Below are 288358 nucleotides of genomic sequence, written 5' to 3' on the forward strand. Positions count from 1 at the left end.
TTTTGTGTGTGTTTGTTCTTTGTTTTGGTTTTTGTTGTTGCTTTGTTTTGTTATTTTCTTGGGGGGGGGTTTTGTTTGTTTGTTTTGTTTACACACTGGCAATCTGCATGTTTTTAACCTGGAGAGGAAAAATGTATTTGTGATTTATCTTGTAACAGTACAGAGCCTGTACAAGCTGTTATCTTCACAAACATTTAAATTTGTTATGAAAAATTTAGTATGTCTCACGTTACAGTTGTAATAGCTGCTGAGAAAGATCATGGACCTAAAAACAATGTCACGGTGTGACTCAGGATTGGCAATTAAACCAGGGACAACAATATTCTGGATCCCCTCTCCCTCCCACCCAGGTAGGGAAGGAGAGAGAAAATGAAGGAGAGAGACCTTCTGGATTGAAAACTAAACTAGACAGCTTTAATTAAACACTAATGATAAAAGAAAATATGTAAAATTATATACAAATGTGTTCAGAAATGTGCAAAACCTTATTACCTCCTCTCATCCCCAGCAACTCCCAGGGCATCTCCTGAGCTGTGAGCAGTTCTGAAATGTCTGGGAGCTGCTGGAGAGAGCTGCAGAGCAGACAGGAGCTGAGGGGAGAGTTGTGAGGGTCAGGAATGCATGGGTCTGGGGATCAGTGGTGATGGATAGACAGAATCCTCCCTGGATGCTGGCAATGGATGGAAGAGAAGGGAAGAAGAAGCAAGAAGGAAGTTGACTTCCATGATCTCTGACCTCACATCGAGCTTACATAGATATATGGAATGGAATATCTCTGGCCAATTTTGCTGTCTGTCAAGTCTGCTCCTGCCTACAGGGGCGTTACAAATACAATTCTTCTGCTTCTGTAGCATCTGAGACTGCAGTTTCAACAAGTAGAGCAAAGTGACCTTGAAGTCCTGGAAGTAACATAAACATTCCAGCACTATCAGTCCACTAGCTGGAAAACTTGATGCTAGTTAAAAGAGCTTACTGAAGGAAAAAAAAAATTAAAAAGAAAATTGACTTCTTCCTGTCTCAAACCAAGACAAACTGTATGAAAGGTGGAAGGGCAAAGCATGTACATATGCTGACATAAAATACACGAGGATTTTCATTGGCACCTCAGCTATGTTTTCCGCCACTTATTTCTGTTGAAGCAAACTGTCTCAAGCCATGAAGTGTTGTTTTTCCTGCACCATCATTTTTATTATTGTATGAAAAAGAATTTTTGAGAGAAGCAAAATATCAGTTCTTGGAGTCTCCCAAGGTCAGATCTTGAGCTCCCTACCAGTTTTGTTATTTTTAGGAAGATTTTTCTTTTGCTAGCTACCACCAGAATAGGAGCTGATGATTCTGTAGATTGTGCCATATACCACATGTACAACTTACTAGCAAAAAGAACTTTCCACATTTTACCAGATAAAATGCTATTCCTATCCATGTTATTGTACAAAGACACAAAGCCAGAAGAAAGATGGGGAAGAGGGGGGATGCGGAAAACATTGAAGAAAAACAGTTCAAGGAAAATATTCAACTCTATGTAGTCCTGAATTCCCCACAAAAATATAAAGTCAAATGTTAAGATTGTTAGCTAGGATCTTCCTATTTTTAAAGATACGGTTGGTTACAGCTTGCCCAGGCATGGACCCACGTATTGTAAACCTGGGCTCTGCCATCCACAGGGAGCAACAGCACAAAAGCTGCTGTTCTGCATGGCAGAGTTGAGAGGTGAGCAGCACCGAAGGGGAGATTTGCTGGCAAAAAAATATACTTTGCAAAGTAAGCTAAAGCAGCAGGCAGCAGCCTGTCTCCAAGACCTCCGGTTTCACAGAATCACAGAATATTAGGGATTGGAAGGGATCTCCGAAGATCATTGAGACAACCCCCCTGCTGGAGCAGGACCAAAAAACCACACACAACTAGGGCAGATCACTCAGAAAGGCATCCAGACAGGTCTTGAAAGTCTACAGAGAAGGAGACTCCACAACTTCTCTGGGAAGCCTGTTCCAGTGCTCCGTAACCCTCACAGTAAAGAAGTTCTTGCTCATGCTGAGGTGGAATTCCTGTGTTCAAGTTTGAGTCTGTTGCCCCTCATCCTGTCACAGGGCACACGTGAAAAGAGGTTATCCCTGCCTTCTTGATGCCCTCATGTATTTATAGACATTAATTAGATCCTCCCTCAGTCTTCTCCTTTCTAGACTGAAAGCCCCAGGTCTCTCAGCCTCTCCTCATAAGATAGGTACACCAGTCCCTTAATCATCCTCGTAGCCTCCATTGGACTCTCTCACGTAGATCCCTGTCCCTCTTGAACTGGGGAGCTCAGAGCTGGACAAAATGCTCCAAGTGAGGTCTCACCAAGGCTGAGTAGAAGGGGAGCATGACCTCTCTCGACTTATTGGTAACACACTTCCTTATGCAACCCAGGATTTCATTGGCCTTCTTGGCCACAAGGACACATTGTTGTCTCATGGATCACTTGTTGTCTACCAGGACTCTAAGGTCCTTCTCCATCGAGCAGCTCTCTAACAGATCACCTCCTAGCCTGTACTGGTGCATTTTGTTGTTCCTTCCAAGGTGCAGGACTCTGCATTTGCTCTTTTTGAACCCCATTAAGTTCCTCTTTGCCCAGCTCTCCAGCCTGTCCAAATCTTGCTGAATGGCTGCACAACCTTCAGGTGAATCAGCCAAACCTCCCAGTGAGGGAGGTTTATCCTGTAGCCTTCAGTAGACAGAGTATATTTTCAAGTCAGAGCAAGGAACATTGAATTTTTCCACCAGAAAAATGTTGTCCTCGTTGCTTGATGGCAAAATGCTTTTTTTTTTTTTTCATCAGCTTTGAGGTTGGGCAAAGGCTTTTTACACCAATTTTGCCATGTAAAATTTTACATCACCATTGCATTTTCATATATAGGAAGCAAAATATTTTGTGCCCATCTACAAAAGTCAATGCAGCTGCTTTTCTTAAATCACCTTAAGACAAAGAAAAAAAAAAAAAAGTGAAAAGTGTCTGAATATCTTTACTTTTTGAAATTCCCTTCCTTATCTTTACCAAAGTAAGAGAAAAACTTATTCAAGCCCAAAGTGCATTTTTGATGACCAGACACCACACAAGATAGTGGGAAGTCATTCATCAAAAGGAGTCAGATGGTAGGGTGAGGAGTGTCATATAAGTCGTATTGACAGGTATTTAAGAGAGACACTATCATCTAATATTTGAAGCAGAGCTTCAGTCACTGAGTAACATGATCAAATCTGTCTTTTCCCAGCATCTTTGTACCAATAAACAGCTGACTTCCACCAAATGGTGTAGTGTTCCTTCAAGTGTTGCTCAATTCTAACATAAAGGATTCACTGTTGATATTTTGGGAGGAGGGGACAAGAGTTAGTGTTGTTCTGGGTATCATGAGGTAAGAACACTAGCCAGGTGGGACTTGGGAACAGTGATAAAGTCTTTTATTAGACAAACTGTTACAGATGAGAAATGTAAAAACGTTTTCTGACACACACTGTTTTTTTCTGAAAAGAAAATGGCCAGTTTCAAAGTTAAACACAAACTTAGAACAGTTGTTCTGAGTTTAACTCACTGTATTGATGGTTAGGCTGTTTGATAGAGAGGTAAGAAGTTAAGAGTGAAGAAAGATTTTACTACCAGGAAAGGTGGCTAAGGAAGGACGAGAAGGGAGGAGTTCTCACTTGTAGAGAGTTGAGGGATTAAGGATTGACTGTGCTGAGCTGTGATATTCTCTGAAATTACAGGGGTACAGTTGCCTCTAAAGGAACCAAATTATTTTGTCTTGCAAGAAACCTTGGAGTTTCATAGTTACTTAGTTTGTTTTTTAAAAACAGGCTTGGAATTATTTTTTTCTTCTATTTTTTCTCTTCCCTCATCTTGCCCTTCACCTCTATTATACCTTTCAACTACAGCAAGATGAACAATACCTGCACATTTTCCTCAGTTTTTAGGAAAGTTGTCTTCCCCTCCCACATCTTTCCTATCTGCACTTCCTAAAACATTCTCCATCCTCAGAAAAGGTGTTGTCAGAAGGGAGAAAACTGGAAGAAAGAAAAAAAGAACATTAAAAAATGAAATTTATTGGAAAATTAACTTTTTTTTTAGCTGCTGAAAAAATGTGTAATGGAAAAGTTAGTTTTAAGAGCTAAGCTAATGCTGCTACAGTATTAGGAGTAGGGGCTGAAAGAGAAGCATGTGCATGTTTAGAGTTAAATATGTGCATAGTCTGCTTGCATCTCATGGCTGACTCGTTGCCATGTTCCAGCACAGACCATGCAAATTTGGGGGTAGTATCGTAACTCACCATTCCTCTGGGTGCTGTTCTTTTACTAGTAGGTAAAATAACAACTACATTACATAAAGCACACATGAAATCTCTCCCTCAAACTCACTAGCTTGTTCAAATGTCTGTAGTCTCCCATAGTCCCTCACTGCTGCAGAGCAGACTCTGGCAGGCAGGGACCTCAGGCCACCCCTGTTGCAGAGCAAAGTCCCAGGGCTGCTGAAAGAGCAGCGTTGTGGGGGCATGTCTGTGTGCTGCACGTGTACACACACATATGTATGTAGGAATGTGTGCTGCCATTGTTCATCTGTCTCCTTGGCATGGGAAGTGGATTCATGCATGAGGCTCATCGCTCCGTGAGCATCCTCGCTCTAGTCTCATCAAATGGGTACTTTGTTATTTTAGGTAAGAAGGTCAGCTAACAGGTACAATGCTCTTTAGGAGGGATGCATGTACTTCATCACTCCTGAGGAAGAGTACTGCTTAGTGTCAATAAGAGTGACAATGTATGTTTTTTCAGGCTTGTTCTGCTCATCTAATTGTTTAAAGAAGCATCAATCTAAACTAGAAGACTTCATCGGTGGATGTAGCAGAACTATGCCTGTCTGTATGATAAAAAGCCTATTTGGCACAGCCTTCAGTATGCATCTATTATCTTTTGGGCAAGTTAGTTATGCTTTTGTCCTTATTATTTAAGGATTTAAATGAGGAAAAGAGAAACAAGTTTGCAAATTCCTATGAGACTGAGATTCTTAACTTTGATTCTTGAATTTGACACAGATCTCTTGTGTGACCTTGATCAGATTGCTTAACACCTCTGAAATGGGCCACTCCATGTAAATTAGGGGCAATAGATTTCTCTCTGCTTTCACTTGTAGTTTCTATTTTAAGTGGATGGGAAGTGTCATCTGCTTATTTTGGTTCTATATTTTACTCATTAGCAGTGCTTAGCCCACATAATGTGACCTGACTTCAGATGGAAACTTTTGTAGTCCTGTACTATCATTACATCTAGGGACTGGGCAGTTCTGTCTAAATGATGTAGTAAATGATGAGTGCTTGAAAACCTGATATGAGTGACAACCACATTTTAATATTCTTTGAAAAAAAAAATAAATCTGCATAAAGTTGTAAATTCATGCTTCTATCTAAACCAGAGCAGCCTGCAAGTTTGAAGTGCCAGATTTCTAAGAGGCTTTTATCAGTCATGGCCTTTCTTATCTAGCCAAAATAAGACAGAAAATATCAGAAGGAACATCTCTCTCATGAAATTTGTAGACCAGTTTTTCAGCCTTGGATTGTTTATAGGAAATTACATGCTTACCAATAATTATTACCTCTGAGACTTTTGGGTAACTGTAGAAATCCGCAGTGTCCAACTGGCTATTTTAGGGTCTTTGTTGGGTTATTTGTTGAGTTCTGAAACAAAGTTTTGTCTCACCTGTTTATATTAGTGGAAAAACCTTATTTGAATTCTCCACTTTTGTTTCTGCATGATAGCAGTGCAGACCTGTTTGACTCCTCTGTTGCTCAATAGTGAAGATCTCAAAGATCAAGTTGGTACGTGGAGCTTTATATGGAAAGGGCAGGATTTGAGCAAAGATGAAGAATTCTTGGCTTGTAAAAGTAAAAAAAATGTACTGCATGCATCTGGCCTTGTAGCTGTGATGTATTTTGCAATCAAAATTAAGGCTGAAATGCCTTCCTTGGAAAAATTGAGATAGTTGCTTCCGTATACTGTTTTCATAAGCAGATGGAGGTTGATGTTATCGTCCTTCCTTAGTTTATGGGATTAGATTTCTGACCCAGGCACCCTATCTCTTTTCCTTCACTTGCTATTGATCTAATGAACAGCAACAAAAAAGTCACAATTTCTTCTTTTTATAGGCTCAGGAAAACCCTTGGGAAACCACTGATGTCCCTACTTCACCCACAGAAAGGGACCACCCTGAGGCATTTAGGATCCTCGTAGACTGCAAGAATTAAAGATCAACATCAGTCAGGAATACGTGAATATCTGCAGCTGTGCTTTCCTGCATAACTAAGTGACCCCTCAAGACTCCTTCCAGTTCAATTTTCTGGTCTCTCCCTATGCAATATGTCTAGAAAGGGCAGAAAAGATCCTGCATATATATATCTCATTATTGTGCTCTTTTTTCAATAACACTGGAAATGTTGAATTTTAAGGGAAAATCCCCATATGACCTTAACTACTATGTTGCTGTTGATACATTAATCTTCTATGTATTTTTAAGATCACAATAAAGCAAAATGCAGCAGAATAAAAGCAAATGTATGACAGTTGCATGAGGAAACTTGGACAGATGTTTTACCAAGAGCAGAAATTTGAGCTCTTGCAGAGAAACAGTCTTACCGTGCAGAAATGCTCCATAGATAGGAAATGTGTATTTCTGCTTGGGATCATCTGGAAGCACATGGAACCACTGAAGTAGGGATAACAGTCTTGGGTCAATAAACATAAAACTAAGCATACAGAAGAAAAAACTTATAGAACATTTTTTATGCATACAAAGCAAAAGTTGTTTCTTCTTTCCAGTAGTGCTAGATATTATATTTCTTCAGATGTTATAGCTGGGAGTTAGTCTGGCAGGCACTTCAAAATAGATTGTCTCCATTTATTTTTTCACCTTAAGGGCTAAATCTATCTTCAGAAATCCTCAATTTTCATCATCTAGTTTCAAACAAAAAATAATATTTTACATTAAAGATCATGGTAAGTTTCTATCTGCAGTCAATGGATTTCTCAAATAAAGGTAGGAGTCCAGTAATTTATTATAAAAAACCCCCAAACATACTGGCTAAATTGAATAAACATTGCTCATCTATTAAGAATGACACCTCTTGCTGCTGCTTTGGCTCTGGTTCTGCATCATTGTTTATTAGCATTTTGAAACAGCACTACAGAACAGAGGGTGCTCAAATCTGTACCTGAAAAATCCATCAAAATCCTCCTGCAGAGAACCTCAGAAGTAAAAAAAGCAGAAACACGAAGGATGCAATAGCTATCAGACAAGACTTATGCAGTAAGCTCACCACCTCATTTTACCCAGTTTAGATGCATTTCCTATAAACAGGTCACATTTTAAGTCTACATTAAATCACCAAATAGCTTGTTTCACAATGTCAGCAATTCATTGCACAAATAGTCTGCCAGATGATGGTTAATGAATCGTAAATGGCATGCAGATTCTCATGTAAACTTTGGGAAAATTGTTAACCTCAGCTAGATGTAGATAATACTTTTCATGGAAAGTCACTTCATACACTTGCCTTGACTGATTTAAATTAGGCAAAGCTTTGATATAAATAATTTCAGAAATGTGGTTTATACTGAAAAGTCACATTTGATCTCATTAGCATAACTGTATTCTTTGTTGCTCTACCCAATAGTTCGTCACGGCATAAAGTCAGGCTCTTTGCTGCTCCGTGTCACTGGCTTAGGCTCTGGTTTAACATGGGGTCAAACCTTGAAAAATAAAACATTTGTGTACTTACCATAACCCAAGTTTTTTTCACCTTTTTTTTTTTTTTTTTGTCTGGTGGAGGATGGCAAGTAAGGAGTTACGTGGTTTCTGTGATTCTGTCAAAATATAACCCTTGAGCTCTTAGCAAGACCAGCTTTTCTCTCATTTGCACTGAGATCTGGGGTTTTGTGAATCACCCCTTTCCTTCTTCTCTTGTCATTCTGGCTTGTCAGCTCCCTTCTCCTTCATTTTCCCTCCATATCTGCTTTGTCTCAGTTGGTTTCTTTTCACTCAGAGTCAATTTTTTTCACAGCTCATTCCCCACATGTGCAAGCATAGGATTTTCTCTTCCTATACAACATCTTAGTCACCAGCAGGAGCACCTTTATTTCAGTCTATTAGCCTGTGATGTAAGTAGTTGGGATCAAAGTATTTACTGACATATGTTATCCATGTTACCTAGCACTTGAAATACTTATCATTTCTTCCTGTGGATTATGGGAATTTACAGCCCGCTACAAGCACTGCAGTACTGTGTACAAGTAAATAAAGAGAGTATGTTCTGGCTCAGCTCTGGCTGGTTGTGTTACATGCCCCTTCCCTCTTCCTGGTTCCCTATGCCCTTAGGTTGGACCTTGTTCCCCTCTGTAGAGCCCTGGGAAGGGGTAAGTGGTGGGGTCAGGGATGGTACTGAGACGAGCCCTTCCCTTTGGTCCCTGTGAGTGCTGGAAGCACCAACAGCACAGCTGTGGGTATTCAGGTGACTATGTTTGAGGTACATGCCTTGCAGAGGAGATTGCTTTACTTCTAAAAGGGTATTTTGGAGTGGCAGCATTTTGGAATGGCAGACATTAGCAAAAGTAGAAGCCCAGTAGGTTGCTGGGTGTGGCAATGCTCCAACAGGGCTGCGTTCCACTTGTTCCAGGCCACCATGAGACAGACAGAAAGTTTGTCTTAGTTGTGTGACAGACAGTGCTGCCAACTCAGAAAACCTTAATTATGAGAATGCTTTGTTTAGAGTCTTTTTATCTTCCCCCAGAGAGGTTCCCATTGACCAAGGCAGTCCTAAGGGACGTCTGGCCTGTTCAGCTTCAAGCCTTTTACAACATCTCCAGGCAACCTGCTCCCATGTCTCTGTGTCATTAATGTCCTTCTTCTTGCTAAAGTCTGAATCTGTTCCTCCTTGTCCCCATGCTGCAGACAGGGGCTAGTGTTTTCTCTCTGGAGGAACCTTTTGTATGTTTGGAAATCATCATGTTTCCCCTCAGCCATTACTGGAATAAACAACCTCAGATCTCACACCTGCCCACAGCGATGATGCTTTTGGACCTCTGCCTGTGGTCACTTCTATCCTTTATCTTCTGTCCCTTTAATCTCAAAGACCTGGGCACAGTACTCCAGCTGGACTCTTGCCAAAGCAGAGCACACGAGTTAGAGAAGTGTCAGCGTGTCCATTGCAGGTGCACTGCCATATATCAGCCTGGCACGTTTGCTGTCTCACACAGCAGTATGGACAGTCATTTATAATCCTTTTATCCTCTTCTGAAGGACTGCTGCACACTTGTTTGCTCTTTGTCTCACAGGTAGGCAGCTGGCTACTCATGTTAGGATGGTGCTTTACACTTGTCCTTCCTGAATTTAATCCTACCTGTGTCAGAGGAGCTTTCAGTTCTGGCAAGATCTCTTTGCATTATCATCCTGCCCTTCAGAGTGACTGTTGGTACTCTATGTTTGTTTTCCACCATTCAAAGTATTTATGGAAACAGTGAATTGATACTGAAGTACTAAGTGTCTGTTTTGACACTTCGGTCAGTGTGTTACATTTCCAGTGAACTAGTTCCTAGGTTTTATGAAGGTGATACAAGCAGTATTGTATCAGACATGTAAAGCATTGAGTGTATGACAGAGTTGGTTCTTCAATAACTAAAGATAAATTGTCCATAAGCTTTCTGCCTGCTGTGCTACTGTGGCATAAAAAAAAAGTGGTCCAGTAAAGCCTGTCATCTTGCTAGAATAGTGCTGAAGAGCTTAAAAATTAGTTTATTTATTTAAGTCAACCGTCTTTCTTACAGTCGCTGCTTGTTATTGTACATGAAATCCCACCTGTAGTACTGTGTCCAGTTCTGGAGCCCTCAACACAGCAAGGACATGGAGCTGTTGGAGAGAATCCAGAGAAGGGTGACAAAGATGATCAGAGAGTTGGAGCACCTCTCATATGAAGATAGGCTGAAAGAGTTGGGGTTGCTCAGCCTGTAGAAGAGAAGGCTCTGGGGAGAGCTTATAGCAGCCTTTCAGTACCTGAAGGGGCTACAGGAAAGCTGGGGAGGGACTTTTTACAAGGGCATGTAGAGATAGAACAAGGGGGTAATGGCTTTAAACTGGAAGAGGAAACATTTAGGTTAGAGATTAGGAAGAAATTCTTCCCTGTGAGGGTGGTAAAACACTGGAACAGGTTGTTCAGGGAAGTTGTGGATGCCCCCTTGTTGCATTACAAAAGGCCTAAAATAATTTGGTGAAAAGTAAACCCCTCGGATTCCAGAAAATCCTCAGATATTAGGGGGACTGGGGGCAGCTGGGCTTAGTTTCTGAGTGATGCCCAAATCAGAATTAGTAGTCTGGTCACACCCAACACCTGTGTTGGACTATCACAGGTCCAGATGCACTAGTAACATCACATCACCTGCCTAGCCGCCCACCACCTGAACTAGCACGGCCACACTCAAAGGTTTGGTCCATGTTCAGGGCCAACACTGTCAGCTAAGTCAAACAGTAGCTCAATTTGCTGAAGGAACAGATACACAAGTTCTTCGGATTGCCAGTGATAAATTAGCTAACTGCAAAGCAGGTGCAAATACCAAGGATGTGAGTAATACACATCCTTGGCAACTAATGCATAAAGTAGCAAGAAAGAAAGAGAAAAGAAAAAGAAAAAGAAAAAACAAAAAGGAAAAATAAAGGGAAAAGGGAGTTCTAGGGAGCTTTCTAAGTTTCCTGGGGTGCACCCAGCATAACCAAGTGTTTGAATCTTACCCAAAGGCATCCCTATGGGAGGGGAGAGGCTCAGCCCATTGGCTGATCCCAGAAGTTGGGGGTAGTCCTAGCAAAGGCCTGGAAATGGTATCTTCCCTAAAATCCTTTGCCTCCTAGGCCATTTTCATAGGATTGTTATCTTACAGGTGGAGTTGGAGGGACTCTAGTCATACATACCATTGCAATGATTGGCATAAAATTTTCTCACTTCTCTTTTAAAGGTATAGACTAGAGAAAATTGAGGACTTGTGCTCACTGGGGGGTGGTGTCCACTCAGGAAGTGGGTAGCCACGGATATCAAATATGAGACTTGTCAGTTCTAGGGGACCTTTGTATCCCCATGTCATTAGAAAGTCCAGCCAATGTCTCCAAATGAGCAGCTTATCAGCTCCATAGTACCTTCATGCCCCCATGTTTACCACAGAGCCTGGCCATGGTGTCTCTCCACTCCATCCTCCCTGCTGGTGTCCTTAGAGTCAGCACATCAGGCTCCCTTGATGTTGTTAACAATTAGGGTTGCCTGGGGAATTGCAGCGGTACAGACTCTTTGCATTTTAGCTGTATTCCACTTTAAAGGTTCTGTTAATTTTTACCTTTCCTCAAAAGGTGAATATAGATTTGATTTGTAAATTACCTTGTCATGGGTTAATGCTGGGTGGGTGACAAAACAAATAGCATAAAATGTTTTCTCAGATCCAAGCAGTGGCCTTGGTTCTGCATTGCATTCTCTAGCTGTAACTGAAACAGTGTTGTCAGTCCTAGAAGCAGACAGTGACTGAAAATACGCTATTAATTTCAGCAAGTGCAGCTACTTTAGAAGAGACTTAACTGAAAGTGAAATTAACGGAAAGAAAAATTGGTTCTATCCTGGCTTAAACCAGGACTCACTTTCACCAGTCATCCCATACCCCTCCCAGGAAGTGTTCAAGGCCACGTTGAAGGGGGATTTGAGCAACCTGGTCTAGTGGGAGGTGTCCTGGCCCATGCAGAGGAGTTCAACTAGATGATCTTTAAGGTTCCTTCCAACCCAAACCGTTCTATAATACTATGAAATTCACTTACCAGAATTAACCATCCGTCTGCCTGAAATCTACTACATTTAAATACTATGGATGAGTTTCAAGTGATTAAAGTTGCTTAATCCTTGGTAGAAATTGGTATTAGGCACATGTCTATCCTGCAAATAGAGTCAAATGCAGAAACAAAAAAGTTAAGCTGGTGCCTCTGCATAATGTGGTACAGTTTAGATATATTAGATCAGGAATTGCCTCCAGTTGTGGTGCTAGTATATTCTCTAGCAGTGTGGGAATTCCCATCCAGTGTTCCTGTTGGAGACTGTAACCTTGTCTTAGTGGATCCATGCCTCCACAGGTAACCCAAAGAGCAAAAACACCTCCAGCCTCACTACTTTCTGTTGGTAGGGAAATACCCTGAAGTGCTGTTATGAATATTTGCTCTCACTGAGGCATTTGCTAAATTTGTAGTCCACTGTGGACATTTTTTTCCAGCCTTTAATTTAATTTTATTTTTTTTTTAAATCATGCATGATGGAATATCACCAGGTGCATTGGTGATACATTGGTAACTATCTGCAGAAATAAATCTAAAAGCAATATAAATAATGTTTTCCTCCTGTGGAATGTCCCTCACTTAGCATTAGGTCTCATTAAAAGCAATAGAAGGAATACAGGAAAAAAACCCTTATATTTACTGAATTTATTCCTTAGAAAATTAAGGGTCACATAGGTTATGATAGTTAGGAATTGATTTAAAACAATTATATTTTGATAATGCCAGCTGTCTCTAAGTGCTGCTGCCACAGAATGTAGTCTGGTTTGCTCTTCTTTGTGGGTGAGCAGGTCTCGACCCTTAAAATACCATTGTGTGAACTCTGGGTTGTATAGCCAAGCTTTGTGCAGGTTGGTGGAGACGCTGGTGTTCTGCATGTTAAGAACAGAAACTGAAAAAGATAATTTAGCCATCAATAGTTGGACAAGTTTGCTGTCTTTAATTAAAAAGTCAGATAAATCTTTATATCTGACTTTATACCACCACATTGTCTGAGGGCCTTCTAAATTGATTGCAGTTATCAAGCTCCAGATAAGAAGAGAAATGAGTAGATAATTTATATGTTCATTGTCTAGCAAAGATTATTTTTGCAGGTTCAATCTCTGACTGTGAGAGAACCTCTGACTTCCTATTTTATACAAAGGTAGGTAACAATTTGGGAAATGTAGGGACAGTGGCAGCATGCTGAAAAAGCTTTCCTCGAGATTCAGATTATCCCCTAGGGATGCACAGACTGATTTAGTAATCACAGAAAGATTGTTTAATCTATAATTAACCTGGTGTTATTTTCTTTGAAAGATACGTGATTTTTTACTTATTTTGAAAGGGAAGCTGGGGAAGCAGAAAACAAGTGCGTCTGTAAAGAAAGCTGTCAGTTCCAGGGACTTACTGTGGTGTCAGCTTTTTGACAAGAGAAGCACCTGTCAGATGCATGTGACACTTGCTCCTTGTGCTTTTTCTTCCCTCTCAAAAGAGGCAGAATGGCTTAATTGTGTTATTCTGGTGGAGATGCATATTAATGACTGTGCAAATTATTTATTAAAAATAAACGGCAGCCTACTCAACACTTCCAAGTGTGAAATCCTCTGGAAGGATTTGCAGGATGCAGATGTTCTCTCCAACCCTCAGCTCTGGTCTGTGTGGGACCGATACCCAGCCTCTGCCTTCTGAGCAGGCCATTAATCCGACATGCAATCTGATTGAATGGAACAGGGTAAATCCCTGTTGGATAACAAAATGCTAGATTAGCAGTTAGGAAACCTTGTGATTAGAGAGATTAACTGCTAAAGACATCATTCTTTCAGATGTAAAGCCTCCATTTTCATTTAGAGCTAGTAGTTCGTGAAAAACTACTGCACTAGCAATTAGGAAACTGTAAACGTGCTGACCTGCAGAAGGGTGATTGGAGTTTAAGATAACTTTGGTAGCAGTATTTTTTTGCTGTTTGGTTGGTAGGCAACCCATTTTTCTTCTCTGGGCATTTAAGACTTTACCTCCTCAAAAGGTATTGTTTTCTTTGAAGAAAAGGGGATTCGGTGCTGGCCATTACAAGGAGCAAAAGTCTCTCTCTTTGGCTTTATCATTTCATTAAGTATAGGGCAATAGCTTTTAAAGAAGGATATGGCTGTAAAGATCAGAGAGTTCCTCAGCATTTTCTGAGCTGCCTGCTGGAAATCTACCACTGGATGTTAAAGGTTACAGTAGTCTCCTCTAGTGCCACTTGCAAAAGCTGTAATTTAAAAAATGACAGCTGAAATATGATACATGCTTTAACAGGCACCATTAAAATAGGTGGCTAGTTTAATCCTGCATAGACATGATACTTAGTTTTTGCTTTGAGGTGGCAAGCAGGGACTTTAGAAAACATACTAGCCAGGTGAGAATTCAGCACTCTACTGATCTAAAGCACATGTGCATAAAACCCAAAAATGCAAACTACTAAATGTCAGGAAAGATACTAATATTTTATAGAAAGCTGAACTGCAAGTGTTTGGGGATACCTGTGTTTATACAAACTTCTCTTTCTCTACAGAATAAAGATGTTTAAAAAATAGAGCCAGGGAATGAAGAACAGGAAAAAAGCATTCATAGAGGATGTATTAAGCATAAATTTAACTGGCAGAATTAAAAATAGTTTCTCATGTTTCTCCCTTTCCAGAGACATGGCAGGCAAGTAATTAGAATTTAGTTAAATCACATTAACAGATGTCATTTTGGGGCAACTCTCCTCCCACCCCCCAATACCCTTGATTTAAGCAACTGCTTTTTAATATTCTGCTAGGATTTACCTGTATCTTTGGGCTTCTAATTTCTTTAAACAACACAGCTTATACTTGATTTAACAAAAAGACTATTGCTAGGTAGCCTTCCATGGCTCACTCTCACTGAAACCAAAACATCTTTTTCCCTACACAGACAGGAAGAGCTAAGGGTTCATTTAGTGTGACTCGAGCACACTGGACATCTCTCAGAGCTGTTTCTCTAGTCACTATTTTCATCAGCATGGTGCTGTGTGGATGAGTAAAAGCCTGTAGGGAGAAGTTTCAACTCCATCTGTGGATAATCTGTTAAAAATTTTCCACTGTCACTCCTTGGGAACCAGCTGTCAGAGCAAAGCTTTACAAGTCTGTATCATCTCCATTGCCACCCTACAACAAACAGGAACAAGTCTCCCCATACACGTCTCTTCTCCCTCTGGTCTTGCTAATTTGCTACACCCGTTCACACAGTTAAAAGATCATCCACAGTGCTCTCATCTGGTCCTACCTCACTGGTTTTTGAGGTCAGAATATTGCCTTACTATTGTTTCCAGGAAGAGATGGTAGGCTGCTCAGGGTTTGAAGTCTACATTTGTTCTTAGGGTATCCTTAGAAATAATTTGAAAAATCTTTATGCTTTTGCAGCAGAGTTGATTTTTTTCTCACGATATTGAGAAACCATGGAATATTTTTGCTGCTTTTCAGCAGAGAACTAAGTACCAAAGCCACAATATAAACTCTAGACGTGGCAGCTTTTTATACTCTTGCTCTGTAGAAATTGCAATGCTGGGGGGAGGAAAATCTAGACCTCTTACCATGTCTCCTTTCCTATGTATTTTATAACTAGCAGAGTCTGATGTCAGTTGTAAGAAGAACCCAAAGGAGATAAAATGGGTCAATTGATGAGTAATTGGGTTACTTGAACCAATTACTACTCTGAATGATGACTCATCAGCCTGGAGCTCCTTCGGAAGGTGAGGTAGTGCAGAGCCAGTAACCTTGTAAATGTTCCTTACTCTATCCATCTGCAAACTTCAGTAGCATCCCAGATTTTAGCACTTCACCTATTCCTCTAATTCTCCTTGCAGTTTTTAAGAGTCTTCCCTGTCGTGAAGTGTTCTGGGACTATGAGTAACAAAATCCCCATTTCTGTAACAGGTGCTCAAGTGCACTTGTGGGTAGAGGTGTTACAGATGCAGAGCTGTCGTGGCAGCTTCCCCCCACAATTCTGGCTGCCAAGTGTTGCGTGGCTGCAGCTTCTGGCATCACATTACTCTAAAATATGATAAACTGCCACAATCAGACCAATCCTTGTTCCTCTCTGTTGAATTTTGTCACCTGTCCATCAATCTGGATTGTGCTGAGGATACACAAAGCTGCACAGAGAGAGGTGAAGCTGCTCTGCTCTGGCAGGGAGGGAAACATGTCCTGAGATTCCTGGTGATGCTTCTTCTATGCCCAAAGTCAGCTCAGCCCTTCCCTGGAGCCCCAGGGAACACACCTGGGACAGCTGGCACTCAGACTTTCCCCATGGGTGACACTTGCTTTTTGATGGTCTGCTCAGTAAGGCACTCAAGGAGGTACAACATGCACCTTCAACAATGCAAAGCCCTGTAAAACCTGCCTTTTTATGGTGGTGGGGTGACACATTGTGCACTAAATTGCACTAATGCTCACAAACTCCTCTCTGAGGATGTCCTTGTGGGCAAGGCCAGCCCTCTTCTCACACCTGGAAAGGAAGGTAGAAAAGGAGTTGAGGGGTTACTCAAAAGCAAATTGCAGACATATAGCTTTTCCCCAAATCCCAACAGCACCACAATCCAGAGGAGAGGAGAGCTGGGCAGCTGGCCACACTTGCTTGGAGATGAACATGTTGCCCTCTCAGAGGTCTTAGGACTGGAGAGCCAGCAAGGACACCAGCAATCACTTACTTTCTAGGTGCCCTTTGTATAAAGCTGGTTTGCTGATGCATTTCCCCAGTCAGTCAGGTTTCTGGTTATCATCCCCTTGGAGGACCTTTGTCCTGAGTAGTGCTGAGAGGGAGAATTCCAGGATTCAGCAGAGTCCAGCTCCCAAAAACATACCCAAGCTACCCTTTGCATTGGAAGCTTTGTCTAGAGGTATATACCCCATCATCAAAGGCAAGTCTGTCTGAAGCAGAAAACCTAGCAGCTTCCGAACAGCACCTTATCCAAAACCACTGGGGAGTTGAGCAGCATTATGGGCTGCTGCACATCTTTATGCATTGCAGAGCGAATGAGCTCAGCATGATCTGGTTCAGGTGTTGCTGTAATTGGGATTCATTAGGATAATGAATCATGGTGTTGGTGGCTAGCACCTGTGTGCTCCTGCTGCACAGTGTCAGCACTCTCAGCTGTGATAGGAAACATATGGCTGTCCTGGCTGGTTTAAGATTTTTATCTCCTTCTCTAGTCTCTTTGTGATGCATTTGTTGGCCTGTGCAGGTTACAAGCAAACTTTCAATGACCTGGAGGCATAACCAGTGTGAGGAGTTTTATCTGTTGTCCCTAAGTAGCATTGCCCACATTCTTCCAGTGGTGCATGGCTGCTATAGGACTCCAGAAAACCAAGGGGTTTGCTGACAGAGCCTCTCTTAACCAGGGAAACATTCCTCCACCACTGAGAGGCAAGGGGAGGACTAAGGATATTTAATCCTTACTGAGGATATCTGTGGGTTTTACATTATTCAGAACCAGGCTGGAAATCTGGCTTTCCCCGAGACTTTGGTTTGTGGGACACTGCTTTGTGCCACTGCCCCTGAGCCCACACGTGGCTCTGGACCATACATAAACACCATAAATAGGTTGTCTGATTGTGGGTCTCATCTTCTGGGCTGAGCAACTGCTATCGAAATCTAGAAATGCAAAGGAGAGATCCTGTATAATGTTTGTGCTAATGTTAACAAAGTTTGGATTGGGGGGAGGTAACAAGAGGTGAAGAGGAGCATGACTTAAGTCAGAATTCATCAGCAGGCAAAATCATATGCATCTTTATCAATCAATGGAGCTAAAATAAAATTGCAGTCATTTGACAGCTGTAAGTGATGGAGCTCTAAATAGTGGCAGTTTTGACCACTGAGAAATCCTGGCTCCTGCAAGTTTGACAGAGTAATTAAGGGACAAGCTCTGCAGTCAATACATGCCCCATGGGATTACAAGCTTGCAGCAGACCCATCAGGTGCAGTCCTGTGACAATGGCACTGAAAGGTAGCAAGCTGATGCTGTTTGTTCTGCAGCAGCTTATCAGCCTTGCTTTTGGGCTGGGCCCTGAGCACACAGCTTAAACTGTCCCTAATGTATTTCCAATATTCCCTCTTTTTCACTGAGCCTGTCTTCTCACTTGTCAAGAAAGTTAAGGGATGTTAAATAATCCTTACTAAGCCCACAGACTGGTGGTGGGTAGCTGTATGGGAAAGATCAACTGGCACTAAAACACAGCTGTTTGGGGAATGAAACACAGTAAAGCCATGTAACAGCATCCATCAATATTGTATTTCTCTTCTATAAACAGTAAGGATGCATGCCTGCTGCTGCCAAGATAGAGATCTAACGAGGACATTTGCTTTCCTAATGGGCAATCTCTAATCAGGCTTCTCTGCTACCACATGCTGCTGCACAGGAAAAAAGGCAGGAAAAGAATATTTGTTGAGATACAGCAGAAAGGTCACAGTAATCATATCTGCTGCTATGTTGATATGTAGGACTGTCCCGTGCTTGTCCCTCGTCCCTCAGGACAAAGTTGCTTTCTTGGTCATGAAGTGAATTAACAAGTAGCATCAGAAGCTGAGGAAAACATTTCTAGTGACACAGCTTGGTCTCCAGAATGGAAGGTGCTTGACAAAAGGATTCGGGTCTGCTTTGAGCACATCTACATACAGAAAACATGAAGAGTAGCATGGCTGTGACTATAAAACACACAGTGGACTGTATATGCACAGATGTGTGGAGCTGAGACCTGTCTGAGTGGCATATGAGCAGCCTAGATGGTGACCTAAGCATGTTTGGAGGAGGGTAGAAAAGGTCACAGCTCTGAATCAGGGCAGCACTCGGTTGAATACTTAAATACCAGTGGGATTTAACTGCATCCCTAAGCATTTTCCATAGCTACAGTTTTAGCTAACTGAAATATAAAATATTCTGTTGAATCAAGGTGGGAGACATGATGGTTTTAAGCTCTCCTCAGGTCTATAGATCCTGCAAACTGTGCTCATGGGGGCATGAGGAAACCTCAGGAGCGTGGGAAATGGCTTCTGCATGGCAGAGAGTCACTTCTGGCCTGGGGCTGGAGCAAGCACCAGGAGCAAGTGCATTTTGAACTCCTGCATAGTCTCATATTTATCCTTTCCATAGTTTCTCAAAAGGAGGCCAATTAGTGTGAGAGTCAGAGGCCACCAAAATGGTGTCATACTGCTGATTTTATACATACATACATACATATATATATATATATAGAGAGAGAGAGAGAGAGAGAGAGTTGCATGTTGAGAACACGTCAGGCTGATAGGATAACGTATCTCTGGGTTTGGGAGAAGGCAGAGCAATGGCTTAGGCTAGTGGTCTGTGGCTGCTTGGAGGTTTTAGGGAGCTTACATTTCATGGGTAAGTCGCACCTCAAATCCACCCAGTCTTTAGGGAAAATTTATTTTGAGAAGGACAGTGGTTGGGGGGTTTTTAACCAGTTACCAAGCTGCATTCTCAAAGCTGACAGGGAAGGGCAAAGCCACACATCATGATGTGCTGCTTCATGAAATCATAGCAGGTTAGTCGGCTCCTTTGCAGCTAGTACAGCTTGTTAAGCTGCCATCCGAGTTTAACTCAGAAACTTCCTGATATGCCGTGACTCTTTCAAGCTACAAAAATAAGGAAAGAAAGGAAATCAAAGAAGAACCAAATATCCTTTATTTATTGTTTTGCAACGGTCACGTATTTCTCTCCAGACAGCAAAGAGAGCTTAATTTTTTTCCCCCAGCATCTTTTTATAATTGGTAGACCACTAATAGTGATGGGAAAGTTGACATGTAAAAAGTAACCAAACAAAGTACCGACTCTTAGTTTCGGGAAAATACTAGTACATTTTTTAAAAATTGAACTTGTAATCCTTTAACCTCAAGGTCTAAGCCACAAAAGAGTGTTCTTTTAAAAAATAATAATGAAAATGTCCAGATCATTACTCTTTTATTACTTTTAACCTAGTAATTTAAAAGTATCTTAGCTGAAAGCTGTGGATGATAGAGCAATAGAGTTAAGCAGACTGATAGATAATAACCTGCTCCTCAATCATAATATTAGAAAGTTGCTAGGGGTCTGAATGGCTTCTTTGTAACCCGATGATGACATAAATGCAAGTACTTTTGGACATAGGAAAGCATCTATAATAAGACCCTCTATGAGCATTCAGGGCCAGGGGCTGTTCTTCTTAATTACTGCTTATCAGCTCAGTGCCTCACTGCAGCATGCAGGAAACTTCTCAAAAGCAAGCACTGATGTTAAAGCTTCCTACTGTGGTAATTTTAAAAGAGACCCTTCTTCCTTTCCTAGATCATGACTGCTCCGAATCTCCTGAGAGAAACTCATGGAGGATTGATACATAGGATCATAGAATGCCAGATTAGAAGGGACCTCAAGGATCATCTGGTCCAACCTTTCAATTAATACTATAATTTATATGAGATGGCCCAGCACCTTGTCCAGCTGAGTCTTAAAATGTCCAGTGTAGGGGAATCCACCACTTCCCTTGGGAGATTATTTCAGTGTCTGATTGTTCTCATGGTGAAACATTTTCTTCTGGAGTCCAATCAGAATCTCTCCAGGAGTAACTTGTACCCATTACTCCTTATCTTTTCCATGTGACTCCTTGTAAAAAGGGAGTGTCAATCTTCCTGGTAGCCACCCTTTAAGGACTGAAACATGGTAATAAGATCTCCCCTAAGCCTTGTCTTCTCAAGGCTGAACAAACACAGCTCTCTCAGCCTTCCCTCATGACAGGTTCTCCAGTCCTCTGATCTTCCTTGTGGCCCTTCTCTGGACCCTCTACAATCTGTCCACATGTTTTTTGTGTAGCAGGGACCAGAACTGAACATAGTGTTCCAGGTGTGGTCTGACAAGCACTGAGCAGAGCCAGGTGATGACTTCTTTTATCTCTGCTGGTGATGCCCAGCATCCTGTTGGCTTTCTTTGCTGCTGCAGCACACTGTTCAATCCTGTTGAACCTGTTATCCACCAAGACCCTCAGGACACTTTCCACAGGGCTCCAGCCAAGTGGATCCTAGTCTGTGCTATACTCCTGGGTTATGTGTTCTCAGGTGGAAGACCATACACGTCCCTACTGAACTTCATAAGGTTCTTGCTAGCCCACTCCTCTAGCCTGTCCAGGTCTTCCTGGAGGGTGGCTCTCCCTTCTCCCTCCCACTCATTTTGGTGCCATCTGTAAACTTTATCAGGGTGGTTTTGATCCAAACATCCAAATCACTTATTAAGGTATTAAACAGTGTTTGGCCCAATATCGACCCCTGGGGTACCCACTTGAGACTGGTTACCAGTTTGAGAAAAAAGTACTTACCACCACATCCTGGGTATGGCCTGTCAGCCAGTTCTCCGTGACCTCTCAAAGACTGGGGAGGGTGGCCTCACAACAACACCAGCCAGCTCTCTCAGTACCGTCAGGTGGCTAGCATCCAGGCTTGTTGATTTGTACACGTCAAGGTCCTGTACTAGTTGGCACACCAACTCTTCCTTCACTGGTGGGTCTGTGCCTGCATCAATCTGGAATTTTGTTCTCATGACCTGGGGACCCAACAGCACTGGTAAAGACGGAGGTGAAGAAGGTGTTGAGGACCTCTGCCTTTTCAGCATTGTTGGTGACCAGCCCACCTCTCATGTTTAATAGTGGGCCAATATTCTCCTTCTGTTCGTGCTTGTTGTTAAGGTATCTGAAGAACCCTTTCTTGAAGTTTCTGACATCTACAGCCAATTTCAGCTTTTGCTTTCCTAACTGCATCTCTACATACCCTGATTCTACCCTTGTACTTTTCAATGAGTAATGTTCCACTTTTCCATCTCTGGTACATTTTTGGTTCTGAGCAGAGCCAGAAGCTTGCAGTTAAGCATACAGTAGAGATGTTGGAAAGCAGCAATAAAACTTTCTATCTTCAAAGGAAGGAAAAGGAGAATCTAGGGAGTTTTGGGCCAGACAGCTTAAATTCAGTTGCCTGGCAAACACTTGCATGAAATAACTATTTTGCAAGTAATTGGTAGGAAATGAGTACGAGTTAATATGAATCTGTCAAAACCAGACCTTGTTAATCTGATTAATTTCCTTCTTTAACAGTTTCATGGGTCCCATGGGTGAGGGAAGGGGTCCTTAATATGGCTTTGATCCTATCCTGCATGACATTTTCATAAACAAATAGGGCAATAGGCCAGATGACATATGCCGTATGGTAGCTGAAAGTGCTATTAACTGTCCTATTAACTCTCAGAGCTTCACTTTAAACTTGGGTTGGGGGAGGCCTACAGAAGTCTTTCCAACAACTGGATCTCCTTTATTGATAGTTTTTGGTAAATATGTATGCTAAATTTATGGGCACTGCTAAGTGGGTTCAAGCAACAAGTATGGCTAGGGACAAGCTGATCTTGACAAACTGGAGAAACAGTCTAGTAAAAAACAAAAAAAGGTATCACAAAAATGAGCAGTTCCATACAGCCATGGCCCTACACTCAGATTGGAATGGTCATTGCTGATATCATGGAGGGGTCACCCAGCTTGCCTACTTAAGGCAAGGAGACCTTTTCACAAGATGTGTGCAGCAGCAGTATGGCCTTTGAGAAACAAGAAGTAATTTTTATGCCCAACTCAACATGGGTGGACAAGCAGATCTAATTTTGGGCATCTCTTTTTGAGACAGATATGGGGTAATTGCAGAGAGTCTTGGGGAAAGTGGTAATAATGGCAAGACCTTTAGGAATTTTGACTCCTGTTGAAAGGCTGAAGGAACAGAATTGTCTCCTTGTCTATGAGAACATCAAAATAGACCACTTCTGAAGCTGGGATTTGCTAAGCAATACCATTCTCTTCAGATTGACCTTGCCATGGAACATAGCATAAAAGCTCAGAGGGAGCTGCAGGGACTGGTGATGTGAGGTTTTCACATTACTTTCTCCTTTTGCAGAGGAAATGACCATGGATAAATGGCAAGGTAATCCATGGAAAGCAGTAAATCCCCTGAGGGAATATAAGGAAGACAGTAAAACTTAACACTTTGTTGAAGCACCTGGGTAATGAATGTTGCCAGAAGCTGAAGCAAATACTGTTGATAAGACTCGGGCTTGCCTGGCTCCATGTGCTGAGCACAAAAGTAATTGGTGGCTCTGGTCCTCTGGTTCCATTTTTTCAGCCTTGCCTTAGGATTAGAGGTAGTCACAGTGGTGGGATAGCCCTGGACAGACCAGGCTTGTGTATATATCATGGAGTGTAGGAAGGCTGGCATACAGTTCCCAGCTGCAGACACAAGGGGCACTCATCTCCTGCACCCACTCTCCTCCCCAGAAATGTGGACGTGCCTGCATTTCACCCATTTCCTTTTGTAGGCATTCTCAGAGCTAGCCAGCTGGCAATATAGAAGTCCCAGAAACAACACAATTAATCACAGAGGCATCACACAGCAATAAACAAATGTGCTTCACCTCACTGCAATACAAAGGAAAATTTTCTAGGGGAGGGATGGCAGGGATCTGCTGCTATAATGCTGTTCTTCAGAAAGAAGTTTATTCACAAAAAAAACACCTCATTTTTCCTTCACTGTTAAAACATTTTGTTGGTGCCTCTAGCCATTGCAAGAAAAGGTTTCAATTCCACAGAGCTGGCTGTATTCCTGGTCAGTTGTTGTTATCTTTATGGTTGAGCTTTGTTCAAAATGGAATATTCTTGTCTATTTCTAAGATATTTTCATTTTGAAGTCAATAATTGTTTAATTTGTATCAGGAGCTAGCAGCAGTGTGATGGTGCCAGTATTGCCTTCCCTTTCTTCAGTGATCATTACTTTTGTGATTTTGGGTTTTCTTTTTGAACATTTAGCACCTGGAACCATGGCATTACCTAATAAATGTGTTTTAAAAGAAATGAAAAAGATAAAAGATAAGGAAAAACAAGTTTCTCACAGAAAAGAGCCATTGTTGGATACCTCTGTATTTAAGATATTTCTGTATTGTTTAAATTAATTGTCATTGTTTAGTAGCTAATTGTATAAATCTTTACTTTGGTTTTCTGGGTTGTGGTTTCTAAAGAACTGTGCTCATCAGAACTGCATTCATTTCTTCAGAAGGAAAAAAAAAAGTTCCACTCCCAGATTATTGGAAAAAAGAACCCTGTCTCTTGTTTATTTATTTATTTAGAAAGCACATACAGCGATGCACAGGGAGGGGAAGAAAGATGCAAAACAGGTGAGCATACAAATCCATCTCAAAAGAAATTGTGAGACACTTCCCAGATGATTAGTAGTACATCAGTCTATGTGAGCATTTAAACTGTTGTACCTCTAGATTAAAAAAAAAGAAACCACAGAGAATTTCTGAAGAACAAGGTAAATGTCTATATTTCAGAAATCCCACCACAACCGACTTGTAGGCAGCAATGTTTCTGGTTTGTTTGTTTTGTTCCTGATATTTCCTCAAAGGGGTCTCTCTTGCTCATGCTATGGTTTCCTTCCTCAGTGTCCGCCTCTGGTGACAAGTAAGGATACTTGTGAATGAAGATTTCCCCTTCGTTCTTGACCTTTTCTTTAGCTTCTTCTGATGCTTGAGTGAAATTCCAAGCTCCTCCATTATCGCGTTGAAAGAAAGACACTGGCGGAAGACAGAAAGGGCATTAAACACTTCTCACCAGCGGTAGAGTTTGACCATCATCCCCTTTGCACAAATGGTGGGTTTTAGAAGCAAGGGCCTGAACTCTTACTGACAGGCTCAGAAACCTTCTCTGCTGAGTTCTGCCAGCTTTGAATAAACCCTTAAACTACAATAGGTGAGTTTGTGTAACTTGGTTTTTTTGCCTGACTTACCTTCCATTGAATTTAATTTAATTCTGGCTTAACAAAAGCTGATTATGAATGTTTCTGAAATTGAACACTGGTGCATTTGTGATGTTTTGATGGCTTCCTATCACAAAACTTACCCTTTTTCAGTTGGTACATTTTCTCCTGGCCTCACCTCAAAAGAAAGAATAAAAAGGTCTTCTTTTTTAAAATCACATGTACCTTTGTGAAAAAAACCTGGGAATACTAGAGAAAACAAGCCACAACATCTTTCAAGATTTCTTTGTGGTTTTGTCATTTCCCCCTAATGAAATTAACAGACATTTCTAAAACATAGCGTAGTCCTCAATCCTCTTCTTTCTTTGGATAGAATCTTTTTCAAATATTGTGTGTTGAAGAAAAGATAAAATTACCACAAGAATAAAGCAGCTGAATAGTTTAAAAAGAAAGCAGAAATCTTTTTGCTTCCTACCATCACAATATTAAATAAGACATTTCAGGTAAGTGGAAACATCCTTTAAAATCTACAGTTGGAATAATTACATGTGACACAAAAGAAAACCCACAAAGAGGCTTTAGATGTAAGCATCTAGGAATGCAAAAAATTTGTTCTTTGCAAATATGTATGAATAGATCATTTATATATAAAATGGAGTGATGGTAGCAGTGTGAAATGAAGCTTTAACTGCCTTACCTTCATTTAGTTGAATAAATCCTTCCTATCAAACCCTTCTTAGAACTGCAGAACTGACCAGCTTTAAATCAACTGGTTAAAACTGCAGTTCTTGTAAAATGACAGCAACAGCACAGAGACATGGCTCTCTGTATCAAAAATTATTTTCTAGAGTGATACCAATGCAATGTTAGCAGTGTTCAGTTCTTAACCATTAATAATCCAATAGTGACCTCAGTGATATGGGGCTAAAAAAAGTGAAAACAGCTATATCATTTGAAAAGGAGAAAACCCAAGCTTTCCTAGTACCCAGCTATTCTAGAGGAATACTTTCAAATGCAAAAGAGAGTACGAAAGTGGCCTGGATCAAGGTTAAATAATTTAAGGTGGGAAAGGAATCCCAGAAAAGTGAATCCCACACACTGTGCTTCTTCCAGTATAAACCCTCCCTATAATGTGTGTAACCCTGGTTCTGCAAGTGAGGTCAAGACATGAGTGCAACAGAGGGTGAGTATATTTTAAATGTGTATAACTTTGTGTATATCATTGTGTCCATTAGTGGGATGGGTTGCACTCAGACTAAGATCCTATAGTATGTTCAGTCTATAGTTCGATATGCTCTTTCTTTGAGATATTATTTTTTTTTTAATCTAAAATTCTTAAGTATGCATAAATTAAACTACTATTAATTCATGCCAGTTGCAAAATGTACTAGACATAGGCTAGGGCAGTGTGCTGCTTTTTTTTTTTTTTTTTTTTTTCCAAATTACTCTCTGGTAATAGCCAGGAATTTGCTGGTGCAATTATCACTTAGATGTCCCCTTTGACAATGTAATATAGGGATTCCAGAGTTACTGGAGTTAGAGTCAAAGGTTTCTGCTGCAGCCTCATGCCCTTTGGGTGCAGCAGGTGAAGCAGCTATCATTCTAATACAGACATTATTTCTGTGTTGCTTCAGGGTTTTTTAGAAAGTAGCACCACTTACATCTAAACTACTACAACTGTATGTTTTAAGCGGCTGACTTAGAATGGATATTTTCTCTCTACTGCCTTAGTTTTAACTGAGCGTTAAAAGACTAGATTACAGAGTGATTCCAGAACTCCATGTTAAATAAGGAAAGGATCATAACCTCTTTCAAGATAGATCAGATTTCTTTTTATTTTCTTTTCCAGTTTTTCTTTATAACCTACTTGTGTGTATATTTAGCAGAAGCGATTAGTCTCTGCAATGTGCATATAGAAATAATTTTTGTGGATGAAATGAACACATTTTACTGCCTTCCTTATAGGCTTGTATTTTAATTGTCCCAACTGATTCACATTATTCAGTCTATGCAAAGATCACAATGCCTTTCAATTCATATCAACAAAATAGTCCCAAGAAGATAATTTTACATCTGCAAATAGAAATTTAAAATATATTGCTGACATTAAGTATGTGAGGTTTTTAATATCTGACTACATCATTTGTGAAGTGCCTAACTGGTTTCACTTCCAACTCTGTTTTGAATTTTAAAGTAAATATTATCAGAAAGACTTCAGGATATTCTTAGGAATGGCTTTGATGTTTAGATCTTATCTAAGAATTAAACTTCTGCCTAATTGTTCATCAACAGCAGTGACATCTAAAATGGAATATAAAAACATTATTGTTCTTGTCGATGACCTTTTCTGTAAATTGCTCATGTTTATCCACCCAAGAAAGTATAGAAGTAGGCCACTCAAAATCTGGAAGATTAAATGAATATTTAAGACCCTGGACCGATTCTTCAAAGGTTAGGGATTATGTTGTTAGGAATATAAGTATAACTCCAATAAATTTTATGCATATTCCCGTGTTTGAGATGCTGCCATCTTTAAGAAGACCACCTCAAGGTGGCAAAGAACATTAAAAACCTGGGAGACACAGGACTTTCTCTGCCCCTCTGCTTTCATTCAGAGCTTCAGATGGTCTAAAAGAGCAAATTGAGATCATACTTTAAAATTTCAGGGGTTTCATTGTTCAAAAGAGTGGTTACATGTGAACTCTCTTAGGAGCCACAGCAAGTATAGATTAATAGCTATTTATGTCCAAGCTTGTGCATGCAATCAGGAAACTGAACAGTTGTCTGAACTGGAATTGCCTGAACTTTTCAAGGAACAGAAAACTGTGGTACTGAGTACAAGCTCAGCCAGAGTGCTGTGGGATTTACAGGAAAATCACAGACAAGGAACACATTCAGTGGGGACACCCAAGATGTCCCTCTGAACAGCCGCATGTCTGCAGCATAATTACAGTAGCCTTTAAAAAGGGGATGGTGACATTAACGTTCTATGTAGAAGGGTAATATAGTGTTCTTTTTTGTATCACGTTCGGTTAGCCAGACAGAAAGGGTTTCTTTAAAAAGCTATTTTTTTACACACTGTTAAGACCACTTTTGAAGTCTCGCCCAGAATGAGAGCGGAATAGGCACAGAGCAATACATTTAACAAGAGAGTAATAAGTTTCACATTTTGCTTTTAGTCAGCTTGACTTTCTCATTCTAGCAGTGTAAAAATGTGGCAGGACATGGCATGTGAGGCTAAGAGGAAATATCATCCTTAAAAACAGAATAGATTTTGGTCTCCATGTGATGTGAGACTGTTCCTATTTGCCCTTTGGTCGTTTCAACAGGCTATGAAAGCTCGGTCATGAAGCATCCAAATCCTTAATACACTCTCACACAGAAAACTGTGTTAAGCTTTAGGATATATATTCAGAATTTTAAAAATAACATAAAATAAAATGGAAACAAGACTGACAAAAAAGAATCTATGGTCAGGCTTTATTGATCTGCTGCTTAGGCTGCTGGACTACCACTGGGAACAAGACTTTGCCATTGTATTTTATGAACACCTTGCAAAAATAACTAAAAAAACCCCCACACAAAACAAACAAAAGCAACCCAGTGCACTGTGTTGGAGAACTGAGAAGTATGAAGGATGTGGGCCAGATTTTATTCTGCAAGAATACCTGACTAGCTAGGTCACAGAGAAGGAAGTGCAGAAGCCAGGATTTTTCTTCTGCAGTGCCCTCATCACTGTGAAGGACCCATAGCTGGGACACTTATATATGTCTTCTGCTGAAAGAAAAGTGACTTGTTTGCACTTGTGTGCACCAAAGGAAAAAGATCCAAAATAGTTTCTCCTAGTGAGCTAATGGCTGTTGTGGCACATTAAGAATCTGTTTGAGTAGTCTGTCACTGAAGGCTAATTGCATGAGGAGATCACTAAATTAAGTCTTTTAAACTGTCAGAGCCTATTGAACAGTGACTGACAAGACAGCATGACAATAATCCGTGGATTATTTTAACTCTTCCACCGTTATATAAACCGCTCCTCTCTTCCCTGTTTACAAAAACAAAAAAAAGTGAAGCTACTTGCTGGTTGCCCAAACCATCTAAACACAAATGCGACTGTTCAGTGAAGGCACAGATGGCCACAGTCATGGTTGGAGGTTGGATTTTGGACTGGAAATGGAGGGTCTCAAGCTGATGTTCACTGAAGAGAGAGAATTTGCAGACCTGACAATTTAACCAAGAAATTGTATTTTGCAAGAACCTCACTGAGAGAGGGGATTTATTCCTTCTCCCTCTCCTCCTCCTCCTTTGTTTCCGAAGCGCTGAAAATGTGAAACTTCAAGGCTTTGATCTGAGAGTGATGACACAAACACACAATGCTATGGCAGTACTTTGAGGAAATATCCATCTAGCTGGGGAAAGCGTTGTTGCTGTGCTTGGTCTAGTTCTGAGGTGCAGGCCTGTGTTGTTAATCCACCTGGCTTTCTGAAACAGTGATCGTATTGCCTTTGTCCCCCTTGTTCTACTCTTGTTTTATCCTTTCTCCGTCCTTCCCCCTGCACCTTTGCCTAGCTGGGCTGTAGACTGCTTGACGAGGGAAGGGACTGCCACTAAATAAAGATAGGCACACTGACCCCAGCCAAATGCAACTTGGCAGTGGCTTGGAGCTAGTTTATTCACAGCCTCTTTGCTTTCAATGGTAGGTGGTTTCTGTGTGTCAAAACAGATGCCGATTTTTTTCAAACATTTATTAATTTTAATATTTTGGGAGTTCTGACTAAACTGCAGCAACAGCAAAACAAAAATTAATATAAACTAACATAAGGGTATTTTTATATCCACTTTTCTCCCCAGATAGCTGTAGCTATGCTTTACAGCTAGGGCAGTGCCAGAAGTGATGGAGTCTGTTGTGGCTCATCTAACACAGGCAGAGTTGTTGGCTCTGTGCTGTTTGCACACCAAGGTCCCCGTGCTAATCGACACCTGAGAAAGGATCCAGTTTAATTATTGGGTCCTGGATGCAGCTGCAAGGCTGCAAGTTAGGAAAAGGCAATGGTGACCATCTGCACTTGTGAACAGAGTAATTTTTTGTGGCCAAATTTCAAAGTGTTGTGGTCTTAGAAGTTTAAAGTGTTGATGAGCAGAGAATCTTTGAATGCTTTAACACCTCTTGAAGCTTGTTATATCTATGCAGGAGTCCTCCTGTGTCCCATGCACTTCATGGGAAATGCTGCCAAAGGCAAATGGGCTGTGCCTTCCTTGAGGTTCACTGTTACCCTGAAGGCACCTGCCTTTTCCCAGAGCCATGGCAAACCTTGCAAAAACTCTTTACAAGCACAAATTTATTAGTATATTCACTGCCCCAGCTGCAGGTGTAGCTGCTAAGGAGCAAGTAAGGCTTTTCTTAAAAAAAATAACTTTTTTGTAGCTAGGTATGGAGCTGTCTTAGGGAAAGAAGGAGCTGCTTTGTAATTCCCAAAGGCAAATCAAAGTCTGTGAGTTTGTCTGTGGGGACAGCTAGACATGGGGAAGCTATGACTGCTACTAACAATGTGACTATTTCCTTGACAGATGTGAAAATGTTTACCCAAAAAGCAACAGAAAATTCCTGGATTCTGCACTAATCGAAAAAGAGATTAGAAAACTGCTTGAAACTGCAACCCAGAGGATTTCTTGTGCAGGGCAATGATGGAGATAAACACATTAGGAATTTTCCTTCTCTTTTGAGAGCTGAGGGAAGCTGAATGTAATTAGTTTTAAGTCTCTTCTATGGGGAAACTACAAACAAAAGGGCTTCCTTAAATCAGGGATACTGAAGATCTAATTCAGGTCTTTGCTGGTAAGAAGGCTCATTTTATGAAGAACCAGAGCTTTCATGGTGCTATTCAAACAAGTTAAAATGCCATTTCAAGCAAGACAGTTTCTTGCAGCCTCTGGAGTGGAGTGTAAACACTCACAGTCATGGATGAGCCCTGGCAAAGAATTGATATAGCCTAGCTATGAGCAGTACCTCTTTGTCTCAAAAATACTTAAGACTACTGCCAGCATAAATAATTCTAATTAAAAATTGTAACATAAATAGAAGGAAAACACAGGTCATTGTATGCACCAGGTTTTCTCAGAAGCCAGATATGAGAGAAACAATTCAATAGGAGAGCAGAGCACTTGCTGCAGCACTTCAGCGACTGAATGTGAAGGCATCCACTCAAATAAGTTTTCTAATTGCTGTAGAGTTCAGAAATGGCCCCTCAATAAAACAGATCATTAACTTGCTTGATGAGGAGGAGCTGCAGCAGGTAGGAAAATATAGAGTAGGTGTGATGGGTGGGAAATGAATTGGTGAGTGTGGCGGTAAGGTGAGATATAATGAAATACAGATAATTGTATGATTCTATGATTCTGTGACATACAGATAAAAGGTACTCAGGTCTTGAAAAACTGATTGTTTGCCACAGCTCATGACATCCTACAAACTGGTATTTCTATGTGTTTTGTGTATCTCAAATTGTTGTCACATGTTTTTGAATGACAACTGCCCTTGCAGTCTGCAGACCAGATGAGGACTAGAGGAAATCAAACTGTTATCCTTCCAGGATATTAAAAACATCCAGTACTTACCTCCTACACAAAAGTTTCCTTGTGCATTTAATTATGCAAAGCAATGCCAAGGCTTTGCTACTTGATATAAATTGATATCTTGATTTTGCTGTAAAGGAGTTTTGTATGTTACAAAGCTTTACAAGAGTGAATAGCATTAAGTGCTTAAGCCAAGTCAGTGGAGTTATTCCATGAAGGTATATACTGGGGGTGCCTGAGGGTGCTTTTGTTGAATATGTTCGTAAATGTTAATGGTTACATGGCATAAAATTTAACTGATAGATATGATTTTGTGCTATGATAGTTACTTGGAGGCTTTGGTTAATGAATTTTAAATGGATGAATCAAAATTCATTAAATATTGACACTGGGAATACGATATGCCAGCTAAAAATTTCTGTCTGCTTATAACAGGGTTCAGAAAGTTAATGGAGCCCTGCAGGGTGTTTTCTGAGTTTTATAAAGAGCATCCTGGCCCATTTGCTGAATGCTTCAGCAGAGAACAAGCAAAATGTTTCTCTGTGCTTTTAGTAATGAGACTGTCACTGGTTTACTCAAGTTTGGTAGAAGATTAAAAGGAGACAAATAATTTTTCTTACCTGAAAGAGGTGAATTACCCCATGAAATGAAAAGATAACAATTGTACATAGAGACTGCGATAATTCTTAAAATCTGCTACAGTCTATTGCACTCACTCTTCACTGTAGGTGTAATTATTTTCTGTGATATGCATTTAAACTGCCCAAATTTCCAGGACTCTGACAATTTGCATTAGATAAGCTTATCTCCTGCTGAAGTAAGAGGCACTTTGAAGTCATTAACTGTGTGTTGGTGAGTACAACCTTCGCCATTATGTGCACTGTTTAAGTTTAATGCTTTCCATCAGACACACCTTCTTCTTTCCTGACTACACCGTGTGAACTGAGGGCTGTGTTCGAATCCCTCGCTCCTCTCGGATTAACTTGCCACAGTCTAACTCCGTAGACAAGGTGGTGCCAGAGGTGGAGTTGGACGGATGGGTTTGCTTACACTGTAGTCCATAAAAGAAACAAAAGGCCTTGCATGCAAGAAAAGAAAAATGGAGAAAATAAATAAATGAAAGCAGTAAAATTAAAAACAAGGATGAGAATGAGATTAAAAAGCTATTTAAATCCAAAGAGATTCTACTTATGGAAACAGAAAAGTCATAGGTTGTATTCAACTCCTGCTTTGGATTAGCTTAGTGATAATATACACCCTATAGCATTTTTCCATCTAAGGTTCTCATTTCACCAGAATAAAAATAAAACAAACTGAGAGAAATCAGAAAGGAACAGTGGAATTGCTGGTATTTTCATTTCTGTAAAGTTACTTCTGGAAAAGAAGCATGATGTAAGATTTTAATTATTCAGAGACTCCCTATAATAAACAACATATTGCTGTGAAACAGTAGTGCAGTTTCAGAAACACTATATGTATATATGTATGCGTGTATCCCTGAATACTGTTATTCACCCAACATATTGCTCAGTAAATTAACACTCCTTCATGAAGTGAAGCTTTGGGTCTACTTTAATTATGACTTCAGGAATATATTGCATTTCTCAGACTCCTGAAAATTTTCTGGGATTTTCTGCACCATATTGACATTTATACTAAACATTTTAAGTAGCTGCAACTGTTCTCCAAAATATATTTGATTGAAAGATCTCCTGAGACATATGAATGAAACAGATATCTATACCTTCTTCATACATTTTGTCTTAAAACTGTTTTACAGGGTTAAAGTGCTAATTATAAAGCTGCAATATATACAAAATACTTTAATCTCTGACTTATTCCGAAACAGGAACACTTTTATTAATGTGGCCTGAAAAATTGCTCCACATGAACTGCATCTGTTGTTCATAGACAATGCCTTTAAGGAGAGCCTGCTCAGACACATGTGGAGATGTCTGCATGGTCAGGAGCTGCCCTGTCCTGCAGGATGCTGTGAGGAGCAATTCTGCTGATATAGTCATTAGGTGTCATGGACATAAAATAACACCAAATGCCATTTGGAAAATTAAGATGCATGGTAGGATTCAGTTCACCTCCTTTCAGCTGTATGAACAGCAGGCATGCAGCCTTAGCTTACTGTGACCCCTTATCGGCAGCAAGAAGATACAGGTAATTTATCCTATCCAAAATCAGACATTGTTCTCTTGAGGCCCTCAGTCCTGACTGCTTGTTTTTACTCAGGTGTCAATCCCTCTCACATCCCAGCACCACTGCCATATGCAGCATAAACTGCACCTCTGAGACTGAGTTCAAGATGTTCTCCTTCTCCTTCCACTCATCCCTGCTGGCTTCATTAAGGTTATTTTGCTCAACAGTAATTTCTGGCATTTATATCATCAGTCTTGCAGGGTTACACCTTGAATGAAGAGGATAAACTGCCTACAGAAAAGCTCCTGCCTTTCTCATCTAAAAGTGTAAAGTGAGCTTAAACACCTTGCTAAGAAGTAGATGCCTCATGTCTGAAAAACCTGAAGTCAGGTGATGTAAATCCACATGTTGGTGATTGCCTCAGTGGCCACTCATCCTGCAGAGCAGTGTGACCTTGTCCCTACAGTAAGTCCTGCTGAAGTGAACACTATGAGAGCAGCCACAGCAGTTAAGCCAAACAGGGCCACGCCAGGGTCTAGGTGGTGGCCAGAACCAAACCAGCACCAGGGAGGGCAGGCAGAATAAGAGGGCTGGCAGACTACTTCACAAGTGTACTCTGAGTTGCTGCTCATGCCTTTTTTCTTTTACAGTGGCTGGTGGTTTGGTAAATGGATGATTACACTCTATTTTAATGATTGATTCTATTTCACAAACTGCTGTAATACTCAAGGCATGATTTATATACACCATTTCCTTTGTTTTTCCTCTGCCCTTTTAAATTACTGATTATGCTTCAGTAGAGCTATAACCAGAATTTCTTTGGCTCCATAATCTGAGTTTACTGTGGCATCCATCACCTTTCAGTAGGTCTCCCTGCTTTGAAGTGCATGCTTCAGCACAGTGTGTAAACCCCTGGCTGTGACAAAAATGCCTTCTACAGCATTATACTTTGGGATTTGGAAGTATATTCCTGTTGTTACTGAAACAGCTTATGCTAATGCCATATGCAAAAAAAAATAATCCAGTTGTTTTTTACTCCTTTCCAACATAATTTATACTCAAATTCTTAAACATCAAGAAGAAACTGTTTGAAAAATTCATTGATCTTATTCTGCACTGCCATACTAAACAGCACTAATTGGGCTGTGGGTGAGGTACCTCCCTGTTCTTATTAATCAATTATTTGTCTTTAGTGCCAGAAATGCGTGGTGAGAGTTCAGCAATACAAAATCCACACTCCAGCAGAGACTTCTAATGCAGTCACCTCCACAAACCTCAGCCTCCCAGAAACAAAAGCAAGGTGGAAATGGATGACTCACCTGCTCAATATCGCTGTTTTTCCTTGATTTGTATATAAATTCACCAATGGCTACAAACACTGAAAGAACAAGCCCTGCAGCGAGAACTATGAAGATGCCCCCAATATTTTCCACCCCGAGAGCACTGGCTTCTTTGCTGTCCTCCTCGGGGCAGCCGTTGCCTCGCCACCATTTCTCCTTCATCATGTGCAGCTTTCCCTCCTCCTGGAGCTGGAGGATGGCAATGGTGATCTTGTCTCTGTAAGGGGACCCTGCAAGGTGAGAGCAAGACCTGTTAATGCTGGTCACAGCAAAGTGAGGGCAGAAAGGGAGTAAGCTGCTGCTATCTGAAGCAAAAGTGTTCCCTTATCACAAGATTCATTATTCCAGCTAGAGATAGTTGGTTTCTCTATGGCTGGAAGGGGGAAGAGAACTGTCTGTTGGTGTCTGGCCTGGGGACGGGAGAGCAGAAGGCTCCTTTGGTGCAGTAATTTGTTTGAGAATTCATTAGAATTTCTAGGGTCTCCTACTAAGGTTTATTTAAGCCCTGGCAGTGGGTTTTCTTGTTAAGTAATTCCTCCATATCATGTTCGAATATTGCTTTGAGCATCCTCTGAGACTTCCTGCTTCGCATCTCTTCTATTTGCTTCAACATCTGTTTATTTTTCTTACTGCATGTAAAATGAGAAGCTAAGAAAAGCTCATAGTCAGTCAGATATATTCTCTTCTCATTTACATCTGCATAAGCCCACCACTCCACTTCAGCTACTTCACATCTTATAAGAACACAAGATGGCCCAGTCTTTTTTCCGTAACTTGCAAAAATATTTGCACTGCAGGCTGAAAATAGCAACTATTTCCATGCTTATTATTTTCAGGGCAACAGCTTGCTAAATGATGTGTCTTCAGGCTCAGCAGTGTTAATGGGCCTGTACAGTATCTGGCAAATAATGGGGTCACACAGGGCAGTTCAATCTGCTCAGGCTGGCCTCTCACACGATCTGCTCTGGCTCTCCATCTTCCAAAATCGCTGCCGCCTGTTAGGTCCCTCCTGCCAGCTTGTGCTCTTGCAGAAGCACAAGTCCATAGCCCAAAAAGCAGGCAAGGGAGGGGCTTGCCCCTCTCCCTGCTTCTGGAGCAGCACCTAGTTAAAGGACATTGCTACCAATCAGCTTTTCCCATATTGCCAGAAGCTGAAGTTACCAACAACAATAGCAGCAAGACTGTTATTAACTCTGACTGACAAGTGGGAGTTGGTTTGCGCAAGGATTTTGTGAGAGGGCTACAAGAAAGGCTGTTCGGCTCTGAAGGTAGATGTGTGCCCTCAAACCCTGCCATGTTGGGCTTCCTACAGGTGGAAGCATTTTTGTCTCAGCTGAAACACAGTCAGTGTTGCCAGTCCTTTGTCCATGTAGCTGACTACCATCCATCCTTTCCTTTCCTTTAGCACATTAGTAAGACTATTTTCCTAAGCTGAACTTAGTTCACCACGTAGATGCATGTAGATACAGACACTTGAGAAAATCTCTCTAGTCACCACTTTCGTGTCTTTATGCATCTAAATAGCCTTGGAAACTTGACCTCACAGCTTCAGTTTTCTTTCTTACATTGCCATGCAGGACACTATTAAAAATAATTGTACCATGAATACAAGTTCCCTGCTTGGCTTTCCATTTCCTTTAGCCCACAGCATTGTCTGAGGAGAACCAGTGTGAAAAACATTGCAGTTCTTAATTTGTTGTGCCAACACTCAGTTGTTTTTCAGTGTATCTTACTGCCAGTGCTAGGACATGCTGTGACCACAGATGCCAGGAGATGTGTCAGACTACACAAAGTCCATCTGGGAAGCCAGCAACCAGCAGCCACTGTTTGAGGTAGCCAGCTTTGAAAGGAAAGTATGCCTGCTGCAAGAATATATTATTTCTATGGATGCTATTAAAGAAGCAAAAATAAGCAAAACAGAAAAGAAAAAACCTTAAACACTGTCTTTACACAGAGAAGTAAATTATTGCCACTGAAAACAGCAATGTCTCTTAGAAGCAAGAGCAGAATAATTTCTACCACAGAAGAGGTTTGTCGCCCTGATAGCTGGAGTCTGTTAGATTGTAGGACTCATCTATTTTCCCTTGTCTGAAAGGACACAGCTGTTAGGCAAAGCAAAGCAGCCTGAGCAACAATACAGGATTTGTGGGGATGTTAATTTTTTCTTGTGACGTTTATCTTGCTAGCAGGATTATCCCAATTCATCTTGAGGGTAACAGGCACATCTCTATTTCTGTGCATGCTTTTAAAGTTTGCCAAGTGTGTCTGAAGTGTTGAACTGGTGTTGTTTTATTGGTGAGCATTAAAACCACACACAAATCCATCTTAACACCTCTTTGAATATACAGCATAACATTTATGGCCTCTGAGCTATTAACAACCTACCTCTTAGGCCAAGAAATGCATCCATGTACTTTGCAGTCTCTCAAGTAACTGGTAATAACTTTAGTGTTAGAATTACTAGCATCAGCACTGGCAGTGACACTGGAATTAATACCTGTCCTGACACCTGTAAAATGTTGCTTTCTTCAACCAGATTCCTCCCAAGGTGACATTTTGCACAGGTTTTGCTTAGAGGTGCTTTTGCTACAGCAGTACTTTCAGAGTGCATCAAGTTCACCACCAATCATCGCTGCTGATTTTTCCTTAGTAAGGTCTTTGCCAAGAATCTGATGTGAAAACCCCCCGCTTTGTGACCCATTGGCTCCATAATAAACATAAATGGAGATGTTTCCTGATATGCCTAAATATCCTTTAATCTAACTCAGCACAAAGTCATAGGAAGACAGCTATATCTGCAGTTTTTTACTTGCAGAAGCTGCTCTGATAAATAAAATAGTATGTTTCCTGGATTCATAGAACTTTGAAAATTTCTCCTTCTGTTTCTTTGGGAGCCAAATGGTGATGGTATTTAGCTTATTCATTGAAATGAAATGTTTGAGTGTAAGGCATGTTTTTTGCTGCTGCAAACCCTAGCCCTGTGATTGTGCATTCTCCTGAAGATGCACGCAGACCAGTTAAGACTTGCTGAAACTTTGGTGTTAAGGGTCACAGACAAGTTGTTTGGTTTTTTTTTCATACAGTTTCTGCAATCAATAGTCTTGAATAGTATGAGAAAAATAACAGAGCCTTTGGAGTCCATCTGAATAGGGGAAGGATCTCCATGACTTGTCTGTTTATGGAATCAATCTTTTAAAAATTTTAGATGTCTGATTGTACTGAATTATTCCACAGTGCTTGGAGTTACCTATTCCCCTCAATCTTGGTGGTTCTCCGTAAGAAAAAAATTAAGGCACATTTATCATACAAGAAACATGTTATAAATATATTTCACAGCTGTATTTCCACTGGATGCACCCTCTCTGAAGACTACCATCTGTTCCAATTATTCCTTGATTGTTCTTGGTTTAAAGTGTGACAGCTTTATAGCTGTAATGAAACTCTTGCCATACATTTGTTTTTATTTGGGATTTTAGCTTTTGTATCCTCATCCTTAGGGTAAGGTGGCTATTCTTACATAGCCAGTGGAAAAATATACTTAAAACATTACCTACATGACAATCTGTCTGAGATACTCAGTAGCATGGATAAACACAGTTCAAAGTGGTGTTTCTCCCTTACTTATATCTGGTCTACCAAGCAACAGAGGGACCAAATACTTCACCTGTTATACCTGTGTAAACCTATATTGCCTTGAATGTCCCTGAAGACAATAAAATTGCATTGTTATTAACTGAGCATGGCTTGGTAAATACATATGTGAGCAGTATGAAGAAGTATGTTATACAGGAAAAAGATGTGGCTGCTCAGTGCTGATTATTCACAAGAAACCAGCATAAAAAAAAAAATAAAAAAAAAATGATGCTTTTTCTAATTCTCTACAATTAGTAAATCTTTGAAAAGGACAGTGGGTATGCTAAAAAAGCCTGGGAAAGAGTTCACAGAGTCTTAAGACTCTGCTTAGGTCTCAACAAGGAAGTTCATGATGCAGTTGCAGAATCTTGCAATTGCTTCTCATTTTCTTATGTGTCTCTCCCGACAGTTTTGAAGAGCAAGGTTTCTAAACATGATTCACATGGCCTTCTACATTTCCAAAGAGAAGATTGCTGGGTGTGCTCCACAGCGCCTGTGCTGGAAAGCATCTTACCAATAGGGGTTCCCACGCCGTAGCCTTTGGAATCGATGAGCCCCCCAATCTGGGTGAGGTTGCAGTTCCTCTGAGTCACGTACTCGATGCTGGTCGACTCCATCAGCAGTGCATAGTCCGTCGTGAGCACGCGCTGGATTCCCTCATCGTTGTTCTTCATCAGTGCTGTCTGCCTGCTGCTCATGAACGCCCACATCTTCTCATATGTTGATATTTTGGATTTCTAAGGAGGGGAAAGGATGGCACAGAATCACACTAGTGCACAAATTACACTTGTAAAATATACCTCAGGCTTTTGTTGTGAGTGGTGCCAATGGCAGCTCTTGAATGAGACCTGGTAGCAGGGTTTTCCTTCCCACAGCCTTTCTCTCTCACTGTACTTTATGCTGTGGAATCTTTTTTTGTTTTGCTTCATTTGCAGTGCCAAGGACTTAATTGCTGGCACGACTGTGAAGTGCTTTGAAGTTTTTTTGGGCTAATGCTGGTACAGGATTACTGCATATAACCCAGCTAAGTTAGTGCATCTGGATACTGTTGCACTCAAAAGCTCTGATTGTACCTGTCAGGGCAAACGCTCTGTTCCAAAAGCCTGATGATAAATTAAATACTGGATCTTTAGTATTGATAACACTTGCCTAGAAGTCATGTACTTCAAGGATAAAGCTTGAGAAATAAACCCAAACCAGCTTCTAAGCACACTTCTACTTTCTGATTTCCGTTGTAGCCAGACTTAAGGGCTTCATATTTCTCACACTGAAGTTAGGGAAAGTTTGCCAGCAGGCAAAAGTGTGTGTGTCCTGTATCGATGTCCAGCTGCACATGGAAGAGGGATGCCAGAAGCCTCAACAACCTCCATACAGTTTTGAACATCCTTTCCTCCCCACTCCTTTCCCAGTGCTGGAGGAGCCCTGAGGCATCCAGGCACTGTGCAGAGAACAGCAACGCCGGTGTCCCCTTGTTCACACTTCTGCCATTCTTGGAGGATTTTCAAAGAATAACTGAACCTGCTCAGCAATGTGCCGGAGCCTGCTACTCTAAAGATATATCACCTACAAACCAAAAACCTTCAAGTGCTCTCACAGTACTGATATGATTAAACTTTTCTATTCCTTGTATGTTCTCAAACAGCTTTAAGCACACAATGTCACTCTTGGATTAAATATCAATGTGGAACCACAGACTGTGGTTCTAGCTGGACCATTAGAAACTGCCAATAGAAATTATTTAATTTCAAGATAGCAAAGCCTACCATTGCTGCTGCTGCAGCTTAGCATGGGCAAGGCACACACAAACTGACTTTTTAATATAAACATGAGTTGAAGGTACTCCATGCACTTATGTTTCCCCAGTTCTGGGGCAGTATATCCTCAGTTCCTTCATGGATCCTATCTTTGGTTGATAGCTATCATAGCTGTTTTTAAGCTCTCTGTGTGGAGATCATAGAGGCTATTTAAACACCAGTGTCTGGGGAATTCCTGTGAGAAGGTGATTTTCTGGTTCTTTGAGTTTAAATGTTTAATATGCTTCACCTGTAAATTCAATACCTGTGAATGTCACTTAAATTCCACCTAAGTTTGGTAAGCCACAGGACGCCACTAAACTTTGAAGACAGTTAAATGGCTCTTTATTAGTAGAAACAATTTTTTTGCTCAGCTGGGAACAGCTTTTAAAATTAATGTTAAGTTTATGCAGTAAATTGAGTCTGATATTGAATTTACTGGAAGGATGTATTCCTTACTCGGATGAGTTTCAAAGAAAGACCTTCTTGACTTGCCAACTCCCATTTTTTTTCAGGATAGGTGATATGTCAAATTCTGGCCTTTGAATTCTCATTGATTTCAGTGGAAACATCTGCACGTAAGAAGGTAGGAGCTGACAAGAGTTGCAACATGAGATTAAGATATATTATCAAAGGGGCAAGAAAGCAGCAGATTTATAGACATGTTGGAAACAGAGCAGGACAGCAGTCTGGAGAAATATATTTGTGACACGATTTGTGGATGTGAAACATCCTACTTTCAGTTGGACTTTCCTCAAGTTTCGACACGCAGACAGATGGTGGTTGCTGCTAGAAGTCTTGCAAACTCCCTTGCTTAGAACCCTGTGCCCTCTCTGGAGCACTCCTTAACTGTCCAGGCACTATTTTCTCGGTATTTTCAACTGGTATGGCCAGAATAGGGATGTGTGTACAGGGAGAAGGCTGACTCTGAGGTTCCTTCAAAGTCAGAACTCTGTTTTTTCCCCCAAATTATTTCAATTGCTTTTGTTTTCATTCCCCCCACTGCCCAACTTGAGGCATAGTCACTGCAGAAACTTTCTTGGAAATACTGCCTCTAGCAATAGTTTTTTGAGGGACACTATTGCAGCAGGGATACTAGCGTAAGGTATTAGTGGAAAACCACAACTGTTAGTATAGGCATTATGAACAAGACTAAATAAAAAGTGATGCAAGTTCGGATAGATACAAATAAAGTTTTCAGAAAAGCAATGGAAATACTTTGCTTTTCTCATGTGGTTCCCAACCTGCATCCCATCCAGTAGGTACACTGTGTAATACCATCTTTCAGGAGCTTCCTCCTGCTACTTTTAAGCACAGAATCTTAAACCAAAGCTCTTCAGTGTTTGCTTCATGCCAGGCTCTTTTTCTGCACATTATGTCTTCAGTAATTCTTTTGCCATGTGTGTCTCTTGCCAGACTTATCTGGTCTTTGCATCTCATGGCCTACATGACAGGCATTCTCTTGTTCCTCTCTCCTCCATAGCAAGGAACACCCAGAGTGTCATGGTTTTACTTTAAAAAATTGTTGGTCTGAAAAAGTCTGCTGTTTCTCTTGGCACTTTTTGGTTTAAGTACTGGGCGTAGCCCTAAGAGAAATCAAATCTTGCAGCATAGAAAGCACTTGAAACTATGGCCCTTCCTTAGTGCAACCCAGCCCTGAGCTCACCGGTGTGTGTGTATGTGTGCTTACTTTGCTCATGAAGTATATGCAGTATTTTACAGTCCAAGAGAGGCAAAGCCATGTCCTCACAGAGCACACAGTCTTCCTTTTGCATGAATGAGTATCTATTGTTTTTATTGTACAGAGACCTTCTCCATGATTTATTTTTAAGTTTTGGACACCATAAATAAATCCTAATCTTGTGAGGATCTTGGAGGGTTTTTATAATAAAAATAACAACACCTTTTATATAAGACTGTATCTGTCTCACTGGTTTACAAGTGTGATAAATTGTATTTTTCATGCACCTTTCACTATGTCACCTTCACTCTGCCAGAAAATCCATCTCCATTCTGTACAAAAGCTAGTGTCTTTTCACTAGTGTTTGTTTGAGTACATGTGTATTTCAGGCTCCAGTAAGTCAGCAGGCATAGCATATAAATATTTAATCACCTTGTCTGAAAGATTTTTTAAAGGCTTACATTTGTTTATGCCTATGAATTTTAAACTCATGGATTAACAGTGCAAAAAACCCAACAAACCAACCCAGTGTAAAACTAGAAATTTGTTCTGACTTCTCATGCTGAAATAAAAAAAGCTACTTCCTCTGAAAAACCATGGAAGCAACAGGTTTTGAAGATTTCTTTCTGACACTGAATATGACCTCAGAATAGCAATGAGAGTGATGGGGCAGTGAAGAGCTCTTAGACCCAGAGAGTTTCCCAGAGCCCTTCAGAAGGTGGCACAGGCTGTGTCCTACTGCCTGATATTCCTGATGAGAGTCTGGTACTTGCCTCATGCAATTTCCAGGAATATCTCCAGATTGGTTTCCCAGCATATCTTAATGGAAATGTCTGATCATGATTTCAAGAACTGCCTATAACCAGGCTCTGAAAAAGGCTGTAGCTTGTGCATTTCTTTCAGTACAGAAACATTTGTATTCAGCCACGGGAGAACTGTTACAAGGACATTTCACCCTTGTCAGCTCCATCAGGACTAGCCTACTATCAGATCTACTACATGACTTAAACATCCTTTTATATAAGACTTTATATAAGACTTCCATTTTGAAAGATGGTCCAAATACTTTACCACAATCCTTTTTGTCTCTGTGTGTGGAAGCACTTTGTCTCACATGGAAGCCGAAGGGTTTGTGGTTAAAGCTCAGGCTCTCAGAAACAGAGGCTGAAGCTGCTCACTTCTGCACAACTGTGTGGCATGAGTGTTACTTTGTCCCACATCCTGCTTTCCCTTGGTGCCTCATCCTCTTCAAAGGCATGTGTGACTATCTATAAACACCATTCCCAGATGCTCCATTGAAAAGCATAATACCAGTTCATTCAGTGCTTAACTTCCCTGCTGAGACTACCTATGAAGCTGCTAATTAAGAATAATTGTCACAGGATTTTTGTGCATATATCCTATATTTATAGCCTGTTGGCTTTTACACTGACATTTAATGAGATTAACCCATTTTTATGTAAGTAATATTAACAGTAAAAATAAAAGAATCCAGTTATCTACAAAGCAATTAGCCACAGAAAATGTTCTTTTACTTACAGATGTGTTCATGTCTGTATGTGGCCTATATATTATGAGTCTGTGTAATACCGGCCATGGACCATTTTAAAAAAAAGGGACAAGCAACCTTGCATGTTCACTGCCTGCAGTATTTTTGTGGTGCAAATGAGACCTTCAGAAGTGATCTTTGCCAAATGGCTGTAAGAAGCTAAGACCCCATCCCCAGAAACAAGCTGGAGTTTCATCACACCTGTGCCGTGGTTCCCTCCAGATTCCCCCAGCAAAGACATGGGCTTGCCCCTCACAGCAGTACAGCATCAGATTGTTTCTCCATACATCTTGGGGGAAAATCACCCATCTTTTATATTAATAGTGCTGAAGAATCCTCTATGGAATTGGGCAAATTATGTATTTACCTATTACGCTAATCTTTCCAAGTGCTGTGATTCCGCCACACCATTTATCACCGGAGTCCGATCGTATAGGGCTGGCTGATGCCGTCTTACCTTGAAGAATGTCATTGTGGATCCATCTCTTACAGCCCCGTACTCTATCCTGGTTTGTTTTGCCAAATCATCTGCTGAATCGATGGGAGATTCCATCCTCTCCACAGTCAGGAAGGCAGCCAGGTTGGCAGTATAGGATGAGATTATGATTAAGGTGAAAAACCACCATATTCCTCCAACTATTCTGGTAGAAAGAGCTTTGGGCATCAGCTCTGATCCTGTTACAATATCATCAAAACAATCATGTTAAAATGATGCTGAAAGTTGCCTTTTCTGATACCACAGACTGTTCTTAGGCACAGAATGCTTTTATGAGCTGTAGTATGATAAAATGATTTAAACAATAATCTCACAGATGCATAGCTAACATTTATAATGGTAACACACTGTGAAAGGGATGTATGCCATGATACATGACAAATGGAATTATCCTTGGGTCTAAGCCCCTTTGCATCTCTGAGCTAATGCTCATTGTGTTATTAACCTCTTACATCCCCAGCAAGGTATACGAGTATTTTTCTCCATTTCCTGAATCCCTTTCTGCCAGTACACTGCAATCAATTTCTTTATCAGAAATCTTTAGCAGAATGCTATTCTGCTTACAAGCTGCCTGGCAGAAATACTTTACACAGGAAACCTGCCCTGTGCATCCTATCGATGTGCCTAAGCAGAAACAGGGCAATCAATATGCTTCCAATGAACTCATTGGCTGTGGGAACCTGAGCTCAAAACCCAGCACGCATCTTATTACACACGTGGTTGACATTTGAAAATTCAGAGGGCAAATGGACATATCCTTTGGATCTACAAGGCAATGCAAAGTTTTAGATAGTGTATGTAACACTCCAACTGGTGTATGTAACTGCTGCAAAGGTTTCAGCAGATCTGCCTGCATATCGAACCAACAAGTATCAAAGTGGTCTGCCATTGTCAGAAACCCCCACAAAACAGAGGGGTGTTAAGTGCTCTGAAATGGCATCTAAACAGCCCAAACAAACTATCTAAGCCACACAGGTACTCATATTTCTAAGCATTGCAATATAAGATTTGTGCACTTTTTTCTAAAGGCTTCCTCACTGAACTTAGCTGATTATGTGGGATTCAAGGACCTGGTTCAGCAAAGCATTTAGACAGCCACTTGAATACTTCTATCTTTGAAGTTAAGCACAATAATTTTGTTGTTGAAGGATGGACTTAAGAAAGTACTTAAGTGACTATGAATGGAGATCTCAGCACTTAAAGCTTTTGTTGTGACAAATATTTCTCTATTACTGGAAAAATGTGTTGACATATTATCTCTCACCAGCTATTTAACGGTTTATGTAAGAAACTGAAACATGTTACTGAGAATATTTTCAGGCTTTGCAAAAACTCTGAATTTGACTTTTGGGGTAAAGACCAAAAGGTCAAAAACTTTCCAAACAACAACTAAACAGATTTAACTTAGCTTTGTAAACATGTAGACATGTCTCTTAAAGGTCAAAGCTAAGCATAGCCCAAGGGTTTGAGTAGGTTGACAGAACTGCCAAACTGCAAGAGCAGATGCTCTCCCTGTGCAGCCCTGTGCAGCCCTGGTGCTGTATGGATTTAAAATCAAGCCAGCAGTCTAAAAGCAAAAACTGTCACTTGACATTTTCAAAATCTAAAGGTACCCATTTCAAGAGTGGTAGCTCTACCTAGATTTATGTTTGTGCTTAGTTGTGCTTTCTTGCTTTTCAGATTAGATTTTTGTTTTTTTAGTACAATGAAATATCTTCCTTTTTTATTGTTGCAGTCAGGAAAAGCACATGTTTATTTCTAAGTTGGGGTTTACCTGCAAAAGCTGACTTCTAGGAGTGCTGATTCAGGTCATTCTGAAGGTATTATTTTTTTAAGCTTAGACAGCTAGACAAATATAATTTCCACACTTGGATCCCAATGTACACCCCAGTAATGCGTAACAGCCAGACACCTTGCAGATATCTTAACAGGCAACCATGAAATCTGCCAGCCCAGCCTTACAGAGGAGTAAGAGAGTAGTCAGAGAAGACCTGCGAGCTGAATCTGGGGGGTGAGATGCCAGACCTCCTGTGATTTCCTCTAGCAAAGTTTGCAAAAAAGCAGCAGAAAACATTCAGCTCAATTAAGCTCAAGCCAGAGTCTATCAATTATGCAGTGAGCTACAGTTTTGCTTTTGTGAAGTGCTGAGAACACTCTGCTCCCAGCTGGACCAAGCAGGCCCAGCATCTCTTTTGATCACTTTCACAATTATTTCCATTTTCACCTTTTCGAGGGCCTCAGTTCCAGCAAAATGCACTGATACATGCTCCATGCTCACCTACTGCTCCCTAAGCACTCTCCTTAATGAGGTAGTCCTGGTCTGACCCATCGCCTGGCTGAACTGGGGCTCTGATGTATAGCTTGCCTTTCTGAAAGCGACAGTTTCTCTGAATGGATTGGATGAAATGTGCCCTGTTTGGATACTTTCAGAGTAGGCATAACACATTCAAGACTTTCAGGGGAAAAACAGGGGAAGTAACGTCTACAGAAAAGCATTGCTAGCAAGACTCGGGGTCAGAGACAATACTTGCTGAGGTCTCTCTAGTGCCTTTTTATGGCAGACATGACAGCCAATCCTGATCCAGACTTTGCTCACGCTCTGTAGAAAAGAGAAAGTCTGATCATCACATTTTAAAATTTAATAACAAGTGGCTTCCAATCAAGCATAACAAGCAGCTGCTGCCAAGAAGAAAGAGTGTAATGCTAGACGCAGAGGTTCACAACCACTCACATCATGTTCAAACTCTTCACATTAACGATGATGCACTTACAAACACACGCACCACAAGTTTGTACATGGAAACATTTGTGTTGCCTTACAAATGTTTTTTCTTTCTTTCTTTCTTTCTTTCTGTCTGTCTGTCTGTCTTTCTTTCTTTTGCTCTGTTTTTAATCTTCTTGAAAGACAAGCAGAGTCTGGTTGGGGCTGACTGTCATGTACCCAAGGTAGTGGTAACAAGCAGACACTGCATCCCACAGTTTGCTGTGGATGATGGTAAACTCCAAAAAAGGCAGTACACCAAAACACAAAATCCTGGGGCACTTTCACACACAGGGCAATCACAGTTATATACACACACCTGCCTGATACTGTAAAACCTCAGTCTGTGCTTTACTGATAAATTGGAAGAAAAACAAAACCAAGAAAAAGCAAAACAGAGTGGGTCTTCCTTTATCCAACCTCCTTCAAAGTAATTTCCAAGAGGAAGGTCTATATTCTGTCAATATATTAGTGCACCAATAAAAAAATAGTGCACCTTAAGTACAATACAGACTTTCTTCTCAACCATATCTAGGAAAAAAATCCTCATTTTTATTTTTTTTTTTACTGCTGCTCATGTCTGTTAAAGAGGGAAGAATAAACTGTACCTGGATAAATGCAGAGATGTTTTTATATTCCTTACTTAAATGTTTAGGGATTTAATACCAAAGCACTTCTGGGCTTTCTTCTGGATTGCCTTTTTGGTTGTTGTCATGGGGTGCTGTTTTTTGGGTTGTTTTTTTTTTCAGTTTTGATTCAACTTGAAATGTATGTTAGAAAATACTTTTATTCTTTTCAGTGGACCCCAGTTTTGGTAGAAACCTTAGAATGTACACACCATAAACAAATGTGTTTAGTACAAATATCTGTTTGACTTTCCAAATGGAGTAAGCTTCACTGCCCTTCCTTGGCAACTGAGCAAAATGTCAGCTGTTTCCCAAATCATCAGCAACAGGCACTTGTGTCTGGGTTAAGTTACTGCTTCTAGGGTTGGATGCATTTACAGAAGGATGGGACTCATACCTGCAGAAAAGCCATTAAAAAAAAAAAAAAAAGGTTTGGTTTTGATTTTAAACAAAGTGTTTGATGAGTGCCAACAAACTTAACAAGCCTTCTGAAGAAAGAGCATATTTATTCATTTATTTTGTTTGGCAGATAAAAGTTTTTCTAGGGTAGCTAAGGCTGCTACTGTTTCCGCTGGGATGGAGTCCAACATTTTCCTGTTGCTAAACCTCCATACCAATAAACTCAACTTCAGCATGAACCACTTCATATTTCTCTTGCAATTATTTTCCATTTCAGCTCCAGAAACTCCCATGTGTCCCTGTCCCCTTCCCTTTCTCTCAGGTGGCTCGCCTCCTTTCTCCTGCAGCCCTATGCTGGGTTTCACATTTCCCCTCCTCTGCCTGGTCCAGGTTGCAGTGGGACGTAGTTTTCTTCCTTTCTTCTATTGCTCAGTGTCTGAGGTCAGGTTTTACAGTATATGCTGTATTTACAGAGGGTGGAGTTTACCAGCACAGAAGCCCTTGAGCAGACTGTGGGACGTGTGCGATAACGAAGTGTAACCGGTGTACCTTGCTGCATGAGAGCTCCAACTCCAAACCAGAAACTATTTAGTAAAGTAAAATTGTTTTCCACCACATCTGAGTCTGGGTTGCACGGGTGGGGGTTATACCACTCATATGGTGTAAACCTGTGGCAGTTAACAGAAACAATCTGTAAACATCAAATAGAGAACACACAGTGGCAGCAAACCTGCTGAACAATGCACAAAGTGAGGAGGTTAATGAAGCAAATGAGAAAAGAAAACCTCAGCTGAAAGGCTGGCTGTGGGATGTCTTGCAGCTGCCTCGTGCAAGCAGTGGAGCAGTGCTGCAAAGCCAGGAGCCATTTTCACAGTCCGGATCTAGTACAGAGATACTACCTCATTCCTTTTGCTCTCAGGTCAGAGCCCTCCAGGCTGAGGCCGCTGCAATGCCCCCTGGCTTGCCTGTCCACACGGCCGACAGACAGACAGACATTTGCAGGGGTGGTGGGACGAATGGAAGCCATGTAGCTGCTCCTTGGTAAAGGGTTTAGGAAACAAAGAAGGAGTAGCAGCCCTCTAAAGGCAACCATTGTTTGCTGTTTGCAGTCCAGATGCTCGATGCCAAACGTGCTCTCCCTGCGCGAGGCTGCTGCGGCAGCAGAAGAAAAGGCTGCAGGTCCTTGGAAGGCATTCGGGAGCAAATTGCAGGGCCTGAAAGGGCCAATTTATTGGCATTTCAGGGAGAGAATTAGGCAGGGCATTGCCTTTAATGGAAGAACTTTGCTCTGTTCCCCACACACCATCCTGCAACCACAAACCGTGCCCCTTCTGCTCTGCGTGGTGCTCGGCAGAGCTCCTTTAAGAACTGATTCTTCCCACGGTACCTCGCCTGCTGTTGCTTCCCACTGCTGCGTGGTGTGCTGCATACTTTCTCAGGAAGTTTATGAATATAGCTTTAATTTTCATTGTAATGGCAATACATTTTAATTACTGTTTCAACAATATAATTAAGCATTGAATTTATGCACGGTTGCAAGCAGAGTGCCTTGCTTAGCTTGAGTAATGAGCTCTGATAATAATGAGCCCACTAACTGAAACAGTATGTAGCTTAGGATGCCATTAGCTGCACAGTCTTACCATTACTAGTAGGATAGCATTAAGCATCACAACAAAAGTTGTAGATTTCAGGTTCATGATACAACAGTTCTGCATATAGCAGTTAAAATAAAAGCAATCCCCAAGTATATGTTTCAAAATTGTGCTAGGATAATGGAAGCAAGTGTTATGTAGTAACAAAATTGTTCCCAACTTAGTTTTGTTCATCCTTAGGGAAACGCATCCTTAACAAGAGTCCCAGAATTAGGACCTGTAGGTTGCCAGAGTTGCAAAATATCATACAGGTGAAGAGGTCCTGTGCTGTTTCCACACAGGGAAAGAGTGTGCTAGAGTGTTGATACAGGACAGTAATAAGACATACAAATAACTCTACCTGACCTGGCTGGGAAGCCTAAGGCTGGAGTTCTGCATTGCTTAAGACAACAACCATGTCCAGTAGGTTGGACACAAATGTGCCCATCAAAAGAGTGAAACAGCAGTTTATAGAAAACAGCAATGATATTCTGGCAGCAAAATTCTTTCTGCCAGACTGGAGAGATTTTTATAGCACTGAGGATATATTTTAATGTGTTACTAGAATGTCTATTTCTTTTACTCCTTGAAACAAAAGCTAATTTTCTTGTGTTTCTGTTGCTGTGCTGAGCTCTAAGAAGAGGCTGGCTTACAATTCTGTTCTGTTTCACTGTTCAGGCCTTCTGTTTTCCTGGCCATTCTCCCCTGGTTTTCTTCCTCTGTAGATGTGCTGAGTTTTCTAATATGAGATGCTCAAGGTCACTTAAGGACCTTTTTACATAAGTTTTGTGTGACATTATTCACTACTGCTTGTCACCTCATCTACCTAGCTCTACCATCAACATCAACAGCACAGCTGATGCCATTAGCAGTAAGGGAAATTTTGGCAGAAAATGCCTTGTTTGTTCACTGCTCTTCTACTTAGGAAAAGAGCTTTGTCAGTCTATAACCCTTTGCTCTGATAAAAACTTCAGTGTTTGAGTTCAAAAATTAATATAACAATGACAGGGTTACTTAAGGCTAAAAACCAAATTATTCACTTGCTGAAAACTCTGAAGAAATAACAGAAATATTATCCCAGTCTATGAGGGTTATTTCTAAGTATTCCTCTTCCATGAACTGATGTCAAAATGCCATTAACTATTTAATTTACTACAGCAGTGTTAAAAAAGTGGATGCTTCCTGAGGTTCTTAAAATCACTGTAACCTTTATTTTCTGGAATACTTGGCAAATCTTACAGAAACCTTGACATAATTGGGGGATGAGAATAGGTATAGATACAGACTAAGAACGGCTTAGCTTCCTGTAGTAAAATAAAATTTATAAAGTCTAAAGTATATGAGGATGACACATGAACACAGTTTGTTTACTTCAGCCTATAAAGCTGTGATCTAATCAGGCAATGGTTTTAAGTATGAGTTTAGAAAAATAGTGTTTATATCAGAAAAAAAAAAAAAAAAAAGCATTCAGAAAATTATGTTAACTATTTTGCTGAAGTAGGGGGATCTTTTCCTCTTTTTCCAAGATAGGTGGGTTATGAGAATGATATGCAAACTTGATATATTTAAGTTATGTCAAGTTGGGTTTTGTGCTGTGTATTATGAATGTTTGTGCGTCTATACCTTCCATCACATGTAAAGCTTTTAGATAATTTTAGCCACATTTGACAAACAGGTAAAGGCCTTAGAGGTTATTATGGTCCTGCAAGTGTTGTGAAACATTGCAGTGGTAGCCCCACTAGGAGAGAAGCTGCAGGATGAGCTCACAACTTGTTACATATCAGTTAATCCTCATGGGAAAGATTGCCTATAAATCCTTCAGCTGCAGGGGAAGCAAACACACAGACAAACAAACCTCAGTAGGTGATCACAATCCACCATGAGACACAAACCTACAGGGAAATCAGGCTTCATTAGTTATGCTGCTCCTGGACCTACTGCTTTTTAGAAATATTTAAGAAACAAAATCCAACACAGTTACACAGAGTGAACGTATGGATTTATCCAAAGGCTACACTGTGATCCGCAACAATATTAGCCAAGAGAAAAGCAAACAGGTTTCACAGCTGATGATTTGTGAGCGCTGTGCTTTCCCTTTGGTTTTCTGCTGGTCATTCATCTGTGTGTGGGCAGCTCTGTGAGCAGACAGAGGACCCTGATGCTTATTTATTCTTGCAAACTTGATGCTGCTATTTAAAAAATAGAAGTGGTGAGGATAACTCGGGCTTTGTTTTCCCTTCTGCCTGTTCTGAGGTGGAGAGGACTATGGGATGTTTTTAGTCTTGGCACACAACGGTAGAAAAGTCAATCTATCACAGTTGAGCAGATTTAATATTAGTCATGAATGAGATCATGATTTGCATACAGTAAGAGTTATTATTTATGGCACAGTGAGCCACTGCAAGAGCTTGTGGGAAGTTATGACTAATTGTATACAGTCCCATAGCTGCCAGGAATGGATGAACTCTCCCTTTTACCTAGGGCCAACACTAATAAGTTAACCCCTGACCTCTCCTCCTCTAATTCCCTCCTCCTTTTTCACATTCTTAGCAATTTAAAGGAAAAAGCAAAACCCACAGATTTCTCTACTTTTGTACCAGTACAGAGACATGCAAACAAACAAAGCATTCACAGAGGTTTTCCACCTGGAACAAGGGTTGTGCAGTGAACCACAGAGAAATCTATGTCCGAGGCCGTTCCCCCATGAGCAGAACTGCTTGTGTGAGTAAAGGTTTTGCAGGTCTGTGTCTTTTGATTAAAAGAAAACAGTGAATTGGAGAAAAAAAAAAAGCAAGAGCTTCATTTGACCTGGATTACACAGAAGTGGATGTCAGGTAGAACATGCTACAGTAATAGAATTAGTAAGTATTATTACAATTATTTTATGACATTGAATACCTGTGTTTACATGGAGATATATACATTATTGCTGAATTCTTAAGGTTAAATGACATAATTCGCAAAAGAAATCACACCATTTCTATGTTACCTATGTTGTGATGCGAATGTGTGGAATTCCAACGATACATTGCTTCACTTCTTATGTTTCACAGTATAAATGTTTTCTTGGCCTATTTTTCCATGTACTTTTTGAATGTGGAATATGTTGTTGCTGCATAAGCAAAACAACCCATAATACAAGTGAGGAAAAGACTAGTTAGGAATCCTGACTAAAAAGAACCAAAATTAGAATCTCTGTGAAGCACTAATACAAGTATTTATATTCTAAATTATGAAAAGGAAAAATTAAGGATAGGATGAGATCAAACGAAACAGGATTGGAAACTGAAGCTCCTGTTTGCAGAGAAGGACAATAACGATGATCGTTTGGAGTCCAGGTTTATTAAGGAATATATAAAAAGGTAGGCTTCAAATGACCCATTTCCCCTACAAAGTTCTAAGCTAATTTTCTTGCATGTTCGGTTGGCTCTTGTTTAAAGCGCCAAAGCAAGTAATTCCAAAACTGTGGTCCATGGTCTCTGGGGCCATGGTAAGTAACTTGTATTCAGTTTGTGAAACCATATCAGCTGTCTACAGTTTTTAAGGTAAAGTTCAGTGACAAGGGTATTGGGTCCTCTGCTGGCCCTCTGGAAATGTGACTGTGCTCCATTGGTCCACAAACCTTGTGGTGCACCTGCCTTTGAGAACATTATGAGCTTTGGCCTCATTTGGAAAAGCTTGTATACTTATTTGCTGCTAGTTTTGAACAGGGACTTCCCTGGGAGCTTGCCACTGACAGGCAGGGTGCATCTCAGGACAACGCTTGGAGAGAGCCTTGCGGATACATCACCTTGCAGATTGTCCTCTCAGGTTCCCAGGCATGTCATCTTGTATTTTCAAGGGGAAATGAGTGCAGCTAATTAACATCCTTCAGCAAAAATATGTTCACATCCTCTTTTAACCGCATGCACTGTTAGGGGAACAGTGAAGTGCTACATGCAAGTAATATAAACTGCTTTTCAACATGTAGTTGGCTGAAGTCTTGTGTACTGACAAAGAAAGGCCAACACATTTCATTGGTTATTTCTCTCTGTTAAGCCCTTAAGGAAAGTAAAATCTCATCACATTGCAATACAAAAAAAGTGATAGCACTGTAGATGTGAAAATACCAAAAGACCTTCTAGAATGTTATGGTTTAGGACTGGATAAAACCCCTAGGATAGTATTATATTTATCTACTTCACAGAGGCCATGGGAGGACTTATGGCAGAAGAGGCAACTAATGTGGATGCATATAAAACTACATCTTTAACTTACCTTGCAATGACAAAGAGGACACAACTGACTCCAAGGCAGGCTAGGAGAACATACATCCAAATATCAGGAGAAAGAGGGTTTAAAAAGGAGAAAACACCAGGGTTTGTCCCATTGGGCTTCCGGTACAAGATACTGATTCCCAGCGTCATGAAGGGCTTGGAAAAATCAATTACTTTCTCTCTTACATAGGTAATAGTGAGAGGAGCAACTGCCAGATCAGCTTTCTGAAAACACAAATGGGAAAATACTCATGGTTCTTCATGTTCAGCAAATGCACTACTGTTCCTTCCATTTTTTCCCCCAAGTGTTAAAAACTAAACCAAATTTGACTATAAATTTGAAGTGCGTGACAAAATTTAACACTGCTAGGGTATGATTTGGTACATGGCACTCTGTCTGCTCTTTTTGCAGGCAGAGGGATATTTGTGACTTTCCTGGCAGTAGGAGAGGTATGACCAGGGACACAAGGCTGTGTCCTGTGCAACTGGACAGACTGCAAAGGAGGACTGCCAGAGTGTCTGGGCAGGGACTATGTCCACAGCTCAGAGGCTGCTGCAGGGCAGCGGTGAGCTGGAAGCTCAGCATTTGCCCTTGGAGTTTGTAGCCAAGGAGTGGGCAGAACCAATTGCCCCTTTAAAGGTGGAGGTTCCCCCCAGCACCCGCAAACTGTTGGTTCAGACATACTGACTTGGCTTCCTACTTTGACAAATGCCAATAAAAGACCGGTGGCTTTAAAAAAATGAAAACCGAAGCAAACATTTAATTTAGACTGGCTTCATATAAAATATCACAGGTAAAAGGAGAATAAAGAGATAATTGAATCTTACATGATCTATGAGTTCTTTGACCATCCCATTCCACTCTCCTTTGTCATTCTGGGCTCCATATTTACCATCAGAAACTAGTCTGACCTCATAGATGAAACCTAAAATACTTGACAGCTCCTTCAATAAGTCCAGGCAATAACCTTCAAATCTGTCATTTCCATACAAGGGCTTGTCAGACTTCTTGTACATAACATAGGGATCTTCCTACAGAAAAATACAGTAGACAGGTAACAATAGAAATGAGGTTGGTTTCAGATTATATCCGTTTCTCTAAATTATGTGAATATTTTATAAATGGATTGCAATTAGATGGAAAGGAATAATTTACTGTGTCCATTTGAAGCTGTTTTAGGTGTGTTAACAGATTAACTGAATCAATTAGTGATAAGCATAAGAGCCCTCATTTTCAGTGAAACAGACCAGTCATAGCTCCCAGGGGCTTTAATTAAAGCAGTGCTTAGCAGTCCAAAATCAGTACTTTACATTGTCCCACCCTATGGGATAGTAAGGGATGTTGAAGGTGAGAGAAGCCTAAATGACAGAAAAAGGATAACCTAAAACTGGATATTCTGTGAGAATTAAATCTTTACTGAAAAAAATCTCCAAATTTATAAAATAGCTGTGAATTGAGCAGGCATTCATATGCGAGAATGGAGAACAGGACAGGTCAATTGCAAATTACCCTGTTGCTTTTCTTTTTAAAGGATTTTGGATAGAAGATCAGGACAAGAAGGTTTCTGAATTTTAATGTGGCAAAAGAGTTCTGGCAATAGGAGTGTAGAGGGAGCCTTTGAACTCCTTCCCTCCTCCTGAGGAATTAGGCTGAATAATTGAAAAAAGTGGGATTACTAGCTAGGGAGAAAGCATGAGGTTGAACAACCTGTGAATACCCAGTTGCAGGTTTTCCATTTATCATTGCAAGGACTCACCTCAATCTGTATCCACTGTTTACTACTTTCTTTCATTCCTCGTCATCTCATTTTCAGTAAAAAGGAAGGATGTATGAGCACTGCTTACACAGCTGAGTATTTGTATGTGTAAATTCTTGGGAAAAAAGTACACAGCATTTGTTTGTGAAATACTGAAGTAAAATAAACAATTTTGGAGGCAAATGATCCTGACAGTCTTTGACAGTAGGATATTTTTTAATCAGTCTTATGGATAGATGAATGTGTATGTGGATTCTGAGTGTAAATTAAAAAAATATTCCTTCAAAACAGCCTAGTTTAACAAAACATTGTATACTATGGTGGAAAACAGTGGTGAAGTGCAGGGCAGAGGTGGCAAAGGCATCTGCACAGAGCCCTGTAACCCACCATCATCAATGCTGGTGTCCTACAGTGCGGTGGGTGGCATCACCTCCAGCCAGCAAGACTCACCAAGATGGTGGTGACAATCAGCGTCCGGTTAGCCAAGGAATCGGTGATGTTGGTTGATCGGTCCTTGTTGCTGTCTGTCATGTTAAGGCCACTGTATGAGTTCCAAACCCCAATCTGCACGGAAGAGAAGGGGTGAGCGGCTGCCTGGCTGCAGTGAGCTGAAACATTTCGCTAAACGTTGACCACCTCAGCAGGGTGCATTGGCTCTAGTCATCACAGAAAGGGACACCAGCAGTACGAAATGCTAGAGAAGGGAAACGGCTGTTGACCTGAATAAGGCAGCAACATCAAGTGGCTGATTTAGAAAACACAGGGAACATACCGCCCTTTCAAAAGCAGGTGTAAATGCATAAACTGTAAGAGTATAACGCATGTCAATATAGTGATGTCTATTAGCCAATTTGCTACAAAAGTGGGACATGTTGACTATGTTTTCCATTCTAAAAAATGTCAAATGTCCATTTGTATGATTTTAATTTTATTCTTTTTTGTAAATGCTAGAGTTGAAACACATGGCAAGACCTCTCCCACTACAACAGATTAAAAGCTTGAATAAATATGTTGAAGGAGACTGATGGAGGCACTGGCCTTTTGTTTCCACTGTGCCTTCAGCAGGTTTAGCAAAGATTATTCTGACATTTCTTGACTACTATATATGACAGAGCTAGCAAGGTGATACCATTTTACCCACTGATCAGTATTTGCTGAGTAAATGTAAGTGGCCAAAGTCAAGTTCCTTTCTAGCCCCAGAGACAGTGAAGAATTTCAATATTTAATCCCCATTTCAAAGCCTCAAGAGAAAGATCTTCATGATTTCACTGGATTTAGATGTAGACTTTGTGGCAGCATAAATTATAACCATGTTGATTTAGTCAGGTAAATATTTAATTAACATAAATGCAGTCTGAAAGTACCTTCAGGGATTTTTTTTTTTTACCTTTGGATTTACATACACAGCATGGCTGAGGGCTGATGTGAGAAAACTCCAGGCAAGGGCCTGGCTCAGGAAGTTTGGTTTGTATTCTGGGTTTGTGGAGACCAACAGAGGGATGGCCTGGGGGACTGACATCGGCCATCCACAGGGCCATTGGCATCACTGAGCTGCTCTGCCAGCATGTTTCAGCTGTACCTGGGAAGGATCTGCTTTCAGATCCTCCCTGCTGGAATTGCCAGTGAAACTGTTGAGTCTAAGACAAAACCTGCTGGCTTCTCCTGTGTACTGAAGGTCTCAATCTGTCATCAGATGCTCAGCCATTTCAGATGCAGGCTGGAATCTTTTTCTTTGGTTGTTAGCTGAGGCAGAGATGGTGTTGCCTTTGTACCAAAGCCAGCGGATTAGTTTGTGCCTGCTGAGTGTGGATTTGGGGTAATAACTGTATAATTTCAAATAAATATTTGGGTTGTGTCCCTGGGTGCCATTGTTTTCACCTTTGACAAACTTTTTTTCCAAGTTATGCTTAATGGGGATAGTCATGCCATTTTTAAAAATTTTTTTCTTTTTCCCCAAGTATTTACCGGTCATTCCCTTTGTTTCCAAAACTAGATCAGGTTGGGAAGCTGATCTGGAAAAAACACACACAAAATAAAATATTGGCTATTATGACAACCCATGCCAGGAATATAGTAAATAACCAGTGTCCCTGAATTCGCACCAAGGTGGCTGAGTTAATAAAAAAGCCGTTCTGCTCATTGTTACTGACTTGATAGGCTTTATCGGCTGGTAGCAGGAAGAGGAGAGCAACCATGGAGAACATGGAGTGACACAGTCACACTGCATACAAAATACACCAGGAGACCACTCTACATCTGGATAAAAGAATGACACCACAGGTCAACCTTGATTAGAGTGATGGAGGAGATCAGAGGGACACTGGAAGAATGAGGTACAGGTAGTACATCACTATGGTGAATCTGGGGGATTTATTGCAGTTTAGTGACAAGTTTGAGAGGTGTCATATGCCTTTCTCAGCATGCCTGCACTGTGAACCAATTGTAATTTGGTTTAAATCTATTCAGCATAGTACGAAATGCCTAGAGTCAAAAGCAAGATCGGTTCAATAGCATTCTGCGTGTCAGGTAGGATGATCTATTCACCAGTAATGAGGGAAATGGGCCTTCTGTGCCTTAGCCTGATTCACTGAAGATTAAAACAAGGTCATTAAGTATAAGAACACGAAGAATGCTTTAGGATGCTTTGCACTGGTCCACTCTATAGCATTAATATGCCTCCCAAAACAACATAAAATCTAGGTCTTTTTAGCTGTGTATTTGAGAGTGGTGAGAAATAATATCCATGTGAAATATGTACAAAATAGAATTATAAGTGCTTCAAGAAATTTTTATCTTCTGACTCCAGAACACTTTAAATAGGGTGAATGCTGTTGTTAACTTTTCCTTACAGAATAGCATCCATGGGTTCTACCTCCAGCGGGGAACAGTGCACAGAGCTGGTCTCCCACTTTGGTGCCTTTTCACCTCATGTGAATATGGGGGCTGAGATTCCTAGGAAAATTTAGTTCTTTCATAAACAAGCTTAGTTCCAATTTCTGTATGTTAGTGAATGACAGCACTGACTTAATAATCTACATTATTTTCTGTAAGGAGCTAATAACATACTCGTCAAAATTTTGAGTCAACAGTGCTCAAACATTGCCTGCACAGTACATGTTTTGTGGGAGGCAAAAAAATCCTCAGCTCTGTATGTTAAAGTAGTCCCTGCTCATGATGCTAATACACATTCAAAAAGGTATAATTTACCACACTTGGTGAATCAGGAAGGATAACAGCTGAGAAAAGGACTGCTTTTGCTGCAGCCAGGAGCCTCTACTCAGAAAGGGGAAAGGATCCCAAGAAATAAAATTATAATTAAAAAAAGGATTCTGGTGAAAAAGTTGAATCCTGCCAAGGTCCTTATAATATTTGGGATGAACAGTTTATCAAGTTGGGATGAAGCTTATTCTACCAGAAAAATTCATATGCTCAGATAGACTGTTGTCTCTAAACTGCAAATGAGAGTCACTGTCAAAACCCAAAGGATGAGCCTGAAGACTCAGCCCAAAGGTTTTTTGCATCACCTGTCTGTGTACAAACCTTCTTCCACACTTTATATAAATGATTAGAAACCTCGCCAGCAGCCTTGGTACAGAGAAAAATAAAGAGTGCTTCATTAAAAATGAAGAGAACCAGTCTGAAGAGCTATGTGGGAGCAATTACTTTTAAAGTCTCAATTAGCCTATCAGCAGTTATCATTTGGAATCAAGCCAGCATACACAGAGTGAGTGACAATGCTGTCTTCAGCTGACATGATCTGTGTTAGAAATTTTTTGACACCCTCAGCAGCCACCTCCTAGGCAGTAGTGGAGGAAGGCCAGCAGTGCTCATCAGGAGCCCGTGTTAACTGGCTGAGAGCCAGGATGAGGCCATCCTGCTTCCCCTCAGGGTTCCCCAAATCCCCCTGTTTCCAGCACAGGCCCTGGTTGGTGACAGTGGGGTTTGGATGCCAGCAGTGCCATCCAGCTAGTGTGAACCATGGCCAAGAGCATCCCTGGCTTTGAGCTCCTTCCTATGGTCTCTGCAAGTCAATAAGCTCTCCCCACCTTATACCTCTGCATCTTCAGGAGAATTCTTAAGCAATAAAGTAAGAAAAATAAGATCTTTTGACATCAACTATTTTCTTTTCAGAGGCATGCTTCCCCAAGTGTCCTGAATGAATATTTTTGAATGCAGAACCAATTTCTAAAATTGCATCACACTGGAATTTCTCTTTTCAAACAAAGATGCTATTCACTTAGTCCTCTGTAGCCTCACAATTTCAGCACAATTAGGAATGTGAGGGAAAAAGAACTAAGGTAATCTCAAGTATGTGAGAAATTTTTAACACCTCAACTCTTGCTGAGGCTATTGCTCCAGCACCTGCTTTCCTCTCTTCCTCATGTCACATTTTTACAAGCAGTACAAGAATGATAAGTCTAGGGTTTACCCATGTATATGAATTTACCACACCAAGTTGCAGTGGCAAGAACTGAAGAGAACATGCACTTAAAATAATTATTTCCATTCACATAATTATTTCCAGTCCCACATTCCTATCCCATACCTTGAAATGCAAGATACACATTGTAAACGAATAAATCAATTTGAGTAGCTTTGTTTTGATTTAAATAATCCTGAGAACAGGTGGTTTTACCACAAGCACAGGAGATTCAAGCTGAGGAGAATGCTCCTGTCATTTTAGCTTTTTGTCACTGTTTTACAAAAGATATGGTTACCTTTTCTGTTCCTTCCTCCTTGAGGCTAATCACGTCCAAATCAAAATCCTTCCGTAAGCCGTCGGATTTGTTGAAGGTTATGCGCCCTGTCAGGCCATCCCATCGTGCCTGTGTGAACACAAAAACAGTCTTCCTTCTAACAATCCACAGGGACTATTCTGAAGCCATAACAAATACTGCATTTTAAATTCACTGTAGCATTGAATCACTTCCAAACAGATTTTGAACATATGTGGCTTCGTTACATGCATAAAAACCAATTTCTTCAACTTTTTTTGTTATCTAGTTTCTCATCAATATTTTTTTTATTTTACAATCAGGCACAAGTTTGTGAGAGTTTATATATTGATTTCCATATGTCTAGTACTGCATATAAAAAGATATACTGAAGGGATGTAACAAATGGCAACTAGTGCTGAATGGGAGTCCCCAGAAGGCCCCCAATGAAGGAAGGCAGCTAACCATCCCAAATCACCAAAGCTTCCTCAACGCTTGTGCGTCTTCTAGTTTCATATGATAGATACTCTCTGCTACTCAAGGCCCCAGAAACAAAGATTCTTCCAGGAAGACATAAATGAAAGAAGGGCTTTTGTCATTCATGATTGATTTCTTGTACACGGTGTGGTTAAATATCTCCCACCAGCATTGGGCTCCTAATATCCTGGGCTTTGCTGAATTGTTTTAATAATCCCTACTCAGTTTGCATCCCCAGGGAAGAAAACATGATTTCCCAAGCAAGCAAATGAGGTGTATTATTCTGTTGGGAGCACTGCAACTGCCTGTGCTCACACGTGTTGATAGCATCATGATGATGGCTCTAAAAGCAGGCTTTCAGGAAAAATCAGCCAGTCACAGACTGGCTTTGTAGTGTAAGGTACATGCAAGTCTTACATACATGTAAGATTTCATATGATCAGTTTTGGTCAGGCAGTATTTTACTGTTCATAATTCAGTCAACTCACATTTTCCTTGCTTTAAATATTAGCATCAGTAGTAAGTGGAAGTGGTGGGCTTTGTACACCAGTCTGTACAGCTACAATGATTCACTGTGCTGCAGAATACTTCTTCTGTGTAGCAGAATCAAAGTCCAGAACTAACTTCTGCAATTAAAGTTTTCTGTATCTTGCAAGCTTCCCAGCAAACTCTCTTTTAAATGAGATCTGTCTTTCATGTAGCCCCCATTTTGTCCCCAAAGCGAAATCTTACCTACAAAATAAAGAATTTCATGGATTTCAAAGTGCAGATGATTGTTATAATCTATTTTTAGGAACACCCACATTAGATTAAATTCTTCCAAGATACAAGAAAGACTGATGAAAAATGATGGCATACTTTCTTCATGTGTGTCAACCATATAATTCTTAAGTGGAAAGCTTTTCTACAGTACTTCTACAGTACTGGTTATTTGATTAATTTAATTTGTTGTAGACAAATGACATAAGGAAAGCTACATTAAAAACCAGTAAATACAAAGATGTCTCCTGTACTTCTTAAATTTAAATTCTAGCTCTGAATCTGCAGGATTCAATCTTTGGTGCTGGGGTGTTATCACGACATGTCTCAGACAAATCTGGTGCATCTAGAATTCTATGGAAATATAGTAGGATTTTGAAGCATGTTTAAGTAAAATAAGAAGGGAAAAGCACAAATGCAACAAAATAGCTGAGATTTTCCATCTTAATCACATGGGAACATATGAAAATCTCAGCTCTAAGTGGTGAAGCACTTGTAGTTTGCTGATATAATTAAGATAGCAAGAGGGGACACATGAATGCATTTGATTACATAATATCTCTTCTCCAGGCTGTCCTTTTACTACTCTGACATGACCCTCATCTCTTATTCATAAAGATGAAACACTTTAAAAAGTATGATCTTTAGAGATCAATTCCTTCTCAAAGGGCAATTTGCTTCTGTGAAACACTCACATTTATTGATTACATATCAGATGCTCAGCTTCTCTGCTAACATGATATGATCTTGAATAAAGAAACCAGTATGCTATTTTTGCGAATGGTATCAGTTGCCTACATCTTCATTCTTTTAAAAAAACATTCACATGGTGAAACGCTAACTCACTTCTGAAAAGAGGCACTAGTGCTTCTACCTCCACACAAAAAATATGAAAGGAAAAGATGTTACAATCTGTGCAGGTGTATGCTTATATTTCAAAGTAGCATAAAGCCTTTGTCTAACTTAAGTCCCACGGAGACCATCAAATAATGACCCAAATGTGACTTAAATATAAACAGGAGTCAGGGAGTGTTTCTCAGAAGAGTTACACTTCAATGCTGAAGGGGTTTTTCAGACCCTAATTGTAGGGCACACACTTCAAATACAATTTGAATTCTAAATTTAATTTGTCATTTTTATTGTATTTATTTTATTTATTCTAAATAAAAAGAAAACATTCATGTTTGAGTCCAGTGAGCAAAATTTTATTTCTCATTTCAAGACGGTTGTGCCTGTGAGTGCAGCATGTTTAGACAGACAGGTGATGTTTCTTTCCTGACAGAAACACAAGTTTTCCTGAGGAAACAAATGGAGGAATGAGCTAGGAACCTGCAGTCCAACCCAGACATTCTGAAGCCTATGGTAAAACTTCCAGGCTTTTAATATTATTTGAGTCCTAACGCACAACAGCCTGCTGCATGCAAAGACAGTGAAATGTATAATTGCTCTGAAATCAGCTGTATACTATGACTTCTAGATACCTCTCAGGTAAATCAAGGATGCAAATGCCTACTGGGCACTGTGTTCAGGCAAACAGAACAGGCAGAAGTTGCAGTTCTCCAATGTAATTAAAGAACAGAAATGAAGCAGAACTTTCTGAATAGTCAAACACAGGAATGAGATTTCATGCCTTTATATGTGAGATTTATAGCAATTTTAATGTTTCTAGTGACACTGTGTTAAATGTTACAGGATATAATAATAGTTGAATTGAAACATAATAATGTAATTCATCAAAATAAATTGCTTTTTTGCACTCTGTCCTTACCTTAATATTAGAAGAACTCAGGGCACAATTTGAAACTCTTAGGAAGAGGATGTATTTTCGATTTTGTTTGTAGAATTTTGAGTAGAGCTTGCAGCTTAATTAAAAATGTGATTTTGGCATCTGTTTGTAAAATCATGTGCTTGTTTGCCTTAGATCTCATTTATGCAAGGTTGCAATCTGCCTCTGACAACAGAGCCATGAGGAAATGCTGCTCTTTGGGGAGTTTGGTTTACAGCAGTAGGGCAATGCAATGTTCATGTAAGGTTCAGAATAAGTGTTTGTGTAAGGTTCAAAATAAGGTCTCACAATCTTCAATATGTGTATTTTATCAGGTAAATATTATTGCTATTTCTAAATGGTAAACATTTGATGACTTTCTCCTCTTTATTAAACAAAATGGGAAATTAAACCAATATATTCACTTCAACCCGTACTTGAGAAGCAAATCATCCAGGACCAGCACTACTCAGATTCTTTCTTACAAGCATTGAGAAGGTAGTAAATAGAACATATTACAGGTAAGTCTTCAGTAATTTCTGAAGACTGTCAGATACCTGACATGGCAAAAAATATCAAAAGCAACCTAATTAAAACTGTTAAACTTTCTATTTTTACTACTTAAAAAAAGAAGATTGCAGGTATGATACAAACTGAACTCTGGGGTTAAATATTGAGATTACAATAAAGATTTCCATATCAATATATTGATAGAATAACAACTGGAAAATGGAGCTGACTCAGCTTCTAAGAGGAAACACTCCAGAAGCTTGCTATCAATTCAAACCACCATGATACCATTTTTATACCAATTTCCACTTCATCATCTTGAATCAATTACTATTGCAGCCTTAGTTTCAGCCAAACTCTGTCGACAATTCAATCAGAGAATCAACTAGTTCAGCTGCTACCAGACTTACTAAGGTAAAACAACAGGTACTTTTAATATTCTGCTTCTTTTGTCTCTACCAGACCTCACTTCTATTTCCAGATGTTATTAGCAAGATATAACTAGATCAATACATTATCATTCACAGTGTATAAATACATTGACTGAGTAAATATTCAGCCTCAATGGGATACAGCCAATTTTGTAGATTCTGTATTACACTACCGCACATAGAAGTGTCAGTCTTTCTCAGATAATCAATTGTATTTTTATTATGTGTTTGTTTGTTCTTACTCAATATGAAACTATGAGTTTATCCAAATGTTTTAGTTAACCATTTATCTGCCTATGGCATATTTTCTCTTTCCAAGCACAGTGTCCCATTGACAGTTGTGTTTCAGATTAGAAAACTTAAATTTTTCAAATTTTAAAAAGTTCAGAGTTCTCCGGCCACTAAAAAAATCAAAAGGCTTAATCTTATTTTTACTTTTTAAGCTATTTTTTAAATGGTGTTTCAAAATGTGCAAATATTTCCACTGTTCTACTAATATTCTACATATTCCAAAAACCTGTGAGCAGTTTTTCTGAACCTGTTCTTTAGATCTCCACTTGCAATTAATCTCTGTAGAACTTCAAATGCAAGTTTTGACTTTTAATTGTTCTTACTGTTCAAAAAAGAAGACCCCTCATTTTGGACATATGCCCAGAACTAATGTTAGGGAAAAACATCTGAGACACAAATATGTACCCCCAAATGCATATAAAGCTATGACCACATAATTTACAAAATACATGTGCATATTGAATCTCATTTAAATGGTATGCTTTAACTGTTATAACTCTTAACATATTTTAAAAAAAATATAGACAAAAAGAGCTGGTGAAACAACTGAGTGAAAAGCCAGGAATAAAAGCTATTTTAGCACAGTATTGTGGCAGAAAAAGAACAGTTCTGTTGTTCAGCTCCAAAACCCTACACAATACCAGGTTCAAGCCTGACCTTGTGCAAGATATTCACACTTTGAATTTGACACTGAAGCCCGAATTACTGTTTAATATTAAAGTATCATAAATTGATGAATAAACAACACTCCATTAAGACTATTTTTTTACATAAGTACAATGTTAAACTGAATATCACTTATTGATTTGATGTACATTTCTAATTAATAACACTGTAAGTAAAAGGTATTATCTTACACCACTATGATGCCATTGGTTTTTTTTCTTTTTATAATGATGAATGAATCATTAGGAAAAAAATTATTGGCCATCATCTGACCTGGAATTCAGGAAGCTATTAGTATATAGTACTCAAATTATATTCGCCCATTCACCATTGCATATTGGCAGAGACCTGCTAACATCATAGTCTTTTTGGACCTGTATATCTTTTAAAATAAAGGCACTAGGTGTTTGGACTGAGATAGGAAATTCATTCTCATTCTCTGGTGGTCTACCAAAATAAACACCTGGAAAGGAAATCAATCTTGTTCTGACAAGGGACTTTACATCATAATTTCCTTTGGTCACCAGCTCACTAGAACATTTTACTGCAGCTAAACATCTACAGCCTAGAGTGAATAACAATAAAGCAACCACTGCAATTGCTAGTGTCTCCATGCCACTTCATGTATAGCACAGCTTTTAGGAAAAGGTCACAGATGAGTACATATGGGGATCTCAAACAGCAGATCAGGTGTACCAGAGTGACAGACTTGTTCTGTTTAGTCAGCACTACCTGCTTATAAAGAAGGTGAACATATATTTTAGTTTTGAACTGAAAACCAAACATTTCTGATGAGGGCTGTGGTGCTAACTGACATCCAAATGCAGAGGTGGGCCATGATATCTCCTCCATTGGGTCTTAGACTTATTAACAGAGGATAACTCTGATGGCTACAGAATTATTGACAATTATTAATGCTCAGAGGACACTGATTGTGTTGCTTGATGGCAAAGGATAAGACAGTGACCGAGCTCTTTTTCTCATGGTTTTGGTTTTGTTTTTTTCTTTTTTCCCAGTGCAAAATTTTGCTTTTTGACTACAAAACCAGATATCTGAAAAATTTACAAAATATAGTCATACCAAAACCTACTGTGGACACACACTCAGAATATCATAGATCACTTTCCTACAACAACATCTTTCAGCACTCTAAATAACAATACCACTGTACACTAATCAAAAGTGTACGAGCAAGGAAAAGTTTACTCTTAATTTTCCTTTGGTTTTCTTTCCTTTAGGAAGAGAAAGCTCCTACTTTATTAGAATTGCAGAGACAGTTGATAGATTTAAGTGATAGTGATATTGCTTCTAGTTACAGTGGAAATCATCACGTGCTCTGACCCACACATCGATTTATCAACTCTTACAATTAATCCTCTTATTAAGAGAGATCCTCAAGGATTATGGAATACAGCAAGTCAGTGCATGACTTTTCCATAATTCTGGTCCACATCTAGCAAAACAGATGTGAAGAAAAAGATTTCAGCATTCACCTTTATTGGGTTTTATCTACCCCACTGAAAATCATGATGCTTCATAGTCTCTTTACTCAGAAGATGTCCAGGACTGTAACAGTCCTCAGTTTTCACTAAGCAGCATGGGAATGGAAGAAGGAAGGTGTGGGGGCAGCGTGTTCTTAGGCAGGGGTTTAGGCAGCTGCTGTAAGACTGAGCACACTCCCGCCTTGACACAAGAGAGAAATGGTGGGTAAACAGAGAAGACAGATTTCTTAGGAAAGCCACAGGCTGTTCTGTGAGCCATTGAAGAGCACTCCTTTCCAGAGCAGTGACTGATGTTAGTGATGTTCAGGGGTAGTCACCTGGAAGATTTTTGGTCTGAAATATTTAACGAATGAACCCTGACTACTTGAGGATGACGGATTAGGCAGATTCATTTCATAGCATATGTTTGAAAAGCCTTTGAGTTCTTGAAAGGCTTATACCTACCAGATTGCTTATAACAATACCAGAGAGGAGCAGTGGGTGTGAAGAATCAGAAAAGAAGGTCAAACTTTGGCAGTTATTCTTCCTAGTAAGCAGAGTTTGTCTTACCATGCACAAGCAAGACTGTTACTAAAGTGTCTGGATGACTATGAACTTGCAAACCCTAACTTTATACTACTGTGTTAATTGGGATTGGGACATTGCAACAGATACCACTTGCATAGGCAAGACAATGTGTAGAGAAATCCTGTTCCATACAGCTAACAGACTAAATACACTAACTAGACAAAACCCATCATCCATGTTTTACAGAAGGGAATCCCAGCATTTTCAGCTAAAGTACTTCTTCACTGAGATTTTTAGATCCTGCTGCTTTTGTTTTAGAGTGATGCAGCTACAAGTACAGTTGGTGAACAGCCTTAACATGTAAGCATGTTGAAAGTGCCTACGAATCAATGATCAGTTTTGCCTTATCAGGTAACCCACAACACAAGTTTCAGAGGGGTCCTGAAGTGATTTGTTCATGGATGCACAGACTCCATGGTAGAGCTGGGAGCCAAAACCAAAGCTCTGGTATTCACACCCATCATCTTGAGTGGGAAAAGTCCTCCTCGAGTGAACTGTTGTCCTATCACTGTGATATCAAGCCATTGGAACTACAGGGATGACAAGGAGTGTGTGGGGGCTTCATGTGGTGGAAAGCCGTGCGTCATTTCCACCTGAGATAAGGGGATGTAAGTGCTGGCAATCTGTGAATGAGTGAGTAGGAGGTTGTGTGGTTGAGTAGCAGACTGTTTCAATCAGAGTACACTGCTCCAAAACCTAAATCATCTGCATTGAACGGATATCTTTTGACCACAGACTGTGCTCAGCAAATGGCTCAATGATGATGTGACCAGGGCTTCTGGCAGCTTTTAAGTATCACTCATTTTAGGCCATGCACTAGCACTTAAATCAAAGTATCAGTGTGAAGTACATGATGAGCTCTTTTAGTAGGCCAGAACATATAAAATATGTTCTAAAAAAAGGTTTTGTGCAGCAAATATGACAATATCTTCTATATATTCAGATAAAATCACTCTGTAGTAATTCCTGTTCATTTTTAGAAATAAATCTACTTTCTAGGTATTATTTAAGAAAATAAAACCAGAATGGAACAAAAATACATAAGCTTTTTGTCAGATTTCTTGGTTGGTTAGATTTTATATATCACACTATCCAAACCTCACAGATTGTTCTTTATCACTGCAATATTTACTTATTCTTAGTATGCAAGTTCTAGGACCATTTGGCAATCTGTGAGTAGATCATTCCATCAGTTATTTCCACTTGAAATTTGATTTCAGTGTAAGAATCCCTATTGGTATTAACCTCAGCCATACCTTATCTTCTTGGAAAGCTGATTTTTATTTCTTAATAAATCCTCATGGGATGCAAGTCTAACAGTTGTTTTGTTTATGTTCTTTTAATTAAGAGTTGTCAGTTCAATGTAACAGAAGTAACAGGCTTATATCATAAACGTATCCATCACTTCACAGACAAGAAGTAAGTTTTTTAAAAAAATGTTTGTGTTAATGAGAATGCACCAAATCCTAATATCAGATTACCTGGTGAGAGAAGTCCTACCAAAGTAAATAACTGCTTGTCTTTGAATTACGTAAATATTGCAGCATCAGAGCCCAGAGAATAACTGCAAACAGTATCAACAGATTCTGTAATGGACTCTACACTAAAACACAATGACAAAGATGCACCTGAAGAAATGTAATTTATATTTTGGAGCTCAAATATTGTCATCTTTGCCCAGTCACATGAATAGCACCTTCTGTGCAACAGAAAGATTGAGTGACAGACACATAGATCCATCCTCAGACAGCAGGGGAGATGGTGAGTTCTTGGGTCTTCTGACATCCAGAGTCTTGTATTGCTCACTTCTAGTTTTGTTCCACTCTGTGGATTTTTAGTCCCGTAAAAACACTCTTATATGTTGACTTTGGAAGTAATAAAAGACCATAGAATCATAGAATCATGCAGGTCAGAAAAGACCTGTAAGATTGTCCATTCCAATCTTTAACCTAACTCCACTAACTTAACCCTACCAGCCCACTGCTAAATCATGTCCCTAAGCACCATACCTGTACTGTTGTAAAACACATTTAGGGATGGTGATTCAACCACTTCACAGGGCAACTTATTCCAGTGTTTAATAACACCTTCAAGGAAGAAGTTTTTCCTAACATCCAGTCTAAACCTCCTCAGTATAACTCTATGCCATTTCGTCTCATTTCTCGTTACTACTGAGAAGAGACTGACCTCCCCTCGATGCAACCTCCTTTCAGGTAGTTATAGAGAGCAAGAAGGTCTCCCCTCAGCCTCCTTTTCTCCAGGCTAAACAACACCAATTCCCTCAGCTGCTCCTTATAAGGTTTGTTTTCTAGACCCTTCACCAGCTTCATTACTCTCCTTTGGACATGCTCCAGCACCTCAATGTCCTTCTTGCAGTGAGGGGCCCAAAACTTAACACAGTAAACGAGGTGCGACCTCACCAGTGCCAAGCACAGGGGGATGATCCCTTCCCTGGTCCTGCTGGTCACACTAGGACTGATACCTTCCTTTCATGAACCCATGTTGACTGGGCCTGATCGCTCGGTTGTCCTGTAATTGATGCATAATTGCACTCAAGATTATTTGCTCCATAACCTTCCCTGGCACCAAGGTCATACTGACAGGTCTGTAGTTCCCTGCATCCTTCTTCCAGCCCTTCTTGAAGATGGCTGTCACATTTGCCAACCTCTAGTTCACTGGGACTTCCCTGGTTAGCCAGGACTGTTGAAAAATGATGGTGAGCAGCTTGGTGAGCACATGTGCCAACTTCCTCAGCACTGTAGGGAGTAATCCATCCATAGACTTGTTTGTGTCTAAGTGATGTAGCAGGTCACTAACCATATCCTCTTGGATTATGGAGGTCATAGTCTCTTCCCTATCTGTCTTCCAGCTCAAGGGGTGACCATGAAACAAACAAACAAAAATGTTCTGTTCTCTTACAAGATGTTTTATGCTCCTTTGTTTGGAGATGCTGCCAATTTGAACAAAATTTGATTAGCATCTCCCCAGATGGATTGCTTTGCCTTCTCATTTATTTTAAATTCATACGTTTCCTGTAATGGAAAATCTTCAGTTCCTTCTTCTTCCAATGATGTTCTATGTTTGCTTTAGATTTAGTTATTATCAAGATCCCTCTGAAAATGGAATCCTGTGAATCAAGACTGTGCATTCCTGTCCCTTTTTAAAAATGTTAGTTAGCTCACCAAATGTGGACAAAATCAATCTGGTTGTGGTCATGGCATTGTCAACTCATCAGTTCTGTCTTCTGTTCCCTGCACCAGAGCCTCCCTGGAAATCTAGCCATCCTGAGGATGGTTGCTTGCTTCCTCTGTGCCAAGAGAAAAACAAACCGGCAGGATCTCACCTGCACTGGTGGATCAGAATGAGAGAGTATGAACTTTCCACCCACATAAAGTGCTATGCAAACGTAAAACAGATTGAAAGGATATAAACTTGTCAACATTTATTTGCTAAAAAACCCACAAAATTCGAGAGCTGCAAAACAGCTCTAAAAATATGTGAAAACAGAGAAATCTACTGATTTCCTTTTGGAGAACAACCAGGCCTAGAAAAAGCATGTATATAGCAGATACCTCAGGACAGATGGGAGTTTCTAAGTAATTTGTACACTCTCAGCACAGGGGAGGTAGACGCATTTTGGAGGACAGTATGGGCCAACAAGTGACTAGTGTACTGAATCATCTTCACTCAGAAGTTGAGCCAGAGGCTTCAAAGATATATAATCATGATAGTCCTGATATGACCAAGTCCACCAACCTTGTTGATTCTATGGTCATTAGTCTGTATGAAGAACTGGTTCAGCTCAGAGGATTCTCAGGTCTTTTTTTCTGTGGTGCAGGTCTTTCCACTCTTTTTATGGTGACCGAAAATTATAGTTCTTCCCTGTTTCCCAGTCTCCCTAATTAAGCTGATGGAAAGGCTTCTTCCTCTACAGAGCAATGTTATAATTTGCTTAAATGCCTTGAGTTTGGAAGGAAAGATTCCATGAATAACACTTTGAATTATTATCACAATTTCAAAAAGCAGGTAAAATAACCGCCTAAGATCATAAAGATGTCCTTGTTGCATAATTAGATTTTTTAATATTGAGCCAGTTTCTGTCCTTTTGTACAGGAAGGACTGGATAATTCTTTTTCTTTATTAATTTTACTCTTGAAGCAGAGTGTCATTCACAGACCAGAGCCTCACAATGCTAGACGCTTTAAAAACTGTAGAATGTGTTCAACATTTACAGTGTTCTTCTTGTGTACAAATAAGCTAAATTAAGGTTGTTGACAATTAAAGTATTTTTTTTAGTCTGTAAAAATGAAAAATAGTGATATAATTATAGCAGGCTTTTTCAGGGACTTAATTTTACTCACCCTTATCTCTGTCACAGGCTGGAGACATTCTAAGAGATGTACTACTTACTAATTGTAAAAAGAGAATTGGAAAACCTTTATATGTTTTAAAGAGATATTTTCTCAAGTTTTAAGGCATTTGGTGAGGATGGCTTTCCAGGCTAGATGGGACATTTTTACTTAGAAGAATTGTAACAAATAAGTTGAGACAGAAGCTTGGAAGTTTTACAGTCCTGGTAGTGCCTGTATGTTCACTTATCTTGTTGCTGTCTGTGGTCAGTACATTAGCCTACACGAAGAATTGGTTCAGCTCAGAGGATTCTTGAGAGCTTTTAACGTCATACCACCAAAGAAAGGCTGTATTTAAATAATGCAGAATCTAGACGGATTGCTTTCACTACTGGTCTCTACAAACCAGGCGTGCCTGAAATGTATCTTGTCAAAAACACAACAGAAACTGAAATGTAGAAGTAAATGCTTCAGATTTGAGGTCTGTGTGTGTGATTCTGTTTGAGGGGATTTAACAATGTCACTAAAGGTAAAGTCTGCACCTCTAGTCTCCATCTCTGTCTTCTGCTTTACTTCTCTACAGTAGTTCTCATTGTTACTCGATTTGAGTGAGGGGAGCTCACATTGGTTTAGGTGGTAAGTGAATAAGAGACAATGATTATTTGGGGCTTATCTCATGCTTCAAAGGGCACACAGCCAGGGAATGTGATCATTCAAATATAAACAGCTATTTCATGCTTACACACACTTTTCTTTTAGGAAAAGTAGAATCCTGTTTTCTCTCCTTATTCCCTCTGTGAAGAAAGAGAATGACCTCTTTCTTCTTTCTAGGCATGGGTAAGATGTATTGCCAGCAAATGCTTCCACAAGGACTAAAAGATTAAACTATCATTTCAATATCATTTGGTCACTGAGAAAGACAAGCTTCTGACAAGGATTTACTTTTCATTAAAAAGTTCTGCAGTAGAAGAGTCTTGATCCCACACAGTGCATTTTATGTAATATGCTCCTTTGCAGGAACTAGCTGATGACCTCTCTGACCTCAAAGCCATCCTCAGCTCTGGGGGGCTTTGGTCAGGCTTGCTTTAGTATGCAAATTTCCAAATGCTTCCTACAGTCGGCATTACCTCCTGAGGTCTTTAGACCATAGAAGATCACTCTTTTTGTTTCTGTAATTGATTATTGTGTAGCCTCAAACATTTTTTGCTAGTTTTTTTTTCTCCTATAGTCTCTCTGGTAGCATTTCAAGTCTTGGTCATTAAAAAAAAAGGCAGTGTATCATAGAATCACAGAATCATTTAGGTTGGAAAAGACCGTCAAGATCATTGAGTCCAACCACTAACCCTACTCTACCAAGCCCTGCACTAGGCCAGATCCCCAATGCCACATCTATACGACTCTTAAACACATCCAGAGATGGTGACTCAACCACATCCCTGGGCAGCCTGTTCCAGTGTCTGACAACCCTTTCAGTGAAAAAGTTCTTCCTAATATCTAGTCTAAACCTCCCCTGGTGCAGCGTGAGGCCATTTCCTCTTGTTCTATCACCAGTTACTTGTGAGAAGAGACCAGCATCTGCTCTTTACAACCTCCTGTCAGGTAGTTGTGGAGAGCAATGAGGTCTCCTCTCAGCCTCCTTTTTGTCTGCTACTGCTGTTACCTGGCACACTTACCTGAAGTCCAAAGGACAAGGGGGGAGTACTCTTACATTAAACTAGCCATCTTTTGTTTTCGCACACTCTGAAAATTCAGAAACAAACTCCAACGTACATGTATTCAGACCAGCATAAAACAACAGGCAGTATTTGCCCTAGGATCTTCACTTTCCAGTTGCTTCCAGGAAGAAGCTAATTTCTGTGTACCTAATGACTAGATATGACTGGAACCTTGACTTCCCAACAGGACAGTTACAGGCTGAAAAAAAATTAATTTGTCATCTGTTGAATGAAGAAAGAAGCAGCCTGTCAGCTGCTATACAAGTCAGGGGCTTTCCACCTTAGTCTTTCCTCATGTCAAGGCAAGTTCTGAAGTCCTTTCTATTACCATCAGTCTGACATTTTTTAGTATTTGCCCACAAAGCAAATGAGATGACTGCAGTTCTTATCACCACTCAAACAAAGCACAAAAAACCACCACAGAGCCATTGAAGTACTTGCTAAGCTCCAGCACCTGCAGGGCTCATTGCAGGCAACTTCTTTGTCTGAAAGTTGTTTGTTTAGACTACAGTACAGAATATTTGTCTTCAGACCAGTCTGTAAAATGCCTTCATAGACTTCCAGTACCAGATCACAAAATAGTAAAATTAAATTTCATTTATGTGAGGCCAAACTATCATTCTGCCTGCCTGACTTTTTTTCTCCATACCTTTTCACTTGATTGCTAATTTGTACTGTTCACTTATCCTTGTTGACCAAACCGGATCCTAACATGAACTGGGGAGGTCCAAATATATTTGCTGTTTATTTTCCAACACCTGTGATAGCCTTTATGGGAAATGAATACTCTCTTATTAAACTGTATCTTATGCCATCGTTTTTTGGCTAAAACAGGAACTGGAAGACAAGGAGTATTTGAATCAGTATTTTACTGACCATGAATGACACTATCTGCAAAACAATCAGTAATTAGCTGACATATCTCCCTACATTCAAAAGAAGCTTGCTGTACATGATAAATGTGAACTGTATAATTGCTTAAGCTTTGAATTGGATCTGTTGAGATATGTCTGGTCCTCTTGGCCAAAGTACTTCTTCTGGCTTAGGATTCAGGACCCTCATGCTATATACTTAGCAGTAACGAAAATAAGTAGGTCACCACTGCAGAGTTATGCAGGTGCATTCACTCAAACAAATCCTTTTGTTAACTTTCAATTTCATTATAGTTATTTTTAAAATGCACCAGAAATTGTGTGAGCAGCATGCTACCTCATTTAGTTTGAGGTTGAGAAGTACAAGAGCAAAGTTTCCCATTGAGATCAACTCAGAAGGGAGGGAGGAAGAAGTTCATCTTCATTACAGACACCTGTGAGATAATTTTCTTTTGTCTCTTACTGTTCCTGCTACAGTTTTCCCACCTCCTCCACAGCAGGGGAGCTTCATGCAGCATGGCTGATGTCAGTGCAATAAAAATCATCTTTACTGATGCTGCTTCCCTGTCTCTTCTGGGGTTCCCATGTTTGTGTCGCAGTGAAGGAAGTATGTCAAAGCTTCCTTAATTCTTAAGCCAGGTCCCTGAGTACTGGGGGAAATCTTGTCTTTTCTTTATACTTTCAAGGAGAGAAGCTTGTAAGGAAACCTTAACATTCAGAAAACACCTGGTGTGGAGAGTACTGATTCAGTAACTTTGGAGGCTTTCTATGTAGGTGAATCTCCATGATGTATACTGTCTACGGCAATTCTAAAAAAAAAATTTAAAAATTACTTTAAAAGGTTTGGAGAAGGTGATGACAGCTCTTCTACATGTTCTGAAACCACCACGTCTTGTCTTTCAGCTTGCTACTAATATATTCCTGGATTCAGGTGTGTGCCCCAATGTGCTGCTAACACTTACCTTGTACCTCAGCCTACAGGTCCTGTTCCACCTACAGAAGTGTTAATGAGTGTGACTTTGATAGAAGCCACACTGTCATGGAGAAGAACTGAGGGAAAAGATGAAATATATGTAGGAAACTGCACATAATTTCCAATTTGCATTTCTGTATACTTCCCTAAAGGAAAAGTTTCCATCTGAAATTGATAATAAAGACTGAATTTTTAGAAGAGTGAAAGCATTTCAGCTAAAATGTGTATGTTTTAGAATATCTGTGGATCAAGGAAGCTCAGTGATACATTCGTATGAGATGAAGCAATTTACTTCCTTAGAAATACTGGCTGCAATATTTTCTGGATATTGATTACTGATCAAACAATCTGAAAAACAACTGGAATGAAGTGGTGAAACAAAGACAGGGCTAGAGGCTAACTTTTATTTCAATTTCTAGAATGGCTGTTATTGGTTATCTCATGTTTTTATAAACCATAAACGCCCATGATAAACATTAACCAAGCAAAAAACCTGGGAAGTCCTACAGTGTATTAATCCAAGATTTTATCATAACCAGGGTTTAGTTCTTACTTTTTTGGAAAGATTGGATAAAGTCTCTATCAGAATGCAAACCACTGCCTTGTGTCTCTAAATCAACATGTTTTTGCTAGTAAGGTGAGTAAGAACTGGATAACCAAGTGCCAAAAACCAGAGCATAGCATATGACAAGGAGCAGGGAGCAACAACACAAGCCAGTGAGGTAAAGAAGAAGGGAAGGATTATGCTGACCATAAGCAGATGGTGTACACTTGCCTCTTTTATCAGGTTCATAAATCTGGGTCCAAAACGCCACGGCTTGTGTCTGTGGCACTGCAGGGAGCTGACAGTCATTTGGGAGGCACGCTGGGAGGCCACTGCTACCATGTAAACAGCATCATACATCAGAGCTGCTTCAGTCTGCATGAAAAAACACAAAGACTTTCTTTAATATACATCTTTGTGCCCAGTCCTCGCCTTTATACACTGAGAACCATTTCCCTGGGCTGCTGTTATGGAAAAGGCCATTACTGATCTCTGCATGGAAATATGAGGCCTAACAAAATCACTCTTGACACAGTAGTCAGGATGTGCCCATAACAATGGTCCCACAACCAGAGCTAATTGAAAACATTATAAATGGTGAGGCAAGCAGGAGGAGACAGGAATAGCTCTTCTCAGTGTTAAGTGTCTTAAAACAGACAGTTGTTCCAAGTGGACCCAGAGTCTGGTGCTAAATCCCTCAAAGTCAATGGAAAGATTCCCATCAATGTCAAAGGACTTCAGATTGGTATTTACATTAGAGCAGGGACATGTCCATTCAGGACTGAATTTCATGTGATGACTGGGAACCTGATCAGACTGATCAGATTGCCTGTGTCCCAGACTCCAGAGAAACTTGGGGAAAATGCTCCAGAGCATCTCACTTTGCATTCTTATCTGAGACCACCAATGCTTTAACTTGATAACATGGTGCAACCCACAGTGTTCATATGTTGGCAGCATTGCCAGACTTGGCTGTTTGAATCTTGTCCTTGTGTAACTTGTTACTCATCTGTCCTGCCACGTGGCAACCAGATTATATTACCTCTCTTAGCCTTTTATTTCTCCCTTCACTATTGTTCTGTTTTAGGGCTTGTGGTTGCACGGAGAAACAAAAGGTCACTTCTTTTTCTGAAGCAAACCACCTTATATTGATGTCCATTCCAAAGAATGGAATTAATACATAGTTCTGGAACTCTTCTGATTTTCCTATCCTATTATTGTGAAGAAAGGCAAAGATCCCATTACAACAACTACGTGTGCCTCTGTGAGCAATTTGAGCATACAGCGGGATGCAAACTCAAAACTATCATGGTCATGCCCTGCTGACTTCCCACAAGCTCACTTCAGGGCAAATAATATAGGATATTCTAGCATATATATACATATACAGAGAGAGCATACACAGAGCACATAATATAGCATAGGCAAAATCCTGAGTTAACAATAAGGCAGGTAATCCTGATCCCCTTATACCGTACAGCTTGTCATAGCCTTATTGTCTAATGAAATACAGCAGTATGGCAGCTCTCCATTAAACTGAATAAACAGAATTTGCTATGAATACTTAAATGATCACAGCCAACTAGGAATATACTTTCCTTGGTGCTCACGCTGTTTCAGAGCATCAAAGACATTAAGAGGTTATAGAGATGCAAAGGAGAGGATAAGAGTTTGAGATACTAAGGAAAGCATGAAGTCTAGTACGAACTTTTTTTCCTAATTTTACAGTGAAGTGAATGTAGGTGAACAGCTATGCGTGAATAGCAACCCTTGCAGGTCTTGCGTATCCACATCAGAATTTCCCAGGGACAGCTTTCTCCCCTGCTGTGCATATCAGTGAGCACAATGGCAGTGCCCAAACAAGCAATATTTTTTGAAGTGCCAGAGATAGCACACATAATGTATTTCTCTTCAGGATATTAGGATGGTTCAGAATTTCCCCTGAAATCATCTGCAATAAGGTCTATTTCATATTACTTTCACTCCAATCTGTATATAAGATACATTATCTTACATTTCAAAAAGATGACAACCCTTCACCTGGCAAAACTGAATGGAATCACACTGCCCATATAACTGTTCCTATTTTTTCCTTTACTTCTTGGAGGAGTGGTAGGGAGGAAATCCTAATTTCCTGGCTTGATGATACACTTCATTTATCTTTAAATTATATTTTAAAAGCTGAAGTTGCAGTAGCTGATGGAAGTGAAGAGAAAGGGCACTTTTCCAATTAAAAAATGCTATTACCTGTCCACATCGACAATATCTTCCTCTGCAGGTTATAAATCACACACTTTCTCTGAAAGGTTTTATACTCTGCTATGTTCTTCACTCCATGCAGAACATAATTAGAGAAACAAGGCAGCAGTATATACGTTTGACAACAACAAGATGAAGGATGTTAGCTGCACATTATCATGATGGAGAATCACCATTCATCTCTGAGCTGCCCAGGAACAGTTTCTGACACAGATGAGCCCAACATTGGTTCAACGGGCAAGCATGTTTCTGTGTAGAAGCGCATAAGAGGAAATTTATTTTGGGGATGCTGCTTCAGCATTTGCATCGTGAAATAAAGCACTAATGGGATCTGTTCAGATCTCCTAGAACAGCATTGCAAAAGCACAGTGTAGATGCCCCTGCACCATTAGGGTTGTTCACTTACTGTCATCATGCCATCAAGGAGGCCAGTCTCCGGTTTTGGTGGCGCCTGCAGACGCTCCATTGACCATTTCTCAATGACTGACGAAACATGCGGGTTATCGATGTTGAGCAGGCGAAACCCTGTCATATTTACTCCGCTGTATCTGTAGGGTTCCAGGTCTAATGCAAATAGATCCTAAATCACCATTAAGAAAACAAACAAAACTAGTTGTAGTATTTTTAAACAAAATGATCAGAAGGTACAATCAGGCTGAAACTGTATTTGATTTTCGATCCAAACTTCAAGTACTGTTTGTTTTTTTCTCCCCTTCGAATGTCCCACTTGTCCTCAAAGCCTAGTCATGACCCCTTCAGATACAAATCTGAAGAAACTAAAGCTTTGTGAAATTTAGGACAAACCTAATTAACTGCTTTTTGGAACATGAAAATCAGTTCCCCATAACAAGACTATTTTGCAACAAGCCTGCACAGCAGTATCTAATTTAAATTTATAGCAGTCCTTTAACAGTGTTACAGCTCTGACAAACCAACATGAGGAATTGACCAGCCAATGTCAAGCTTATTTCTCAGCTTGGGGAGGGAAAATTCCAAGAGGTGTCGAAAGCAATACACTTTTACTACTTATGAATCCCATTTTTCTCCTGCCTTGCCTCCTTCAGGTGACTTGCTGCCAGTATATCTAATGGACATGCCAGGCCAGTGCACAGTAAGTGCACTGTAATGCTTCAGGGCTCTGCATTTACAGGACAGGAAAATAATGGGTATTCCAAGTGATATAATTGTGTGGCACACTCCACAACTGTATTTATCAGGCTGTGGAAATACAATAGCTGCTCCTCAAAGCCTGAAGACTGTTATTCAAAACAACTTACTGCTGATCCCAGCAGGCCAGTAAAATGACAAATGTGTTGGTCATGGCTTAATACCACAGTAACCATCAAAATGTCAACATTTACAATACCACAATGCTGAGATACCACCAGTACTGCTTGCTGCTTGTTTTAATATGTGCTCTATACTATCTCTTGCCTACTCTTGGTGGTGGTTTCCATTTTATGTTAGACTGCTTATTGGATAAAACTGTAAGTTCCACAGTAAATCTGAAATCTTCCCACTTCTCTTGATGTTAAAATGGCCTTGAAGAAGACTATTTCAAGAAACTACTTAAGGGTCCAAACAGCTAGAGAGTCTGTTCTGACTAATGAATTGACTATTAGATTCAAAATGATTTTTCACTTCTACACAAAATTTTATATGGAAAGCAAATAAAGAATAAACTGATGTATATGACATAATCCAGCCCTCCAGGACTGTCCTAGCAATATTGGTTTTTTGCTCTCTTTCTAGACCACAATGCAAATGGACATTAAGGATGGATTGAGTTATATTTATATATAGCATATAACTTAAAATATGGCAAAAATGTGTTGAAATAAGCATTTACAGATATGCACTATAGAAGAAAATTTAGGAGTTGTATTTTATTATGAAATTTCCCAAGTGATTTTATAAATACGTGGGTTTGAGTTGTTATAAAGAAATTAAACATTTTAGCAATGAACCACACTGCCTCTAGTTCTTGTCCTCAGCTTCACTGCAAAACCATTCATTAATTTGATTATTTTGTTTCACTCTGATCCACCTGTACCAATAGCTCCCCTTTAAACACCATACTGCAATTCATTTTCATTGTATTAAAGTATTAGCCAGCCTCCTAGATACTGCAGACAGCTTCCTTACAAAATTGTGAGTCCTGATATTACTAAGGAGTGTTAGGACTCATTCTTCAGAGTTATCCTCAAATAACAGCAATAAAGAACAAGAAGAAGTGGAACATTTTAGTTGTCTTTTCTGTAACAGGGAAAATTAATTCCCAAATCATTAGTGTTCCTTACCAGTGTTGTAAAAAAGTAGTGGTAGTATTCGGTCATCATTCCCATGGAGAGAATCTGTTGAAAGAGATTGAAAGGTGAATGGACTTTACTCTGGATACTTTCAGTGTTCTGCACTGGTTTTTAAAAAGCATGGGTTACTATGGAACAACACGTTACCAGTCATTACTTAAAACAAAACCTTCATTATCTTCAGGGGCAAAAAAAATTCCTATTTTATTTAAATTATGTTTTTATCACCTCTGCTCATGAAAGAGATTAAAGATTTCAAAACTTCTAGGACAAGAAAAATTACTAGTGATAATGAGAAGCTGATTTTTTTTGAAAGTGAAATTCTTTAGTCTGCAGTTTAGAAGTTTTAAAAAAGAATTTACTAGCAGACAACAGAATTTGTAGGGAAAAGTGCTTAGGTGCCGAGTTTTATTCTGCAATACCATGTGACAACAGGACACTTAGTGAGTGTTCACTGAACAAGAAAAACAAAAAGAAGACAGCTTCTATAAATGCCTTTTGTTCCACTTGCAGAATGCAGGTCAACAGGAGGCTGTCAAAACAACCAGTACTAAAGGATTTCTGGTCTGGAACAATTTTCCAGACTTGGACTTTTGAAGGTCTGCAAGGTAAGGATGGAATTTAAATGCATACTGACTGGCCACCTTGAGTAGAAGCGGATGAAGTTTTTCTTCCCAGCCCTTATGTTGCAGAAAACTTTGAGAAGAATGTGCTTTGTTCCCTCAGCCCCTCTACAAAAAGCACTGTGAACATTTATGCCAAACACCTCTGATCAGGGTGTAGAACAGGATGCTCAATAGTTTCAGCCCAGCATCATCTACACTTGTCATCGCATCCACTCACACTATCACCATGATACCAGCATTTTGCCCCTTCTGGGGTCTTGTGAAGAGGAGGAGGAATTATGAGCTAGGAAGCTACTGAAGAATTCATTATCATGACAGTAACAAAGGTCAGACGTTATTCAGTCTTGATAACAGTAACATAAGCATCTGCTATTATTAGTATTTTAGTATGCTTTTAGCAGTGCCTGTATTGCTGTTTGAAAGACAGCAAATAGCTGTTTCATTTGGCTTGCCAAGATTCTCTCTCATGGCAAAAGCCTCTGCAAATCAGTTGTGTGATTGTGTGTGCCAATTCCTCACATAAAAAAGGAGAAAACCTGCACTTTCTAAGCTTCAGTAGATAATAAAAACAGCTCAGTGTTAATCACAAATAAGAAAATCATTTCCAGCCACTAAAAATCAAGCCAGAAGGCAAGTATTTTATTGAAATGTGCCACTGAATTTATATGTCAAAATTGCCTTTTTTATTTCCTATTTTATTAATCATCTTCTATTCAATTTCTTAGAGTGATTTTATTACCTGTAGAAATGAGCAACTTAGCAATCCTGGGGACTGATCTTCATTTCCTGTTTATGCACAGAAAATTATATATAGTAGCATCAGTGGAAACTTTTGCATGCTTAGTTTCCCAGCTGACCTGGTTGGACTCAGTTCTGCTCCCCAGAGCTGCTGGATTTCTGTGTCTAAGGTCCCTGCCATGGGAAGGAGGTGCTGGTCAGGATTATGATGATGCAGGTCTCTTGAGCTGGGATTGTATTGAAGTAACCAAATTATTTCATATAGGACACAGAGCTGCTGTTATATTATACAAATGTAGTTTGAGACCAGGTAAACCTCTGTATACTTAAATTTATTTGGTCCTCTACAGGAAGTCTGCAGTTGGTCCTCAGAGTTACATTAGTATGAACATAAGATCATACTAATAAATGTAAATAGGAGGATACAAATGCCCAGGTTAAAATTATCGATTAATAACAGTTTCAATTCTGTCTTGAGACAGAAGAGCTGACATCAAGTCACTGTATTTCTGTTATCAGAAGATATAAACTGCAATCTGCCTGTGTAGAAATAGTAAAGCAATGGAGAGCCAGAACAGAGCAAAGCCATATAATGCCTTAAAATACACCTTCATGTTAAATAGACAGATATATTATACAGAACAATTATAAAGCATGTAGCCTGGGTGTTTGGAAAGCACTACCTAGCTGTGCTGCCGTAGCTACACTGCTAGTGGATATCCAGCTAGCTAATCCAGGTAACCCTGTTATTGCTTTCCTTACCAATCCAAGGGCAGTAGCTTGAGAGGAGTGTTTACCTTCTGAACACACTTTTGATGAAAACCTTTTATGAAAATATTGATTCCCAAGCAATGTGCTATAAACAGAGCTGGCATGACATACACATTCCTGTGAATGATAATGATTTCAAACGTCATGCTACAGGACTGTCTTCAAAAATCAAACCAAACTGCTCAAAACCCCAAGGCAAAACAAGGAAACCCCAAGTAAAAAACAAGGCTCAGCCAGCAATTTTATCTGCCGTAAGAAAGACACAGGTTCACAATGGCAACTGCTGGAAGGGTGTCAAGGATTTGCCAAGAACCCTGCACCCGAGGACTCCATGAGAGATACTTGCTGAAATTCTTCCAAATAAAGTATTGCAACAGCCCAGGAAGGCTTGATTACATGTTGCTTTTTTTATTTTCTCTATTACTAATGACTCAATTAAGATATGAAGCTATTGACAGCTGGAAGAGAGCATCTAAGTGTCACGCATACATTACTAATGTCCTTGTCTGGTTAATGAATAAGACATGATGCTGGATCTGTCCCAGGCTGAGCTTTGGTCTGCCTCTGCCCTCTCACTTAACATTGGTCACAAGACCAGCCTTAACTGGTTCTTCTCACCTTTAACAGTCATCAAGGCAATTGGCTAACAGTTACATAGACATTGCAGTGACATGTTAGATATGTAGATTGACCTAAATAGGGTGCTTTTTATTCATGGATTGTAAAGACTTTGAAATAATAATTTATGTTTCAGAGTAACATGGTCACAAAATACAATTCCCAATTAAGAAATACTTGATTAAAGTACCAAAGGCCCATTCTGGAGAATGGTATTAGGAAAATAGGATATGAAGTTAAAGCAAAAGCAAGAAGCATGTGGAATTTCATGCTGGAGACCCCAAAGTGTTAATGACTCAGATGCTTCTATTAGTGTAAACAGGAGAGTTGCACTTGCGTGCTCTCAGCAGCAAGGACTTGTCTTCTGCTTTGTGTTTGGAACACAGCAGATACAGGGGAAAAAAGCTTCTAGGAGCTATCAGGAGAGAGACAATAATGAATGTTAGGAGAAAAGACTCCTTGCAGGTTGGGATGCCTCTGAAGTAGCTGGCAAAGCAGCTGCACAGGCTGTTCCCACAGAGCAAGAGTCCTCCCCACTAAACAAAATTAGCAGGGCAGCCCAGGAGAGAGAAGGGAAGGCAACAAGATTGGTTTATGTGTGTATAGCTGCTCATGAGAAACCAGAATGAGATTTCATTACACATTCCCATTTAAATAATTTTGCATGTAATTATTTAAATAGTTATACATCTGATATAAATTTCCTATTTAAATAATAACAGCTTTTATTTACTGTGGAACTTCAATGAATGTAAACTAGTGAAACCATGCTAAAATATTCTGCATTCTCCTTGCAGATCCCCTACCCTTCCTGGCCTGCACAAAATCTGTTCTTCAGCCAAACTCAAATACAGGTTGATTATGTCTTTCACAGACCTGTATTTTTATGGTCATGAACTGCAATGTGAATCTGAACAAGATCAGTGGTCAAAACACATGTTGCAAGTGGATAGAGAGACTGGATAAAAATACTATCTCTTATGTCTACAAATCTTTTTGGGTGCCCTATTCCTGTCTTGCATCGTATTCCGACTCTTTGTTCATCTTGTAAAAAAATCATTAGCTCATTTCGAGCTAATGTCAGTCCTCCTTCAAGACAGCTTGAAACCAAAATGATGGTGAAACATTAGCAGGAACTGCATCAAATACTTTGCTTGCTTTCCCTTCGCATTTTCCTTACTCATTCTATTATTTAATTTCACGACCATTAAGAGAATGCATTTCATTATTCAATCAGTTCATACCACCACTGTTTTCTAAGGTAAGCAAGATACACCATAATGAACAAAAGCTCCTCTACCTCCTTGCATCTCTCAAATGTTTGATATAAAACTTTTATATTATGCTTACAGTGGTTCCCTAGACTCTGAGTAGGCAGCTTTACTTGGACATGGCTTAACTCACTGGAAATCTGCATCCCAGTCAGTCATAGCAGCAGTATAGCTGGAGTGGTATAGAGTTCCTCCAACACGGACATGAGCAGGACTTTGGAGATAACAATTTTACCTTAAGAAGCCACAACTGTACTTAGTTTCTGCTTTTAGCATATAATTCTCTGATAGATCTTTCTCTTTGTCAGATGATCTGCCTGTCTTCCTGGGTTTTAAAGTTCCAGCAGCCACGATTTTCAAGTAGACTATGGGAGTGTCAGACCAGCTGCATCATTTTCCAGCAGCTCTGGTGGTGCAGTACATTTTGTTTGAAAACACTGCTGGCATAGCCACCTGATCCAAGTAATTTCAGGATATCCTAATCCCTGTGGATTGAGTCACTTTGGGCTGGTTTGGGTGATCACCTGGTAAAGACAACAGCACTGGAATACTCTCTTAGCCACCATGCACCAGTTGCATGAGATTACCAACCCTTCTGAGGGAATATGGAGAGAAAACTCAAAGCAACTACTGGAAAAGGCAGGGATTAGTGATCACAATTTCCTGTTGCTCCTTCCATATCTGGGTGATGAGAGGGCCAGGCCTCATTCAGCTGACTGGGGCCTGGGGCTGTGAAAGGTTGTGCTCTTGGCCACGTTTCAGAGAAAAGGGGGAATGCGTGAGTTTAGGTAATAGGTTACTCAACTGTGTGCAGGCTTTGTGTTTTGTTTAAATTAGGTTATTGATTCGCCTGTTCGCGTGCACAAGGAAGAAGTGTGGCTCAGTGGTATTTTAGTTGAAGCTATAAATAAGGAAAAGATAGCCTCATTTAGGAGAAGAAATCTGTCTTTTGTGCTGTTTTGTAAACAAGAAGTTGAAAGAGGCAAGTGAAATGGTCACCTCCCCTAGTGTCACAGCTCAGTGATATGGCAGGGGCAGGTAGGTCCACACTCCCAAAACCAGCTCCATATGCTGACTCTCAGGACATAATTTCAGATGTGCTAATACTCTTGCTCCCAAAAAAAAGCTTTTAGGCATTACTTGCCCTCCCTTCCTGTGAAACAAGCCATGCCACAACCAGTGTTCCCTGAGCACTGGCACAAGGAGTCCCTGCTTGCAGAGCCACTGCTGTGGCCACTAATCCCGGCAGCATGGGCACTGTTGGAAGAAGAAGGGCAGCAGCTTTTCTGCTCTGTCTGTGCCTTCAGCTTGGAAGCAGCAAAAATGCTGCTGGCAGGATGCCTCACTGCCCCACAGCATGGAAACGTGGCAGGAGCAGGCGAGAGGTGGCTTCTTGCTTCTTTCCCAGAGGTTTGGGGGAGGTGAGGGATGCTGCCCAACTTGGCTGGGAATTGTGCAAAGGAGATGGAGCAGGGGCGCCCTTGCACTTGGAAGGTGGGAAGTGCAAACCCTTGTGTGAAGCTTTTACGAGGGAGCCTGTGCAGGCTCAGAGGGTGAGTAGGACACAGGAACCGAGTATAAGCAGTGGTTAGTATGTGCCTATGTAGCCCTACTGTGGTTTTAATCTGTAAAATACCCTCCACCACCTAAGCCACCACATATCTCCACTTCATTGTTTTGTATCTTCTCCTGCATGGGCTATTAAACATCTGCTACATTATTGAAAATACAGTAGGCAGACAAGAAATTTTTGCTTTGGGGTCAGGTTTAGGTGACTGTTGCCTCTGATTCTTACTGCTATTAAAAATCTTATAGAATTTAACAATTATATGTATTTTTTCTGCAATATCTATTAGATCATTTGCAAATATTTCCTAATAACATCTCAGGGTTTTCATAAAGTATTTTCTACAGTATTATCTTCAATATCTTGTTCCCATTTGGTATAAAATTGTACAGAGGTTTCTGTGTGCAGTGATGAGAACGCGAACCAGAATACTTCATGTAGCTATCCCACCATCAGATGAGTCACACGTGACTTCAAACCTTCCCATTTCACGGCTGCCTTTGACAGTGAGGAAGTTCAACACCTCAGTTACTGCTGCCAGCATCTAGATTCAGGCACAGAACTATCTCACATAAAAGCCATTTTCCCTTTCTTTCTAGCCTATATTTATGTTGCTTCCTTTCCCACAGCTCTGACCCACAGGTGTACCTCTCTTAATTTTCCCGTTCTCTCCCACATGGCCATTCACCATCTTTCTCTGAGTTCCTGAGGCACTGGAGGGCATTATCTGGATCTGCAGCCTGTCAGTGTTCTCCCTGATCCATAGCCTACAGAAACTGTTCTGCCACTTTGCCCTGTGTTAGTGCATCTTTTAGCACTTCCTCTTTTTTTGACATTAAGGTTATTATTTTTTTTGTCCTCTCCCCTCCCCTCCCATATTCAGCCTGATATTTTTGAAGATTTGTGCCTCCTGCAGCATGCCAGACATCTGCACTTTCTTCTTGCAGATTCTTGAAAATTCATGTTGTCAGTTTAACTCTTCCCCCATAAATCTCATTTTGGAGCAGTTTGTTCCTGCTGTCCTGTTTTAATGCTTTTGGACAGCCCTACAGGAAGCAGGGTGAGGGGACAGCAGATCTCCTGTCTACCCTCCTTCCTGATTACAGTCATTTGCTACAGCGTTCTCCCCATCACATGAGAGAGGGGCTGCATGATTGCACACCCTCCTCTTGCTCTTTCCTCACATTCCTAATATCATGCCTGCATCTGGCCCTGCTGTAGCTTAAATACATAACTCACAACCAGAAAATAACAAAAATTTAGTACAGGCCATCTTCCCCACCAGCAATAAATCTAATTGTACCAGCTTATAGGAACTTCTGTGCTGTTCTCAGCTCTGCTGCATCTGATTTAGGACACCATCCTGCATATCTATATTCAATGGACAAAGATTCTCAAGTCTGGAGAGGGCAGTTTCAGGCTCTGCAGACTAATGCAACCAGTAAGTTGTCTTACTGTGATACAGAATGCTGCAATGTGTAACTTAAATATTTCAGCATAATTTACTGGGATGGAAACACAGGTTTTACCCTTTGTGGGACAGCCTGTATCTGTACATTTAGATCAGTGGAACCTCTCTGATGGTCTTCTGGGATCACTGTTTCCCGTTAGAATGATGGACAGTAAAATTAAAAACCCCTCCTACTTACAATTGCAACAAAAAGGAAATGCCATTCACAGTGTATTACTTGCTTGGTATTATTTTCTATAGATCAATGAATTGCAGGAGCCAGTGTTTTAGACTTTGATTGTCTAGAAACATATAGTAGGTGACAACAGTAAATTCTAATTAACACCACTCTCTGTGTGCCCCTGATAAAGTCCCAGCGCATTAACATCAGGCTTTGTGGTGTTTGTCATTGTCTGTGTGACTGTCCAGTTCTCACACTGAGGTCAGGGATATGTCAACTCCTGCACAATAGCTTCTCTCCCTGTTTTAAGGTGTTTGTTTTTCTTCTGATACTTACTCCATTCCATCTTCTTGCTGTAGAGTTTAAAATGTAATGAGGCAGTGCCAGCCAACTGGGACATGAATGCAGAGTTATGCTCTTGTCTGCAGTGGATTAATGCCTGGTTGTTCTGTAGTCAGTGCTGAACCTGATGTGCAGCCTCTGTGGAGGCAATGGCTCAATGTGAGCTGCTCCCTAAGCACTCCAAAATGGGCTCAACCCTTTTTTTCTTTCCACAGGTGAAGATATATAAACTGTACTGATTAAACCAGGAAAAGCTAAAATAGATGCAAAAAATATTGCTAATCAAGCAGAACCTAAAATATTAAAAAATGCTGATTTCCATCTGCAGGATATCTATGGGCTTCTCTGCAGATGTCAGTACTGCTGCTGGTCTTTATGGCTCTGTGAAGCCCTGGAGTCCTGTTGAATGTTCAGATGCTGTTGCATGCTCTGTAACAACTTTTGTCCCTGCCATTAACAAGTCTATGGCCTAAACAGGTAAACCAGAGAGGCTGACAACTTTCAGGATCTAAAATTAATGTAATGCTTTTTCATCACCTTCCTCTTACCTGCTTGAGGATTTCTGCTGCTGTTTCATGTGAGCAATCAAATATCACATAGAACTCCTTGCTCTTCTTCATCTCCTTAAGCAAAGGCCTGGCATCTTTATTTCCGGAGGGCAGCTGGCGGATTTTGATTTTAATGTTGTATCTAGAAGGGGCTTTGATGAGCTCTTGCAGGCGAATTAGACCTGGAAAATGATATGCAATTATAAACCTAACCATTCTGTACACTTAGTATTTATTGTCACTTAAACAGCATCTCTTATCAGTCCCAACATATTTCACATACCCAAAGGGTGGTTGTTGGCTTCATATTTGCCAGCCTCCTAACTAATATTATTGTAGATTTTCCTTTTCATGGTTATGCTTGCCTTCAATGTATAAATATTCTGAAACATATTTTTAATTAGTTGACTATAGGATATATTTTATTGATCCTATATTGCTACTGCTGCAAAAAAGGATATAATGCTTCTCTCCTGGAAGCAAATTATTTTTTCAATATTAAACACAACATAGATTTGAAGAAAATTCCTTACTGACTTTCATACCTAATGACAAGCGTGAGCAGATGAGAGTAGATAGAGGGAAAAACATGTTCAATGGCCAGAACCTCCACTGTGGCTCACTTATAAGCCAGTGGTTAGCTTGAGTGACACCAACAATTATTATTAATAGGCATCCATATGGCTCTAATTCTCTTCATTCCAGAATACACTGCAATGTGCTGGAAGAGGAGCCTTAATTTTTTTAAATTTATTTTATTATCAGTTTAGAGACAAAAAGCCTGAAAGCATAGTAAAATTAAATAACTTCCCTAAGGTCACTCAACAAGTCTGAGATCTTATGAAGAACCAAAATATTTTGGGACGCAGCTCTATGTCAGTAAGCACAACAACATGATTTCTAAGACCGTAACTTCAGCTGGTACAAACCTCCACAGCTTATTTGAAGCCAGTGGAGCTCAACCAGTTGAAGATTTGTCTAAGTATTTAAACACGGTGCAATTCTGCAAGCTAATTCAGCACTCCTATGTAATTTGTAATGCCTCCAAAAACTAAGTAAGACAGTTAAGAGTTCTTTGAGGTGTGTCATTACAGTCTCTTTCTCATTATCCATGATTGTAATTTACCCACAAAAAACTCGCTATCTCCTGCAAGGCTGCCTTAGAAATATGCATAAAGAGAGTGAGAATACAGGAGAGAAGCACTTCTTAAACAAAAATCCTACAAATTATTAATATGAAAAAAATCATTGCTCTCCTGCTGGCAGTGGGTATATATTTGTCTTGTGCGTGAACATCCTTGGTTGAATGGTTCAATGGTGTATATATAAGAGAAGATGAAGCATCCCTATTCCTTCTGAGGTTTGCAAGTCATTGCTATGTTGAGGGCTGTTGGCTTCACTAAAGGACTAGCATTGCGTTTTGAAAAAAAATATCTTTGCCTTTGCCTGCAATGCTGGGTCTGTTCTTTGCAGGTTTTCACGTATCAACAATCAATATAGAATATTAAGCATTTTGATTATTCAAATGCAAATTACTGCATGCACTGTGGGATTGGAGCCTGGCTGGAAGCCAGCCTGTGTAAATATGAAACAATTTGAGCTCATTATTTTGAGAATGGGACACACGCTTCCAACACTGACTAACAAGTAGGGGAGTTTATAGAGATTTAAAGCTCTGGCTTGGTTGTACCATGCACTGAAGTGTTCAGCCCTTGACTGCAGTGCCTTGGTCACTATAACAAATAGCAACTCTAGGAAGGAAAACTGAGATTTGGGAGGAGGAGTCCAGCATGAGGGGAATCTTGTGTATTATCCACAGCCTGAAACTGAGTATTGTTGTTTTTCTTTTCAGCAACAAAAAATACTTCAGTGCAAGCATGGTGAACTGCAGGAGCAAAATAACAGGATTTGCATGCACATACTCATCTCCTTTTCAGAAGAAGGAAAATGTTGTTGGCCTTCAAACAGCTACTTCAGTTAAGTGAGACTTGGACCTTGCATTTCCCATCACTTCCTACTGCCACATGAAATGAAGGCCAAGCCTGGCTATAGTTTACTGAAGAAATCAAAAAAGAATTTCTGAAGAAATCAAAGAAGCATTTGGGTGTGAAAAGAGCTGCAGTTATTTTTTTGGAGGACCAAGCAAAAGCCTGAATCTACTACCTGCCGTCATAATTAATAGCACAGGGGAATAACCACCAATACTCTCCTTCCTCTTCCCCCTGGTCGACAAATCCAGACCCTTGGACATGGTACCATCAAATATTGATTTGGGACAATTCTTAAATGTGAAGGGCTTAGTCTGCTTCCTGGGGGAAGCAGGGAAGGCCTGGGCAAGTGCAGTGTTTATAAAGGTTGCTTTTCTTTCACGTGGTGTGACCGCCTGGAGCTCAGCCTGCACCAGGCAGGAGGCATCACTGGCTGTCCACCAGGTCAGGAAGGAAGCAGTCATTCAAGCTGGGAAGTGCTCATAAGTGACATATCCTGGGCACCAACCCGCCTCTGTCAAGTGGGTGATGTGACTTGAACAGTGACACAGGACTGCACTGGAGCAGTTCTTGGGCAAGAAAGATGCTGTAGAGTCCAGCCAGGTGGCAGCCGTGGTGTATGAGCCTGAACTGTAAAGGCCCTCAAGAGAGTATTAGCCAGACCTGCTGAGAGAAAAGGCTATTTTAGAGATTTGAAACAAGACCTGTAAGGGTGGAAACCAGACTTGCATCACTGACTGCCTTGGCCTACTGACTGTATTCTGCCGCCTTTTATCACAACACCTAAACACTTTCCCCTTTTCCTTCAGAAACAGGGTTGGGAATTTTCTGTTTTGTTGAGAAAGTATCTTGTGGTGTCTAACCTTGATGGATTCAGTAAGTTTTGGAGTCAGCTCTCCAACTACAAGTAGTGGTTTGATCAAGATAAATTATTTGCTCCACCACTTGAGCAAAAATGTTTAAATATATGAAAGATTTTGAATATTTAATATCCCTTCAAGATGTCTAGAACCACAGCAAATTATGTGTAATGTATTCACAAATTCAAACATGCCTAACACAAACATAATGTTACAATAGGCAGATAATCATACACATTGGCAGTAAGTGTGGTGGTGTGCATCACTAAAAGCATTCACCTCCCCATTTCCATATTTTTTTAAATGAAGGGAGGAAACAGTAAAGTCGTTTAACATGGTGCATTTAGTATCATTTAACATAATACTTAATAAGAAGCAGGATGAGTAAGTATTCCAAAAGTAATTTTTAGCACTATTGGTTGCAGGTTTTCTAAACCTGCTTATTTAACACTTCTTTATCATTGACAGTCCATTCAGTAGGTTATTAGCACTTAACGACTAATGTAATAAATATTGAAACCTTGAATGAATTCTAGAAGATTGGAAAAAAGTGCTAACATTTTGTCAATATCAGAAAGGGTATATGACATTGAACTGCTTACCCCAGTGTATGCACTGGACAAGCTAAGAGTAAAGCTGCTATGGTGGTAAAATGCTGAAACTTGTCCCAAAATTAAAACTTGGGACTATAATTGAGAGACACAGAGTGCCTTTGGTGCTACAAGTTCTGTAAACATGGGTAGCTTGGTAGATATAGAGCACTTGCCCCCTGGAGGTGTCCATCTTCATATATCATACAACCTGCTCATGAAAAATGTGGGACTGAAATATAACCATTTGCCAGATTTCAAAAAGCAGATGTTAATTAGAAAGCCTTGTGAAACACCAGAAGTCTGTGAAGGCTGGTGCTAAGCTGTTCAAATATTTGTAGTGCTCTAGTCTCCATATGCACTCCAAAATCGACTGGAAAAAAGTTACAGCTGAAAAACTTTTAGATTGCAAAAACTGGCAGCTTGGTGAATAATGGTTGAGATAAGGAGGGCAGGCACAAGTGATTTGGATAATTTGGAAACATAAGCTCACTTTAGATGAACTGATTTTTTTAACATTGCACAGTCCGGAGTCATAGCTGCATTTCTGTTGTTGGATATGTCCATGCAGCAGTGAAAACCCTAACTTCAGGAGGTGGGGAGGAAGTTCATCTTGGCAAACAGGCATAGTATGTGGCCTCTGTGGTGGAGCTGGCTGTGAGTGCATGTGGGCTTGGAGCAGTGTGTAGTATGAAGGATAAAACCAGGATTTCTCACACACTCCTCAAATTAGACTCTTAATCAGGAGAAGAGCTAATCTCAACCTGAAAAATCTGAGCATGGATCACTGAAAGTTCACTGTTACAGCTCTGAGTTTATAGTTTGTTTAGGAATGAAGTCACTCTTCACAGAAAAGCAGCCCCTAAGAAAATAATAGGTTAATACATTGTCTTCTTCTTGTAGTGTAACAATGTAAAACATGAGAGATCAGAAATAAAAAGAGCTTGAGCTAAATGTCATCACTCTAACCCAAAATCCAATTCCCAGTGAGGGAAATGACACTGCCTGGAATGTTTTGGGTGTTAGTACAGTATATTATTTCAGCCACAGGAGTAGTAAACCGTAGATTTGTGAAGACATGCAACAGTGGCTTGGACTTCCTTTTACCAGCAACACCCCTTCACAGCCTCTGTGTATTAAAAACAAAACAAAAAAAAGGCCTAGTCTCTGATAAGCTTTTAAATCACTTGTTCCAACGAATGAGTTTATTCTTCTCCTCTTTTTTTGTTGTTCTGTGAAAAAAAAGGGATTTGTTATGCATATTGGTTGTCCACAGTATGTTACTGGACAGCTATGACTACTGTGTGCCCCAGGAGAAGGTTCTCACAAGAAGTTACTGATCCCTGAGTTAAGAGTCCCAGCCTGGAAACATATACAGAAATTGCAACTTTCAGATTCAGTCTTAGGTGCCCAGTTAAGAAATGCATTGACTGTTTCTGAGACAGTTTCAAGGAACAAAGTAGTTTCTACATTAAAAATTATGCCACTTGAACTTTCATGTTGCAGATGTGTTTCCTTTTAAGATCAATCCCGAGCTGAGAGAGGGAATCCCTAGTCAACCCCACACTAGCATATTTATCAGTTTGAAGCTGTGGTGTTGGTTCCACAAATAGGAAGCAAAACATGGTTTAGTATTCAGGATCTGAGAGCTACCTCCTGGTGACTTCTTAAGGTCTGATGAAATGAACCACTTTTCAAAAGCTATAGCAGCAGAAGGATAGCTGCAACTTAAGAGACCTTTTTCTTCCACATTCTGGGGAAAATTGCTGTAAGTATGCCAAACTGAACTATCACAGGCACTCTCACAATTTATTTTTGTATGTATGTTAATAGAAGTGCATGACGTGCAGTGCACCAGTGCTCTACTTACCTGTGCTGTCTTCATAGACTACTGTTATTATTTTCCACTTGTAGTATAGTACAAGATCCAAAACTGCTCTGCTGATGGCTGCATAGTCTGGATAGAGGTTGATGTAAAACGCATCTTTGTTATCCACTGTAGGGTGCTTCCAGCGGGTCTGAATGTGGGGGACTTCAAGTGCATTGCAAATGGACTGCACTGCACTGACAGAAGAGCTGTGGGAGGGTCCAAACAGAGCAGCTACACCAAGGGCAAGCTGGTCACATGCTGGTGGGGAGAAGTAAAGAGAGGAAGAAGCTGTCAGTCACCCAAAGCAAGTGATTTGTCTGATGTTTACCAAGATAGTTTATTCTTCATCCATGCCTATAATTTCAAAGTGAGAATGGGTAATCATGTTGCTCCCAAACCTATTGGGATTGCCAGTTGTTCCTGAAAATGGCTTTACTGATAAGCATTATATCCTAGAACCTGCTTACTACAAATAAAACCAAAACAATTTTTCTGCTCATTACCTTCAAATCATGTTCATTCCTAAATTACCTTTATCTGAATAGCATTTTCCTGGAGAAACCAGGAGCTTTCTGGCTATGGGCTTGCCAAAGGGACATCACATTAATTAGACATCATGGCAGCATGTCAGAAAATATGTTAATGGTGCCACAACAGATACTATATGTATTCCTTCCATGACTGGCAAGCTTCTACCAAAGCGAGTTGCTTTAATTTCAGGCTACTGAAGTAATAAACAGTAAAGGGCACTATGATTCATGGTGCTCCATAATCTGTATTTACCAAACAGGCAGTAAAGCCTAAAGCCCTCAGTAACAACACAGGGAAATAAAGAACCAAAATGCACTGACATTTTTATGTGTCTTAAAATCAGTCAAATGCTCTTATCAACAAAGGTTTCTTTCTCCTTATGCCTATATCTCAGCCAAGAGAATACCACCTGTAGGTGTTTTTTCATTTTTCTTTCCCTCCTATGTCTTTTCAGGCTAACAGATGGAAGATGAAGTAATATTAATTATTTTTGTCCATTAGTAAAATTTACTGCAATTTTTTTTTAATAAGATCTTTATCAACTGGGACAAAGGCCTGCAGGGAGTTGCAATCCTGTACTCTCCTAAGGTCATTTGTTGCAGAAATATAGTAATTTCTGTGATTGGATGGAATACTAAGTACACAAACATCCACAATGAGCTGAGATTTTTTAAATTAATATTTAGCTCTCTGATAGCAACAGAATAGGACAGAAAATAATGTTTTCAGTCTACAAAGGAATGTTTTACAGATAGAGCAAAATACAAAGGATTTCAAGGTTTAATTCAGAAGCCTTCTTAAAGGATGACAGGTTTTAATGTACAAATTGCATAAATAATATAAATAATTCATGGTGGGAAGAAATTACTATTCTCTACAAGGATTCCTTGCATGTAGATTTACAAAAATATTTCTAATTAATGCCTTCCTATAGATTCAATGGAGAAGGTACTTTCACAATAGTCACAGGAGAGATTCTCTCTCTACAGGGAATCTAAAATCCTGTTTCGGTCTGGATTATATGGGTTATAAATTCAGTATACCTGATTTTTTATAGCATATAGTTTCAGCATATACCTGATACTTGGAAAATAATGCAATCAAAATAATTTAAAGCTATTTTTTATGCTCTTCAAAAGCATTCTCATTTTTCCCAGTCCTTAGTAAGAAACTAGAATACTACAAGGAGTATTTAGTAATTTAGAAGTTTGGAAGGTCTCACCAGCATTCCTGCACAATTCATGACAAGAAGCATCTTTATTTTCCAGCTTTCATTTGCCTTGCAGCAGACAAATCTTTTGCCTTATAGCAAGCATATTGTGCACCATTTGCAGTGATAAATGTTATCATGAACTACAAAGCAAATCTGCAAAGTCTTAGCAACTTATGGGTCCTTCTTCAGATTTCTGCATGAGATTGTGTTCATGCCATGTAATTCCAGGAACTAGATTGCTGTATATAAATTTTTTGCAAACATGAAGGTTGCCTCCTAGAGGTGAAGAAATACACTGTGCTTAAGGAGAGGTGATATTTTTTCCCTTTCTGTTTTGGTGTGCAAGTAAATCAGATGCAAGTAAATTGGGCCATAATTTTCCCTCTGAGAGAAATAAAAGAATAGTCCAAAACATTCCAAACTTGTCCACTCCAGTTCTTATAGTTGTTTGTACCAGAGGGATTTACTTCTGCCTCTAAGCCACTGAAGCATTAGTATTTCAGGAGAGGAAGACTACTGGCTTCTGTTCATTAAAGTGCAATAGAAATATTTTGTTATTAATAATGGACTTCCATGTGTGTGCACTAGTTACGGGTTATGACATCCCACTGTGCTCCCTGTTAGTTCACGATCATATTCTGCAAAGTTCCAGGTGGCAATTTTTGAAAGAAATTTTTTTGAAAGAAAAATGAGTTGGACTTGCCCCTTTCCATCTGTGGCTCTTAGCATGCAGACAGTATGTAGGTGTTCTATCAGAAACTAGATGACAAGTCCAAGTCCAGCATCATTCTTAATTTCAGCATCCATGAAAGATGTTACTGTTCATATAAACATTAAAATCAGAACAAAAAAACTAGACGAGGCTGGGAAAAGTAGTATAGAACACATATGTTTCTGACACAATAATTGAGATTATTACCTCTTCTTGAGGCTTCAAAGCTATCAAAAAGGTTAATTCTCTGGATGTCATAGGTTAATGTGGTATTAGGCATCAGTGTTCTGTTTCTATTAATGTTGGTGACTGCAAACTTGAAAGCAAGTTCTTCAATATTAACAGGTTCATTTTCCACAGTTTCGAATATCCCTCCTGTTGAAACAGAGATAAATGAGAAGCATTATTCACCTTTTCATCACTGTTCATAAAAAGAGAAAAATAAATTATAGCAATAATAAACTGAGTGTTCATAAAGGAAAACAGTTAAAAGCACTTCAGCAAAAGCAGATTGGATCATTGGTTTTTATCTACAATGTCACTGTAGGTTAACTCAATATTATGAATGTTGCTTAGACAAACATCTGTGAAAGGTGAAGCATATTTGTTATTCAGGCTTTTCAAAATAAAATTTTAAATGGTTGTGAAAACTTCTATCAAGTTCTAAACTAATGAAAGCAGTGATATTCATAGGTCTTGTTCTCCTTGCCCCAGTCTAATCTGTTTAGAGATAAAACTTGAATGTGTTGGAGATGTTTTCTGAAGTGTTTCTGCAGATCTTGACAGTACAAGATCCACATTCAGAAGTGACTTAGGAGTTTGAGTAGAAATGGGCTGAAAGTTTCTAATTGAGATCTGTGTCTTAGTAGAGCTTTGTTTTTTTATAAGCCTTAGGCATTGTTGTCGGCCATTTCTCAGTTTGCTTAGGGAGAGGTGAGTATCTTTACTTCTTAAAGCTCATTGCTGAATGAACTGAATTTGTTGACACAGAACACAACTGATCCACACACTGCTCCCACAGAAGATTTCACCTCTGTGGCAGTGTTAAGTGATGTCTCCAGTGGTGTAGTGTCTACCAGCACCATCATGGCACTGGTTTAAAAGTCTCCTTACAAGGACAGTGCTGGATCTAGCACAATTGCTCTAAACTCACTATCATTCCTCTAGACTATTCTCCCAACATCCGTTTTGAACTATTTGAACAAAGAGGTGTCCCAACCCATTCCATTGTCAGAACTTATTTTCTACCTTTCGAACCATAATTGTAAATACTTCTTGCTCCTTTTTAAAACAAATGAGGCTAATCTGAAATTTGCTTTTCCAGAAGATGACCTGTAAATAACCACTCTGAATTTGGGAAGCATTCTGAACTGCTTTGGCACACACTCTGTGATGGGGAAGGTGGCTATGTTTCAAGTCAACAAGCTGTCCCACTTATCCTGGGATGTCTACTCCCTCTAGCCTCTAGAGATTTTATTATGCCAACAAGACATTCAGGCTGTCTAGGAGCACTGGGATTTGATGAATACATAACAAACACAGCTAATTTGAAAAAAATTTGCTCCTTTAAAAGGCAATCTCCAGCTTCACTGCTTGATTTTGCAAGTATAATTTCCTCATTTAGTGCAAGTCACTAGAGAATACTTTGGATTTCTTGGTTACATATTTTTGCATTTCCTCATGTGAAATTTGAGCCCTAGATATTGCTTTATATTTTCTGAGCACGAGAATGCATTCAGCTAATGTGCTGCAATCTCTTGCAATTTTGATGTCACTGTTGCAGGAATAGTGCAGTCATTAGCTGACAATCAGGAAAAAGGAACTCTATGGAATTAAAACCTGTTTTGAATTTTAACTCAGCAATGAAAACACTGGAGGCTATCAAACCCAAATTGGCAATATAATGGCGAGCTACTCTTGAATATCTTGCATTACATTATCTCTCAAAACCATATATAACAATACCTGAACATGACTTAAACAATTTTGTCAACTTGAGTAATTTTCTCCACTACATGTATTTCTCATTTACTATATGCATGTATCAGAACCTTAAGGACTTTATTATATTTTTTCCCCTCCATAATAAAAAAGAAAAGTGATTACAGGAGACTATGACACACAGAAATAGCTGGAAAAAATGTTCAAGTGCTGGTTTTGAAATAAAATGGAAAACCTTAAGTGGAATGCTGTGAGTCAGCAGGATTTTCCAGATTTGAGAGCTATAGCATTACCGGAAGGAAAAAAGTCGGATGTATGTTCTTTAAGGTCTGGTAATTCCTCATCCCAATGATGATAACAAGTTTGTTACTTTTGAGGTTAAATAAAGTTTGCTTTCCCTCTTTCACCTGAGGAAGACAAGTATTTTCAGTTAGCTATAATTCCAGCTTGTGTTTGGGTCAACATGATAAAACTGGTGTGTTTTGCTTGGATCCCTAGTATAATGAGCAGACTGTTGTTTCATAAGGCAAGACGGATGTCACTGGGTATAATGCATAGCCTGAGATCACTTTCTAATAAGACAGGGTGGCCACCACCTCTCTTCACCTCCAATAAGATGGGTTTCTTATCTTTTATCTTGGTAAAAAAATCATCTCTTTCTTGGAAACCATTATTGTACTTTGCTTGGATTGTCTTTTTTTTTTTTCAACTTCATTCAAAAATCCTTGAGGTAACCTTCATACCTATGCATACACAAGCACTTTCTCATTTTAGGACTAGAATTTTGTCCAGACCTCTAATCAGTTGCCTGTTAAATAAAGATTAATTTTAATTGATGTATTTGCATGAACTGTTTATACTTCATTAATAGAATTTTGCAGAATTTTTTCTTGGTCCCTTTTAAAAAAGAGTATTAGCTCACTGGGCAGAGAAAAGGAAGTGGAAGGAAAGGAATAGTGACAGAAAGACTGAAAGTTTTTATGGATGCATTTGATAAGCAACTAATCAAAACTGCAAATGCACTACCACGTGCACTTCAAATGTATTCAGATGGGTCTCTTGGAAAGTCAACTGTATAATCGATATGTTGGTAGCCCTTCAACACAATTTCCAGTTTTCTTTTGTACACATTCACATAGCAGTAAAGCAGCTAGAGAGAGCTTACATTACATGCTTTAATTTGCTGGTGAAATACTCTTGATATGTATAGTGTAAGAACTGGACAGATAGTCATTCCTGTTTTCTCCCCTGTGCCTCCACTAGAATGGGAAAGCATTCAGACCACAAGCCTTTCTTCCAAGTCAGTAAATATTTACTTGACTGAATGTTCTCTTGATTAAACCCTAAAGTAAGCACAAAGAGTGGTGCCCTGCTGCCCATGAACAAAGAACAAGAGAGTTTATTTAAGAAATTGTTGCTTACTGTGAGTGATGTTTGGGATAGTTGAATCAGTCTATAAATCTGCATCACAAACAAGCCAGCAGAAAAAACTCCTGGCTGTCCTATGCTGTTGTGTTTTCACCCATGTATTCTTAATGAAATCTAGCAATTTAGTAAATAGTTTCTCTTCTCTCATGTTCTGTTGATGAGTTACTGTCAAGCTTAGAATTTATTGTCAGGTCCAGGTTAAAAAAGAAACAGCAGATTAAGTGACAAGTTTGATGAAGAACCAGCTTATCAAACGATTCATTTAAATAAAGCAATTACTGTAAAACATTTTAAAAACAAATTAACCACAGGTCTTTACAAGGGAAGGAAAAAATGTTAACTCAAGATACAAATGATGCTCCAGAAATGAGGCTCTAATAGCTAAGCACAAAAACAAGCACTGGCTTTCAAAGTAGGTTGCTGGTAGCAGATACATGGGACAACACTTACATTTTTGTGTCCTCCCTTTCACCTCCCTCCCCTCCTCCCCAGTTATTCAGTTAGATTGTGAATCTGCTCCAGCAGCTTTGGCTGACAAAAGGCTGCTTAGTCCTGGTCAGTGGCAGACCTGCCTTTTCTTCTATACAGATCTTTGATTAATGGGATTTTACAAATGCCTATGAGTGGGATTGCCCACCTGAGTTAGCAGGAAGCTACCTACCCAAAACCAAGTGAGTGCCAGAGTTATTAGAGGTTGTTCTGCTTTGTATGGATGTCAACACGTCCCAGAGGCTGTCTGAGCAAATGCACAGAGAAGCAATGTCAGATGTGGGTTACCTGATCCTATTGATGTCAGGGAGTAACTCTCCACCAGCCACATGTGGGCACATCAGTGGGAGAACCCAGCATTCACATTCACTTAACAGGTAGTCCTGCTTCAGTGCATATGTGTGAGGAAACCTTTCACTTTCAGCATTTAATTTAAAAAAATGATGTCTGTGAGAATGAAGGAAAAAAGCTGTATCTGCCCCTACTTTGAATGTAGCTGTGGAAAGTAAGAAGAAGTGGACTACCTGGCTTATGTTGCTCTGTCAGAAACGAGGGCTGAGCCATAAGAGTAACTGCTCTGCAGAGACCAGCGAGGAATGCAAGTCAAACTGACAGCTACGACAAAGCATCAGCTCCATTCATCCCCTGAAGATAAAAAATTTCTGCAAGTAAAATGTCAAAAATATAAAAGCACACCTCAGTAGGCACACCTGAAAAAGCATCTCCAGTCCTTCTGAGCAAGCAAATGCTTCCATTTAAAGGTGCCATCACAGACTGAGAGAGTTTTAGAAAAGGTCACAGCTGAATCAATTTCCATCTATCTCAATAGGTCTCAACGTCTCGCTTCAAGACAAGGCAGAGCTCAAAAGCTTGTTATTGGAAAAATTCTCTGTCCATGTTTTAAAACCAGTCATAAACAGCAACAGCTAAAAATTGTTGACCTTTCTGATGGCAGTTATCAACCTGTCTCCCTAGGTTTCTTTGGTCAGGTTACCTCAATGCAAAATATCTCACTAACATATTTCAGTCCCAATACAGCAGGTGTAGTTTAAGTTTTTAGTCATGTATATGTAGAATTGCCTGAGAAACCTTGAAGGAATTTCTGTGATTTCAGTCAGTAGTATCACTTCAGTGGTTTCAAGGTAAAATGTTAACTTTAAAAAATATTTTAAAAAGCTATACCCTGCTTGCAGTGAGATTCTCCTTACCCACTTCACAGCAAACATAAAAATAGCATCTTAATGCTTTGTTGTTAGTTGGTTTTTTTTTGTTGTTATTTGCTACTTCCTCTTGAAATACTACAGAAAGCCAGGTGAAATGGAGGATGGTTTACAGATAACAAAGGTACTGACAGCTTGCAAAACAGAGGTATGAAAATGCCATGCTTTTTGCGGGTGGTCTCTATTTCCTTCTGACACCTAAAGGACACTGACAGAGAAAAAACATGTTCTGCTCTTAAGCCAGCCTAAGACTTAGTGCTCAGCAAAGATATGCCAAAAAAAGCAGTTATCCAGTAGATGTAGATCTTTCTCTAGGACATTCTTGTGTTCATTATCTTTGTGGATAAATTTCATATTTCCAAATTAAGTTTGTTAAAACTCACTCCACCCCACTGGTGGCTGTGTGAGGCAGCCCTGTGGCAGGTCCGTGGCCTACACACCAGACAAGCAGCCAACCTCCCTTTCACACCAGGAGTCACTGTGTATCAGCTACTCAAGTGTTCTCCAGACATTTTTTAATAATATTCTCTATCACTAACATAATTCTCTCTACTTTTTCACAGTGGAAAATGCTGGCAATGTAAGGAGCTCATTTGCTTGCACCATTAAAACAGAGAAAAGTGTTGCTGAGTACTAGATACAGTATTCAAGGACCGTAAGTCAAGCGACCTGATAGAATGAGATTTAAAAGATATATTGCTCAGATTTTTATTTGCTGCCCGATTTTCATCCCCCAGCATACTAACTCTCTCCTATAGCAGCACTCCCAGCAACTTAAAGACAAGAGCTCAGCTACTCATACATGCACATGACTATAGGAGCATCCCATTAGTATTTACACAGCGTGTTTTAATACTGTGACAGAAATTAGAGTGAGAAACAAGAGGCATTACAAAACCTGAAAGCATGTTGTTTGTGTTCTTTTTCAGGTTCTGTACTTCAGAAGAACGCTGTTTGAAAACAAACATGCTGACCATGCAGTAAAAACATTTGAAATATTAAAACAGAGAGACTAGGAAGAATGGTAAAGGAAAAATATAGTCAAGATTAACAACTACAATTTATTCTCATAAAAACCCAAGTATTTTTCCCTTTACTAGGGAAAAAGGGGACATTCAATGGTTTGCAGCTCTTTCTAGTTAAAGGTGAAACTTCAGTTCTACAAAGCTGATGTTAGGTTTCCTTTCCTTGTTCAAAGGGTACCCTAGTTTCATAGTCTTATCCTCCTGAGAAAGTGTTTGTTGCACAGGATGACACACTGAGTAGGTATTGTGGAAGCACAGGTCTCACTGGATGTCACTGCTCCATCTCTGAAGCTCTGAGCTACAGATGGCTTTCAAAGGCAATCCAGTGCCACAACGTGCAAGTAATTTGTCAGCACAATTTCCAAAAACATCTGAACATCTATCTCCTGGAGGGGTATATGCTTTGAGAAACCTCCCCCCCTTTTCACAGCACCATCTGAACATCAGGAGGTCCACGAGACCTCATTAAAGCCCACCTGCCAGTCATAGAAGAGAAATGAGAGTTAAAATACTAATGACTGTGCCTCTATGTGCCACTGGTTTCCCAAAAGACAAGCTGTTGCAGATGCCAAGTTAGTGTAGAAGAGTCATAAAACTAAATTAGAATGCAGTTTACCCTTGCTCTCTGTCAATATTGATATGGACTTACACCACTCTGCTGCCAGGATGGCTATAGATTCACAAGCACCTCTGAAGATCAGTGGGGCTAACAGAGTGGTAACAGTAGACCTGCTGGCTTGAAAAGGAACAGGGTAGAGCAAAACAATGCTTATGAAGATTTTTTTCCTCCAGATGATGTCCTCTTACAGAGTTGAAGTGCATGCCACTTGGAGTGAAAGCACTGGAAACCCTCTCCAAGCATTTCTTTCCATCCTTGCGTCTCACCAGAGGACACTGCAAGTGCACTCACTACAGAGCTAAGTCTGGGCATTCACCTTGCTGGAAAAAAAATAACCAAATGAGTTACTACTTAGAGGCTTACCTTTAGCAGACAGTTTAAGAGTATGTTTCTTTTTAAAATTAGCTCACTGACTATAAGATTAGTCTAGAAATTGACTATTAACTCTAATTTATACATGACCTATTAATTACCCTGTTATATGTGGGTGATAAATATCCAGAAGAATCATTAATGAACACAATTCTATAAAAAACAGTAATTGCATTTTACATTTACATAACCAGATTGAAGTGGGTTTACTCCCCTAGGTTTTTGTGGAATTAGATGCATGGGTTCTGCATTTGGTGGCAATTCAGCAAGATTTGGACTGGAGAGCTGAGCAAAGGGGAACCTAATGAGGTTCAACAAGAGTAAGTGTAGAGTCCTGCACCTGGGAAGGAATAACAACATGCATCAGTACAGATTACAACCTGACCTGCTAGAAAGCAGCTCTGTGGAAAAGGACCTTGAAGTCCTGGTGGACAACAAGTTATCCATGGGACAGCAACGTGCCCTTGTGGCCAGGAAGGCCAATGGTATCTTGTGGTGTAATAAGAAAGAGTGTGTCCAGCAGGTCGAGGGAGGTTGTCCTCCCTCTCTACTCTGCCCTAGTAAGACCACATCTGGAGTATTGTGTCCAGTTCTGGGTTCGCCTGTCCAAGAGGGACAGGGATTTACTTGACAGAGTCCAACAGAGGGCTACAAGGATAATTAAGGGACTGGAACACCTGCTTTATGAGGAAGGCTGAGAGACCTGGGGCTGTTTAGTCTGGAGAAGAGATGACTGAGAGGGGATCTTATTAATGTTTATGAATATCTGAACGGTGGGTTTCAAGAAGGAGGGGCCAATCCCTTTTCAGACATGCCCTGTGATAGGACAAGGTGCAATGGACACAAACTGGAACAGAGGAAGTTCCACCTCAACATGACAAGAAACTTCTTTACTGTGAGGGTTATGGAGCACTGGAACAGGTTGCCCAGAGAGGCTGTGGAGTCTCCTTCTCTGGAGACTTTCAAGACCCGTCTGGATGCATTCCTGTGTGACCTGCCTGAGGCGGTCCTGTTTTGGGAGGGGGTGTTGTACTCAATGATCTCCAGAAGTCCCTTCCAACCCCTAATATTCTATGATTCTGTGAATGCAAGCTGAACACATTAGCATTCTTTGCACTGGTAGATTCAGCTTTACAACACAACAAGGACCTCTGAGTTAGGCAGCTATTATCATCTTAATTTCATAGGCACTGAAAATCGAGCTTGAGCGACTTTCCTACCATCACTCCCTCTTCAATCTGTTCAATAGCTGTTTTGGAAACCTTCCATGTGTTGTGCTGTTTCAGTCTATTCCCGCCCTTTTTCAAGCCTCTGTCCTTATCTCGACATTCACCATCTTTGCATTCACTCAGCCTGGCTCCTGTCCAGCGTGCCTTCGATTTTATTTCTCATTGCTATACCCTGCCAGATGTCACTGCCATTTCATTGCCTATGCCAGATCCTGGGTCTGGAGCACTTTGTAACTCATCATCTGTCTGTGGGCTCCTCCTTTTAGGAGACACTTCAAACGAAACTTTAAGCCCATATCCTTGCCTGTTTTCACTCTAACCTCACTGGATTTAGTAATCTGAATTTAAAAGAAAAAACAGTGGGCACAGAAAGGCAAATATCTAGCTGTGGTGATCAGCTGGATTCCTGCCTCCCTTATCCCTATCTCTGCACTTCTTTGCTCTGCTGCCTCTGCAGATGGCAAGCCTCTCCAGACTACAAAAAACTGGAAACCAAATAGAAAAATTTGGAGATGTGCTGGCTTTGGGGAGGTCACTGAATATTTGGCAAATTTAGTGTCTCCTAGGTTCAAAACTGCGCATCTGAAACCTACCTCTAGGCATGTGCTTAGGATGTGATTGCATCCCAGTGACTTCTGTGCAGATTTTTCTCTCAGCTTTAACAAGGAACGGCTTGTCAGGCTTTGCAGTTTGTTTCAAAATTTGCTTGATTTAGACTGAACCTTCACGGGCACTCAGCCTTTCTGTTATTTTCATGCAGCATGGTTAGTGCTTAATTACACAGTGATGAAACTGGTAGATGTAACATTTTGGTTTCAGCCCTCGTGCAGACAACTGTGACTTCTGTGACTGCCAAAGAGCTGCAAGTTCTTGTGTCGGGTCTGAATACATAACTCACAGCAAAAAAAGCCTCATTAAAGACTGAGGTGAAGAATACAAAAGAGGGAAAGGATCCTACACACAAAATGTTAAAGCACTTCTCTACCCAAAGCCCTCTTTATGAGAGCCAGGGTTGGGGTTTTATAATTATCTGCACTCTAGCAAGGTACTGCATTCAGCAATGCCTTTATCCTGTGGAAAGCATAGGGATAAAAATATGTATGTGTGCATATACATACATATGTTGAGCTTATTAAGATATAATTATCATCTTCTTCCAATGGGATTTATTTGAGTTCAGCTTGTGAGTTTGGAAATATTTCCCAAAGGCTCAAGAGGCATGATTCATGTTATAGAATTTCAAAGTAATGAAAAACTTCTTTTTTTAACAGGGAAAAAAATGGTTGACCTGATTTAGATATCTCTTGCAATACAGAGGCAGTACTAGCCATAAACTAAAGGATCATTTTAGATATACGAGTTCTCTATTTTATAGAAATAAAACAAGAGAAAAACAGGAGGAGAGAATCAGCTTTAATTACCCAGTTACATGTGCAACATTGGGTCCCATCCGATGCTATTTTTGGACATGCAGCAAGGGGAAGGGAACAAGAATTGTTTTCCTTCTCTTATTTGAGTTAGAATTATGCAGATGAGCCTTGCAGAGACCAGCCTCAGATTTTGTGTGAGATGTTTTCCACAGGAGCAGGGAACTGGCTCAAGCAGCATACATGGAGTTTTGGCACCCTGCTTTCCCTCCACCTGCACATACTATCTGGTCTGCTTGGAAAAGAATGGTTTGCATGTCATCTTTTGTGAAAGCATGTGGCAAATCAAGCTTCCATCTTCAACAGAACCACATTTTAATGAGGATATGTGGCATGAAAGGAGCTGCTCTTGTCAGAGTTCCCCAGTAACCTTACTGAAAGAAGTAAACATTTCTACTGATTTCAGTAGGTTTTAATCAAACTCTCTCATGGCTGAGAATCTCTCCCACCATGCCAAAACAACTTCAGTAGTCCCACTGGAAGAGAAACTTACTTTCTGTCATCCTTTTAAATCTTTCAGAGCACCACTTCACAGTTAGGTTTTTCCTACATATGTGTGTGTGTCAGAGAAATTCCCTCTGAGACACCCAGGCATCTGAATTAATTGGTGATCATGTGCTGGACTACAAGGCATTTCTGAAAACGGAAAGGGATGGAAAGGCAACAAGAAAATAGAGAGGAAAGAACAATCGTAGGGAAAAAAAAGTTTATTGTAAGGAACAAAGGAAGTAAGGGAAAAAGAATTTCACAGAAATAAAAAGGAGATGCAAAATGGAAAAAAAGCTGGTTGAAGGCTGAAAGACTGATGGCATCGAGCTGCAGAACATGCAGGAGGATTTTTTTAAACTGATTTTACCTGTTTGCATCTCAGAAGAATTATAATGTTTAAAAAATATAGTAAAATTTGTTGCAGATACAAAGTAACTGTACCTTACACTTGAGGAAACCTTAAATCAAATAGACCAATAGAGACTCTATCTAAAGCAATAGCAAGGAAAATCGAATTCAGAGGGGTTTCATCACCTGCTTTTATGTAAGCACCTGGTTAAAGCAGGAGGTATATCTGTGCAAAAAGCACTTTACCACCCTCCTTTGCAGTGGCTACAAGATTTTACACCTTCCAGAAAGTAGCAATTAGTACTGACTGTGCAGTTATATTATTTTTTTTTTATGCACTATGACAGCAGATGACCCAGAGAAAGATATATAGATTCCTACAACTGTAAGTCCTGAAAAGGTTAATCTAGCTGTAGAGCAGTCCTGAGACGTGAGAATATAGTTTTGCTATAAAGCAGTTGTGAGTTTGCATATGCAATGAAACTACTTCAGGATTAGCCATTTTTCTGAAGCTGTTAGAAGAAATAGAAAGACATTTCAAAATCCTAGACTGTACTTGGAATGTACGTTGTTCAGTAAACAGCATTTTTATGCATAAACATGAGAGTTACATCTATAAAAATCATATACTCTCTTTTCATGAGAGCCCATTAAGCACTATTATATGTAAGATGCTTAGGAACATAAGGTCTTTATTAAAGCTGAAGAAATCTGAGTTTATCCTAGAAAAGCATGGATAAACTCAGATCACAGAATATCCAAAAGTACATCCTTCCAGAAAGGAGGCGGTGGCAGAGGGAGGTTAAAGTTGGTAGGGAGGGCATTTTAAATTCTAACTTTAGTCAATTGCTCTTTTCTTTCTAAAATCCAGCTCTTACAATTTCCCTTAAGGCAGGGCTACCTATTGATCCAGAGATGACTGACATGGGGAATGTCAAGAAGCCCACAGCTTGCAAGCCACAGCATAGATCTCCTTTTGTAGATTATTATGGACAATTTGCACTTCTGAGCATGCAAATACAGTATTCTAATCAAGAGTTTAAACATTAAGGAATCAAAGATTACATTAGCTTTTGCTGTCACACACTGTGCATGAAGTAATGCTGAATTTTTACTTCTCTTTCCTTCCAATACACAACAACTGTTTATGGTAGACTCCTTTGGGTCTGAAGTTGGCCCTCTCACTCTGGAGGAAAGGCTTAAAATCATTTCTCTAAAATGGAGAGGGCTTTACCAGAGACAGTCACCACCCTTTCCTCCTCCCATGGTGGCTGGAGGTCCCCTGGGACCCTTAACTAACCCTGATGAAGTCCTGACTGACGGAGCTTACTGGCCCCACTGGTACAGAGAGCAAATGCAGTCAGTGCGGTAGGCCTAGCCAGAAAACAAGAAACATGATTCAGTTCTAGTGTCCTTATTCTTCTCATAGAAGAGGAAAAAATCCTCTCATACCATTTTTTTGTTTGTTATGGCAATTATAAGAGACTTGTGTAGCACAGAGCGGCCAATAAACCAGGGCTAGGACAGTGGCCTGAGATAAGTGCTCCCTCTATCCAGCCTCACTCGCAAATCACAGTCTATACCCCATAAAACTTTGTCAACAAAATGACAGTATAGATCTATTTCTGTGAAAAGTGTAATAAAAGTTGTCATGGCAAATTCAAGCCCAGGACCTCTGTGGTCTTCCAATGCCTCTCTCCTGCATGAGGCAACATGACCTGGAGTCTTAACACTGAGCAATTCAATCAGAAATCTTCCTGACTCAGCTTCAAAAGTACGTCAGAAGCAACACTTGGGAAGTTCTTGGCACCTTCCTCTGCTGTCCACACCTCTAACCCTGGAGGACACAGGCCCCCAGCAGAGCATGAAGAGTAAGACGATCAGTGCAGGAAAGCTACACCCTGCCACCTCCAGCACTGTCTCTCACTTGCACCTTCCCAATGTGAGGCTCCAGCCTCACTGCCTTTTTTTTCCTCAGGTCTGCTCAGCTTCATTTACATGCAAACTGGGCTTGGCCCAACAGACAGTCAAATACAGCTGTTACTGAAACACACCATTGAGCCAAGAGTGCTTCAGTCCTCATCAGGCTGAAATGATGGCATTTCTTGTAATGTCTCAGCAAAGGGGAGCATCAGCTATGTTTTATAGCCATTAGATAAAGGTGGATGCTCAGAATCCAGAAGATGTGCATTAATAAAACATGGCCAGCTTGATGTATTTCTTGCTGAGCTTGTCTTGGCTTACAGAGGAACTATGTAACATGTCTATTAGGAAAGGATTATTCTGTGGCTCAGCCCCTTTGTGAATAGAATATAGTCATGTTGGGGCTTAACTAGTGCAAGATTTTCCCAAGCCTCTTTCACTGCTCTTGTGCACAGCTGAGCCTGTTGCAATGTGACAGCAAGATTCACAGACTTCTAGAAAGAGTGACAAAATACAGGTCATTGTGTAAAAAGCCACTCAGATTATATCAAGTATGTAATTAAGGAAGTAGAAACCTGAAGTTTAAAAATAGAAACTTAAAAAAGACATAAATGTTTTCATTTATTTTCATTAAAATTAATAAATCCTGCTCTCTCATTAATCTTTTATGGTACAAATAGAGAAGACAGTGATAGGACAAGGGGTAAAGGTTTTAAACTGAGAGAGGGGAGATTTAGGTTAAATATTAGGAAGAAATTCTTCACTCTAAGGGTGGTGAGGAACTGGAAGGGGTTGCCCAGGGAGGTTGTTGATGCCCCATCCCTGGAGGTTTTTCAGGCCAGGCTGGACTAGGTTTAGTGCAACCTGGTCTAGTGCTGGGGTTCCCTGATCATGGCAGGGGGGTTGGAACTTGATGATCTTTAAGGTCCCTTCCAACCTTAATGATTCTATGATTCTATAGAGGAAGGATATAAACCAAAATTTTACCAGGTTTCCCACTGGATTAACTGTTTTGGTTCTCCAGAAACTTCAAGAACACCATCAGGATGAGGTGCTTCAGTGAAAATTCCCCACAGTTTGTGAGATGCAAGATCAGCACATTTTGGTCAGGATTTACCTACTAATCTTTACACTTTATATAAATATATTTTCTTCCATCCTCCTGGATTATTCTATGCCTCTCTTACTAGCATTAATATAGGTTATTCCTTAAATACTCAAATATAAAAAAATAACACATAGAAAATGAGCTGACATTTTTCTGAACAAGGTATTATTTATATTGCAGCAACAAATACCAGGTGCTTAAAGAAAAATACCAGAATACATTTTCAATCTTGGAAAGTATAATGCCTAAGTAGACCATTAAGTATTATGTTTTTAAAGGAGAGGTTGCCCATTTTGAAACCAATCTATTCTTACAAGTAATTCTTAATCAGCACTTGCACTTTCAGTTGCCATATGTCTTTATATAATGATGGTTGGCTCTTGAAAATACACTTATTTGAGGTACCTGCAATTTAAAGCTTTATTGGTAATTATCAATCTGGAACATTTCTATTCTTCAATCTACTGAGAGCCATTTATGTCTGAAAAATACCTTATTCATGTCTACATTTGCAAATGTTAAAGTAAAATGTGTAAACAGATTGCATCTGCAACTAACCATAACTTTACATTAAGTGTTAAATCATATAATAAAACAACAAAAGAAAGACCAGGGAGACCCCCCATCTCCTATTAGATGCAGGAGGAAACATGTTGACAAAGGATGAGGAAAAAGCTGAGGTGCTTAATGACTTTTTTGCCTCGGTCTTTAGTAACAGGGCCAGTTATACAGAGGGAATTCGATTCCCTAAGTGAGGGGACAGGGAATGGGAGCAGAATGGCCCCCCCGACAATCAAGGAGGAGGTGGTCAGTGACCTGCTCCACTGTACAGATGTGCACAAATCTATGGGCCTGGATGTGATGCACCCTAAAGTGCTGAAAGAGCTGTCAGGGGTGCTCACCAAGCCACTTTCCATCATTTATCAGTGGTCCTGGCTGACTGGGGAGGTGCCAGCAGATTGGAAATCAGCCAACGTAACCCCCATATATAAGAAGGGACGGAAGGATGATCCGGGAAATTACAGGCCTGATAGTCTGACTTCAGTACCAGGGAAGCTGATGGAGCAGATCCCCCTGAGTACTGTTATGCATGCAAACATGTACATGCAGGACAACCAGGTGATCAGGCCCAGTCAGCTTGAGTTCATGATGGGCAGGTCCTGTTTGACTAACCTGATCTCCTTCTATGACAGGCTGACCCACTTACTGGATGAGGAAAGGTCTGTGGATGTTGTTTACCTTGACTTTAGCAAGGCCTTTGACAAGGTTTCCCACAACATTCTGGCTCCTTGTGGCTTGGACATGCACACGCTTTGCTGGATAAAAAACTGGTTGGATGGCTGGGTCCAGAGAGTTGTGCTGAATGGAGTTAAATCCAGCTGGTGGCCGGTCACGAGTGGTGTTCCCCAGGGCTCAGTGCTGGGGCCACTCCTGTTTCACATCTTTATTGATGACTTGGATGAGGGGATGGAGTGCACCCTCAGTAAGTTTGCAGGTGATACTAAGTTAGGTGGGAGTGTTGATCTGCTTGAGGGCAGGGAGGTTCTGCAGAGGGATCTGGACAGGCTGGATCAATGGGCCGAGGCAAATGGTATGAGTTTCAATAAGGCCAAATTTCGGGTCCTGCGCTTTGGCCACAACAACCCCTAGTAGTGCTACAGACGTGGGGAGGAGAGGCTGGAGAGCTTCCCCAACAGAGAGGGACCTAGGGGTACTGATTGACACCTGGCTGAACATGAGCCAGCAGTGCGCCCAGGTGGCCAAAAAGGCCAACAGCATCCTGGCCTGCATCAGGAGTAGTGTGAACAACAGGACCAAGGTGGTAATCCTGCCCCTCTACTCAGCCTTGGTGAGGCTGCACCTCGAGCACTGTGTGCAGTTTTGGGAGCTGCAGTATGGGAAGGACATTCTGGTGCTGGAGAGGGCACAGAGAAGGGCAACTAGGCTGACTAGGGGTCTGGAGAACAGGTCTTATGAGGAGAGGCTGAGGTATCTGGGGCTATTTAGCCCGGAGAAGAGGACACTGAGGGGAGACCTCCTTGCTCTCTACAACTACCTGAAAGGAGTTCGTAGGGAGGTGGGTGTTGGCCTCTTCTTCCCAGTGACTAGCGATAGGACAAGAAGAAATGGGGTCATGCTTCATCAAGGGAGGTTCAGATTGGGTATTAAGAAAAGCTTCTTCACTGAAAGAGTGGTGAGGCATTGAAATGGGTTGCCCAAGGAGTTAATGGAGGCACTGTCCCTGGAGGTGTTAAAAAATGGCTAGACATGGTGCTTTGAGGGTCACGGGGGTGTAGGGCGGATGGCTGGACTTGATGATCTTGAAGGTCTTTTCCAACCTTAATGATTCTATGTTTCAAAAATACAACTTAAATAGAAATTTGGATTGCGAACACAAACAAGGATAAGTACACAACGTTTTTGTGTAATGTTTCTTCTGGTTGGGATTTTTTCCCCAAAAAATGAACATATATTCTTCAAAAACCCATATTCTAGCAAGAGTGATTTGAACATACTTGGAATGCTCAGAGGAAATCAAGACTTCCAGCAGTGTTAAACAGACTGATGGAGAAGCATATGGTGTTGAATTCTTATGCATAATAGGGTCTAAATTAGAGGGGATGTAACAGCTTTAACTGCAGAAATTCTTGCTTTGGGGTGAACTTTTCAGGCTGTATCACCACTTTTCTTAATGGAGGTTATTTGAAACCAAACTTTTTATTTGTACATAAATCTGGGGACTTCAGATGCTCCTACTCAAATCACTCAGGAAACCTGTAAAAGTGGTATCTCTTAGAAAAGCCATCTTCATGCCATGTAGGCAAATTTAAGGATACGTGGGCCAGCAATGATATAACCAGATAAAACTCACTCATTAATTGTTTAACATCCATACCTGGTGCATACATAGAAATGTTTTTCACCAGCAATCATGCTCAAATTGATGCATTCCTGTTCTGGGACTTACTACCCAATTCTCAGGGATGAATTCAGTATCAAACTGAGTTAAAAAGCCTATAATAACTACATCAATTTTTCTTCTTTGTTTCTTCTCCAGAGTGTTTTTGCAGATAGCACTTTTTATGTGGACCAAGAGCAACATGCAACAGATGTGATTTGTCTGAATGGAGTTTGTGAAAGGCTCCTAAAATTCTTAAAAACAAACAAATCCCTTCAAATGTGCATACATCCCTGCTTATCAGCAAGATTTAAATGAAAATTCAGAATGTATCCTAGTTTATATTCAGTTGCAAATGAAATTATGGTAGCCTTACTGTGCACAGTGATCCTCACATTTTGACCACAAAGCCTATTCTTCCATTAGAAAATATTTCAGTAGCAGTGATTTGGCTGAAAAAACATGAAGAAGGGCAAAGTGCATTGGCTGTTATCTGTTCCCGGTACAAAGATGTCATATATATGCAAATTTCACACTCTTGAAAAGATTTGCTTGTTTTGCACTGGCCATGTTAGCAGTTGTGCATACTTAGACAATGTATGCTTAAAATTGTGCTGCACTGAAAATATACTTCTAGATCTCTCTGTTGTTTCATCCAACATTCTGTCTCTGCGGGAGTATTTTCTTCCTTTTTTTTTTTTTAGTTTTTATTTCCTGATCTAATCTTAACTGTTATAGGCAATAAGAGCAATTGAAGACCAAGTCTTCCTATCCACTTATCTGAGCCATGGATCAAGCCCAGATTTTGCAAGAAAAAATCTTATAGGATGTGGTAGGGCATTAGATACTCCATCTCCTCATGGCTAACCCCTCAAACAGCTCCAGTGGGAACAACTTCATCAGGAATAATTGACACTATCTGGAGATGCTAGTTATTATAGATATTAAAGTTATTTATTGTGTTATAGTTATACTTACTTGTAATTATCATAGCTATTGATAGGAAAGTTAGATATTTCCTTGTTTAAAAAAAAAAAGGCAGGAATATTTGATAGTGGAAAATTTTACAAGTGGGTTACAACTGTTGCATAATATTGATGTGGGAAAAAAAAAAAAAAGATAATTCTGAAAAAAACTGAATACAGCAGCTCTGGAGTTCAGGAGGTGAATGTCTGAGTTACAAAACCTTGTTCAGATTTTTAAAATATATTTTAAAATATAATAGCTGATCTGACTAGGTCTAGCCATTATATGGGGGTTTTTAGCTTCATTGTCAGAAATTTCAGTCAAAAGTCCATAAAATAATCTTGCTAAGAGAAGGAAACTAAAATTACTTATAATTAGTACAGTGCATCAAGTATGGCTTGAAATTCATTATACACAGCCATAATTTCAATGTGTTAACCATGAATCAGGAGAGAAAAACTGCAGTTTCAAATTCAAATTAAAACCGACTCAGGAGAGACTAGAATTATTTTCCTTCCTCAGTGATTCAGTTTTCCTTTCTGTGTCTAAAATATCCTGTACATTGTGTTACTTTGAATTTTCTTCATATTTTCTACATTTGAACAGGCTTATATTTTTGGAAGCTCTACCTAAACTCTGTTTCAAAGTGACACCAAAGCTAGTTTTCCCCTGAAAATCAAACAGAGCTTGAATTGAGCTCCTCATGTTGACACATTCGAAAACCTCAGGGAGGATTACAGTAACAAGAAAATTATAGAATGCCAGGTTGGAAGGGACTTCAAGGATCACCTGGTCCAACCTTTTTAGGTACTACTATGGTTTCTATGAAATGGCTCAGCACCCTGTCCAGCTGAGCCTTAAAATGTCCAATGTAGGGGAATCCACCACTTCCCTTGGGAGATTATTCTAACTGTTCTTGTGGGGAAAAATTTTCTTCTGGAGTCTAACCAGAATCTTTCCAGGAGTAACTTGTACCTATTACTCCTTTTTTTTTCTATGTGAGTCCTTGTAAAAAGGGATGAAGTAATTTTCTGCTTACAAAATGCTGGTTACCTGCTGGGCATGACTCTGATCTCAGTAACAATGAAGTTTCTCAGGTTACCTCTAGTCATCGTCCCAGATTACTTACTTCAAGAAAGTGAGCAAGGATGTTGATTATTGCATTAAAAGTTCCAAAAGTGAACATAGAGATATCTCTAGTTATTATTTTCCCTAACATGCAAACCTGGAAGGCCACCAATGCATGTGCCACCTGGGGATGGACAAGCCTCCAAAGACCTGGGTGCCCATAGATTGGTGAAAGTTTCATATGGCATGAGACACATAGACAGAGGGAGGGTTTTTTTTCCCAAGGATGTGACACTTGACAGAGTGCTGTATGATTTTAAAAAACAGAGGCAATTTTAAAGACCATAAGCCAGAATGCTACTCCTTGATGGGTTGTCATTTATTTAAATCAACCCTGAGTGCCTCTCTGAAAGATGTGCCACAGTCACATAAAAGTTCTTGGTCTCAGTTTTGAGGCAAGGGAATGAAATTCTGCTGCTTGTTTATGATTGAAGATAGGTGTGGATCCTCTAATGATCCTTCCTGGTCCAAAACTTTATGAAATTCTAAAGGTAGTAAAAAATCATATTGGAGATCTCAAACAAGAGAGGGGATGCTCCTATGTGGCAGGAAAGCTTTCTTTCACAGTTCTATGTGTCACAACAAACTGGGTAACAGAATTATGAGCACATGTGGTTTTTGCTTGGTGACAAAACAAGCATTGTTTCTAACTATGTATGTTTTCTGTGAGATACTGAACATTGAAAAATGGCCAAATTAACAACTGCAAAACGTTTTCTATGTAAATTAAATGCCACGTAGATGACACTTCTAGTGATTATAGCTCTCTACATGACACATGTTTAATGATTTAGATTGGCTCCTGTTGAGAAGGATTTAATTTAAGGTACTTACGGCATTGGGCTCAAATTATTTGCAAGAGTTGATTGAAGCTTATGTTTTACACTGCAGCTTGTGTTCAGCTAAGGATCATCTGCTGAGTACATTTAATTTATCTCTTACAGGATCTGAGCTGGTGGGCTTTTTGCCACCGTTTTCTTTCTCTACACATACTATTTAACCAGTTTCAATCACAATCAGCTATTGTTGTAAAAGCAGATGTGAGAGCAAAATTGCTGAATTCTTGTATCTGATACTTTTATTTATTTAAATGTTAGGTCTGAAATTCTTAAGGCTTCTCCATCTATTTCCCTTGACAACAGGTTTTGGATATCAAATTCCAATTAAAATTAGCAAGAACTGGTCATCTAGCTCCTTATGAAGCTTTTAAAGGCTCCACTCTTCTGTCTATCTGTATCACCATCAATGAACTGCTAACTTTAGGAACCTGTGGATTCAGAAATGTCACCATAAAATTTAGTAGTAACTTACACTTAATCTGAGGTATGCAGCTACCGCTAACCTACCCTGTGCATTGTCATATATCTCCCCATGTTGATAAACTCCACTAAGTAGTGTTTTGCAGCCATACAGTCTCCCTAAAACATCTGCAGGTGCATGTGCACATCTCCTGTTGGAATGACATGGGATCTGAGGGCACAGTTTTCAATGAAGTTGTCTGAGTGTGAAAGTGTGCTTTCGATTAAAAATGTAGGTGTTCCGTTAACTGTTTTGGCCTTTAGATTGGCCTCTCGGCACTCACTGGGCTGGCCCTTATTAACAGTAATGACTTTCAAATCCAGATGGAGGGTGGGGCATACAGATGAGGGAAAAAAATCAAAACAAATGTGTATTTTCACTGTAGCACAATGCCAGCTGTCTTGGAAAAGACAGACGGTAACCAAAGCAATGGTGATTTCAGTATTGTTTGAAAACTGGGTGGCCAATAGTGTTAATTAGTCCCTTAATGCATGGGGAGAAAGAAAATCCACATGTTGGCTGCTTGGATTCAAAGAACCTGGCAGCAGCTGTGGTAGGGTGATGGCACTGGGGAAGAGTGCAACACAGAAACTTGGGCTGCTGCACTGCATAGACTTGAACAAATAACGACCAGATCACTTGGAGAACTTTGCATCTAAATCACATTGTTTGTGCCAGTGAAAATTTTTCTTACAAAAAACCAGCCATACAGAAAAGACTTGCACTCCTTATTAGCCTAGAAACATTCTGAAAACACCCTTTTTTCTCAAGGAGAAGTGACCTAGCTTAAGCCCCATGCATCATATAAACCCTCTACAGGTAGCACACAGGACTGGCACTAGCCCATTGCAGAGGGCTCCGATTCCTCCTGCTAGAGCCATCACTGCAGTGGGTCCATGTGCCAATAAATGATCAGAGATTCCACAGGTTCTGAACTAGGATGTTCCCTCTGCTGACTTAACACTAATTATACGTGTCTCCTGGGTATATTACATTTCTTGCAGGAGGTGAAAGTACGTCTAGCTAAAGCAGATGTAAAACATAGGTTGAATGCTCAGTGAAACACTGAAAGCAAGCCTGTAATTTAAGAACATTAAATAGAAATTAGCTAAATGAGTTTGAGAGGACAGTGAACACTAAGCACTTTTAAGCAAGAGTCAGAACAGTTTGCACACATTGCATGGGAAATTTCATGCATTTTAGTGTGTGGTTATATTGTAAACCTTATTTTTCATTTTTATTAGCTCCTTAATGATTATTACATTTCCCTTTCACAAAATCTAGAATATTTCCTCAGACACACTTTTGACTTTATATTCACTGTAGCAGATACAATCTTTGAAATATTATGTTTCAGACAGTTACAACTACAGCTTATAGTTTTATGGTATTAACTATCAATTAAGAAGAAATAGCAGTTATTATATTACTGCACCTCCTGCACAGTGGCTGGCAGAAGTGTTCCTTCTGAAGACTTTGGAGGCACCTTTTTAGATGATTCACTGCTCAGTTCTGGTCCTGGAAAATGAACTTGTTATTCTGGGGATAGTCAGAATGTGCATAAAGAAAATGGGAGTCTCAGGAAATAATACTGAGAATTGGTATAGCAGAAGTGTTAATAGAGAGTGTACAATAAATTGCTCCACTAAAATGTAAAGACATCTTTCTCACATCATTTTGCTAATTACATAAACCATAATCATACTAGCCTCTAGAATATTATTAAAAATTAATGCAAGTCAGTATTGCTGGATCCAAAATCCAGCTCCCTAAAATCAACCAAACTCTGACTAGAGACAAGAGGTTGTAGTGGGATGTGAACATGAAATACTGAATCTTATTGTTCCTATCCATATTGGAGTTCTGAGTTTTGACTTGTCCACAGGTAGAGTTCTGCACAAACTGGGATCTGAGCATAGATGTGGAATGAAAAGAAAATATTAAGTCATGGTTATAACTCTGCTTTTATAAGTATATTTTTATTATTATTTCTCCTCCTTAGATTGTTTACTATATGAAGGATGCAATGCACAAAATTGCTATGTCAGGAATTCAGTCGCATTGCTTGTTCTTTCAGACAGCACACACATCGTCCATAATCATGGGATACTCCACTTTTTAATCTCTGTCTTCATATGGTTAATCCTGCCAAAAATAATACCAGTTGATCTTGACAGGATTTCAACATGAAGTATTAGCGTGCCAAGAAATGATTTCTTAAATGTGTCCTTCGTGAACTCTGACAGATGGTTTTTCTCTATTGTAGCTGAATATTTGTCATATACATTATTTCTTGAGTGGAGGCAGACAGAAGGTTTGAATTTTATAAAAGGCAGTAAAAATGTATTATTAGGCATTTAGAATTAATTTTCATTCTATAAAGTTTCAGCAGTAAACTGAATAAGCTTATTAATATAAGAAATTGTTGGTCCTTGCTACATTTCATTCAGTGTGTGAGAATTTGAAAAAATGGAAGTCAGGAGAAAACAGAAGTAAATGAGAATGGAAAAGATCATTTTAAAAAATTCTGACTGAGAAATTCCTGTTTCCTTAATATTTTTTTTTCAGGTGTTATCTTATTAGAGTATAGCTTATTAGAGTATAGCTTGGATGTTTTTAAAGGTGTGTATATTTTTAAGTTCTTCTCTGGTAACCAGACACTTTTTAAATAGTAAATGAGCCCAGATGGGATATATTCAAGCAGTCTTGGGATAAAAAACAGCAGAAAAGTGAAGTAGCCGAGCTGCTAACAAAATATGCAGCTTCTCATTAGTGTAGGAATCATTACCAGAGGACTCAGCAAACATTGTTATACTAGTTTTTAGAAAAAGGGGCTTGGGACAGATGTTGAGAATTACTAGCAAATTCGCTACCTGGAAGATCAACTGAAAGAATAAATTACATTATGAAATGTATAAAGTGGCTGATGAAAATACCCTGAATCACATATTCAATTTAAAAATTGTACTAATTACCTTAACTCTTGCTATTCAGAAATGGCACCTCAAAGCTACTGTGGATACCTTCTTGAATATACTGGAGTAGCATGCAGCACAAGCCACAAAGACAAATAACAAGTCAGAGTTTTAGAGGAGCAATACAGACCAGAACAGACAACACCCTTATATTTTCCCATGGCTCCTGTCTATATAGATCAAGAAAGGTATCTGAAGCCCAAATTTGTGTGCAATTACCAGAGGGCAAACTCATTTAGTCTCAGAGCAGCAGAGACCAGCCCTGCAGCCTGCCGGGCGCCCAGCACTGCCCTCCCACAGACACCCGCTCCAGTGCCTGGGGCAGACCCAGACCTAGAGCAGCAGCACTTCTGCTTGTCAATGGGGACACTCACTTCCCTTAGCAGGGAGTTTTGCACCTTCATGTTTCAAGAAACCAACTCCAACATAACAACTTTACTGTCATCCATATGCCAAAGACAGACTAAGTGCTTGGTGTCACTACGCTTGCTGGTGCACGTGTCTTGCCATGGTGTACTGCATGCTTGGCTGCCATCCCATGAACCCTGCTCTAGGCAGCAAGTAATCAAAGAATCATAGAATGGTTTGGGTTGACAGGGACTTTAAAGATAATCTAGTTCCATCTCCCCTGCATGGGCAGGGACACCTCCCAGTAGACCAGGTTGCTCAAAGCCCCATCCATCCTGGCCTTGAACACTCCCATGGAGGGGCCATCCACAGTTTCCCTAGGCAAACTGTTCCAGTGTCTCACCACCCTCACATTAAAGAATTTCTTACTCATGTCTAAACTAAATCTGCCCTCTTCAAGTTTAAAGCCATTATCCCTTGCCCTACTGCTAATTGTAAAAAGTCCCTCCCCAGCTTTCCTGTAGGCCTCCTTCAGGTACTGGAAAGCTGCCCTAGTATATCCCAGGAGCCTTCTCTTCTCCAGGTTAAACAAACCAAATTCTCTCAGACTGTCTTGCTAGGAGAGGTGCTCCAGCCCTCTCATAACCTTCTTGGCCCTCCTCTGAACCCGCACTCAAGCAGATCCATGTCTTATGTTGAGGGCTCCAGAACTGGACACAACACTCCAGGTAGATTCTAAAGAGAGTGGAGTAGAAGGAGAGAATCACCTCCCTCAACCTCCTAGCCACATTTCTTTTGATGCAGCCCAGGATACAATTGACTTTCTGGGCTTCCAGTATGCATTGATGGCTCATGCCCAGCTTTTCATCCACCAATTTGACCAAATGAAAGTTTCTACTTATTTGACAGAGTCCCTCCACATGTTTGTCAAAAAACCTGGGTCTTATGTTGGAGGTTGCTTTTATTCTGCCCCTTGTCCCTGCTGCTGGAGGAAGATGCAGACACGGGCAACCAAGGAAAGACACGTGGCTGTGCCTAGCGTGGCACCATCTCCTGCTCTGTATCATCTGCCAGCCTCTCAGAGAGCTGCAGTAATTTCAGCCAGCTGGTGACAGTCAGGAGCAGGTTGTCTGCCAGCTGCAGATGTACTGCAGCCTCACCTCCTACTGCCATGCCCTCTGCCAAAGGCAGTGGGAAAGGGAAAGGGAAAAAAGGGAAAGAGGAAGAAGGGAAAAGGAAAAATAAAAGGGAGGCAGAGGATGGTAAAAAGGTTTACAATGAGGGTGTTGAAACAATGAACAAGTGTACCAGAGAGGTGGTAGAAGCCCCATCTCTGGAAACATTCAAGATCAGGTTGAATGGGACTCTGAGCAACCAGATCTAGCTGAGAATATCCCTGCTCATTGCAGGGGGTGCTAGAGAAATGACCTTTAAAGGTGCCTTCTAACCGAAACCAGTCTATGATTATTCTAGGAAAAAGTAAAAAGGTGAAAAGGAAAAAAGTTAAAACGGAAAGAAGCAAAATAAAAATGGAAAAGGAGCAGCATTGCCACTCACCACATTAACTATAGGCCAGCAGGACTACCTAGCTGAGTCACTTGGATGGCTTTCCCTCTAGAGCACTGAACAAGGAGGAGGTAGAATGTCAAGGAAGGACAAAGCTGAGCAATCCCTCTTTTCCATTTCTGGGTGTAAAAGATTCATACTTGTGCTACCTAAGAGGAGTTCTTATTATTTCAAATGCCTCCTCTTGAAAGCTGTAAGTGGAGCCTGCACGTTTAACCATGTCCATTTTATCAGTATGTAAGAAAACTTATTTCTCCTTGCCTAAAGTGGTAAATGGTTTATTTCAGCAATGTTTTATTCAACTCCTCTGTGTGTATCCTATGAATAAAAATCTTCCTTATTTAAGGCACTTTCTGGCAATTAAAAAAAAAAAAAAATTATTAATCTCTTTCTCTGAAGCCTTATGTAATGTTTGTAAACATATTAGTTTGGAGGTTGTGCATTTTTTACAAAAACAAGTAAAATTTAATTTCATTATGTTTTTGTCTTGAAAGGAATCTTGCCATATGCCTTATATAAAGTCAAATGAGTTTAAGAAATGGTGACATCAATTTTCCCTAAATTTCTCCATGATGATCATCAAATTCAAAATTAAAAATCAGGTTTTTGCACAAAAGCAATGCCAACAGAAGTTAAGGGTTTTTTTTCCTCTTTTTTCACTGAAAATGGAGAGATGTGAGAACTATCTGAAAAACAGTGGGGTACTCTTTTCATGTTATCAGATTTAATTCTTAGTAAGACAAGACAGGTGACATATTTATCAATTACCTGCAGAATAAGCCTGAATAACACTTTACACTGCTGTCATGGTTGAAGTTCTGTCTCATGGAGGCTTTGTTATTGATGTCCAAATGAGTAAAATTTTCATATATGGCTTCTTAAGAAATGTTTTCTTTGTCTCTTAATATGCAAAAACTTGTATGTCTAAACTTTTGCACAACTGCTCTTACTGAGCCGAATGGGACTAAAGTTAAAACTAAGCCAGTGCACACTTCTTTACCTGGTAGGTGTTAACAAAGCTAAAATATTATCATCTTGGTACATTTCTGTGCAGATGGATGCACAGTGTGGCTCTCCAAATCTCAGAAGTTATATGTGTATGTAAAAATAGCTACTTTTTTTGTAGATAGAAGAAGGAAATTTTTCTTTTTTTTTCCAGGTCTTTATAAAGTGCTATTACAAGAGTCTGATGAGGCTCCCAGTTCAATGGAAATAACAATCTACCTTAAAAACTGAGCATTCAGAACGTTAGACCTGACTGCAGTGTCACTGCAGGAGATTATACTTTCCAGAGCACTGACTGCAGACTTGAGACTAGGAAAGAAGCTGATAAAGAAAACAATTACTTTATTATAAATACAAAAAGAGACTGGAAAAGAGACAAGAAGAAGTCTGGAGTCATTTTACTACAGAAAACTCAAATAATGACAATAACTGGGCAAGAAGGGTTGCAAATACTTCTGTAAACACAGTGACAGGTTTGCTTGGTGACAGTCATGCATGTGAAATTCAGTTTTCTCTCAACACTTGGCCTAGAATCTCAGTTTTGGGTCACTGCTGTCTGGAAGAAAATGCACAGATGCTGGACATTTGGTTGGTTGGGAGTTGTTTTGTTTTGGGTTTAATTTATAAATTATAGCAGAGCTTTTAGCATTACAAGCTTTTTTTGCCTTTTTTTTTTTTTTTCTGACTGCATATTCTCTTGATGTCTCAATGATCAAAGTGTCCTTCCACAAAATAGGAACCCATTTCACTCAAGAAGGCAGCTACTCTGACAGAAATTTACAATCACCATTAAGATATTTAAAAAGCAAACCCAAGTAGAGCAAGCACTAAGGAAGTAGGATTACACCAAGGTAAACCATAGGGAGCTTTTAAGACATGTGGCACCGTTCTATGGATTTGCTGTATTTCATGCCGGGAATGCAGGCTAACATTGCTGGAAATGCAGGCAGGGGCTCAATCTCCTTGATGGTCTCATTTTCCAGATGCATAATTTAACATTACGGGAGCATTATGGTTATTTGCCAATAAAGGCTTTTCCAGGTTTCCCACCTTTTGAATATTGCTGATGCAGATTCACAGCAAAGAAGAAAATTATATGGAGAAACTACTGTTTTGTCTTTTTATTCAAAACACAGCATGTCCTGGGTTTGCTTTGATGTCCTATTAGCAACACTGTTTTATCCCCTTAGCACATGAAATGATATTATCTGTGCTAGAAAAAAAATCCCGCAACAAAACCAAGACAGAAAGTGCAGACAGGCCCATTTATGGAGGTATGAAACTGAGAGACACAGTAAAGGCCTGCTTCGTCAGCTCTGTCAGATTTTTTTCTCTGTTTGCTTCCATACAGAGGTGGCTGCTGGGCAGCATACCAGCTCTGACTTGTGGCCACAGCAGACACAGCCCAGCACGCAGGGCAGCACCCACTGACACTGCTCTGCCACACCCCGTCCCAGAGCCCTTTGCACACTGTACTGTGCTATGGGGCACAAAAATATCTTTGATGATCCAAAGTCATGCAGGTGGATTTCCCTGACCCCTTGTTTTGAGTTTTTAATTAAAATGTCTTTCCAAGCCTCCTTCTCTGGCTTCTCATGCTTCCCTCTCCCAGCGCATGCACATTTGCTCGACTCAGAGGGCGGCTGGTGCATCCCACACAGGGTACTCTTCTCAAGCAGAGCATGCTCATCTTCAGGCTTCCTAGCCAATTAGCCAAGGAAGGTCACTCAGCTGTCTGGAAAAGCAACTTAATAGCATTTCTGCCAGCTGACTTCCTCTGTGCCTGATTTCCCACTCGTCAAATAGTCTTAACAACCAGAGAGGTCATTGCAGTAGGAAGTGCCCCTGGGAGCTTCCCCTGCAAGGACTGTAGGGCAGGAGTGAGCAAAGCACAGGAAGGCTCTGCCAGCTCCCCACAAGGGCAATGGCCGCTACGCATTCCGGGGACGTATCAACCTCCGGGAGTCTTCTGAGCCTAAGCTTCCTTTGTAGGATGCAAACCTGCAGCTGGGGCAGCAAGTGACAGGGCACTGCCTGCTCTTTCAGTGCCCAGGGACTCTCTCCTTCCCAGAGGGATTTGTAAAGCTCCCGGTCTGCTGGCAGCCTAAGGGGCTGAAATGCTCTTCAGCCTGTGTGGTGAAAATGTGCTGTCCTGACAGGCAGGGGAGTTTGCTGGGGTTTGAAGTGATACATGAAAACCTTTACAAATTGAGATGCAACTCTATTCAAGTTACTACAACTTCAAGCAAACAAACAAATAAACCTAATTTCTTGGTGATGGGGCAACTGCAGAGCACTCACAGTTGTGAAAAAGGGAGAAACCAATCTGTGAGGCTGACTGCCAAACTGTACTGCCTTGCCTATACGTTGCACTGCATCCATTTTTCCTGCCCCTTCACCTGTTTTTGCTGCTGCTAGTGTAACCTGAAGTCTTTCAGAAATGCACAGGGCACAGAATAATGCAAGTGTTCATACTGGGTGGAGAATGTAGAAGAGTAGTCTTCTTCAGCTTTACCTGGGGAGAGCTCTGCTGGTGCTGCTTTAACCCCCTCTGCCCAGAGCCTACTTCAATACTGACCTGAATGCTGCAACCAGCTACAGTAAATAGATGTGAGCAATATATATGCCCTCCCTGAATAAATTCCCACAACTGTGCCAGTTCCAGCAGCACACAGTTTGCTGTTAAGATTCCTTGCACATGCCACAAGCAACTAAGAATTTTTAGCTTCTCTCCAAGGACAAGAAGACTTCAACAAGCCCTCTCTCTATCTGTAGCCATTTCCATCTGTCCTCACAAATAAACAGCAGCTTTCTCAACAATAATTTCTCTCCTGTGAACTTTGTCATGAGCAGCAGGGGGGAATACAAGAGCAGAGGCCCTGAGCCAGGCAGAGCCAAGCAAGGCAGGCAGGGGCAAGCAGGGCAGGCAGGGAACACAGACCTGAGTCCCAGGTGCATGGGCAGGAAAACCTGGCAGGCTAGGTGCTGCCTGTCCTGGCTGAAGATGGCCATCCATCTCCTGGCCTGGCTTAGCCACTGCCAGAGTGGACGTTATTGAAGTGGGGAGTGAGGGAAAGGAGGGCTTTGAGAGAAACAGGCTGTGCATATACAGATAGCCAAGTTTCATTAGATAAGTGGGTTTTAGAATGCTGCAGGAACCTGCAGATGGCCAGGTTTCTGCTCACAGGAGAATGCCTGGGAGGAAACCTACAAAAAGTACTTAGTGATTCACCACTGTGCCTGTGCGATGCTTTTTGCTCCTGTGAGCTGGTGGCAAAGCTCGTCTCCATTCACACTGATGAACACATTTTTGGTGTATTCATTTTCTCTTTTAAGGGCCATTTTGTGCTGTTTTTTCTTCATAACTCTTAGACATCACTATTTTATTAAAATAATCTCACATTCTGAGATATTTGGATCTCAAACTGAGTATAGAGCTGTCAGCGCTCTGCTCCTCAGCTGACCAGCTGTCACACCAAGGACTGTCTTTTGCAATTGGCAGACATTGGTTTTGATGTTTAATTCCCTTATTTCATCAAAAGACTTTCTTTGAAAAGGGTATTTGAATCATACATGTGTTGGAGATGGTTGCTTGTATCTAGATCATCTGCTAGAGGCAACTGGGGTTTCTTGATTAAAGATGGTTTTTTTTAAAGAAACCAAGTTTTTCTTCTTTTGGGGATTTTTATTGTAAAAACGACTCTTTGCATTGTTCAGACCATGGTGATAATTAACTGCAAATGTGTTACATCCAGAATAGTGCACCAAAAAAAATTTCCAAAACAAATTTCTCAAAAAAAATGTCCCTTGTGCCAAAATGGCTTAGAGACAAAGTGCACCACATACCAAGGTCCCCTTGCCCCTTCCTGTGAGGATCTATGGGGGGGATCAGGGCAGCAGGAGGCCTTTCCTGTGTAGCAGATTTTAATAGGCAACAACAGCTGATTGCCACTCATGTCCTATGATAACTGTCCTAGAGTATTTATTCCACAAAAAAGCTAAAATTATTTAAAGCTTATAGGTGAGAGGTCAGAGGACTTTTTAAAAAGGCACAGAAAAAGGCTTTAGGCTGTATGAAGTTAACAGCATGCAGGAATCTGGCAAGTCTTCAACAGGCTTTGCTAAGATAGACACAAAGTTAGATACTTCTCTTTTACTATTTTTAAAAGTTAGAAAGTCACACTTGAGTTCCAGTAAGTTCGGGGACATGCAAAATGACAAGTCATGCTCTATGGGAGGACATTCACAGCAGTGAATATAACAGTTTTGTGAAAATAGAAATATTTTTAAAGCTCTAGATATGACTATGAAGATTATATTGAAGTTAAAACTTGCTGCAAAGCAGCACTCGGAAATTCTCCTAAGAAGATTGTTTTTGCATTCTCCTCCAGCAAACCGGGCATAAAAGGAAAGAAAAAAACGTCTCACTATGAGGAGCAGACTTACATTTCAGACCCTGCTATAAATATAAAACCATGTATTTCTAAGTGTTGCAGGATCTGTTAGCTGCTTATTCAACACCCAACCACATGTTTGAGAGAAACATTTGAAACAGGAAATCAGTTGATCATGGCTTTGCATTCTTTCTCTCTGGGACGATGGGATCCAACCTGTATAGTCCTTATTCAAAAAGATGGCAAGTCCTGTCCCAGTCCTGCTGGGACTCTGCATGAGTTCCTCAGCCCATGTGTCAGAGGGATGAGGGTCCACTATGTTTGGGGCAGGCTCGTATCTGGTGGACATACATGGTCAGTGGCAGCTGTGGGGACCCAATGGCCACAGCTACCACTCTTGCCTGCGGGCAAGTACTGTGTATCTGGGAGATATACAGGACAGGACAGCCTCTGTCCTTGGAGGTTTTCAAGAGCTGCCTAGAGACAAGTCCTGAGCAGCCTGGCCTGGTCCCAGAGCTGGCCCTGCTTGGGCTGGACTGGAGACCTCTCAAGGTCCCTTCCAGTCTGAATTATCCTATTGTCCTATGAACAGCTGGATAGTTTTTCTGGGACAGAAGCAAGCCAGCACAGTTTGAGAAAGCAGCCTTTAGCTGAAATAATGCAGGTGATGTTCCTTTCCAGTGTATTGCATAAGCTCTTCTCCCATTTTTGCATGCATACACATGCTTCTGCACTCCTTTGGTGGTGCAAAGCAAAGACAGTGCTAGTTTGATTGATTCCAATAATGTGAGAACATCTATACCAAACTTTGGCTGGACTGTGATGTAAATGAGGCTCTGCAATTCCCTGCAGTACCCAGCACCTCATCCATATGTCTGGTAGCAAGGAGGAAACAGAAAGAGAAGAATGTTTTTTGCAGATTAGTTACCTGCACATGTGTTCTTTGAGGATCTATCTCAATGCATATTTTACTTCTGAAAAGGGAATTTGTATTTTACATATTTTATTTATTCCATCTTTTGCTTTTGCATTGTGGCTAGCTTTTCATTTGCAAGAAGGCTAGTATTGCCATTTATAATATCGGGAAGGAAGTAGGAAAGTGGGCAGAACTGCAGTGGCTCATTTCCATTTACAGATTAAAATACTGATCTCCATATTTGTCTGTTCCAGCCATTTGCATTGTAATTTTGCAGAAAAGTTGTGAGCTTTGCATTTAAGTGGATTTAATCACCTTCGTGGCTCAAAGAAGAAAAAAATGTTGGATTTCCTAGCTCCTCCCTACTATAGGTAACTACAGAGGGTACAAGTACCCAGCAGGTAATTCAGAATAATACCTCCTGGAAGAGCAGCTGAAATTCGCCTCCAGCATGTTACCTTTTCTCAGGAAACCTTTTATTTATTTATTCATCTAGCTAGCTAGCTAGCTGTTTATTTTGTTCTGCACAGTCATACACATTACAGAAAACTGTGTCAAATAGCATAACGTACAAGGCTTAAACAGTCCCTTTCACTTCAGGACAGCTAACAAAAATGTAGCAAAACAATATGGACAGTGGTGCCTTGTAGTGCCAGGCCTTAAAAAACTGCACTGTAAGATTCTTAACTACAAGTAATCCATGGTCTAGACATGGACATTCTTGCTATTTGACCAAATGCTTCTTTTCAGCTTGTGATGGATAGTCAGGAGCTGCAAGAGCCCTTGCCATTGGTGTTCAGAAGTGCCTCAGTGTCCTGATGGTAGTTTGAGCATCAGCATGCTGATACCTCCTTGCCCTCCTCCCTGAGCACTGGGAGGAGGGCAGGTAGGCATTATGGTCCTGGAAGGTGGGAAAAGTAACCTACTAAATGAGACAGCAAATTAAAAGGTTATGAGTATTTGGGCCAAATTGTAGGCACTGCTCTGACTTGAAGGACTGCAAGCCAGCAGCTCTGTATGTGGAATTACAGTCACTGGGTTTTGTCTCTCTAAGGAGGAGAGTCATGCCTGCTGAGGTTCAGATTGACTGTGAGTGCAACTGTATGCATAAGGCAGCTTGCCTTGCTGGGCCAAGCAATGGCAAGATAAAAATCATGCTGTTGCTAAACTAAGCTTTTATAACAACAAACTGTCCCAGGTCAACTCCGATGGTGCATCAGTATACTGCAGACAGCCTGCCTCAGTTTCAGACTCATTGTACGTGTTGGAGAAGCCTTCCAAGGTGTTTATCTCCTATTCTACATAAAACTATTCACATCCAGTTTATGTCTATTCATGGTTATTCCCCATCATGTATTTGAAGCATTGCCAATACACACCAGTTTGTGTTCCACTGAAGGGCCTACAGTTGCAAGTAAATATTGATGACTCAAGCTCATTATAATTAAATTCCTTAAAATTGCTAGTTAGCTGCCTGTGCTAGTACTATGTGCATGTGTACAGAATTTTCTCTATTATTCATAAGATATTACATCTGAAATTCCACCATATATGACTGACTGACAAGAGTAATGGTGAAACTGAAGCTGTATGTGCCCTCAAGGGAATAATTTTAGGCACAAATCAGGAACTACCCTTCAATAATGTTTATGTAGGTCATCCATTATTACAATATTTAAATGCTATGGATATCCAATGCCAAAGAAAAGTAGGCTTAGGAGACTTGATGTGGCTTTGAGACAAATAGGAAAAACTCCCCTTGCCTCTTTAGTGTTGAAATTGTTCTTACACCCTGACAAAGTTAGCCTGTATTAAACAATATGCCAGATGGATATAGGAAATGCCTTAGATTTTATGATACATTACCATTTGCAAAGTATCCAGACCCATTTGCTATAAATTATTCAAGATATTAAAACATTTTTTTTAGAATTAGCCTCCAACTCTGTGCCTGCAAATAATTAGGGGTAAAATTTATAGCAAATAGATACAAGGATATTTTTTGATATGTAGACCTCTGCCTACATTATTATCCCACAAAAAGATGGCTATGTGCTATAAAATGTTCTGAGAGTAATCTGTCTCTGGCAAATTGCTTCTGTGAAATTGGAGCCCGAGTTGAAGTTCTCTCAAAAAACCCGAAGTTACAAAGTAATTACACAATTACTGCATATCTTTGTGGAACACAGCTTTAAAAATCTTTAAAATCTTACTTTAAATATGTGCTTTATTGTTATCATCATTTCCCTCAGGTCTGCTGTGCTGGCAAACTTATGGTCCATCACCTAAAAATGTCAGTGTGATGCCTTTGGTACACATAAGAAAGATAGATTTTCCTTAATGTTGTTATAAAAACTATTTTCATGTTCTACCATTTGGATTTATGAAGCATAGTGTATATGTATTATATTTTCTTTCAAACTAGTAGACTTCCAAAAAGTAAATGGGCTACCATCAAGTTAAAAAAAAAATTATGTTAGCAAACATCAAGGATTTTATAAGGCTTAATTTCCACTCTTCTCCACGGGCTTGAGACAGCTTACATCTAAATATCGTATTAGGGTGAAGAGTTTATACAGATTAATTCAAAATTTCTGCTTACAGTGAGCCATTGCTAAAGCAGTGTGCTCTCTGGAAGTACAGGGTATGTGGGTGTGAGCAGCTGAACTGAGATGTTACGGTCAGACTTTGGTATATTGTGGAACAGTTGATGAAGTAATAAAGCTGAGAGTTTCATATATCAAAATCTGCAAGTAATTTTTACTATCTGTTACTATCTTACTGTGTTATCTCTCCCTTTAGCTGCTTACAAAAAGCATGTGGTTTCTTGATCTTTGTTAGAGAAGACCACACGTACAATTGTGAGTTCCAGTCAGATTTCTAATGATTTCGGGGAGGAATTTTTTTCCATCTAGAACTGGAAGTGAAATACCTGCAGAAGTGTATTTGGTCTGGCTGAGATGGAGCAAATTTTCCCCATAGTAGCCCTCATATAGTGCTGTGCTTTCTGTTGGTAACTAGAAAAGTGTTGATAAGGCACCAGTGTTTTGGCTACTGCTGAGCAGTGCTAGCACAGCATTCAGGCTGTCTCTCCAACATTCCCCACTTCACCCAGTAGGCTGGGGGTGGACAAGATCCTGGGAGGGGACATAACCAGGACACTTGATCCAAACTGACCAAATGTATACTCCATAGCATATGATGCCTGCTCAGCAATAAAAGCTACAAAAAAAGGAGGGGGGAAAGGACAGTCATTATTGCCATGTTTGCCTTCTGAAGCAACCACTACACATATTGAAACCCTATTTCATGGGAAGTGGCAGGACATCACTGGCTGATGAGAAGTAGAGAATAAATATTTTATTTTACTTTGCTTCTGCATATGATCTTTGCTTTTGTTTCATTAAACTGCCTTTATCTTGACATACAAGTTTTTTTCTACCTTATTTTCTTCTCCCCACTCTCCTGCTGAGACAGAGAGTGATAGAGTGGCTTGGTGGGCACCTGGCATCCAGTCAAGGTCCAACCCACCATAGTCCTTTTTGGCACCCAGCATGGGGCCTGTGAACCCATGGAGAGACCCTGCAGGGGACCCATGCTGGAGCAGTCTTCTCCCAAAGGGCTGCACCCCATGGAAGTGACTCATGCTGGAACCATCCATGAAGAACTGCAGACCAAGGGAAGGATTTATGCCACAGAAGTTCATGGAGAAGTCTCTCCTGTGTGAGGGACCCTATGCTGGAGCAAGGGAAGAGTGTGAGAAGTCCTGCCCATGAGGAAGAAGGAGCAGCAGATCAGATACAAGGTGTGATGAACTGACCACAGCCCCCCTTCCCTGATGCCCTGTGCCACTGGGAGGGGAGGAAGTAGAGAAACTGGGAGCAAAGTAATTTTACCCCAGGAAGAAGGGAGAGGTATGAGAAGGTGTTTTAAGATTTAGTTTTTGTTTCTCATTACCCTACTCTGATTTTATTGGCAATAAATTAAATTAATGTCCCCAAGTCGAGCCTGATTTGCCCATGACAGTAATGGGTGAGCAATCTCTCCCTCTCCTTACTTTGACCCATGGTCTTTTCATTATATTCTCTGTCCCCTGTCCAACTGAGGAGGGGAGTGATAGAGCAGCTTTGGTGGATACCTGGCATCCAGCCAAGGTCAACCCATCACTGAAAGAAAGACTGCCTGATTCAACCCCAGCAGCCACAGCTCACACCCAGGCAGAACAAAGCCCATGAGGCTGCCGTATTCCTATGAAATGCCATCTAAAGCCAGTCTTTGTGAAAAATGTTCCTCTGTGCCGGTGAAAAAACATCAGTTTGACAGAGATTTTATGGGTTATAGCACAGGGGAAAGTCAGGAGCAGAAAAACACTTATCATGTCCAGTAGCCCACAGATTCATTCACCCAGAGTGTGAGGCTCCATAGTCTTAGGCAGATGGAGCTGAGCCCTCAGACTGTGTCTTCTCCCTCCTAGTAAATGCTCCTAGTGAGTATTTGTCATAATGTTTCACAAGGAGAGGTTTTGTCAAGAACTTCTGAAAGAGAACATTTATCACTGGCATCAAAATTATGACCAGCTGGTGATTGGTTCAGATTTCTTGGTCATGATGCACTGGACCAGGGCTATTCCCAGTTCTACTTGTTGCCATGTCACAGAATCACAGAATCATCCTGGTTGGAAAAGACCTTGAAGATCATCAAGTCTAACGATAACGTAGATCCACCAATTACAACCTAAATCTACCCATTCAGCGCTTAAATCATGTCCCTAAGCACCACATTTGTATTTCTTTTAAACACTTCCAGGGATGGTGACTCCACCACCTCCCTGGGCAGCCTGTTCCACTGTCCAACCACTCTTTCAGTAAAGAAATTCTTTCTAATATCCAGCCTAAACCTCCGTTGGTGCAGCTTCAGGCCATTTCCTCTCATCCTGTCATTATTCACTTGAGAGAAGAGGCCAGCTCCCACCTCCCTACAGCCTCCTTTCAGGTAGCTGTAGAGAGCAATGAGGTCTCCCCTTAGCCTTCTCTTCTTCAAACTAAACAATCCCAGATCCCTCAGCCTCTCCTCATAGGAATTCTTGTCCTTTGTGTTTGGGTGGTTTTGGCAGAAGGTAAAGGACATTTCACAGCAGTCTGTACTTATAACCTTAGATGGTCACAGGTAAGTGGTTAGGGCAACCAGACCTGCCACCTTATCTTATGGGCCAACCAGGTTTAGCAGCTGCAGCTGTGACCATTTTTGTCACTTGGACACGCCCATGTCTTCTTTCTGCATAGAAGGAGACAGTCTGCACCTTCTTCAGGGCAGCTGCATTTAATAAGCAAAGGAGTCAGAAAACTGAAATATGGAGCTAATGTTGTTTTCTCTGCACGGTGAAGCTGCCATGTAGCTGGAAAAACTTTTCTTCCTAAGAAACACTGCAGACTGGAGATACTTCCTACACTAAATGATGCAGCATTCTTTCAGATATGGAAAAACCGTCTCTGGTCAAAATGATCTGTTTTTTCCTGACAGATCCCCTTTACTCAAGTCTGCAAACTACTTGTATTGTCCAGGGCCCTGCTTTATGGACCAATTCACTTACAAAATAAGACTTTTGTTTCCAACTGAGCTTTCTTTCTGAAACTTGGTCTTGTCTTTGATTTCAAATTGGGCTACTCTTTATTTTTCCAGAGAAAAATGTAGCTACCATGAAATTTAATGCAAATATCATGCTAATGATAAAGAGATTGTAATATACATATACACAATCTTGCATAATGGCACATACCATAAATATACCGTGCACTTTCTGGAACAATTTATCATAGGGCAGGATTTAATGGATGGATTCCAAATGTAATCTCTCTTAGAAATATTTGGAGTGGGACTTTGCTGACATTTTTCACCATGTCTTCCTTTTGGTGCTTCTAGAGAATCCCAGACAGGAGAAACTTCTGGGAAACAGTTCTGAGATCAATAAAAAACGTGTGAGATAATTAGGATTTCCATCCAGAAAGGAGAGGGAATTAATGTTTTATTCAAAATCTTAAGAAATCATTTTAAACTACAGGCTAAACTTTCTTCAGAGCTGAAGTTTCAGAAAGCTTGTACTGTCATGAACATAAAGAGAAAGGATGTATGGCAATATGCAAATATGTTGAAGGTTACAGTTCTTTCTGCAGTGTTGCCTACTCTTGTGAGCAAGAAAATAATTTGCCACTGTGGTCCAGGAGCACTGTTGCCATTCCTTTAGAAGATAAAGAATTTGTAGATAATTGACAAATAATGTCTTCAGGCTTTTTGATAGCTGTGGACTCTCTCTGTTGCTAATGAAGGTGAAAACTGACAGCCCTACAGAGCTGACATGGTCATGCGAGCTTCTGTCATGGGAAAAAGCAGATCTCATCCCATAATGTCCAAAAAATCAGCTTGTTAAATAGAAATTAATTATCTTCTTTTAGCTGTTCTGAATTTAGACTGGACAGAAGATGAGAAAAAGAACTGAGTTCTGCTATGCATATGTGAACCCTTGCTTTGAAATTCAATTTTTCATGAATTTGTGTTGGATCTAATTTTGTACACTTTCACCCAAACCTCCCCCAAAGGCAGGCTGAGTTCCGAGCACCCAAAGAAAGAAGGATCTGCCTCTTGGTACTGTAATGAGAGGAAGCACCACAACAAGCAGTGTGTCTTGAAATCTGACAGTTATTGACAACAAAAGCTATAAAGCACTTGAAAAGAGCAATACTGAGATAACCCTGCAAGTAGCACATGGCAGTCACACTGATGCAACTCATGAACAGTTGCTCTTAGTCATGTCCTGCTGGCTCACACAGTGGCAGGATACTCTATCATATTTCTAAAAGTGATGAGAGTAATTCTGCATGAGACTGCTTTTGGAGGTGGTGGGAGGAAAGGGAATAGGACATACTCCCTGATTCCACCCCAGAAGCAGGTGTGACTATAGCTTCAGAAGGCAAAATGAAGACAAGGTAATAATCTGCCACATACCCATTGCAAAAATTGTAGACACCCTTTTCTGGTGTGGTCCCTCTGAGATGTCCTTCTGGCTGCAGGTCCCCTACCTAAGAGCTCATAACCAGCCTAACAGCAGCCTGGCTCCTGCACTAGGCCTTGGAAAGAGCATTGCAAGACTTGGGGCAGGGGGAAGAGGGAAGATGCAGCCAGGCAAAGGAAATTTGGATTCCGTGGCATTCAAGCTAGCTCTGCCAAGATTTAGCAGGATGACTTGTCGGCATCCTCACCTGCATATAAGGAAATTGCAGAGGTACTTAGTACCCAGCATCCTTGTGGATGGACCTGGTGATAACAGACAAGAAAAAAGCTGACATATCTGATGTTTTGCTTTGCCTCAGTTTTCAGTGGTAAGACCTGCCATCTCATCTCCCAGTTTCCCAAGCCTACACAGGGTCTGTGGGAATGTGGCATTACCCTTTGCAAAGGAAGAAGACATCACTTAGGTCAATGGGGCATATGTAAACCCATGAGCCCAGGTGGGCTGTGTTTGAGAATGGCAAGCTGGGTGATGCTATTGCAGGGCCTCTTTATGTCATCCTTAAAAGGCTGTGGCGATTAGGAGAGTTTCTGTTGGATGAGAAGGCAGCAAATGTCACACCCATTTCTGAGAAGGGCAAGAAAGAGAATCTGGGTAACTACAAGCTGGTCAGCCTCACTTTAGTGCCTTGGAAATGTTATAGAGCAAATGTGTCTCGAAGCCATTCCTAGCTATGTGAGGGACAAGAAGGTAGTTGGGAACAGCCAAAAATAAATACCTTCCTCTCTTCCCCCACACTGTCCCTGATGGACTCATTACAAGGCAAAACAGTTGGTTGGAAGAACCTGGGAATGCAATGCTTCAAGTTTGCAGGTGAAGGCTTCCACACTTTAATTCTGCCAGATTGTGTCTGCAGCCATAATGTCCTTGTGGCAGGCATATGTCTTTCTGCAATGAGGCTGCTGCTCTATTTTCTGCATAGCCTTAGCATGCTGAGTGGAGGGTGCTAGCTTTCTGCTGTGAGGTAGGGAAGGGGTAAGGCTTATACAGTTGGTTTTATTCTTGTGACTTCAGCCTTTCACTGCAAGGTCATAGAAGCATCTATATTTTTTTTTTCTTTCACATACATAACCATTGCCTGCTTTTCACTCCCTGACAGGGCAACTGCTGTAGTTACAGGAAAAGTATATGAAGAAAATGGTGGAATATTAATTCTAGTAACAAAAAATGAAGGAAATTGAAGGGTTTTTTGTTTGTTTTGTTTTGTTACAGAATCACAGAATCACCAAGGCTGGAAAAGAGCTTTAAGATCATCAAGTCCAGCCTCTGACCTAACACCACCACATTGGCTAGACCATGGCACTAAGTGCCACATCCAGCTTTTCCTTGAGCACATCCAGGGATGGTGCCTCCCCCACTTCCCTGGGAAGTTCATTCCAATGTCTGATCACCTATCCTTAATGGATAGTACTTGTAAAAAGCACACTTTCTTCAGCTTATCAATGTGATGTCCATAGAAAAAAGTTTGCCTCTCGAGTGTGAGATAGATTCACTCATTAAAGTTTCTAGTATGATTTGCAGTATTATGAAGAGACAAAAAACACCAGAATTTTAGTGCTAGAGTCTTGGAAGAGTTAGTGGATGCCACATCTCAAAAAACACTTTGTGTGAACTTGTGCCTGATGCAAAACAAGCTGTTTAAGGCTGCTGTGTTAGTTGTATTTAATGGGAGTTGTCCCTTGTACAAGATGTGGCAGATCAGGATTTTTGGTGTGTGTCTGCTTCCAAGTAGTAGATAATATTGTCTGTGTAAGCCTCAAGGAGATTAGAAGCTGATTTAACAGCCTTCTTTCTGGAAAAGCAACCTTATTCTCAAAGGTATAATATAAACTCTCACACAGGTAATAAGCTGTTGAACCTTTCCTGAGAAATCATTACGGTGATCCTGACTTGCCTTGCAAAAGTTGGAAATGGCTTCCAGCTACAGGGAGCTTGACAGCCATAAAATCAGTTGAGTCCTAGCTGCAGCTTCTACATGATAGTTCATGAGATACTACTTCCCACTAGGTAGTGGGCTTTTATGGATCTCAGACTGTCTCTTAGGGTTTGTCTGAGCGGCGGCAATGTTCCTTTCATGTGCTGTACGTTCCCTAAGATAGAGGTGTCCCTATCCAGGGGGGTTAGAACTAGATTATATTTAAGGTCCCTTCTAACCCAAACTATTCTATGACTCTGTGAAAGCAATTCCCTATCTGGTTCAGCATGGAGACACACAACCTGTACTGCCTGGGAGCAGAAGTACTGTCTGGGGGTGAAGAGGGCACTCTGTGGTTCAAATTGGCTTCAGAGGTATCTGCCAACACAGAAAACAAACTGCAGTAATCAGTTGTTTTCTTCACTGCATCCATCAGTAATTGTCTCTCACTTACCAAGAAAATTGTTTGACTTTACTAGGTGACAAGGAAGCAAATGCATTGATTTAATCTCAGGTTAAAACAAAATACTTCTGCCAGATAAAGAAATCTCTTAGGTCAAGTAAAAGGCACCTGGAATGGGAATATGCAGGATAGAGAGCATTACATCTAAATAACTGCTTCCATCACAGTCTTCCTTTGGATGCTGGACTAGCATATTTTGGCATGAGCTAGTGATCAGAAGCTAAATGACTACATCTCTGTTTGTGCTGCCCTCAACCAGCGTTTTTAATCCTTAATTGCCTCAGGCTTTCACACAAAGATGTAAAGTTTATATCATAGGAATACTGCATTAAAACTGATAGCACTGAGAGATTTCAAAGATAATGCAGGTTTCTCTGTTATCACCAATACATCAATTCATTTTTTTAAGAAATGTTTATTAATAGTAACTTTAAAATTACTGCAGCACACGTATTCCTATGCTTCACTTGCAGATATGTCAGTAGTTTTAGATGTTGTTTCTAGAGGCTTGTGTTTGATCTTGAAAATCTAAACATAACTGAAATCAGATGGCATTCTCATTTGATATTATTTTTTAAATCAACTACAGATATATATTCTAGCCTAAAAATAGATTTAGAACCTTTCAGGAGAGTGAAGACAGTCTAGGACAATCTAGTCTGGAACTGTGAATTAAACAAACTGTCAGATTTCAAGGGGGCATAATTTCAGCTGTTGATGAAGCTGCTGGCTTCTAATTTAGTCATAACTTAGTCAACATCAGACATAATTCCCTTGCTTAACAAGTTATTAAAATTTTAATAAAACCAGGGAGATGCAAGGACAAAAGTATATTAAGATGGCATTAAAGCTGTGCATATAATCTAAAGACAGACTAGTTGTTAACTAGAATTACTTAATTGAACTTTTCCAATTATGGACATTTTTAGATTCATTTGGAATGCATTTTCAATTCTGAATACAGTAGGTTTCAAATGTTTAGTCCCGATGCAATTCTGAACCCCTATAAAGCTGTTGCCATATGTTACTGACATATAAATGTTAGGGGTACATATATATGAGTTATTATTTTATGTTACATAGTACCTTTTTTTGCATGTTACTGGTACGGACACGTGAGATCTGCATCAGATCTCAGCTCTGTGTAGTTTTCTTTGGTGAATGTGTGCAGTGTAATCTCTGCACTTTCAGTAACTGATGCAGAGTGAGTTCAAAGAGACAAGCTTATGTAGAAGCCAAGTGTTTAAGAGAGATACTTATCAAAATTAAGGTCAAAGGAAAATTTTCAGACTTGCTGAGTTTGGGTTTAGGGGTTTGGTTTCTGATGAGGAAGGGTTAGGTATGAGGAGTTTTTTTTTAATTTCTTTTGCTCTCCATCTATCAAAGAAGGAAACCAGTGAGTTGTAACTCCTACCTGCTTTCTATCTAAATATAAGCTACTACTTTATAGAGTCTGCAAACAGTCATTTACAGCTATGAGGTACACATGAGTAATTGGAACCTGGATTCTTTAATTTCCAAGTTGATTTAGCCTTCAACAAAATATCCTAGAATGTCTTCAGCTCATTTTCTGAAAAATTGTTAGAGAATGTACACTTCTTTTATGAACAATCAAACTAAGATTTTTCCCTTAAGCCCTTGAGTACCTATGTGTATATTGGTATTTTATCTAGTTAATTTGCCACTGTGGTAGTCAATATTCTTCTGGATTGCTTTGAGAGTGTTCAGAGTATTTGCACACTGTGCCTAATATATCCAACCAAAGATTCTGTTCTGCTCTGCCAGCACTGTGGTGTCCCATAAGTCGATATTTTTCAGGGTAACTGTAGTTCAGTAAGGCTTTTTGGTTAAACACAGTATCACATATATATGTTTTCATAAATATTTGGGTTTTTTTTTACTTACCAATTCTTGTACAGCTTGAAAATAACATAAGTATTTCCAAGCAAAATAACATCCTTAAATATGTAAGCAGTGGTTAAATACCTCTTATTTAACCAGATCTACAGAAGAAAAAGAGATACATTGGGAAAGGTACAGTAAAATCATTCCATGTGTGGATCAAGAATCTATTGAAATTCAGACCACATTATTACAGGCTGTCATCAGTAGCTTTTTGCAGATTTACACAAAGGGTGCTGGTGAGCCACACATAGGCTGTGTACTACAGAACTACCTGCAGCTGACACCTTCCTTTGCCAAAGTAAGAAAAAGCATCAAGGGCTGCCGGAGCAGTGATACTGAACTGCACTGAACTGTTGTGCTGCTGCAGAATGAAAACCGTCTATGCTGGCAAGACTGTTTTGGGAAGTTTTCTCTCATAAAATCAGTGGTAACCTAGATGTTTTCTGTTTGAGTGTGCAGGTTCTGCATAGAATGGATGCCCAAATGTAAACATAAGCAGTTTTGGAGAGAGAAGGCTGGATTTAATTACTAATAACATGTTTCAGAAAAGACGAGCAGTTATCCTGCACTGAAATCCTTTTCAAACACAAACCGATGTCAAATGGTTCAGAGGAAAGTAGGAGAGTTTTAAAATACAGTTGACTATGAGAAACATGGCTTCTGCGCAACACTATGAGGTTGAGATTTCCTACATGATGCTCTAGTATAGCTGGAAATCATGGAATAACTAATGCAAGGTGGGAGAATCTAGCCCTAAGAAAGCTACTGGTGAAATACAGCGTGTTTCTGACCCTCCTCCCTCACTGTGTTGATTACACATATAACAGGCTGGCAGACCCTGCAATATCTTTGTTCTGTGTTTTGATATTGGGATTTGGCCTATGGCATGATAAATTAAAAGGAGTTTTATCCAAAAGTACCAGTGGGGTCTCTGGACTGGCCTCCTAATAATTATTTTAGACACCTTCTTTCTCTGCCTGATCTCTTTTGTTGATGTCTGAGTTGCTGCAAGTATCCTTAGACCTCATTCTGCTGATGCTCAGTGCATCATCTGATGGGGAACAGGTGTAGGCATCCCTGCCTCCACTGAGCTTACCCTCAGCTTCAGCAAAAGGAGGAGGTTTATTTCCAATTATGACACCATTTCTCCCCTCCAAGGAGAGATGCTTCTGATTTTGCCTTTTCCCTTCAGAGCCTGCCTCTCCTTTCTCCAGGTCCATGCTGGTTGTCTTCAGGTGCCTCCAAGGAGTCTGACAGCAGCCCACCCAAGGGCCCCCCAGCTCTCGTCTTGTGACTCGTATGTATGAAAGGGACATCGCCAACTCAGGGGTGAGATCTGGTTTTATACAAGTTATACTCTCCTGGTGGTTAGTGGATTGCTAACAAAAGCAACCTAGAGAAGAGAAATATCAGGCAGCTGTGCTGGCTCAGACCAAAGGGCAGGCTCTTCTGCTCTCTTTTCTCCAACAGTGGCAAACTGTGGATGTTTAAGAAAGAGCATGAGTATCATGGAAGCATATAATAGGTTTGTTCCTTGAGTACTCTGTACATGGGTGCCTGTAGCTCATAGAATACCAGAGCCAGAGGTGATGTCTGGGCATTTAGTAGGCTTCACTGGATTATTTTACCAGGATTTTTCCAATGCCTTTTTTTAACCAATGAAAGGTTGTTAGCTTCCTCAGAGCCCTGTGGCAAGGAGTTTCACAGTTTAACTGCCCTTTGTGTGAGGAACCACTTTATGTTACTGTTGCAAATTTGGCCTTTGCTAGTTTCATTTCATGCCCCTCAGTCTTTGTATTCAGAAAAGTAAGGAAAGCTTGTTCCCAGTACACCTTCTCCACCGTCCCGGCGATTTCACAGCCCTCTGTCTCAGCACTGCCATTTTTGCATGCGGGCTCCATACACTTTCCTGTCATGCTTCAAGCTATTTTTATTGCCCTCATCTGAACCTCCCATATTCCTGAAAATACAAGCAATGCTCTCACAAATAACAGGCTGTCAGATCTTCAGATATGCCTCTCAATTAGTATGTGCATACATTCTGCACATGCTGGGATCAAATGACCTTTGCAAATGCTGCTTGCCAGTACAGTTGCTTGTGCATTTCCAACATGGGTCTCTGAATGTTGTTTGGCTTTTCAATCCCACTCTCAAGGGTTACCCATTTGGTGGGCACCCATCAAATAAATACTCAGCTGAGTCTGATCTCAGTGTGGCAAACAGGCAGAATACAAATAAACCAAAACCAAACCCTGCCAGCACTACAAACTTTTGAACTTCTACTTATATGAGTACTATATACATATGTCTATATATAGTCTGTGTTTTGTGTTTTCTTGAGCTTATTTTCCTTCCATTAAGACTACGGCTACTATCAAAAATAGAAAGAGCATTCTCAGTAAATTGTTTCTGCAGTTATCAAATGTCTTTGGATTCATTTCAACGTTTAATCACCCTCAAAAGCTGTTTTTTTGCCTCATATGTTTCTGCATCCTTTAATCATGGAGGAATTAACTGCCAAATCCTGTTTTATTTGGGTTTTTTGTTTATTTGTTTTTAATTATTTATGTATTTTAAAGTATATTCATTTCATGTACTGAAACAAGGAATGATAGGGTTTTTTCCTTCTTTTTTTTAATGAAGCTACCCACAATTCTTCACCATAAATGAAACTTAATTCTCATTCAGATTGGATAAAGAGGATTGCTACCCTCATCCCCTCATCCTCATGTACCCTGTCTTCCTGCATTCTGTGCTTCTTTTCAAAGAACTGCTGGTAAACAAAACTTTTGCCTCCTCCCAGCCCCATCCATAATCACTTTTTAAAGTAAGATTGCTGCTAGGGCTTTGTATACAGACAGAGATAAACACAAAGAAACTTGCAGGTTTTTCAGGGACAGATTCAGTAGCGCCTTCCTCTGAAATGATCTTCTGCTGTGGATTACCAGATAATGCACCTGGGACTACATTAGTTTGTTCAGGCTCGTGGTTTATCTGAAAATCATTTTCCAATAATCTTATGTACACCATCTGGCTAAACATCCTGTGAAGAGCCAGCTGCTGAACAGAGGAGGAAGTACTCTCTTCCCCCAAACCGTTGCTAAGCAGCTCAAGTTGTAACAACCACATCATTTATTTGGTCTGTGTGAACCTGGGTCCAGCAGGATCCCCCAACCCCCTCTGGGGTGTGAAAGTGCAGCCGGGACTGTCAAATAAGTGACAAGAAATGTTTATTCCCCTCCCCTCCAATTGTCAAGCCAACTGCCCTCCCCCCCACCTCCACCCCCGTAGTTATTATTATTAGTTAGTTAGTGATCATGAGCCTAGTTATCACAAAAGGGACCCTGTGCTGTGAGAGCACCAGTTTCATGCTGCTTGACAGTGTTTCTGCCCAAGTGGAAGGATTTGTAAGCTGCACAGATAAAAGAAGCCGGTCATCAGACAAATGTGGCAGTGGAACAAGGAAGTCATCTGGGAGCCTAAAAACTGCTCCCGACCCAGCCTTCTCCCTGACACTGCACAGCGCAGATGTGCTGGCCCCCAGTACCACCCCCTAAGCCATGTGGCTGGTGGCAAGAAACCCCAGCCTGCCCTCAGCGCTGCAAGGGAGGCTAAAATTGGGGGCTGGAAAATGCACCCCTTGCTTTCTTCTGTGGGGGAGAAGAAATTCTTCCAAACAGCATCCTTGAAAATGCATGTATAAAATAATAAGGTAAATGAATCCTACTTTATGATGCATCATCTAATTCAACTTGGCTGCTTGGGCTTCAAACCAAAGCTCCCTGCTGATGGGGCAGGGTATGTTGTTTCTAAAAACAGCAAGTCTCACATTCCTCCTAAAATGAGATGTAGTCCCTGTAGTCCGAAATGTAAGGCTCCTTCCTTAGAGGCAGGGTGTCTGCCTCTAAAGTGGTAGTTCCCACACGTCCATAGGACCTCCCTGCCTGCTTCAGGGCAGGCAAGTGTGCCACTGAACACGTGTAGGCAGTGTCCTACTTAAATTAATTCTGCTGAGATCTTACTCATTAATCTCTGGGATGCTGCAGGTGCATATATTAATGCAAGAGCCCCATGTTAAAATGCTGTGATCCTTTCTGACATATTAAGCCATTTTCAATTTTCTCTCATCATCTCCTGCCTCTCTAGTACACATTAGATAACTCTGGGGTCCTAAATAAGCTACAGTGACTTGGGTAGAAATTGAGTGACTTATTAATCTTATGCAAATGCCTGTTTAATTTTCAGGGATCTTAGCACCATGGTAAGTGCTGCAAGTCATGGGCTATAAAGAAAAAAGGTAATTTCCTGTTTGTTTAATTGATCTTCTATAACTTTTCTCCTGGCTGGTAAAGCAAGGTAATGGAATTTGCAATGTAAAATCACTATTAGAAGTGCCAGTATGACATTTGATTAATCCAGTCTATTTAGGCTTAATAATACACACTTGACTTATGTTCTGGAAGCAAAATTGCCTGCTATTTCCCCTCCTGCTTTTTAAATATATTTATAAATATCCCAGCCATACAATACATTAACCTACTTCTTCATGCGTTGTTATTAGGAAGTGATAGTTTGCCCAAGTGTATGCATCATCAGCAGTAGTATGTTCCTGCAAGATTTCTACCCACAGTAAACTCTTGACCTATGCACTGTCCAAAAATTCCTTTAAAGGCTCAATGCCTTTCTCATTTCCCTACAGGCCAAGATGGGTCAGTTTTGGACATCTCCTGAGTGGCAGATTTCCAGCGTAACCACGGAAGGTGGTGAGGACTCAGGAGATGACATTGTTCTCACTCAATACTGAATCAATCTTCTGTAGCACCAGTCCTTGGCTAAAACAGGAAAGAACAGTACTTCTGACTGTTCAAGCAAAATAAAGGCCATTTGTCACTTCTCTTCAGTGAGAGAGTATTACACCCAAAGCCATGGTCAGCCCCAATTCATGGGAGAGTTTTTGTCTCCACTCACATCTCTCTGTGTCATTGCTATTGGATACAGCATTTTTTCTCTCTCATCAGCCCAAGCCACTGTTAAAAACTCTTGCATATTATGACAGGTATTGCTTTAACTCAGAAACAAAGACACCACTTCTTACAAAGTGCTTTAGAGTGAAAACAACATCTTTCAAGTGAGATAAAACCATTGCAAGTCACACACAAGTACTGTGTAAGATCTGGGTTACTTTATGGAAACTTTTTTGTAATTCTGCTAAAGAAATTAATCTATTCCTGGTTTAATTTCATTTTATGATAATCACTCTATTTCCTTCACAGTAATATTAAGTGCAATCATATCCATTTAATGTGATAATTTATGCTCCACTGCAGTGATCAAAACAAGCAGTCTACTACTTCGTGTTATTCTTACTGAATCAGGCATCCAAATAAAAGCAATTTTTGTAAACACACATTAAATGGTACATTTTACTCTGCAAAGTGTTAAGAAAATGATTTTAAACCACGCTATTTTCAAATTTAAAAATATTCTTTATGCTTTTTTTGTAGTTGTTCTGTGTTTCACAGACTGGCTTTGGTTTGTAAGCAAAAACTGCAAGGAGTACATAATATTAGTAAGATTAAAAAAAAATTTTTAAGTGTTATTTAGTAATAGGTTTCAAAAGGGAGTTTATTTAGAAAGGTTGTATCTAAATGCTCCTCACTATGTATCATTTGGGGCTAGGAGTGCTTGCACAAGACACCAAAACATAACAAATATTGTCACTGCAGATTTGAAGCCAAATATCTTTTAAACAAACAAAAGGAAATAGTCTGGAGCATTTTCAAGCACTTTTTAAATAACAACAAATTACCTCTGGAGACCTAGGATCTGACTGATTATTTGGTTTTTAACTGGAGGTGTACAAGAATCAAGTGCAATGGCTGAGTGATGCTCCTGAGCACAGAGATGCTGGGGTGGCACCAGGAACAGACATGTCAACACCCTGCCCTGGGGCAGAGCTGGGACCTGGCCCAGCATCCCGCCCTACCTGCAAGCCCCAGAGAGCCTGGGGAGAGCACTTGCCTTCCTCTTCTGTCAGCAGTGTTGTAATATATGAATGTAACTGAAATCTGAAAATACTAGAAGGAACATTCTGCAAAACCATAGACCCAAATGCACTAACAATTTTGTCTTTTCTGAAACCTTGTTTTTCAATGCATAACTGAGTCATCTTCCCTTCCGTTCCTCCTGACAAGCTTGTCTTTTGTCTGTAGCTCTTACAAAAAGAACCTCTGATTCTGTTTTATGCAATCAGTAGCCAGATGGTGACTGGACAAGAAGCAGCCTGATTTACCTCAGAGTGCTACTGAACTTCCCCAGCTGCTACTGAAAGGGAGTGTTCCCTTTTGAATGAAGAACAGTTTCTAGGGCTCACCATAAAGTGACAAAATTGCAGTAGACTGCTGTTTATGTAGAAATTTATTTTCTTGAATGACTGTGCTCCTATGAATAAGGAAAATTAAATCTTTGGATGCATCTGTTAAACTCTGTCCCCTAGAGAGAGTAAAATACTGGTGTGATTGCCAAAAAGGTGTGCAGAGATGGCCCACCAGGATGCTCAGCAGGTGGAAAATCCATCTTCTGAGTGCGGAATAGATGAGAAAGGTTTGATCACAGACCAAAATAAAGTCTGTAAGAGAACAAGGTTTGTCTTTCTAAAACCAATTTTTAGTGGCATGGAGAGGTTTGATATATAGGGAGGGAAAGGCTGAAGGACACAACCAGCACACGGAGACATGGATATGAAGTAGTCATGAATAAATCAAACAGGGTAATGGAAAAAAGATTTCCGAGCAGCCTCCCATTCTGTCCTGCTCACAAAAAAAAAAAATAAGTTCTTAGGGAGGAGTCGGGAAAAAAGCCCCTCTCTCTCCTGCCCCCACCCCACCTCCTCCCGTTCATTAAAAACGGTGCTGGTTAAGACAGGGGTGAGGGAGAGGGAGCAGAAAAGACTGGTCAGGATTCCTGGCCGCTCTTCAAGGAAAGAGAAGCTATGTTTATATGGTCTCATCATTCAGCTGGAAATGACAGGCAATGATTTCCAAGCTCTTGTCTCTCCTTTGGTGACTGTTTAAAAACTGTTTGTGTTGGTTTGGGGGTATTTTATTATACAGAGAATAGGTATATTTGACAAGTCTTAAATATGAATTGCTGCTGTGCTGCATGAAATATTTGATAGCAGACACATTTTTAAACAGTGCTTTGCTGTTATGCCTCCGTCTGTTCCTGCTAAGTTTTCTGCTCTCTAGTTTGTTTGTCATCATTATATCTTGTCTCACCTAATGCATTCCACAGTTTGTAAATGCAGCTTTCATTCTAGAGTTAACAGTGTTGAGGATTTTGGTAAATTGCCCTCCAGTCATGCTGCATTTTCCTTCTGCAGTCTCCTGTACTGCACACACAACTAGTTATTACCTATTCTGTTTTGCAGTGAAAACCTAGAGAAGGTGAACCTAAATGCATCTTGCTAATGAGCTTAGGCCTGCCTACACTGTGTGCTGAACAAACTGACAAGAAAAAAGTAATTTTCTGTTTCTGCATCCTAAATTCTGGGTAACAGTGCTGCCAAAGTATTGTGCTTATAACAGTCTGTTAAATTAATTTTACCAGTTTAATAGCACTTCTTATGTAAATGCTGTACTCAATCATTGAACACATTTTGATCCTCTAAAATGGCTCTTGGTATCCCTGCACTGCATTGCTGCAGTTTAAATTGGGATGCTAGACTTTTAAAAGATTTTTCTTGGTAACTGAGGTATTTAATCTTGTAAATATTGGTTAATTGAAGCTTAAGCTTGCAAAAAGATTAGAGACAATTAATTAGTCAAAATTATATAACATGCTGTAATATAGTAAATTAGATTAGACAGGCTTTACACTTTAAAATTACATTAATGATTGCATACATTTTTTAATATTAAAATCTTTAATCTTAGATCCCTTAAGATACTCATAATTCTCTAACCCATCACTGTTTTTAACATCATTATTTAAAATTATAATAATTTCTAAAATTCTAACTGTAAATTACAGGAAGTAGCTATACATCAGCAAAAGACAGACTGCAGATCATTCAGAATCTGAGATTTCACTTCAGCTTCTGTGTTAATAAAGTGCCTTTGTTGCATTCATGGTTAACTTGGACCAGCTGCAGTGATTTATTTCTTTGGTTTAGTTTAAAAAGAGGCTGCTTTCTCCAGATTCACCTTATTCTTCTCTGGAGATGGGCTTGGCAGACTCAGGTAGCAGTTAGTGCCATCTCGTCATTTCACATTCCCAGAAAACGCTGCCTTGAAAGAAGCATGCAGTGGTAACTAACAAACAAAGTATGTGGAATAAGACCTCAGGCAGAAACTGGGATGGCAGAGCTTGTGACAGTGCATGGTCATCATTTGGAGGGTAGGATTCCTGTGCTCATGCCCGGAAAGGGTAAGGTTGAAATAGCACCAGGAGCACAGGACTGTATGTGTGTGAGCACCAGCTATCACTTGTTTCTCACAGACTGAGACTAGCAAGGTCTGAGTAAGTCAGAGATCTTCACCTTTGGTCTTAATTTCACTGACAGGTTGAGGTGTCCATACTCCCATTGCCTTCAACCTCTTGCTTTCACAGGGGCACATCCAAACTTCCTTCCAACTTTGATAAACAAGGGTTTATTTTCAGGATTTCCTTCCAGACCTCACTATACCTCACTAGAGAAGCACTGCAGTGATAGAGGATCTGTGGCTTGTTCTGGCTTATCTGTACCCATGGGCTCAGATTTATATATTTAATAAATTATTATATCTATCATATCAAACACATGCATGAGTTTCCAGAAGGCTTCTTCTGCAGAACAGCACAGGGTATTTGATTTAGATCACGAGCCTTTGGTTCAGAGATTAAAGCCCAGCCCACATTGCACAGGCTTAAAATCTGTGACTGACAGATGATGCTGAGAAGCCTCAGCTACATCTGAAAGCCAGATTCAAAGCTCTGACACTGTCTGCCCTCATCTTGATCCTAAAGTGCAAGGCTGCCTGGAGGCATACCGGGGAGCTTGCATTGCTACAGTGGGCTGGGGCTGCTCTGAAGAGTTGTATCTCCAAGGACAAAATACAATTATCTCTCCCTGTCACTATGCTCCTCCCGAAAGTAATACCTTTAGTTTTGCCGTAAAATATTATCTCACTTTAGAGGTTCAATTTGAAAGGACTTTTGTTTTCCTTCCTAAGTGCATTACATCCTGTTTTACTTTAATCCATTTTCTCTGGGTACAATGTAGAAGAAAGCCGCTGACACTGTGCACACAGCTTGGTCAGTGATCAGGAAAGGAGGGTGTGGGACTGGGAAAACTCAGGAGAGGGAGGAAACACTGTGTATTTGAGGGACATTTTGGTGCACAAGGAGTGGGAATTGAAAAGGGAGAAATCTATTTTACTAAGAGCAAAATCAAAGCATGAGAAGATTTAAAAGTGAAAGGCAAAACAAAGATGTAAATGTTGCAGCCATTCTGATTTGTACAATTTCATCCCTTACGTGCAATTTTGTCACTCTTCTGTGCAAGTGGAACCACAGAAAAGCTTTGATTCTTGTAATTATCTACTAAAAAAAAAAAAAAAAGACTAGGTAAGGTCCAGCAAAGGAGGTCTGTAATGTTCCTCTGAAGTGAAGATGTGTAGCTTCAAAAAAGATACCACACAGCAACAGACAATATAAAACATCCTATTCATGGCATATTATATGAGACCTCCTTAATGCTGATGAACACAAAAGCATTTAGTGCTCAGTTGCTTTATGGTATCTCTTCAAGTTACTCAAGGGAATGATGTCTTTATACTGTTTATTGCTGTCTTTACATGTCATCTTAATGCTAAACTTCTCAGTCATAATCAGCCATAGCCCTGTCCTTTTAGTGATTTAATTCAGGATGTTGATCCTCCAATATGCCTGACTGCATGTTAAAACTGAATGCATCCATAGGCGACAAAACCAGAATTGCTTCTGTCTCATGGAATTCACAGAGGATACTCAACAAGTAATCTGGAACTGAAAATGTGCAAACTTACATATTATTTTTTTCCTCTTTCAGGGACATTTTGTTAATTATACTAATTTATCAAATGTATCTTCATTTTTACAAGAAGTTTCCTTTTCATACAATTGTTAAAAGAAAGATAATTGCAACTGGAAAGCATAAAAATGAAAAAATCTTTAATTATGTATTATAATAACAAATGTGTTCTAGTTCAGGTGAGCCAGACTAATTATATGTGATTAGTGAATGGAAACAATTTATGTTTCTGCATTTTCATTTGGGTCTGCTGACCTTCAATGGTGAATGTGCTACAATTTGTCTTCCCCTGGTGCTCAAGACGGAGCAAATATTTTAACTTTTAGAGCCATTTGTAGAAATTATTTCAGTCTGGTTAGAAACAAGTTTTACTGAAGTTAATCAGTACTTACTCCATTCTCACAGAAGAGAAAAAAGATTCTTTTTAGCTCTTCTTAAGTTGCATGTGGTCTGAATCTGAGACAGAGCTATCAGGATATAACTGTCCTTTTTTTCATACCATATTTTGCATCACTCCATTTAAAAATGGACAAAAAACAATTGAAATACTTATTTAAATTCTACTCAGATTAAGTTGAATAAACATGTTTCCTAAAATTTAAAACTGTTCACGTGTTTACTAAGATTTTAAATTTGCAAAACTCCAGTCAACTCCAAACTTTGCCAGTATTTGACTCTGAAGTGAAGATGACTATTACCTTACTGCTCCAGCCAAGCCTCGAGGCTCCCTGCACCAGGCGCTGCACAATCCATGTGAGAGGAACCAAAGAATTTATCATCTAGTCACAGAAATAGTGAAATGAAAGCTTGAAGACCAAAGTCATTCCTGGAATCAAAAGGTGTTTCAGTCAGCTTGGCATGGATGCTGTTCTCCTGGGACACCAACCAGTGCCTGGTTCCACTGGACCTCGTGGCCGTGAAGTTGTAACTGGAGCTCCTCAAAACAGATTCTCAAAATGACATAATGTAACATGATGGCAGCATTGCCAGCATGAACAACTCACATGGCAGCACTGCCAGCTTTAAGAAATTACTGAGCATTTACTTTCCAGAAAATGCTTGAAAAGACAAAGCAAAAAGTACACTTTCTAAAAGGACACATAAAATGATGAGGCATTCGATTTCCTATGGTAATGTCGGCATAACAGAAGAAAAAGTAATTAGAATTCTTCTTGAAAAGTAAGCTGCCTTTAACATATCCCTCATTTTCCTCTGACTTCTGATGTTTACTTTTGTTTAGCACTTCTGAATAGCTCTTTAGTGCCTGAATCATTTAGGATGTTGTGCTGCAAAATGCCTTATTTAGTTGAGGCATATAAAAGATGCACCATGCAAACGTGAATCAATACAAGCTCTAGTAACTCAAATTCTTACTCTACTGAAACCTTAGCTTAGTAGAAGTGTTGGTAAGAAAATGTGAATCAGCTTCAAACAGGCTGCAGAAATGGAGCAAAACCATGTTATTATTGTGTACCACTTCATATTAATTTTTACTTCTAAATATCTTCTTCCCCCTTCCAAGTTCAACCAAGGCTTTGCTAGTATAGAGGAGTCCTTCCTAGCATCAGCAGAAAGCTATTCTGCTGCTAATGTAATATTCTATAACTCCATTACTTTCAGAATCTGCCATTGGAGAAACCTATGCAAACCCTCAAAACTAATGAGACTGTACATCACAGGATTCACATTGAAGGTAACAGGGTTGCACAAAGTGACCTGAGGGCATAATTTGGTTACTTATAACGATGACAACTGAGAGGAGAGAAACCTCCTGAAGTCTCAGAATCCATAGAGAACCTGCAGGTTACAACATGCTCTTTTATTCTGGGTAAATTTGATACAGAATCAGGAGGGCACAATAAGTATGGAACCCTGCAGTGACATCTTCTTTGGACAAAGCTTCATTTTTAATCTATTTACATTATCAGAGAATTAATCACATTTTAATTAATAATCAAATTAACTGCAATAATCTTTATTAAGAAACTCATTGGCAGGGTGTTTTATTGCTCAAACTTAGAAGAAGGATGTGTGTGGAGGCACAGCAGAGATGTTCTCACTATGAAATCACATGGAAAAGGCTATGCATCTAATAACTTGACCATTTTTTTCCAGGAGTATCAGCAGATGTAATCAAAGATACCACCTCTCTGCAACCTTCTGTGAGATGAGCTGGAAAGAGTAGGGGGATGAATGAAAGAAAAAAACCTGTATGTTTTCCTAGCCTATTTCTCTTACATTCCTCAAGGATGCTTGCACAGAAAAGTATCTTTTCTTTCCAGACACCCTCAGTGTAATAACATTAAGCATTACTTTCTCAATTGCAACCGATAAAATTATTTCCCCCATAATCAGCAAGTGCTATATTTTATCATATGCAACTGGGAAGGTAATGATTAATATTTTTGTAGTAAGAACTTTGGGATTTAACAGAGATTAAAGGGTAACTGTCCCTTATGCCTGTTTCACATTCACTTGCAACTAGAATTAATCAAAGCTAAATTGTCTTCACAATTTTGCAGTACAAAGTGAGGATTCATGTTAATTCTGCACATGGGAAAGCATGAAAAGAATCCAATGAGGACAGAGGGTGTATGGCAGATGGATAGTAAGGAAAAGCAAACAGATTTACATAAGTTATTTATTTATGGGCAGGTGTGTGTGGCTGTTTTTTTTAATTACCCTTAACCAACTCTGCTGCCATTTTCCTTTCCTATTTAATGTTCCTCTTTCTTCCTTGACCTTGCCTGATGCAAATTAGTGGCAGCCACCTGCCCAGACAGTGATGGTCCCAGAAAGGCTGGCAGAGCCGAGCTGCTCATTATCTCCAGGTGTATACTCCGCACTCCATTCCATGTATATTTTCTTGCTGAAATGGAAATCTGAGCCTAGTATTAAAAGCCCACTCTGTTGTTGCACTGGCTTGTAATAACTGAGAGGTAGGTAGCCACCCAGTCCAGGATTTACTTGCAGCTCACCTCTACCCAGAGGGCCAGCAAAGGACATACATCTAAAATCCCATCAGAGTCCCATTTGGAGGCTTCATGTTTTATTGTGAATATGATTTCAAACATGGCAGGATCCTGCATGCCAACTGCCTTCAAATCCAGGGCACATAAAGCATCACATCTTCGGCATGCCCTAGAACTGGTGAAATGTAAAGGGTGTGTGGAGTTTAATACAAAGTTGTTCTGAGAGCTTAACAGATGTTAAATAGGATGCCCTATCTCCCAGAACAGATACAACCTTTTGTAAGACATAAATATTTGCTACAGTGACAGAAAATGAATATGACTATCTTTACCTAGGACTTTCATCAAATAACTGTTACTTATCCATGCTGCTCCTCATGTTCATGAGAATTTAATTTCAGAGGGGGAAGACGGATGATGCATTATACCACAGGGGCTGAGATGGAGACTCAGATTTAAAAACTCTCACTAGTAGGAAGGCTATCAAGAGTTTGAGCCTAGCCATCCCTCAGAACTGCACAGCTGACAGTTTCTGCCTTCAAAAATCCCACAACAGCTGGGGTTCCTGCCCAAGAAGTATTGGGATCCCAGGTGTGGAATTTCCCTAAACAGAAGCTGCAGTAGGTGTGACAGTATCCAAATCTACAAAAAACTAGAGCAGGTTCACCCTTGGAGTAGTGCTCCTCTCTCTGTTCCTGTTCCCCCTTCCCACGAGCTCAGAAGACAAGCTTTAACTTTGGTGAAAAAAAAAAAAAAGACACTAGTGTACATATCTTGCTATGCCTTCAGATGACCAGCTACCCACTGGTGTAAATCGAAAGAAATTATGACCACCCCAACTCCTGTGGCCAAAGTTGTAAACCTCACAAAAATTATATATTGAAAAACATCAATGGCATATAGTCAGCAGCAGCAATTTCATTTCAAATTATTCTACCTGATATAATATACAAGAACTTAGCTATTATCTAGCTGTGCACCACTAGTGATTATTTATTCATTTGGAAACACAACTGTTACCAGACTGAGAAGTAATGCTTTCCTCTGAGCCTGAACTAGCACAAAGAATGCAATTTATGCATTACAGAAAAAACCTGGGCTGAATATCCCTACAATCTTCTTAAAATTCATCACCTGAGCAGTGTGACTCGTCTGCTTGTGAAGACCAAACTAAAAAACACATGAGGAATACTGCAGCAAAAGTTTAGTGTAGCTTAGTGTTTTCCTTGTAAATTGAGATATTTTTCAGTTTTACTCTCTCAGCTATTTCAGATTCCATTGTGGTGCAGTCTGATACGGTAGATAATTCATCAGTCTGTATGTCTTTTATTATTATTATTACTGTTACAAAAAGTCTTGAGGTTAGGAGAAACAAAACAATAATTTTGCAATATTGTCACAACATGCTGGGTTAGAACATAATAAACCTTGTTATTATGATCGAAGGAATCACTAAGCATGGTACAGAAAAGCATTCGTTTGGAAAAGTGAAGATTTTTTTTTTTTAAATAGATAAAATAAAATTTCAAACTCAAAGAGACTCATAAAATGCACTCAGCTACAACTGAATCTTTTGGGTCAAAATCAAGATCTGCTCCCACTGCTTGTTAGTCCAAGACAAAGCTCTTGGTCCTTATCTTACACCAATACCTAATGACGGTTTGGGAGATCACTGCCGAGGTGTAAAATGGCACAGATCCACTAGCTTTCAGTGCCTCGTGTTGATCTAAATGTGCTGATAATCTGATGGTCCAAAGCTTTATAATATATGGGCATACTCAGGTGAACTGAGGAAAGAACTTCAGCTTATTAATTTTCTGCTTTGCTGCAGGTTGCAGACAGCCAACAGAGCCACCTGCATGTTCTCACTGTGGCAGCCACTTTGACCAGCAGGTCAGGGTGCTACCACTTGCAGGGTGAAGGAGCAAGGGTGTTGATTAGTTTATAAGTTTCCAGGCTTGCAATTGTAGTAAGTTTTCAGAGCTGACATCAGGAAGGTTTTCTTTACTGAGAGGGTGGTCAAACACTGGAACCAGCTTCCTAGAGGTGGTCAATGCTCCAATCTGTCAATGATTCAGAGACATTTGGACACTGCTTTAACTTTTTGCTCAGTCCTACAGTGGTCAGGCAGTTGAACTAGGACATCTCTGTAGGTCCCTTCCAAATGAAATATTCCATTCCTTAATTTGGTAACACTTAATTACTGTGTTGAAGGGGTTTGGGATCCTTGCTGCAGGTGGGCAGTTTTGAGCTAGAGGAGAAACACTCCACCAGATGAGATTTTTGGGCTAAAAGGTCCCAACAGGGTAGTGCAGAACTACTTTGCCCTTATTTTCCGCTATGGCGGTGCCTCTGAACGGCCTTAAACTCCTCCTAAATAAGGAGCTTGCCACCCATGCAGAAACAGAATGAGCTGATACAGATGAATTTCCCAAGTGCATGAGGACCTCTCCACCATGGAGAGCTGCTGGATAGCACTGCACAGAGCACATCGTCAGTTATGAATTATGCATTGACACTTCACTCCCACATCATTATACCTTTCATTCTGCTGTGTCTGCACAGATAGGATTGATTTGCCCGTCGTACACTGTAACGTTTATAATGGGTGAAGGCTGGAAAGGTTTGCATGGTGAGAAAAAAAGATGAATAAGTACACATTTGGTATAACCTTATTAGTGATTGGTCCTCGAGTTTCTAATGGGGCATAAAATGCCATCAGAAAGCTTTTTGCTTTTATCAAAATATTCCCTGTTTAGGCAGCAATTCAGAAGTTAGGCACCAGGGCCTTGATGCAAACTGTCTATTTGCATATGGTCTAGCAAGAGTGAATAAAAACGCATGTTGTGAATTTTGAATATACTGCTTTCCAGAACAATGTTTTATAACAGTCTTGCCAAATATTCAGAACCATCATTTAAGACATCTTACAATACGGAATGATCTCATCCATGCAGTAAATTAATAAGAACAGAAATGTTGTGTATCAGCAGTGTCATTATGTGCCTGTAACACAGTCCATAGTTTTTCAGAAAAGAATAGACACTAAATAGCCCTTTTTCTTTGCCTCAGGATATTACACGTCTCAGCCTGTGTTCACCTCCACACTCAAGAGAGGATCCAAAATATGCATCAGGCACAATGGCACAAACACACAAGTAAGATGTTAATCCAGGATTAATTTTCAATTTTCTTCTATCAATACACCTAAAAGTGGAGCTGTCTGACAGTCCGGATAAAAAAGGTTTAAAAGGGACTTCCTACACCAAGGGGGGAGAAAACAGCATCTACATTAGGGTATCAATCCATAATCATTTAAATATAACATTAATTAGCTTGGCCTGAACTCTGACCTTTACCTCTCCTATGCATTCCAGGATTGTGAGAAATGAAAAAAAAAAAACAAAATTGATTCTGGAAACGGAATTGATATTCAGTATATAGTTTGTCTGCAGAGACTTTCATAGGCACCAGGAAAGGATGCAAGGGGTGATTACTGACTCCTAACCCTCAGAGAATTGTTCATGCAAACAGTGATGATTCCATAAAAAGAGCTCAGATCCATACCCAAGTCCTTCTAAAGAACACCATCTAACAACATCACAATTAGTTTGCCCAGAAAAATTGTTTTCATTTTTAAGTGTTCAAAAACTATTTGAGTTACAAGGCTAAAGATTCTGCAGCCTTTTGGTTAGGCCTTAATGCTCCAGGAAATGTTTCATCATTTCAGTGTTTGCATCTACTAAAAATTCCCCAAGTACTGAGCTTCCTGGAGTCCTGACTTTCACATTTCAATTTCATTCAGGTTGACGGTGGCACAGGATTAGCTTTAGCTCATCAGGAACATCAGTTCAGGGTAGTTGACACATAATTACATTTTAAATAATTATGCTAATTTTAAAACTGTATTATTGTTATTGTTGTTGTTATTATTATTATTATTTCTTCTTAAATGTGATGTAAAATAATGGATTTATTAGCACAAAAAATGTCCTTACCTTGCCATGACAGCAAATAGTAACTTTTTAGGTTAAATTTATATTTTTTTGAGTCAATAGAATTTGAGTACAAACAGATCTGATACTTGCACTTTTTAATTTTCCACTTTTCATAGTAAACACAGGGTGAGAAAAAACACACTACATTGAGATATCTGTGATAAGAACACAGGAAGGGATTGAATTTGTGGCTTGTTCATTTTTTTCATGTCCCTTAAAGAAAGGAATAAAATCAGATAAGAAGTATGTGTGAGAAAAATAATCTTTTGGTCACTGTTTTCACTTTTCTTCAAAAATTTACAGAGCAGGTAGCCTGTGATTTTATATTTCTGCCTGTAGACTCCAATAAACGAGATCAAAACAACAAAGTGTCAGCTGAATTGGTAGATACAGAAATAGGATCACATCAAGCAAGTGGAAAATTCACCACAGCATTTTAGACATCTAATTAAGGTGTTTAAATTAGCAGTCTAAAAAGTCAATGGAAAGAAGCAGGTACCTAGGTGGTAAACAGGAAAGTGCCTTATGGAGAAAGGTCTCCACTGGCAACGTGTCTCTCGGTTCCTAATTTAACCCCAGAGTTAGATGCCCAAAGTTAACCAGTGTTAATATTCCAGCTCTCTGAGGCAGCAATCACGGCAAAATATTAAAAGATCATATGTTTTGGAATAGTTATCATAACTTTAATTTTATCGATGTTTCCTGCAGCAGCCATCATTTGAAACAGAGGCAGTGCTGCTGTTGAATAAATTATTGACACCTACCAAAAGGATTTAATTTTCAGTTCTGCCTTGCAGGTAGAGCTGATCAAAACCGTTCTGTATTCAGAAGACTGTTTTTCCAGTGAGATGCAGCAGTGTAATCAGATCCTTTCTTGTCACAGAAAGATGGTGAGTTTGGTCCAAAAAAGGATGTTTCCTCATGTTTCCTGGAGAGATCCTGCAGGTGTTTTTGCTTGGCTGAGACTGAGCCTGCAGGCTCATCCACATTTTGGAGGGTGTCTCCCACGGGTGCACAGCCAGACAGTCCCTTCAAACGCATTTGGTGGGCACCAAGATACACACCCTGCCTTGTCAGTAATGGCAGGGGAAGCCCTGAGCACTGTTTATTCCCTGCACCTTTGCTCCTGCCAGGGCACAAGGCTCAAAGCAAGCCAGTGGCAGAAGTGTGTGGGAAGTCACCCTGAAGGAGGGAGACTTCTTGCAGGATTAAGCACACTTTGCTGAATTTGGACCCAGAGAAGTTCAGGAACGGGCCAAAGAGCCAATTTTCAAAGAAGTCTGTGACATGTAGAAAGACAGAATGAGCAGGGATTTTGGCTTGGCATAATTGTTTCTTAGCTATGCTATTATTCTGATTTCCCCTGAATTAATGATATTACATCTCTGGGGAGAAAACTAAGATGGTTTATAGGTCTTCAGCTACTTCGATACAGTAATTTTCACATTCTGCAGTCATGCACATCAGTATTGAAGAAAAGCCTGATTTCTCAGAAGGGCTCTTTTTAATATTAGATATTCATCTATAGAATTATATTCTGGATTCAAGCTTTTTCCCAGTTATTTGCCAGCTCCATACTGATAACTAGCAAATGATAGCAAATACCTTTGGAAAAATGCTTTGCTCCATAATGAGAGGGTATTCAGCCTGCTAAGTCTTGCCTTCGTGCACTGGCAAAGGATGGGGGTGGCATTCCCCCTCTGGCAGCTCCCTTCTATGTATCATACCTGAGAGGTCATTCACACAGAGGGCAGTCCAGATCTGAGCTCTGCAGAGGCAGCTGTGCAAAGCAGGAGGCCTGAAGCTGTAAGGCTTAGTGCATCTTTTTCATCTTACCACTCTGCTCTGCATGGACTGTTTTGGCAGGAAAAGGGAATTTATTATCTCAAGCACTTAGCACGGTGGTCAGAACTTTTTTAAATGGCACTTGGAAGCCAAGTGCTGAATGGAGGGAAATGGATCTGTAGCAAGGAGAAGGGGCTATGATTGTACCAAAGGAAGTACAATTCAGCAAAAAATCAGAAAACTATCAAATGGATACAATAGCAAAGAAGAGTCAGTATAATGAAAGTGTCATGATACGTGAGATGTAAGAAACAAAAGCAAGGAAGTTCAGAAAAGGATATTAGATTCTTTCTCTAAGCAGCACATCTAATTCTTTTACGAAAGATAGTGCTACAGTGATCAGAAAGCACTGTCTAAAAGGCAAGTGGTATAATTAAATAGCACTAAAAATCTACTGACTATCCCAAAGGAAAATTAATTCCTTAAAATAGATTGCACCTTTGGAAAGAACTGGACACACATCACAGGATATGTCAACGGTGCCGTTACCTCCACTGCTAGTTAAGCAAGCTGCCAGTTTTACAAAGACTTTGTGCCTGACAACAAGATAAAGGAAATATGGCCAAACTTACAATTCAGTTCTCTGAGACAAAACCAAAATGGTACGTAAACTGAGAGTAAGAACATATTAAATAATATTGTGTATATGAAATACTGTAGTGTTTGGAAGTGCTGAGGCAAGGAGAAAGCGGAGCACAGTACTAAGGTGGCTTTCATGTAGCTAGGAAGTTATTCAACTCACTGCTGCCACACTCCCTATCAGTCTGGGCTCCCCGCGTGGTCCTGCAGAGCAGCTCTCTTAGAGAAAACAACAGATATTTTCATAAATTCTCTCATGGCCTACTTATACATAGATGCAATTTTGCAGAATATTCTATTCAGTTTTGCTGCCTACAAAAGGAAGCCTGAGGCTTTCATAATCTGAAGTAATGAGATTCATACAAATGAAATAAAACAATTAATGAGAATCTATCTATGGATCAGCTGGAGAACTGCAAGCAGAAGCAGGGTGCAATCCTGTAACCTCAAGAAAACCATGCACAATTTAGAAATCCCATCATGATGCCAACACCATTTGAATCACAGAGTAGACAGAAACTTTCATCACCCACAGCAGCACATTTGACATCTTCAAGCATACCCACACAATTCCTGATTAATAAATAAACAAAGAAAAACATTTCTTTATCCTATATTGCCATGTGTGTGAACACACCACAAATATTCAACAGCTATTACACATACATGTCTTTCAAGAGTGCTGTGGCAATAATCCACAAGATTACTTCATTACTTTTGCCTAGACAACACTTCTAAGGGACTCACTTCCCGTGGGTCAGACGCATCCACTCCAGACAGTTCAAGTGCAGCTGGCAGAGCCAACTTTGGGAAAAACCGGTGTTCCTGAAGGGCTCAGGAAATCAGAGGGCCCATTATGGCCAAGGCAGCTTACTCCCTGTCCTAAGAAATTCAGCTTGCCCAAAAAGAGAATTAAAAATATTCTTGTGCCAGAGGCTTCTGAATCTACTCTAAGGTTTGCTTGGTGTGAAATGTCTAACTTGACGTGTATCTAAAAAGAAGTTGCATCCATTTTAAAAATGCCAGGTCTGTGTAACAGTGGATGTACCCAAAAGGCAACAACAAAAAATAAATTAACAAGGTAAAGAGTAAACATTTTAATTTTTGCTTGAACACCACATCTGTTTAGAAAAACCTGGTTGGAAATATTAGCACAAAATACAATTTGAAGTAATTTTCCAATGTTTGACCTATTAAGTCAAATATATACTTATAACAAAAACCTCTTCAGAGAATTAAGTTTTATTTGCCACTTAAAATAACTCTCCACCTGGATAGGTACTGGTGGCAGTCTTCATATTTCTTATGAGAGCAGTAGAAAAAATTACTGCAATTCCACATGGACAATATGCAGTTAATATTTTTTCATCAAGGTTGCACACCATCGGTCTTGACAGATGAATCCTGTCAAATTGGCTTTATTTCCCCATGAACTTCCTTTGTGTTCGGTTTAGCTCTTGAGGCTGACCCAGGCTCTAGGAAAATGCTTCACTGGATCACAGCTATTCCCATCAGATAAAATTGTAGTTTAACCTTCACTTTCTTTTGATTCAGGAATGAAAAATGTGAGGTATCAGATCAAATGGAAACCAAACCATAAGATACACTATTTATTCCTGTGTAAATAAAACACTAACAAACACTGCTTTTCTAGATGAATACCCCCATGGCAGAATGTTTGTATTTATGAAAAAAAATGTGTTAATGTGAGAACAGTACACTTATGTTTATCTGCAAGCACACACACAAAAAGGAAAGAAATCCACCTAGTAGGGTGAACTGCTACAACCACAGAGACCTCAGCAGCTGGCAACATCTCAGTCATCAACCCACCTTCATTGCAATTTTTCAGGAAAATCACCATGTCTCACTGCTCCCTCTTATAAACCAAGCACAAATACTCATGCATTGCTCCTAGGGAAACTTTTTGAAAACAGACAGCAGAGTGGGACAAGGGCAGTGTTTGCTTTGGGGTGCACTTCTTCCTTACCCCAGTCCCATTAACAGGGACCAGAGACACCAAATCACCTGACTCACACACAGTGCTCATACGAGCTCATCCTTCTCTCTGCTCCACAGATCTTTTATTAGAAAAATTATTAACCTTTAAAAAAAGGTGACATTTCAGTACGTAAAATATGTCAGACCAGATGGTGCTGAGCCATCCAGTACAGGGTTCACAACAAGGATATTCTCTATAGGTTCACCAAGTATTTTATTTGACTGGTTTTCTTTACTAATTTATTTACTTATCATTTTGTTGCTTTATATACAGACAGGTCTGGAGGGGCAATATATTTGCATATTGCAAAAAGCACTGGTAGGGTGCTTCTGTCTGAAGTTTCTCAACTCAGTTTTCCCACGATGGTTTCATTTGCACGCCCAACAACTCCTGCACATCTTCTCAAACCTGAATGACTGACACCTCATAACAACCTTTGTGCCTGCCACCACAAAATAGAATAAAAGCAAAGGTGATAAAAAAAAAAAAAAGAGCATTATAGCTCGCAGGATTGAAATATATAAATAGGGGTTTAATCTTTTAAGCATGAATAAAACTTCCAACTGGATAATTTCTTCAGCTTCTGAATGGCTAAACCAAAACTAGTAGATAGCAGCAAATGGCTTGTCAGCAAATGGCACTTAAATAAGGGCTCTTGGGGCAGTTACGATCACATCACCTGCCCCAGGACTAACATTTCACTAGATTTTCAGTATGTGAGAGTTCCCAGCTGTTCCCGAACTTATTTTTGGAAGCAAGCACAAAGTATCCGAAACAGCATCTCAGATTGTGAAAAGAAAAAAAAAACAGACAAAAGAGGATTTTTTTTAGAATATCCTAAACTTGAAAATCTATGGAAACCCACTCAGGTCAGTGGCGTGTATTTTCCCTTCTGCTGAATCTGTAGGAACAGGTTAGGGGAGAAATTATTTTGAAGTTGTATGATGGCATGGATGCTCTAATAAACAGCAATTGCCCTGACCTATGGTTAACTCCCAAACAGCAGCTGAACCACAGAGAGTGCCAGGCACCCATGTTCCTCCTGTTCAACTGCAAATTCCCAAGAAATCTCCCATTTCAGAGGGCCTGAGTCTGACAACTCCACACACCCTGGCGCACTCTGATGTTGCACACACTTTAATAAGTGAAGTCAGAGAGCAAATCTTCTTTTTCCAGTGTCATCTTTAGGGATGTGTACTGTACCTGGGAATGTTTTTTTTTTTGGTTCATGTTTCCTGTCCACAGCCAAACACATCATTGTTACTGATAGAGCGTATATTCAGAGCCTGTTGATTAAGTAACTACTGCAAGAACTAGACTGGTTCTGAAGCTAAGCTACACATTTCTGTCTCTTCTGACTAATTTACGATAAATATTTTATCCTTATTGTGAAGAAAGGAAAGGTATCTTGGATTCCGAGTCTGGTCCCTGCTTCACCATTCTTCAGCTATGCAGTATTATAATTAACTCATAGAACCTAGAATAAAAATTTAAAAATACGTCTTCCTTCTCTTTCAGCCTTCATTTGCCTCCTCTCAAACTGGACAGAAACTTCTAAGAATTTACAGTTTACTGTTACTGGTTCCCATTATAACAAAGCTGAACTAAATTTAGATTCTATTTACTAAACTAGCATGCAGTCCCCTGGAGAATCTTTTCCTGGGAGCTCCAGCCCATCCCTGCTTTATGGCAGCTGTCCGTTTTCACTGTGTACGACATGACTCTCCTGACAGTACATTGGCTTTGTTCATTTGCTAGTTTCCTTATCTAATATTATCACAGCCAGTGTGCAATTTTTCACACTTCCTTTGACTGCTCTTACCAGCACTTTTGTCAGTGTCCCCAGTTTACAGCCACACATACTCCTCAGCAGGACCGGCTGCTAGGATGATGCTGACTATTTCTGCAATCCTATAAAGATTTGCCCATGCTTCCATTAAAAGCTGCAGTTTAAAATGTCACAATTGACAGAGGGTTTCTTCTGTTATTAGCACAACTGGGGTTTGTTGGATTACCAACGAAAGACAGTTGCCAAATAAATTATTTGGCAAGCAAACCTCTGAGCAACAGATCCAGTACAGAGTGAAAATTTGGAATACGCAAACCTGTAGCATATCCTTTGAAAGATAAAAGGCACACAGGACGGATACAGAATCACAGTATCATCATGGTTGGAAAGGACCTCTGAGATCACCAATTTCAACCATCAACACAAAAAAAAACCCAAATAAAACCAAAACAACAAACCCACAAAAACAACCCAAACCCATAGCTTGCTCAGAAGTGATGGCACTGCTGTTGCTGCTAGGTGTTGAATGAATAGCTCTTTATGAAGCAGGTACACGTAGCACTTGAGCACAGACAAAGATCAGAGTGTGTCTTTAAAATTACTCTCCTGATTGGCCCCAGTTATCAGATTTTTGCATACATCCTGGAGCAGTCTTGGGGCACGTCAGCTACATCTCATCTGGAAGAAGCTAAAAGGGAAGATGTGCCCCAGAAGTACAACCGAATGCAAGCCCACCACCAGTAGGCATCTCACAAGAGCACAGCAGAGCTTAGCCACTATAAATGCCTGCAGCTGCTCAAGTGGGTCTGTCAGGTGTTGGGGTGGATGTGTCTACAGCACCTTCTGTTAATGCAGGGAGAGCTTCCTGCCCAGATATGTCTAAGACAACCTAACTAGCAAGGGCTTAGTACTAAAACCCATATATTCTCAGGCCTGTATTATTTTCCCCTGATTATGAGGACAAGATGCTCATCACAGAAACAGTATAAGGATGTGGGTTTTTTCCATACAAAATGAACTGTTTGACCTAGGAAGTAAAAGGTTCTTTCTATTTACAATAGGTATAAAGTAAGCAACCTCATAATGCTCCCTCTATAAGAAATGACTCTGTGATAGCATGGGTCTAGGCCCCTCAATAATAGTGAGCCTCCCTATTTCTACTGATTTGTAATTTTTAGATTATTAAGTGCATATAAACTTGATGCTGTAGGATTTCACTCCCATTTTGAAATACATTTCACATTTGGTTCTCTGGGAAATACGTGCTTGTATAGCACCTCGCACAGCAGACATCCTGTTAGGACATGCCTACACAGATATTATGCATATTATCAGAATCCCAGGGAGAGTGAATAAAAGCAAGGAGTGAAGTTGAAACTGTGGAGGTTTCTAGTGCATTCTTCACACAGCACACTAGCCTGGGCTGTGTTCTGCAATGATTCAGTGACACCTCCTTTGGGCTGAGCTGCCTGCATCTGCCTGTACACATCTGAGCAGGTATGTCCTTACAAGCCTCTGGGGACATACACAGGTAAATATTCTATACTTCTTATTTCTCAGAGTTCTGAAAAATGAGATTTTCAGGAAAGTGAAAACCAGGCAAAGTGCACGTGATTTTAATTCAAACAATCTTGACTTATCTAACTGGGCATACAATAGTGATTTTCTCCAGTATGTTTGTACTTCTCAGGGTTGCTCCTTGGTGAGATGTGTAACTCTCACCCTGGGGAAAAAAGGGCATGTCACTTCCACAGCGTCTGTCCCCTTAATATGACTAGTTCTTTTCCCTTTTATTTTCTTTTTAATAAAAGAAGTACAGGCAGACTCGTGGTGGCTGTAAGCTGCACTTAAAAAAAGACACTCCATCGCTGCAGGAGTGACAATCGTCTGGGAATAGGCACATAACCTATTGTCATGATCTCAGGAGCCCCTTCAGTGTAAGTTCTTCCTTCCTGTTGTTAACCCCCCAAAAATAAATCCAAGTAGCTCTTCCTGACATGGTTTTCAGTAGATTTATACATTTAAAGAAATGCTCTTCTTTTTCTTTTTTTTTTCCTTTTTTTTTTTTTAATAAAAATGGGATTCTCAGTAATTTGGCAGTTGACAGAATTCCTGCATGGCAAGGAAAAGCAATGTGACTACTAAATATTAATATTGCTGTATACACCGTTAGGTCTGGACAGCCAGGAAAGACCTCTGCCATGCTTCCAAGCACCTAGTTGGATATGCAATATCATAGCTGGATATGAATCGTTATCAGTATCTCAGTTCCTTTTCATTAACACATATCTGGAAAAACTCACTTTACCAGTTGAGAGTCTTATTTTGAGTATTTTGATGTACAGAGGACAGAAAATTAGCAAACGGAAATATTTAAAAGTGCTTGACACTGCCATAACACTACTTCAATAAAGTCTGAGATTTTACCATGAAGAACAATTGGTGCAAGCAAGACAAATTACAGCAGTTTTGTAAATGCCACACTGAAAATGCAAGCATTTGGTTACACAGTGCCCAGCAGAGTAGCTCCCTGGTTTATAACAAAACAAATAACATTTATTTTAAAGAAAAAGCTGAAAAAAAGTATTTCTTGCAAGCAGATGCCCCTCTCAATAGGTATGAGATACAGGGCACAAGTGGGAACAGAAGAGGGTGACAGTAATGTAGACACAAATAACTAGAGACCTGATTTTTGTAGCACTAGAATTAGATTAAGGGTGCAAGATGCCAAGGGTGCATCCTTTGCTCTCTCGATTTCATAGATGGCCTTTCATCTTTTTGAATAAAAAAAAACAGACTCAGCCTTTTGTGGCTGCTCATGCCGCCTCTTAAACACACATACCATTTCTGAACTTAAAGAAAACTCATTTTTATTCTTTGTGCGGTCAGTCATGTCTCTATTAAAACCCCGCCAGACCATTTAGATTACTGCATGTCTGTCTTGCAGATCTGAACTCAGCATCAGGGCAACATCCCAGCCTTCCCAGACAAGATCAGTGAGCATCTCCCTTTGTTTTTTTTGTATGAGTGTTTATCTCACCGTTGCATAAAATATGTATTAGAGCATTACCTGTGGACAAATACAGCTAGCAAGATTCTAACTTATCTTTCTCATAAAGTGATCAAAAACAGAATATGGAAATTGAGAGAGCTCCAGAAAACAGGGTCTTGAATAAAAGGAAACCTTGTCTCATGATGGGAACTGCCTACTTTCAGAAAAGTTAACTTTGTGTAGGATGGAAGGCCTGGTGTTATAACTGATATTATAATTTACATATGGAATATTGCCCTTTCCTTTATATCAGTGCCTACACACAAGCTAATACCTATCTATATCTGTATCTCTAGAGACACATCACAGGCTTTCTACATGAGAGAAGTTAGGCTTTGCTCTGTACAAGAAAGTGTCCTCCAGAGGCAGAGGGAGAAGCACTATAAAAAGCACATTTGGGTGACCTCAGAGTGTCATGTAAAAAAAAAATAATACAATGCCACAGCAGGGTTTTACAGGAGAGAGCTCATCTCTGCAGGGTAGTTTGGGAAATGGGAGGACTTTTTTTGGGAGATGAGAAGATATTGCTCCTCTCAGGGCATCCCTTTCTGACAAAGGGAAAAGAGGGAGCAGAAGAGAAAGCATAGATGAGTCCTCTGAGCTATGAAATTTCTGCTACTGTTGTTTAACCTTGGAATTTTCCTCTCAGGACCAGTTTCCCACTAGGATGCCTCCAGAAGGAAAAGTAATTGCCCTCTGTTCTCTTAGCTGTTCCTTTCCTTTCTCTTCAACAGAACAGCACCATGTTTAACTGCAACAAAAATTTGGATTTGACTATTAATGATAAGGGGGAAAAGCTCACAGCTCAGGCTCTGCCTTTGGGGATGGAGCAGCCAACAGATAGAACTAAGCACAGAAAACTCAATGAAGATACAGAGAACACCAAGAAGGATGCAGGCAGAAGATTATCTTCTTCAGTTTATCATTTCCATTTGCACGGATACTTGGTGAAAACAGGAAAGCACCAAATTGGAAGGGATAGAGGAAAATCCTGTTTGATACAAAGAATAACTAACTCTGGCAATGTGTCGCTACAAAGTGGTACTGAGAAGTGAGAGTTCAGTGGGATTCAAGATGAGACAAAGAGAATGAGAACAGCTACGATTAAGTCAGATAAGATTAAATGCAGAATTCATGCATGTTAATAATAGCTGAAACACCAGAGGGTAAGAAGCTGGGAAAGAGCCTTCTTGAGGGATATCTTTCCATAACTGTTCATTACAGGTTTTTTAATGTCTTCCTTTCAAACCTCTAACACTGGACACCGTCTGACATTGAAAACTGGAATGAAGATCTCCAGAGGATGCTTATATTGTAATTCCTCTGATTTATGTAACATTTTCTGGGAAGTGCCTGTTCTATAAAAATAAACAGTCTGACTGCGGAGCTAAAACTGCATATCAATATTTCCCTTGGTAAAATTAACCTTCTGCTTCTAATCTGCTGACAACAGTGAAAGGGAGACAGTACACAGCCCCATGCCCATAATATGTTACCTCACTCTCCCACCAAAGGCCTCCAAGAGGGAAAGGACCCATTTAAACCTGGCATTCATTTACATTGAAAAATTTCAAAACATCTCTAGCTCACAGAGAGTAGGGAGAGCTCCTTACCGAATAAAAAAAAAAAAATTAACATCTGTGTCTCCAAGTGACATTCTAATATCAGGTGATTGGTGGACAGTAATCTCACTGGACTAGGTATGAAGTGTGTCTCAAAGTTTCAGCATTTGGTGGGGAAATACTTGTGGCTGGTGAAAAAATAACACAACAGATTCTGACTCCAACAGGAAGCCCATTTGCTTTGATTTATACACTTGCTGCAGTGGATAAACACTAATGCCATCGTGATTGCCTGTTGTAAAGATCCTGTCATCTGTAGCAACCTGTCAGTTCCTTTGGGGCCAACTGTGCTATCTGATGATAAGCAATAAAGCGCTGGAAGGTGACTGTAAAAGTTACAGACTGTCAGTCACAGTCAAGAGTTGTCATTGTTTCGTTACTGACAATTATTTGAATTTTTAAGACTTACAAAGCCAGGAAACTTGCTGCCTTTCTTACAATTTGGGCATTTTTTTTATTATCCTGGCAGAAATACTGAATATCTTTGATTCTCAACTTAATAAAAAGGCATCCTACTGAAAGAAAAATTAATAAATCCCTTATTCCCCATTAGCTGCAAATACATCCTTCCACTGTCTTGGTAGTTTCTTAGCACATTCATCTGACTTGCTAAAGGTCTGAGTTCATGCTGCAGTGTTCTTTCAAGTTGGGGGCACAACGCAATATGGCAGGATAAAGGAAGTGTTTTTGAGAATTTCATTACAGTTTTTGCAAGAAATCCTCCACTCCATAATCTCTTAAGCATGTCGCATGCTGGAAAGTACTTAACTAGAAAACGTGTATAAACACAGTTCCACATACTTAAGATTATCAGCAACCTTACAATTCACTCTTATCTAAGATTTTTTTCATTCCATTTCCTCTTCTTTATCCTCCTTGTGTACTGGTGCTTGAGCTCATGATGACAGAAGATAGCAAGACTGCAGTAAAGAGCTATTGTAGCAGAACTCCAATTACTGAATCTCATAAAAATTATCACCTTTATAAGGCAAGCCTGCAGGCTTCAGAAGCAGCTTCCAGCTCCAATTTTTAGGGCTGTAAGGGCAGGGGAAAGGACTACAGACTGAAAAATAGTGACAGGCAGAAATTTGGAGGACTACGCCTTAATATGAAAGGAAAACACTACAGCCAAACAGTACACTACTGCTTCAGAAGGACTGTTACCATATGTGGTTCATACATATAAGCTGTATCACCATATGCACGTATAATTTTACAAATGTATAATCTGCTTTCCTAATGTCTCCATGTCCTTTCTGAACATTGCAGCAGTCTGAGTCAGTGAGACAAAAACAATCTAGTTCCAGCTCTTCTTCCACCTTTTCTCTCAATTGCTCTCTGCAATCTGAAAGGGTTTGGTTTTTTTCTACCTTCTAATTCAAAGATTGATGTTTATGATTAATATTCTGTGTTGTAAAGGGCTTTTACAGGAAGACAAAAAATTCTTTGATTTTGTGCTTTACTTAACATCCAAAACATAATAGAGCACTGTAAATTTAGAGATGCATGAAGGATGTAGATCACACTTGCTGCATAACAAACATCAGCAGATTTCTGAACTTCCCATGCTCCTTGATTTCTCAAAACATGCTTCCCAGAGAAAGATGAGCTTCACTGATGGGTCTGATATTCCAGAAATTGCTGTCAAAGTTTTTCCCTTTGATGTCTATGTCTTGATTGCACTGTCTCTCAGGCTCAAGGGGAAGGAAAGATGTCGGCATGATGCTGTATGGCCTAAATGGAACTAGCATTGTGTATTAATCTGCTCTTGTCCCATGAGGAACACAAATCTCCTCAGACATAATCTTTCACAAAAGCACAAGCTGCACAGCAAGAGCAGCAACACTTTCATTTTTATTATACACCTTCACAGAGTGTAGAATGTGGAAACCTGTATTTTGGTTAACCCAGACATAGTCTAGTTTGTGGGTAACAGACACATCTGATCTCTTAAGCCAAAAAAATTAAGTCCATTTTTCAGACAGATTTTCTAAGGAAACAAGGCTTGCAAAATCATTCTAACTGCTCATCTGTCTCTGTCCTGTTAGCACCAATAATTAAACCACTGGCCATCTTTAGCCAAGTTTGACAAATGGTAGAGGTCTTAAAGTTAAGCGCTTTCTACAAATTTTGTGAAAAACAATTGAAGGAATAGAGTAAATGGCCTCACCAAAGGCCTCAAGTCACCTGCAGGTTTTGTCAGTTGGCTGTGTGTGTGTCTTGGAAACAACACCACCGCCTCGTGGCACTTTGTCACTTGGGGACATGAAAGAGGACTTTGGAGAAAGGAGACACACAGGTGCTGCTGCAGAGAAGGATATTAGAGGGAACAAGAAAGTCAGCTGACATTACAGAAACTGTAGAGAGAGTAGAAGTCTGGGTTTCACTAGGTCAGTTCTTCAGCAAGTAGTTTGTTTCTTGGACTTTTTCTTTTCTCCTTTTCCTTTTCCTCTTCCTCTTCCTCTCCTTCTTCCTTTTCGTCTTCCTTTTCCTCTTCCTTCTCCTTCTCCTTTTTCCTTTTCTGCATTAGTGTGTCTCAGAATAAAAGCAGCATCATTATCCAGCAAAAAGGACCTAGCAGTAATGTTTTATTTTTTAGTATATAGTCGAAACTGAACAGAGCCTGGTCTTTGGGTGATACAAGTCCATATAGCTCTTCAGATTATATCAGACCTCACATAAAGTACTCCTGTGTATTTAGAGATTAATAATTAGGGGGAAAATTAAAGTTAATAAATAATAACTAAGTTGTAATGCTGCGTTTTAGATGTTCACAGCTGTATTTCCTTCCTTTGAATAGCACACTCCAGACCCCACTAAGTATGTCATGAAGAAAAGCAGAAGCTAATCTGTCATAAAATACAGAATGCTCCTACTAACTGTAAGAGTGATGGAATGACCTCAAAATATTCTGGCAGAATTACAGGCCATGGAGACCCAGAGACCCCTGTTACATCCTAGGTGTGACTACAAAGGAGATTTTTAGCTTTGTAGCATACCACTCAGGACATTTTTCTATCTCTGTTGCTCTCATCAGGTAGAAATGTGCCAGGCTGCCTGCAGATGTCCAGTTGAGAGCAGGTTTCATAAACAGTGGGGGCTGCATCCTGTGCCCCTTCACACAGGGAGCTCCCTGCCAGTGAGGGGGGCTGTGTCCCCTGTGGAGACTGATGTGTTACCCCTTGGCTTACCTGCAAGGCTCACTAGTTTTGGTTCTTTCTCTCTCCCATTTTTATAAGCAGTTTTGCCAGATTACATTTAAATATGACCCTTTTAATCAGGTTACTCAGTATAATGCAGGCAAAATTACAATGAGACGGATGCTGTTATTGCATTACTTATTTTTATCTCCATTGATTCTTCTGTATCTTTCATGAATCATCCTATTGAAAATGTGAGTTTTATGTCAGTCACAACAGGACTGTAACAATATTAGCTCCACCATGAATTCAGTGTGACACCAAAATTGTATCATACTTGACCTTATTTGATATATTCGTGTACTGAATCAGAAGCTCTGTGGTAAGCTGCACAAAAGCAAGGGAAGACTCTTTTCTAACATGACATTCTCCTATATAAACAGAGGTTTTCACTCTTATTGTTTGCTGTGCTAGCTCCAACCATGTGATTGCATGTAAATAATAATGCTATTTCTAGAATCTGTGGCTAGAAGACATTCCAGCTCTCCTCTTATTCAAGCCTGCTTGCAGCACCAACAGCAGGTGGAATAACTTACACCTGGTAGCATGTGTTCTTACTATAAACTAGTGAATATTGGCATTCTTTCCATGCTTCTGCTTTGGTGACAACAAGCAGGGCAGAGAAGGGAACCTTCATAGAAGTGGGAGACCTTGACAAAATCAGCAGCTGGAGAAAAAGGAAGTAGGGGGAGGCCTTCTAGCATTGATTTCCTCAAATTAATACAATCCAGATCCTTCATTTGCAGTTTGGATGAGCCACAGTAAATCACCCAACTGTTCTCTTATGTCAGAATGATATACTTGCCAGAACCTCATCACGATAAACTGCTGCAGTTCCCTTCACTCCGGGAGAGGCAGAGCTCAAGTAGCCTTTGGGTGTCTTTTTTTTTTTTATTTTTTTTTTCTGAGAAAAAAGTGACCTGTCACTTCAAACAAAGGAGAGAGAATCAGAAAAGATTATTTTGTATCCCATTTTCTCTCAGATTTTCTGTAAGAACTGTAAGGTTTCTGCAAAGATAAAAGTGAGGACTTGGCTTTCAAAGTTGTTTTGCAGTTAAATCTGCTTAAGATAGACAGTTTAAAGCTCACATCAGTCAAACTTTTTGGAGAAGCTTTACATGCAGCCATCGGGCTTTACCTGTTGCTAGTAGAGTTTATATCAAATTGACCACAATGGAAGAAGAATTGAGTTTTGAATCATTGAAAAAGCCTGTGCCTGCTTCCTTCAGCCCTTTCAATATGATGCATGCTGAAGAAGCTTGTTGGTGCTACTTCACTTAGCAGGAGTCAACATTTTAATTATAAGTCTTGTCTTCATGGGGTTAAATCAGAATTAGGGCTGACCATCAGTTCCTTGTATCCTACCTGTCTCTGTTTTAACTCAGAGGAGTAACGAACAGAGTTGTGTGTCTTAGAATTCTAAAATACGCATCTAAATATGTTGCATATTCCTTTTAAAATGCTTTGATTCTTCTAATTCTCCAATATAGACTGATGTAGCAGTGATAAGATACAAAAACTGACAATCTGGCATGAGCAGCAACTACATTTCATTCAGATTTTTCCTGTGCATTTGGAATTCTGGGTCAAATAATCAATTAAGAGACTTCGCTTATTACTTCATTATAAAATACCATTAATTGTTGCATCATTGTAAGAATTGTAGTAAAATATGCTCATGGCATTGCAAACAGCTGAGTTGCAAATACAAAAGCCAGAATTTCTAGCATTAAAGTTCCCCAATAAAGGTTGCTCCACATCTTCTAAACTATCATAGTTATTTAAGTTATTTTAAAACCCTGTTTCTTACTGTGCAAATGCACAGTTAGCTGATACCACTGAGCAGTTCAGTCTCCCATCTAAGAAACTTCAGCCTTTACAACAGAGGCCATTGTAGGTAAACAGTTTCACACTATTCTTACTAGGAGTTGCTAAAAATGAGCAATTCCAATACAAATACCATAGAAATAATACTCATTTTTTCCACATCCTAGTTGTGGTGGGTAGACCTTGGCTTGCTGCCAGACACCCACCCAGATACTCTCTCACTCCACCTCCTCAACAAGGATAAAGTGTGAAAACTAAGATTAAAAAGCTGGTGGGTCAAGGTAAAGACAGGGAGATTGCTTAATAATTACTGTCATGGGTAAAACAGAGTCAACCTGGGGAAAACTAATTTAATTTATGGCCAATTAAAATAGATTTAAATACTGAGAAAAAGACCAATTAAAAGCCACCTTTCCCTCTTACCCTAGGCTCAAGTTGATTCCCAACTCCTCTACCTCTTCCCCCAAGTGGTACAGGGGTGATGGAGAGTGGGGGGCTGTGGTCATGCCCCAATCCACACTGTAGCTCCCCTCTGCTGCTTCTTCCTCCACATACTTTCACCCTGCTCCAGCGTGGGTTCTCCCCATGGGCTGCAGTCTTCCATGATAAACCTGCTCCAATATGGGCTCTCCATGGGCCACAGCTCCTTCAGGGCATATGCATCTGCTCCACCCTGAGGTCTTCAATGGCTGCAGTGTGGATACCCACGCCACAATGGTCTCTCCAGGGGCTGCAGGGGATCTCTGCTGGGGTACCCAGAGCACCTCCTCCCCTGCACCTTCCCTCCCCCGGGTTCAGGTAGGGCTGTTTCTCACACTTGTCCCTTCACCCCTCACTACCAGGCAGCATTTTGTGTTCAGTTTTGGAAGTAGTTTCAAGAAGTCGTGTTACTTCTAAAACCTATGTTTTCATGCACATGATACTTGTAAAACAATATGTAACCCAGAAAACAGGTCAAGACTGACTCTGAAGTTTTTCAAAGGAGACAACATGGTAAGTACAGCTGTTCAGAAACAAGATTCACCTGTTTGCTGACAACGCATAATAGCAATTGAGCACTCAGAAATACTCAGGACAAAGATTCATACAGTGGCTTCCTGAAATCACTTTTGTGAGAAGAAAACGTAGTATCTTATCACCCTTTCACTTACAGACTTGTAGAAATAAATAAGTACACAAGTAATCTTAAAACAGTAGCTGTCATAGTAATTATTCTGGATTTATAACAAACAATTGTATTTTCCCTTATCACACTTTCTCATTATTATTATTATTATTATTATTATTATTATTATTATTATTATTATTATTATTATTATGTCTCATTCTGTGCAATTTCAATATGTTATGGAAAACTGGACTTTGCCTACATAACATAGGCTGTGACACACCTTGATTAACACAGAACTAATGTGCTTAAACACAGAAACATCCCCATTTAAAGCAAAGAACCAGAGGACATAAAACACGTAGCCATCTAATTAGTAGAAAACTCTCTTCCTCCAATTTTGTGCTAACTCCAGTGCTCCTGAAAGGGCTGAGCTGTGTGCTGAATGCCCTGAGTTGATGGAAAATCTGACAAGGTAGACACGGCCTCAACCCACTTATCCAGAATAATGCTGCCTGCAGCAGTCCCAGCCAGGCATGCTGGCTTTCTCTTCAGCAGAAAGGAGATGCTGCTGCAACCTCATGCACTGCTCCTGAAAGACAGGCAGCTGCATAGCAAGAGGAAATGAGGTGCCGTGCTGCCTTTCTCGCCCTCTGCTGCCCCTGTGAAGGTGATGAGGATGAGCAAGAGGCCATGGGGAACCTCAGTGCTGGTGCTCCTCCCACATTGGTCAAAACCCTCTGGGCCCATGAAGTGTCTGTACCACATAATTATGTTGCAATTTGGAGCAAGCAGCAAGTGATTGGGGCAGCTGGCTTTTGCATGCACGTGTGCATATGTGAGGGACAATTCATAAGAGGAAACGGGACTCAATTCATCCTTTTATATAAAGGCAGCATAACAGTTAGCAACACTTGATGCTATTGGTATTCTGCTGCTTTAAAGGAGGCACCCACTCAGCTTCCTCCGGGGGACCTGTGTTAGACACAGAAGGAAACAAACACAGATGAGATATCCCCACACTGGGAGAGCTAAGAGAAGAGGGCTGGAAGCCAGGAATTCAGTCTGATAGAGGCATGCATCTAAGTTAAACAGCAATGTGTAAGTATTTCACTTGGATGCTGCAGCAATTGTTTTCTTAAAATACATCCATGTATGACACATACATTGGGCATCTACTGGAAAAGGTCTATGCAGATGAGAAGATAAATTTTTCTTGTTCTTTTCCTTTATGACAATCCTTATTTCAAGATGACAGCACAAGGATTACAGTTTCCCAGACCACTTGCTGTTCAGGGCACATCCCACACTAATTCCATCTGCAGATGCTTTTTAATGTCAGTACATGGATCAATGACAGGACATGGTCCTCAGGGAACAGCCTGGCACCCTAATAGAAAAAAGAAAGGCTTGGGTAGCAAAGGATGCAGTGAGCCACACTGGTGCAGGACAGATTCTTTATTTAAAAGAGAAAAATCTGCATTCTTCAGAAAACAGTGTTCAAAAATTTAATCTTCACTCAGTTCAATGGAGCAGCTTTATCATTTACAGCACCAGATAAAGCCAGATGATGTAATGTGAAATATCTGAAGCAGTTCTTCTTCTGTATTAAAATACACCTTGGGCAACAGAGCCCTAACTTCTCTTAACATATGTTTCTAGCAGATAAGTAAACAATTTGGACGTGAAATGAAAAATTTCAAGATAGTTACAGTCAGAAAGACACCAGTCCATATTAGACTTCAGCTGCAGTGCCCCACTGATAAGGTTTTTGGGGTGGTTTGGTAGAGTTGAAAGGAAGCAGCTTTGGAAGAATAAAAAGCTTTTTGTGTACAAGTTGTTGGATCAGAGATAGCAAGAAGAAAGACATCATTTTTACATGGAAATTCTGAAAGTGGCACCTTGGTGGCAGGATCAAATTGTACTCTAGAGCACATGACTGGAGTCTGCTGAGCATCTCCACACTCTGAGAGAGGGGAAGCAGAAACAGGGGGCAGGGCTATGAAGTTTAGAAGTTGCTGCTCAGAGAAGCAATCCACCCACATCGACATTCGGCTTCCTTACAATCACAGACTCCTTCAGCTTTGTGGACAAAACCTTTAGTCATGTGCACATTGAACTTCACGTGATGGCATCTGCTCTGCTCCATGGGGCTTTGAGCATGGCAGAGAGCTGCAGGTCAGTGCTGAAGTCACTCCGACACCACCACTGCGATGGCTCAGCACTAGATGACAGACCAGCAACTCATCCCCAGTGAAGCTCAGCACAGTCACAGGCCAAGAGATCTCATTTCCAAGTCCCCCCACAGGCTGGCTTACATGCAGTGAATACTAAGCCCTTCTCTGCAGTGAGCCCCTTCTGCCCAGGTCCCTGTCACTGGGCTTAGGGAACACGCGTTACGGACAAGAGTGTGTTGTGTGTCCTTAGAAGGATCTTCACTGAACAGCTTCCAAATGAGGAAGCAGGGAACCCTGTACTTCTCCTTTGTAGACTACTTGGCCATTAGCAGGCAAACAAATGGAAACTTGTTCAAGCAAGAACAAACACCCGTCTTTAATGGGTTTATTCAAAAGTTGGATCTCCAGCGAAGGAAGCAGAATGTCACTGTAAAGACCACAGTAGTTCCCTGTGTAACACATCAGGAGAAGAAATGCCCATGTGACGTGTCCTACCAGGTCTGCTTCAGACAAGCCAGACTGCCCTGCCACTACTGTTACCATTGCTGCAGGCCACCATCCTATCACTGTACCCTGAGTTTCCACAGCCCTTCACCAGGCAGTAGACCATAAATTCAGACCATCCATATTAGACCTACATGTCTGGCAAGGCTCATGCTGGCTAATGAATCATGGACTAAAAGTGTTTCATCCCAGCAAAGACAAAACAGCTTTCCCAGAAGGGAGTTCCACCTAATCTTTTCTAAGTGTTGTCAGTGAGACCTTGCAGCAACTGTCAGTAAGAAAGAACTCCAGATATTGTTCACTGCACAACCCTGTCTGTAGCTGCTTATAACTCTGTCAAATGTAAGCCATCTAAACCAACATTTCCTCCATCTTGCAGCTGTCTTAGACTGAATACAGGAGGTTTTACATGTTCCTGAGAATAACACTTTTTTGCCCACACTACAAACACTCTGATAATCTTTTCACCAAGAATATATTCATGCAGGGACTTAACATTTGATGGCCTGGTGCTGTGAATGCAGTGACAGCTTTTTATGAGTGGCTAGATAAGTACCTACTGTATCTGTTTGCATTGTGCCTGTGTTGCCCAGAGCTGCAGAAACAAGCCTGTGTCTTGCATGGTTTGGTTCCTGCAGCAGTATGAGCCAGAAGCCTGCACTGCCTCTTCACTATGCTGCCAGCCAGCTTTCTGTCACCAAACACCTCTGAAAAGACATCACCAGAAGGCATCTCATCCTTCTCTAGGGCCAGGTCCATAGGAAGAACAGCCACATCTACTGGTGATGGGTGGCACAGGTCTCCATTCTACACTGAAGGGGAGGGGAATGATCCTGGCATTTTGGCATTTCTGATTAGTTTTTACAGTGATAGATAATTAAATGAAAAGCATTTTATATAAATATGTAAGATTAAAAACTGAAACCCCAGAAGATGGGAAATATCAAACTAATGTTGACTGAGCGACTTCAAAATCCCATCTTTTGTTACCTATTTACATGATTCTTCAGGATTTCTGCCTCATTTACTGCACTCTTTTACTACAGTCTTTTACATTTCACATTTTTAAGTATGGATTAATAAACTGAGGATATAGCATTCTATTAACAAAGCCATTATGTTTAGAATGAGAGCAGCTTACCATACAAAATGCATTTGAACAATCTTAAGGGAAAACAGTACAGCAGAGACTCTGTCTTTCTTGCTCCCTGTAGAAGATACTCCTCCATCTTCCATTCCAACAGACTATCAAAGATACGTCTCATTTTAAGTAACTTCCTACCCTCTTTCTGACTCCTAAGATTAATAAACACATTCAAAAATAAAACATAACAATATTTTAAACAGAAATTGTAATTGTATTTGTCTCCAAATTGCAGGGAAGAATGCTTAAGTGGCTTACTTCCTTTAATAGCTTATTACAGCAATATTTTATGTGGACATCTAACTTGCTGTCCCCATGAGATTGTTGAAGTTATTCAGCATGCATTTTGACCCATTGGCCAATCTGACAGTGACTGACAGTCTCTGGAAAAGCATAGTACAGCTAAAAAACCTGACCTAACTTTTAAACAGCTTTCTCAGTGATACCGACATAATCAAATAGAGTTTTACATATGTCATGCTGTTGCTGCAGCAACCTGGCCTCCTCTCCTCTGACTACTGAAAGGGAGTCCCTAAGCTTGATACGGATTCAGATGTCTTGAGATTAATCTCTTGGGACCATTCCAGAGAAACCAGGATTAATTTGCAGTTCCTCAAAAATGAAGTAACCATCTCACGCAAACTACTTTTCTCATTCTGTCAGGCCTGAGCTTCCTATTCATAACCATTTCTAGAAATCACTGGGTTGGCACAGGGCCCCCAAGACATTTGGGAGAAAGTAATTTGCACAGCAGGAAGGAGGATTAAAATGGCTTTGACTTGTATTTTTCTTGAATGTAAGCAGAGAAAAGGTTATTTTTGTGAAAGCAAAAGTTGAATTTTCTTGATTTTTTTCCTCTGGATGTTTGCATCTCAATGAATCTAATGTTCAGTTCTCTGTATCTTCATTAGGGGTGAGACTGAGACAGTGAAAGCAAACAACTGTAAGCATCAAGATGCGCAGTTCCTGAGTCCTAGCTAGCACAGCTGTAAAGGAAAGCCTCTTTCCAACTGTTTAGACCCCTTTTTGGGGAAAAAGGGGCAAACACCGTGCTGGAACAGACATTATGCAAAAGAAGTCAGGCCAATTCACACAGGTTTCTGTATTTGCCTGGGAGTTACAGCCTACTAAAACACTTAACCGCCTTGCCAATGTACATAATATCCTTCTAGAAAGGGTATAAATAACAAAGTGTTTCTGTATTCATATATCATGCTATAGAGCATGTGTGCCACAGTAGAGTAGTCCACGGAAGTGCCAAAATGGGGGGACAAAATTGAAATTCTTCTGTATCCTAAAGGTGTCCAACCCTTGCTGAGACTTCCCATGCCTGATCTTCAGCAGAGCACCACTCTGATGACCAGATGGAAAAGCCGGAGGCATCTTCAAGCATAGTAGAAATCCAAGCAGTGAAAAGGCACTTCCAAGGGCCATGGACGTTGGTGGACTCTGAGGGGCTTCCGGCTAAGGTCAGGTACAGCACCTAATATCTGCCAACCACCCAAATCAAGAGAGGAAGGCACAGGCTCTGCTTTTTCAGAGAATCCTCCAAGGTCAGCAAAAATCCTCAGCATTGTCTGCTTTGCACTGCACATCCAAGGCTAAGCTCCAAGTGTGTGCAAACCATTCAGGCCATGAAACGTCTACCTACAAATTGTTTAGTTGAACACAATTGTGCCTCTGTAGCAGCAACAGTTGGCACTTCTTATTACTAATCCAAAGAATCTATGCAAATCTTCACCTATATACAAACTATAAAGCGATAGCTTTTGAGAGACCTGGAGTCACTCCCAGCTTTGCCACAAGTTTGCCAATAAAACACTTCCATTATCTGGCCTTGGCTTTCCCAGTCCTAAAACAAAACTAAATGCATGTGCTTTGTGAAATACTCTGAGGTCTGTTGTTGTTCATTACAATTCTTGTTGAAATATGACACTGTTCATACTACATGCAATAACGCAGTATGGAAACTTGTTCAAAACAACCTTGCATCACATGATAGACCCCAAAATCACCAATTTCCATGGATTTGGCTTCTAATTCTATGCTCCATGAATATAAGGTACATACAGATTCTTTCCTCAGTACTGTCTTGCAGAATTGTGCTACATGCAAATTATATAATCCAGCTTCCCCTAAAGATAGCACAATTCATAGTAGTTACTCATTGTTTAAATGGTCTACGACATTACAACTTGCAGTAGCAGTTGTATAGCTAGGGAAATCTATGGCAAGGCAAGACTCACAAAGAGAAGTAGCATCCTTTGATTGACCTGTTCAGAGACATATCTGTAAGTCCTGATGCGTGGGCTGCTCTTGCTCTTCACTGTTGGAAGCAGAGTCTGAAACTCACTGACTACTGTGTGTGCTCTCATGGTCAATGAAGGTCAAAGCTCTTGGGGATTAGAAGATACTCTAGCCTTAAAGAAATAAGTAACTAAAGTAAAATGTAGGATATGTCAGGCTGACATACAGACTATCATTAACTGCAGAAGTAGCAGTGGCAGACTAGGCAAACCTTAATTACTCACCTGGGGGGTCTGGCTTGCATGCTGAGGACTTTAATGACACATCTCTCCCTGGGAGGGGAAGGGAAGGTGATCTTTAGAAGAAGTGAGTGGCAGCAAGAGCCATATAAACATCCTGGCAGGACTCTGCTCCATCACTCATCCCACCAGAAGAGGAGAATACCTTCATAACTTGAAACATCTTTTTCTTCTTGTCTTATAGCTATCTAATACTTCCCTTTTAAAATGGATTTTTTTTCCAAAACCTTTGATCCACAGCATACATTATTGTCTTTTCCTGCTCATTCTGTCCAAAACATTTAGAACTTAAAAGCCTGTATTACTTGCAGTATAGTGAATGGTTCTTACTATATCTTGAAAAAAGAAAAAAAAAAAAAGTCTTGGGTTTTTATTGGTTTTAGTTTGTTGTTTTATGGGGGTTTTTTTCTGTAGGAAAGCATGAAAAATCAGTGATTTTAAGGTCTCAGTGGTGTACCAATGAATTCAGAGACAGCTCTGCTCCTTCTCCCTCTGAGAGCCAAAGCAAAGCCGCAGCATCTGTGATAACTCATCTAGCAGAAATGTCACTTGGATGTAATGGCTGTGGGAAGGTTTGCTGCTCCTTCACCTGTAGGTAGAACAAGGAGTTTCTCACACTTGCTCACTCAAAACAAGTCCTGCTTCATATTTCTGGAGGTACTTCTGCACTCTGACTGTCACTTCCACCTACTCAGCATTGCACCGTTGCTCCATGCCATTCAGCAATAAGGAGGGACAGCTGGTCTTGAACCCCAGCCTGAACCAATGTGCTGTAAACATAATTTTCCTTGAAACAGACCAAGTCTGCATGTGCAGATCTGATGGCAGAATGTGGGAACAACTTCAATACAAACAGAGGGTATAACACTCCTCTTCTAAACTTGCGGTGATACAATCTGAAAGCTCAAAGGAAAAAACAACTAAAAGGTGCAATTGTGAAGAGCCTGATGGACCCAAAGAAAGAACCTCAAAACTGAGCCCTTGAGATCACTTTGAACTCTTTGTCAATATTGCTGGGCCATATAACTGATTCACATTTCCCAGTGTTTGTACCACCCTAATTTAGTGTCTCAGTAGAGGTGAAGCCCTTCTGCACTGTCAGAGGAAAAAATAAAGGATACTTTAGTAGCCCTATAAGATATTCCTCTAGTTGAAATGAAAAAAATGTGTATTTGGACTAATGTAACAGTCTTAATTCTGAGTTTTGATTTTCCTTAGTGAAAGCAAATTCATCATTTGAAAGTTAATAATTTTCTAGATAATACTGTAACACCTTCAGCAGAAAGAGAGAGAGTGGGAAGGGTAATAACATTCCCACTGCTTAGCTTTCTCAAAATCACAAAATCATTACTGCAAACTAAAATCTAAAGCAAAAACTAGGACATACAGATCCAAAGCTGTGGAGTAAAACTAATCAGTTCTTGGATAGGATTTTTTTTTTTCTTTTACTGCAGTACAATCTATATTCTAGTTGGTCAAATCAAGCCTTTCTGAGAAAAGAAGATTAGAGGCAGTTGTTTAAAATGTTGGGGCAGGGGGAAGCAGGATTTAAGCTTTATTACTGACCAGGATATACAAAACAGACTGTAATGAAAAAAAAATGTATTGAGATTGTACTTGTGGTCTGAGTGGAAAATGTTAAATGAAGTCAGGGCTATATGAAGGAGCTTACAGTTACAGCAAGAACTGATTCTGAGGCAAATGTCCTTTGAATAAGTGAAATTAGATGTTATGGGAAAGTTGCAGGAATTTAAAAAAAAAAAACAACAACACCTGAAAGCTATAAATAGGCTATTAAACAAGGAAGGAAACTCAAAGAAATTTTATTTTCATTTATTTATATGGATTGTTCCTCCTGCAATGATCACTGTAGTGTCCATGAATTGTTAATTGAAAAAGTGCTAGGTTAAGTATTGACCATTTTGAATTACAAGATATTTGATTAAATTTTTTTTCTCCTTTGGCAAAATTTCAGCAATTTCCTTGTTTGGAAGACTCCTCCTGTATTTTACCAAAACCTTAACTGTCTGAACTGATGCACATGTGTTACATAAAAGCATCTGAAGTCTTGGTAAACCACAGCAGGATGTCCTATTTATCCACCCACCTTGAGCTCACTGCAGCACTACAGACCTGTTTTGCACAGGGTCACATTAGGATACACCTTGCATAATTTAAGAGAAAATAATAAAATGCAACAGCACAGATATATCAATGCCCTGGGTTGCTTTCCGTTTCATTTTCCTATGATCCACTTAACTTTTCACCAAGATAGCTACATTAAATTTGCCATAGTTAATTAACCACATATCTCCCAAGGTGTGAAATGCAGGACTAATATATCTTCATGATGTACTTTTAAAATGTTTTTATGTCCCTCACTATGGGACAGCTCTGGTCCTAGCTAGCCAAATTCAGCCTTGTTTCCTGCAGTTTTCATATTTTGGTCTCAGGAATTTTTCTTTGCTGTCCTCCACCAGCATTTACTGACAAGTGGTCCAGGACAGAAGCAACTCAAGCTTGGTGTTTTTGTTAATACAGCCCTGAGCAGACAGGTCCTGACTCCATCATCATCATCATCAAGACACATTATTAGAGACTATTTGAAGACTACCATGGCTCTTTACAGCTCATCTAATTAATGCTAAAATGGATATTTAGGGGGTTGATATATTCTGACAACAGAGGTGCAAACCACTGATTTTCTGGAAAGTGAAGATCTCCTCTATAGTTTCTTTAAATCCTGAGCAGCACTTTACAGTGCCCTAGCTATAACATTCTGGCCACAGTACAGCCACCTAGCCAAGCACCCTTACTGAGGCATCAAAAGCTGATGGTGTAACAGGTCACCACATTGCTGGAGAGCTCCATGCACTCAATGACCACAATCCCTCGGCCTTGGGGAAAAGTTTCAGAAATGTTCTGTCGAGTGCACTGGTGTAAAACAAGTGCTAAGGAGGAGAAAAAGCTGATTTTGCCGGATCCTATCCATCATTACGAAGGGTAGTAAGTAGGCAGGTCAGTCAGGAGAATTACAAAAGTTTCATCATTCTCAATAGATTTAAGTATGTCCAGGCAGCTCTTCAGGCAATTTAAACCTGCATAGCTCCCTGGAGTTCAGTAAAAGGATACCCATTTACATCAGCTGAGCACTGGCTTCACTACTTCTTAATATTCCCCAATGAAGCAACCCAGTATGGTATAAAAGCCTGGCAATACAATGGTACGGAACCTAAAGCAATCCATCCCTCTGCGTCATCAAATGGTAGAACAAAAAAGAAATCACCAGTGAGATTTTGATTTTTATAATTTAGAGTGAAACCATGCAAATTGTTATGCAGTCAAGTCTTTTCCCTGAGCTCCCTGTATGCATTGAGGCCACGTGGCTCCACTGACCTTTTGTTGCACAAGTAGAGACTTGCTGGACTGCCCTGCTAAGGTGGAGGAGATACATTTTTCATCTGCCTTTTATCAATTATTTTTAACTTGATTAAGTATTTAGAGCATGTGAGCCAAATGTTGCACTATCTCATACTTGCACAGTACTGTCAAATTCAGTGAGAAGGGAGTTGCATAAAAATTGATGTTTGGATGTTTTGGTAGCAATCCTTTAAAAATATTTGTAGCAAACCAGTTTCCTGTTAAGTGTAGAACAAGGAAATTCAAGCAAATTGTATTACAGTGAAATGATAAACCATTGGGCATTCAGGATGTGGTGAAAAAAATGTAGTAATGAATGATGATCTAATGACAGAAACTGCAGTCCCACCTCCTACAATATAATGGAATAGAATAACTTGCTGACATCTAGTAAGAAATACTTCGGAAAATTAACATTTTAAATTATGTTCAAGTATGATAGACTTTCCAAGTACATTTTTATCCATGTTAGACTAATGAAGTTCAACTGTGTATTAATATCAAACCCTTCACAAACAAAATCTTTAAAAGAGCTGACAAAAGTGAAATGAATTATGTTTTTGTTTTTATCATTCTCACAGTGTGAAAATGGTAATATCACACATGGAAAAGCCTCACTGCTCTAGCCCTACTTGGGGAAATAGACATTTCTTCTGAAATCTGTATTGAAAATTTCAACTTATTAGAAAATAGTATTTTGCAGGATGTGTTGATTTATGTGTGTCTGTTTTAAATCCATATTTCTCCATTGGAGAGAAATATTATGGGGCTAATCCTGCAGCTTTAAAAACACAATTTACTAAACCATTAGGAATTTTTCTTAAGTAAGGAATAAAGCAATGCAGAGTACGAAACTGTACTTAAATATTCCATTTAACTACAGAAATACACAAATTACTGAAAATTAATTCTGATACAAACTGAAAGCTATTGATTTTATTACCTGAAGCAATTTCTATGAAACCTAAGTATTACTCATTTGCTTATCTTCAGGAGTTCTTAATTTTTGAGATTAATTCCAAGATTCATCCAAGTATGACTTCCCACGAGTATTTGTGGAAAACTGCCATGCTGCCTTTTTAATTAACTCCAGTGATATGTTAGTAACTTGCCTAGTTTCTCATCTATTGGTTACTTCTAATTCTGAGCGTAGCTTGCATGACTACCATTTATAAGTTTTCATGTAATGTTGCTAAAATATATTCTTACAACCTAGTTAGAAGTTGTGATGGCTTTAAGGATGTACAGTGAGAAATAAGAAAGCTCTACATTCAGTACTAACAAATAAAATTTGTTGCTGCTGAGCTTCTTGGAGGTCGTTTCTGCAACTTAGTGCCTGCTTGTCTTAATTTATATTTGTCCTTATTACTTGAGTTCATTTATTTTACACAAGTGTTGCAAGTAGGATAGATAAGAAAGTTAGTCTGACTCAGTGTAAAAACTAGAAACCCCTTGGTATTAAATAAAAAAATATTAGGGTCAGGAACTTTAAATACACCTTTATATAATATAGCCTAGAGGGTTAAGTATAAAGATATTTCCTTGAACAGCTCTATTACTTCATATACCAAGGGAAAAGCTTTTAAACATGAAGATTAAAGAAACATTCAGCAACACAGTAAAACTCAATTATTGTGTTACCTGAGACTGAAAACTGTATCTTATCTCAAAATTCTTTTTTTTTAATCCTAATGAGTTGGTTTTACTGGTCATACTGCCATCCCTCATTTTCTTGTTTAGAGGGCTAGAAAAGTAAACCTTAGCTACAATGGTGAGAAATAGCTAACATTTCTATTGCTCGCATATCCTTTCTCAACTAATTAAATACTAACAAGGGAATCCATTCATTTGTAATAAAAGTCCAAAAAATAAATAAATACAATAATTTTTTAAAAGATTCAGACACTCCTTAACACTGGGAAATGCAATTAAACTACCAACATACTAATACAGGTGGAAACTGTTCCACCATAGTATAGCAGTGTTTTCTTTTCCTTAATTAACTAAAATATTAAGAAGAAAATCTGATGGCTTAATAGCATTTTCTTCACTATGAGAAATGCTTTGGGATGATTTTATTATGTTACCACAAAGAGTTATGGAGGTGCTTATTGCCATTAGTTCTGTTTGTCACCTCTAAGAGTGACAGATTCCACAGAGAAACTTGCTGCTGGTAACGGATGTGATGGATTAATATTTTATAACACCATTACTTTGTATGCAGGATAACTATAGTAATAATAATACATTGAATATGTTATGCATTCACAGCCATGTAACACACACGGAGCATTTATTCTCCAGCAGCAGCTCTTCAGATGTGTGCTTGGTTGCTGTGATTGAAAGCTGAGCAGTTTGTCACACTTATAATTTTATGTATCACAGTAGAAGAAACAGAGCCTAACCAGTGCTAGGGGACCACCACTGCACGACTGAAGGACTGAATCCAAACTAGAGACACAAAGATCTCACAGCAGAGAGCCTGCAAACCACACAGAGCAATTTTAGGGAAAAGAAACGTGGGCAACTGCTAGACCAAACAGAAGCAGCAAATCAAGTTATGCAATGGGGAGGCTGGCTGAGGGAGGAGTGCACACCCTAAATTTCAGCATGGGTCCCTGCAATGCCATGAAGCCAAGGTGTCATCCTACAGAGAGCTAAGCATTTAGCCTACGTTCAAGCAAACACATTTCCCTTTAAACTCCGGCATATTCCTTTTTACTTCAGAGGCTATTCCCATGAAAGCTGAGCAAGTTAAGGCTGCATAGCAGCAGTGATGATGCTTGTGAATTTCCAAAGCATCCCGTTGTAGCATGTGGCTAAGTTATTTGAACATGGCTTACTTTATTCCACGAGTTTTGTTGGCCCTGAATGTACAGATCTGTGAGAGCACAAAGCTCTGCGTTTCATGTGTTCTGTGCATGTGCACAGACATTCCCCTCGGTTCCAAAGGGGGCATGGCTACACTGTAGCCGTGAGCAGAGAAGCAGCAAACTTCACTTGCATCCCGTGACAAGAAAGCGAGCACACCCTGAATACGGACAGTTACTAACATATCATAGATTTTCAGCTGCAAGGTACTGAGTACCTGCAGCTTTTCTTCCCTCCCACCTCTGCCCTTGCTCAGCACTTGGACTGTGCCCCTTCATTTATTTACATTTTCTAGTCACCTGGTCCCTTGCTTTCTAAGTATATGAGGAGCCATCCACTTGATGTTTAAAAGAGCACTCGTGAGAAAAGCTTAGTGGGGTTAACACTTGCCAGGTCAAAAGGCATCGATCATTTACTTCACACAGGAACATGCCTTTAGGAAAGCATCTCCCTGGGTTGCACAAACAGCTTTTTTTTCTTCTTCTTCATGTTCAATGTTTGACAAGCAAAACGGGGATAGGCAGAGAAACAGAAGTGTGACAGATTCTGCCTACATCTTTCCCACAGTTTTTCCTAACCCCTAACTCTTTTGATACTTTGTATTCACTGTCTCGCTTGAACGGCACAAGAAACCCACTGTAGGGAGGGAAGCTTCCTGTGAACTGAGCCCCGTTTCCATGGTGCGGAGTTTGCTACTCCAAAATAAATCCCTGTTTTCTCGGGCTCCACGTATGGACAGCACTCTGGAGCTCGCCCCAGCCTCGGGTTAGAGGCTGAAGACAAAGGAGGGCAAACACGTCCCCCATCCTAAAAGGCTACGGCTCTCCGGTCCGACCCAGAACACCTCTTCACTTTTCGGCATGTATTTGAAGGTTGCTGATCCACTTCTGCGCTCCCCTCCGGCGCGGCGGGGCGAGCGGTGTTTGACTTGGTTTGGGCACTCCCTACACCTGCCAACGCGGTGGGTGACACCCTTCTCCCTGCCGCCAGCCCCGAGCCACTCCCGGGATGCTCATCCCGGCCCCATCCTCACTCACCTCTGCCGGGATCCCCGCGTCCAACTTCCCCGCGTCCCGCCGCCGCGCACCGGGGCAAACTTTGGGGAGAGGAACCCGCGGAGCCCCGCAGAGCCCGGCAGCGAAGCAAAGGGGACGGGGCTGCGCTTCGCTCCCACGGCAAACGCCCCGGAGGGCAAAGCCACGGGCAGCCCAGCCGGTCCCGCCCGCAGCCCCAGCCCCGGCACAAGCGGCGGCTCCCCGCGGGTTGCGCCGAGCCCCGCGGATTTTACGCGTGTCTCGCTTCCCCAGCACAAGCCAGCCCCTGCGCAGCCCGCGGGGCAGGAGGGAAAGGAAGAGCCCAGGAGCAAGAAGCGGCGGGAGCCCGCGGAGCGGGACGCGCAGGGCCCGCGGGCGGCACTCACCGATCCGCAGCACTTGCTGGCCGCTCCGGGGCAGGCCGGCCCAGGCGCAGAGCAGCACGAAGAGGAGCCCCCCGCCGCCGCTGCCCCCCGGGGCCGGACGCCGGGGCCACCGCGGGCCGAAGGCGCTCGCCATCCTCCGCGCCCGCCTCAGTTCATGCCGAGCTCCGCGGGTGCGGGGCGCGGGCGGCTACCCCCGGCGGGGCCGGCTGCGCGCTGCCGCTCCGCGCCGCCCGCCCATGGCGCGGGGGCTCCGCGCCCGCCGCCCGCGCTCCCGCCGCTGCCGCGCTGCGCCGCGCCCGCCGCCCGCGCTCCCGCCGCTGCCCTCGCCCCCCGCCGCCCGCGCCCACCGGGAGGGGAGGGAGGGAGGGAGGGGGCGGCTCCTCCCGCGGGGCGGCCCCGGGCGGGGCGAGGCGACTCCGGCGGCGCCCCGAGCTCCGGGGGTTGGTCGAGCCGGGCGGCTCGGTGGGGCGCACACAGGCGTAGAGAGGTGTCCTGCTGAGCCCCGGCACGGCTGAACCCTCACTGGGCAGGGGAAGGGACAGGGACGGGGCAGAGATCACAGAATGGTTGGTATGTCCCCGCGTGGTTGGAAGGTATCTTAAAGATGTAAAGATCATCTGGTTCTAACGCCCCTGCGTGGGCAGGGTCACCTCCCACTAGACCAGGTTGCTCAAAGCCCCATCCAACCTGGCCTTGGAACACTTCTAGGGAGAGGGCATCGACAGCTGCTCTGGGCAGCTTGTGCCAGTGTCTCACCACCCTCACAGTAACGAATGTCTAATGTCTAGCCTAAATCTCCCCTCTTTCAGTTTGAAACCATTACTCCTTGTCCTGTGACTACAAGCACTTGTAAAAAGTCCCTCCCCAGCTTTCCAGTAACCCCTTCAGGTACTGGAAGGCCACTATAAGGTCTCCTCAGAGCCTTCTCTTCTCCAGGCTGAAAAACTCCAACTCTCTGAGTCTTCATAGAAGAGGTGCTCCCTCCAGCCCTCTGATCATCTTCATAACCCTTCTCTGGACTGGCTCCAACAGCTCCATGTCCTTCATATATTGAGGTCCCCAGAACTGGACACAGTACTTCAGATGCTCCCTGCTCCCAGTTCTGTCAGCTGGCTCACCCCAGCTTTGGGCTCCCTGCTGTTCTGGCTCCCATGTGTTTCTTTCCAAAAGGCTGGAGGTCCTGCCTTGGCCTGGGGGAAGTTCTCATCCCTGACACATGCCTGTCAACCCCACAACTCCTGCATTTTTTCCTCCTGGTTGTATGGGCATTTTGAAACACGGACAAGAGGTGAAGCTGGAACAGGAAGCCCTGTGTGTGCACGGCTCCCTTCTGGGAGGGCAGGCATGGAATAAGGTGACAGTGCACAGTATCTGGAGGCTGAGGGACACCTGTAGGGATAAGATGGAGGGAAGGCAGCACTTCTGTGGTGTGTTTGCTACCCTGGACCTCTGCAGCCAAGTGAGGGTCAGGAGACATGTCCCCATGGCGCATCTACTCAGAAACTAGCAAGAGCTTCAGCAAGGGGACTGCAGGGCAGCTCACCTGTCACCAGGAGCTTTGTGAGTTCAAGTCATGAGAACTCAAGGTGAGTTTTGAACAGTTTGGCACAGGGACCATAATACCCCCTGTCCTTGACTTGGCCAGAGGATGGCTTTCCCCTGTTCTCAAATTATTTTAAAAATATTTTTATAGGTTCAGTGAAACACAAAATGCTTCACGATAAGGTAAACATGTAAGTCCTGAGCTGAAATAAAAAAAATAAAAAAAAAAAAACAACAACCGAACAATAAGAGAATAACTGGCACCTAGCAACAGAACTAAAATCACATAGCTGAGATCCAAAATAAAAATAATTTAAATTTGTTTATTTTGTATTCCTCGCCAGTCTGCCTAACTATTGTTCCATAAATGAACTCCTTGGAGCAGTCGCAGCACATGCTGAAGGGCAATGGAAATGCAAGTGTCTACATAATATCTCCCAGTCAGTCTCAAAGGTTTTCTGAAAAGCCTGCCTCTACTGTTTGCAGAGCAATTTCAGCTATTCAGGAGTTCTCACTACCGAGATTGGTACTACTATACACTTCTTACAGCATGCTCTACACACATCTTGGAGAATTTTTGCCCATGATGTTTATTTTTTGTTTGTATACCTAAGAAGCATCCTTTCCTTAGAAGCAGAGCTAAAACCACTGGCAGGCACAAGCTCCCTGCTGGCACCCAGAGTGATGCAGCTACATTTCCCGTTAGCTTTCATGCCTCATCTCCTGCTACCCTGCCATGGTGACGGTGGGTAGCTTGGCCCCTGCCTCCTCCAGGGCCACCACCACTCCGCAGCTCCAGCTGAAGGTGGTAATTACATTAAATCACACACATGGTTAGTAACTACAGCGTACACTCTTGTGTAGGAGGCAGAACGTGAATCGATCAGACCCCCCCTGGACTAGGCTGAATGGCTTAGTAACTCTGGCACAATTTTATGATCTGTCATTGCCTTTCAAATTGTTGTACATGAGAGAAGGCGTACACCTCCTAATCCAGGAAAATCCCAGGCACTGAGCAATTGCTAATAACACCTGCCCTTCAGGTACACATTCATCCACTGTACAAAACCATGCAGTAGAATTAGCTCTGACTGGAGTGGCAACTTTTATTTTCATAGTCATGCTGGCATGGCAAATAACAGCAATACAACCAGCAAGTATTGTTTTCCAAAGGGAAATCATATTAGTTCCGCTCGACTGAGAAATGGTACTATTTTGAAGGGGGAAAAAAAAGGAAAATATTTCATCTGGAAAATATACTCAGTGATATTTTCAGAACCACATGTCCTCAACATAAATGGCTTCCTACAAAAGTCACAGACACCTCAGTGTTCATTTCCATGAGGGAAGAAGTTTACCAGAAATATATACTTTTGAAAATACCACTGGTTTTAGTCTTCTGCTTCTTTGAGGCACTTAAGAAGATGGAATGAACAGAATGGGAAAAATAAGAGCTTAATAATGACTGCAAAAAAGTGGCAGAGGTCTGCAAGCACTTGCTAATAGTAGGAGAAACCTGAACAGTTTCAGCTCTGCCAACACCTTGTGGCAGGAGTGACTCAGAGGAGGCTAGAAAGAGGTACTAGCTTCTGCTTCAGGGTGTAGCTAAGTGTTACCTAGGTTGCATTCCACAGCTTAATACACAAAGACTGATGGATTTTAAAAAGTTAGAAATGGGTATGGAAAAAATCAAATTGGCTCTAATGCTGCAAAGAATGATCAAACTTCAAAGTGAGAAATAATCAATTTGCTATTGTGGACGATCTTTTTTTTTTTTTCTTAATTCTTTCTGGCTTTATTTGTGTATATGACCTCTGTGTCCCATACTGGTTGGAGCAGACATGAGATGGAAGGTTGTGTTTTCACAATTTTTCACAGGAAAACTGACAAAGAGGAATAGAATCTTAAATCACCGACTCTGAGATTTAAAATATTTGCTCTTCTCAAAACAGGTCTGAAAAAATATTTTAGAATTAGAAAGGGGACATTTTGAAACACAAAGAACATAAAAAAAATTAGACTATCTGAAATTTCCCTGGAAGTATCCTCCAGGTTTCTAATTTTAGAGTCAACTCTAATCCATATGGCTCTTTTGTTGCTTGCCATGAAACAAATCACCCAGTGAGCTCTATCCCACAAAATCACAACACACTTTACAGGGAGTTTTGGTTTATTTCTGTCTGATATCTTAAAATGAGAAGTCTCAATACAGTTCATCTTACTGGTCTCCAGTTATATGCTCAAATCTTTAACCTGTTTTTGGACTTCATTCAGAAAGAGTAGGGAAAAAGCCCAGGTCTCTTGCCAATCTTTTTTCTCCCAGTTAAGCAGGTTTGAATGCCCAGAGTCTTAACATGTTGCTCAGCTCACACTGAGTTTGCTTACTCATTCATTGCATTGGCAATGTTTAGATTAAATTATTAGTAAGATGTGTTGAAATACCTTGAGAATGAAAGGTAGTGTGTGTAATTAAAGTCTGTTCTTATCACATAGCACATTCATATTGCAGATGGTAACACAAAGTCCTTTATACAGAAATTTGAAATCTTTATTCTTGTTTTACAACATCAAATTCCAGTTAGATACAATGTACAATTATTATGCAATTAGGCTAATAGCTAAAATATTGTCTGATATCAGGGCCTCATGATTGAATCTGGTGATGTAAGCCACCTCTCTCACATTTTGCATCCATTTCATAATTCTGGTTTTGAGTTTGAATGTGATAAAAACATCTGAAGGAGAGGTGTATGCAAAATCTGGAAGTTTCCAGAAAATCAAAATATTTTCTCAATTCCTTGGTCAAGTTCTAGAGATTTTAGCTGTGTTGTGTTGTCCTCAGGACTTCAACCAGACCTTGCCCCATCTAAAGCACTTTCTTACTGAGTTGAGACCACAGGCTGCAGTTGGCATTCATTTGGGAAGGTTGTTTTTAATGTTTGTATCTCAATAGCCTTCTACCATCATACAGTACGAGATTCAGCAATAAACTGTAGACTATCACAGTGGCAAAAGCTCCAAATAATATTTCAGACTTCCCCAGGTCTTTCATGACCTACATGCAACACCTGATAACACAGAAATTGGTAGCATCATCTAAAAAAAACACATCAAATTATTGTTCTGCTCTTTCAACAAAGAGTTGGAATTTAAAGAAAAAAAAAATCATTCTGAATGTACCTTAGAAAAAAGATGAAAGAAATTGAAGAGTAAGAGAGAAAAACATCCTTTTCTTGTTGTTTTTGCTTTCCACTTGCTCAAACATTTTCTTTCAAGAAAATTTGCAAAATAAATATTGCTCCCAAGGGGACAGTAACTGAAAGCCCAAATAATTTGTTGCTTTCTTCATCTCCTGAGTCCCAGCATCCATTGCAGCTTCTTTGGTTGCAGACTTGGGTTTTGCTGCTCCATCAGCATTTGGAATTTCCCTGCCTTCATTCCTCCTCATGCCTTCTCCTGTGAGCAACCATGGTGCTGCCATGGTCTCTATGGAGATCTTGTCTCACCCAGGTCTGTCACTGAACCTGTCTCACATGTCTGAAAAGTTCTGCCACTGCTGGAGATGGGCTCTGTTCATCTGAGTAACTATTTTAAGGCCATGCAGTAGCTCAGATGCCCCCTCTTGACCACTGTCTCCCTTTCAGACCAACCAAATGCCCTGGTACCTCCCACTCTCCACTCCTGTCAACTGTCCACTGACCTCTTCAGTGCCTTCTGCTGTTACTACCTCACCTGCTTGCTCTTAAGCCTCCCTGTTTACTCCACTGCAAAATTAATTTCTGGGTGATACTACATCACTGTGTTTGAGAAGGAAATCATCTGTAGGGAAGAGGAGAGGAGAAAAGTTTGACTTCCACTTAACTGACTGGGAACACACAAGGAGCAAGCCCCAAGGATCCCTGCAGCCAGTGAGAGCACAAACTTTATGCTTCTGAGGGTACTATTGCCCATGAAGAACAGCTATCCTGGGAAAGCAGCTATGGAAATCTATGGAAAGCAACATGGTCTGGTGCAGCCCTCTGATTATTACCCTCTGTTGGTTATCCAAGTTGGCAATGATGAGGTTGCAGAGAGAAGTCCAAAGGCAAATAAAAAGAACTTCAAGGCATTAGGGCGACTAGTTGAAGGCTCAGGAGTACAGGTGGTGTTTTCATAAATCACTCGAGTGACAGGGAAAAATACTGAAAGAAGGATTACCTGATTAATGCATGGCTCATGGCTCAGAGGCAGATGCCACCATTGGAATTTTGGGTTCTTTGATCATGGAAAAGCTTATATGGCTTTTGGAGCAGTTGATCTTGGGTGCACTCACACGGCTAGTGCATGATAAAGGTGAGATTAGGCCTAGCCAGCATGGATTCATGAAAGGCAGCTCCTCTTGACCAGCTGGATCTCCTTCTATGACCAGGTGACCTGCCTAGTGGATGAGGGGAAGGCTGTGGACATTGTCTGCATGGACTTTACTAAGGCCTTTGACACCGTCTCTCACAGCATTCTCCTTGAGAAATTTGCTGCCCATGGCATAGACAGATGGACTCTTTAGTGGATTAAAAACTGGCTGGATGGCCAGGCCCAAGGAGTTGTGATAAATGGAATTAAATCCAGCTGGTGGCAGGTCACAAGCAATGTCCCCCAGGGCTCGGTACTAAGACAGTTCTGTTTAATATTTTTATCAATGATCTGGATGAGGGGATCAAGAGCACCCTCAGCAAATCTGCAGATGACATGAAATTCAGCAGGAGTGTTGATCTGCTCAAGAATAGGAAGGCACTGCAGAGAGGTCTGGACGGGTTAGATCAATGGGCTGAGGTCAACAGGATGATGTTTAGCAAGACCAAGTGCTGGGTCCTGCACTTTGGTCACAATAACCCCAAGCAATGCTACAGGCTTGTGGAAGAGTGGCTGGAAAGCTGCCTGGTGGAAAAGATCTGGGAGTACTGGTGGACAGCTGGCTGAACGTGAGCCAGTACTGTGCCCAGGTGGTCAAGAAGGCCAGCGGCATCCTGGCCTGTATCAAAAACAGTGTGTCCAGCAGGAGTAGGGAAGTTGTTATGGTCCTGTACTCAGCCCTGGTGAGGCCACAGCTTGAGTAAAGGTGGGAGCAAGGAGGTTGGTGAGGGGTTTGGAGGGCATGTTGTACAAGGAGCAGCTGAGGGAACTGTGGTTATGTAGTCTGAAAAAGAGAAGGCTCAGGGGAGATCTCACTGCTCTTTACAACTACCTAAAGGGAGGTTGTAGAGAGGCCAGCGTTGGTGATTTCTCCTAAGTAACTAGCAATAGGATGAGAGGAAATGGGTTTACGTTGTGCCAGGGGAGGTTTATATTGGATATTAGGAAAAAAAATTATTTGCTGAAAGAGTGGTGAGGCATTGGAACAAGCTGCCCAGGGAGGTGGTGGAGTTGCCATCCCTGGGGGTGTTCAAGAAGCCTTTAGATGTGACGCTTCAGGATATAGATTAGTGGTTGTGGTAGTTGGATTACGGTTGGACTTGATGATCTTGAAGGTCTTTTCTCACCTTGAAGGTTCTATGATTCTATGAGACAAGAAGATCTAGTCTGTAGAGCAGAGCTGGTGGATGTGAGTGATGGAGCACCATGCTGGTATTAGAGGGGAGAGGAGAGAGCTGTTTGAGTGTAATTAATCCAGATTGCCCTGATATGCCCTCAGTCTATCTTTAGCTGAAATAAAAGATTATTTTTATAATTTCCTCCCTCTCTCTTTGACAGCATGTTACCAAAACACTGCCAAATTTCATGTGAGTGAACAGGTTAAATTAACTTTTAAACTTAAGAATACTTAAACACAAGTTTTTTTACTGAAGCATAGGAAAGTTAATAGAAATTATTTCCCCAATGAAAACAGCACCATGATTATAGCAAGTTTAAACATCATATTTTAAAAACCTCTTTTTCATTCAAGTGCTCTCTTTATTTATATTCCCAAACCCATAAATGCAGTTCTCCTCTTTTCAAACTCTTTTCACTAAAAATGCTACAGTGAATCTCTTAACAAACTCACATTGATCCAGTCCATTGAACTGGTCTAACATTAATCTGTTAAACTGCTTTTCCCTGAGCAGTAGATAATTTTATCCACCATACTATTTAGTCAAAAGACATAAATAACTTGCAACTCAAATGCAACCCACTGAAAAGCTTTCTCAGCCAAAGGCCTATTACATTTTTTCTCCAATATATAATACACTGGAGACTTTTTGAAAAAAAGACAAACAACCTTTTACTGCATATACACAGAACATCCTACAGATATAACATTGAAGAAGGGAATTTTATCTCTTTCTGCTTCATCAATTTAATAGAAATCCAGGAAGTTCCACTAACATGAGTAGAGTCAGTGTGAGCTTCCGACATTTGACCAAGAGCAGGGTTTCTGCCCTGAGCAGCTCTTGTCATATCTCCTTTTTACAGAGAACAAAACAAAACCAAAACATCTTTTAGCAGATAATGCAGAGGGGAGAAGGATTAATACTGTTTTTTATTAAACATTACTTTTTCCCAAGTATATAATTATCTTTTCTGCCATTGAGTTAATATAAATTGTGAGTAAGTTGGTGGGGTAAATTAATGACTGTTCCAAATCTCTACCCAGTGTTATTTAAATGTCTCTTACCTAATTTTTCTCCTTCCACTCTTATTTCAAAAGAGACACTTAAATGTCAAAAAGAGAGCATTTCACTTTATTATTGTAGTACCCCAGCATTGACAAAATCAAGTGGGACTTCAGGCAGAAAGAATATTGTGAACCTGATATTTTCTGCCCTTTCCTTCTCAAATTGACAAGAGCAGAGGACTTAGTTCCCTAGATTCTTCAGAAATATATTTTTTTCCTGCTCTGATGTGGTCAGCAGCACTGGAAAAGACCAGAGTGCTTCTTTTGCCCTCTCAAGGACACCGGCAGATCTCTCCTACTACCAGCTGGAGCAGCTCTGGGGAGGTAGGAACCTCATTTTTTCAGCAGATCCTGAGGGCTAGTGCAAATACAAGAGGTCCTTCAGAAGTGTCCCGCTCCTTTCTGCAACTCATCCTTTGTGTCGTGCCACTCAGTCCATCCCAGACCAAAATGTCCCCACTCCCAGGGCAGCTGGACTAACAGCAAAGAGTGCCAAGAGCAGTTGTGGCATTTGTAGTGGACATGAAACAAGGTTTTGGAAAAAATCTTTCACTGCATAAGAAATACTGTAAGTTTGCCCGTAACAAGGAATGTTTCATTTTAAACATGCATGACTTGTGTTTTGATAGCTGTCAACATTTGACTCAGATCCGACAACAATGTTCTTGATCCCCTCCCCCTCCCACCCAGGTGGGGATGGAGAGAGAGAAAAAGAGACTTGGCTGGATTGAAAACTAAACTACACAGCTTTAATTAAACACTAATGATATAAGAAAATATATACAATTATATACAAATATGTTCAGGTATGAGCAAAAGCCTCTCGCCTCGCCCTACCCCCAGCAACTCCCACCACACTCCCCTCAGCTGAAACAGTCCTGAGAAATCCTGGAGCTGCTGCTGGAGAGAGCACAGAGTGAGGAGGGTCAGGAGAGCTCGAGCCTGGGGGTCGATGGTGATGGATGGACAGAGTCCTCCCGGGACACTGGCCATGGATGGAAGAGAAGGGAAGAAGAAGCAGGAAGGAAGTTGTCTTCTGTGATCTCTGACCTTCCTCTGAGCTTACGTAGATATATGGAATGGAACATCTCTGGCCAGTTTTGCTGTCTGTCTAACTCAGCCTCCTATGGTGGGGGGGGGACGGGTCACAGATCTCCCCGTAGTGTCTGAGCTGGTAGAGTGAAGATGAGACCTTGAAGACCCAGCAGTTAGAAAAACATTCCACTGTCTTATCAGTTTTAGTCAGAACACACTGTTGCTAGTTAAAAGAAAGCTTGCTGAAGAAAAAAAAATCAGTAAAAGGAAAATTTGCTTCATCCTGGCTCAAACCAGGACAATAGCTCACATAACCATTTTTGTAGCACCTGGCAAAATTAAATTCACAGAGAAACTGAGTTTTTGTCTTTAAAGGTCTGCATTCTAAGGATCACAAAAACTGTGTTTGCTTTGTGAATATTCTGTTTTTCACTTGGCATTTGCAAGATCTATTTTACATACCCACAAATAATTAATACGAAGTGCTATCTGTGATGAAGAACAATATACTGGATTTTTACTATGTGTGCAGACAAACAGGTTTAAATATGTATAGCTGTCAACATATAATTTTAAAAAGCTACTTAGAAGATTTTAATATCCATATATTACATACTTGCCATTATATATAAAATCTAATATAATGTACATGTTACATATATATATGGAATTTTGGTCATTTGAGTTTCTGAGTCTTATTAATTTATGCCTATTTTTTATTTTGTGACAATGCACAAAACTTCCAGCCCAGATAGGGATTCCATTGTCCCAGGCACACATTCAGGCAGTGCTGGAAAGGAAGCAGTATGCGTTGCTGTGCCCTACCAGCCCTGCTCGGAACTCTACAATCATGTATTAGCAGGCTTTCATCTCCTCTCTCTATGTGTAAGAGGAATTGTTTGAAAGCAGAATTGCTTCTACATCTTCCCCTCTTCAATCTCTATCCACAGGGAGATGTTCCCTCTATGAAAACCTTATATTAGAGCAAGTAGATGGATGAACAGTGAAGCAGGTACCATACTTCACCTGCACAGTCAGGGAGAAGATGGAAAAGCAGTTTGTGCTTTCCATTTTGTTCTTGATGTTGATGATGCTTAGTTTTTATTATGGGCCTAAGAGTTAGCACAAATACTAGAGGAGTTAATTAGGATGAAAGTGTCCAGGAAAGGGAAGAAGTAGAAGGAAGCCTATTAACAATGAAGGATGGACAGGAGAAATGAAAAACCTAGAAGGAAAGATGAAGAAAAAAGACAGGGAAATGGAGCTGGAGAAGAGATAGTAAGAAGCAAAGAAAGTAGAATAATAGAATAATAGAATCATCAAGGTTGGAAGGAACCTTAGAGATCATCGAGTTCCAACTCCCCTGCCATGAGCAGGGAACCCCACCACTAGACCAGGTTGCACAAAACCTCCTCCAACCTGGCCTTGAAAACCTCCAGGGATGGGGCATCAACAACCTCCCTGGACAACCCATTTCAGTTCCTCACCACCCTCAGAGTGACGAATTTCTTCCTAATATCTAACCAAAATCTCTCCTCTCTCAGTTTAAAACCATTACCTCTTGTCCTATTACTATCTTCTCTGATGAAAAGCCCCTCCCCAGCTTTCCTGTAGTCCCCCTTCAGGTACTGGAAAGCTGCTCTAAGGTCTCCTTGGAGCCTTCTCTTCTCTAGGCTGAACAGACCCAACTTTCTCAGCCTGTCTTCTTAGCAGAGCTGCTCCAAGCCTTTGATCATCTTGGTGGCCCTTCTCTGGAACCTCTCCAACAGGTCTGTATCTTTCTTGTGCTGAGGGCCCCAGAACTGTACACAGTATTCCAGGTGGGGTCTCACCAGAGCAGAGCAGAGGGGCAGAATCACCTCCCTGGCCCTGCTGGCCACACTTCTTTTGATGCAGCCCAGGATGCAGTTGGCTCTCTGGGCTCCAGCGCACACTGGTGGCTCATGTCGAGCTTCTCATCTACTACCACTCCCAAGTCCTTCTCCTCAGGACTGCTCTCTAGCCATTCTCCCCCCAGCCTGTATTTGTGCCTTCACTTGCTCCAAACCAGGTGCAGGACCTTGCACTTAGCCTTGTTGACCTTCATGAGTTTGGCATTGGCCCACCTCTCCAGCCTGTTAAGGTCAAATTAATCAGAGTTCACGTATCTTCGCAACAGTATGCTCTTGTGGCTGCACCCTAAAGATCAAATAGTCTCTGAATTAGATGCAGAAAAGCTGGTACATGGCAGAGAGAATGGGGGAGGATTTTTATTCCTTGGAGAATAAAGATAGAGCTTCCATTATCAATCTCATTCATACTTTCCACCGTGCTACTTCTAGTGAAATGTAAAGACTCATCTGGGCCTCTCCTTATGCTACAGTTTTTGACAGCTTTAATAGTATTGATAATTGATCTTGGATTTTCAGTAAGACCAGATACCAACACTAAGATGAGTGTCTATAGACAGACAGCAGTGCTGCAGAATCACTGAATCTTGGGTGGACTTGAAGAAACTTTCTTATTTTGGGCTCCTCCATGTTCAAACAAGGGTCCTTAGTATGTACTTGTGTATGCTTAGTTTTATGTACGCAAATATAAAAGTACAAGATCGGCATCATCCAGTCACCTCAGACTGCCCATGATCAGTATGAACAAGTCCTACACAAAGCTCCCACCTCTCAGCCCTCATGTTTACACAGATCTGCCCCAGAGGAACATAGAGGTGCAGAGCCCAAAAAATAAGACAGATCTCCAGGCAAAGCGAACGGGAAAAGCAGGATAACACACCACTGAGGCTAGTCTGTCACCAAGATCCTGCTGTGTAAAGACACCTCTGTGTCACTCCAATATCTAGCATCACTGACACAGTGCCCCACTCAGGCTGATTTACTGTATTATTTATTAGTGCATAAAAGCTGGGGCAGTGTGATGTGTCCAGTACCTTCTGTTCATGTGTCTGGTATTGAGATGCATGAGCTCCTGATCATGCCACATGACTAGATTTTGGTAGATTGTGAAGTGCAGATATTTACCCTAACTCTAATGGTAAGTTGAACAGAGTCTGGATCTTGCTCTTAGCTGGTCCTCTGAAGCTAACATCAGGTTGGTCTTGCTGGGATTGTGATTGAACTTTTCATTTCCAACTGTGTTAGGCTCCTTGGGGGGCTGCACATTCCATTGACTTTGGAGTTTGGGTTGAGTTCCTCATATTCTAAAGTTTGAAGTAAGCTTCTCACCTAATATACCTCCTATAATTACAAAAGGAACTATACATAAAACCAATTCCAGTATTAAATGCAATCAATTAAGGAGAAATGTTCTTTCAGAGTTAGCGTGAAGTTCCAATGTACAAACAAATTATATAATCCTAAAACCTATGCCTTAATGTGATATTATTGCACGGTTGTTTTAATAACCAAAACCTACACAAACTGAATTTCTGCAAGCAATTTGGATATTTTTGAAGTGACTCTACTCTGCAGTGTTCAAATTAAGCTGCCCTATTATATTTCTTGAATGTTTTGCTTTTTTACCTCTCATATAATTACTGATGCTGAAGACCTCAATATTACAATTACCTTGTGAGCTGAAAACAGTAATTCTCTATATTCTCCATTCCTCCCTGGGTTTTTGTTTTGTCGTGACTCCTGACTAATTCACATTCTGTCCACTCTATTGTGCTGCTGCATGAATGCTCTCTGCAACTAACTGATGACTACCCCATTATTTGACCAATTAGGAACACTCTTCTGCCTTTTCTGTAGGAAACGGAAGAGGATAACACATCTCAGCCAAAATCCCATATTTTTTGGTGTTGTGTCAAAGAAATAGTGTTGGCATCACCAGTTCCTAATTCATAAATGATAAATCGATAAATGACAAGTAAATATATATTTTGTTTTTCCAGTTAATTCTGCCTTTAGGTGTTTGACCAAGGCAGAAAGAAGAATGGAAAGGTATTTCACCACTAGAAAGAAGATATTGGAAAGAAAACACAAACAGCAGAGAAAGCTTAATTATTCTGTGCTCATACGTGGATATATTTGCAAGTCTCCCTGATTATCAATATTGACAGTGTGAAAATTGTACATAGAACTTAGGTGAAGATAATTTGATATAGTTCTGTTTGTCTTTGACGGAACTAAAAAAAAAATTGTGTTGGTGCAACAGCAAAATAAAATAAAATAAAATAAAATAATTTTTTAAGTGCTCCTTTTCTTACTTCATTCAGCAGGAAAAGAGTGAGCCAGACAAGAGGTGACCTACATACACACTTGATTGTTTGTTGAGCTCAAAAACTTTGTTTGCATCTCATAAATGGTTCCTGTTCTGTGATTTTCTTATGAATCAACATTAGTTGATACTGACTGATTATTACTCTTAGTTTGACAGGGGGAAAAAGCCCTGCAACGCTGTGGGAAGTCTTTCTATTAAAAGACCAAAGCTGGAATCATGGCTAGTCCTGTCCTTGCAGAACAAGTGTCCTGTGTAAAATATCACTTTCAGGAATGTGTTCCTCTAGCTGTTAAATACAGAGAAGCACAGGGAACAGAAACTTCCTGTCCCAAAGGTACTCTGAGACAAATTCAGACTTTGCATGTGAACACAGGAGAGTTTTACACACTTATTAAGTCACACTAAGGAAACAATCAGCGGAAGAGCTTCCAGGGTTGAGACTAAAGGTTGTGACCCCTGTATCCTGTCTCCAGTGAGACCAGCCATAGGTCCATAGAGAAGGAGTGTGAGAAGAGGTGTAAGATAAGAGTTTCTTGCACTTTCCTTCGCCCCCCCATCCCAGCTCTTCCCATCTGTAGCATAGGGACTTCTTAGAGCACCAGCGCCAAGATCAGTGCAGTTGGAATGATTTAATCCAATGTGAAGCCCACTCTCTGCCATAGGCACGTATATACTATACATAGATGTGTTACACCTTCATAGTGCAGCTGTAGAAACAGGTCAACAAGAGCTTGAAGGATTATGACATTTTCTAGAAAAAAATACAGGTGTGAAAAACAGCTTTCTGCCTTGGGGGAGTGGTCTGTCAGAATGTCGTACATAGGTTTAAAACGTAAATTTAATGCTCTATTTCCAGAAAAAAAAAACATTACTCTTGCCAAATAAATGCAATATCTTTATAGAAAACCTCAGAATCTCTTCATTTGCTGTAGGTGGTGGAGACAACTGATCTCAATGAACAACCTGAAAGTGATTAAGAGTATTTCTTACAGTGCATAATGCTTGCCTCACCTTCTTAGAAACACATGAAAAGGAAAAAGAGCGGTTCACAAGGAATCATGCAAAAAACCCCATAGATAATTACACAGAACAAAGAAATTAACCATGTGCAATAGTGTAGAATGCACAAAATAAGTGAAAAACAGTTGTATCCTTTAATTATTTCTAATTATAATAACCATACTTTAAAAGATTTTGGTGAAAAAAGATGTATTTGAATGTTGATCTTCAAAATAAAATACTGGGCGACTCTAAAGTGAGCAGCAAGCAGAAGAGAAATGGACCTCCAAAATTGCTGGGCTGTTGAAATCTCTTCTTCATATGAAAAAGTGTTATGTTGGGCCACTGATTAAAATGTGCATGCTTTTTCTTCTCTTAGGAGACGAGAGAATACTTTAAACTAGATATTATTGCTGTAGTCTGGTATATTTTAGTTATCATATATGACACTTTCCTCCACTGGCTGCAGATGTGGTGGGTTTCTCCTGTTCCTATGGCTATATAAGGATCGGGACTTCTCAGGGCTGTTCAGGAAGCTCTTTCCCATATCATACACAGGACAAAGCACAATGCATCCAAAGATTACTTAAATTTGCTGCTACTCTATTTTTAATCCTAGCCCCACTTTCTCAGGTCTATCAATGTTGTACAACCACAGTCCTTAAGGAAAATACGAAGTTCACTTGTCTTCTGCCTCACTTGCTCTGCAAGTGATGTCTGCACAAAAATAGGTGGGAAACCAGTGCACTAAGCATCTGCTGTTTACTCAACTAATAAGCCAGTTTTCTGAGTTTAACAGTTTTCCCTATTTTTTCATGTATTGCTCATAGACAACAGCCACTCAATAATATGCTGTTAGGTATTTGTCGTTGTATAGTCACATAGCTATGCATCAATGCCTACTTATATATCAGCCCGGCTGATTGCAAAGTTCAAGCAAATGTATTAACAGGTTGTGCAATTCACTGTCCTTCATGTTGTGGGACCATCCCAATTCCTGTTTTTACCTGCATTGTTGCAGTATATGTGATTATTTTGCCTCTTCGGGAGTTGATTGCTAGGAGTATTTACATCTGGTTACTAAGGGTGTGTCATTTTCTTAACAGAAAGCATTACTGTTTAATCTCCTTTCTTAGATTCCAACTGCTCTGATATCCTTTATCTACTCCATTTCACAGTGCAAATTTTGTAGAACTAAGCAGTAGAATGTGTGCCTAGAATTCATATTTTTTGTTATCAGTTTTTTAAAGCATCACCCATGCAATGTTTTCATGTTTACCCAGAAGGCAGATACTGGTTTTGACGTTGTCTTATGATTAGTCAAACATTATTTGCAGCCTGACTTTTTAAAGCCAGGAAGCTAAGCATGCCCTGAGTTTTTGTTTAGCTCTTGCCAAGCCCATTATATCCCCACATAGCATCCCGAGAGCTACTTTTATTGGCACCGGAGTTAGAAGCTCCTCCTTCAATTCATTGTAAATCCCATTCTTCACTCTCTTGGTCCATCTTAAGGGAAGTTTAGAGTAGTAAATCCATTATCTTTCCTCAAAACCTTGCCCTTTCCCTTTTCCAGTGAAAACACTACAAGATACTTAGTGTTTTTATCTGAATAACCTGTCAATGAAAATATCTTCTGTTTTAATAAATAAGCCTATTTTAATCCCAACCTTTGTCAGAGAGACTATTCTCTTTGAATCTAGATCCTATTGCAATAGAGTCATCACCTTCACAGATATAAATGTAAACCACCATTGAACTCTGTGACTATAACATGTGACTATAACAGTACTTTACCCTTACACAAAATACCTGTAGAACAAAATAAGGATGCACTACTTTCATCTCAAATGTCAATATAAATATTTTCTTTCTCAAAAGTGGTGACTACCTGTATGCCTTAGAAGTAGTAGACACAAGACTTCATTCATGCTTTATCAGCTGAATGAAATTCCCATTGTGAGAGAAAAAAAGATTCAAAATACTATGTTAGAGTATTTATTTTTTTAGTATTTAGATGTCAGTGGCAGCTAGCATTGCAAGAAACTAAGACAATTAAGAAGCTTCACTATTTACCATATAACCTCAGTAAAATGTTGTATTCTGCAATTTTTCTGTTTCTTTATTGGAAGAAAATTGACATTTAAAATGTGTTCATGTATAATAATGAATTATGTCCAAATAGTGTTAGGCCCTTCTAACACTGCTTCCAAAATGGAACTGAACCTGTTTTGACATGTAGTGAAATTAATAACAACACTGAAAAATAAAAAATATAGGAAGATTGTTGGACAAAAGGGTGCAGGTGTCAACAGCAGTGCCTGTGTCACAGAGCAAGTTACTCACAAAAATGTCATTGCTGAAAGCCAGAAAACTGTCCTGGTTGAAGGCAGTACTCTACAGCAATAATGGCATCAGAATGGTCCTGCTGAGAAAACAAAAGTAATGAAGAGCAACAGCCACAGTAACAGTTACGTATTTATGGTAACTTAAGAACTCAAGTCTCATAGATGATACCTGTCAACCTTGACTTTGACTGAAGGGCCATGGCAGAAGAGGGGACAGGGATGGCTTCAGGTCACCAACATGGTCTTCAGGGTGCCAGCTGTGCTTTGTGTCACTTTTGTGCCACTACCAGCTTGCTATGCAGGGAATACCTGCCATTTAATATCATGTGTTTGGCACAAAATGGCTGTAGAACACCTGAAAGATTGATGCTGCACTTTAATTGCAAAAATAAAAGTCATCCTAATTAAACCTCTTGGTATTTGAGACTTTTAATAAATATTGCCATATTTTATATTCAGGTTGATGAGAATTTAGTTTACCATTGTGAAGTTTTTTGGCTGAAAATGAATTTTTAAACTGATACAGAAATAAACAAAACAAACTGTGGAGTAGAGGCAGAATTGTGGCTTTCACACTGAATTACTTGTGGAATTGACCTTAAAATATCTAAACCGTGAAGCAGGTTTCCTGTGTAGTTAGTCCACAGAAACATGTTCTTCCAGGGGACAGCTCAAAGCAGTAACCTCCTTCAGGTGCTCTGAGATGCCCCTTTCTCAGCACAGAAGGAGCTTAGGAGATGAGCTTAGCAATTAGGTAACTAAAGTCAGTCAGCAAGCATCCACAAAACATGCTCACAAACTCAAATGAAGCCATTAGTTTTATTTCAGTCCATCATCACAACAACATCAAGAAACCACAGTTGCACAAGGCACAGGCATCCACTCTTTGTCCAGCAGATCTACGTCAGCCTTAAACTCTGTTTTACATGAAAGAGCCCAAGTGGCAGATTAAATTTACCTGTTCCTCAGCATGCCTACAGGATGTTCATCTGTCTTTGTGGGAGTCAATGTTCAAGATAATATACATGCATTGTAATACCTCTGAACATGTTTATTTAAAGTTGTCCACTGCAAGATGTTATGCTAATACCTCAGTGGATGATGTAAATTCAGATGAATTGACAAAGACCTCAGATCTTATTGTCAGGGGCACCCTCTACAGAGAAACATTGATAGAAATTGTTATTTTATTATTACTAAGATGCATCAGTCACATTCAGATCCTCATGTTTAGGCACCACGCATATATATACTAAGAGACAGTACCCATCCAAAAAAGCTTACAGAGCAGGGCAAGACAGATATATCATGGCAGAAAGTACTATTATCTTAGTTTTATGTAGCAGAATATAAAGCACACAGGTATTAAGTATATAGGTCCAGCATCAAATTGGAAGGAACCCCACAGTGAAGCCAAAATGAAAGGAATTCACATGAGTGGTTTAGCTCTTTCCTTTTTTGCTTGACTACCTGGCATCATGTCAATGACACTTCCTTAAACACTGCACAGTCTTTCTTACTTTCAGGGGCAGAAGGGGGGGCAAATGCCTCTGGCCTCAGCATTCTTCATTGTCATATCATATGTTTCTATTCTCAAAATATATAATCACCTTTTCAAAGTCCATCCTTAAAACAAATTTCAAAAGCATTTAGAGCTTTTTCTGGTATAAGGGTGTCCTGTTTTGAGCCAAGGATGAAGCCACGTTTCCTTTTACTGATTTTTTTCCTTCAGTAAGCTTTCTTTTAACTAGTAGGAAAGTGTTCCAGCTTGGACTGATAACAAACACTGGAATGTATGTTACTGCAGGGACTCCGAGGTCACGTCTTTGCTCTGCCTGCTCAGACACTACGGGGAGATCTATGACCCCCCTCACAGGAGGAATGAGACAGACAGCAAAATTGGCCAGAGATATTCCATTCCATATATCTAGGTAAGCTCAGAGGAAGGTCAGAGATCACAGAAGGCAACTTCCTTCCTGCTTCTTCTTTTTCCCTTCTCTTCCGTCCATGGCCGGCGTCCGGGGACGACTTCGTCCATCCAGCACTGTCGACTCCCAGGCTCGAGCTCTCCTGACCCTCATCCCTCCGTGCTTTCTCCAGCAGCAGCTCTGGGATTTCTTGGGACTGTTCACAGCTAAGGAGAGTGCTATGGGAGTTGCTGGGGTTGGGAAGAGGCAATAGGGGTTTGCACATTCCTGAATATATTTGTATAGAATTGTATATATTTTCTTTTATCATGAATGTTTAAAGCTGTCTAGTTTGGTTTTCAATCCAGAGCATCTCTCTCCTCATTCTCTCTCTCCTTCTCTACCTGAGTGGGAGGGGATTGAGAGCATTGCTGTCAATCCCAAATCAAACTGTGACAAAGGGGATTAACAACATTTCTCTGCAAAAAAAATATAAATGGTTAGGAGCACCACTGTTATAACTTCAACATCATTACTGTTAAGAAAGAAACCAGACATTTTTACAATGATTGAAAAATGTTAAATGTGGTGCTGAGAAATAAAAATGCAGCAGGAGGGGCAAGAGGGGTCATTTAATTTTATTATGACAATGCAAATGCACTAAGTGACCGAAGTACACAAAATTCTCATTATATGTCCTTCAGTTTTCTGGTCCTCTGAATTCTTGAGCACAGTGGTTCTTATAGTGCAAGCAGAAAAATCAGTGAATTATCTTCTTCCTGCTGAATCATGTTATCTTAACGATTTGGTGCATTTTACTCATTATTGTTATCTCAATTTGAAGGATACAAGGGAAGAGAAAAGTGGTAGACAGGAGGCAAGGGTTGAAAGGAATATAGATAGATGCTACCAGAATTTGCTTCAGTCAATAACAAACATTAAAATTGAACTTCAGTAGATTTGCATGCATTACAGTACATTTTATCTGCATGTTGTAATTACTTGCTTTCATTTCAATTATGTCTTTTTGATGTATTAAAATGGAAGTTGTGCCCTGAGCGGTATTAGACTTGTGACTTTGACAGAAATCCAAACTAACTTATAATGAAACTGGTTTTGTTGACTTGAAAATTTGTATGGTGCTCAGTTAGATTTGTCTGCTGGCATGCATGACTCTGTACACTCTAACTGGATTTTTTGGAGATGTATAATTAAGTTGTGTTAACTGCTGATGTAGTGGCTCTTCCAAATGAAGAGGGTGTCATCAATATGCCTATATAGTATCAATATATAACCTTTAAATAATTAGCTGGAATAAATTAAAACCTTTTGCTTAATATAGCAGTCAGGTTTCGAATTATGCAGAAGCCTATAGTGAAAGAAGTCAGTGTGTTTTAATAGATATATATATTTAGGGCAGTGTCACAAGACAAGGTATGCAGTGGCTTCAGCACATAAGAGAGAAGCCATAAGTGTGGCTACCAGTGCACTATGGGCACTTAACAGCCTGCTGTTTCACTCATTCACTCCAAAGCAATTGAGAAGAAGGCATATAGGGCAGGATAATATGTTGGGAGCTGTGGGCAAGTGGTTTGAAAATGTACATTGCAGAAAGAGAGGGTCAACCATCTGACCAGCATGGTGCCACTGCCATCCGAAGAGAGCTCCTGCACAAGCTGGACTTGTGCCATCCAACCTTCTGTCCTGCAGCACTCCTGGATGGCAAAAATGAAGCTGTGGAGCTGAGAACTAAACTGACAAGGGGAATGTGACAATGCACTTCTCATTTTTTTTTCCAGAGATTTGACATAAGGTATGTGTCAGCAGCAAGAAACAACCAGACAGTCCTTGTGGGAGAGCTCTCTTCAATGCACTTGGCAAGTGTTAATTTGTTAAGACACATTGCAGAGAGCAGCAGTATTCCCCAAACAGTGATAATGCATCTGCTTGGGCAAAGACCTGGTAGCAAATTACTGTCTATCTTAGGTAAGAACAGAGTTCTTGACCTGTTCATATCTTTCTGTCAATCTTCTAGGCTCAAATGCCTTCTATGTGGCTATGATTCCCAGCATGATGGTGAGCTACACGAGCCTAGGGATCTTGCTTCCATGGCTGTGAGTATTCAAGGTTCAGAATATATTTGTTTTGCTGTTATCTAGACTCTTCTCTTTATATGCTGAGAGAGTATATATGAGAGGAAGACTTATTATGTGCTCAATAAATAGCTTCCAAAATGGAGAAAAACTGGCTGTTTGTGATTGCCTTCTCCTGGGACAATATATTTGTTGGAGAGCTTCATTTTTATTAGTTTTCTTCTGAATTAAGTATTTCTTGGAGTTTTTCTATTTGTAGCTTACAAGTCTAAAGGCTGCTCTCATAAGCAACTTCAGGGCAAAGATAAAGCTTCTTTTATTCCCCTAAATTATTTCTGTGCTTAAGACTGTACATGGTTATTTATCTTACTTGTATTCAAATGTCTTATTTCTGTAGCAGCTGGTCATCACTTGGCCATATAGTGGCAAAACTTTGTTCCCTTCACTTTAATTCTCTCAGTTTCTCTAAGAGACCAGCAGAGGTGGAAGGAAGAGTAGAACAGGGTTTTTACAGAGTATGCAACTGCCCAGTGACACCTGTAGCCTACAAAATCTGGATAAGGCTGGCAGCATCTTTGTCAGATCTCTCTCTGTAAGGGGAACTTCTCTCCATTTTGTGCAACATCTGGAGAGAGAATGCTCTTCCTAAATTTCCATATAAAAGCTTCAGTATTCTAACACCAATTACCTAGACTTTCATGAGCAGACTCTGGCTCATTTTCTGGCAGCAAATTATTGGTGGATTGTTGCATTTAAGTAACCTTACTCCTAGGAGGCAAGGTCATGCTCTTAATGGAAGGAGCTCATTCTGCAAAACTCTATTTTAATTATTGGCTTATAAGTCTGGTACATTAAAACGGTGAGTTTCGCAACTATTGATTTTAGTTTCTGTAGGCCAAGCAATTTTTTTCCCTCCCTCAAACTCCTCATCTATTGCATCAATTATGCATTGGCTTATACCAATGACAGAATCAGTGAAAGGACCGTGGAGATCCTATCCATCAGCTCTGTAGGAACTAGTTCAGTTGGTGCATCCATCTTCACACTTTCTGACTGGAGAAAGATGCTGCTGCTCTGAAAAATTACTCCGAGAAGGGTCTTTAATGTTTGATTCTCTTACCTCAAGAACAATTGCTGCCTTGGAAGAGAGGACAAGATCTGTGGAGGAATTCATAGGCAATAAATGTTATTGGCAGCACCTGGCTGAGGTAAGTGGAGTTTTAAAGTAGGTGTGCTTTCTGACTGCACATAAACTTTTCTGCACGTAACACAGATAGTGCTGTGGTTCCCAAAGGGGACTTCTAGGGTGACAAAGGAAGGTTAGATATATACTAGAGTACTCCAAATTAGAGGTGAAATACAAAACAAAAAAGGCTTTTGCATGTGTGTGTATAACAGCTATCTGATAAATAAAGAAGACTCTCAATCCAGAATTATGAATCAGCTGAGTCTGGAGGCTTTTTATGCTTTGAAAAGGAGAAAAAAAGCTTCCTGCTCAAGGTGATGTTAGAGGAACCCAACCAGTCCTAGGAGGATCTGACCAATGCTGTCATTTGGGAGTTACTTGCATCTTCTGCCAGAAGAGGACAGAGAGGTTGATCCACCACCTCTCTTTGTTGCACACACAGAGAAATCCTGTTTGACATTTCTTTTCCATGTGGGAAAGTCATTGCCACACAGTTCTTCCTGGCTTCTCAGCATGTTCTCAAGTAAAATGAACAAGATTAGACCATTACTGAGAAACCTAAAAGAGGAATAATTTTCAATTAAAAAAAATGTTTTTTAAATCTTCAGCTTACCTTTAAATGAGCTAAATACCAACAAAAGGCATTAATCAGCTTTGTACTTGGAGGCCCTCTCCTGTTGTTCACTAGGATGACTAGTTTTAATCTTTTTTGTCTGGATTGCAGGCAATGTAGCAGCTATTAGAGTGTAGTTGATAGCAATTTTTGGCCTATATCTAGTTTTTTTTTAAGCATTATTACTATTCTGGTTCCTGCAGCACTGTAGGTGAACATGGCCCTTTGTAGGCAAATAAAAAGACCATCTCCTTCTCTGCAGAGCTTAACATTTAAGTCTAAAGGCTCAGTTCTGTGTTTTCAGACCCATATTATACCATGAAAGAGGCAACCTTGGACTCTCTTTCCTGCAGATATAGATATAGACATATGTTTCAGTGACATATCTATATCTCCCCAAAAAGCTTAAAAAGTGACTTGTTCAAACCATACTTGAAAGTATTTAACAACTTAAAATAAATCCTAGACATTCATGAGGGATAGTGGTTAGTTCATTTATTTGGCCCACAAGATTATTTACATGTTAATGAGAAGCTATTTTTAAGGGGAAGCATGGCCATGGAAGGTTTGAGATGCAGAAGGAAGAATGGAAGGAGAAGGAGTGCTCTGAATAACGGAACAGATGAAAACTGAAACATACATCCATAATTAGGGGGATTACACAAAGGACGAATATTGCTTTGTGTTTCTATCCTCATGTAAATTCACTACGTGCTGTATGCATATTAAGCTAGCAATTAATTGGATACTCCATCATAAAATATTGTTTGTAATACAAAGGATGTATTCTAAAGAAAATAAATGTGTTATTAGATGCTACAAAAATACTCTCACACAATGCTTTCTTGTTTGAAAAAGAAAAGGAAGAAAGTACACCATTTCTCTCTTCACTGTACTTCTTACAGAATCACAGAATCAAAGAACTTCCGGTTCTTTGAGGTCATCAAGTCCATTAGTGTAACTTTACTGAGTCCAGTACTGAACCATATCCCTAAGCACCACATCTACACATCTTATAAGTACCTCTAGGGATGCTGGTTCAACCACCTCCCTGGGCATGCTGTTCCAGTGTTTAATAGCCCTTTCAGTGAATAAGTTTATTCTAATATTCAATCTAAACTTCCCCTGATGAAACTTGAGACCATTTCCTCTTGTTCTATCACCCGTTACTTGGTAGAAGAGATGAGCCCCCATCTCAGTGCAACCTCCTTTCAGGGAGTTCTAGAAAGCAATAAGGTCTTCCCTCAGCTTCCTTTTCTCCAGGCTAAACGGCTCCGATTCCCTCGGCTGCTCCTCGTAAGACTTGTGCTCCAGACCCTTTGCCAGCTCTGTTGCCCTCCTCTGGACTTGCTCCAGCACCTCAATGTCCTTCTTGGAGTGTGGGACCCAAAACTGAACACAGTATTTGAGATGCAGCCTCACCAATGCCAAGCACAGGGGGACAATAACTTCCCTGTGCCTGCTGTCCACACTATTTCTGATATGAACCAGGATGTCATTAGGCTTCTTGGCCACCTGGACACACTGCTAGTTCTATTCAGCTAGCTGCCAACCAGCACCCCACGTCCTTTTCCTCTGGACAGCTTTCCAGTCACTCTTCCCCAAGCCTTTAGTGCTGCATGGGGTTATCTTGACTCAAGTGCAGGACCTGGCACTTGGCCTTGTTGAACCTCATACAATTGGCCTCAGCCCACCAATCCAGCCTGTCCAGGTCCCTTTGCCTTCTTACCCTTAGGCAGCTCAGCATTCCTGCCTGACTTGTTGTCTCCTGCAAACTTACTGAAGGTGTAGGATAGAGATTGTCCTTAGTCCTCCTTTTGTTGTTAATATATTTGTAGAAGCCTTTCTTGTTATCTTTGACAGCAGCAGCAAGGTTAATTACAAGCTGGACTTTGGCCCTTTTAGTTTTCTCCCTGTCTAGCCTCATGAGATCTTTGTAGCCCTCCTGAGTGTTCCACCTATTTTTCCAAAGGCCGTAAGCTCTCTTTTTCTTCCTGAGTTGCACCCAGATCTCCCTATTCAGCTGGGCCAGTCTTCCTTGCTGGCTCATCTTTTAGCACAGGGGAATGGCCTACTCTTTTACCTTAAAGATTCCCTTCTTGAAGAATGTCCAAACTTCCTCTGGACTTTTTTGCCCTTCAGGACTGCCTCCCAAGGGACTCTGTCAGCCAGTCTCCAAAACAGGTCTAAGTCTGCCTGCAGAAAGTCCAAACTGGCAGTTCTGCTGGCCTTCCTTCCTACTCCAAGAATAGAGAGCTCTATCATTTCATGGTGGCTATGTCCAAGACAGCCTCCAGCCATCACATTCTCCGCAAGTCCATCTCTGTTGACGAACAGCAGGTCCAGCAGAGTGCCTTCCGTAGTAGGCACCCTCACCAGCTGTGTCAGGAAGTTGTCTTTTATACGCTCTAGAAACCTCTGGGACTGTTCCCTCTTGACTGTATTATGTTTCCTTGTTGGCCTTCCCTCTGATTCTTACCCATAAGCACTTGGCCCTACTGTCACTATCATTAAGTTCTAGGCATTCGTAACTGTCACTATAATTAAGTTTGAGGCATTCATAACACTGCCTAATATACAGGGCCACCCCACTGCCTCTCCTTCTTTGTCAATCACTTCTGAAGCCCTTATAGCCACCAATTGCAGCACTCCAGTCATGTAAGTCATCCCACCATGTTTCTGTGAATGGCAACGGTATCGTTTGCAGCTCATGCCAGATGTGCTAATGTACATGCTCTTCAGATGGGCTCATGGTCCCACCACCTTTTTGCGAGAAGTCCTCATTCCTAGCTGATTGTTCTCAGGCACTTCCGTGGTAGCTAACCGACCAGTAACCCTTGCACGTTTGCTGCTGCATGAATCTTCACCTCCCACTTCTGCTGAAACAGCAGACTGAAAGACCTCTCTAGCATCCCTCAAATACTCATGTGCTGGCCCCAGACTTATGTCTAGCAAGCACCTTTTTTTGCCTTTCCCCCTTCAAATCTGGTGTAAAGCTCTCTCGATGAGCCCTGCTAGTTCTTGCACCAGGATCCTTTTCCCCCTTTGAGACAGGTGGACCCCATCTATTGCCAGCAGACCTGGAGTAACGTAAATCAACTCATGGTCAAAGACCTCAAAGTCCTGCCAGTGACACCAGTCTCGGAGCCAGATACTGATCTTCCTCCTCTTCCTGTTTATTCCCTCATTATTCCTCACAACTGGAGAGATAAACTGGAGATGACGACACCGCCTGCCTGTATTTTCAAAGGGCCCCCAAAATATCCTGCTCACAAACTGTACCTCTGCCGCTGCATTTCTGTAATTTGGGTTGCTTATTCCTGATGCTTCAATGCTACTTTTTCCTAACTTGTACCATTAACGATGAATCTCAGACTTTTTAATGGACTCTAATGATCCCTATGGGAAAATTCCAGTTTTGATCTCTTTAGTAGCTACAAATGCAAATATAAGTCCCTCTCAGTTAACAGCTTAAGAAGTAAAGAGCACAGGAAATTATTATGGCCCATATGTTACTAAAAAGATTTTGACGTGGATTAGTGGCTTATGTAACTGCTGGGCCTAACCCACATTGGGCTTAATTTAGGGGGTTTTCTTTTTTTTAAAAAAAAAAAAACCACAACAAATGCTTGTTTCCTAATGATAAGCTTGAGTACTAATTTAATTTACATTTTGCTGCTCTGAGGCACAATCAGCATAGAGTGGAATAAACATTTAAAGCCCCTTACACAACAATTTACTGCTTTTTCCATTATTCACTTAAAATTTTGAATGATGTGCTTGTTTTCCCTTGATTAAATAGTCTTCTTAGGTTTGATTTGGAATTACAGACACTGCAAATTAAAACAATGAGTCTGTAGTTTTCTCAAGGAAATGAAAAAAGAACCAACTTTAGGAAAGTTCAGCCACAATGAGAATTTTTCAAAGGCCTGATATAAAGAAATGTCAGCAAAAAGCTTCAAACAAGCAAAGAAAATAAAACCTAAGTCTACAGTATAAAGCAGTAAAAGCAAACAACTATAGCGTAGTTGGTTAAAAAATAAAAGAGAGGTTGAAATTGATTATGATCTCAAAGTTTATCAGTCACATTTTTTCAAAAACCTAAATTACTGAAGTATATTTTTTATTCTTTGTGTTTCCCAATAGACATTAGCATAACTCCAGTGCTGCATTTAAGAGTACCTAGGCTGTATCTAGAGACCCAAATGCAGTTTTTCAGAGAAGACATGCGTTTGCTTGTGATGTATCAAGTTTTTGTCAACTTGATGTATTCTGGGGGAGTTCTGAAATGCTGAGCTGCTTTAGAAACAGTTCTAAATTAAGTCAGAGATAAACATATATTCAGCTTCTTTGAAAGCCAGTTCCAAAAAAAAAGACAAAAAGTCATCTATCTGTCATTTAATATCAGGTATTAGTCTCATTGCTAATTTCACAAGACATTTCTTCTCTCCAAGGAAGTCACATAGATACATGCCCATTATCTACTTATGTATGTACTAACTTGGGTTTTACTGTTGCTCTGACTAATTTACCAGTGCAAAAATTTGAGTTATTTGTTTGCAATTCCTGAATTTAGCTACTATCCAGGGTTTTTTTCTAAAAAAAAAAAAATTCCTTACCACTATTACTGTCTCTTCTGCTGGCATCAAGCCTGCTTTAGAGAACAGGTTACTTGCCACAGTCAGCAGGCTATCAACTACATATCTGAAGCTCTTTAGCATCTTTTTCTCATCACTGAAGTCCTTTAGTGCCTTAAACTGCTCACACAGTTGCCCTCATGGGACAGTTGCAAAACTCTGAAATCTTCTTTAGAGTGTGTAGTTCTGGATGCCAAGAATTAATTGGTCTGCTTTTCCCAAATAATGATATAATTCCCAGTTCTGAAAACAATTTTGTTACTCTTTCACTGAACTGTTAATCATACTTGCTTGGGATGTCTTAGCTTGTTTTCCCCTCTGAAAAACATTTAGAAATGTATTCTCAGCCTGGAACATGGTGATGTTCTGAAGTGGTCTTTAGGTTACTTGCCTAAGGTTTTAAGTTTTACCTTTTTAGTGGTTCTTTCTAATTTATTCTCAATAAAATTCTTTAGTTGATTATAGTTTCACTTCTGAAGTCTAATGTTGTTATTGTGAATTTGTGTTTTGTCTTTTCAGTCCCACAAGGAAGTAAAATTTGAATACTTCATGTCCTCTTTTACCAAGAAGAACTTCAGTGGCTGCATCTTGAAACAGGTCAAATACTCTGCTTGAAACTGAACCAGGAATGGCTTTTCTTTGGGGGATTCTGACCAATTAATTGTAAAAGCAATCCTTTATTTTGTTTAAAATAATATTGTCTGCAACATGCTTTGTCATGACAGGTATCAAGTCTATCTGGAAGATATGAAGTCTTCTGTTACTATTGTGATTTTGAACCTTTTAGCCTCTTGGTCTACCTTATCATGTTATAGTCATTGTCTCACCTTGGTGGGATGCTCGGTAGTATAGACCTATAACTGTGCTCTTTCTGCATTGGCAAAGAATTAAAGCCCAGAGCAATTCTGCAGTGATGATTCATGCAGTGTTGTGGATTGATCCTAGTAGGCAGCTAAGCACCCCACAACCACTGGCTCAACCCAACCAGTGGGATAGCAGGGTCAGAATTGGAAGGACAGAAGTGAGAAGAGTTGTGGATTGAGATAAAGACAATTTAATAGGTAAAGCAAAAGCTGCAAGTGCAAACAAAGCAAGATAAGGGATTCATTCACCACTTTCCATCATCAGGCAGGTGTTCAGCCATCCCCAGAAAAGCCAGGCTTCATGATGAGTAACAGTTGCTTAGGAAGACTAACACAATTACTCCAAATATCTGCACCCCCCGCCCCCCCCCCCCCACCTCCTTCTTCTTCCCCCAGCTTCTGTTGCTGAGCACATCATATGGTATGGAATATTCCTTTGGTCAGCTGGGGTCACCTGTTCACCAGCTTCTCTTACTGAGGTGGCTTGAGAAGCAGAAAAGGCCTTGATGCTGAGTAAGTGCTGCTCAGCAATAACTAAAACATGCTTGTGTTATCAACACTGTTTTCAGCACAAATCCAAAATGTAGCACTGTATAAGCTACTAAGATGAAAATTTACTCCATCCCAGCCAATATTAGTACACAGTTAAGATATTTCCTTTATTTGATTCCAGCCACTCCATAAATTACTATTTTACTCCCTGAAATCAGAACTGTTCTGGTTATGTTCCTTCTTCTGAGTTTCTGAGATATTAATTTATTCATTGTATCATCAGACATTCCATTTTCTCTGTCCCTAGTGTGATTCAGAGCTCTAGTACTAGTATGAATATATGCAGTTTTAGTCTGCTTGCTAGATATTATGTATGTGCTGAAATGGAGATTTACTTGTTAAGCTGCGCTTTGCTATTGCTTCACTGCATTTTATGTGTTTCCACACTATCCTTTATTGGAGGATATAACATTTTTATATTTTATCCCTGTGAGATGCAGCATCTGAAGTTTGTTCTCTTTCTTGTGTCTTGACTTTCTGCCAGTCTTAGCTTAAAAAGTCCCCCTTACCTTTTAATTTTAATTCTCAGTTATGAGGTTCAATTTTGGATTATACAGCCCCTATCCTCCTCAGATAGTAATAAATCTTAACTGACCTTCCCTGCACCATGTTTTCAATGAAGCATTGAGCCTCTGCCTCTCCATCTGCTGCCACGTGTAGGTCTGGTAATCCTAAATGTCTCTTCCTGCCTACGCTTAGATTTCATCTCCACAACATACATCACAACATTGTTGACATTTATCCCTATCGTTCTTGAAGAGAACATTTATATGCTTCATGAAGCCTGCTACATTTATATTCAATAGGCCAGAGCAGGTCTTTTCTTCATCTAAGTGCCACTATAGTGATCTCTAGACTAGATATTTCTCTCTCAGGTAATTGCAGTCCTTCATGTTATTGACCAAATGCTGAAAAGGTGTGTGATGGTAACAAGGAAAATGCAAAATAAAAGCAGCTTTAACAGACATGCTCTCTATTTCCAATTGTTTGCCTGTTCCTGTATGGCTGCAGACACAAGTACACAGTTATCAGTTCTGAATGCTCCAGGAAATCATTTTGGAATCACCATGTGAAATGTACTGAAAAACTCAATTTACTACTCAGCTGTGCTCTTTAGGAAGTATTTAAAAAGTTAGAAGCAAGAAAATAGACAACATCAGTGAGTCATTGTGAAAATAAGCAGCTCACTCGATGTCTTGAATATCATGTGACAATCTTGTCACCTCAAGAGTATGCAACAGGACTAGACAAGCTCAAATGAAGGGAAACGAGGTGGAGCAAGGAAGGACTTCTGAAGAAGAGAGAATGATTGGAACAGGAGGTTTTATTTTGAAAAGAGGAAATAACAAAAGGATCAGAAATCATGAGGCAGGGAGAAGGTAAATGAAGGATAATTATTCCCTACCTCTGCAAACACAAAACCTAGCACTTGCCAAAAGACATCATCAGGTGGCATGTTAAGACAAGCACTGTGCTCAAAAAGCACTTTGCACAAAGAGCACAAACTGGGGAGTTCATTCCAGGTTGTGACTAGATAAATTCAGAGAGGAAGCAGCAACATTGTTAAACATGAGGCTCCAGTTACAACCTCTGACTAAAGAAATGCCTAAAATGCAGACTGCTGAAAATGGGAAATAGTACTGTACACTTGCTATGATCCTCTTTCCTTGAGTGTGTACTGGTCACATCAGAAACAGAAGAAGGGGAAGGAGTCTTTTCTTTGTCTGATTCAATAGTTAAGCCTTGTAAGATCCTTTAAAACTGTAGCTATTCAGAATAATGAACACAGAAAATGAGGATTCAGCTCCTGGCTGGCCACTGCTGGCCAAATACACTTACTAGGGTTTTGTTGTTTTCCTTTTGCTGCTTTCCACATGCTACAGTATTATTCTGTGAAAACACAAGTAGTAAATAAGCTTCTAACTGTTTGTATGGATTATAGCTTTTATGGTACAAATATTTTCCATCTGGAAATGAGTTTTAATATTCTATGTATAAGAAATATCCTGTGTGTAATTCTTTCCCTTGTAGATGTCACTGCTGTTACCGACATTATTTTACATGATTGAACCAAGTGATTTAATATTATACTATACTTGCAATCCACTACCAAATGTATTTGTAAGACTTGTGGTTGAGACAAATAGGGATATAATGTGTTCTACTCACTAGTAACCATAAATAACAACAACAAAAAAACACCAAAAAAAGACATAATATAGGACATGAAAGATTGTACAGTGTTTTGTGGACTTTTTATTTGCAAAAGTCTGCTCTTAGAATGGTTCAGCATTGACCTGAAACTGAGTTTTATGTAATTGTGATTAATTTTTTTTTGTTGCAGTCACACAAAAATAGGTATTTTCTATAGTACATGCGAATGTGGAAGGAACACTGAGAAGCTGTGTGCCAATCACCAGTTATTCTGCACACTGAAAATGTATTACAGTATACTGTATATTTCAAGAGCAGAGCAAGAAAGGATTCCTAGATGTTATAGGGAGGAATTATGATGCATTGACATTAACAGGAAGGGGTTGCTGAAGTTCAAGAGTTGAGGAGCATTTTAGCTTTGCAGAAAATGACCTGGGGGTCTTGATGGGCATCAAGTTGAGCAGGAAGCAGTGATGAGCCCTTGTAACAAAGGTGGGAAATGATACCATGGGGTGCATTAGATGAAGCATTGCCAGAAGACCAAGGAAGGTGATCCTTCCCATTTATTCAGCACTGGTGAGGCCACACCTGGAGTGCTGTGTCTAGTTCTAGGATTCCCAGTACAAGAAAGATATGGATATACTGGCCAGTAAGATGATGAAGAGACTAAACCATGTCACATATGAGTGAGCTGATACTGTTCACCCTGGAGAAGAGAAGGCTCAGGGTGATGCCATCATGTATACAAATGCCTCAAGGGAGGGTTCACAGAGGATGGACCCAGGATCTTCTCAGTGGAGCCCAGTGGCAGGACCAGAAGCAGTGGGCACAAACTGCAACAGGAGGTTCCTTCTGAACATCAGAAAACACTTTTTCACTGTGAGAGTGACCAAGCACTGGCACAGGTTGCCCAGGAAGGCTGTGGATTCTCCATCCCTTGAGATATTCATAAGCTATCTGGACATGGTCCTGGACAACCAGTTGTAAGTCGCCCTGCTTGAGCAGGGTATTTGGGCAAAATTATCCCCAGAGGTTGCTTCAAATCTTAACAACTCCATGATTCATTATATCCTCAGGGATGAAGTACAATAAGGTTGATGTGAACTAGAATGATTTGTGTTCCAAGATAAGAGAGGCAGCATGGAACATCCATGTGGTTTCATGAAGCTTGGGATTAAAAATAAAACCATGGTCTGTGAACAGAAAAGTAGAGGTATAAGGAGACCTCATGAGGGTTTCAGAGCAAAGGACTACAAAATGAAGTTGCTCTTAGCTAATAAATGAAGGCAAAAATTTACTGTAAGACAATAAAAATACAGTGGGAATAGTCAGAGAACAGGAAATATTGGGCGTATAGAAGACTTTTAGAAAGTGTCACTACAACTCCTGTTAGCGACCGTCCACTTATACCTAGGAGTACGAGAGTACTTTGGTCTTTGTACCTATGCACTTGTTGGCATCATTTTACTTTCTATCTCCCATTCTGATTTGCTTAGGGAGTCCAGAATCACAACAGCAGCAACTCTTCTCATTATTTTGGAGGATTTGATCACGGGTTATCTATGCTAACAAGTGCTCATATCAGCTGTGGCTGCTAGGTTTGCCTGGAGTGTGATCATATATGATGGCAAAGTCTTTGGTCATTGACTGAAGGAATTAATGTTCCTGTCAAAAGAAATGTCTGTTCTCTGCTGGTAAACAAGCACAGCTCCATCAGCCTCAAAGAAGTATATCAGTTTTCCCCAGCTGGAAGTTTTCCACTGCCTATTCTTGGGCACAATGTGAGTGACAATTTCCAGTCAGTGTGAGTTTAGAGGAGCTATTTGGAGCTGCAGCAGGCCACCAGGTCTCCCAAGCAAAGCAACTGTCATCAGCCAGTACTAGATGTTACTTAGTTCTTTGTATGAGCAGCACACGTTAGGAGCTGTTGCACATGCCTCAGAGCCCATTGCTAATTCTGGAGTTCTGCCATTCACGAGCATTTAAAAAACCTGAATATTTCAGGGATTAAGAGCGATCCTGCCATCTATTCAAACCACAGTTTTTCTATGTATGTACACCTAGTTAAAAATATACTTTAAAAAAAGCTAGTGAAATAAAACAAACATTATACACCCAAAGGAAATACTTCAGCAGAAAAAACAAAGCAGTTTTAAAATTAAGAGTAGTTTAACAGCCATCTGTGGAGAAATGTGGGAAGATGAAGAGATGTGAGCATAATGCTTTTGAAAAGAGGAAAAGATTAAAGATTTCTTTATTTTGCACTTTTTTTAAATCAAATTCTTTGAGAAATCACAGCTGTACTCAAGCTAGCAATAGCATACTAAACAGCACCATCCCTTGATAGGAGTCAATATTCCCTTTGAATTCAACACAACTGGGACTTTAGCCATGTTGCTGACATTAATTTTCTATAGATACTCAAAACTGCCTCACTAATTCACTTAGGCACATTTATTCAGCCACACAAACAATTCCCCAGTGCAAGACCCCAAGGTGCTAAACAAGGTTGCATTCGCCTTAGTTCTTCTAGTAAATCTGGTTAGTAAAATATTTTTAGCCATCTGTGAGCTGAGAAGGGCTTGCAAGTTGTTTAGGTTCACAGCTACAAAAAGCTTGCTGGCAGTAATTCTGCTCTTCTGGCTGTCATTCATCTCCACTGCTAGGTCCTTTATAGCTTATAAAACATTTAATCTAAACATTTTGTACATGGCAAGAGAAAGAAAATGAGCTTTAATCTTACAAGGTGTTTAAAAATACATATATATGGTTTTGTTTTTTCAGTTGTTACCTGTATCACAGTATGGAAGTAAGAAAATTGGGCTGTAATCATTCAATGAGCTGTGAATTTTGCCTGGGATGTACTACTGAACTCAAACTGGGAAACAAAATGAGTCACAGTTCTATATGAAGGAGCTACACGGAGGAGGTAAAGTGTCTGCAGAGCTGGAGAGATAGAATTCTCACTTGGGATGCTAGGAACCAGCAGGATGAGGCTAGGATAACCTGTTAAAACAGTAATAAAGTGCTAATATTATGATGCTCATTGGTCACAAACATACTTCGGAGAAACCTCAGAAGCATTCTATTGCTATGCCTGTGCTCTTCAAGCCATATCTCCAGTGAGTATCTCCAAGCACACCACTAGTACTCACTTTGCCTGAGTGAAAGCCTTTGACTTCAATCACTTGTCACTGGAAAGCACATTAGTTAATAAACCCACCCTAGGTTAAGCAGTGAAAGACTGAAAATATGACTGTGCCTTGTTTTTTGGGAGGCAGTGTGCAGGGGTTGTGTGTGCTAGCTCCCTCCCCCCTACCCAAATGGTGGTCTTTGATGGGCAGGGTATTCATTTGCAAGCCAAAATCTGACTGCAGCTGCCAGCACAATTTGTTTCTTGCCAATAAAACAGTGACAAGCCTTGTCACTAAGGCCCTGCTCAATAATGAAGCTCAGATTAATTCCAACATCAGTTCCTAGTTCAAGAAAGAAAAAAAGGCATCCAGAAAACAATAACCCCGTGGTGGGGGGGGTGGGGGAACTAAAAACCAAACAATAAACTGTGTACAAGGTCCCAGATGGCAATACACAAAGCTTTGTTCCTGCTGACTTTTTTTTATGAACGAAATTATCTTCTGTCTGGGGTTTCATTAAATATAAGCCCCTAAAGCTTGTTTCTTCATAGTCTGGAATTTTAAATCAAGATGTGAAATTCCCAGTTGATGGAGCAGCTGACAAATTTCTTGGCAGCCTTGTGTGAGCATGCATTTTGTCCTTTTTTCCATTTGGATGGCATTTGGTACCTTCCTTGACTTGGTTGAATGTCTCATGGCAAATGTAATTATTCCCTTCACATATGTGCAGCTAGGTCTGGCACTTGTGTGTAGTTTAATGGTACTTTTATTAGCATGAAAATCTCACTACCATGAATCTTGACTCAGGCAAAACTATTAGTTGTTTTGAGTAGGAGGCCTCCCTGAGACTAAGAGGCACTTTCAGGAGTTGGACTCATTGGACAAAACTCTTGCCCTGTTGAAGTTGGTGAGAATCATGTTGTTAAATGGCTACAGGCAGAGTTTTACTGCCAGGGTTCTTGTGGTGAGCTCTCAGTTTGACTGCAGACAGTGGTGATGCACTGACTTACACCAGCTGAGATCCCGGCTGCTCTATTTCACACTCAAAAGGGAATCCCTGCCTGCTCAGTAATGCATGCAAGCATATACTTAAAGTTAAGCATGTGGTTAAATGTTTGCTGAAGTGGGCCTCAAAGCATAAAAACTGGGTATAGTCTCCTCCTCTAAACTACCCTTTTATAAATAATTTCATCTACTATTTTGCATGCTTTTAGAGAAATGATGCTATGAAGAGCTCCAATTGCCTGCTGTCAGTGAGCTGCATGATTTTTTCTAGCACAAAAAAGTGAAAAATACATTAACTGCTGCTTCACTGAAAGTAATTATATTAGTGTGTTGTCAAAGTGCTCATATAAAAGTTGCAATTAATGAAAATACACTGACTCAAGTATTCTTATGCACAATGTCCAAAATTCTTAAGGCCAGCAGGTAGCAAAGTGTGTGTTCTGAAACAGATTTCAACTATCTTATTAATAAGCTGTCTATTTTCACCAGGTACAGCCCTTTGTTTGCAATTAATACTACAAAACACACTGATATTTCTGTCACAGAGTGCTGAATGACGTGTTCCCCAGAGTGCCATCCTGTAACATACCTCAAGCACAACTAAGTGTTTTAGTAATTTTTCTAGTGCAAGTTATGAGCATATTTGAAAATGGTGCATTCAACACTTTGTGTTCACTTCAATCATTGTTGAAAAACTGTTAGTTACTTTTTACTGACTTGCCTGAAATAAATCTTCTTTTGCTGTGGTCTGTTTTACTTGTAGGTAGTTCTGAAGTGGTTGGCTGGTGTTACTGCTTTCAGCCTCCTGAAAGCCACAGCCTAACTCTTCCGATGAACTTGTTCTGAGTTTCTGTGTTTGGATGTCTGGAAATTTAAATTTGGATTTATGAAGCGTTGTTTGTTTGTTTCAGGGGGAGAAATTCAGACATACCAGATGCCGAAAAAAGCCTGAAAGAGCTGCAAGCAATATCTCAGGGGCTGCAGGCTACTTTAGAAGTCCCTCAGATTTCTAGTTCACGGTTCACCTGCAGCCTCCACAATCTCCACTTTCCTAAGGCAACGTTCCTACTGTCAGCTTTCTTCCACTGCTTCAAATGTTGTCGCATGTAATTTCATAATTTAAATGTCTATATCCCTTCCCAAAGCTCCTGCATGAAATTATAATTTAAATATGAAACTTTTAAACTTTGCACTCAGTGTTTTCTGTCTTCTATCTCACATTATTGAGGAAATACAATTACATATGGTATTATTTATAAAAAGACAGGTCTTCTCTGCTGGTTGCCAAGTATCCATGTGCAGGCAAAGACAGGTCTTGTGGCAAAGAAGATACCATTGTAATTGTTCCCAGGTCTGTATTTTCACCACTGATCTGTGGCTAGCAGTATCTGCACTTAGTCCACTACACTGTGTGATGACCAGCTGTGCAGAAAAGTTTTTCAATACTTTTAAAAGCAGGAAATAAGCATCTATCCTTTCTCATTTTTCTTTCTATTTGATTACTAAGCCTATGATGGAACAAGTCACTGATGATAATGAGAGAAATGTCCCCCTTCAGGGAAGAAAAATGCCTCTGCAGGCAAAACCCCAAGATGAAAATGTGCTTTGGCAATTGAAGGAATAGACTGGATTTGCAGTCCTTCAATTTCTCAGCAAGCACACTGGAAAGTCTGAAGTTATTCTTCCACTGATGCTCACTGTTGAATGCAATATGCCTCCATAGTTAACAGAGGAAGAAAAAAATAATAGAATCATACAATCATTAATGTTGGAAGGGATCTTATGGGTCATCAAGTTCCAACCCCCCTGCCATGAGCCGGGAACCCCACCACTAGACCAGGTTGCACAAAACCTCCTCCAACCTGGCCTTGAAAACCTCCAGGGATGGGGCATCAACAACCTCCCTGGGCAACCCATTCCAGTTCCTTACCACCCTTAGAGTGAAGAATTTCTTCCTAATATCTAACCAAAATCTCTCCTCTCTCAGTTTAAAACCATTACCCCTTATCCTATCACTATCTTCTCTGATGAAAAGCCCCTCCCCAGCTTTCCTGTAGTCCCCCTTCAGGTACTGGAAGGTTGCTCTAAGGTCTCCTTGGAGCCTTCTCTTCTCCAGGCTGAACAGACCCAACTTTCTCAGCCTGTCTTCTTAGCAGAGGTGCTCCAGGCCTGTGATCATCTTGGTGGCCCTTCTCTGGACCCTCTCCAACAGGTCTGTATCTTTCTTGTGCTGAGGGCCCCAGAACTGTACACAGTATTCCAGGTGGGGTCTCACCAGAGCAGAGCAGAGGGGCAGAATCACCTCCCTGGCCCTGCTGGCCACACTTCTTTTGATGCAGCCCAGGATGCAGTTGGCTCTCTGGGCTCCAGCACACACTGGTGGCTCATGTCGAGCTTCTCATCTACTGCCACCTGCAAGTCCTTCTCCTCAGGACTGCTCTCCAGCCATTCTCTCCCCAGCCTGGATTTGTGCCTGAGGTTGTGCTGACCCAGGTGCAGGACCTTGCACTTGGCCTTGTTGACCTTCATGAGTTTGGCACTGGCCCACCCCTCCAGCCTGTCAAGGTCCTCTGGAGGGCAGCCTTTCCCTCTAGGGTGTCAACCACACCACACAGCTTGGTATCATCAGCAAACTCGATGAGGATACACTCAGTCTCACTGTCCATGTCTCCAACAATGATGTTAAACAGCACTGGTCCCAACACTGACCCCTGAGGGACACCACTCGTCACTTGCCTCCATTTGGACATTGAGCCATTGACCACAACTCTCTGGGTGCAGCCATCCAGCCAATCTCTTATCCACCGACTGGTCCATCTGTCAAATCAGTCATCAGAGACCACAACTGCATAAGAAGAAACAAACATTGGAACCTGAAATAGAAATAATGTCTGGGTCACATATTTACCTTGCGTTTAAAAGATATTTCCCTATGTAGTACACTACTAGAAAAGCAGTACTGTTTTTTGTTTCCCTAGACGACTGTCTGCTTCTTTTAGGGCTATGTTGGGTAAAGCTATGAAATATTCAGTCTGTACCTGAGACCAGACTGATAGGTACATGCAGGCAACTTATTTCAGATCTCAGATTCAAACTTTAAAGAATAGCCTTAGGTCCCACCTTAGGAACTCCTCTGTAATAGCTCTATTCATTGTTCATGATGATGGAATAATTTAAAATGAGACATAAGCCCAAATTCCTTTGTGACAGGAATTGCACTGGTGAAAAGGTTGTGCAGTGCAAAACAGGATTGTCCCTCCACACACACATGAGCAGCTTGCCAAAGCTCTTGTGTTCCTGAGGGAGGGTATGCTTGCCGTCCATGGAGGTCATAGAATCATAGAATAGTTCGGGTTGGAAGGGACCTTAAAGATCATCTAGTTCCAATCACCCCTGCATGGGCAGGGACATCTACTAGATCAGGTTGCTTGAAGCTTCATCCAACCTGGCCCTGAACGTTTCCAGGGATGAGGCATCCACAGCCTCCCTGGGAACCTGTGCCAGTGTCTCACCACCCTCACATGAAAGCATGTCCTCCTAATGTCTACCCTAAATCTCCACTCTTCCAGTTTTGATCCATTATTTCTTGTGACAGTATCTTTGACCTTGGCATAAGCACTGTCTCAACAGATATTTGCTTGTCTCAGGTCTGAGGATCCTTAACACTACATGTCTGAAATATATTTGCCTTTAGGCATTGCATCTTGAATTTATGACTGCATAAGGAATTTGCAGGACTTGCTGCCTCAATAAATACAAAAGATGTCAAAAAAATGTATTTTGTTTGTAAAGGTTCAAAATGAGAACAACTTGAATTACAAGCAAAGAATGTTTTGGTCCCTTTCCAATATTTTTGCACATAAATATAAAGATCGACAAATGGAGCTTGCTTTTCTGTGGAGACTACAACAACTCTTGGTTTAGTAAACCACACAATTCAATAAATTAAAGCAAACAACTTCTTAATTCATTGTAGCATTTTAATGACTCAGTGTTTACTTTGATTTAAAGTTGTTTTCTAAACCATCTGAATTCCTTTTTACTCAGGTAGAATATATAATCCTCTCTGGCATGAAACGTGCAGTGCTAAATAGATCTAAAGAGCCCATATGACATGAAAAAAAACCAACAATGCACTCCAGAAGATTCATTTTACTGGTCTTCTACCCAGTAATAGGATTCAAGAGTCTCATCCAGGTGATCAATGCATTAAGTGCAAGAGTAGCCCGACCCAAAAAGGTCATAGAATCATAGAATCCAGGTCCCAAGCACTCTCAGAAGGGATCCATTGCTCTTTCTAGTGATCATGCCCAGGAGATGTCTGGTAGACACAGGGGCTCTGACCAAAAGCCAAGGCTAGCAAGAGGTGGGCTCTGGAAATAGGGGTGAGACAAGCTCAGATCAATAATCTGGGTACTGTTCCCTGCACACAAGCATGTCTCATGGGAAGATCTTGCTGCAGGAGTCAACCTTGCACTTTCCTGATCAGTCCAAGGTGAAACTGCAAAGGAATCAATTTACTTGTTCAGAGTGGTTAACACAATTGATTCCTTTTTGATAGCCCTGAATGTAATTTCTTTTTCAAGTATTGCTTACCCTGAGTATAGCCAAACTCCTCTTGATTTTTCCACCTTTTTTTCTTAGGTAAAGTGAAAAAAATTCTGCCTTCTGGTTTTTATGGTTGCTTTTAAAGCCTTTCTTTATTTCAGCTGTTATCAGACAAAATAGCAGTGTTCTGGGGCTCTGTTTTGGATTATGCCTGTTTTAGGGTCCCCTGATCCTGTCTGCTGTACTGATAGTATGTAACAGGAATTATTAAGGACAAAAATGTGTATTTTTGTTCGATACTATTAAAAAAACAAAATTGTGGAAATTCATGAAGGAGAAGGGAGCACCCATATCTTGTTGACTTTGGTCAACTAGAAGGTCCTGAAGAAAAAGGTCTTCCATTAATCCACAAAAATATCTAATATGAAAGGTACTGGAATAAAAATCTGTTTTCTGTTAGGATTCCTATCAACCATGGCCTCTAAGCAATGTATCTCTGTTCTGTATTTCCTGTGTCTTGATAGCAGGTGACTTTCAGAGATTAAAAAATCCACAGAAGTAACTGGAGCCTTAGGAGCTCCCTGCCCCAGAATATCTGGCTTTTCATATCTGAAAATATACCGAAAAGGGAGAAATGCAAAATTTCTGTGTTAGTCCCACTAAGTGTAATATCTCCTCACTAAGACTGCCAGTGATGGGACCAGCTGTACTCTTCGCTTTCAAGATATGCTGTATAAGTAAAATAATCTCCGTTACCGTGAAAAGTGCTGCTTGCTCAGTCATAATCACATGAATTCTTTTCTAAACTAGCAGATTAGCACTTATTTGTCAGATGTTATCCTTGTATCTCAGACTTTTACATTGAAAATGCCAGCTAAGTTCTGGCTTGGATAAGAAAATTACCTGAGTGCCATTCTTAGAGAAATCTAGGTCCACTGTTATTCCATTAGTGGTTATGAAGTCATACATCATACATCAGGGCTGACCAGAATCCCCAAAATGTACGCACTGCCTTGTTGCTAGAAACTCCTCATGCTAAGGCATGTTATCAATGTGCATCAAAATTGAAGACCCAAGCACTTCAGTGCCCAGCAGTTCTTAATACTTCTTGTAGAAATCTATTTAAAATATGACCTTAGTAAATTAGGTTAAATGTTGTAAATTTGGTTCCTGAAATGAGCCCAAGAAGCCACTTCCGAATGTCTCCTAACGTCTTTAGGAATGGACTGTTTTCAGACTTGTATCTCCATTTTATTGAGTGTTTTAGACGGCATCCTTATTTCTTGGGTCAAAATTTTGTCCTAGCACATGGAATTGCAGATATTTAATTAACAACTGAAAAAACAGTTAATCTGTCTTAACAACTGATAAGGATCTCCAGTCTATTGTCAGATCCTTTTGTGTCTCTAATTCTTTTGCAAATATGTCATACCAATAAAAATTAAAAAAGCAGCCCTTTTTTTCAAAACTCTGAATTAGTCTATTTTATTTTATTTTTTACAGCTGTATCTGTGTTCCTCCTGCAATCCCTTCATTACTGTTTTACCTTATATGTCTGTACAGTATTCCTTAGACAAACAAGGAAGCAACCAATTGCATAAAAAAGAAGTAAAATTGGACACTGCCCCACCTTACTTCAAGTTCAGCCTTTGATATGCTGTGATCAAAAGTGGAAAACGTGACAGGATATGACATTCTCTCAAAGGTGCTTTAGGCTGATCACTTTTAATTTGGGGTTTAAAATTGTGTATAGGAGCATTTAAAACAAGTAGCTTCATGCAACTATCTGCATCACTGTCAAAATATTCAAACTGTACCCATTCTGCAGGCCTCTCATCCCTGAGTCGGTTTCAGATCCCTCATCCACAGGACCTGGGTCGTGCTGCTGGTTGTCATGTTCCTGCATGGCTGCAAGCTCAGCTGATCTCTGAGCAGGACCACACTGGAAATGTGGAAAGGAGGTTGTCCTTTCCTAAGACTGAGGTCTCAGTTCTTCAGTGGCAAAAGTTCTCTTTGTTCGAATGCAGATGAAGTATCTATTGTCATAATTATAGACTCTAAGGCAATTACAGACCCAGCAGCAAGTCTGGCCTATTCAAGCAGGAGCCAGAACAGAAAAGTTACACCAAAGTAATCCATACAGAGAAAAGTCACCTATACTAATTTGTTTTCCATGTGCTGTATAGTAATTTTGGAGCTGCGGATCACTATTCCTCTGGGGAGCGGGAATAGTTGGGGTTATTGAGACCAGCCATTGGATGTCAGTGTTGAGCTTCACCACGAGTCCAGTAAAATGGAGAGCTCACCAACAGACAGCAAAACGCTTGGGTCTTATGGGTCTTTTCGTTTATTAGTTCAGGTAGTTTGTCACTAAGCTCAGCCTGGGAGGCAAAAGCAATTTGTCAGCATGTGGCTGTGCACAAAACCGTGTGTTTGTTTGGATTTCGATGACACAGGGAATGCCATTCTCGCAGACTCATCACACATCATGCCTTTGGATCAAGACAGAAAAGTCCTTCATGGTCATAGTAGTGGTTTCTTAATAACAAGTGTGAATGGTTTGATATTGCTAATCCTGGAGATACCAGGAGTTTTCAGTCTAAAATTGTTCCATTAATAAGCAGACAATTGCTTTTCCACTTAAACAAAATTGCAGAGCTGTAGCACAGCTATGCATGCATAAAAAGAAAACAGAATTAATCAAGCAGCAGAAACATTTTTATTTCCTGTGCCGTGTGTTTTCTTGTGTCTGCTAGTAGTTTTCAAGGACATTTCTAATACAAAAAAAATCTAAATAGGCAGCAAGAAAATGGAAAATTTGAAAAAATTGGTAGATGTCACTTAAAATAAATGAGCAGCTGGGTCAGCAAATCCAGAAGTAAATGTTGGTCAGAATCAATGTACAATCTGCACGTGGATTTACATTGGTCTGTCTTTAAGTAATGACTTGTTACTGAGAAGAAATGTGATTTTCCATAATGGCTAACCACTCCCTCAGAAAAAATACATTAGTCAAATTTGAAGCTAAGTGTTCAGCAAAAATGAAAGGTATATTGTCCTTCTTTTGAAAATATAACAGCTTCAGCGAACCTGGGAGATTTCTATGGGTTGCATATGTAATAAATCACCAAATCTTGAAACACAGCCACAACTGAAGCTTCCTACTGGCCAACAAGGGCAGCCAGGGCAAGGCATGCATAATGGTGTCCGTTTAGAAGTAGAAGGACACCTAGGGAAAATGAGGGGATAATCTTTGAAAGTAGCAATTTTTAGAGAAGTAAGTGGCAATGGTCACATTTTAGGCTTTATGTCCTGTTCAAAGGATATAAAATTTCCTTTGTGACCTCAGCCATTAAATTGGCTGTACTTTTGCTACCTGTGTGGCAACCGAAATCATGTCCATGATGCTACTGGCTGTTACAATAGCACCTAGCTCCTCCAGATGGGGCTCAAGTTGCCCGTCTGCTGGTACAAATGCTACAAAACAATAGAAATCATTCCATAATGCTTTATTCTCTATTGCAGGGAAATTCTTTTAATGAAAGGGATTATGAACAGTTCACTGAAAATGTGTTCACTTTGGTCACTTCTAAGAAAATCTGGCAACGTTTGTTTTCCTGGCATCTTCACTGCCAGTGATTTTAGAACATGCTCCTTTTCTCTCTTTGCTACATCCTGAGGGTAAGTCTACTATCTTTAACTCATTCCTCCCCTGAAGAAATCGACGTAGCCCAAGGGGTCAAGAGAGCAGTGAGGGAAGTTTAGTGGGCAACCAGGAGCTGTGGAGGGAGTTAACAGCTATGCATAAATGAAGATGCCTTTTTTTTTTAGGTCTTACCTCCTTTTAATTAAAAAGAAATATGAGATACTTGTATAAATTTACATAAATAAGTTCATTCATACATACTTTCTGTTTATACACAAAAAAACAAACCAAAAAAATTGAGATATTTGAAGGAAAATTAAAACCTTCCACCTCCCTGTTCAGTGATAACTGCATCAAGCATGCAGCTCATCCTTCAGTACCAATCCAACTGAGAAGCACTTCACTCTCTGGTGAGAGCGTTTGGAAAGGGAACACTGGCCACGTATGCAGCAGCAGTTAATTAAATTACTGTACCACTATACAATTGCCATTCTCATATAATTAACAGCACTTGCTTTCCACAGGCACCAGTGAGAAAGGCCACTGGTGGCCCACAAGTCAGTGAACTGACCTGGAGCAGCAGCATGAGTCCTGGCTCTGCAGTACTGTCTGATGAGAAGGGTTTCAGTCCCAAATCCACTATGTGTTGCAAGGCTACAGCAATACCTCCCACAGTAATACAACAGTTACCTGCTTGCTACCTAACAGCTGATAAGCAGTAACTGTCTGTGCTTAAGGCCTTAACCTGTCCCACTTGTGGTAAAATGTCTTGGCTTGAAGCTGTTGCACACAGGCTTAACCTGATGTTGTTCACCTCATAATTTGTGCCAGGTCCGTAACTGGACCCTGCACAGGGGCAGCCACAGCAGTTCAGCTAACTGGGAATATTGTTCAGAAGTACAGAGTACTCATAACTCAACAGAGATGCTTGTATGTGAGCAGGTGATTGGCTTAGTGAAAGGAGACTAGTCCAACAGACATCTTAATACTGCTAGGAACTGTAGGCACAATAGATGCCTACAGTTACAGATATAGATACAATAATCAATTGTATCTATACAAAAAATTGTATACAATTTCTGTTTTTTAACCATGTTTCTAGCCTAGCTAGCTAAGTTGTAGGGAAAATAAAATAAGAGTGGGAGAGAAGGAAAGCAAGGAAGAAAATAAGCCAAAAAAATGTACAGGTTAGGAAGAAGCTTTCTGGTGCCAGGTTTTGGGTGTTGGTTTTTTCTTTTTCCATTTTCCTTGGATTGTATGGAAGGTGGAGCATAAGGAGATCAAAGAGAATGAAAATATGTGGGTTGGCATTGGACTGTCCAAGGGTCAGGGACCTGTAAGATTTCAGGCATCCCCTATAGGACTCAGCTACAAAGCATTAGATGCAGTTGCTGGTATGACAAAAGCAAGGACTCCCTTGCCAAGGCAGTTAGGGCCACTGCATTGCCTAGCAGAAGAAGTTGAAGGAGATTAGCTGTAAGGACACATGGTTCAGAGAGAGTCCTCCTCAGTTGCTGAGAACTGTTATGGTACCACTAGCAAGAGTCAGCCATTTCAGCACGATTTTGCCTGCTAAAAGAGCTGAGCAAAACTATCTTATATCTTGTGTTGTTTGTCAGATCACTTACTTTCACAAATTAAACCAGGGCTCTGAAACTATTTGTGATGAAAGACCTAAGACCCTCTTCCTGATCTAATTAAAATTGCAGTTACTTATAAAAACATGGAAAAACTAAGCCAAGGAAGACTGAGATCTACTCCAGGATTGCCCTGGCTGAGTGATTAGATCTCTCAAAGAAATAAGAAACACAGCTTTTCCTTTTCTGAAGGAGGGACACAGACTATTCCACCTAAGGCTCTGGCTAACAGGGTTATTGTGATCCTACATGTCTCTCTCATCAGCTACTGTGTCTGAGCAAAGCTCAGCCAAAGCCAGGGATTGCAGTTAGACCAATGCAGAGATTACCAGTCATATGAACCGGTCTGCGCCGTAAGGATTTCTAGGAAGACTTCCGAAATGAGGGCCTAATTGGGATTGCACAGCTGTGAGCTGTTATACAGGACTGGCTCTTTGATTCCTAAAATGGGAAGAGACCTTAATTTCTAAGCCTCAGGTAACTGTATGAGATCAGACATGGTTTCCTTCAGCTCTACTCAATACCCATTTTAGATACCAGCATGCTGACAATTTCAAATATTTATCCTGTCCTTGTTACACCAGTATTTGAGCACCTCATATTCTTCAGTGCCTCTGTACTCATAGTATGATGTCCCACTTCTAAAATCAAAACCAAGGTCCTCTTCTTATCCTTGCAGTCAGGAGCTTGAACTCTTTTCTCGATGCAGGCAGCAGCAACCAGCTTAATATCACCCAGGAGTTCAGCAGCAGAACTGGCACTCTCAATTTTTTTACCCTATATCCAAAGCAGGTGTCCTAAAGAGTGACTGCTTTTCAGCAGGATTCAAGACTTCTCCTCACCTTTAAAAATTACCCATACAGAGTTTCTGTACTCTGCCCATACTGGAAAATGGCTGTCTCTTATGTGCTTGTGTGCTAATGGTCTCCATACAAGCCATACTCCTGTATTCCTGAGTGTATCCAGAGACAGATTTAAACAGATTTAGATAGATTTAAAGAATTTATGATAACCATGTGACTTCTCAGCTTACACTTTCTCAAGAGGGGTTGAAAATTGCTGTGGTGAACTTGCTGCGGAGCTGTGGCAGCTGGTTAGACGGCTTCACTGCTTGATGAAAGTGAAAAACAAAATGTTCAATAACTTTAATTTCTTGCAGTCATAGATTCGGCAGAAGGCGTTCTGACAGAGATATATCATCTTTCTCTTCCCTGATTTGCATCCTGAACAGTCTGGGTTATTCCCTGGAATGCAGCAATGAGTTTTTCTTCACTTTCTACCTCTGTGTATTACAGCATCTTCTACGTTGTCATCACCAATGACAGGGTGTATTCTTCTGAGTGGTTATGCACAGCTCAAATCTTAAAGCCTATCAAGCTATAGTAGCACAGAGATAGGGGGATAATGCTGTGGTCACAGGGGAGAAAGGAAAATTAAGAGAAACCACTGCTATGTAGTGATGGTGCATGGTCCAGATTCCCACCGCCTGCTTCTCCCTGAGTATTCAGTATCCTGTCATACAGGAGGAAAGGGTAAATAACACTCTCCTTATGACTAGCTGAGGATATATAACCATTAAAAGCATTCTCAAGGCACACTGAGTTTGAGCAGGGCCTTTTCAGACCTCTAACACATTCTACAATTGTGTATATATAATGATTTAACAACACCAGATCCATGGCTATTACTCAATTCCACGCACATTCACTGCAGAGGTTTTGCAGATGGCAGTGGGGAATTACACTGAAGAAAATCAGCTTTAAAAATGCAGGCCTTTGGCCCAAAATATAAAGGAGAAAGACTATTATCTCTCACGAGGATGTTTGTTAGCTATAAAACAGAATTATGGCAAACAAGTGTAGGTCAGCTCCTGAATGTGGTCTAGGATCTTTGCCCCTGCCCACATTCTCAAATAGGTCTGAGAGATCTTGATTAGTTCTAGGAAGGAAAAGCAGTGTGCACACACTACAGCATTACCATAACACATGTAAGTGCAATAATGCAGAGGAGATATAACACTGGAAGAGACCCTTAAGAAATGCAGGATGTTTAAATTCTTTTTCTTTGGGGACTGTGAAAGCGAAAAGGAACTGGTGCATATTCACGAGTTTCATCCAGTTGAGTGCCTGAACATCCTGGAAACCCTAGGGGAATACAGCCACTGCTATTGCTCTTGAGGGATTTTTACTTGAAGTGCAAAAAATCCACCTGTACCATATAAAAATCATTTTCATTTTAAACAAATATAAATTTATTACTTTTTATAATTATATATCACTTTTGGCTCAGCTACTTTACTGTTTATTAAAAGAATCTTACAATCAGCTTTTCTACAGAGGTATAAAATCACTACAGTGAGTGATGCCTAGACATTCCCTTCCAATTATGTTGAACCATACAAGTCAATTTCTGTAAGACATATCATCCTTCACTGACTATTTTCATGGATGTGATTTAAATGATACCAAAGGTTTTTAATTAAAATCACCCTTGTCTTGCAAATATTTTATTTTTATTGATATATTTTAAACTATAAACCACTGTCTTGATGCTTGGAAAAGGCTCTTTAAAATTTATAAGACTATTATAATACAATGCCAACACCGTGTTACTTATGACATGAGATAACTGTCAGTCATTCATTATCTGTCTGCCTGGTGAGGCTGTAGAGGTGAAGTTCTAGCTCAGACTGTTTCAGAACAGCAGAGGTTTCTGCCAGACTTGTACAGCTTTGGTTAAATATGAATAAAAGTAATGCTTGATTAAAGTGGAGTTGCAGAGTTTTGCAACTTTCTAGGAGTCTCATGGTCATAAGCATGCTTCTCAGATGCTCAGCTTTTGAAGTCATCTCTCTGCCAGAATAGCTGAAGGTTTTTCTACAGGAGAGTTCTAGTTCTAGCCTTCAGCATTGCAAATAAATTCTGAAATGGAAAAATTGTAGAATATCCATCTTTCAAGATACAGTTAGAGAAAGCCGCCTGACCTGATCTACTGTTGAGCAGGAAGCTAGGTTAGGTGGCCTTGGAAGTCCCTTCCAGCCTATGCTTCCTAAATTTCCATGATTTTAAAGTCATCTTCACAATCTGTTACAAACTTGAAGATTCTCACATACTAAAAAAGACTAATTCTTCTCTGGAGCACCAGGTCTCTACTTATTATGCTTCCATAGCTCCTATTGTATAATCTTCCTTCTCTGAGCGAGACTGTGATGTGTCTTAAAGAAAACAAAATACTGTACCTCAGAAGTCTTTGATTTGGTTTATGTTTGTTTCTTGGGACATTTAAGGATGCCCAATGTAACTTGGCAATCATGAGAGAAAACGGCATAGCAACTTTCTGGAAGGTGTAGATATTTGTATCATTAGTATAAAGCTAGCTACTAGCATAATCAACTTCTGCCATCTCCCTGTTTGTTTCTTTCCCATCTCATTTAGGAACTACTCCACTGATGACCTTCTGCTGGAGTGAAATCAGCCACCTATTCCTACCTTTTGCATCTTGAGGAGCCACTGGCAATGAAATTAATCCCTTTGCATATCCATGCCAGCCTCATCAGCAGGCTGTTCCTGGTGTACATGCTCACTGGGTCCTTCTGAGGCCTCCATCCAAAAGATTTGTAAGGCCTGAGTTCCCTTTGTCAAAGCTCTGCTGATCTCTGCCAATACCCAGAGTATATTTATTCCCTGCCTTTTTAGTCTAGCTTGACCAGGCTGCCTAGTGGAGGTATCAGGCTTTCTAATCAGACCCCTCTCTCGCATGGAGTATTGCCACCCTGCAGTTCTGCCATACCAAGACAGTCTCATGCAAGGGTTTTCACATCACAGTTTCATCATTAACTTCCTTAGAAACTCCACCTCATCTAAGAGATTTGTGTCTGCTCTTTTCAGCCACTTCATCTCTGATCTTGTCCAATGCTCTTATTTGAGACAGAGCCTCTGGTGCATCCCCCAGAAAGACTTTCAGCCTGGGAAATGCCTTGAGCTTCTCCATGATAAACAGATGCAGAAAGATAATTTCATTTATCTGCTCCATCCTTATCTTACTTGAGCACTCATACCTTTGCTGTCCATCAGGTTTTCACATCTTCTGGCAGATATGCAACTGCTGTGTCTGGAAAAAAAAAAAAAAGTTAAGCTTTTTGCAAGTTATTCTTCAAGATTGTTAGCCCTCCTTGTGGCATTTTTACAGGTGACCTAACAAAGTTTAGGATCCTTTCCATTTTTCTGATTGGGTCACAGATTCACAATTCAGTGTGCCACTGGCTGTCCTGTTCATGTTAATTTTGCAGAATGCCTGATATGTCCAACTCATGACTTTCCAGGGCTTCAGATGGCATTCTTTGCTGTCCTAGGGTGCTCTGAAACCATAGGACTTCCCATTTTACAAGCATCAGTAGGTCAGTGATGAAAATAATAGTTCTATGAGCATCCACATTAATGAAGCCTGCTTCCAGATGAACTGCTGTGAAGTGGTTGTATTTCGGGGGATTCAAACACTAGCTCTGATCAAAAAGCTTCCTGTAACTGGAGTATTCATAAAGTCACTTATTTTATATGGATTAACTGTTGTGTAATAATATAACTGGTCTTAAGTTGCTGCTTTTCTTAAAAAAAAAAAAGCAAAAAAAAAAAAGCAAAAAAAAAAAGCTTCTCTCTCTGCCTAGCCACTGAGGTATACAAAACTTGGAAAAAACCTCTGTTAAATTTGGTTGAAACTGGCTAATAGGGAGTTCAGAAAATGTAAGTGATGAGCCCTGTCACAACTACGGCAGCTGGTAACTACATCCCTACACCAGTTTCTAACAGGCAGAAACATTTTCCCGTGACATGTTTTTTCTTGTTCATCCGGAAGGCACAGATACTGTGTTGATATCAGAGAGCAGCTCACACATAGGACCCAGATCACCTTCAGTCTGCTGCAAAGCTATGCCCCAATGTGCCTTTTGGCAGTGCCACCTGACCTGCCTGAAGTGGTTTCGACTTTATCACTGACCTCCCTGGCTAGTACTCACTGGTGTTTGACCTCCCATGGTGTTCCTCTGCTCTTGCAGACAAGTGTGCTTTGCAGCTTTCCTCGGGCTTCAAAGACTCCCTCGCATGGTACCAGGATTCTCAGGAGTAGAAGGAAAGCAAAACATCCTACCTCAAAGACAGTTAATGGAGGTAAGGTGCTGCCGTTGCTCCAGCACAGTCTCTCTGCCCTTTTAATTTGGTTGTGTTAACCAGCCAGTAAGTCTGAGTCTGCATGCAGTTGCTATGCCTTGCAAAGTGCTGATGGAGCACAAGATAGAAAGCCTATGTTGATTAAAGTGTGCAGATTAAAACTAGTGTAAAGATAATTGCATCTCAATAGCCTCCCTCTTTCACTGTCCTTTAACCTCTCCTTCAGGTCATAGGGTACAGATAATGCTTAGGCATCTGTTGTGCCTTGAACCAGGACAGCTTTGACTTTACTCCTCTACGGAAGTGTCTCTGTTACCTCACATCCTCCCCTTCTGCTACCTCATGTATTCCCTTTCTGTTTCTTTAGTGGCTCTCATCTGAAACTCTGACTGTAAAGAGTTTGGACTAAACCTGTACACTTTCAGCCTACACAGAAAAATGGGCAGTGGCATTTAGGCTGTTGTAAACCAAACAAAAAATAAAGCCGAGGGGTCATCAGTTCCTCTACAGTATTGGGAAAGTTCCTCTCTGAATGCTGTGGGACTCCTTCCATTTAATGCTGGCTTTGTACGTCATCTTTGATAATTTCTATGTAAGCAAAAATGAAATCTGGCAAAACGGAGACGTAAATAATTCTTAAGATGGTTATAATTTTGTGTCATTTCAACTTCTCTTTGCTGAGACTTCATTTTTTCTAACTAGGTACACAAAAGACAACCCCTGAAGTACTTAACAGCACTACACTGATGTTTCCCATGGTGTAGCAAGTCTCACAGAATGAGATTTTAAGTCAGAAGTATTATGTCTATGCTGAAGACAGCCAGCAATGTGCCCTTGTGGCCAAGAAGGCCAATGGCATCCTGGGGTGCATTAGAAAGGGTGTGGTTAGTAGGTCAAGAGAGGTTCTCCTCCCCCTCTACTGTGCATTGGTGAGGCCGCATCTGGAGTATTGTGTCCAGTTCTGGGCCCCTCAGTTCAAGAAGGACAGGGAAGTGCTTGAAAGAGTCCAGCGCAGAGCCACAAAGATGATGAAGGGAGTGGAACATCTCCCTTATGAGGAAAGGCTGAGGGAGCTGGGTCTCTTTAGTTTGGAGAAAAGGAGACTGAGGGGTGACCTCATCAATGTTTACAAATACGTAAAGGGTGAGTGTCAAGAAGATGGAGTTAAGCTTTTTTCAGTGATGACCAGTGATAGGACAAGGAGTAATGGATACAAATTGGAGCATAGGAGGTTTAAGGTGAATATCAGAAAAAAATTTTTTACTGTGAGAGTGACAGAGCACTGGAACAGGCTGCCCAGAGAGGCTGTGGAGTCTCCTTCTCTGGAGACATTCAAAACCCGCCTGGACGCCTTCCTGTGTGATGTACTCTAGGTGACCCTGCTCTGGCAGGGGGAGTTGGACTAGATGATCTTTCGAGGTCCCTTCCAACCCCTATGATTCTATGATTCTATGATTCTATGATTCTAAGACAACTATATAGTAAACCAATAGCTGAAGTAGACAAAATTAAAAACAAGCTCCCAATCTGTATATAGCTTCTTAAAAAAGCTAAATGGAGTGAAGAGAAATATATGCTGCTTTCATTTTCCTACCAAGAATGCTGATAAGGGGTTTTCTTGGAGTGATGTAAGGGTTGTAACAAAGTTATTATTACAACTTTTAGCTGCGAAATACCAGTCAGAGAAAGCCAGTAGAGGTTTAAGAACATGTTTCTGTTCAGTTCAATGATTTATTTTTTTCCCCAGTCATATTTAATATTCTCTGCCTATTTTAAGTGTATTTAAGCCCACAGCATATGCAAAAATTAGGATTTGCCAACAGCAAATCCTAAAAACTGTCCCTTTGTCTCTGGTCAAAAAGACAGTATGCTGACAAAATGTATGTTGTACATGGGCTGATAATTGAAAAGGAATGCTTGTTCCAAGCTCTGTTACAGAAATTTTGTTTTAGCTTTAAAAAGTTGATGCTCCCTTTGCTCCTTGGCATGATCCTTTTTTTTGCTTTCTTCTGTTACCTCTTCAGCTGCTCAGGTGGCCTTTCAAACAACTATGTATAATGTACTTGGAAAGAACAGTTATTTCAAGAGGTACTTTACGAAACATAAAATCTGCAAAAATACAGAGATTTTCAACATCTACTAGCAAGACACAGATTTCCAACATAAAAACAGTGTCATCCTTTTGTTTAATCAAGGTTTAATTGAGTCTGCACTGTCAGTTAGGCAAAGGGCTGAATGAAACTCAAAGCAGGATTTTAGAGAGCAGTGTCAAAGAAGTACCATTTAGTAGTTTCCAGAGGTTGCCAGCTGGTTGATAGAAGTGCTGCTGAGCTCTTCTTAAAACAAGCTTTTCTAATTACTAATGTTTCTGGTTTCTCTAATTATCTGCTCATTGTTCTATAAAAGACTAAGCACTTTTTTAGCATTCCAACTAAGAGATCATAATATGCTAGTGATATAGCAATATAACAACAAATAAACTGGTCCCAGCACTGTTAGCAACAGCTGATGTCTTCCTCTATGCCAGCCTAGACCCCATCTGCCTCTCCAGATAGTGAACGAGATTCTCCACTTATTGTCTTTTTAATGCAGCTCAGAGCATCTTCTGATGAACCAGTCAGCTGGTTTTGTTCTCCTTTCACACCTCTGTTCTTCTAGTAACAGTGGAGATAAAATGTCAGATATTTCAAATAAGTGACTGCTTTTGTTTTTCACAAAAAGCAAGACAAGCTTTCCTTTTTAGAAAAAGGTAACAGGAGCACTTCATTTACTCTTTCCTTGACATTTGCTTCTGGGAAGCCACAGGAAAGTAGCCTGGGAGAATTAAAGAGTTAAGCATTCATAGTTGAAGGCCATCTGTGCTAGAAAGGATTTGTTCCTGTGTTTCACCAGCCCAGCACACAAATCCCAGCCACCACTCCTTGGCTGGAATTACCAATTTAGCAGCTAATTCACATGGCACTGGTTACCATTTTGCTCAGTGCAGAAACCCACATCTTCCACCAGTCTCTGAACTGCAGCTCTTATAGGGATGAGTGAAATATACTGATTATGGTGACCATTGGGACTGCTTGCTTCAATTCTAGTATAATATGTCCCCACACTGTAGATTAACATGACCTTTTGAAAACAAGTATCAAACATTTGCTTGCAGAATTTTCTGTGTTTACCTTGGCATATATTCACCGAGTTTGAATTAATGTATTTTGGTTAATGCACACTCAATTAAGTCAATAAGTGCTTACTATACATGTAAACAATCAAAAATCCTGCACTTCCTAGAGTACCCTTAGCATGCCTGATACTGCTTGTAAGCCTGACTTCATTATGCTCATGATACCATGCATACTTTTGGAGTAGTAATTTGAATGTTTCTTCTGATGGTGATATGGCAATAACTCAAACTCATTCTGAAATATGAATCCATTGATGTGATTACTGGTTTCTGATTCCCAAAGTCTTGCTTGCTTTCTGCTTTAATTTGAGATGCCTGTAGTTTGGGGAAGACTTATCAAACGTACTACAAGAAAATTGGATATAAATGAGTAATTTACTACTGTCATTTTTTTACCTGGAATGACAGATTTCCTTGATCATTTGTCTCACTTTGCCACACATACTGTTGTATTCTAGCACCTTCTATGTCAAATCAACAGTAATAATGAAATTATTTATAAATTTATGAACTCGAGTCTCTAACTCTTCTCGCCTTCTGGTAAAAGCTCACTTTGTGCTACATTGAGGGAGTTAATTTTTCATATTTTCATTCTCATACAGACAAATAGTTGATCTTTGTTTCTGAAGAGTGTATGATTTAGGTTGGTGGTAGTTTTCCTGGTGGAACAGAAGAACATCAGTACTTGGTTTTTTACATCCACAGTAGAAAATGAGATTATTTTGGAAAATAAGAAGTGTGCAGTGTTGCCTAGAGATTGTCAGCCTCTCTTATCTAGGAACTCCTTTCAGGTGGAGTGAGAACACTCCATTTCATCTGCCTTAAATTTTCCCCTGGTCTTCAGGACCTGTATTTTCCCAGGTGTCTGATGATGATGTGATGACTCATGCATCAAAAATGTGCTTTCCTAATGGACCTCACAATTTGTCTGTTAATGCACACTTACTCATTTTGTAGGGACTTAATTCAGCCACTTTAAGAAGCTACCACTACCTGACCATTGTTTTAAAATGTAATTACTGCTTTTATGAACCCTGAAAAAGGGGTAGGTATGTTCTTACAGAGCAGAGAAACCACCCCCAGTGATGTCTTCCATCTGGCAAAGACTAGAGGATCCCAGCTCTAGCTGTGACCAGGTCCCAGGGAGACTCTATTCTCACAGAGGCCATGGCATGAAAGGCTTGGGCATGAAGCATATGGGGCAGTGCTTGATGTTTCCTCCAGAGGCACATACCAGTGCTAATCTCCCTTCCTGCCAAGTCTACTGCACCTTGAACTTCAAGTGCTGGCATGTATCCCCCAGCCACACTAAGAGATTAGGAGTGCAAAAAAATCAGCACACTGAAACGAAAAGCCAGACAAGAGGCACAGCTGTAGCTCAACGTGCCTGCAGAAGCCCAAACCATGGAGGGGGAAGACAGCTGCCCTCTGAACCAACCCAGAGTTTGTGCATTGCCTACTCATTCAGCCCTGAAATACAGCGAATTGCTTTAATCCCTCCCAGAGGTGAAAAATTACAGGATTATCAAGGGGCTCTTATCCTGGCAGAAACAACAACATTTTTATTGCAAACTAGAAGTGAAAAAGGGTTTTAGAGTTTCTGTGTTCAACTAGTAGTTCACCTTTTCTTCTAGTCCTAGAATGAAACACAAGTTCTGGGCAAACCAGCATCAAGAAACATTTGAGAAACGCACATTTATTTTTTTTTATAGAAAGGGCATCTGTTTCCAGAACCAGCTGACATGCCTTCACACTATACAATAGCTTGGGTTTATGTACAACTATTATAGATTTATCAGTGCAGCCCCACTAATGGTCTGGAGGTGGGTAACACTGGGTCAACTAGCAAAAAAGTGATCCTACTAAGTGTCTCCCCTTAAGAAACACACCTAAATTCCCTCTAAAGCAACAATGATCAGAGCACTGTACTCTGGAGAAAAGCGCAGAGATAAATTGGAAGGCAATACCTTTCAAGAACTTGACCAATTTCTCAGAGTTTTGCAGAGGTTGTGCTTATTCCATGTTGAATTTCTGGCTCAAGGTGGTTCTAGAAAGAAAATAAGCACTTCTCCCATTGCGCTCCTGTTTCCTCAAATTCACCTTTTATGTCAGGATCTTTTGTTATAATCTCCATTTCAGTACCATGCAGACCATAGAAATTGAACCTAATATTTCTGCAGGGAAGGTGTGAAAGTTTCATCTTGGTCAGATAAATGGAAGCCTAGTAACAAACTGGTGCATGGATTGTTAGTGCATTAAAAAAAAATGATTTCTGAATTACTACAGTGTTTGCTTAACAAATATTCCCTAAGTATGCTTTCCCCCATGTTTTAGCATGTCCAGATCAGGGTTTGCCTATAGCCATAAGTGACTCTCTTTGGTCTTCCGTGGAGCAATCAGGTAAATGTAACTTACACAATGATCAACTACAGTAAAAATATCATTGGATCATTGTCTGCAACAATTGTTAATTCCTAGGATTTAGAAAACAGAGTATCTTTAACTGTTGCTTTTATTACCCAAGTACAGTGCAGGGGTATCTAGGATAATCCAGTAAGAATTGTCACTATCTATCTATTATTGCAAATAAAAACATTTCTGCTCCTTGGCAGAGGTTTGTTATTTTGTCTACTGCAATTACATGTACTTTCCAGGAATTTTCTGAGAATCAGACTCTGATTTTAACAGACATGACTTCTATATTTATTTTTACTCTGTTCATTTTGTTAATAAATGACTATGAAAAAGCTGGTTTACTGTAGTTATATAGATAACAGAAAACAACATTCAACAACTTGTTTTTTTACCTCAGCCCTACTCCATACCTCCAAACAGCAGAAGTAACTGGCTCCCTTCATATGATACAATTTTAACTATGAGTACTTTAGACTAAAGCTTTGAGTGCTGACAGAAAGGTTGCAGGGGTTTTTATTCTGACCTTGACCAGAAAGATAAGAGTTAGCAGTTGTGCATCAGCAGAGAAAGGTGAGTAGCTTGGGGGTTAGGATTTGCAGGCAGTGCTTCTAAAAGATACCATTTAATCTCCCCGCTTAATTCCAAGGAGAAATGTAGAAATTTGTAACAGTTTCACTGCTCATCTGAACATGTTCAGGTTTAAATGGATAAAATGCAAATAAATGTCATTCCTGTGACAGAAATTTGTTTTCTGTGGAGGCTTTGGCCCATTGCCTCCACCCTTTACCCAAGCTGGTTGAAAACACAGATGCTAGGATAGATGGGAAACTTCAGACGTCAACCTGAGAGTGCTGCGTTTAAGATGGGTTTTGAGATGACCGCCCAACACAAAGTGCACAGAAAATACTCTGGCTTCCTTTGTAAAGCAGACTACATTTCCAAGCCGTGCCTACATTTTTCTCCCATAGCTGTCCTACCCAATTTCCCTTGAATGCAGTATATATACGTATATTCATAAATAAATATATATATTCTTGTTCACTAACTTCACTTCATTATGTTTTCTTTTATTTTGAAAGTCATGGAAAGAATGTTGCAATTAAGCAATGGGATCGTTTTTATAAAGGCCACTTTTATTTTGATACTTCTCTTAAGTGCTAATATTTACACTTTAATGAGACAGGAATTCAGTTTTAAAGTGGCTAAACTAGGAAGTCAAAGGCTTATAGCATATCCCGACAAGGGAAAAGTTGTAATGCAATGAGCTTTACAAACAAGAATAGAGACATTGTCATTAAATGGGCTATTTTATCTTCCTGATCTTCTCAAAAAACTTGTAGTATAGTCACAGTATGGAGAAATGAGATGGTGGCTGCTCCCCTCACTTTCCTGGAAGCTCAGTGCTGTGGAACCTCGACCAAGTTGTTCACATTCCCCAATCCAGATGGTGTTCAGCACAGTGACATCAGAATTCACTGTCCTTTCTTCCACAACTTACCCAAAGTTTTGCATAATGCCTAGGTGGGGAGGAGCATCCTTTTCTGGATGCCCAGAGGAGACAGGGAAGGAGCTGATTGTGGGTAGCTGGCTGAGCACCGCAAGAGCTATCAGACACACGTGTAGCACACTTGGCCATGGAGCTCCAGGAGCTACCAGATGTGCCTATCTGCTCAGCCCCTGATCTCATCTGGCATGAAGAAAGGCATTTTTCTGCCTGGTGGGTGATATGTGTGTAGCTTAGTTAAACCAACCTACTGCTTCCAAGAGTCTGGACTGAGACATTCTACAGAGTCCAAGATGGCTCTCACCCATAGAAGATTCCATCCAGCAAGGAAGAATGGAGAGTCTTCCCAGCAGCATGGCCCTCTGAAGGTCATGTCATTCTGTAATATAAGATTTCCAATAAGAAGTCATGGAAAAGGAGAAAATTATCAGTTCAGATCCATCTGTATACCCACAAAGGCCAATTAGAAAAAATAATTTATTTATTTATGACAGATAATAAAGGGCTGACATGCCCTCTCACTCTCACTGCAAGTGCAGAACTAAGCAACCCACCTGAGGGAAAAGTTTACCTCTCTGTTCTTTCCTTGGAAATAGAGAGTATTTGACAAAGGTAAATTGTAATTTCCTACTAGAAGAAATACTTTCACTGCTTTACAAGACTGCCTGATTATAGCTGTGGAGCTGGAAGCAAAGACAAGAAACCAGAGGGCAGCTTTTGTTTGTCCTGTCAGCAGCAACTTATTTCCTCTCTGTTATTGCTACACAGGCACCTTCACCAACCCTATTGCCTATAATAACACTGCTCCTATCCCATAATATGGGGCATTATATACTCTAATTAGATGATACATAAACCCAGAGATCCCATCTACTCAGAAGATCCAAGGGTTCTTCTAAGAATGTGGAATTTTCCATGCATGCTATAGTTAAAATAATTATTTCCTTTTTTCCCCCCTCATATTGTAGAGCATGTCATCTTTGCATCTCACCTCAAGGCGGATTTATTTCATCAGTACTGCCTGTATATCACTTGCACAGCACTTAGGCATCCTTCAGGGTAAAATGCACTGTGTGCTGCTTTATTTCGTGTTGTGTCCTTGCCTAGATCCTTGAAAGTTTTATATTACTTGGCATATGTTGGTTGGGTTTGTTTGTTTTTTTCCACAATCAGTTTAAATGTGATGTGTCCCTTGTCCAAGTTAATTACATGGTTGGGTTAATGACTCATTGCTTCAGGCACTTGAATGGAGAAGTTAGCCAGTCATTAACGCATTGGGTATTTTATTGCCTCCAAGCTCAAGTTTCCATCCAAAGCCTAGACCCTAAAGCTGTTACCTTCATCAGAATCAGGTGAAGGTAGAAGATCCAGTTAAAGACCTTTTTCTATGCAAAACTACTGCTGAATTCAGAAGTTACTGGATTAGGTGTTTAGCAAACTAGATAGCTAAGAGTCAAGGGAATTGTATCAACATAATATCAATGTGATAGAGGGTCAAATTCACAGGCTGTTTGAGACAGCATCTGCTGGCTGGAGAGCAGGAAATGAGACCACTGAAAAAAGCAATTATAAAATCACGGTGAAACATTTCACATAAAGCCATACAAGAATACTTTTTTGGGGGTGAAAAAACCACACAATTCAGAAACCATAAAAAACCCAGTCAGCTTCGACCAGAAATCTCAGAAGAAATTGAGCAAGAGTTTCGTAAGTTGTGGTCAGTGGGAAACAGGCATTACATTTGTTTCTGGGAGACAGATGCCCATCCATCACTGCAGTTCTCTGTAGAAGTGAACAAGAAATCCCCTTCAGCACCTTTGAAAATCCACATCTGTTTAAAAAAAAAAAAAAAAAAAAAAGATGCCATTAACCACTGGAGGCATTTTTTCCTTTGAGCACAAGAAGCAGACGGAGAGAGGAAGTGCTCGTGTGCAAGTTTCATTATGATGCTAATCAAAGCTCCTCTCTTGCTCTGGTTAGCACTTACTTCCATTAGCTGGTAATCAAGACCACTTCCCATCACTATTCTGGCAGTTCTAGTGAAATGAAATACTTTTCTCAGACAGCTTTGCTCCCCTCCTTAGGTAAGCCAGTTCTGTGCAAGCCTGAATGCATCTCTGTTTGTATACAGTGTCCCAAAGGCAACATTTGTTTTCTCTATTTCAGTAGACAGAGGAATTGGTTTTCTCATGTTTTATTCATTAAAGTGTATCTTGTAAATGTGGCCTCCAAGATGTATAGAGGCAAAAATATCACTAACCGTAATGCCTGAAAGACTCTTTACTTGTGTCAAAAATGGACACAGAAATTAAATTACCACTGTTACTGCGTGCCCACTCCATAATAGTAGACCAGTTTGGAATGCCGCTGAAGCAATTATTTTTGTTCAGAATTGCAAATTGGGAGTTTGTTTTAATCAGGGAAGTAGAACATCTCATCTTAAACAAAGACAGTAACACAGGTCTGTAACACGTCTGACAAATTACTGTCAGATTGGCAGAATGTATCAAATTACCCTCTCTTGACACCCAGCCTCAAAATGAAACTCCAGCTCAGTGCTCCTTTTCTTTGTAAATTCCCAGCAGCTGCATTTGGTTGCAGAACTGCTAATTAGAACAAATATTTTGCTTTATTTTCTTGTTTATGACTGTCATTTTAGCCAGATTCAGCCCTTATATTTACCTGCAGAAATTATTAAAGACAGTGGAAAGCAATTATTCAGTTGGTGATAGCCTATTCTTTTTTAATTGTATCAACACTGAAACAGTGAGATGCCAGTGCAGGGTGGTAGTTGAACTCATCCAAGCAGGTACACCAAAGCAACATATCAGTATCTTTCCTGGAGCAAATGTATATTGAGTCCCACAGTGCCACAATCTCTGTCCAGAAATCAGTCTTGTCTGTGGTTTAACATCACTGCTGCAAGCCATCACTTCTTCACCAGGATGCTTAGCTCAGTCTGATGTCACCACTGCCCTAGGAGTGACAAGCCAGGGATCAGAGATGGTTCAAACTTTTAGATTCTCACTTAGGAGAGAAATTCCCATCCACTGACTTCCAGGGAGAGGATGGCTCTGACTCCCATTTACTGCCTCTGCAGGCTTCAGGACAGTGTGCAGTGTTATCTCCTCACACCTGGTTCTGCCACTTCCCTCTTGCAGATTTAGTGACGGGATAAGGGGGAATGGTTTTAAGCTGAAAGAGGGTAGATTTACATTAGATATCAGGAAGAAATTGTTTACTGTGAGGGTGTTGAGACACTGGACACGTTGCCCAAGGAAGTTGTGGATGCCCCTTCCCTGGAAGTATTCAAGACCAGGCTGGATGGGGCTTTGAGCAACCTGGTCTAGTGGGAGGTGTCTCTGCCCATGGCAGGGGGTTTTGAACTAGATGATCTTTAAGGTCCCTTCCAACCCAAACCATTCTAGGATTACTGCTCCATAGCACAACAGATCCTCTGTGCCCCAGTCACTCCAGTTCAGTTGGAGCATCAAAGTTGTCAAATTAGCTAAGGTATGCCAGACAAGTATGAACATTCCCATCTACAGACATAGTCCCAAAGGCACCGACTTGTGGCAGAAGACCCAGACAGACCTACGTCTTACCTGTCCAAGACTTAGTTCCTGTGTGCCATTTGTACCTTTGAAAATCTTCCTTACATTACTTTTGTTAATGAGGTTGGCTCTCCACACCACCTTGGCATGATTGAAAACCCGACTTAAGATCTTATATTGACAAATTACCATTTCATAAAAAATATGATGCATTTCTATGTCAACACACTAAAAAGAAAAACCAGTTTTTAATAAAGAAAGATTAGTGTCAAACCAGAGATGACATTCTGCTTTCCAATTAAGCTTAAGTAATCTCATTTGACTGAAGATTGATTTATTTCATACCACTATTCACATTTTTTGTGCATGTGAAAGAGCTCACAGAGAAAACAGGGCCTTCCATTTTGCAGGAGCCACATGTTTTTTGGAGATCACTAAGGAAGGCAAAATTGTTTTGCTTTGTGGGGGGGGGTTTAATTGCATTTTTAACATGTCCCTAGCCAAAAGTTTCAGCCAACTCTTTCATGGAAGATTAAGCCCTGCTAGAAACTAGTAACTTACAATTCTGCCACACACGTTCAAAATACAGGAAAATGCTTGAAAGCTGAAGAAATGTGAGAACTTAAGAGTAGGGTTGTCTTCTCAGCTGTAAAAATAGTGTTATTAACAAGCACTATAACACAAAAAAACATCAAGTTCAGATATCATTTCTCCTGAATTACAGTACATGTCCTTCTACCTTCTTAATGTTTTCCAATAGGTCTTTGATTAAGAACTTCCAGTACCAAAATTCAGCAAGTACCAAGGCCGCTGCATGTTGTGCAGACAACAAATAGCTGTTTCTTACCTCTTTCCTGAGGTGGTTTAAAACTAATTATATGGCATTAAATCTGAATTAAAAACTAAGAAAAAAATTCCTGACAGCAACAAGCAGGTCCAAGAAGCAACCACAAGGGAAATAACTTTTCCTTCTCTCTCTAGGCAGTAGAGCAGTTGTTGATCTACTCTTCCATGAAGTTTTGTTCAGCTTCAGAGCCACTTCAGAATTAACTAATATTAAATCTCCTGTTTTCTTGGTTAGACAGGAGCAATATCACACAAAATAACTAAAAAACAAAGAAGCGAAGGAACCCTGACAAAAATAAACCAAAAGATCAAAAACCAATCAAAACACCTGGTTTCAAATATTCATAGACTGTTTATACCAAAGTTTACATACATGTCCTTCAGGAATTAAAACTCATAAGAACTGTATATTCCTTTAAGGAAGGGAGTAAATCTTTTTATTACAGTTATGCACATATATGCAAATACATATGCATATATATATATATATATATATATATGAATTTAGTATGCCAACTATCAGGATTCAGTAGAAAGTCTAGCTTTTTTTGATGTTCTTAAAGTTCATTGAGTCAATGGATTATGGAAGAATCCCAACTTTTTTTTTTTTTTCCTAACTTAAAACACAATTTCATCTTTTCTTATTTCAATGCAGAGTTCACTCAGAAGAAGATAAGGACTCTGAAATCCAGAAGACATGAAAAGAGCCTCAGTCAGTAATTTTGTTTTATAATATGATTTTAAGCCAATTTGAACAATATCATCGCACTGGCAAATAATTTTGCACATTTTGATGTTGGCAAGCTTGTATCAGGTCCCAGGCTTCAATGCACAGATTTCAGAAACTACCATATTTAATGGTACAAAAATTTCTGTTTCTTAACTCAATTTAATATCAGAACCTTCAAAGTGAGGCACTCAGCTGACACACTGCTCTCCATCTCTCCAATATGAATGCCCAAAAGAAAGAATTTGAGCTTTAGTCACCTAAAACCTATAGTCATCCCAGAGTAGAATCATAGAATCATTATGGCTGGAAAAGACCTTCAAGATCAAGTCCAAACATCCACCCTACACTCCTGTGACCCTAAACCATCTCCAGAAGCCACCCATTTTTTTAACACCTCCAGGGATGATGCCTCCACCACCTTCCTGAACAGCCTGTTCCAATGTCTCACCGCTCTTTCATTGAAGAAATATTTTCTAATATTCAATCTGAACCTCCCCTAATGCCACTTGACCCTGTTTCCTCTTGTCTTATCACTAGTCACTAGGGAGAAGAGACCCACCTCACTGGAACCTCCTTTCAGGTAGTTGTAGAAAACAATGAGGTCTCCCCTCAGTCTCCTCTTCTCCAGGCTGAACAGCCCCAGCTCCATCAGCCTCTCCTTGTAAGACCTGTTCTCCAGACCCCTAATCAGCCTAGTTGCCCTTCTCTGCACCCTCTCCAGCACCTCAATGTCCTTCCTATCCTGTGGTGCCCCAAACTGCACACAGTGCTGGAGGTGCAGCCTCACCAAGGCTGAGTAGAGGTGCAGGATCAACTCTCTGGTCCTGCTGGTCACACTATTCCTGATGCAGGCCAGGATGCTGTTGGCCTTCTTGACCACCTGGGCACACTGCTGGCTCATGTTCAGCCGGCTGTCATTTGGCACCCCCAGGTCCCTCTCTGCTGGGCAGCTCTCCAGCCACTCCTCCCCAAGCCTGTAGCTCTGCCAGGGGTTGTTGTGGCCAAAGTGCAGGACCCAACATTTGGCCTTATTGAAACCCACTATTTCTGTATCCTCTCCCAGTGAAAAGCTAGTGACAAACTAAATATTTTTACTCCACGTTGATGCTTATTTAACTACATTACCTGTACAAACTTGTATAAATGACAGAGGTGTTTTGAAGTGACATGAGCACTTACAGGTGCAGTGCTCAGCAGCTTAGGATGATGAAATCTGGGCTGTTCAGTCTCTCCTGTTCCTCCACCCTTCTCTTGTGCTAGTATTCATGTGAATTTAAGCACAGGGTGAGCCACTTCAGACAGCTGATCTGGCTGAAAACCGGTAATTTTCTTTTTTTACTGGATTAACTTCAGCATTAGCTTTCAGCTCAATCACCTTCCTTAACCAGCTCACCAGGGGCCACACAAGAGCTTTTGACAGCACCTTGCCATGTGACTGATTTATCTGTGTGACCACAACAAACCTCAAGCATGTCATTTTTTTAGTTGGTCTTTATAAGTACTTGCAACTGCTGTCTACTAACGTCATAAATAAGTGCGTTTGTTTGCATTCCCCCTACCCTACTTGAATTATGATTCTTTTTCAGACAACTGAGTAAAACCAAAATGTTTTTCAACCCTAGAAACAGTGTAAAAGGACACTTTATGGATTTCTATAGCTTCCCATTACATACTCCAGAGCATCCAAAGAGTAGCAGAGTGGATCCCATTGCAACTGCAGAGGCCAAACGGCAAGCTGGTATCACAGAGGCCAGGAAAATCAGAAGCATATTTCCATAGCTACTGGTAACTGCCTGGCATCCAACACAGACATAAGGTACATGCTTAGATGCTGGGGCTCCAGAAACTGTGTGACATTAAACATATATTTTAGGATTCTCCATGTCTTCACTGGAAAAAAAAAAAAAAAATTAGGTAGGGCAGAAAGGCAGAGATATTTTGGAGGGGAAATCAGACAGTGAGAAGGAAATGAAGGGGAAGACCATTAGGGAAAATGCCAGCAACAAGACTGCAGAAGTCAAAATGTACAAATTGCCACATGTTTTCTGAATCTTTAGATGAGAGTCATGCAGCACAAGGCTTGTGCTATTTAGAGCTTTTTAGGGCAGAGCTATAGGGCACAAACTTTGCTCTAAAAATTCCTTCATCATAGTAAGATGCATTCCTACTGCTAAGGTTATTCAATATTTGCTTTAGTGGGGCTGCCTTGGGTCATGACATGCCCTGCTAGTCACAACTCTCAAATTAAAGAAAATTAATTACAGGACCTGCTGAGCACATGCCTTGCTGGTAGACCAGATATTACAACACAGTCTCCTAGCCTATGCATATGAGTATTGTCAATTGTGGTGTTCAATTTACTTTCCCTAGCAGTGCTGCTAACATGGCTATTTCAACATGCAGGGACAAAGAAGACTCAGAGAAAGTTAACTTCCAATCATGTCAGTGGGGCTTCTAGTACAGATGGAGCAAAATACTTGTTAAATACTATAAAATATATTTTTTGGAAGAAAGGACGTTCTGCAACAGGTCTTTGTGCAATATACAAAACATACAGAAGAAGTGTATATAATCACACAGAAGTACTCAGAAAAATAATTTATTAATCCATTATGGAAACCTGTGTCTTCGCTTGACAGTGTTCGTAATAACTGGAGTATTTATATTATTCAACCCAATCACCTTCCAAGGTAAATGATGAAGACTGAACAAAGCTGGACATGTCTGTGGCCTAGATTAAACTTAATAAATTGGAACTTGCCTAGTGAGCCATATTTTTCTTGCTTGGCAAGGTCCTAAAGTCATGGGAAAATGGTTCTGAGAGCTGTTCTAACACAAAAGATTCTACCCTTTGAATTTCCTAGAATGCAATAGCAAGGTTACCTAAACAGGCATGTGTCAGTTTTAGGTTAAAAAAAGAAAAAAAAAAGAAAAAAAAAAGTGTCTTGTACGATTATAATCACATTTGTTGATTTTGTCTCTATAGGCACTTTGTGAGCCGCTCTCCTTCTGCCAGACAGGTGACAACAGAGCTAGCTAGCCATTTGGCTCTCTGACAGATTCCTTAATTTCTACTGCTGCCATGAGTCCCCTTTCAGTCCCTTCCTGTGCCCTTGGTCCTTTGCTGGGCTAAAGTGGAGGGGTGCCACATACAGTCTTCCAACTCTTCAATGTTGTTAGTAGGCCAGTGCTTCCATGTGTGTTCCTAGCTCATAACTGGTGGAGATGATACCAGTACAAACCAGACTTCATTACTGTGGGATTTATAGGGTTGTAGAAATCTGACCAGAGGAGAGACATCACAAAGTGTATTCAGGTAGAAAACTAATTTTCCATGTCATCATGTGCTGGTAGAGAAGATAGTGTGCCATAGCCACACAGGTTTTTGGATGTCCATGCTACAGAATCAAATGCATCCTTTTAGAAAGCATAAAGTTTTGCAGGGAATAGTCTTCCAGGCCAAGTATTGCTGTCTCAATTTTCAGCTTTTTTCTTATATAATAAGTCTGAAAGTTTCAACTGTATAGAAAGAGTCAATGAAAGGACCTTTTTTCATCCATAAAGTACCCTTTCACAGCTCATGAAAATGTCCCCTCCAGGAGTCAGACATTTGGCTGATATATGCTCAACTCCACTAACTTCCATAAAGCTCCATTGACTTATGTTCCTGGGGACAACAATCACACGTTAGATGCCTAGTGCGGATGGAGCCTGTGTTTTTCTGTTTGAGTCTGTGGGTCATACACCTCCTGCCAGCAATTTCAGGCAGCGGGTGGTGTGTGTGGTGTGCGTGAGAAGCTTCCAAGAGATACAACTGCACATGTAAAGCCAGCTTCTGTACCTAATATAGCCAAGGCAGGTGACTGTCTTTTTGGATCATTCTGACTGCTAATACAGACATTGTTCTTTTTTTACACCATTCAGAATTTAAGTTCTTAAATTAATTCATTTCCAGCACATTTATGCCTGCTTCAGCTGATAACTTGCCATAGCCACTGGCAGAACTAGGCTGTCCAGAATTAATCTTCCCTGCTGTAATAAAATCTGATTTTTATTTTGGCATTCTGTAGTGAAATATAAGCAAAACGTATACTTTTGACGCATAGAAAGAGACCACTATTGTGACTTTATCATTACAATGTTATTCTGCTACAAGACAACTGAAACCTGCCAATTTACATATTAATAGACCCTTTATGCTCATGGAGATAGCAAATGCAATCTTTGGCCAGATGCAGAGAATTAATTACAGCAAGAGAAAGGATCCTATGAAATGCACAAAGCAAGCTCTGAATATTCTGAAAGGAAATTATTGTCAGTCAGGTTTCAGTGTATAGCATAATACTACAGGAATGGTGCATTGCTTTGTGTTTGTTGCAGGGCTTTAGAGAAAGAGAAACTGGAGAGAAATTTAGTATGTGTTGTCCATTTGAGACAATGTACCAAAGCAAATATAAAAGATAAAATGGATATACAGAAGGTCACTAAACCTACAATGTTGAGTTCTTTATTCATCTCAGAAGTTTAAAATCTGTGAAAGACCTAAATGTCACAAATAAGCAGCCCAATACAAGGAGAATCAAAGCCCTGCAAAAGGTAAATAACTTACCAAAGAACAAACAGGGAAGATACCTGCCTCAGAGCTACTGTTGGATGGCAGTATGGACAAAGAACTGCCAGAGATAGAGAACTCTTGGAAGAGACATGAAGCAGAAATGACCATTTAAACTGCAGCAAGTCACCAGGACCAGAGATTTCATCCAAGTGCTCTGTGGCATATAAAGAATGAAGGAGCAGGAATATTAACAGAAATACTTAAGTTGTTACAAAAAGAGCTACTAGTCCCAAAGACTGGAGGTTAGTCAGTGTTCCTTCGTCCAGAGTATTGCAAGCCAGGTGACATTTCTGCATGACCAGTTATACTTGATGAATAGGTAATTAAGGTAAGAGTCATGAAAAATTTATTTATCTCTTCATCTATATTCTTAAACTGTTGCTTTATCATTGCATTATTTAACAAGAATATCCTCTGCAAGAGACAAATCTCTGTGACTCTGTGAACATACTCCCACCCTGCTCAGTTTATTAGAATTCTTCGAGCAGATGTGAGAGAGAGGCAATCCTTCACAGTTTATTTGTGCCTTTTGAAAGCATTTGATAAAATCACCAACCAGAAGTTACTGATGTGGGTAGTTCTGTCATTCCCTCACATGTACGCTCTGTAGCTCCATCAGGAATTGGCAGCTGGTCAAGATGTAAAATACAAAATGTTTATTAAGACCTTTTGACTCTGGTAGAACCCATACAGTCCACTGAGAAACAACAAGGCTCTGTGTGGCACCCATAGATACTATTTGAGTGTTTTGGCTTCACTGGGTTTTGGATGAGGTCTTAAAGCCATCACTGATCTCTATATGCACTTAAATCCCAGATACACATATGCATATTTTAAAACATTGCTTCACTTTGCTGCAGCTCACCTTCCCCTGGTCCATGGGCTTCCCAGCCACCAACAAAACCTTTATTAAATCCTATTAACCTACCTCCTTTCTGGAAATAGCTTGTATCTTCTCACACCATTGTTTTTCATAGTGTTTATTCTTGCTGTTTAGCCATTATGAGCATAGCTAAACGGTCTGATCTTACAGCTCAGAACTTGGTATTTCTTAGCCTCATCCTCTGCATGGTTCATAATGTTGAGGCTTCCCTGGGCTGGTGGAGCTGACAGGGTGTGTGTGAGGAATCTGGCCCTGGAACTGCTAACACTGTCATGCTTCCTAGCTGCCAAAACCTAAGAAATCACTGGGGCACCAGTTGAGTCAGGCACACAAGCTAGCAAAGGCAGACATGTGCTTGTGAGGATTGCATAATCAGGGCCTTAACATTTCTGCCCTCTACAGAACTGAAATCACATATCTTTCTGGTCCCAGAGAAAACACAGATATTACTGTACATACTACATGGACTGTGAATTAAAGGTACAAAGCAATGACTGAGCACTAATTTCCAGTAGTATCACCCTGTATTTATCTTACAGGCTGGATGGTCATGTTTCCCAGCATGAACTCATCTCCTCAAGGTGCTTGCAGTGTTTCTGGAGTCTGGCTGCTATTTGCCGGAAAACACTATGTACGTGTTGACATTTCAAGTGCAAATCCTGTAATTCCTATTACAGTGTACTGAATGCCAGCGGTGGTGTTTTTCTGCACTCTCAAAACCTTCCAGCTATCCTCTGCTCATTCATTATTCTTTTGAAATAGTTTTTGCCTTTCCATGTCCTTACTCACTCATAATTCTATCCATATCACATACCTTCAAACTTTGCTTTTATTTTCTGTATGGATTTCAGTAAAGTTTAAGGCATCCTCCAGTACTTCTGTTAGAAGATGCTTTGCAGAAATAAATTGTTCTGTGCAACTAATCTGATCGCCTGGTCTGTCACAAAATAGAATTGCAGAGTAATCTAAGAAGACTTGCTTTTCCTGAATAAACAGTTGCATTGGAAATTTGGGGGACCTAAGATTTATGATTTGACAATGGAGAGATAAGATGTATTAAACCTTAGTGCTAATAGTAAATATAAAAATAAACTTTCAAATGTATAAATAAAACATGGGTGTGGGGTTTTAGTGAGAAAAGGGTCCAGAAATCCATCTTTTTTAAAAAATAACTCCAGTATATTGAAAGTTGAATTCTGTTTTCCATCATTATTAAGATCAATTGATTGATTTAGATCTCAATATACATCCTGTGGCTAGCAATTGCATTATTGCTACTGCTAAACATGCTTCTGAAAAAAATAAATATCAATTTGAATTCATTCAACTACACACATGGTCCCTGCTCTTGTAATTAACTCAAAAAATAAAAAACCCTATGTCCTAGTAAAAAAAATTAAGAGTTGTCTCTTATAGAGGGTAAGAGCTTCTCCTAGGCTGACTATTATGTAGAATGTTATGAATATTTAAAAGAGATTGGCTTTTCTGTCCATCCCCTATGTCATCTTACTTTCTCCCTTAAAGATCCATTAATCATTTTGTACAGAATGGAAGAAAAAGCAAACACTCTAGAGCAGTACAAACCCCTTATTTCAGCTGTTCTAGAATCCCTTTATGAAACAGTCTTTAGCTCAACTAATTTTTAATTATTAAACTAGTTAACAATTTGATCTTCCTATTTTCTTTCTTCTCTGGTGGTACTATTAGGTCATCAAGCCTTACATACATCACTGGCTTTATGGCTTCCATTGAGGCATGATTCTTTCTTCATCTGAAGAAATCATACCAAATAAAACAAAAACCTGGCCAATTTTATTTCTCTATTTCCTTCTCTTAATATAGGATATCAAAAGAGTGCTAAAGTGTTGTTGCATTTCCTGGAGCAGCAATACTCTGCTAGTAAAGCAAGCCACATAGTCAAAAATATTACATAATTCCAACATGTAGATACTGCTATTTTATTCTGCTGATGCCAATTGATAATTTTTTATGCAACCAACTGCATGCACTCTCAGGCATACAGCATTATTTAATAATAAACTCACTGACATATTTAAAATGTGATGGGAAGATAAAAAGATGTGCAAGTTTTACATCACACTGATGGAAAGATTTCTACAATACTCTGGAATTAAAAAATAATTTATTCTTGTTAAATCATTTATAAAAGGAAAAGACCACACCAATACCCACTACTAATCTAAATACTGTGAAAAAAAGATTGCTTTTTTTTTTTGTCTGCTGGCTTGGAGGTTGAAGTTAACTAAGACTATTTTCATAGAAATGTTAGGAACTACATATTATACCACATAAATAATGTAGGAATGCATGGTAAATACATTAAAAATACTATTTCAGCTCTTCTTCTCATGAAAATCAGTATTCTGCAGTTATGTCTGTCTGTCTCTCCAGCTCCCACAGTAGCTCTAGCACTTGTCAACCCATTTCAATCCTATTTGACACAAGGGTCAAGCCTCAAAAATAAATTAGTTACTACAAATTTCAGGGAAAATGTTTAAAGAGAGCAAAAAAAAAAAAATAAATAAAGAGCTGCTATCGAAGGAGAAGCAAGTAGCTGGGCAGCACATCTCTGCTAGGGAAGTGGCTGTGCCAAGTCCTGCATCCGTATCTCCTGCCACTGGAGAAGACATCTGACAGCTTGCACTGCCTATGCTCAGCTGCCCCACAGCACAAGGCACCGTGAGGGGAATACTAAGCCAACCTGGATGAAACCTGGATTCATTAGCTCCCCCAGTGTCAGGACAACATAATTTAAAAAAATCCCAAAATACATCTTGAAGGAAAGGGTGTATTTTCAGCTAATAATTAGGGAAGTAAAAAAACATTGAATAAACTGTACTTCATTATGTCATTCTAACCCTAGAAAAATCTCAATGTTTAGCAACATTTAATCTACCAATGATACAATAGATTGTGTAATCTAGAAACACTTATTAAATTATGGAAAATAATTTCAGTGTACATGGCCAACATGTCTCTACCACTGTAGGTGTGTCTCTTTGTGAATGTGTGCACAGGTGTGAATACATGAAGATATGGAAAGGTTATTCAAAAAATGCCAAAGGTGAAAGAACATTCAACAAAATTTCAGCAGGCAGTTGCAATGTGTTTTCCATCCCTATAGGAAACTCTGAGCAGCTAAACAAGCATCTCCAGTACTACGGACAGCTGATCCTGAATGGCCATAAGTGACACTGACATGCCTGATGCTTGAAAGATTTATTGGTCTTAACAAGAACCTTTACATTGGTTTCAAAATACTTTGAATTTTACCCTCACTCCTAACTCACAAGTGTGCTAAAATAACTTGAACATTTCTCTCCAAAGTTTCCCATCCCTATACCTTTATTTCCCTGTGAAGGTTTTAAGGGTGTTTTGGCTCTCTGTGTGAATTGGCGTAGTTCTGAAAAGACATGCTGGTACCACAAGACCAAGTGAAACATAAGTTTATGAACAGGCCATTACAAGAAAACGCTCAGTCTCCATTGAAAGGTAATTTGTCACAGGTACCACTCAAAGAAAGATTAGCAAGTTATTAGCTCTTGACAGTGGAGTGTTTCCAAACTGCAGGGTGTCAAAACTTTGGGTGGTACACAATCCAGTTAATGGGTGTGGTGACCCCAGGGAGAGTAAGTCACTGCTGCTCTGCCCAGAGACAAGCCAATGCTTTTTGTTGTCTGCGTTAAACAACACTTAATCTCATACACATCCCTCAGCAAATTGAGTTGCTTACTCCACAAACTCCATTTCTTGATAATTGTTTGGATTATTACTGCATTTTCCTGCTTGAAGAGACATGCAGAAAAGTAAACTTGGAAAGTGGGGGCATACATTGCTGGAGAAGGCACATCCCAGGGCAGCAGCACAGACATTTGGAAACCTGTGCAGTCCCTCTGCTGCAGAGCAGACAGAGCACAAGAGGCTGCTGTGCACCTCCATGCCGATCATCTCAGAATCATAGAATGTTAGGGGTTCGAAGGGACGTCTGAAGATCATTGGGTCCAAGTCCCTGCCAGAGCAGGACCAAAAACTGGGGCAGATTACTCAGAAAGGCATCCAGACAGATCTTGGAAGTCTCCAAAGAAGGAGACTCCACAAGGTCTCTGGGGAGCTCTCACCAGAGTTCACCGCACCGCACTGTGCAGAGCAGGACGCCACTCAGTCACACTCACTGCTCCCACCTTGGCTGGCTGCAGCTGAGCCAAAGGGCAGGACAACTCCAGGACATCTTCAGGCTGAAACCCGAGGCTGCAGCCTTGTCCCCCTCCAATGCTGCCCTCACCCTGAGGGCTGCCATCCCAGCCAGGCCTGGGGTTTGAAGTGGCACCTCGAGACGGCTGGGCTGTGGCCACCCACAGCCACCATCGCTGCCCCAGACTGGCTCATCTCACTGGGACTGCTGGAATGAGTCTGGTAGGGAAGGAGGACACCACACTGTCCTGATGGGCCTGAAGCTGCAACCCAGGAGGAAACTTTCAGCAGTGCTGTACTGGCTGAAGGTGTCCAGGGGCTGTCAGGGGGCTGGAGAGACCTTTGTGAGGAGAGGACGAAGCTGCTCTGTGCCAGACACCGCCAGTTCCAGTCAGCTCCCATGAACCCACCACAGCAGCCATGATGGCAGAGCCTTAGGGAAAACTTTTGTATGGAATGGTAAAACGTTGCCCAGTGGTGAGGGGAAAAGTGTGAGAAACAGCCCTGTGAGCACCGAGGGGAGAGGGGAAGGAGGGAGGAGAGACTTCAGGTGCTAGAGCAGGGATCTCTGCCACCTCTGAACTGACTGTGGTGGAGCAGAGGAAGAGTGTGAGGAGGGGCAGTGAGAGTCAGGGTTAGCATCTGACAGGCAGCCAAGGTCAACTGCCCACAACAGCACGTTCAGATGAGAGAAGCAGCAGGTTCTTCCTTTAGATCCCTGCAAAGGCAGTCTGCCATCACATGACCTCTGTCCTGGGGCTGCAGCCGGGGGCTCTAGCACCAGCCTTGGCCTTCCTTGCATCCCCCCCTTGCAATGCTGCAGCAGCCACCAGGTTCATGCAAGATGAGGTTGTGGTCAGCCTTTTGGGTGTGCCAGCGAGAGACCAGGACTCAGACTAACTTGTGAAACTTGGCCTTGCAGGAAGTACGTAATTAACAATATACTTTTCTCTGTGGCGTTTATGTTGCCAATTTTTGCTAAATTCAGACTGAACATGACAGTATGCGAGGCAATGTTTGTTGGGGTTTAGAGATTATTTTCTATGTCCCAGCACCATCTGGCATTACAGTGGAAACTCTGAATGAATAAACATTTCTTATCATTCTGTCAGTCACTCATCCATCAGACAGAAGCTGAAACACTAACATGCTCATCATCTTTGTCATTTGGTAATCAGGGACTACTTCATGGTAACTGAGACAAAGACCACATATTAAGGTCCATAGCAGAAGTGGGCAACAGAGATTTAGCAAGCTCAGTATATTATTCAGTCTGACTGATGCTGATGCAGGAAACAGAACTTGGTGGGTTTGTGGCTTCTATTTTTGAAGCATCTTTTTGCACAAAGGTGTTAGATTTGTCAATTAAATTGCAATGAGCTCTTATTTTTTGTTTAAATGAAGAGCAATGCTTAAATTAAAAATAAATGTTGAAGGGAACTGTATGATAAATTAATCTCTAGTGATTGATACACAGGTAGTGTTTGCTTGGAAATTACTGGAGTAAGGGAAGAGTAAATGTGTTAGATTGAATGATAATTAGTTCAAATATAGTAGGGCAATTCTGTCAGTTCCCTCCTCAGTAGAGAGCTGCATGCAGATTTCTATGCTTCCCTTCTGGAAGAGCACTTCTGGATAACAGAGAGATCTAAAATCCTTACTAAAATTACACTTCTTCTTAAAACTCATCTTACTAGAGGCTTTTGTTCTGGTTTTCAGGGCCCATGTGAAGGAGGCACTCTGAAGAGCACTGTCACATCGATAAGAAGTCTCTGCGCCAATGCAAGTTTGCCATTGGGCTGGCTACTTGAACTGGCTGGTAACAGAAAGTAAAAGCACATTAAAGTTTACTTTTCTATAATGCCTCAACATTTCACACTGATCAGGTGATGACATATTCAAGTGAGAATCCTTTTTTGGAGGGACAGGCAAATGACTAGATGAAAGAATAAAAAGCCTAATGGTGAAATTAGCTCACTCTTCCATTTTGAAGGGCTGGAAGTATAAGGATGAGAAGCTCAAGCAACTTCTTGTGTTCTGCTTTTTTTCTGATACAAGCAGCTGAGTTCAAGGTAGCATTTTTGATTTTTCCTTTAATTATTTTTAAAAGTATGCGATTGATACACACAATCTTCATTCCATTTTGATCCCTGACATTGAAAAAACTCTCTGGTGTTGACTCTGTGGGGGTATATGGTTAATATTACTTCCACAACCCTTTCCCAAGCCAGTTTTGCTCCTTGACTTTGCCGAAAAAGAAATTTTTTGCCTTTTGAATGTTATTTTTGTTCTCATTGACAGGTGGAACATTTTCTGCAAGTGGAAACGGAATGCAAGAAGCACTGACATAGACCTTTTCAGCTGGAAATGGTCTACCCTTATCAGGGTAATTATTGTTTTCTTTTGCTCTTTGTTTCTTAAAGTAGTCATAAAATGTCAAGTTAGTCTTACTCACACTCTGAGACTCCAATCAGGAAAGCAAAGTGTGCAAGTCAGACAGCATTTCCATACCAGATACAAAGGAAAGGAATTGTTTATTTGGCAGGTCAGCTCTGTCCCAGTTTCCAAAGATGACGTAGGAATCCTCTGAAAAGACCTTTTGTGCTTTTTTCAAAAGGATGGTTACAGTCAATGAGAACGATACAATCAAGCTCCCATTTCTGACTTTGTGAGTCTTCACACTGATTTTCAGGAGACTTGTCACATTTTTAACATAAACTCATTTAGCCTTAATGTCCCTCACACAGACCTTTGTCTCAGCATATCAGGACTGATGACTTCATGCATTTATTTGTCTCAAAACCTGTCTGATTCATCTTTCTGTTATAATGAAGTGTTTTGTTGAGCCGTATTTTTTCTCATAAATATATTTCCTTGACTGCATCTTAGTCCTGGATTATTTGCTCTGAAATCTTTTATTTTCATCTTAGAGATGAATATACATTCTGGGAACAGCTTTTGAAATATCTATTTGCTTCAGGAAACCTCTTACAAGCAAGTCTTGGAAGTCAACACCAAAATTGTTTTGTGTATTTTATTTCCCAAGGAATCAGATCCACTTTGTTATTATCTACCAAAACCCAAATGTAAAATGTAAAAACCAAGACTGAATCATAAAAGGACATTATTAAAATACTGAAGCTCTCTTTCCCTAGCAATGAGGAAATACATTAATTCACTTTAATATAAAAAAGAAACAATGATACAATGGGTGAAAAAAAACCCTGGAGGGTTCATAGATGTATTTCAAATGCATAGCAAAATCTCAGCTGTTCACATTTATTTCCAAAGTAGTTTTTTCCTATAATAATAATAATAATATATTAAACTGTATGATAGCATCAGGATATTAAACTAGATATTTAACCAAATTATTTAATCAGTTGTTATTAACAAACACAGCAGTTCTCAACTTCCTGATGGTTGTGCATAGGGGAATGTGAATATAGCATCACTAAAGCAAGCTTAGTGCCTCCACTCCTCAGTGAAAGCAAAGGCTCAGCACACAAAAACTTGAAAAGACATTGTAGTATTCCCTGGCCCATCTACAACAAATGACAACCATCTAAGGCCTTTTCTTCTGAGAAAAAAGTCCAGTCAATAGTGATTATTCACACACTGCTTCTCCTTGATCCTGCATCATGTAGTGTGTAACCAATGCCTTGTTTTCACAACCCTCCTGCACCCTGGACTGAAGACGTGGCCCTCTCCCTCAATGTCTTTGCTGCATTACACACATTCCTGACCGCCCTCTCCTCACATATCTCACCCAGAAAGGACATGTTCATCCACCTAAATAAGCTCCAAGAGTTGTCTTAGATGCTTGAGGCTACCTGAGACCAGGCCTAGCTGCATATAACCCGGAAGGAGCAGGAACTCTACTGGAGCAGCAGATGAAGGGTAGAAGGTGCAGCCTTGGGCACTAGAGAGCTGTCCAAGCTCCTCCATCACTTCCTTCAATTCAAGCTCTTTCTGTTCCCCTAAGAAAACACATGAAAAGCAGCAGTTTCTTTTCAAAGTTCAACCATGGTTTTTCATTAAAGCACTTAAAGCTTCCTTTTCTTACTTATACCTCCAAGCCGCAGCTTCCAATTAGTCAGTTCCGAGCATCACAGGTTTGAAATGGGGGGAAAGGGAAAAGAAAAAACTCTGTCTCCCTTGGCAAATGCAAATGCACCCATGTAGTTTACTCAGCCAAATGCATTCCTCACATATGGAGGTAAACATGTAGTAATAGTTTTTATGGAGTTTTGCCCACCAGGACCCACGAGAAATTTCTGTTCTGTTCAAATGAAGAAGGTTAACTGCTATGTTGCATCTCTTGCAGATTAGCTTCTTATGAGAATTTTGTTATTGGCTCAAATTCAACAATTTTAGTGTCACAGACTCTTAAACATGTTTGTTTTATTTAGCACTTCAGAATTAAAGTGCTAAATTACATCACCAGAAATCGAAACAGCAGCCCAGTCTAACTGTAAGCTTGGAATGAAGGTCAGATTCCAAACCACATGCAAGGACAAGGTTGTCTGAGCTTAGAAATTTTGTTTGAGTTCATCTTTTGATCAACTGGTAAAACAGAAAAATGGAGCAATATGCAGCTATGAGGTGTTCATGTTAAATGTAAAAAGCTTAGGTTTTCTTTGAAATAATGCTCAAACAAAGCAGTTTTATCTTTCAACTCTTTGAAAATGAAGCTACTGCTGTAAATGACACACCTGGTTCAAATTTGATTTCTAGATGAACTCACTGATAATAAAAGCATTCAGGATCCTTTAATTAATGTTATAGGAAGATGTATGTAATTACTTCTTAAGCATTTGTATCTGCATAGAGATGCATTACATTGCATACACCATCATTTAAATCCATTCCCTACATATAAATATGTATCAAATTTGCATTGCATATGTCTTCGTCCTTTGCTTTGTTAATCACAGATGTCATATCTAAATGAATCCAAAAAGTGCAACTCTGTCTTACTCACCAAGTAGTTACTTGTTAAAAAATATATGTATTACAGGACACATATACAATTAAATAATAGGTGGGAGTCCTGTCACCGTTTGACTCAGGTTCAACAACAGCGTTCTTGATCCCCTCCCACTCCCACCTGGGTAGGGAAGGAGAGAGAGAATGAAAGAGACTTTATTGGATTGAAAACTAAACTACACAGCTTTAATTAAACACTAATGATAAAAGAAAATATATACCCATATTGTCTCCCCCACACCCCCAGCAACTCCTCCAGCACTCTCCTTAGCTGCCAACAGTCCCAAGAAATCCCGGAGCTGCTGCTGGAGAAAGCGGAGAGTGATGAGGGTCAGGAGAGCTCCAGCCTAAGGGTCGATGGTGCTGGATGGATGGAGTCCTCCCTGGACACTGGCCATGGACGGAAGAGAAGGGAAGAAGAAGAAGCAAGGAAGTTGTCTTCTGTGATCTCTGACCTTCCTCTGAGCTTACGTAGATATATGGAATGGAATATCTCTGGCCAGTTTTGCTGTCTGACTAATTCAGCCTCCTACGGGGGGGTCATAGATCTCCCCGTAGTGTCTGAGCAAGCAGGGCAAAGACCTGACCTTGGAGACCCAGCAATTACAAAAACATTCCAGCTGTTATCAGTCTTAGTTGGAACACTTTGTTACTAGTTAAAAGAAAGCTTACTGAAGGAAAAAAAATCAGTAAAAGGAAAAGTGGCTTCATCCAGGCTCAAACCAGGACGAGTTCTCAGAGTAGTATGAACTATTACCAAAGTCAACAGAATGACTCTACTGAAATGAGCTGTCTGACCCAATGACTGCTGCTGTGACAGGCATCAGCAGATACAAGACAACATTAAAAATGTATGTTTTAGTACTAGAAAACCTACTTACAAATGCTCTCTTCAAAGCTCATCTGGAATTAAGAAGTGCTGATTTGACTGCTCAAGTGATGAGCAGGAGGCATTAAACCTGTTTTCTGGTGACTAAAAAATTCCCACGGAAAGATCTGAGCTGGTTGTCTTAAACGTAAATGCACATTAGCTAATATGTGTAATGAATATCTGTGTTCAGTGGCAGTGTTTCATTTAGGTTCATCTGAAGTCAAGATAATAAAAGGCTTGTTTAATTAAATGCAGCTTTCCATGTTCTGCTTCAAATTGAACAGTCAAATGAATATATAGAGGCATTTCTTTGCTCAACTCAAAAAGTCATTACACCCTTTTTTCAGATACCAGTCATAGACACAGAAAAGGATCAAACTGTGTATCTATGTCAAATTATAAATGAAATGGTACTATCTTTTGCTACTGTGTGAAGAACCAGAAAAGCTGTATTGAACTGGACCTTCTTTGGTCACTTATCAACATGGTGACATGCACATTGTCAAAAGCAGGCTCCAGGTTTTCAGGTGTGGAAAAAAAATGCAGAACTGCAAATACTCTTGAATTCTGTGCCATGGAGAGATAGCCATCAGGCTACTCAGCCTACATTTTAAAGTAAGTCTCGTGAACACCAGGCAGTCAGAACAACATTAGAGCTTGGCTTTTGTGGGTGTGATGGGAAATGTATACAGGCATTCTTGATCCTCCTACAGGCAAGTGGGGATTACACATTTACATTGCCTGGCCCTGGCTTGTTTAACTGCAGTTAACATTATCACAGTGCTTTAAAGTGCATAAAGTCTGTCATGAACTTCATAGAAGGGTAGGTGCTACCTATAGAAGAGGAGAGGACATAAAAGACGAGAGATAGCAAGCAACAGAAAGATAATACATTCATGGCAAAGTCTGGTGAAGTGATTAAAAATTGTATTATTCCATTCTGTGCCCTACAGAACAGATAAGAAGAGTACATTGACTCCAAAGGCAGCTATGAAATCCATAGTCATCATGGAGGCCTCTGACAGGAGAGCATGAATATTTGTATGCCAATCTTGGAAGTTAGATTGCTGGCAGTTTCTCAGTTCACTCAGCAGCTGCTTCAGCCTTACTGCCAACTCCATGCTTCTCACCACTGTCCTAGAGCAGTCCTTATGAAGACTTTACCTTAGAACAAAGTGCAGTGCTCCCTTTGCACATTGTGAGCTCGAGCTCAGTGGAGGGCCATGGTGCTATTGCACAGCAGCTGCCTCCCTTTCAGCCCAGCTATATATTGTTCATTTTCTCAGAGAGACTCCTGGCTGCTGTTGTTCCCATGCCATTCTTCTTTCCCATAAAATGGTGAGATTTTTCTTCTGACTGCTTTCTAACATAATGCTCATGTAATGACATTTCCCATAAGCATGTTAGAGAGCAGGTATGTATGGCAATAGTAAAGAGCAAATGAAGAAAATTGTTCTTCCATTACAGACACAGAGTTTAATTACACATTGTAGTCAATCAGTATATATAAACATGCTAAACAGAAGGATCACATTCAGCAACTACACATAGGCATGCACGCTTAGGGATGTCCCTCCTGCAAGGTCAGGTTTGTGCAATCTGTGATGGGAAAGCAATGGATACCTGGATTTTGAGGTTGTGTCAGCCCAGCACCAGAAGCTACAGTACATTGCTCCTGCAGCAATGAGAAGTGCAGTGCTCACCCAGCCAACATAGAGAGCAGCTCCTAGTTCTCGTTTCTGTGGCACAGGGACTTTCGGATCATAGAAGTCATGAATGATGCTACCTCCACTCCAGGACACGGGGATCAGAACGAGGATGCCTGTCAGAAGAAAGGCAACTCCAGCTGCCAGGATGAAGATACTGATGTCCTGGGGATCCTCCTTGGTCCTGTGAGTGTATTTCACACCAACAATGGCCATCAAAAAGGAAATGATTGACAGGAGTATTGCAATGCACATGAGGGCTCTGAATGTCTCCAAGGGTGGGGGGAGAGCCAGAACAGAGTCATAGAATTTGCACTGCAGCCTGATGCCCAAGTGACTGATGCAGTCCATCCACAGTCCTTCCCAGATGGTCTCAAACACCACAATGTTGCCATCAATGTGGGCAGAAACTCTCCACTGTGGCATAACTGTGGCTGCCAAAGTCCCGACCATGCCGACACCTCCAAATATTAGACCAGTGATCTGTAGCACACAGCAAGCCATGCTTCTTCTGAAAAAGACACCTCAAATGAGGTGACCTAGAGAATCTTCCAAAACCACTTTTTCATAAAAGAAATACAAAGAATGAGAGGGAATATTTTCTCCAGTATTTTCCTCATATGGCAAGTTGTTAGGTTATTTTACAAGCAGCTCTCTCCAGTTGAGGTGGAAATCCATTTCTGACTGGCTAGAAGAACCTACTATTTATTTGCTTTGAAATCCTCTCTGACTATAGTGCCTACCAATCAAGCCTAACAAGTTTCCAGCCAATGGGAAACTAGGAGGGGTGTGTCATAGCTGATTTTACTACTTCTCATAATGTGTCTGTAGTGATGCAGTAATTAAGTAAGTGTCAGGGATTCAATTAAAGGCACTTAATTGCAGGGCAAATAATTTCTTAACTGGAAGATTTCAGCTATGTTGAAATTTGGTGTAGAAATCCTGAACTTCCATCTGTTAAAATATTATGTTAAACAGGTCATTACAGTTGCTCTCATGACAAAATCTAAACTTGGACTTACAGTGGAACTTAGTTTCTAAATGCTACAGCCCTGGGAAAATACCTGATTTTTTATTATTATTTTTTTTTTAAATCAAGTTAGGAGGTACTTGGTGTAGCCCTTTAATGTAGATTCCTCATTTTGATCAAATACAAAAGTATAATCATGATATTAGACAGGTACAGGAAAGTCAAGTATTCCAATCAACATCAAAGCTTTACTCTACCAGATGCATAATTCACAAGGACTACAAAGAAAATAGCTGGCAGTTTCACAGCTTCTGCTTTTGAATCCAAAAGTAAGGTCACTGTTAGGAAATAATCCCCTATAGACTCTCTCCTTATTGGAAGTGTAGTGTTGTCATTTTGTTCCACACTAATAATCTCCAGGTAACATTAGGAGAGATTGGGGGCAATTGTCTAATATGAAAAGGATGAATTTTTATTTCAGTACACAATGCACCTTGAAAGAAGTCAGAGATCTCTCCCTCCAGCTTGTACCTCAGCCTGCACAGATAGCTACAAGCCTGAACAGAAATGCATGCCAAAAACTGATTTGCCTTGGGCAAGTTAGGACAAAGTGTTGCACTATGTTTTTTTTTTACTTCCTTATCCCTACCCTGAGATAATAGTACTTGAGGACAACTCATGGATGTTGCTGAAATTTATGTTTCTGGTTACTGCAGCTCTTATGGGGCTCATAAAAAAAAAAAAAAGGTGTGGGCCCACTAAGGCAATAAAGACTCCTAGAAAGACATGTTCTTTGATTGCACGTGGTTTGTAGTGTTGTGGGCTCTGTGCATTTGGAAATACCAGGCATCACCTTTTATGGTATTAATTTAGTTACAGCCTTAGGTGCCTACACAACATATTCAAAGCCAAAGCTAAAACCCATGAAAAGTGAATTGCCCATCTAAACTAGCCACAGGTCACAACCCTCCCCCAAACCCTTCCTACAGTTATTAACTGGAAGGAAGAAGTGCCAGATAATGCAAGACATATAGTATAATGTTACATGTCCATGTGGAAAACACTCAAGTGTTCTCATGAGAACTGGAAAATCTGCACAGTCTCTTAAATGCCAGTGAGTCCTTGGCTTTGCTAATTGCTGGGAGATTTGTCTTTTGCAGAAAAGTCCTGTGTTTGAGTCAGCCTGCAGAGATTATACTCTTGTATACCCTAAAGAACTGTACCTCCATTTAAAGGCTCACCATACCTCTCAGAAAGAAATGTTTAGTTGACTGAAATGCTTAAAAAATCACTCTGAAGAACAGGCAGCTCTTGAAGTAGAAATTAAATGCGTTTACATGGTGGACATGACAGATACAATGGCTTTAGTGTCAGGTGAGAAGAAACAAAAGGAAAACCCCACTTACACCTAACTAGGCTTTTGAAGACTCATTTTGCATACCGTCCATCTGTCTATTATGCTATTTGGGTGCTTACCTGCCTGAAGATGAGAATATCCATTCTTATGCAAACATGTCCACCCCAAAATTTGCCTTCAAAGAGGCAAATAGGCAACTGAGGAAGCATGTAGCCTTTACATCAGATCTTTCCCTAGATCTGTGTTTAAATTTCCATTTTCCCTTCCTTTCAAATCCCAACTTTCATTTGAATCTTTTCCTGAGGCTGTATCTTCTTTTTCTCCCTCGTTTTTACAGTGCTGATGCCTCATGATAAAGAAGAATTAGAGCATCTCCAGTCCACATGATTTACAGAACCTGTCAATGATCCCTACTGCTTAATTAATTATAGACATCAATAACACTTAATTGCCTCTCAGAAAGGAAGTTTCATTCCTCTTCATATATCTGCTATGTACATTGAATTTTAGAGTCCTTATGCATACACATGCACCTGCATATAGACAGCCACTCTTTAGTCTTGTACAAATGTACAGCTATAATATATATGGTTCATTACGAGCTCTCATTAAGAGTAGATAGGCTAGTTATCCTACAGACTAATTAGCTAAATTTAAGGCTCAGTAACACTTTTGGAACAGGCAAATATGCAGGTTTATCAAAAGCACACTTTAGATTAGTGATTACTAAGAGTTACAGTTAAGTCACTAAACCTCCTAGTCAGACTGCAAAGTTGCCTAAACACCTGCAGAGTCTGGCAATGGAGAATTCTGCAGGCTGTGGCTCTGCAGTTCCCCTGCAACCTGTCCCCTTGGTCAGAGCTGCTGGATGAAGCCATGCAGGCCTAGGTCAGCCTCTACATGTAAAATCTGCTGTAAGCACAAAACAGACAGGGTTCAAATTGTCTGCAGATCATTTGTTTTGGATATACCTGTGAAAGGCATCAGTTCCTCCCTACTTGTGACTTCCACTAGTCCATTCATTTCATGATGGGGGTTTGTTTTCAACTATTTACAGGGACTGGTCGATGAAATCAGAGTTGAGATAATGGTTCCATTACTTTCTATGGTATTTTGATTGACTAGTCTATTTTGAGCTTATTGATGAAGCAAAAGATTATTTTGATTCTGTTTTAATTCAGGAGAAGATGGACTGAAGCCAGCTGAGGCCTCTTTTTTTGTATGTTAACTTTAATACTGCTGCCTGCACATACGTTAAAAGGTGAAGGCACATCTCCTTCCCCCTGTCTTCCATGGAGTGAGAGGAACTGGTCAGTGTAGCCTAGAGAGGGATTTCTTCCAGATACATAACAGAAATTGTGCTTGGACACTGACCTCTAACTCTAGCTTTGAGGCAGTCCATGACTGACAGTTGAATTGAAAAGAACTAATATTTATTTTCCATCCTCTTCTTCAGCATGCCTGAAATTCACAGCTTAACAAAACTGCCAAACTCTTAGTGATATCCCATATCTGATGAAGCCTGTCTCCTGGATATTGTGTATGAACTTGAGTTCATTGTAATAAAACCCTACAGTAATAAAATATTAAATGCTCCTTTGAGCATTTAATCCATCTAAGCTGCTTCAGGCTTTTACAAGGTATTTGTCACCTTAATACCTGCATACAGGGAGCAGCCATCCTGGTAGAAACTGAGCCTTCAAATACGCTATCTTACTTTGCTATTTAATGACAGGACCTCAAAGCATTCCTCTAGGAAATATTTGGGGGCACTTGATTGTGCAGGTCACATTAAGCTCTTGGAAATATAACAGTGTAAAGTTCCCAAGGCAGCACTTGTTATTTTCATAACAGTAAACAGCAGAGTATACAGTTAGGCTATTACTGGGTGAAACATAGGAAAACTCCTTTATTTACATGATTTGCTATGATGGAATAAAAGAGGAACAGAAGGCATATTGTGGCAGTGATAGCCTAAAGACAGATGAGAGGCAAGTCTTGTAGAAAGAGGTAATAACTTTTAACTCAATACTGTTAGAAACAAGCTCTTAGGCTCACAATCCCAAGAAAGATTGCTTTTGGAGCTCAGCATAATAACAGACCCTTGAACTGACTTTCCACTAAGCAAACAGTGCAGGTACCTACACAAGTAAGTCTCAAACTTTGAAGAACAATGTTATTTTCCCATCTTTCTGTGTCATAGTTTGGGCTTCTCCCTTTCCAGTCTTGTCCTGCTTATTTTTTTGTCCCATCCCAAACCTCACCTCCTGAATGTAACTAACTACACTGTTCATTTCCACCTCCAAAATTTCTACCTCCTAGCAGCATGAGTTCCATCATCACCAGTCTCAATCTTGTGTTTTCAATGACACCCCCAAACCCGTCACCTTAGCACATAGCAAGATCACCCTCTATCCCCACACAATCCCCTTTCTCTCTGCACCCAAATCCAGAGCTCTTTATCAAACCTCTGTGCTTCTGGCCAGGGTGTTCCATTACTCCTCACTTAGGACTGGGATTCATCTCTTCCCTGGGACACCCTGGCTGACTTTCACTGTCTGGCAAGTTAGACATCCCTGGGAAGGATCAGTGTAGTATCTGCCTCTTGGTCCTGCATAGCTGGCAGAGTTCATCTCCCATTCATCTCCTCTTCTCTCATTCAAACAGAAGGAAAGGAGAAGATGTGGAGGAGAAGGGAAGCCCTGCCCAGCCAACCAGCTGTTCCTGTGCTCACACAGAAGAACCTATTCCTGGAAGTCATAAATCACTTCAGATTTGTGCTGGCACAGAAACCAAAGCAGAACTGTTTCTCAGGAAGGAATTAATTTTTGTCACTTGCTCTCAGAACACCTCTCAGCATCATGAATCATAGCATCTCCAAGGATGCACAACTGTGGCTGCAATTCCAGGGCTGATGTGTCTTTGCATGGTGACAGCCCACAGCCTGCAAAGGCACAAATGATTCACCAGTGTGGGCACTCTGCTTCCCCTCCGGGACAATCCAGTGTTGTTCCTATTTGCAGCATACTGTGTAGCAGGTCAAAATATTATTTTCTTTGTCCATGATCAAGCAGTAGATGTTTTCATTCCAGAAATGCATAGCTTAGCATAGACTGCAATACTTCAGAAGGACTGTCTAACAACTATTTCTATCAATGATGTGTTGGGAGTTAATGGGCTGGAAGTTAGGTAAGCAAAGAAAAAAGACAGAAGTCTGGTATGTGCAGACTAACTTAAAAAGAAGCATGAAATGGAGGAGGGAAAGTCCTCAGCAAATCTGATGGTTTTATGTTGGAATGGAACTGGGCTAGCATTGTGAGGTAGCAAACAGTATGTGAAGGATCATTAAGATGAGAAGATCTATGTGTTTGCAGAAGACCATTGCCAATGAGGTGAAAGTGCCTGGAACACTGAGAGAGAACATCTCCTTTAATCCTGATCATGTAGTTCTTCATTAATTGGACTGAACAATTTAGGAACATGAATGTGGATGAAGCTGAGAAATTCCTTAGGAAGTGTCTGGAATGTGAGCCTCATGCAGAAGGAACGGAGAGGCTTGTAGGAGTAAGTTTTACACTCAACTGGATGAATAACTTCACAGAGAAGGTATTTGGTAGAAGAATAGAAAAAATAATGAACAGCAAAGAATATATATCTATCAGGTCAGAAAATTTAAGGGGAAAAGGAGACTAAATAGAAGTCCATCCAAATTAGACTTTTCAAAAAATAGAATAATAAAAGGTGCTGTCAGCATGGAAGTAATAAAGAACAGCAAGGGAAGAGGCATGCTAGGCTGTGAGAACAAGACTAAGAAGGTGGTTAGCCCTCCTGTTCTTGGAATTTAAGTTAGAACAAGGGTGTTGAAGAAGGAGAGCATGACAGAATTACATTACTGTATCCAAAGTAGATAAAAAACTCCAAACCTTTATGAGCACAAACTGAAGAAAGAGAGTAATTTCCACTGAAGGAAATTCAGCACGCAAAGTTCCAGATCTGGTAACAAGAACTGTCAGCATATGTGTCAAATCTGGAGAGACACTGTGCCTGGAGAACAGCAAACTAAGGGAATGACTGGGGAGGTGGAAGAACTTGTACACAACTAGAAACCAAATAGTCACAATCTAATAGTATAAGATTATTTAAAAACCCATTACAAAGAAAAGAATAAACATCTAGAAGTAAATGGGAAGTTAAATAAAATGCCATATGGGCCTAGCAAAAGTAGATTCAGGTTTTGTTTGTTAACATTTTCCAGAAAATACAAGTTGAGAAAATCTAATCCATTTGGACCTTATTAAAGCATCTGACACAGCAGTGGGAAATTAACAGAGACACTGAAGGGATGAAGAAGAGTAAACATAATGTACTGTGGATGCAGAATCTATGAGTGAAGAAAACAACAAAATGATGTATTGGAAGGAGAACTATCATGTTCTAATTTCCAGACATTTATTTCTGCAACAATTGGACCCAAAGATTCCTCTGGGGTCTCATTACCTACAGGGACCTAGCAATAAAGGAGAAACAACAGCAAAGAAATTCGCAGTAAACACCCAGCTGGGCAATATACTGTCAAAGATTTCCACAGCACAGGAAATCTTGGTGGTGATCTTGAGGTCTGAAATAATAGAAGTGCAAAGTATTTAATGAATTCAAAAAAGGTATTTTCTTGGTTTTGTCAATTGTTTGCCCCATGTTATGAGTATATTCAATGAGTATATTCAGTGTCTTCAGTAGCAGTGAGGCTTCCTTCGGGATTCTTTGTCCAGTTTTGAGCATCAAACTGAAAGAAAGAGGTGGAGCAGCCAAAAACAGCCAGAGGAAGCAAACAAGTATGGGGAGGATTTTAAGGAGGAAAAAATTTCAGTGAGGAAATAACTAAAGATGATTAAGCTAAGTAAGAGAGGTTCAAGAGGTCTGGTGATAACTGTCCTGAAATACAGAAAAGGTTGCCTGCTTTAAAGGAAAGCAATACTCTATTTTCTATGCCTGCTAGTGTTGAGAGAAGAAACAACAGAGCAGCCTTAGCTTCTAGTGGGGAGATTTAATTTAAGTTTCATGAAAATCATTGTTAATGATAGTCATAATTATGTACTGGGGTAGATTGCTAAGGACACTTCAGAGTGGCCACCTCCAGAAGTTTTTATTGCATAAACGTCCCTCAGGAATAATTTTGGTGTATTTTTCCATTCAGAAGAGTCATGGAGTAGTTAATAGATATCACCTTATCTAGAGTGAAATCCATTCACACTGTCTTCATCTCCTGTTTGTCTTTTTTAGCCCTACATGTACCACCTCCTGAAAGGAAATGATGGTGCTGATGGGACTTTTGACAGTAAACTAGTTGGCATCAGTCTCCTCCTAATTTATTGAGTAACACATATTTAGGACTCCCGATGGCCTTCATCCCTTAGGTGTTGTTCCTTGCTGATACTTTGCAGGAAAGCACTGTGGCCACCAGCTTCACAGGGCAGTGGATGAGTAGGAAAGCAGAATGGTTAACAAGGGGTCAGCTTGCTTTGCTGCTGTTGATCTGTGATAGAGTCACAGGCAAAGTCTGGGGATTAGAAGCAGCCAAAATGCAGAACAGAGGTGGGTGCTGGTTGAGGGGCTCGGTTCAGGTGCTCAACCCTGTTCTGCCAGGCAAGACTGGGGCAGTGGACATGCTTGTGTCAAGACAGTAGGTACTCGCCAGGACCTTCACAGGGCTGGAGTTATGCAGCACTTCTTCCAGCTCAGCAGGAGAGCTGTGCATCATGCCTCATGCTCAGAAAGCTCACTCTGTCTGCTCTATGGGGTCGGAGCATGACCCTGAGTGATAGACTTAAACTTCAGACAAGCTTGCTGTTTTGTTAAGCACAAAGGTACCCTGCGTACATGAGGCTGGAAGTGGGGATGGTACCTCCAAGCACAATTGTACACTGGCTGTGATCTTCTGCTGCTCTGTAGGCACCTGCCCCTGACAGTGGCAGCAGCAGGTCTCCATCCATCTGCAGGCTGACACAGGAAGATCATTTTTATATTTCAGCAATGAGTCTTTCACGCTGTGAAGACTGAGATATGGCCTCTCCTAATCTCCCCCTGCTCCATTTCCTATTATTCTTAGTTGGTTATGTTTGAGAGTTGAACAGAAAGCAAGCAGCCTGCCGATAAACTCTCACATATGAGCACCACGTAACTCAGAAACATGGGGCAATACAACACCTATTCAGGACTGCATCCTAAAGAGACGGACAAATCCAGCTGACCTTACTGGATTTGCAGATGTGTGATAACCTCATGTGTCAGATGCTTCATTCCCACATAAAATTGCAAAACGCAAGGTCACATGCACTCAGGCTCTGCTAGGGCGCTGCCTCACCTGCACAAAGCAGCTCCTGACACCACAGCTCTTCTGTCACTCATGTCTTTACCACTTCGCTGTCTAGCTCTAATGAGAGCAGTGCCTCGAAATGCAGGTGGCAGCTCTGCCCTCCAGACCTGTGCAGCCGTTGCAGCAGCAGTGGGAGAAGTTCAGAAGAGGCTCATTATAAATGAAGGCCCAGTTCCTCAATCAAAGGGCAGTGACTGGCATCTTGAACCTTCACTCCTCGGCGTTAGACGAGCATTATCTCCTCTGACTTGTCAGTTTGTGCATTAATTTCCACAGCATCAAGGGCACGAGATGGACCTGGAAAGGCACCACATCCATTTTACATTTCAGGAGTGCATGCAAGTGCCCAAAGTGCAGGGCAAAGGGGAATAAGGTAGACACCTTTGGTTTCGTTTATGGAGGCAATACTGCTTACTTTGCAAATAATTGATCTTTTCTGTAAGCACAAAAATTAGTTCTAAAACACAGGTTACAATAGTTTAAAGTTTATTGCTTCAGGCAGTTGTTTTGTGCTTGGTTATATGCCCTTAGATGGGACTCTCTGCTCAGACTACCTGGGGAAGGCTGGCTCTGGTTAAAAGGGAAGATTTCATTTCAGTTCTCTTGAAGATATGGTATAGGGGTGAGAAACAATTTAAAGGAAATGGCTGGATGTGCATGGGAGGTACTTAAGGGGAAATATATTTATATGTTTGTCCTGGTTTGAGCCAGGATGAAGCCAGTTTTCCATTTACTGATTTTTTTTTCCCTTCAGTAAGCTCTTTTAACTAGCACCAAGTTTTCCAGCTAGTGGACTGATAGCGCTGGAATGTTTGTGTTGCTGCCAGGACTTCAAGGTCACCACTCTACTTGTTAAACCTGCTGCCTCGGATGCTACTGGGAGCAGAAGAGTCGTGTCTGCAGCTCTCCTGTAGGGAGGAATGGATTAGACAGACAGCAAAATTGACCAAAGCATTCTATTCCATATATCTATGTAAGCTCGGTACAAGTCAGAGATCACGGGAGTCAACTTCCTTCCTACTTCTACTTCCCTTGTCTTCCATTCATGGCCGGCATCCAGGGAGGACTCCATCCATCGCCATTGATCACCAGGCTAGTGCATTCTTGACCCACATCACTCTCCCCTCAGCTCCTGTCTGCTCTGCTCGTCTCTCCGGGATATTTCAGGACTGCCCACAGCTCAGGAGTGCGCCAAGGGAGATGCTGTGGGAGGGGGGGAGTTCAGTTCTGGGCCCCTCACTACCAGAGGGATGTAGAATTGCTGGAGCATGTCCGGAGAAGAGCTATCAAACTGGTGAAAGGTTTGGAGAACAAGTCCTTTGAGGAGAGGCTGAGGGAACTGGGATTGTTTAGTTTGAAGAAGAGGAGGCTGAGGGGAGACCTCATTGCTCTCTACAACTGCCTGAAAGGAGGTTGTAGGGAGGTGGGAGGTGGCCTCTTCTCCCAAGTGAATAATGACAGGACAAGAGGAAATGGCCTGAAGCTGCACCAGGGGAGGTTTAGGCTGGATATTAGAAATAATTTCTTTACTGAAAGAGTGGTTGGACAGTGGAACAGGCTGCCCAGGGAGGTGGTGGAGTCACCATCCCTGGAAGAGTTTAAAAGAAATATAAATGTGGTGCTTAGAGCCATGATTTAAGCACTGAATGGGTAGATTAGGTTACAGTTGGAGGATTTAGGTTATGGTTGGACCTGATGATCTTCAAGGTCTTTTCCAATCAGAATCATTCTTTGATTCTGTAATAGGGTTTTTACACAGTCCTGAACGTATTTGTATATAATTGTATATATTTTCTTTTATTAGTAGTATTTAATTAAAGCTGTCTAGCTTAATTTTCAATCCAGAAGGTCTTTTTCCTTCATTTTCTCTCTCCTTCCCTACCTGGGAGAGGAGGCAGGGGATCAAGAGCATTATTGTCACTGGTTTAATTGCCAGTCCTGAGTCAAATTGTGACGTTGTAATAAGGTCAACTGTTTGCAGTAAATAGAGAAACTCTAAGTGATATTTTTTAAAAATTCAGAGTCCCACTCAGTCCATTGGACTTATGTTCCCATTAGTCCTGTGGATGGTTTTGGAAGTCTTCTTACAGTCTTCTTGTATCTTCTTTTGTTTGTACAACCAGATCTGTGTGTGCTATACTAGGAACAGGTAATACCACCTGATGTAGCAGTAGCTTTTACAGAGGTGTCACACTCACTTTTCAGTGAGGCAGACCTGTAGGTGCACACTATGGGAGTCACTCTGTGTTTTGACAGCAGAGATACCTACAGGGCACTGGTGAATATACATGTAGTTTTCTGAGTAAAGTCCTATACCTGCCTTTTAGAGGGACGAACTAAGCAGGTGACTTTATTTTAGACATCATTATAAACCCTGGTGTTTATAAAACCTGGTGTTCTAGTTAGGAATTCTGTGTAGGATATTCATACAAAGTGCTGCAAGCAACAGGTTTTCTCCTCCACACTCTTCCCCCCAAAACAGACTGAACTAGTGTATAATCATCAGTGCAGGAATAAGAAAGAAGTGCAGCCACACAGTGATATATTACAGTCTGGCCATTCTCATTACACAAACACATATGTAGAAATAATTTGCCTAAAAATATGGAGGAAAAATAAAATAACATAATCAAGCACATATTACTACGTATCTTAAAAGCACTGTGAAGAGAGCTCTAGAGCAGATTTTTATTCCTTCTAGCTTGTTCAGAGTTACATCTTAGGAAGAATTTGCTTCTGAATTTCCAAGTAGTAATAGTCCAAGGAATTTACTAGAAAAATACATCACATAATAAACTTCCTGTAAAATATTTAAAACAATCAAACTCTAGAACAAGACTGTTGTTCTCCATTAAACACCACAAATTGAATTGTGTTCCCAGTTTAGTGAAAGGCAAAATTCCACTAATTTCTGTGGGTCTGAAGTTACAACTTTTTCATTGGTTACAAAATTCTATTAAAATACTACTACTATTGATTAATTTGGGTAATTTATTGAATTAATTTGTATGGGACATTATTTTTCAGCAGACCTGGGGGTTTTTTTGCATTGTTACTTATCATGAGTACATGACCTTACTATTAAAAATATTGTTTCATTTGTTTTGACATGAACTATGAGAAAAAAATTATCACTGTGTTCATGTTCTTTGTGCCTTTCAACTATGCTGATGTGAGTGGGTCTCAGCAAAAGTATCTGTCTGATTGTACAAAAGACGCTTATTTAAAATATATATATAAAAAACAGAGTCCTGTGGCAAGTAACCAACAGCATGTTTGTAACCTGTGCAATATTGCAAAATGTTGTAAGCCACAAGGAGTTTGCAAGGGAATTCTGCTGCTTCTGAAAAGAAGGATGTGAATGAGTTTGACCTATATGGATTACAAAATAAATACTAATTTTCACCCAAAAAAATATTTAGTATGAACACGGGGCTATGTTTAGTCCCTGAAATAAGGGATATTTTTCATATATTTCAGCATACCTTACTCTGCTGAATAAATTATTCACACAGCCTTCCATTAAACCTACAGTAAAACAACCCTTTATTAAGTGCTTTTCTTTAAAATCATTACTATCTTGTCTTTATTCACTGTTATCCCCTCTTTGTCAGGCAGGAAAAAAAAAAAAACCAAACAACAGCTGCTTAACTCCCATGTTCTTTGCAACAGGCCAGAATTTCATATCACAGTGGAACTTTAAGCCCTTTACTACTGTTTTACACATACAATGCAACCCAATGCAAAGCCATACAACCCAAAAGCTATTCCAAGTTGCTATGAAAATAATACTAAACATCTACCTTTCCATACATTAAAATTGTCCCTGCTGCAGCATCAGCCACAGCAGAGCCTGCTGGGGGTAACTGCAGCCCCGAAATGCAGCCCCAGCAGCAGCACTTACAGGGCAGAAAGCAAAAGCAGCTTGCTGCCTGCCCTTTTGTGCACCAGCTGAAATCCAGCCAGACAGATTGAATGCTTCGAAAATAGGAATAGACAGGAGACATCTAGACGTACTGACTTTTGGAGTATGAACTTTCAGTGTTCCTGTGCAAATGCTGGCTGTGAGGGGTGTAGTGGGTTGGTGTGGAGTATTCATAGCTTCTGGTTTTCTCACAACAGCGGCAACGACAACAGAATATGGCTCCAGCAGCAACGAGGCAGAAGGCAGCTACCCAGCCAATGTAGAGGGCCTCTCCAAGCTCCCTTTTCTGTGCAACATTGACCATGGGGTTGTAGAAGTCACTGATGATGGTGTTGGCAACCCAGCAGACTGGAACGAGCACGATGGCACCCGAGAGGATGAAGAGGAGCCCAGCCGTCAGAGTAATACAGTTCTTGGCTTGCCAGCTGCTCTGCATGCACCATGTCCCCTTCATCCCAATAACCGCAACCAGGAAAGCGAGGAACGAGAGCACCGAACCAGCACACATCAGACCTCTGGATGCCTGCAGGTCCAGTGAGAGGGCCAGCACAGAGTCATAGACCTTGCACTGCATCCTGATGTTGGCTTGCCTGATGCAGTGCATCCACAGGCCTTCCCAGATGGTCTCAAACACGATGATGTTGCTCTCAATGAAGGCAGACACCCTCCACTGAGGCATCCCCGTAACAGCGAACGTCCCGATCATGCCAATGCCGCCAACAAGCAGCCCAGCAATCTGCAAAGCACCACCAACCATGCTGCCTTTGCAAGGTGAGCACACCTCAGCAGGTTCCCTGATCCAGGCGTACAATGCTGGCAAAAAAATGAGCGACGTTTTCGGAAGTCCTTGTGACTTGTTTCAAGACAGCTTCAGAGTCAGCCGACACAAGTTTAAATCAGCTTACTTCTGGCACGCACTTCCTGGGACTTGGCTGCAACTTCATTGCCTTTGTCATTCCCTTGCCACCGCTGACTCAAAGAGGCAAACTGAGCAATCAAGTGGAACAACTTTCCAGAGCAAGAGAAAGGACAGGGGGTGTGTAAACCAGCAAGAGTCACTTAGCATAAATGTACCTTCTGAGGAAAAATGCTTTGCATGGAAGTTGCTTATTTAAAAAATTAATAGAAAAGAAAGCCCTATCCTTAACTCCAGCTGTTACCTGTCTACAGGTTTGCTTATGCTGAGGAAATGGACTGGTCTCAGCAGGGAGACCTAGGTGTGCACCAGTGCAGTTATTGAAGCTGTTGCACTGAACAAGCAAGAATATTCTGCCTCGGCTCAGCTCCGTGGCAAATTGCCAGGAGGAAAGCAGAGCCGTGCTCTCTGCCACAGGGCCTCTGCTCCCTAAAGTACTTTTTTTCTGAAGCTTGAAGGAGAGTACTGCAGTGACAGGATCAAGGAACAAAGCAAATCAAAAGAATAAAGATAAAGTAGCTCTGAATCTGACACAGGTCTGCAGAGGATAATCAAAGCTGCAAAGAACATTTAAGAGGTAGAAAGGAACAATAAGAGACCTCCATCTTGCTAATACCTGTACACACATCTAGCCTTATACATTTTTGTGGCTCTGCTGACTTTTATAGGAATAGGCAGGCTTCTGGAGATATCCACATGCTTAAATGATCGCACAATCAGGTCTACAGAAGGGTGATTTAAGCTATGTAGCAAATTGTTTTCCTGTGGAAAAAGAAACCCAGCAATTACACTGTGATGGTGTCTAGGGCAACAGAAAGCATTAGACTTATCCATGTACAAATACTTCAGAATAACATTTTTTTTATAAAAATATGAACTAAATGTAATTACGGAGAACAGGTGAACTGTGGATTCAAGAGTTCTTGTATAATGTGACCACCAGACAACCCTGCAAAATGTTAGGTAAGAAATTTGGGAATATCAGAGCAGTTGAAAATCTAGAGAAAAAAGACAAACAAACAAGCATGCAGCAGTGGATTCTTTTTACAAACTCATATAGGCACAAATATATGCATGAAATATTCAGTCTGATCTCTGCATGTGCCTTAATATGGAAAATAAAAAAAAAAGAAAGATATAAACTAGGATTTTTTGTAATAAAGTAGTACTCCATATGCTAAGTTAAGAACTAATCTGTTACACTGTAAAAGATCAGTTTAGGTTATAATTAGCTAGATAGTTAAATACTAGTCTTGTGGTATACATTTGAACTTTTTTGCATCTACTTCTTTTCTTGCCATTTATGTATCTTTGAAAACAGAAAGTAAATGAAGAAAAAAAAAATAGAGCAGTGCAGTGCTAAATATGCCAGCTTTTTGGCATATCAAAGATGGAGAAAATATAAAACTCCCACTTGTATATAATATTTATGCTCCCTAAGTGTGTTCCTGTGTGTAAAACTATGGTTAGAAGGCAAGAGAAAGTAAGAAGCACTCTACAATCTTTCCATATTCAGTTTGGCTTTCATATCCACCTGCTTTTCTAACCTCTGCAGCAGGCTTCTTCTTATAAACACATGCTAGAATGATGAAGGCAGGTAACCTCTCCTTCTGTTTCTTGTTCCCTTGAGCCCTGATCTGTGGCCAGGCAAATTTCCATTATGCCCTTTTGAGTTTGTTATATCTCTGAAATCAAACCTGCTGTCTGCATGACTTTCCTAATACAAAGGCACTGAGAGCCTTGCCCTGAAAAGTGTAGTTAGTCTGACAGCAGCTCCAAAAGCATTTTAAGGGATGAGAAGTCAAGCAGAAGTCTTTTTCTGGGGGGTTGCCCTCACTGCTGTGGTCCTCAGTAGTGTGATCCCACAGCAACTATACTGCCTGCTCTGCATTTCTCCTGCCACGTGTATTTGCAATCTGGGCTCCTGCTTGCCATCCATCAGTCTACCCTGACAGTTTGAGGCCCTTTTGCCATGTCTGTGAGCCACACATTGGAGGGGCCCTGGAGCCTCCTGAGTTAGGGACCATGACTGCCCAGTGAGATGAAGGCCCATGCCATTTTTGCCTGCCCCTGGGCTGTTCTCTCTGCAGCCCCATGCCCCCGTACCCCAGCTGCACTCCTTGCCTCTGTGGCCTGTGTGTGCAGGGGAGTGGGCAGTGCCCATCTCCCAAAGGTGAGGTGTGCTGCGGGTGCCAGGATGCTGGGGGGTAACAACTCTCCTCCTACTGCTGAACCCTAGTGTCCTGTGAAGGGTGTCATTTCCTGGCCAGCAATAAAGGGTGACCTGATTCTTTTGGGTGGAATGTGTGCATTCCCAATGCATTAATTCAGAGAGTCCACACTAACTCTTACTGTATTGACTTAGGAACCTTACAGGCTGCTGTAGCATGAGGGAGTCTGGTTCTTTGTAACTGAAATCACAATTTGCTGCTTTGTGTGCTGCAAACCAGTCCTGTCACACAGACCCATAAGTGATGCAGGTCTGGGTACAGGACTTTGGGAAAACTGAGTGGGGAAAATTTCTTGGACCAGATTCATAGAATCATGGAACAATTCAAGTCAGAAGAAGCCTCTGGATGTCATCTAATCCAACCCATGCTTGAAGCTGTTTCCTTCAAAGTCACAAGGCTAAGAAGACAATCAAGCTTCATTTAAGTCATCAAAAATGTTCCAAAGAGTTCTTGGAGGAAGAGGTGATTAAATTCTGTTCCTCCAAGGGTAAGACAAGGAAGATTTTGAGGAGAAGCTATGAATGTGCAGTACTTCTCTGCTAAAATGGATTTGGCATTTTAAATACATAATAATGTACTTACCATTGCATTGCTTTGCAGCCTTATGGCTGCCACTCAAAGAGCACAGAAAAAGCTACCAGCCTACAGCAGAACAAATAAACAAGCACTTTAATAACATATCAGCAAGTAAACACAAATGTGATACAAGCAGCAGAACTGATTTTTCTTGGAGACTACTGAAGTTCTAATTTACAGGACATGGAAAATAATTAGCTGAGCAAATATAATTTAACTGCATTATTGATTAGTTTACAAAACCATTAGAGCTCCCATATAAATTCATGGTAAGACTGTGTCTGGGTCAAAGATTCAGTATTTGCATATTTTTAGAAGGATTAAACTTTAGTGCCTTATCTTGCTTAAAACCATTTTCAGAAGGAAATGTGGGGAAATCTTATTCAGCTTTATGGATTACATCTGCTTGTTTACAATTAAAGTACAGGAAGGGGGTAAGTCAAGAATCTCATTATTCATTCTCTATATTCAAACATGCCCTTTCATTAAGGACAAATATCAGAACTACCTGTGGCCAGCTAATCATTTCACTGTTGGCCACAGGATCTTATTATTTTTATATTTTAAAATATGCACATATATAATTTAACGTCTCTCCTCTCCTCTTTTCCCCACTGCATTAAAGAATTAATATCCTTAAAGTCAGTGTCAAGCTCTCTGTATGATCAGTATGTTTTCTTGCTTGGGGTTCCCAGCTCTGCCCTCCTTCCTTCCTCCTCTCAGGGCAGGTGAGTGAGTCAGCTGCAGCCACCCATTGAACTACAGCACTGACAGAGCAGAAAATGCATAATGTTCCAGGACTGGGCTTTCTTGGTCTGCCTGTTAGCTTCAAACAGGACCTTACATTCAGTACACTTAGCTTCCTTATCTTTTTTACACTTCTGTAGCACTTTTCTCCAATGAATCCCCTTACGTGAGAGTAAGAAGGGATTTCACTGTTCTTCCATGGCTTTTCTTCTGAATGCTGCTTGCAGTTTGGAGACAAGGTGAAATGAGGAGGTAACACTGTGGTCGGCTCAGCTGCCACTTAGCACAATTTCTCGCAGCTTCTCTGGGAACCCACTGCTCCCCAGCAGGCAGTACAGCCCCCAAGTCCCTGTCATGACCCATTTTCAGCCACTAAAGGTGTTTTGGAATAAAAAACACCAGGAAAATATGTTTTAAGCATAACGTCCTTCATCCTCCTGAGCATAGAGCATTTTTTAGCTCCAGAGTTGTGAAGTGCTGACAGTGATCACTGATGCTGAGGGAGAGGTGGGGAGAGGGGGAAGAACTGGTTGCTCAGCACCTCCAAAAATTACACCCTGCCTCAGCAGCACATTGAAAAGTATTCTGATTATTGATTCTCTTATGGAAAAACAAAGGAGTGTTGATGTCAGACAAGTTGTTCAGCATTTTCTTTCTTGGAAGGCTGTTATTATTGCCTCAGTGGATGTGCACTGCTCTACGGCTCGCCTCAGGTATACGGCAACCTGACACTTATTTTTCTCCAAGGTCTTTTACCTAGAACATGAAAAGCCAGTTCAACATATCTAGTGCAAGCAGAAAGAGTCACATACATTCATAATCAGCTGCACTGAAGAGCCACTTCTTTATAATCGAGTTAACTTTCATTCCTGTACCTTCTCTATCACTTACCACCATTGTCTAGATGGTAAAAGGGACAACGACAGAATTGCAAAAAATAATAATCCTTGGCTAAAAATGTAACAGCATTGCAGAAGACATTTTTGCCTAATATCTCAAATAACTTTGCATATTTGCTTTTCTTACTCCCCACACTTTAAATCCCATAAATGAAACCCATGAAAATGTGATGATGTCCCCCTTGGATTAATATGTGATTCAGAATTTTCAATTTCCCTGCTTTTAACTTCTGTTTGTTTTCTGGAGTGTTCATGCAGATAATTTTCCTAACTCAGAACAGGGACACACAGTTCAAAAACAGGACTTCTGAAGATACCCACTGGCTAAAGAGCATCGAAGGTGGTAAGTTGCTATGCAATCTGCCTCTGTACACCTTTAGATACAGCTGAAACCTCATTAAGAGGTGAATACAAAGAAATTACCTATTATGTTGCTGAATCTTCATAAGAATTAATAGCAGACAATGTTATGTTAAAGGAAGGGGTGGAAAAGCGATCCGCTCAGCAGCTTGAAAGCAGACTAGACAAAGTTCATAGGCAGATGTCAGGGAATCATTCTGCACCAGGACAGATGTATCTTGAGTAGGCTATAGGATATTTCTGGCCCCACATTCTAGCATTTGGTGTGCAGGTTCTCCCTATGAGCTAGAAATGGTCCTATCAGGATTTCTGACTGCAGATACCTAGCTTACACTCACTGAAACCCATTGCCCCTCTGCTGTGAATTGAATAGGAACATGAAGTATTTTGTATAAAGTTGCTTTTTTCTTCATGCAGAAAGAGACATGATTGCTAACATGAAGGTCTGACACTTCTTCATTGTTTTAGAAAAATTCTGTGACTGATGTGTTTGAAAGAAAATTTAAATCCTAGTTTATTCAGTTCAGGTATTTGCCTCAGTAGCATTCTCTAGCATCTCCTGCAACTAGCCTAAAATTTACAGGTGCCAAACTTTCTTTAAAATTAAATGTTACCTAAGCTGATTTGATTAGAAGTATTAAATCTCTGGATAAAACCTGTAATTTGTGCCATTTCTTCTCCAAACCAGCTGAAGCATCACCATATTAAATTTATTTTTCTTTTCTAAAAGTTCCTCAGCCTGTTCTTTTTAACTGGGAATGTCTTTAGTTGGGAATGTCTTCCCAACATTCTTGCTGTGAAGGGCTGCCCATCCTGAATCATAAGACTCTCACAAGTGTGACATGATAGTTCATTAAAGATAAAACTGGCCAGTGCTTGTCTCCTCTTATACCTCAAATGCTGCAATAACTGTGGCAGGATTTCACAGGTGGAAATGAGAGCAAAACTTACCTGCTTGCCTAGAATCTACATTCAGAGTTTAGCAGAGAAAATGCTCAGAGGAGATAAGGATTGTTTTCAATTCAATTAATGATGTTTAATCTTTTGATGGAATAAGGTCATTGTGGTCATAATGTGTGTATGGTAGAAACAGTCTGGCATTTTTGAGGCATAACAGTAAACTTGCAGTTGTTTGTGATAACCTAAGGGGAAGAAAGGAAAGGGGGACTCAGAGGTGCAAACCCACAAATTCAAAATACACGCTGTGTGAAGTTAGAACAAGACTGAAGGGAAGTGTTGTTGCTTTAGCTCAGCAGTTAATCTGCAACCCACAGAATGGGCACACGTATGCTTTAGAGATGATGCCGTGGTGTCAAGACCTTATGTTAGTTGAACAGCATGTATTTCTTGCTTCTGTTTTTTTCTCTTCTTGATAGGCTCCTCCACTCTTTTTCTTGATTTTCCTTTTTCATTCGTGTTAGAATAAACCCAGGCTTGTATCCCAGGAGTTTTCTAACATACTTTTGCCTCTGTGATACCTTACCTGGCTGTAGCACTAGTGGATTTTTGTGGATGAGCAAAATAATATCTTTGAAATCAGATCATCACATGCTGGCATGATTTCTGGAAACAGAACAGACAAACCAGTAACACAATAAATATCCTCAAGCAGGAGAAAAGAAGATCTAGAATTTTAGTCTTTGCATGGCAATCACTGTGACATGATATACATGTTGTGCCAGAAGGCAGCAGCTGGCAGGTTTTTGGAGCTCCCCCACAAATCTTTCCAAGCAGAGCCTGGCATTGCTGGCATGGCTGCTCCTCTCAGCAGATGCACGTGAGCTCTGTCCAGCCTCAGATGCAGCAGCACCGACTCATATCCGAACCTTTCGTTTTCTTACATGTTAAGCCCACCCAGATGCCAGGCAGTGCCCTAGTGTTAATAAGCCCTTGCCTATTCAGTCTTCACAGTGTGTTTTTTGACAGTAGGAGAGATGACATAAATGTGCAAGCTGGTTTACGAAGTCCCTTGAGCCTGCAATAACATTGCAGAGCACAGAGTCCACTGCTCTGCAGTGTGTGTGGTGTCACAATCTTTCACTAGCCACACCTTATAAATTGCCCTGGGCAAAAGATGAGAAAGATGACAGAGGAAACTGCTGCTTGAAAATGTTTTTCCCTGGCTGGAGTCCTGCATTCAAGAAGCAGGAGGGAAGGAGCTGCTTCCACACACAGGAACTCATCACCTGCAAAAATAAAAAGGCAGTAAATATCTCTTTTATTTTATGTGGACTCAACATGGTCAGGAAACAGCCCAGCTCAAGAATCCAGGCTGAGGTACTTTTATAAGAGCACAGCTGGGATTGGTTTGAGTGCTGGCCTAAAGGAACAAACTTAAACACACACTAAATATTCTTTGTATGAGGGTGCAATCCCCTGAAGGCACTTTCCAGTGTCCAAAGGGCAAAAAGCTTTCTCCTTGTAAACGTTGCAATTGTCAGTGGTGCTGTAGAAAAAGGCATAAAAAGCAGGTACATATAACTAGGAATATTTTAAAAACTGAAGAAGGGATCAAAATATCATAAATTGAGGGATTTTAATGTTTTCTTCTTTAGCCACTTTTTGCCAATCCAATTTGGAATCACAGAATTATGGAGTTTTCTTGGTTGGAAAAGAGCTTTAAGATCATCAGGTCCCATCATTAACTCAGCACTGCCAAGTCCACCACTAAACTATGTCCCTAAGCACCACATGTACACAGCTTTTAAACACCTCCTGGGATAGTGATTCTACCACTTCTCTAGGCATCCTGTTTCAGTGCCTGACAACAATTTTCATGAAGAAATTCCTAATATCTAATTTAAGCATCCTGTGGCATAACTCGAGGCCATTTCCTCTTGTCCTGTTGCTTGTTAATTGGGAAAAAAGACTGACCTGCACTTTGCTGCAAGCTCCTTTCAGGGAGCTGTAGGGATCAATAAGGTCTCCCTTCAGCCTCCTTATCTCCAGACTAAACAATCCCAGTTCCCTCAGCCAATCCTCATAAGACTTGTCCCCAAGACTCTTCACCAGCTCCGTTGCCCTTCTCTGGACACATTCCAGAACCTCAGTCTCCTTCTTGTAATGAAGGGCCCAAAACTGAACACAGTACCCAACGTGCAGCCCCACCAGTGCTGAGTACAGGGGGACGATCACTTCCCTAGTCCTGCTGACCACACTATGTCTGATACAAACCAGGATGACATTGGCATTCTTGCCCACCTGAGCACACTGCTCAACTGGCTGTCGACCAACTCCCCCAGGTCCCTTTCCTCTGGACAGCTTTCCAGACACTCTTCCCCAAGCCTGTAGCATTGCATGGGGTTGTTGTGGCCCAAGTGTAGGACCCAGCACTTGAACTTGTTGAACCTCCAGGTTCCTCTGCAGACCCTTCCTACCCTCGAGCAAATCAACAGTCCTACCCAACTTGGTGTCATCCACAAGCTTACTGAGGGTGGACTCGATCCCCTCATCCAGATAATTAAAGACAACTGGCCCCAGTACTGAGCCCTGGGGAACACAACCTGTGTGTGGATTTAACTCCAGTCACGACAACTCTTTGGGCCCAGCCAACCAGCCAATTTTTTACAAAGCAAAACAAACACCCATCCAAGCCATGAGAAGCCAGTTTTTCCAAGAGAAGGCTACGGAAATCCATGCATCCAGGTTTGTTTCTGAGATAAAACATTCTCCTTTATTGCAAGTTTTCCTTATTTGTTGTCTTTCCTTTGGTGCATCCAATAGTAACACTGGGCAGAGGTAGACAATATTCTCACAGGTTTTCCCATAGCAGACCTCTTTCAAATTCCATGGGAGATCCACTTGTGAAGTAACAGCAACACCAGCCCACTTATAACGCCAAAACTCTTCAAGATCAAGACAAAGTGTTCCAGCTGCAATGTTATTCACAGATTAATATGCCATTAAATTAGCTGGGACACCGCATAATAAATCTTTACAAATCTACCATGAAATACCTACATGACTAAATGAAACAATCTCTAGATGAAACAGATGAGTGGAAGCAAGAAAAAGGAAGCATTTTCTTAACATTTCAGTATTATTTATAGTATTTATCCAAACATACAAGAAATTTTCTGAAAGACATTTTAGCCAAAGGGATCACCTTATTCAAAGAAGTTATTTGCTC

The 288358-nt window shown here is 40.5% G+C and overlaps 3 protein-coding genes across 5 annotated transcripts; all 3 read right to left on the bottom strand.

Moving 5' to 3' along the window:
• Positions 1-23984: 23984 nt before the first annotated feature.
• GRIK1 (glutamate ionotropic receptor kainate type subunit 1) lies at positions 23985-186601 on the bottom strand. Of its 3 annotated transcripts, XM_051607898.1 has the most exons (17): positions 186469-186601; positions 96089-96256; positions 93426-93683; positions 88118-88299; positions 79997-80050; positions 78103-78276; positions 75669-75812; positions 60020-60127; positions 58842-58886; positions 55752-55865; positions 54373-54576; positions 53546-53769; positions 48207-48325; positions 43833-44050; positions 38867-39089; positions 34699-34949; positions 23985-24479 (listed from the first exon to the last, which is right to left on the bottom strand). In XM_051607898.1, exons 1-17 carry the CDS (start codon positions 186599-186601, stop codon positions 24324-24326), a joined length of 2775 nt encoding a protein of 924 aa, XP_051463858.1. In that variant the 3' UTR covers positions 23985-24323. The 3 variants fall into 3 exon arrangements, with proteins under 3 accessions (XP_051463858.1, XP_051463860.1, XP_051463859.1); XM_051607900.1 differs by lacking the exon at positions 58842-58886 and having other exon boundaries at positions 186469-186529; XM_051607899.1 differs by lacking the exons at positions 48207-48325; positions 186469-186601 and having other exon boundaries at positions 53546-53585; positions 96089-96203.
• A 79109-nt stretch (positions 186602-265710) lies between these two features.
• LOC127389988 (claudin-8-like) lies at positions 265711-266379 on the bottom strand. The gene has a single exon (XM_051631097.1). The coding sequence runs from the start codon at positions 266377-266379 to the stop codon at positions 265711-265713; it is 669 nt and encodes a 222-aa protein (XP_051487057.1).
• Positions 266380-278582: 12203 nt separating this feature from the next.
• Positions 278583-279257, bottom strand: LOC127389160 (claudin-8-like). Its single transcript, XM_051629424.1, has one exon. It carries the CDS (start codon positions 279255-279257, stop codon positions 278583-278585), a length of 675 nt encoding a protein of 224 aa, XP_051485384.1.
• Positions 279258-288358: the final 9101 nt, after the last annotated feature.

The sequence above is a fragment of the Apus apus genome, chromosome 1 (assembly GCF_020740795.1).
Source record: "Apus apus isolate bApuApu2 chromosome 1, bApuApu2.pri.cur, whole genome shotgun sequence".
NCBI lineage: Eukaryota > Metazoa > Chordata > Aves > Apodiformes > Apodidae > Apus > Apus apus.

Excerpts from the sequence above, each read along its gene's own strand:
- LOC127389988 (XM_051631097.1), bottom strand. The coding sequence starts at position 266,379 with ATGGCTTGCTGTGTGCTACAGATCACTGGTCTAATATTTGGAGGTGTC.
- GRIK1 (XM_051607898.1), bottom strand. The coding sequence starts at position 186,601 with ATGGCGAGCGCCTTCGGCCCGCGGTGGCCCCGGCGTCCGGCCCCGGGG. Across the intron at positions 93,684-96,088 it reads CTTTGAAGCCTCAAGAAGAG|CATGTGACCAGCTTGCCCTT; the intron begins GTAATAATCTCA and ends TCTCCCCACCAG. Across the intron at positions 88,300-93,425 it reads AGTCTATGAAGACAGCACAG|GTCTAATTCGCCTGCAAGAG; the intron begins GTAAGTAGAGCA and ends ATCATTTTCCAG.
- LOC127389160 (XM_051629424.1), bottom strand. The coding sequence starts at position 279,257 with ATGGTTGGTGGTGCTTTGCAGATTGCTGGGCTGCTTGTTGGCGGCATT.